The following is a 210,370-nucleotide window of genomic DNA, read 5'->3' as shown; positions in this document are numbered from 1 at the left end:
ATCCTATACAGCTTTTAATCACTTTTAATCACTGAAGCTGGCTGGACCGTGGGATCAAAATGCATCAGCTTCAAAGCCCCTGCGGGTTGGTGATGTTGCAAAGGCACAGCTGCCTCTGCTTGTATCATCAGACAGCGCGTAGTTCGGGCCAGTGACACAACTATGTTACAAGCCCGACTTGTCAATACACAGTATTTATCAAAAAATTCCAGATGATTGACAGGTCATAGTTGTGCCACTGGCTCGACTTGTTAATCATCTGGAATTTTTGGATAAACACTGTGCATATTCCTTAAAACTAGTACTAACTAAGTCAGAATTCACTGTGATAAATTACTGCAGGACCTGTTTTAGGCTTTATGTAAAATGCATTTATGGTATACATTTTTTATTCTTTTTTTTCTGCAGAATTACAATGAGCTAAGTGCAAAAAACATTTGAATTGGAATATTCGATACATCTGGCCAATGATTTTCTTACTGAAGCTGTTTTTCCGCTGAGCTGGATAGTGCTGCAGGCTTTGTACATGTACTCAATAGAAATCAATGGCAACGTCAAAGTAGACACTCAAAGTTATTTTTTGGGGATATGTTGGCGGCTCTGTATTTCTTTACTACAGCAATAATTTTGTGAAAGAATGACTAAGGCTATGTTCACATTTACGTTTAGATATTCCATTTGTCCGTTCAGTTTTTGGGAACAGGCAAAGAATTAATTCCCAAAACTGTCTGTCACAGAAACGGTGCAAACAGAAGCAGAGGGTCCCCTTGATTATTATGGGATCCATCTGGGTTCCACTTTGTATGTTTTTTAGAATTCAATTAAAGGTGCAGCATGCAGAGCTTTTTTCCTGTTCTAAAAACTGAAACAATAGAGGTGTCAACGTAGCCTAACTGAAATATGCGTATTAAGTATATTCAGTAATACCAACCATAACCAGAACTGAAGGGTGTGAATACTTACAGGAGAGTTACTCATAAAACATTCTCTATTTAAAAAAATTATAACCAAGAATTTGAAATCATTATAAGCGCTGTTAACAACGTGAAAATTAGTGTGGGTTGAAGTGTAAAATGATCACTTACTGATAAGTAAAAAGGTGTTTGTAAATTAATGTGAGTATTAGTACCGTCCATCTGATGTAAATATAAAATAGTATGGTTTTTTTTTTTTAATGCTGGAAGTGTATCGCCATCTAGTGATTATATTATGAACTCTACAACTAACAAGTATATATCTATGTTGGATGGGGGTAGATGTCTGTATCAAATCTGGTGCAAAGCAAAAGTGAAGTAGCAACCAATCAGGTCACTGCTTTCATTTTTAAGAGGGTCTCTGCTCAAAACAATAAAGGAAACACTTAAACGATACAATGTAACCCCAAGTCAATCAGATTTCTGTGAAATCATCCTGTCCAGTTATGACGCAACACCGATTGTGAATCAGTTTCTCCTGCTGTTGTGCAAATGGAACAGGTAGAAATGATTGGCAATTAGCAAGACAACCCCTTTAACCTCTTAGTGACAGAGCCAATTTGGTACTTAATGACCAGGCCAATTTTTGCAATTCTGACCACTGTCACTTTATGAGGTTATAACTCTGGAACGCTTCAACGGATCCCGCTGATTCTGAGACTGTTTTTTCGTGACATATTGTACTTCATGTTAGTGGTAACATTTCTTCGATATTACTTGCGATTATTTATGTAAAAAACGGAAATATGGCGAAAATTTTTAAAATTTTGCAATTTTCAAACTTTGTATTTTTATGCCCTTAAATCAGAGAGATATGTCACGAAAAATAGTTAATAAATAACATTTCCCACATGTCTACTTTACATCAGCACAATTTTGGAAACAAAACTTTTTTTTGTTAGGGAGTTATAAGGGTTAAAAGTTGACCAGCAATTTCTCATTTTTACAACACCATTTTTTTTAGGGACCACATCACATTTGAAGTCATTTTGAGGGGTCTATATGATAGAAAATAATGAAGTGTGACACCATTCTAAAAACTACACCCCTCAAGGTTCTCAAAACCACATTCAAGAAGTTTATTAACCCTTTACGTGCTTCACAGGAACTGAAACAATGTGGAAGGAAAAAATGAACATTTAACTTTTTTTTGCAAACATCTTAATTCAGAACCATTTTTTTTATTTTCACAAGTGTAAAAACAGAAATGTAACCATACATTTTGTTATGCAATTTCTCCTGAATACGCCAATACCCCATATGTGAGGGTAAACCACTTTTTGGGCGCACCGCAGAACTTAGAAGTGAAGGAGCGCCGTTTGACTTTTTCAATGCAGAATTGGCTGGAATTGAGATCGGACGCCATGTCACGTTTAGAGAGCCCCTGATGTGCCTAAACAGTGGAAACTCCCCACAAGTGACACCATTTTGGAAACTAGACCCCTTAAGGAACTTATCTAGATGTGTGGTGAGCACTTTGAACCCCCAAGTGCTTCACAGAAGTTTATAACGTAGAGCCGTGAAAATAAAAAATCGCTTTTGTTTACACAAAAATGATCTTTTCGCCCACAAATTCTTATTTTCACAAGGGTAACAGGAGAAATTAGACCACAAAAGTTGTTGTGCGATTTCTCCTGAATACGTCGATACCCCATATGTGAGGGTAAACCACTGTTTGGGCGCACCGCAGAGCTTGGAAGTGAAGGAGCGCCGTTTTACTTTTTCAATGTAGAATTGGCTGGAATTGAGATTGGACGCCATGTCACGTTTGGAGAGCCCCTGATGTGCCTAAACAGTGGAAACCCCCCACAAGTGACACCATTTTGGAAACTAGACCCCTTAAGGAACTTATCTAGATGTGTGGCCAGCACTTTGAACCCCCATGTGCTTCACAGAAGTTTATAACGTAGAGCTGTGAAAAAAAAAATTGCATTTTTTCTACAAAAATGATCTTTTTGCCCACAAATTTTTATTTTCACAAGGGTAACAGGAGAAATAGGGGGATTCGGGGACCCTAGCATACTCACCTAGGGCTAGGGGTAGGGTTAGGGTTAGGGCTAGGGTTAGGGTTTCGGTATGTGCACACGTATTCTGGTCCTCTGCGGATTTTTCCACTGCGGATTTGATAAATCCGCAGTGCTAAACCGCTGCGGATTTATGGCGGATTTACCGCGGTTTTTCTGCGCATTTCACTGCGGTTTTACAACTGCGATTTTCTATTTGAGCAGTTGTAAAACCGCTGCGGAATCCGCACAAAGAAGTGACATGCTGTGGAATGTAAACCGCTGCGTTTCCGTGCAGTTTTTCCGCAGCATGGGCACAGCGATTTTTGTTTCCCGTAGGTTTACATTGAACTGTAAACTCATGGGAAACTGCTGCGGATCCGCAGCGTTTTCCGCAGCGTGTGCACATACCTTTAGAATTAGGCTATGTGCACACGGTGCGGATTTGGCTGCGGATTCGCAGCAGTGTTCCATCAGGTTTACAGTACCATGTAAACATATGGAAACCAAATCCGCTGTGCCCATGGTGCAGAAAATACCACGCGGAAACGCTGCGTTGTATTTTCCGCAGCATGTCAATTCTTTGTGCGGATTCCGCAGCGTTTTACACCTGTTCCTCAATAGGAATCCGCAGGTGAAATCCGCACAAAAAACACTGGAAATCCGCGGAAAATCCGCAGGTAAAACGCAGTGCCTTTTACCCGCGGATTTTTCAAAAATGGTGCGAAAATATCTCACACGAATCCGCAACGTGGGCACATAGCCTTAGGGTTAGGGTTGGAATTAGGGTTGTGGTTATGGTTAGGGGTGTGTTGGGGTTAGGGTTGTGGTTAGGGGTGTGTTGCGGTTAGGGTTGTGTTTAGGGTTATGGCTACAGTTGGGATTAGGGTTAGGGGTGTGTTGGGGTTAGTGTTGGAGGTAGAATTGAGGGGTTACCACTGTTTAGGCACATCAGGGGTCTCCAAACGCAACATGGCGCCACCATTGATTCCAGCCAATCTCGTATTCAAAAAGTCAAATGGTGCTCCCTCACTTCCGAGCCCTGACGTGTGCCCAAACAGTGGTTTACCCCCACATATGGGGTACCAGCATACTCAGGACAAACTGCGCAACAATTACTGGGGTCCAATTTCTCCTGTTACCCTTGTGAATCAAAAAAAATGCTTGCTAAAACATAATTTTTGAGGAAAGAAAAATGATTTTTTATTTTCACGGCTCTGCGTTGTAAACGTCTGTGAAGCACTTGGGGGTTCAAAGTGCTCACCACATATCTAGATAAGTTCCTTGGGGGGTCTAATTTCTAAAATGGGGTCACTTGTGGGGGTTTCTACTGTTTAGGCACACCAGGGGCTCTGCAAACGCAACGTGACACCCGCAGACCATTCCATCAAAGTCTGCATTTCAAAAGTCACTACTTCCCTTCTGAGCCCCGACGTGTGCCCAAACAGTGGTTTACCCCCACTCATGGGGTATCAGCGTACTCAGGAGAAACTGGACAACAACTTTTGGGGTCCAATTTCTCCTGTAACCCTTGGGAAAATAAAAAATTCTGGGCTAAATAATTATTTTTGAGGAAAGAAAACGTATTTATTATTTTCACGGCTCTGCATTATAAACTTCTATGAAGCACTTGGGGGTTCAAAGTGCTCACCACACATCTAGATAAGTTCCTTTCGGGGTCTAGTTTCCAAAATGCGGTCACTTGTGGGGGGTTTCTACTGGTAAGCCACATCAGGGGCTCTGCAAACGCAACGTGACGCCCACAGAGCATTCCATCAAAGTCTGCATTTCAAAACGTCACTACTTCACTTCCGAGCCTCGGCATGTGCCCAAACAGTGGTTTACCCCCACATATGGGGTATCAGCGTACTCAGGAGAAACTGGACAACAACTTTTGGGGTCCAATTTCTCCTGTAACCCTTGGGAAAATAAAAAATTCTGGGCTAAATAATTATTTTTGAGGAAAGAAAACGTATTTATTATTTTCACGGCTCTGCATTATAAACTTCTATGAAGCACTTGGGGGTTCAAAGTGCTCACCACACATCTAGATAAGTTCCTTTGGGGGTCTAGTTTCCAAAATGGGGTCACTTGTGGGGGGTTTCTACTGTTAAGCCACATCAGGGGCTCTGCAAACGCAACGTGACGCCCACAGAGCATTCCATCAAAGTCTTCCGAGCCCCGGCATGTGCCCAAACAGTGATTTACCCCCACATATGGGGTATCAGCGTACTCAGGAGAAACTGGACAACAACTTTTGGGGTCAAATTTCTCCTGTTACCCTATAAACTTCTGTGAAGCACTTGGGGGTTCAAAGTCCTCACCACACATCTAGATTAGTTCCTTTGGGGGTCTAGTTTCCAAAATGGTGTCATTTCTTGGGGATCTCCAATGTTTAGGCACACAGGGGCTCTCCAAACGTGACATGGTGTCCGCTAATGATTGGAGCTAATTTTCCATTTAAAAAGCCAAATGGCGTGCCATCCCTTCCGAGCCCTGCCGTGCGCCCAAACAGTGGTTTACCCCCACATATTGGGTATCTGCGTACTCAGGACAAACAGGACAACAATATTTGAGGTCCAATTTCTCCTATTATCCTTGGCAAAATAGGAAATTCCAGGCTAAAAAATCATTTTTGAGGAAAGAAAAATTATTTTTTATTTTCATGGCTCTGCGTTATAAACTTCTGTGAAGCACCTGGGGGTTTAAAGTGCTCAATATGCATCTAGATAAGTTCCTTGGGGGGTCTAGTTTCCAAAATGGGGTCACTTGTGGGGGAGCTCCAATGTTTAGGCACACAGGGGCTCTCCAAACGCGACATGGTGTCCGCTAACAATTGGAGCTAATTTTCCATTCAAAAAGTCAAATGGCGCGCCTTCCCTTCCGAGCCCTGCCGAGTGCCCAAACAGTGGTTTACCCCCACATATGAGGTATCGACGTACTCGGGAGAAATTGCCCAACAAATTTTATGATCCATTTTACCCTACTGCCCATGTGAAAATGAAAAAATTGAGGCGAAAAGAATTTTTTTGTGAAAAAAAAGTACTTTTTCATTTTTACAGATCAATTTGTGAAGCACCTGAGGGTTTAAAGTGCTCACTAGGCATCTAAATAAGTTCCTTGGGGGGTCTAGTTTCCAAAATGGGGTCACTTGTGGGGGAGCGCCAATGTTTAGGCACACAGGAGCTCTCCAAACGCGACATGGTGTCCGCTAACGATGGAAATAATTTTTCATTCAAAAAGTCAAATGGCGCTCCTTCCCTTCCGAGCCTTACCATGTGCCCAAACAGTGGTTTACCCCCACATGTGAGGTATTGGTGTACTCAGGAGAAATTGCCCAACACATTTTAGGATCCATTTTATCCTGTTGCCCATGTGAAAATGAAAAAATTGAGGCTAAAAGAATTTTTTTGTGAAAAAAAAGTACTTTTTCATTTTTACGGATTAATTTGTGAAGCACCTGGGGGTTCAAAGTGCTCACTATGCATCTAGATAAGTTCCTTGGGGCGTCTAGTTTCCAAAATGGGGTCACTTGTGGGGGAGCTCCAATTTTTAGGCACACGGGGGCTCTCCAAACGTGACATGGTGTCCGCTAAAGAGTGGAGCCAATTTTTGATTCAAAAAGTCAAATGGCACTCCTTCCCTTCCAAGCCCTGCCGTGCGCCCAAACAGTGGTTTACCCCCACATATGAGGTATCAGCGTACTCAGGACAAATTGGACAACAACTTTCGTGGTTCAGTTTCTCCTTTTACCATTGGGAAAATAAAAAAATTGTTGCTAAAAGATAATTTTTGTGACTAAAAAGTTAAATGTTCATTTTTTCCTTCCATGTTGCTTCTGCTGCTGTGAAGCACCTGAAGGGTTAATAAACTTCTTGAATGTGGTTTTGAGTACCTTGAGGGGTGCAGTTTTTAGAATGGTGTCACTTTTGGGTATTTTCAGCCATATAGACCCCTCAAACTGACTTCAAATGTGAGGTGGTCCCTAAAAAAAATGGTTTTGTAAATTTCGTTGTAAAAATGACAAATCGCTGGTCAAATTTTAACCCTTATAACTTCCTAACAAAAAAAAATTTTGTTTCCAAAATTGTGCTGATGTAAAGTAAACATGTGGGAAATGTTATTTATTAACTATTTTGTGTCACATATCTCTCTGGTTTAACAGAATAAAAATTCAAAATGTGAAAATTGCGAAATTTTCAAAATTTTCGCCAAATTTCCATTTTTATCACAAATAAACGCAGAATTTATTGACCTAAATTTACCACTAACATGAAGCCCAATATGTCACGAAAAAACAATCTCAGAACCGCTAGGATCCGTTGAAGCGTTCCTGAGTTATTACCTCATAAAGGGACACTGGTCAGAATTGCAAAAAGCGGCAAGGTCTTTAAGGTCAAAATAGGCTGGGTCATGAAGGGGTTAAAAAGAGATCGCGTTTTTTTTTTTTCTTTTGCGATCGCCGGTAAACGGTTAATTACCGGCGATTGCAAATGCGGAGTGGGTTAAAAAACCCCCGAATCATGTTCTCTGGGGTCTCGGCTACCCTCGGCAGCCGAGACCCCGGAGAAAATCGGCCTCTGGGGGGCGCTATTGACTTTTTCCACAGCGCCGTTAATTAACGGCGCTGTGGTTTAAGTACCCTTAGCGGCCGCCGTTAAAAGGCGTATCGGCGGTCGCTAAGGGGTTAAAGGAGTGGTTTTGCAGGGGGTGACCACAGACCATTTCTCTGTTCTCATCTTTTTTTTCCCAGTTGATTTGGTTACTTTTGCATTTTGTCACTGCTCTCACCTGTAGAGGTACTGTACAGTAGCATGAGGCAATGTCTACAACTAGAGATGAGCTAGCATCTTCGGCTCCCTCCTTATTCTGCAAGCTACAGCGCTTACCAAATAAGCTGCATATGGAACCCGGCTAACTGGAGCGCTCTGATAATCAGCTCTTCTGAGCCACAGCTACATGTGTCGCGGCTCTGTGACAGGCACAACACATGCATTGATAGCCTGTTTGTTGGGCTCTCCATGTATGTGTTGTGCCTGTCACACAGCCACGACACATGCAGCTGCGGCTCGGAGCAGCTGATTATTGGAGCGCTCCAGTTAGCCGGCTTCCCAATGCAGCTTATTCAGTAAGTGCAGCTTATTCGGTAAGCGCTATAGCTTGCCGAATAAGGAGGGAGCCGAAGATATTCACTCATCTCTATCTACAACCCACAGACGTTGCTCGGGTAGTGCAGCTCATCCAGGATGGCACATCAATGCTAGCTGCAGGGCCGTATTTAGAGTTTCTGCTGCCCTAGGCACTTTTAGTGCTGCCTCCCACTTTGGTGAGTAAGACACTATCGGCAGTCGCCTTTTGCATCAGATCGGCAGTTTTTCTGCATCTGCCGCGTACCGGATCACTTACGGCAACACTGCGTTCAACCTCATTCATTCCCTATGGGATTTGTGGCACTTGCCATGATCTGGCAAATGCGGTACCATACCTCCCAACTTATGAAAAAGGGAAGGAGTTATGAAGTTTGCAAATTTTAGGCCACACCTCTGACCACACCCATTTCACAACTAGTCACACCCATATCCACGTCCCAACCACAGCCATTTAGCACTGCTGATCACACTGTTTTATATCCAATAATTATAAACAAAAAAAATATGGCCACACAGTGCTCCATACTGTATAATGGCCACACATGATGCTCAATACTGTATAATGGCCATTGGCCACACATGATGCTCCATCCTGTATAACGGCCACACATGATGCTCCATCCTGTATAACGGCCACACATGATGCTCCATCCTGTATAACGGCCACACATGATGCTCCATCCTGTATAACGGCCACACATGATGCTCCATCCTGTATAACGGCCACACATGATGCTCCATCCTGTATAACGGCCACACATGATGCTCCATCCTGTATAACGGCCACACATGATGCTCCATCCTGTATAATGGCCACACAATGCTCCATACTGTATAATGGCCGCACGTGATGCTCCATACTGTATAATGACCACACATGATGCTCAATACTGTATAATGACCGCACATGATGCTCCATACTGTATATTGGCAGCACATGATGCTCCATACTGTATAACGGCCACACATGATGCTCCATCCTGTATAACGGCCACACATGATGCTCCATACTGTATAATGGCCACACATGATACTCCATCCTGTATAATGGCCACACAATGCTCCATACTGTATAATGGCTCCATATGATGCTCAATACTGTATAATGGCCACACAATGCTCCATCCTGTATAACGGCCACACATGATGCTCCATCCTGTATAACGGCCACACATGATGCTCCATCCTGTATAACGGCCACACATGATGCTCCATCCTGTATAATGGCCACACAATGCTCCATACTGTATAATGGCCGCACGTGATGCTCCATACTGTATAATGACCACACATGATGCTCAATACTGTATAATGACCGCACATGATGCTCCATACTGTATATTGGCAGCACATGATGCTCCATACTGTATAACGGCCACACATGATGCTCCATCCTGTATAACGGCCACACATGATGCTCCATACTGTATAATGGCCACACATGATACTCCATACTGTATAATGGCCACACACTGCTCCATACTTTATAATGGCCGCACAAGATGCTCCATACTGTATAATGGCCACACAATGCTCCATACTGTATAACGGCCACACATGGTGCTCCATCCTGTATAATGGCCACACATGATGCTCCATCCTGTATAATGGCCACACAATGCTCCATACTGTATAATGGCTCCATATGATGCTCAATACTGTATAATGGCCACACAATGCTCCATACTGTATAATGGCCACACATGATGCTCCATACTGTATAATGGCCACACATGATGCTCCATACTGTATAACGGCCACACATGATGCTCCATACTGTATAATGGCCACACATGATGCTCCATACTGTATAATGGCCACACACAGTTCTCCATACTGTATAATGACCCCCCCCTCTTGTATGCATGGCTCATATTCCCCACCCCCCTGTATGCATGGCTCATATTCCCCACCCCCCTGTATGACTGGCTCATATTCCACCCCCCCTGTATGCATGGCTCATAGTCCACCCCCCCTGTATGCATGGCTCATATTCCACCCCCCCCTGTATGCATGGCTCATATTCCACCCCCCCCCCCCCGTATGCATGGCTCATATTCCACCCCCCCACCCCCCGTATGCATGGCTCACATTCCACCCCCCCCCGTATGCATGGCTCACATTCCACCCCCCCTGTATGCATGGCTCATATTCCTCCACCCCCCCCCCCGTGTGCATGGCTCATATTCCTCCACCCCCCATCTTGAATGGCGCGGCTTACCGTCCTCCTTCTTCCCCCCTCCCCTGTCCCCCCATCCCTCATACTCACCTGCTCCTCACCGCGCGGCCGCGACGTCCCTCTGGCTGTCCCGACTCCCGGCACGCTGCACCTTCTTCCTGCGTGAGCGGTCAGGTGATACCGCTCTGCTCATTAAGGTCATGAATATGCGCATATTCATGACCTTAATTAGCGGTACCACGTGACCGCTCACTAAGGACGAGCTCCAGATGCCGAGACCAGGCATCGCTGGAGCAGCAGGGTGAGTATTGTCTTCAAGGAGGGCGGGTGGGAGGCGGGAGGCGGGAGGCGGGAGGGAGGGAGGGTGGGCAGCCAGTTGGGGCGGGGGGGCAGGGTCGTTTGGGAGGTGACCCAGCTTTAAAAAAAAAAACCTTGCTCAGGTGCCGCCCCCTGCATTGTCCCCGCCCTAGGCACGTGCCCTCACGTGCCTAGTGGCAAATACGGCCCTGGCTAGCTGTGGCAAGAAGCGTAGCTGTGTCTGTCAGCACAGTGTCCAGAGCATGGAGCAGATACCAGGAGAGAGGCCAGTACACCAGGAGACGTGGAGGGGTCCATAGGAGGGCAACAACCGAGCAGCAATACAGCTAGTACTTTGTGCAAGGAGGAACAGGAAGAGCAGTGCTAGAGCCCTGCAAAATGACCACTAGCAGGCCACTATCATCCATGTGTCTGCTCAGATTGTCAGAAACAGACTCCATGAGGGTCAAACGTCCACAAGTGGGTGTTGTGCTTACAGCCCAACACCGCGCAGGGCGATTGGCATTTGCCTGAGAACACCAAGATTGGCAGATTCGACATTGGCACCCTGTGCTCTTCACAGATGAGAGCAGGTTCACATTGAGCACATGTGACAGAGTCTGGAGACGCTGTGGAGAACGTTCTGCTGTCTGCAAAATTCTCCAGCATGACTAGTTTGGCAGTGGGTCAGTAATGGTGTGAGGAAGCATTTATTTGGAGGGCCGCACAAGTCCTCCATGTGTTAGCCAGAGGTACCCTGACTGCCATCAGGCATCGGTATGCAGATGCAGTAGTAGGCCCTGGGTTCCTTCTGATGCATGACAATGCTAGGCCTCCTGTGGTTAAAGTGTGTCAGCAGTTCTTGCATGATGAGGGCATTGATGTTATGGATTGGCCTGCCCATTCCACAGACCTGAATCCAATCAAGCATATCTGGGATATCATGTCTCGTTCCATCCACCAACGCCACGCTGCACCACAGACTTTCCAGGAGTTGACTGATGCTTTAATCCAGGTCTTGGAGGAGATCCCTCAGGAAAACATCCGCTACCTCATAAGGTAGCCCAGGTACATGCCCAGGCATTGTAGGGAGGTCATACAGGCACATGGAGGCCACACACTACTTAGCATCATTTCCTTGTCTTGAGGCATTTCTGCTGAAGTTGGATCGGCCAGTAATTTGATTTTGCACTTTGATTTTGAATATCAAAATTACAAGGAACCTCCACCTTCGGAGAACAAACTGCTATTTGTTAGTGACAAATATTTCACATTTTGATCAGTCATCAGTCCAGAGAATCTGCTGCCATTTTCCTGCATCCCAGTTCCTATGTGTTCCTGAGTTTTTTGGCCTTGTTTCTGCAGCGCCCCAGAGACCTGGTTGTTGCAGTATGACGCTCTGCCGCTAAGGGGAGTGATGGTACGTCTGATGGCACTAAAGGAGTTCTTCTGACCAGGTATCGCAAACACACATGACACTTCACACTCCAGCCACCAGGGGGAGTGGTTCTATCTAGTAGGCCACTCCTCACACTCTGGTAAAACTGGGGGTTGGACAGGAAGTTAGACAGAAAGAGCCCGGGAGAGTTCGGGAGAGGACCTGTCAGAGGTGGGATCCTGACAGTGGTCTAGAAAGAGAACAGATCGTTACGGAGCCGTGTTATGATTAGGCAATTCAGTACCACAGTGAACATGGAGGTCAGAGCACATACAGTGATCTGACAATAATCCAAAAACATAGAACGAGCTCTGAGACGTGGGAACTCTGTTGACCGCAATCCCTAATCCTATCCAACAACACTAGAGGCAGCCGTGGATTGCGCCTAACGCTACCTATGCAACTCGGCACAGCCTGAGAAACTAGCTAGCCTGAAGATAGAAAATAAGCCTACCTTGCCTCAGAGAAATACCCCAAAGGAAAAGGCAGCCCCCCACATATAATGACTGTGAGTAAGATGAAAAGACAAACGTAGAGATGAAATAGATTTAGCAAAGTGAGGCCCGACTTTCTGAACAGAGCGAGGATAGGAAAGGTAACTTTGCGGTCAACACACAACCCTAAAAACCACGCAAAGGGGCAAAAAGACCCTCCGTACCGAACTAACGGCACGGAGGTACACCCTCTGCGTCCCAGAGCTTCCAGCAAACAAATAGATAAGCTGGACAGAAGAAAAGCAAACAAAATAGCAAAGGAAAACTTAGCTATGCAGAGCAGCAGGCCACAGGAACGATCCAGGAGGAAAACAAGTCCAATACTGGAACATTGACAGGAAGCCAGGATCAAAGCACTAGGTGGAGTTAAGTAGAGCAGCACCTAACGACCTCACGACATCACCTGAGGGAGGAAACTCAGAAGCCGCAGTACCACTTCCCTCCACCAACGGAAGCTTACAGAGAGAATCAGCCGAAGTACCACTTGTGACCACAGGAGGGAGCTCTGCCACAGAATTCACAACAGTACCCCCCCTTGAGGAGGGGTCACCGAACCCTCACCAGAGCCCCCAGGCCGACCAGGATGAGCCATATGAAAGGCACGAACAAGATCGGGAGCATGGACATCAGAGGCAAAGACCCAGGAATTATCTTCCTGAGCATAACCCTTCCACTTAACCAGATACTGGAGTTTCCGTCTTGAAACACGAGAATCCAAAATCTTCTCCACAATATACTCCAACTCCCCCTCCACCAAAACCGGGGCAGGAGGGTCAACAGAAGGAACCATAGGTGCCACGTATCTCCGCAACAATGACCTATGGAATACGTTATGTATGGAAAAAGAACCTGGAAGGGTCAGACGAAAAGACACAGGATTAAGAACCTGAGAAATCCTATACGGACCAATGAAACGAGGTTTAAACTTAGGAGAGCAAACCTTCATAGGAATATGACGAGAAGATAACCAAACCAGATCCCCAACACGAAGTCTGGGACCCACACAGCGTCTGCGATTAGCAAAACGTTGAGCCTTCTCCTGGGACAAGGTCAAATTGTCCACTACCTGAGTCCAAATCTGCTGCAACCTGTCCACCACAGTATCCACACCAGGACAGTCCGAAGACTCAACCTGTCCTGACGAGAAACGAGGATGGAACCCAGAGTTGCAGAAAAATGGCGAAACCAAGGTAGCCGAGCTAGCCCGATTATTAAGGGCGAACTCAGCCAAAGGCAAAAAGGACACCCAGTCATCCTGATCAGCAGAAACAAAACATCTCAGATATGTTTCCAAGGTCTGATTGGTTCGTTCGGTCTGGCCATTAGTCTGAGGATGGAAAGCCGAGGAAAAAGACAAGTCAATGCCCATCCTACCACAAACGGCTCGCCAAAACCTCGAAACAAACTGGGAACCTCTGTCAGAAACGATATTCTCTGGAATGCCATGTAAACGAACCACATGCTGGAAGAACAATGGCACCAAATCAGAGGAGGAAGGCAATTTAGACAAGGGTACCAAATGGACCATCTTAGAAAAGCGATCACAGACCACCCAAATGACTGACATCTTTTGAGAAACGGGAAGATCTGAAATAAAATCCATAGAGATATGTGTCCAAGGCCTCTTCGGGACTGGCAAGGGCAAAAGCAACCCACTGGCACGAGAACAGCAGGGCTTAGCCCGAGCACAAATCCCACAGGACTGCACAAAAGTACGCACATCCCGCAACAGAGATGGCCACCAAAAGGATCTAGCCACTAACTCTCTGGTACCAAAGATTCCAGGATGACCAGCCAAGACCGAACAATGAACCTCAGAGATAACTTTATTCGTCCACCTATCAGGGACAAACAGTTTCTCCGCTGGACAACGATCAGGTTTATTAGCCTGAAATTTTTGCAGCACTTGCCGCAAATCAGGGGAGATAGCAGACACAATTACTCCCTCTTTGAGGATACCCGCCGGCTCAGATACACCCGGAGAGTCGGGCACAAAACTCCTAGACAGAGCATCCGCCTTCACATTTTTAGAGCCCGGAAGGTATGAAATCACAAAGTCAAAACGGGCAAAAAACAACGACCAACGAGCTTGTCTAGGATTCAACCGCTTGGCGGACTCGAGATAAGTCAAGTTCTTATGATCAGTCAAGACCACCACGTGATGCTTAGCTCCTTCAAGCCAATGACGCCACTCCTCGAATGCCCACTTCATGGCCAGCAACTCTCGGTTGCCCACATCATAATTTCGCTCAGCAGGCGAAAACTTCCTGGAAAAGAAGGCGCATGGTTTCATCACTGAGCAATCAGAACCTCTCTGCGACAAAACAGCCCCTGCTCCAATCTCAGAAGCATCAACCTCGACCTGGAACGGAAGAGAAACATCTGGTTGACACAACACAGGGGCAGAAGAAAAACGACGCTTCGACTCTTGAAAAGCTTCCACAGCAGCAGAAGACCAATTGACCACATCAGCACCCTTCTTGGTCAAATCGGTCAATGGTTTAGCAATACTAGAAAAATTGCAGATGAAGCGACGATAAAAATTAGCAAAGCCCAGGAACTTTTGCAGACTTTTCAGAGATGTCGGCTGAGTCCAATCATGGATGGCTTGGACCTTAACAGGATCCATCTCGATAGTAGAAGGGGAAAAGATGAACCCCAAAAATGAAACCTTCTGCACACCAAAGAGACACTTTGATCCCTTCACAAACAAAGAATTAGCACGCAGGACCTGAAAAACCGTTCTGACCTGCTTCACATGAGACTCCCAATCATCCGAGAAGATCAAAATGTCATCCAAGTACACAATCAGGAATTTATCCAGGTACTCTCGGAAGATGTCATGCATAAAGGACTGAAACACTGATGGAGCATTGGCAAGTCCGAATGGCATTACTAGATACTCAAAATGACCCTCGGGCGTATTAAATGCAGTTTTCCATTCATCGCCTCGCTTAATTCGCACAAGATTATACGCACCACGAAGATCTATCTTGGTGAACCAACTAGCCCCCTTAATCCGAGCAAACAAATCAGATAACAACGGCAAGGGGTACTGAAATTTAACCGTGATCTTATTTAGAAGGCGGTAATCTATACAAGGTCTCAGCGAACCATCCTTCTTGGCTACAAAAAAGAACCCTGCTCCTAATGGCGACGATGACGGGCGAATATGCCCCTTCTCCAGGGACTCTTTCACATAACTGCACATAGCGGCGTGCTCAGGCACAGATAAATTAAACAATCGGCCTTTTGGGAACTTACTACCAGGAATCAAATTGATAGCACAATCACAATTCCTATGCGGAGGTAGGCATCAGACTTGGGCTCATCAAATACATCCCATTAATCAGACAAGAACTCTGGAACCTCAGAAGGGGTGGATGACGAAATTGACAGAAATGGAACATCACCATGTACCCCCTGACAACCCCAGCTGGACACCGACATGGATTTCCAATCTAATACTGGATTATGGACTTGTAGCCATGGCAACCCCAACACGACCACATCATGCAGATTATGCAACACCAGAAAGCGAATAACCTCCTGATGTGCAGGAGCCATGCACATGGTCAGCTGGGTCCAGTACTGAGGCTTATTCTTGGCCAAAGGCGTAGCATCAATTCCTCTCAATGGAATAGGACACTGCAAGGGCTCCAAGAAAAACCCACAATGCTTAGCATACTCCAAGTCCATCAAATTCAGGGCAGCGCCTGAATCCACAAATGCCAAGACAGAATACGATGACAAAGAGCAGATCAAGGTAACGGACAGAAGAAATTTTGACTGTACTGTACCAATGGTGGCAGACCTAGCGAACCGCTTAGTGCGCTTAGGACAATCAGAGATAGCATGAGTGGAATCACCACAGTAGAAACACAGCCCATTCAGACGTCTGTGTTCTTGCCGTTCAACTCTGGTCAAAGTCCTATCGCACTGCATAGGCTCAGGTTTAAGCTCAGGTAATACCGCCAAATGGTGCACAGATTTACGCTCACGCAAGCGTCGACCGATCTGAATGGCCAAAGACATAGACTCATTCAAACCAGCAGGCATAGGAAATCCCACCATGACATCCTTAAGGGCTTCAGAGAGACCCTTTCTGAACATAGCTGCCAGCGCAGATTCATTCCATTGAGTGAGCACGGACCACTTTCTAAATTTCTGACAATATACCTCTATCTCATCCTGACCCTGACAAAGAGCCAGCAAATTTTTTTCTGCCTGATCCACAGAATTAGGCTCATCGTACAGCAATCCGAGCGCCAGGAAAAACGCATCGATATTACTTAATGCAGGATCTCCTGGCGCAAGAGAAAATGCCCAGTCCTGAGGGTCGCCACCCAAAAAAGAAATAATGATCAAAACCTGTTCAACTGGATCACCAGAGGAGCGAGGTTTCAAGGCCAGAAATAGTTTACAATTATTTTTGAAACTAAGAAACTTAGTTCTATCACCAAAAAACAAATCAGGAATAGGAATTCTTGGTTCTAACATAGATTTCTGATCAATAGTGTCTTGAATCTTTTGTACTCTTGCCGAGAGCTGATCCACACATGAAGACAGACTTCTAATGTCCATTGCTACACCTGTGTCCTGAACCACCCAAATGTCTAGGGGAAAAAAAAGGCAAAACACAGTGCAGAGAAAAAAAAATGGTCTCAGAACTTCTTTTTCTCCCTCTATTGAGAATCATTAGTACTATGGCTTCCTGTACTGTTATGATTAGGCAATTCAGTACCACAGTGAACATGGAGGTCAGAGCACATACAGTGATCTGACAATAATCCAAAAACATAGAACGAGCTCTGAGACGTGGGAACTCTGTTGACCGCAATCCCTAATCCTATCCAACAACACTAGAGGCAGCCGTGGATTACGCCTAACGCTACCTATGCAACTCGGCACAGCCTGAGAAACTAGCTAGCCTGAAGATAGAAAATAAGCCTACCTTGCCTCAGAAAAATACCCCAAAGGAAAAGGCAGCCCCCCACATATAATGACTGTGAGTAAGATGAAAAGACAAACATAGAGATGAAATAGATTTAGCAAAGTGAGGCCCGACTTTCTGAACAGAGCGAGGATAGGAAAGGTAACTTTGCGGTCAACACAAAACCCTAAAAACCACGCAAAGGGGGCAAAAAGACCCTCCGTACCGAACTAACGGCACGGAGGTACACCCTCTGCGTCCCAGAGCTTCCAGCAAACAAATAGATAAGCTGGACAGAAGAAAAGCAAACAAAATAGCAAAAGAATACTTAGCTATGCAGAGCAGCAGGCCACAGGAACGATCCAGGAGGAAAACAAGTCCAATACTGGAACATTGACAGGAAGCCAGGATCAAAGCACTAGGTGGAGTTAAGTAGAGCAGCACCTAACGACCTCACCACATCACCTGAGGGAGGAAACTCAGAAGCCGCAGTACCACTTCCCTCCACCAACGGAAGCTTACAGAGAGAATCAGCCGAAGTACCACTTGTGACCACAGGAGGGAGCTCTGCCACAGAATTCACAACAGAGCAGCGCCTGCACTACTTGCGGCGGTATTCTAAGAAAGGACACGAAGCGAAGTTGATTGTTGAGAAGTGAGTAGCGGGATCACAGTGAAAAGGAGATAGAGCCAGTAGGAGTCGTGCCGTGAGACCGAGGCAACATCCTACTGAGGCGCATAACGATGGCCGTAGCACCGAGAAAGTAAGAGACTTTACGCACTACTTTAACACGGCAGGACAGTTAATTATAGGTTGGCTGTCTCACCTAAATCACCTAAGCAGACAAGGGAGGCAACTGTGGGAGAGGGGCGTCTCTAGGGTCCCAGAATAACTCCAGGCCTACCCGTCATACGGGTGCATCCTAACCATATCATCTGGGGGACGAAGAGAGAGAGAAAGAATAACGAACACAGACACAACAGTTGTGAGGACTATCCCGTGGTGCTCAGCAGGGAAGGACTACAACACACAGGTGCTAGTTGGTAGACACTGATCCACCTGCAAAGGGAACTCTTGATGTGCCTTCGGACCGGCCGGTCTCAGCCAGCCCTGTTAGCAGTGCTCTGGATTGCGGATCCCAAAGCCTTCAGTAAAGAGGTAAAGAGACCGCAACCCTGTGTCCTCGTTATTCATCGCGCCTCGCACCACGCATCACACCATCACCTTTCATTGGACGCCCCTTAGCAGGGTCACGGACCGGGTCTAGCCACCGTGACGACCCCAATACAGAGACTGAGGGGCCCGGTATCGAGAACCCGTGGCCCTGTGTCTGGGGGCGCTCCATTTCCATGTCAAAAGTTTATCTTTTAAGGGGCTTTTCAGTTTGGGGCTAATTTTCTTCAGGCCATAAAATACACAGTGTTAGGATTCGGCTCTGCTTGCTGGATCTATTTATCATCACATGATCTCTCACATGCGATTTACATACTTGTGGTCATGTTCTGAAAAGCTTCTTTCCCTGCGTCTCTGAATGTTAATTTTATAACATTGAGAGAAGCAGGGGAAGAAGTTAGTTGGCATATGACTACAAGTGCAAATTTCATATGAGGGATCACATGACAGCTGATCAAATCGGCAAACAGAGCTGAATACTACAATAAGTACACTACAAACTGTTAGGATTCGGCATGATAACGTATCTGAATATTAGCCATGGCTTGGAAAACACCTTTAATGGCAATGGAAAATGACACATTGGAGACAGCTGTGCAGCGTAGCTGTATAAATTTTTAAATTTGACCGCTGACAGAGACTATTACAGCTGATTAGCAGGGGTACTGGATGCAGGACGCCCACTAATCCAATACTGATGACCTATCCGAGGGATAAATCAACAATGACAGATGAAACTCCTTAGTGTTATCTTCTACTATGATACTGATTTCATGGCTCCCTTTGAGTCTGATGTACGCCAAAATGACCGCCCACATACATTATGATGCCTCCAGATAAGCAGTATGATGACTGCACAGCACCCTATATACAGTATGGGACACAGCTCCCTATATACAGTATGATGTCCCCTGTAGCCCTTTATACACAGTATGGCTCACAGACCCCTATGAACAATCAGAAGGTCCACATCCTCTATATACACAGTATAATAGCCCCCACCCCATAGCTTACAATATGATGTTGCCACAGCCCCTTATACACAGTGAGATGTCCCCCCACAGCCCACTATATACATTATGATGTCCAAGAAGCCCCTCTACACACAGTATGATGGCTCTCACAGTTCCTTATATGCAGTATGATTTCCCCCACAGCTCCCTATACAAATTATGATGCTCCAACAGTTTCCTATATATGGTAGGGTAGTCTCCTATATATAGTTTTAGGGCCCCCACAGATTCCGATACACAATATTATATTCGTACAACCCATCTTTACACAGGGAGGTGTCCCCCACAGACCACTATAGGCAGTACGATGCTCCCTATATACAGTATAATGGCCTCCACAGCCCATCTATACAGTGTTATGGCCCCCATTGCTGCCTATACACAGCTTGATAGCTCCCTCCCCTCTCTATACATGGTATGATGGCCCCTACAGCTTCCTACCTTCAGTATCATGTTCCCTCAGCTCTCTATATACAGTGTAATGGTTATTACAGTCCCTAAACACAGTATGATGACCCTCACAGTTCCCTAAACACAGTATGATGGCTTCCACAGCTCACAAGATTCAGTATAATGGCCTCCACAGCCCCCATATATACAGTATGATGGCCTTCAGAGCCACCTATTTACAGTATGATGGCTCCACAGTTTGCTATATGCATTATGATTGCCCCACAGTTTCCTATACACAGTATGACATCCCCACGTGTAGTAGAGAGGTTTTGAGTGCTGTCAATGTAATCCAAACATCCGACCATATGAGGCTGAGTCCAATCTGGAGAAACAGGTGGGTGCCAGTGGGGCGCCCAATAAAAGGGGCGAGAGTTTGTAGATAGCGGTAGTGTTCGTGACGCCACCTGTGGTATTCGGTCAGGGTGACCGACGCTGCTTAGGGGTCCACTGGGGTGATGTTATGGCAGCTAGATGGTGTACCTTCCCACAGGTGAAGTATTTCCCCAGGGCTTCCCAGAAGTGTAGATGGTAATGGTGATCGATGTAAGGCGCGGCAAATAACGAGGACACAATGGGTGCAGTCTCTTTACCTTTACTGAAGGCTTAAGCATCCACAGTCCAGAGTGCCGGATGACAGGGTAGGCAGAGTCCGGCCGGTCTGATGGCAATTCCAGAGTCCCCTTCTCCAGGTGGAAATCAGTAGCCTTCCCCTTGCGCACAGTAACGTAGTAGGTCCCTACTTGCATTAGCTACCATAAGGTCCTCACTGTTGTTACTTCTCTCTCTCTGTCCCCCAGATGGATAGGACAAACCCATATGACGGTGATGGCCTGAGGCTATTTTATAGGGACCCTAGTGATGCCCCTCCTCCGCAATTGCCATCGTGTCTGCTTAGGTGTTTAGGTCGGACAGCCAACTTGGAATTCACTGCCCTGCCAGTCTCTGAAGTAAAGCGTAGAGTCTATTACTCCCTCGGTGTTCCGGCCACCGGGTCTGCGCTTCGGAAGGAGGCAGCCTGCCTCTAGCTGGTCTCCCACCGATGTTTCACTCCTGTTGCTATGACTTCTTTGCTCACTCACTACAGCACAATTCCTTTCTCGTCCTTTCTTAGGATGCTGCCGCATGGGTTGCAGGCGCAGCTGGGTCTTTCTTCCGCAGACTTTAGTCTGGATCTGACCAGGGATCACCCCAGCCAGCTCACCCGGGAGACCTTTCCTTGTCAGTCCCCAGCCAGGAACTCTCCTCTCCTCCGACTCGTTCTGTCTCTGACTCCCTCTGACTAACTTCCTAACCAACCCACCAGTTTTACCCTATGTGAGGAGTGGCCTAGTGGATAGAACCCTTAGCTCCCCCTGGTGGACTGGCGTGTGAAGTGTGTGTGTGGCTGTGATACCTGGCAAGGTGAACTCCTTTGGTGCCATCAGACGTAACATCACTCCCCCTGGTGGAAGAGCGACATTACTGCAACGCCCAGGACTCTGGGGCGCTGCACTACAAACTTTGGATCACTGTGAGACAATATTATTATTTATTATTATAGCGCCATTTATTCCATAGTGCTTTAGATATGAGGAGGAGTATACATAATAAAGACAAGTACAATAATCTTAATCAGTACAAGTGACGACACTTACATGAGGAGAGAGGACCCTGCCCGCGAGGGCTCACAATCTACAAGGGATGGGTGAGAATACAATAGGTGAGGGCAGAGCTGGTCATGCAGTGGTTTGGTGGAATCGGTGGTTACTGCAGGCAGTAGGCTTGTCGGAAGAGGTGGGTCTTCAGGTTCTTTTTGAAGGTTTCGATGGTAGGCGAGAGTCTGATGTGTTGTGGTAGAGAGTTCCAGTGCATGGGGTATGCGCAGGAGAAATCTTGTATGCGATTGTGGGAAGAGAAGATAAGAGGAGAGTAGAGAAGGAGATCTTGTGAGGATCAGAGGTTGCATGCAGGTAAGTACCGGGAGACGAGGTCACAGATGTATGGAGGAGACAGGTTGTGGATGGCTTTGTATCCCATGGTTAGGGTTTTGAACTGGAGTCTCTGGGTAATGGGGAGCCAGTGCAGGGATTGACAGAGGGGAGAGGCCAGGGAATAGTGGGGGGAAAGGTGGATTAGTCAGGCAGGAGAGTTTAGAATATATTTGAGAGGTGCAAGAGTGTTAGAGGGGAGGCCACAGAGCAGGAGGGTACAGTAGTCAAGGCGGGAGATGATGAGGGAATGGACTAGGGTTTTTTGCAGATTCTTGGTTTAGGAATGTACGGATCCAGGAAATATTTTTGAGTTGGAATGTGCAGGAAGTGGAAAGGGATTGGATATGTGGTTTGAAGGAGAGATAAGTGTCAAGTATTACCCCAAGGCAGCGAGCTTGTGGGACTGGGGAGAGTGGGCAGCCATTTACTTTAATGGATAGGTCTGTTGGGGGAGTCAAGTGAGATGGGGGAAAGATGATGAATTCTGTTTTGTCCATATTAAGTTTTAGAAATCTAGCGGAGAAGAAGGATGCAATAGCAGACAGTCATAGTGGGATTCTGGTTAGTAGGGAGGTGATATCTGGTCCAGAGATGTAGATCTGTGTGTCATCGGCATAGTGATGATACTGAAAACCATGGGACTATGTGAGTTGTCCAAGGCCAAGGGTATAGATGGAGAAGAGCAGAGGCCCTAGGACTGAACCTTGCGGGACTCCGACAGATAAGGGACGAGGTGAGGAGGAGGAGGTGGTGTACGTGTGGGAGATGCTGAATGTCCGTTCTGTTAGTGACAGCGAAACGAAATCCAAGATAGGGCCAAGTCAGTGATGCCAAGAGATGAGCAATAGACGAACAATAGATGTTCATTTGTAATAAGTGCAATCAACAGAAAATAGACATAGTTTCTCCCACGGCTCCGGTGGCAATGTCTCCTTAACATCTCGATAAGGTCTCACCCTACTTTATGCATCTGCTGCTTTCATCTTAATTACCGCCAGATCCTTGTGGTGACAAACGTGTATGATGCTTGTAGCTATCACCATCTAGTGGTCATTCTAAGGCACTGCCCAATAACATGTGTAGCCTCCCTGCTTGGATATTCCTAAAGGAAAACACCATTTTTGAACTATAATCCACAAAATGCTGTCATTACAATTTATTTACAATTATTAGCAAGGCTTCATTTATACATCCATTTTTTTTGTCATACAAGAAAAAACAGGATTATTTTACAATTGCACAACCAAAGACTCGGTGCCACTGCTACATCACGGCACTATTGAAGTGAATGGGGTCAATACCTACACTAACCACACAATGCAATCTCATTCATTTGCGCGATGGCTGTCACAATCAAAATCACCGTGTAGCCTTAGCCTTAAAAGGGTTGTCCACCACGTGGTTAACTCCTTCTTATTCCTCATGTTTAGCCCCATTAAAATAAAGACACTTGTACTCACCTCTGTTGCCAGCACCGTTCCAACAGTGTCGGCACTTGCGTTCCTGAGCCTCACGTGAGGTTGTTATGTCACGTGAGCCCTTGAACCCAATCAGCTCTGGCGTCACTGTAACCTCCTTCGGACAAATCGAACAGTAAAAAGGTCACTTGAATGCAACAGCGCAGACAATGAGGAGACAGTGGTACTTAAAGGAGTATTTCCATCTCCAAGATGCTTTCCCAATATGTAGTAGGTGTAATAACAATAATATTGTAACTATCTATCTCCTGGGACAACACGTTGGAGGTGTCCATCTGGAGCACAAACTCCTTAGTGAAATCTGGTGCAACCAAGACCAGCTGTCTGCACAGTGCGAGCATAAACTCCTGGAATGCCATCTCTACTTCAGCGGACTTCGACCATCGATGACTTTGTGCCCTTGAGAAGATCGTTCAGGGGGGCTGCTATCATGGTGAAACTGAGGATAAATTCCCGATAGCATCCCATAATTCCCAGAAATGCCTTGAGTTGCTTTTTGGAGACTGGTTGGGGCCACTTTTGGATTGCCTCCACCTTGTCTACTTGCGGCTTTATCTTGCCCTCCGGACGATGTAGTCTAAGTGTTTTGCCTTGCCTTTCCCCATGGCGAACTTCTTTGGGTTTATGGTAAACCCTGCCTTCCTCGGTGCATCCAGGACTGCCTGGACCTTCTGCAGGTGACTTCCGCAGTCTCAATGAGCTCATCGACCCAGGGCATCAGACATGTGTCAAACCTGGACACCTCATTTAGCCTCCCGTAGTCATTGCAGAACTACCAGTCTCCATCGGGCTTCGGCACAAGGACAGTAGGGCTGGACCAGCTGCTCTTAGACACCTCAAAAACGCCCAGGCTCAATATCCTCCCCACTTCTTTGCAGATCACCTCACGGCGGGCTTCAGGAATCCGAAACAGCTTTTGGCTCACCCTCACATGCGGTTCTCTCAGTATTTCAAGCTCCACAACCTGAGCACAACCTGCCAACTTCAAAAACAGGTACCGGTTCCGCTGAAACAGCTGACGTCACTGTTGTTTCTGGGCCGGTGATATCCTCAACCCTGGCTTCAGGATGGGCCCCTTGGCACGTTGCTTCTACTGGATCCATGTCTCGTCACGGTTTCAGCAGGTTAATGTGGTACACCTGGTAAGGCTTTCTTCTCCCTGATTATTAGACCTTGTAGTTGACGTCACTCAGTTTTTCGACCACCTTTTTTGGCCCTTGCCACTTTGCCAGGAACTTACTTCCGACTGTGAGGATCAACCCGGTCTCCAGGGCTAAACTGTCAGGGCTGACCGATTGTAGACCCTTGCCAAGGCATCTTGGGCTTGAAGGAGGCTCTCCCTCACAATCGGCATCACACTCACGATCCTGTCCTGCATTTGGGCCTCGGTGGGGTGTTACCTCTGCTTCCCAGGTCTCCTGTGCAATGGCCAGAAGTCCCCTAAGATGTCATCCATATAACAGTTCGAATGGTGAGAACCCCATAGAGGCCTGTGGGACTTCTCTAATGGAGAACAGTAGGTACAGTAACAGGCAATCCCAGTCCCGGTCATCCTTCTCCACGAGCTTCTTCAGCATAGACTTCAAGGTCTTGTTGAATCTTACCATGAGGCTGTCCATCTGCGGATGGTACACAGATGTCCTCAGTTGGGTAATCTGGAGGGCTTTACATAACTTTCTCATTACCTTGGACATGAACGGTGTTCCTTGGTCCATCAGAATCGCTCTGGGCAGGCCCGTACAGGAAAAAATATGGACTAGCTCTCGAGCTATACTCCTGGCTGAGGAGTTTCTCAGTGGTACCGCCTCCATGTACCATGTCGCATAGTCCATGATCACCAAGATGTATTGGTGGCCTCAGGCAAACTTAACTAGGGATCCTACCAGAAAAAAAACAAAAGGTATGAACTGGGACATAAACTGGTGTGCATGCAGCATGTAAGCAAATGTTCACACAGGCATTTAGGCTGCAAGTCCTAGATATGCGAGTCACTGGGCATACAGTGGGCTTATCACACTGTCCGTCTCCTTTCCCTCAAACACCGTCCCAGCTCACACCCTGTATTGTACGTCTATGCTGGAAGTAACGGCCCACAGGAATGGTCCTGTGCTACAGCCAGATCATCTCCTGACCCTGGTTCGGATCTGGGCATAGTCTTCTTCTGGTGCAGCTTATGGTCTTCTTTTGGCACTGCTTATGGTCATCTACTGGCACTGCTTATGGTCTTCTACTGGTGTTGATTATGGAATTCTACTGGCGCTAGTCACATCTGACTGCTGTTGGACCCTTCTGTGGCAATGCTGGTTGCAAGCCCATGTCGCAGCCACACGACCTGCCCTGGTACAAATTCTGATGCCAACTCCTCCCTTCACAGCCCACCCAGGCCTTTTATAATTAGTAACTGCGACACAGGTGTCACCTGACCCGGTGTCATCTTCAATCGCTTCCCCCAGGAACATAGTCTTCCACTCTTAAGGTACCTTCACACTGAGCAACTTTAGAACGATAACGATAGCGATCCGTGACGTTGCAGCATCCTGGATAGCGATATCGTTGTGTTTCACACGCAGCAGCGATCAGGATCCTGCTGTGACATCGCTGGTCGGAGCTAGAAGGCCAGAACTTTATTTCGTCGCTGGATCACCCGCTGGCATCGCTGAATCGGCGTGTGTGACGCCGATCCAGCGATGTCTTCACTTGTAACCAGGGTAAACATCGGGTTACTAAGCGCAGGGCCGCGCTTAGTAACCCGATATTTACCCTGGTTACCATTGTAAATGTAAAAAAAAAACCACTACATACTTACATTCCGGTGTCTGTCGCGTCCCCCAGCGTCAGCTTCCCTGCACTATGTAAGCGCCGGCCGGCCGTAAAGCAGAGCACAGCGGTGACGTCACCGCTCTGCTTTACGGCTGGTGCTTACACAGTGCAGGGAAGCTGACGCCGGGGGACACGACAGACACCGGAATGTAAGTATGTAGTGTTTTTTTTTTTTTACATTTACAATGGTAACCAGGGTAAACATCGGGTTACTAAGCGTGGCCCTGCGCTTAGTAACCCGATGTTTACCCTTGTTACCCGGGGACTTTGGCATCGTTGGTCGATGGAGAGCTGTCTGTGTGACAGCTCTCCAGCGACCACACAACGACTAAACAGCGACGCTGCTGCGATCGGCATCGTTGTCTATATCGCTGCAGCATTGCTTAATGTGAAGGTACCTTTAGGGTTTCTACTACTATAATGCATTCTTTACTTTCTCCTTTGTCCACCAGATGGTGGTGTTCACTTGCAGTAACTCAGGCATCACCTGTACTCATCTTCTCTCTTGTCTACCCCCTTACAGAACATCAAGAGGAAGTCAGAGACCAGCCGCTGCCCTGACTTCCTGTTAATGTTCATTATGTCCAAAGTCGGGGACAGGGACATCAGCACTGATTTAGCACAGGGCTCATGTGACGTAACAACCTCATATGAGCCCTGGGAATGCGAGTGACGACATCCGTGAAATTGGAGGTGAGTGTAGGTGTTTTTAATTTAACTGGGCCAAACATGAGCAATGAGAAGGGCTTGCCCAAGTAGTTGACAACCCCTTTAAGTCTGCACTGCAGATCAATTTCCTGTGCAGATTTTTTTTTTTTTAATTTATTGCTCACATTATAAAGTATAGATTTTCCACCTGGCTGGTTTTATAAATTCAACATTCTTGGTCAAAGTACATGCAGTAATGTCTAGCTCTGCAGGGACTGTGTCTCGGATCACTAGTGGAGCGCCTGCTAGGACCGTGGGGTACTCGGGCCAGGTCCGACGGTTCTTCAGGGGGGTTGTCACAGCAGCAGTGACCCGGTCCATGGCCCTGAGCATCCAATAAAAAAAAAATTAAAGGTCAATAAAGTATTTAGGGGATTTGTTTGTGACGCCACCCGTGGTGTTCGGCAATGGATGGCCAAAGCTGCAGTTCCGGTCCACTGGAGCAGTTGGCGACGCAGCAGAGTTGGTACAGCTCTCCACGGGTAGAGCTAGGCCCCAGAGCAGTGATGGTGGATGGTGCAGGGCAGGTGGCGCAGCAATAATTCAGAGGACACAGAAGGATGCAGTTTCCACACTTTACTCACAGTTATTTATGCAATCCCCAGCCGGGTGTTGTGTCCTCCGGGTCTGTGGTCCAGTCAGCTCTCAGGTAAATTGGGGTACATTTTGCCAGAACCCCCTTATTTTCCTTTCCTGTCCGTTTCCCTGCACTGGCTCCCCGCCTTTCCTTCCCTGCGCCTTCACACAGAGTGTCTCAAACCAGCAGCCTCGCGTCCTGTCGGGCGACGTCCTCTTGATCCTATATGGTCGCCTTTTCAGCGGGTGTGTTGTTGTGGCTGTGGCACGTACAGATACCACAGCCTCCAGCTGGCTAGCTGAACCTTGTAGTTCTCCACTAGTCTGGGGGCCAGTTCCCCCACTGTGACCTGGTCCCTCCACACAACTACAGTCGGAATGGATATGGGCCCCACGGGTGGATTCCTCACTACCTGTGCTCCTAGGACCCCTTATTCCTCTCTCACTCTCTGGAATTTCTCTCTCTCTGTCCACTGGTGCTGGGACGAGCTCCTCATTGCTCAAGTCCCCAGCTACAACGCTCTAATTCTCTAACTAACTCCTCCCTCTTGTTTCCATGACAACTCCTCTCTCTCCACCCACACCCTCTGCCTAGTCCCTCCCTGACCTGGAGAGGTCTAGTGTTGGATGCTAGTGTGTGGGTACTGGGTAGTGCCCCCTCCTTAGGCTACTTTCACACTAGCGTCATTTGGGATACGTCGCAATGCGTCGTTTTTGGGAAAAAACTCATCCTGCAAAGTTGTCTGCAGGATGCGTGTTTTCCCCATAGACTAACATTAGCGACGCATTGCGGCACATTGCCACATGTCGCAACCGTCGTGCGATGGTTGCGTCATGTTGTGACGGACCGTCCGAACAAAAAAACGTTGCTTGCAACGTTTTTTTGAGCGTCGTGTCCGCCATTTCCGACCGCGCATGCACGGTCAGAACTCCGCCCCCACCTCCCCGCAACTCACAATGGGGCAGCGGATGCGTTGGAAAATGCTTCCACAGTATGCGTCGGTACGTCGGCCCAACGCACTGCAACGGGCCGAGTAGGGCGCTAGTGTGAAAGTAGCCTTACCCGAGAGCAGAGTACTACACCTCTGGCTGAGGTGCAGTACCTCTGTGGCGACTGGACCCTCAGGGGCGCCACACTAGCCCAAGGCAGGTCCACGGCAACTTCTCCCTGTCCTGCTCACCTAGACTGATAGGTCTCTTCCTATGTGTATGTATCAAGTTACAAACAACTGCCAATCAAAGGGATCGGTGTAAGGCTGTCATCAGAGACGCATAGTTCCCTACCAGCTTTTCAAAGCTTATGTTCTCTAAAATTCCACAATATTTCAGAGTAAAACAGACACTGCTGCAATAACGTGTCTGATTCTTGCTCCTCATGGTTCCTGCAGCATGAATCAGATGACAGTTTCCCTTTCTCTGCAAGTTACAGACAAAACAATTGCACATAGAAACGTAGTACCAGTGATGTAACTTGAAGCTTGTGGACATCAGTCCAAGTGTTTCAATAGGGCCCCCAACCAGGGCTGCCATCAGGGCATTACAGCCGTGACTGGTGTATGGGGCCCGGTGGGCAGAGGGGGCCCGCATTGGGCCCTGTCTCATCTGCTCACCAGGCCCCTACCGGCAGCCGCAGGCTATACCAGGCCTTTAGCGGCGGCGCTGCAGCTGTTTAACGCTATTGATGTGCAGGCCCGCGCCCGCGCGTCAATAGTTAACAGCCGCCAGCCAATCTGAGGCTGGCAGCTGACGTCTGCCGCAGCGTGCGTGCTTCAGCTGCGTGGAGAGAGCTTCGCCCGCCGCAGGAGTGTGGTCAGGTGAGAATAACTTTTTTTATTTTTTTATTGAGAGCGGCGATCTGGGGGGCCCAGGGCAGAATGCTGGACACAGGGGCAGAACGCTGGACACGGGGGCGGAACGCTGGACACGGGGGCGGAACGCTGGACACGGGGGCGGAACGCTGGACACGGGGGCCGAACGCTGGACACGGGGGCGGAACGCTGGACACGGGGGTGGAACGCTGGACACGGGGCGGAACGCTGGACACGGGGGCGGAACGCTGGACACGGGGGCGGAACGCTGGACACGGGGGCGGAACGCTGGACACAGAGGCAGAACGCTGGACACAGAGGCAGAATGCTGGACACAGGGGCAGAAAGCTGGACACAGGGGCAGAAAGCTGGACACAGGGGCAGAATGGAGATACGGGGCATGATGAAAGACATGGGGGCATGACTGGAGACAGATGGGGCAGGATTGGAGACAAGTGGCAGGATTGCAGACATAGGGGGCAGAATGGAGACACAGGGCAGGATGAAAGACATGGGGCATGATTGGAGACACTGGGGGCAGAATTGGAGACAGATGGGGCAGGATTGGAGACAGATCGTGCATGATCATGGGGCAGGATAGATATGATGGAGACAGATGGGGCAGGATGGGGAGATCATATGGGGCAGAATGGATACTCATGAGGGCAGGATGGGAGAACATATGGCTGACGCCAGGAATGAGACCCACGGGGCCAGGATGGCGAATATTATTACCATAGGGGCTAATTAAGGGATATTATTACTGCAGTGATGTATTTATTTTATTTTTTGAGTATACTGTTTTAAATGGGGGGCGGTTATGTTACTGTGTAAAGTGACACTATGTCGCATCTTTTTCTTAATGTAGTGTAATGTAGAAGTTGGGAAAAATTAAGTAATGTGTTCTGCAAGCGGAGCTCGAGATAACTGTGTTATTTCCTGTAGAGACAAGTCCTGGCTGGAAGAAATGATGGCGGTCTGTGCTGGATGAAAGATGAAGGACTTCACCTTGAGACGTCACTGGTGAGTCAGTGTTACCTATACACTGACACTATACACTGTATACTATATACAGAGGTTCTGTGTATAATTTCACTAGTGATCACTGTATTATCTGTACACAGACACTGCATACTAATTACAGATCTCCTGTGTATAATGGCACTTATGATGATAGTATTGTGCTTTTTTTTATTACTGATCAGAATTGTAGTATTCAGTCACTATGTGGTGGTAACATGTGGTCTGGACATGGTGCGGTGGTATTTGTTCCTTGTATGTGATATTATTCGATCACTGGTGGTAATATGCGGTCTGGTAATGGTGTAGCGGTATTTGTTCTTTGTATGTGATATTATTCGATCACTGTGGTGGTAATATGTCATCTGGTCATGGTGTAGCGGTATTTGTTCTTTGTATGTGATATTATTCGATCACTGTGGTGGTAATATGTCATCTGGTCATGGGGTAGCGGTATTTGTTCCTTGTATGTGATATTATTGGTCATTTTAAAAATTGAAAAATAAATAAAAATACCTAAATTGTATTCCATATTTTAACAAATATTTAATAGGTTACAGCAGAGTAGGGCCCGGCCAAAAGTGTCTACCGTGTTATGGTGGCGGCTTAAAAAATCTTTTGGCCAAAACAAAAGCTGCCGGCTATATGTGTGATCTGGTGATGGGAACTGTCAATGTGTGATAGGTGAGAAGTGGAGTTTTTCCAAGAGAGAGCGGTGGGACCGTGGACAGTTTGAGGGGTGGAGCCTGGAGGCGGGGCTGGGGTGGAGCCTAGGCGGAGTCTCAAGGGGGCCCTGAAAATTTTGCCAGTATGGGGCCCCGAAATTTCTAGCGGCAGCCCTGCCCCCAACTATCAGATCACAAGCCATAATAGTATTGGTCTTCTCATATAGGCAAAAGGGACCTTGTAGTCCCTCAAAGTTCCAAGGCCCTCTGGATGTTACTGCATCCCGTGCCCCCACTATAGTTATGTCTCTGCATAGTAGCCTTCATGGGTGACGTGAGAAGCTGCAATATTTTCATGGTCTTGCAGTGACATAGCATAGGCAGTCTTCTATAGTATCTCTCCAGGATAAAGACACGGCATGGATCCTGCTGCTTCTGTGCTGAACACACTGGCTCTGTATTGTGGTAAATGTCAGATAATGCTTGCTGATAAATATTAGGTGAGATTAATTATAGTTACAGATAGAGGAGAAGACCTGCGGCTCTCCAGCTGTTGTTGAACAGTATCTGGCACGGTGAGCGCAGCGTTGTACTACATCAGCAGATGGATCACCTCCTGTTACCAGAGAAATATCCAAATATCACTGAACAGAAAGTCTAGAAATGCAATCTACATACATGCAGTCACGAATTATCACAATTCTAGAAGTGTCACAACAGAGAAAATATGCACTTCTGCTTATTGGAAATCTTATTTGGTTGAATTCCTCGATATATTTTCTTTTCATCCTTCAATTTCCTAAAGAGGACATCTCAATCTTCAGGTGGTAACACCATCGGCACCCCATTTCCAACTTCTTAAAGGCAACATCTGACTCTAAGGGATTAAACTACAGCAATCTGAGCTAATTGGCACCCCATCTTGCCATCTGCCAGCTCCCTTAAGCATAAGCTTAGGGATTACTTAATTTTTCAGGTTTCAAATGGGCTATTTCTAGAGTTTCAAAATGATAGGTTATCTAGATTAAAGAGGTGTTCTGTTTTTTGAAAACCCCTTTTCCTGGACTACGTTATGTTTTAAAAAAACTGTTCTTTACTCACCCTCCCCAAGCCCATCATTAATAATAATAATAATAATTTTATTTATATAGCGCCAACAATCATTGAGTTTCCACCACTACTCCTGGTGTCTGTTATTGTCTGCAACTCTAACCTCACGTCAACAGCACTGCAGCCAAAGACAGACATCAGCGGTTCTGCCTGAGTTGGTCATATGAGCCGCTACTGAATGGTTTCAGAGCTAAATAACAGGCAGATACAATCCACACAGGCAACACAGGCAAATAAATCAAGCCATAGACATCCATAAATTAAGTTTCAGTTGAGACCAGAAGTTTACATACACTATATGAAAAGACACACATGCATGCTTTTCTCAATATCTGACATAAAATCAGAATAAACCTTCCCCGTTTTAGGTAAATTAGGATTACCATAATTATTAATATTTGCCAAATGTCAAAATAATGAGAGAGAGAATGTTTTAAGGCATTTTTATTACTTACTGCAAAGTCAAAAGTGTGCATACGCTATGATTACTGTGCCTTTAACCCCTTCATGACCCAGCCTATTTTGACCTTAAAGACCTTGCCGTTTTTTGCAATTCTGACCAGTGTCCCTTTATGAGGTAATAACTCAGGAACGCTTCAACGGATCCTAGCGGTTCTGAGATTGTTTTTTCGTGACATATTGGGCTTCATGTTAGTGGTAAATTTAGGTCAATAAATTCTGCGTTTATTTGTGATAAAAACGGAAATTTGGCGAAAATTTTGAAAATTTCGCAATTTTCACATTTTGAATTTTTATTCTGTTAAACCAGAGATATGTGACACAAAATAGTTAATAAATAACATTTCCCACATGTTTACTTTACATCAGCACAATTTTGGAAACAAAATTTTTTTTTGTTAGGAAGTTATAAGGGTTAAAATTTGACCAGCGATTTGTCATTTTTACAACGAAATTTACAAAACCATTTTTTTTAGGGACCACCTCACATTTGAAGTCAGTTTGAGGGGTCTATATGGCTGAAAATACCCAAAAGTGACACCATTCTAAAAACTGTACCCCTCAAGGTACTCAAAACCACATTCAAGAAGTTTATTAACCCTTCAGGTGCTTCACAGCAGCAGAAGCAACATGGAAGGAAAAAATGAACATTTAACTTTTTAGTCACAAAAATTATCTTTTAGCAACAATTTTTTTATTTTCCCAATGGTAAAAGGAGAAACTGAACCACGAAAGTTGTTGTCCAATTTGTCCTGAGTACGCTGATACCTCATATGTGGGGGTAAACCACTGTTTGGGCGCACGGCAGGGCTTGGAAGGGAAGGAGCGCCATTTGACTTTTTTAATCAAAAATTGCCTCCACTCTTTAGCGGACACCATGTCACGTTTGGAGAGCCCCTCGTGTGCCTAAAAATTGGAGCTCCCCCACAAGTGACCCCATTTTGGAAACTAGACGCCCCAAGGAACTTATCTAGATGCATAGTGAGCACTTTGAACCCCCAGGTGCTTCACAAATTGATCCGTAAAAATGAAAAAGTACTTTTTTTTCACAAAAAAATTCTTTTAGCCTCAATTTTTTCATTTTCACATGGGCAACAGGATAAAATGGATCCTAAAATGTGTTGGGCAATTTCTCCTGAGTACACCAATACCTCACATGTGGGGGTAAACCACTGTTTGGGCACATGGTAAGGCTCGGAAGGGAAGGAGCGCCATTTGACTTTTTGAATGAAAAATTATTTCCATCGTTAGCGGACACCATGTCGCGTTTGGATAGCTCCTGTGTGCCTAAACATTGGCGCTCCCCCACAAGTGACCCCATTTTGGAACCTAGACCCCCCAAGGAACTTATTTAGATGCCTAGTGAGCACTTTAAACCCTCAGGTGCTTCACAAATTGATCTGTAAAAATGAAAAAGTACTTTTTTTTCACAAAAAAATTCTTTTCGCCTTAATTTTTTCATTTTCACATGGGCAGTAGGATAAAATGGATCATAAAATTTGTTGGGCAATTTCTCCCGAGTACGTCGATACCTCATATGTGGGGGTAAACCACTGTTTGGGCACTCGGCAGGGCTCGGAAGGGAAGGCGCGCCATTTGACTTTTTGAATGGAAAATTAGCTCCAATTGTTAGCGGACACCATGTCGCGTTTGGAGAGCCCCTGTGTGCCTAAACATTGGAGCTCCCCAACAAGTGACCCCATTTTGGAAACTAGACCCCCCAAGGAACTTATCTAGATGCATATTGAGCACTTTAAACCCCCAGGTGCTTCACAGAAGTTTATAACGCAGAGCTATGAAAATAAAAAATAATTTTTCTTTCCTCAAAAATGATTTTTTAGCCTGGAATTTCCTATTTTGCCAAGGATAATAGGAGAAATTGGACCACAAATATTGTTGTCCAGTTTGTCCTGAGCACGCTGATACCCAATATGTGGGGGTAAACCACTGTTTGGGCGCACGGCAGGGCTCGGAAGGGATGGCACGCCATTTGGCTTTTTAAATAGAAAATTAGCTCCAATCATTAGCGGACACCATGTCACGTTTGGAGAGCCCCTGTGTGCCTAAACATTGGAGATCCCCCAGAAATGACACCATTTTGGAAACTAGACCCCCAAAGGAACTAATCTAGATGTGTGGTGAGGACTTTGAACCCCCAAGTGCTTCACAGAAGTTTATAACGCAGAGCCATGAAAATGAAAAAAAAAAATTATTTTCTCAAAAATGATCTTTTAGCCTGCAATTTTTTATTTTCCCAAGGGTAACAGGAGAAATTTGACCCCAAAAGTTGTTGTCCAGTTTCTCCTGAGTACGCTGATACCCCATATGTGGGGGTAAATCACTGTTTGGGCACATGCCGGGGCTCGAAAGTGAAGTAGTGACGTTTTGAAATGCAGACTTTGATGGAATGCTCTGTGGGCGTCACGTTGCGTTTGCAGAGCCCCTGATGTGGCTTAACAGTAGAAACCCCCCACAAGTGACCCCATTTTGGAAACTAGACCCCGAAAGGAACTTATCTAGATGTGTGGTGAGCACTTTGAACCCCCAAGCGCTTCATAGAAGTTTATAATGCAGAGCCGTGAAAATAATAAATACGTTTTCTTTCCTCAAAAATAATTATTTAGCCCAGAATTTTTTAATTTTCCCAAGGGTAACAGGAGAAATTTGACCCCAATATTTGTTGTCCAGTTTCTCCTGAGTACGGTGATACCCCATATGTGGGAGTAAACTACTGTTTGGGCACATGCCCGGGCTTGGAATTGAAGTAGTGACGTTTTGAAATGCAGACTTTGATGGAATGCTCTGCGGGCGTCACGTTGCGTTTGCAGAGCCCCTGATGTGCCTAAACAGTAGAAACCCCCCACAAGTGACCCCATTTTGGAAACTAGACCCCGAAAGGAACTTATCTAGATGTGTGGTGAGCACTTTGAACCCCCAAGTGCTTCATAGAAGTTTATAATGCAGAGCCGTGAAAATAATAAATACGTTTTCTTTCCTCAAAAATAATTATTTAGCCCAGAATTTTTTATTTTCCCAAGGGTTACAGGAGAAATTGGACCCCAAAAGTTGTTGTCCAGTTTCTCCTGAGTACGCTGATACCCCATGAGTGGGGGTAAACCACTGTTTGGGCACACGTCGGGGCTCAGAAGGGAAGTAGTGACTTTTGAAATGCAGACTTTGATGGAATGGTCTGCGGGTGTCACGTTGCGTTTGCAGAGCCCCTGGTGTGCCTAAACAGTAGAAACCCCCACAAGTGACCCCATTTTAGAAACTAGACCCCCCAAGGAACTTATCTAGATATGTGGTGAGCACTTTGAACCCCCAAGTGCTTCACAGACGTTTACAACGCAGAGCCGTGAAAATAAAAAATCATTTTTCTTTCCTCAAAAATTATGTTTTAGCAAGCATTTTTTTAGATTCACAAGGGTAACAGGAGAAATTGGACCCCAGTAATTGTTGCGCAGTTTGTCCTGAGTATGCTGGTACCCCATATGTGGGGGTAAACCACTGTTTGGGCACACGTCAGGGCTCGGAAGTGAGGGAGCACAATTTGACTTTTTGAATACGAGATTGGCTGGAATCAATGGTGGCGCCATGTTGCATTTGGAGACCCCTGATGTGCCTAAACAGTGGTAACCCCTCAATTCTAACTCCAACACTAACCCCCCCCCCCACACCCCTAACCCTAATCCCAACTGTAGCCATAACCCTAATCACAACCCTAACCACAACCCTAATTCCAACCCTAACCCTAAGGCTATGTGCCCACGTTGCGGATTCGTGTGAGATATTTCCGCACCATTTTTGAAAAATCCGCGGGTAAAAGGCACTGCGTTTTACCTGCGGATTTTCCGCGGATTTCCAGTGTTTTTTGTGCGGATTCCTATTGAGGAACAGGTGTAAAACGCTGCGGAATCCGCACAAAGAATTGACATGCTGCGGAAAACACAACGCAGCGTTTCCGCGCGGTATTTTCCGCACCATGGGCACAGCGGATTTGGTTTTTCATATGTTTACATGGTACTGTAAACCTGATGGAACACTGCTGCGAATCCGCAGCGGCCAATCCGCAGCCAAATCCGCACCGTGTGCACATAGCCTAATTCTAAAGGTATGTGCACACGCTGCGGAAAACGCTGCGGATCCGCAGCAGTTTCCCATGAGTTTACAGTTCAATGTAAACCTACGGGAAACAAAAATCACTGTACACATGCTGCGGAAAAACTGCACGGAAACGCAGCGGTTTACATTCCGCAGCATGTCACTTCTTTGTGCGGATTCCGCAGCGGTTTTACAACTGCTCCAATAGAAAATCGCAGTTGTAAAACCGCAGTGAAATGCGCAGAAAAAAACGCGGTAAATCCGCCATAAATCCGCAGCGGTTTAGCACTGTGGATTTATCAAATCCGCTGCGAAAAAATCCGCAGAGGACCAGAATACGTGTGCACATACCGAAACCCTACCCCTAACCCTACCCCTAACCCTAGCCCTAACCCTAACCCTACCCCTAACCCTACCCCTAACCCTAGCCCTAACCCTAGCCCTACCCCTAACCCTACCCCTAACCCTACCCCTAACCCTAGCCCTAACCCTAGCCCTAACCCTAACCCTAACCCTATTCTAACATTAGTGGGAAAAAAAAATTTCTTTATTTTTTTATTGTCCCTACCTATGGGGGTGACAAAGGGGGGGGGGTCATTTATTATTTTTTTTATTTTGATCACTGAGATATAATCTATCTCAGTGATCAAAATGCACTTTGGAACGAATCTGCCGGCCGGCAGATTCGGCGGGCGCACTGCGCATGCGCCCGCCATTTTGGAAGATGGCGGCGCCCAGGGAGAAGACGGACGGGACCCCGGCTGGATCGGTAAGTATGATGGGGTGGGGGGGGACCACGGGGGGGGGATCGGAGCACGGGGGGGGGGGAATCGGAGCGCGGGAGGGGTGGAACGGAGCACGGGGGGCGTGGAACGGAGCACGGGGGGCTGGAACGGAGCACGGGGGGTGGAACGGAGCACCGGGGGGTGTGGATCGGAGTGCAGGGGGGGTGATTGGAGCACGGGGGGGTGATTGGAGCACGGGGGGAGCGGACAAGAGCACGGGGGGGAGCGGAGCACTGGACGGAGGGGAGCCGGAGCAGTGTACCGGCCAGATCGGGGGGCGATCGGTGGGGTGGGGTGGGGGCACATTAGTATTTCCAGCCATGGCCGATGATATTTCAGCATCGGCCATGGCTGGATTGTAATATTTCACCCGTTATAATAGGTGAAATATTACAAATCGCTCTGATTGGCAGTTTCACTTTCAACAGCCAATCAGAGCGATCGTAGCCACGAGGGGGTGAAGCCACCCCCCCTGGGCTAAACTACCACTCCCCCTGTCCCTGCAGATCGGGTGAAATGGGAGTTAACCCTTTCACCCGATCTGCAGGGACGCGATCTTTCCATGACGCCACATAGGCGTCATGGGTCGGATTGGCACCGACTTTCATGACGCCTACGTGGCGTCATGGGTCGGGAAGGGGTTAAACAATTATGGACTGCCCATATGATGATGTCATCTGTTTGAAAGCTTCTGAGTTTGTTTGTTTTTTTAGCAATATCTGAGTTAATTAGAGACTCACCTGTGGATGTATTTTAATGGACACCTGAAACACACAACTTCTTTGTGTACCTTCATGGGAAAGTCTAAAGAAATCATCCAAGATATCAGGCAGCAAATTGTGGACTTGCACAAGTCTGGCTCTTCTTCGGGTACAATTTTAAGATACCTGAAGGTGCCTTGTTCATCTGTACAAACAAACAAGTACAAACAAGATGGGAATGTCCACCATCATACCACTCATGAAGTAGACATGGTTCTGTGTCTCAGAGATGAACGTGTTTTGGTCCGACAAGTGCATGTCAACCCAAGGACAAAAAGCAAAAGACCTTGTGAAGATGATGGCGGAAGCTGATAAGATTGTGTTAATATCCACAGTGAAACGAGTGGTGTATCAACATGGGCTAAAAGGCCACTCTGCCAGGAAGAAGCCATTACTCCAAAAGAAACATAAAAATGCCAGATTAATGTTTGCAAATGCACACAGGAAAAAAGACCTTAATTTTTGGAGACATGTCATGTGGTCTGATGAAACTAAAATGGACCTTTTTGGGCATAATAATCATCATTAAGTTTGGAGGAAAAAGGGAGAAGCTTGGAAGCCTGAGAACACCATCCCAACTGTGAAACACGGGGGTGGCAGCATTATGTTGTGGGGTTGCTTTGCTGCAGGAGGGACTGGTGCTCGTCACAAAATAGATGGCATCAACAGAAAAGAAGATTATGTGGCAATACTGAAGCAGCATCTCAAGACATCAGCCTGGAAGTTAAATCTTGGGCAGAAATGGGTCTTCCAAAAGGACAATGACCCGAAGCATACTGCCAAAATGGTAACAAAGTGGATTAGGATAACAAAGTCAATGTTTTGGAGCAGCCATCACAAAGCCCTGATCTCAATCCTATTGAAAATTTATGGGCAAAGCTGAAAAGGCAGGTGCGAGCAAGGCGACCTACAAACCTGGATCAGTTACACCAGTTTTGTCAGGAGGAATGGGCCCATGTTCCGACCAACTATTGTGATATCCCAAACGTTTGACGCAAGTAATTAATTTTAAGGGCAATGGTACCAAATACTAATGAAATGTATGTAAACTTTTGATTTTGCAGTAAGTAATAAAAATGCTTTAAACCATTTTCTCTCTCTCATTATTCTGGAGGTAGAAAGAAACTGGGGAACGAGAATAGCGCAATAAGTGTTGTGAATTCTGTGGCAGAGTTCACTCCTGTGGTCACACAAGTGGTACTTCGGCTGATTCTCTCTGGGATCTTCCGTTTGTGGAGGAAAGTGGTACTGCAGCTTCTGAGTTTTCTCCCTCAGGTGATCTGGTGAGCTCGTTAGCTTCTTCTCTACTTAACTCCACCTGATGCTTTGATCCATGCTTCCTGTCAATGTTCCAGTGTTGGACTGGTTTTTTCCCTGGATCATTCCTGTGGCCTGCTGCTCTGCAAAGCTAAGTTTTGCTTTTGTTATTTTGTTGCTATTTTTCAGTCCAGCTTGCTTTATTGGTTTTTTCTCGCCTGCTGGAAGCTCTGAGACGCAGAGGGACGACCTCCGTACCGTTAGTCGGTGCGGAGGGTCTTTTTGTCCCCTCTGCGTGGTTATTTATAAGTTTTTGTGCTGACCGCAAAGTTATCTTCCCTATCCTCGTTCTATTCAGCTAGTCGGGCCTCACTTTGCTAAATCTGTTTCATCTCTATGTTTGTGTTTTCATCTTACTCACAGTCATTATATGTGGGGGGCTGCCTTTTCCTTTGGGGAATTTCTCTGAGGCAAGGTAGGCTTATTTTTCTATCTTCAGGAATAGTTAGTTTCTCAGGCTGTGACGAGGCGCCTAGGTTCTGGTCAGGAGCGCTCCACGGCTACCTTTAGTGTGGTTTGATAGGATCAGGGATTGCGGTCTGCAGAGTTCCCACGTCTCAGAGCTCGTTCTTTAATTTTGGGTGTTTGTCAGATCACTGTATGTGTTCTGACCGCTATGTCCATTGTGTTACTGAATTGGTTAACATAACAGTACAGGAAGCCATAAGTGCTAATGATTCTCAATAGAGGGAAAAAAGAAGTTCTGAGACCATTTTTTTTTCTTTGCACTGTGTTTTGTCTTTTTTTTCCCCTAGACATTTGGGTGGCTCAGGACACAGGTGTGGAAATGGAGATTCAGGGTCTGTGCTCTTCAATGGATAATCTCGTTATAAATGTGCAAAAGAGTCAAGATTTGGTGGTTCAGAAGCCTATTTTTGAACCAAGAATTCCTATTCCTGATTTGTTTTATGGTGATAGAGTCAAGTTTGTGAATTTCAAAAATAATTGCAAACTGTTTTTGGCCTTGAAACCTCACTCCTCTGGTGACCCAGCTCAACAAGTGAGAATTATTATTTCTTTTTTGCGTGGCGACCCTCAGGATTGGGCATTTTCTCTTGCGCCAGGAGATCCTGCATTAAGTAATATTGATGCGTTTTTCCTGGTGCTCGGATTGCTGTACGATGAGCCTAATTCAGTGGATCAGGCAGAGAAAAATTTGCTGGCTTTGTGTCAGGGTCAGGATGAGATAGAGGTATACTGTCAAAAATTTAGAAAGTGGTCTGTACTCACTCAATGGAATGAATCTGCGCTCGCAGCGATTTTCAGAAAGGGTCTCTCTGAAGCCCTTAAAGATGTCATGGTGGGATTTCCTATGCCTGATGGTCTGAATGAATCTATGTCTTTGGCCATTCAGATCGGTCGACGCTTGCGTGAGCGTAAATCTGTGCACCATTTGGCGGTATTACCTGAGCTTAAACCTGAGCCTATGCAGTGCGATAGGACTTTGTCCAGAGTTGAACGGCATGAACACAGACGTCTGAATGGTCTGTGTTTCTACTGTGGTGATTCCACTCATGCCATCTCTGATTGTCCTAAGCGCTCTAAGCGGTTCGCTAGGTCTGCCACCATTGGTACGGTACAGTCAAAATTTCTTCTGTCCGTTACCTTGATCTGCTCTTTGTCATCGTATTCTGTCATGGCATTTGTGGATTCAGGCGCTGCCCTGAATTTGATGGACTTAGAGTATGCTAAGCGTTGTGGGTTTTTCTTGGAGCCCTTGCAGTGTCCTATTCCATTGAGAGGAATTGATGCTACACCTTTGGCCAAGAATAAGCCTCAGTACTGGACCCAGCTGACCATGTGCATGGCTCCTGCACATCAGGAGGATATTCGCTTTCTGGTGCTGCATAATCTGCATGATGTGGTCGTTTTGGGGTTGCCATGGCTACAAGTCCATAATCCAGTATTAGATTGGAAATCTATGTCGGTTTCCAGCTGGGGTTGTCAGGGGGTACATGGTGATGTTCCATTTCTGTCAATTTCGTCATCCACCCCTTCTGAGGTCCCAGAGTTCTTGTCTGATTACCGGGATGTATTTGATGAGCCCAAGTCCGATACCCTACCTCCGCATAGGGATTGTGATTGTGCTATCAATTTGATTCCTGGTAGTAAATTCCCAAAAGGTCGATTGTTTAATTTGTCCGTGCCTGAGCACACCGCTATGCGCAGTTATGTGAAGGAATCCCTGGAGAATATTCGCCCGTCATCGTCGCCATTAGGAGCAGGGTTCTTTTTTGTAGCCAAGAAGGATGGTTCGCTGAGACCTTGTATAGATTATCGCCTTCTAAATAAGATCACGGTTAAATTTCAGTACCCCTTGCCATTGTTATCTGATCTGTTTGCTCGGATTAAGGGGGCTAGTTGGTTCACAAAGATAGATCTTCGTGGTGCGTATAATCTGGTGCGAATTAAGCAGGGCGATGAATGGAAAACTGCATTTAATACGCCCGAGGGTCATTTTGAGTATCTCGTGATGCCGTTCGGACTTGCCAATGCTCCATCAGTGTTTCAGTCCTTTATGCATGACATCTTCCGAGAGTACCTGGATAAATTCCTGATTGTGTACTTGGATGACATTTTGATCTTCTCGGATGATTGGGAGTCTCATGTGAAGCAGGTCAGAACGGTTTTTCAGGTCCTGCGTGCTAATTCTTTGTTTGTGAAGGGATCAAAGTGTCTCTTTGGTGTGCAGAAGGTTTCATTTTTGGGGTTCATCTTTTCCCCTTCTACTATCGAGATGGATCCTGTTAAGGTCCAAGCCATCCATGATTGGACTCAGCCGACATCTCTGAAAAGTCTGCAAAAGTTCCTGGGCTTTGCTAATTTTTATCGTCGCTTCATCTGCAATTTTTCTAGTATTGCTAAACCATTGACCGATTTGACCAAGAAGGGTGCTGATGTGGTCAATTGGTCTTCTGCTGCTGTGGAGGCTTTTCAAGAGTTGAAGCGTCGTTTTTCTTCTGCCCCTGTGTTGTGTCAACCAGATGTTTCTCTTCCGTTCCAGGTCGAGGTTGATGCTTCTGAGATTGGAGCAGGGGCTGTTTTGTCACAGAGAGGTTCAGGTTGCTCAGTGATGAAACCATGCGCTTTCTTTTCCAGGAAGTTTTCGCCTGCTGAGCGAAATTATGATGTGGGCAACCGAGAGTTGCTGGCCATGAAGTGGGCATTCGAGGAGTGGCGTCATTGGCTTGAAGGAGCTAAGCATCGCGTGGTGGTATTGACTGATCATAAGAACTTGACTTATCTCGAGTCTGCCAAGCGCTTGAATCCTAGACAAGCTCGTTGGTCGTTGTTTTCTGCCCGTTTTGACTTTGTGATTTCGTACCTTCCGGGCTCTAAAAATGTGAAGGCGGATGCTCTGTCTAGGAGTTTTGTACCCGACTCTCTGGGCTTATCTGAGCCGGCGGGTATCCTCAAGGAAGGAGTAATTGTGTCTGCCATCTCCCCTGATTTGCGGCGGGTGCTGCAAAAATTTCAGGCTAATAAACCTGATCGTTGCCCAGCGGAGAAACTGTTTGTCCCTGATAGGTGGACGAATAGAGTTATCTCTGAACTTCATTGTTCGGTGTTGGCTGGTCATCCTGGAATCTTTGGTACCAGAGAGTTAGTGGCTAGATCCTTTTGGTGGCCCTCTCTGTCGCGGGATGTGCGTACTTTTGTGCAGTCCTGTGGGATTTGTGCTCGGGCTAAGCCCTGCTGTTCTCGTGCCAGTGGGTTGCTTTTGCCCTTGCCGGTCCTGAAGAGGCCTTGGACACATATCTCTATGGATTTTATTTCTGACCTTCCCATTTCTCAAAAGATGTCAGTCATTTGGGTGGTCTGTGATCGCTTTTCTAAGATGGTCCATCTGGTACCCTTGTCTAAATTGCCTTCCTCCTCTGATTTGGTGCCTTTGTTCTTCCAGCATGTGGTTCGTTTGCATGGCATTCCAGAGAATATTGTTTCTGACAGAGGTTCCCAGTTTGTTTCGAGGTTTTGGCGAGCCTTTTGTGGTAGTATGGGCATTGACTTGTCTTTTTCCTCGGCTTTCCATCCTCAGACTAATGGCCAGACCGAGCGAACCAATCAGACCTTGGAAACATATCTGAGGTGCTTTGTTTCTGCTGATCAGGATGACTGGGTGTCCTTTTTGCCTTTGGCTGAGTTCGCCCTTAATAATTGGGCCAGCTCGGCTACCTTGGTTTCACCGTTTTTCTGCAATTCTGGGTTCCATCCTCGTTTCTTTTCTGGACAGGTTGAGTCTTCGGACTGTCCTGGTGTGGATACTGTGGTGGACAGGTTGCAGCAGATTTGGACTCAGGTAGTGGACAATTTGACCTTGTCCCAGGAGAAGGCTCAACGTTTCGCTAATCGCAGACGCGGTGTGGGTCCCCGACTTCGTGTTGGGGATCTGGTTTGGTTATCTTCTCGTCATATTCCTATGAAGGTTTCCTCTCCTAAGTTTAAACCTCGTTTTATTGGTCTGTATAGGATTTCTGAGGTTCTTAATCCTGTGTCTTTTCGTCTGACCCTTCCAGATTCTTTTTCCATACATAACGTATTCCATAGGTCATTGTTGCGGAGATACGTGGCACCTATGGTTCCATCTGTTGAGCCTCCTGCCCCGGTTTTGGTGGAGGGGGAATTGGAGTATATTGTGGAGAAGATTTTGGATTCTCATGTTTCAAGACGGAAACTCCAGTATCTGGTTAAATGGAAGGGTTATGCTCAGGAAGATAATTCCTGGGTTTTTGCCTCTGATGTCCATGCTCCCGATCTTGTTCGTGCCTTTCATGTGGCTCATCCTGGTCGGCCTGGGGGCTCTGTTGAGGGTTCGGTGACCCCTCCTCAAGGGGGGGGGTACTGTTGTGAATTCTGTGGCAGAGTTCACTCCTGTGGTCACAAGTGGTACTTCGGCTGATTCTCTCTGGGATCTTCCGTTTGTGGAGGAAAGTGGTACTGCAGCTTCTGAGTTTTCTCCCTCAGGTGATCTGGTGAGCTCGTTAGCTTCTTCTCTACTTAACTCCACCTGATGCTTTGATCCATGCTTCCTGTCAATGTTCCAGTGTTGGACTGGTTTTTTCCCTGGATCATTCCTGTGGCCTGCTGCTCTGCAAAGCTAAGTTTTGCTTTTGTTATTTTGTTGCTATTTTTCAGTCCAGCTTGCTTTATTGGTTTTTTCTCGCCTGCTGGAAGCTCTGAGACGCAGAGGGACGACCTCCGTACCGTTAGTCGGTTCGGAGGGTCTTTTTGTCCCCTCTGCGTGGTTATTTATAGGTTTTTGTGCTGACCGCAAAGTTATCTTCCCTATCCTCGTTCTATTCAGCTAGTCGGGCCTCACTTTGCTAAATCTGTTTCATCTCTATGTTTGTGTTTTCATCTTACTCACAGTCATTATATGTGGGGGGCTGCCTTTTCCTTTGGGGAATTTCTCTGAGGCAAGGTAGGCTTATTTTTCTATCTTCAGGAATAGCTAGTTTCTCAGGCTGTGACGAGGCGCCTAGGTTCTGGTCAGGAGCGCTCCACGGCTACCTTTAGTGTGGTTTGATAGGATCAGGGATTGCGGTCTGCAGAGTTCCCACGTCTCAGAGCTCGTTCTTTAATTTTGGGTGTTTGTCAGATCACTGTATGTGTTCTGACCGCTATGTCCATTGTGTTACTGAATTGGTTAACATAACAAATAAGGTCTTATCCAATGTAACAAAATTCTTAGAAAGTGAAGAATTGTCCTGATGAAGAGGTCCTGCGTGACCTCGAAGCGCGTTGACTCTTAAAACCTGTTTAATAAATCCTTCAAATATATTTTGTTTTGGATCCTTCATCAGCAGCGCTTTGTATGACACCTCTATCCCGTCTCCTCTCTCATCATTCTGGCATTTGGCAAATATAGTAATCCTAATTGACCTAAAACGGGAAAGGTTTACTCTGATTTCATGTCAGATATTGAGAAAAACATGCAGATGTGTCTGTTTATATAGTGTATGTGAATGTCTAGTTTCAATTGTATGTGTAATAATGAAAAAGTTTTGAACACATTAAGAAAGACAGGTGAAAAAAGCCTTGAAAAGCCATGACACCAGCTGAGATCTATCAGTAATTAGAAAGCAATCCTACCACTTATTGAAAAATAATATCAGCTGGTTCAACTGATGGCCTATAAAAAGGTGTCTCTTTACAATGTGCCTCACAAGAAACATCTCATTATGGGTAAAACAAGTGAGCTCTCTTAAGACCTTTGCAACCTTATTATTGCAAAAGATACTGATGGCATTGGTTACAGAAGAATTTCTAAACTACTGAATGTTCCAGTGAGTGCTGTTAGGGCCATAATCCGGAAGTGAAAAGAACATCATTTCATGAAAAACCAGCCATGGCTAGGTGTTCCCTGCAGACTTCAGAGAGAGGAGTGGAAAGAATTATCAGAAGAGTTGTCCAAGAGCCAATGACCACCTGTGTACAGCTACAGCAAGACCTGCAGGTACAATTATTCCAAAGAAAACTATAATGCACTCAGGATTTGAAGAGTGCTTGTGTGGATCAATGGGCCAAAATCACACCTGAGCAATGTATGCGACTAGTTTCTCCATACAGGAGGTGTTCAGTACTTTTTTCCCTGTGTCATTTCTCATTATTACACTAAATTTAAGGACATCTATGGTTTGATTTCTTTGCCTGTGTGGATTGGATGGGCTGTTGCAGACATCTGGTGAGGATTTCATGTCAATAGCACCTTTAGAAAAATATTTACTTAGAAAATTGGTGACGTGTTCAATACTTATTTTACCATCTGTATATGTTGTCATTTTATGTATCATAAGAGAGGACACTATGTAAGCGTGCGATATTGCTATAAATAACAATAATACCAAAATAATAAATAACTTATTGTCACCCTGCCTCTTGGCTTCTGATGCCGTTCCCTGCACTTCCGAGTATGTTAGTGTAGCAAGCTGTGTCAGACGAGTGGAGGCATGGAGGTGAACAAGCGCAGCCACTGTGTGCATGGGTGTGATAAGCGAGTGTTCTCAATCAGAGGCTGACGAAGAGCCCCAATATGCAAATGAGGAGGCACAATGGTGCATCAATACATTGGTCAGGCCAAGGGTGCAACTGAAGTACCAGGAACAGGTACTGTGCTAGTGTGGTTGACATAGGGGGTGATGGACTCCCTTTAAATACATCCAAACTGAAACAAGATCTGTCAACAGCAGCTTGTTGACAGTTTTCAGATAGACATTTTTTTTCTACACTAAGTGAATATGTGATAATAAACTATATCCTGGTGTGTATTAAAGTGGCCAATGTGAGCCAATGTCCAAGCCTATACTGACGACACATACAAGCAATACCTATGTGCAGTGCAAAGATGGAAGGTTGCAAGAATTGTGAAATTTGTTTTTTGGATGTTTACGTGGCAATTTTGTACAAAGCTGAAATGACACGCTGTCTGGTGAGAGCAGTGACCACACCAAAAACACACAGAGGGACATCATTTCACCCACACGTGACACATATAAGAGATAATTATACAAGTAATTGCGTTCATGTTTATTATCTTTGGCCACATACCTATATGCAAATCCTGGACATATGGGCATACATATATAGTCCTCTCATGAGTAGCGCCCCCCAGAGTTTAGCACACGGTGCTCTCACATTTGGGACCCCTGGACTATTTTTCTCCTTCGCTCCAGAAGATGCCCGAACATTGGAGATGGAGATTCTGGGCAAAACGTCCTCTCTGATACATTAGCACTGCAGCAGAGAGGGGATATCCTACATATTCCGAACCATACCTCAAACACTTCTCCGGTGGTTGGTGAAATGAGGTTTTATCAAGGTGCGTTCACTCTTCTATGTGCAATTTAATATAATTGCCGAAAAAGTGCAGTATAATGTTTCCATCCCGCAGAGGCACGAGGCACATTTTTGGTCCGTATTTTACAAAAGGCAAAGATAGAGAATAAGCTACTTACTAATGACAAGGCAGATGAAGAATAAACAGAGGAGAAGAAATGCAAAGGATTTACAGCGTACATGCTACAGAGATATAGCCAGTTTGGTCACAGTACACATGTACACTGCCAATGTAACCCCCCCAAATCCCCATATTTATTACCTCCTAATTCTAAGAGTGAACGCACCTTGAGCTAGTTTTTGCTCATGTAGGAGGCATAGGTTGGCACAAAGGGGGCTATTTTCAGGGTATGGGGTCTTGCCCATAATTATGGCTTCTTGATGTTGGAGTACCATGCTATTCATTGCTCAGCAATGCTCGACAGCCCCCAAATAACACTGACAGTGTACACATTCAATTTCGGAAAGGGGCATCCTGCACCCTCTGTGTAATTAAACACCACCTCCATCATAAGGTGGCTAGAAGAAGTAAAAGTCTTGATGACCCAACCCCGACATTTTTGCTTTACTGATGTCTGGACTTCAACTCTACTAGTCTTGTTGTTCGTTCATTTCCATATCTGACACCAGAATGTTTTTCTCAATTGATCCCTCTGGGCCGGTACTGGTGCGGCTGTATCTGGCACTCTCAAAGGCTCCCTGCTGGGCTGCGAGTTTTCGGCGGCGGTACAGGTAGATGATGACAACGATTAAGATACACAAAGCGAAGGTGGAGAGCACTACAACCGCCACCGCCGTGCTGTGCTGTGGTAGAACTGCAAGGAGAGAAAACTAGTTAGATTCTTGGATTTACTACACGCTGCAACTTAATGGAGAACAGAACCTTAGGCAATACTGGATAAGATTTAGATCCATCTACTAGAAAATCATAAGGAAGGTCTCATGAAGAAAGGGGTTATATAGGGTCATTTAAAAAGAAAAAAGATGTCTTTCTCCAGAAACAGTGCCACCCTTGTTAGTAGGTCAGCTTATAATTATGGCTTCTTGATGTTGGAGTACCATGCCATATATGCTATATCTCTTTCCTCATGTGCAGGCACTGCAGGACCTTAGGTATCCATGGATATGACCACTAGCAACTAGCTACCTAACTGTCACTATGAGTGGTCATAACCATGGATACCTAAGGTCCTGCAATGCCTGCACATGAGGAAAGAGACATAGAGAATCAGGAAAACTATACTACATTTCTAATTGGAGGCATTTGCTAATATTATTATTATTATTACACCTACTACATATTGGGATAGGATCTTGGAGATGGGAATACTCATTTAATTGCTTATTAAAAATGTCAACCATTCTTGAAATATTAACACTTTTTCTTTACAGCTCATTGCCTTGGAGACCGACCACCACTGCTAGACAGTAGAACAAGCACTGTACATACAAGTTCATTTCTATTGAGCTTGTAATCATGGTTTTGAAACTGGCCAGGATCACTGTTGCCTCCTAATTTCAGCTCAGTGATTGTTGATATCTCTTCTCTAGAACGACTTCAATATTTAATAAGTAGTAAATTAAGAAAGTGCTTATATATTTACAAAGACAATCTGACAATATATTCCTCTTTAAGAATGCAAATGTTGCAACTAGTCATGTGATCATACAGGAATCCAGCAGTAGGAGCTATGGACGCAGCGGCTTGCAGATCACAAAAGGACTACATGTACGATCATTTCTTAGAATGTCGTAAGGAGACACTGCTAGCCTACAATTTGCCTTGTAGTCCTAGCCTGAACCTAAGGTGGGGGTCCTATTAAAGGGAATATGTCAGCGGGTTTTGCTATGTAATCTGAGAGCAGCATATCGTAGGGGCAGAGAGCCCGATTCCAGCGATGTGTCACTTACTGGGCTGCTTGATGTAGTTTGGTATCCCTGTTTTCTCTATTGTAAATGTAACAGTGGTCAGAATGCTGAGCTGCGTACACCCCTAATTAACAGCTTCCTGTTTACACCGTACATAGGCAGAAAGCTGCCAATCAGTGGTAGGGAGGGGTTTCACTGAGAACACACCCCTAGGATTAAATTGATACAAATGCAATCCGATTTTTAATCAGATTGCATTCGTCCGATTTAATTAAAAGTGGGAGCGAGCCCTAATAAAGATTTCCTTTTCCTATTGGAGATAATGAGGCCACTACACAGCACCGTGAAGTCCCTACATTCCTCTGTAGGATCAGGTGGGCTAATAAAGCATTTTTCCACAAAACTCATTCAATAGGTAATGGAAATGGGATGCTATTTTGCAATCACTTCTTCTATAGGGCTGATTAGAGGACAGAGTTTGGGCTATTTTACATACCGGTATTAACCTTAAATGGGCTGTTCTGTGAAAAAAGTTATCGCGTATCCTCAGATATCCTCAGGATCCCTAAGCGCTGTTCAATTTCATTCTATATGGCGCAGCTGGAAAAATTACAAGCACAGCACAGGGCAGCCCCATAGGAAATGAATGGAGCGGTGGTCCAGCTGCCATACAGTCTTTACAAGGAGCACTGTTGTGCGGTATATTGAGGACGGGGATCTGAATAGTTCGTGGACAATGGCTACAACTTATGTGGTTGCACTTTAGTGTGTAAGTGTAGTTACTTACCAGATCTGTCCAGTTTAATTTCTTCCACTAAAAAGGATTACATAAGAAATAGATTATTTTCTGCTACAAACATTGCTAAATGCACTTTAGACTTTGCACATAATATGGCTCTGATTATTATCTTACATCACCTCTGCTTATTAACATTTGCTCCACGACTGCTTGACAACTATTATATATGTAATTATCCAGCTTTTTAGATCTTTTTTCTTCTTCATTCATTACATTGACCAAATATAAATCAGCATCTGAAACAGTTAATTTTGGATCTATCTTGGTTTTGCATTATCAAATAATCCATTTTTTTAGAGAAGACATCCATCAATACTCTGACAACAGGATATCCCAGTGCTGGCTCCCGTGATCTCTTGTGATCTGAAGGGGATTGCCTGAAGACCACATACACATCAGAACCAAGGTTGTCTGAACCCACTGGCATCTTTGGTATTGTCCAACAGCCTAATGTGTATGGGGACCTCGGGTGTCTTCCCTCATAAATGATCTCATGGGAGAGAAGGATATGGCACGTCTTATTTCAGACTGTCGATACTTTTGTTCTCTCCAAGATAAGCCACAGCTGAAGGAGGCTGTCCGCGGCTCTCTTATAGGGTACACAGGAACTGAGTTCCGTTATTGGGGAGCGATACATCGTATATACGGGCTTTTAATCAAATTCCTCCTCACTGGTGATAAAACGATGTATTACAGTCGTTCTCACAGAAATTGATGAGTTGCTAGTGTATTACTTATTACTTACATGGGACCACCAAAGAGGGAAAACAAACATTTGTAGCTACTCTCCACTTGGGCTAATAAATGAGTGTTCTTCGGTCTAGGGCCCTCTTTATTACTTTCTAATTTCCTAGCAGGGTATTTCCGAATTTTTCTAACTAGTCAACCCCTTTTTAAGATTACCAGGTTATGTATCAGGCTCTTCAGGGGTGGTCAGTACGACAGAAACATTGATGCACTGGCTGTCAACCCTAGAATAATAGATTATATCACTATGAGATTTACAATAATTTGTTACTGTGCCATAATTGATAACTATGCAATCATTGTGGTTTGGTCCTGATGAAGAGGTTTGAAAACCATGAAATGCATTGACGCGATAAACTGCTTCACCTTTGTGTATGATTCTCAGGCAGTGCAGACTCTAAACCACCATATTCCTCATTTGTTGCATCGTATCCCATTGGTGGTCCTGCAGCAGCCCTTACATGTTTCTATATTGGCCTATTTCTGGTGGCCAAAAAATTTAGGCCATGCGCGACCAGTTTAAGATTTGGGATAGTAAAATTCTACCTTACCTCTAGATAGTTTGCAAATAACTCCTTTGCTGATGTTGGTGCAAGAACCCAGACTCCACACGCCATTGCTTCCTTCAATCCAGTAGCAAGAGTTTGGGCTTAATAGACTGGGTCCTGAGTCATGTTGCCCCCAATTGGAGTAATTAACCGGTGTGTTATCATTCCATAAAAGTGAACCTTCTACAATAGAAGACGACAAACAGCACACATGCTCAGTAGTAAGTAAAGGTCTCCAATGCAGCTGCTGAAAGTTGTGCAATCATTTTAACTCACAAGTGTGACTTTACACGTGCTGCGCCGATTCTTTGGAATGCACTACCTAGGTTAATACGATTAATCCCCAAACCCCACAGTTTTAAGCGTGCCCTAAAAACTCATTTGTTCAGACTGGCCTACCGCCTCAATGCATTAACCTAACGATCCCTGTGTGGCCTATTTATAATAAAAAAAAAAAAAAAAAAAAAAAAAAAAGGTTCCTCGCATCATGTTCTCATACACTTTATGCAGTATTAGCCCTCTGTGTCTGTACTGCTACATACTTAGGCAGGTAACTGGTTCATGCAGCTTTACATGAACACCTGAGCCTTACACTATAGCTGGTCCGAATAACTAAAGCAATTGTTACCATCCACCTCTCGTGTCTCCCCTTTTCCCCATAGTTTGTAAGCTTGCGAGCAGGGCCCTCATTCCTCCTGGTATCTGTTTTGAACTGTATTTCTGTTATGCTGTAATGTCTATTGTCTGTACAAGTCCCCTCTATAATTTGTAAAGCGCTGCGGAATATGTTGGCGCTATATAAATAAAATTATTATTATTATTATTACAAGTGATACAAATGACGACACTCCTGTGTAGTAGATTCACCAGAAGATGTCAGGATGGTATACAAGTTTTTCCTGGTCCCTCCTCTAAATATGTGTACGAGTGGTGGTATGGTGTACGAGTGTGTACTGGTCCCAGCTCTAAATATCAGACACAAAGATCAAATCTTCAGTCATATCTGGATACAAATTTCCACTGATCTAGTAGTATGTGGAAAGCCAAAGGAGACTCCAAAAGTGAAAGACCACCAGTAATGAGGCACAGGACCCCAATGCTTTTATTATAATCACAACATTCCAATGAATAAAGATAGTGAAAAGCAGTTTCCAGCACTTAATCCAAATGGTGTGTGTATTGGACATCTGCCAAACACGAGTTTCGCCAGAACGGCTTCATCCGGGGCATGACAACATCTGCTATGTATAGCCTGGGGAGACCTGGAAACACCCATAACACATCCTGACATCTTCATCTAAGTCTTTGTTACTTGCATGGTGTATCTATAATTTGATTATTTGACTTTGCGCATTGGCCTGCACTCCCCACCCCTGCTGAGGCTATTTTAATAGACGATGTATGGGTTATAATGTGCACCAATGTCCTCTATAAATGCTTAAAAATAGATTTGTGCAAAGTCTATAGGCAGATTTGCATTTGATATTTTTATTTTTTCCAGACCAGAAATGGGAGATGCCCCTGGTCTGGATGTGTAGGAGATCATATGACTTTGGCTTTGCAGGAGAGGCTTCAGCTGCCTAATTACTGACAACGTTTGTTTCCTTTGTCACATCTCCTACCAACACTTTTTCATGTTTATGACTGGAGAAGGGGTTGAATAACTGCAGGTGTCCTCGTATCTTCCTTACCCAGAAATAAAACTGGGAGCCTGATCATAGTCAGCTGAATGTTTATTTGACTGAGAGTTCCTGTGTTTTCAAGAAAGTGAGAGAGGAGAAATTCTTTGAAGGACCTCTTTTATTTACACTGAAAATAAAAGAACTGCTTGATCCTTCTTTAAAGGACAGTCGATAAGACCCTATACACATTGAATGGTCTGCTGGTCCCACCCAAAATTGTCAGGGTTTGTCTAGCTTTCATCTAATGACTATGGGGGCCTTAAGATGTCTGTTTCCATCCTCCCAAAAACAGAACAATATACTTTAAAGGATTCAAACCTCTGGTGCTGAAGGACATGCCCAGCCAGGCTCCCTTGGCCTGACTCTCATACGTCTGCAGGTGCTCCCATACGAATAGGTTTTCAGTTTCATCGACAATTGTCAGCACCTCACCTCCAACTGCAAGACAACAAACAGCGTTCAGCACTTTAATAATCCTATATAGAGATCTCCACTCTTCTTCTACAGAAAACAAGACAATTTTGGGGGCAAAATATACACTCGGACAAAGAATAGTATATCACATGTTCCATTAGATGTAGCATTGCAGATGTGTTGCTTCTAAGGGAGAACATCTGCATAATAGGGTATCAATCTTCATACAATGGTATGATATCAATCGCCATACAAAATGGGTTAGTAACTTCTGGTGCTCCAGCCGTTGTGAAACCACAACTCCCAACAGGCTATTAAGGCATGAAGTTTCACATAGGTTGCTGACTCCTGGCCTACAGCTTTGTAGTTCAGAACTGAAGTGTGCTTGCACTAATAGAATGTAAAGGATATAGCATGAAATAACAGCACCTTACACATCGATAGATGTATATATGGCAATAATAGCGCTAATTAATGTGGTTCTTGTGCTTGGTGTAGGTATATTTTTCACATACTTGTGAGGCTGGATGCAAAACTGATTGGTTACCTTTCTGACACCTCTTGGCAGCATCCTTCTGGCCCACAGTGACCTCCATGTGGAAGGAGTAGCAGTAGTCACGGAATGGGATCCAGTCAGAGTCCCCTACTGCATTCGGACAAGTGCTGTTCAGGCTCCACTTGTGAGGTCTGGATGATGCTGTCCCAAAGAAGAGAGAATGTGAGGACATTGGGGTGATGGAGAACTCCAAAGTTTCCATTCTCGCTCCCTATTGTGCCCCTACTAGAGATGAGCGAATGACATTGCAGATCAGTATTTTGTGGCCGCAGGACGGAACCCTTGGAACCATCTCCTACCTGCCATCAATCATGGCTCCTCTTTTGATTAGTGGGCCTGGTGCAAAGTCTTGTGTGCATCATGCTGCAATGATGATGTTGCACCAGACTGGCTAATCAAAAGAGGAGCCGCTGATGCTGGCAGGTAGCAGATGATTCACAGGGTTCTGTCTAGTGGCCAGGGAATACTGACCTGGCACTAGAGTCCTGAGAATCAATTCGCTCATCTCTAGCCCTTACACATTCCTTCCCTGTTGTGACTTCCAAGAACTAAATAAATATTATAATAGAACTGTCAAAGGTTGATAATAAAGCAAAAAGACTCACGAGTATTGAAGCTGCAGACTGCACCAGGCAATTTGCGATTACAATCTGATGGGCTCCATGTTCCCTGCTTGTCCATGTACACACAGCTACTCATGTATTGGGGTTCCCCATCTCTCCAGTTGGTGTATGATAATCTATCATTTGTGAGCCAAGAGTATGATCGACTCCCCTATAATAACCAGAGAGATCTATTACAGTGAGCTGATACATGAGTTTATATACCTATACCAATGATGTCTGCTCGCAGTCACCACTAGGAGGAAGGGAGAAAATCACTGTATAATTTAGACATAAAACACAATTCTAAATCTAAACCTGGCCTGCAGGGTGATTATATTTGGTCCACGACGCCATATGGAGGACTATGTGGGGCCATTATACTGTATGGAGGACTATATGGGGCCATTATTCTGAATGGAGGACTATGTGGGACCCATTATACTGTATGAAGGACTATGTGAGACCCATTATACTGTGTGGGGCCCATTATACTGTGTGAAGAGCTGTGTGGGGATCACCGTTGGGGCAACATACTGCGTTGAAGTCACCATACCTTGCCAGGGTAATTGAGGGGGTGGTTTTACAATAGGGTCATCATGCAGTGTGTGTGGAGTGTATCGTGAAGGAATTCACTGTGGAAGGTATCATACCGTGTTTTTGGGGCACTTTTGTTGGCATTAAGGCTTTTTGTCAGAGGGTGGTGGGGCCAAACTAGAACATCTTCTATGGGACTCCATGATTTTGATATATGCCCCTGCCAGAGAGGAAATACTGCATTCTCCGGTCATGTGGTCTGTCTCAAGATTTATTAATTAAAATTTACTTTGTTTGTGGGACAACCCCTTTAAATTTGTTTCCATATTTGATGATAAGGAAAAACTTCCTTAACTGAACACATTCTTTTACACAGATATCAAGATTGGCCCATGACCATGTCCAAGTTTTTCATTTTGTCCCTCTGTGCATTGGAGTTTTATATCCCTGCCCTAGTGGCAGACAGAGTCAGACACCCAGAATTATGTAATTAATAACTCCTATTCCTGCCACGTTCAATTCTTGTTTTTGTGTTTCTATTTTTTACCACCCTTTTTTCAAGTCATAATTTTTTTAATTTTTTCAGTTGATGCAGCCATATCAGGGCTTGTTTTTTTTTTTGTTTTTTTTTTTAAAAGATGAGTTGTTTTGAATAGCACCATTCATTTTACCATACAATGTACTGGAAAATGGGAAAAATTCCAATACTGCAATTGCTTTTTGGGTTTTTCTTTTACGGCTTTCATTATTTTTCAATAAAAACCCGACAACAAAATTAGTGAGGTCAGTACAAAAAAAATCAGAAATTAAAAAAAACAAAAACCTAGGGCCATCAATTGCTTTGCATGAGGACTAGCGCACCAGGAACCTAGCCATTTAAATGCCAGTGTCAATGATTGACATTTAATGGTTCATCAGCAGTGATCGGATCGCACTCTTGTTGCTGCTGTTAGAGGTAGATGCTAGCTGTATAATACAGCCACCATATGTTGGCTATTGTGTCGGCTCCTGAACTCGCTCCATTCATGCGAACGCGAATTAGGATGTACTATTAAGTCCTATGTGGGGAAGTGGTTAAAGAGGCTGCACTAAGATTTGCAGCTATTATCTGCACATTAGGAAATAATTTCCTCATCACTGGGGCTCCCACCTCTAGGACCCCCACCATTTATGAGATTAGTGGTCCCAAGTCCCCAGGTAAGTTAGGACATATATAAAAGTAGAAATAAACCTAAGAAACATTGTAATTTACATCTTCATTTGAAAGCCCGATCCACAGTGGAGTTTTCTGTCCGGTGGCAGCCAGAGTTAAATAAGCCTGCTGGAATGGATCAATGATGCTGGCCAAGGTTGCATTGCGAGTCTCACACAGGAGTCGAGCATCTGACCAAGTCATTGGTTTCTGCAGAATCAAGTAAGAGTTGTTCCTGTAGCGCAGAGTAGACCCTGGTGGAAATGGAAATGTCTCTGAAGAAGGACCCAGGGCAGCCACTACAAAAAGAGGGATAGGATTATTTACAGCATGAACCTCATGTTTAATTCATCAGTGAATAATCATTAGCTCAGACCTTTGTTTATCTGGCAGATATAGCCATACTTTTCCAGGCAGAGTTTGTCTTCCCATCGTCCAGTGAATTGAGGTGGAGAACCATGCCAGACCGCAGCACAGCTAATCTGCACAAAAATACATGAAAAAACACATTACAATGCCATCTAGTTCACATTTATTTTCTGCTCACATTTATTTTCTAACAGTTTCTTTTATCTGAATGGGGTTGTTAGATATTGATTGGAAATATTGTTGGCCAATCCTTAGAATATGTAATCGATATAAGATCAGTGTGGGGTCCAACATATAAGGCCCCCAGCAACCAGCCAACATCAGTGCCATGTGTGGAGCTAAAGCACTACAGCTCCTTACATAATGTAGGTCCATCATTGGGTATTTCACCAATAGAAGCTAAGCCACTACATTGGACAGAGCTGTGGTGTTTTGTCTCCCTGCAGATTGTTCTCTACACAGAGGCACTACCGGTCAATTCCCATGCAGAACACTACGGTACATTTCCATTCAAGTGTATGGGATGGAATTTCAGGTCCCTACACAGAGGGTGGAGAGGAGTGCGCTGTGTAAGAAACTTGAAAAAGCCATCCACTGGATTGGAGGAGGTCCAAGCAGTTAGACCCCCACCAATTCGGAAGTGATGGCTTTTGCTTGCTTTATGCTATTAGTTTTGATAGTGGAAGACCTGAGTTTCAAGAGGACTTTGAATGGACTTCAGCAATGTTCAGTGGCAGAAGAGGGCAACTGTGTAAGAGTAGTATATGGGCCACCGGTTTTTGAATGTGGAAAAGCTGCTTGATGTTTTGGAAGTTGAATTGTCCCTCTTACCTTCTGGGCCCAAAGTTGCACCCATGGTATCTCTGCCTTTGGTTTACAACTTGCCATTAAACATATCCTTCTATTAGAAGCTTAGCGTACTTCTATTATCTCTAGAGACCTATGAAAATAAGATAGCTACAAAAATTGAAAGGAACGGATGGCACTCACCGGTTAAAAAACTTCTTTATTCCAATACTTTAAAACATCGGCGTCTGGAGCAGGAGTGGAATGGACGACAGCCATTTCGTGCTGCAGTGGCGCTTCTATTGGTCACACAGGTGAGTGAGCCTGACATCATCTCTTGAGGCCGGCGTCACACTAGCGAGTTTTACGGACGTATGAGAGGTGCAGAAAATACGGATTGCATACGGTACAATGATTCTCTATGGCCCAGCTCCTATCTCCTGCTCCCATCGCTGATGTTTTAAAGTATTGGAATAAAGAAGTTTTTTAACCGGTGAGTGCCGTCCGTTCCTTTCACTTTTTGTATCCATTGCCGGCACCCCGGCTCACGGAGCACTTGCTGCTGTATACATGCTTGAAGCATCAGTTCATGCAATTACCTGTGCACTGAGTGGGCTTCCCCGCTGTGCGGATTAACACTTTGTTGGAGCTAAAAATAGGATAGCGCTCACCATTTTGCCATTGGATGCACTCTGTCTGGATGGAGCACGAGGGGCCCAATTCACATAGGAGAGCGGCTGGCCTTCCTCCCATTGAAACCGCTGTCGACCATTATGAAGACCAATCCAAAGGTCAGTGGTAATATTTGGAAGAATAGACGTAATGAAAGCTGAAAAGAAACAAGAACAGTTTAGAGGTCCTGATCATCGAAGGACAAATCGATATTCTCATGTGATGAGCAAAGAACTGTTTACCTTGTTCCAAGTAGTTATCAATTGTGGCAATTTCTGCTGAAAGGATTTTGCAGGAATCTCGAGCCTGTTGCCATGTCTTAATATCGACCTTATTGTCCGCTCTCACTCCAAAGCACTGTGATGAATATGATCAATGACAAAGCCTTTATATGAGGCAAATTTACAAAAATAACGCATAGAACTCCGTTCATTATTGCATTTGCACATTTTTATGTCTGATTTTTAGTGTTTTTTTGTTGTTGTTTTTCATTTGCCTTTCAATTTGTGCCTTTCTGAATATGCAAATTGCCTCTTCTGAGAAAAAGAGGACTTAAACTCTATAGCGCCACCTGTTGGAAGTAGCGATCCTACAAGTCACAATTAACCCTTTAACGAGTCGTGCAATATGACTTAGGATAAAAGCCAAATTAGTATCTCAATTCGCAGACACAGTGTTTCAGGCTGTTGGCCCTCGCCAGTGCGAAGCATGAGAACTAATTTGGCTAGGTGAGAGGCTTTGGACTGGGGTCTAAGGGGTATCGTTTCTCCTTATGGAGAGTGACATACCATCTCTGGCTTGTCAAGGTAAGGAGGCTTATTCGCCGTGCAATGCTTCTCTGGGAAATATAATATGCAAATTGCCTCTTCTGAGAAAAAGAGGACTTAACTCTATAGCGCCACCTGTTGGAAGTAGCGATCCTACAAGTCACAATCAACCCTTTAACGAGTCGTGCAATATGACTTAGGATAAAAGCCTTTCTAAAGTCTTTTTTATATGCGATTTCCTGTTTTTCCATGGGGTTATTTAATGTACTGGAATATTTGAGCAAATTTTGCAACATTTTAACAAAACTTGCAACGTTTTGTGCTAAAAAGTTTGCAAAAACTATTAAAGATAATCTAGAGAGTTTTTAATTTTGCTCAAAATTCATGAACTGCAAAAAAAAATTTGACAATCGAAGTGTAAACGAATACCAGATGTAAGAAAAAAAGAAAAGTAACTTAAAAAAAGCTAATTATGAATTGGGCCCATAGTTTAAAGGAAAAAAAAGCTAAAATAGACTTGATGACAAACATCTGCCAGTATACCTTTCCTGTTTAGCCCTCTTTCTGGATGACAACCACTAAACTGCGAGAGTCCAGTACAGAGAAGTGGTTTTGTGTTTTATGTAACTCACCTTGTTCAAGAATGGCAGCCAGCCCCTCGGGCACCCTCCAGCATTGGGTGATGGTAGAGGAGGTGAGGTGGGTGTTGGCGTTGTGGATCCGTTGCTCCTTTTACAGATATAGGGCAGAGCAGTGATGCATTTCTGATCACCCCACTCTGTTTTAGGAACATAATGTCAGTAATATGTTGGAGTTTTTCCTTTTGTACAATATACTCAGAATATTCCACAAGTTATCAGATGCTAACACAACCATAAAATATCAAAACATTTAGACATTATGAATTTTTTTAATTCTATAGTGCATAAAATTGTACATTCTTGCTATCCATCATGCAATGGCAATCTATAAAAGGAACCTGTCATAATGTGTTTTTATTATTATTATTATTATTATTATTATTATTATGGTAGTAGTTGTATGACTGTAGGAGCTTGTACTGTAATAATAATGATGATTCCTTTTTTTGTAGAGATCTGATGTGCCAATAATGAGAAATTGTCACAAGGGTGTCACCTGGGAGACCTGGAGTTAGAAGGTCACAACGGGTAATGAATCGCAGGTCCCCTTTAGCGATGGTGTTATTTGTGTCCTTTTTTAAATGGATTTACTTTCCATCAGTGCTGAAAGGGATAAGGACTCTTTCCATGTTAGCTGGGAACATACAGCCTTGTTGCTCTCAGCTGCAGCTTTCAGTTCCTCTCCCTACATATACTAGCTCTGGGCAGTTCTTCCTTGCTGGTGAAAGAATCTTCTTCCTGGAAGTGTTGAGCTGTGTACTGTTGGAGTAGGGAGTAGTTGCCGGAGTGTTTTGTGTAAGCAGCTTTGTGAGTGTTGTTTATCTCCTCACCCTTATTCCTATTTAGTGATTTATTCCTCAATTTCCCTATCCTCCTCTCTATTTTTGGTGAGTGTTTTGTATGATAGTCATTTTCAGTTACCCCTGTCTTTGTTTCTCGTTTCCCTTACATTTCAGTCCCATGCCTCATGGGGTGTGGGAGGGAACAGATTAGGGTTTAACAGGAGCATAGTAAGGTTGGAGACTCAGGCCTCTCTTCTTCAGGAGTGCCCCTGGGACAGGGATAGTTAGGATCCCATTTCCAGGTACAGTTTTAGGCCCCTCTCCGTTACTTCCGACCAACACATCATGACAGAAATCTAGTGTAAATGCCATAAGGAGATCAGGCTGGAAGTGTCATGTGGGTGCATCAAAGAACTTTAAAGAAGCCGTCAGTCCATCAACATGCCCCCAGTACACTTTCAGACTGATTTTCATATGGCTTCTAAGCAAGATTTCTCATGGCTGGCACAAAATATCATATTTTATTGAGGGACAAGTGCCAATAGGGACTGAACAAAAGTGTCTTGTAAAAAAAAAAAAAAGTTTTTTAAAAAATATACCGTATATTAAAAAACAAAAAATGTGAATCACTCCCAGTTTCACAGCACATTTGGTTCTACTACATCCATAAACATTATATCCTATGAACATATAAAATATAACCCCTTCGCTTAATGCTGTTAAGAAAAAAAATTGCCATTTTTTGAGGTCGTATACCACAATAAAAAATGCAATATGTAGTGATCAAAAAGTCATATCTACTAAAAAACTACGCACAAAGCAAAGCGTTTCAGTAAAAAAAAATGCCCTGAAGGTGTCCACACCCTTTAACTATATCAAAATATATGGTAATTCTTTTTTCAAATATGAATTAACAAGATGTGTATTATAATATGAAACATTTGTATTGTGCCATGTACTTACCACGGTTCACCATTGTGTATACACATTTCTTCTCTCTTGTAATGGGACCTGGACGTCCTTGAGCCCAGTTTACAAAATTGAGAACAGACATGTCGGACCATCTGGAAGGAATATAGACAAGATTATATTAATTTCTCTAATGCCTTGTATACCTGCAGTTTATGATCTGAATACGTGGCATGGTGCGGTGGGAGATGGATACCAGGGACCCCAAAGTCTATGAGGGTGCAAAATGTTGTCACCATCTCTCCCACATACTGACCCCAATGACAAATGATGAGGGCAACTTCTTGGAGCAGTGCAGATACTGCTTGCCGGCAGTAACCGCACTAACTGCTATGGTTAGTTTGTCATCGGCTGCAACGTTCTTCATAGGCCGCGACCTACATGACCTAGCTCAATACAGTAAGCTTTATCATTTCGGTCACTGCCTATGCAGATACGTTGCATACGTTGTTATATTTTTTTTTTGCTTATTTTTTTTTTTACTAAATTTTTTGTCTTTTTTTGTATATAACAATTTTATTAGCCTATCCCTATACCTAACCCTAGCTCTACTCCTATCACTAGCCATAGCCTATCCCTAACCTTAAAAGGGTTGTGCCACGAACAAAAGTATATTTTAATCAACAGATCTTGGAATAAAAGTAAACTCCACAATGTTTTTTTTTTTTTTTAATATTCCTGTACTCAGATAATCTTATCTATATATGTGCCCCTGCTGTGTACTGTAAGATGGCTGTGTCTGAGGCTATGTGCACACGTACAGGTTTTTTCACGTTTTTTCGCGCTAAAAACACTATAAAAACTCATTAAAAACGCATACATTATGCATTCTATCATTTAGAATGCATTCTGCATGTTTTGTGCACATGGATGCGTTTTTTTCCGCGAAAAAAAACGCATCGCGGTAAAAAAATGAGCATGTTCATTATTTTTGCGGATTTTCTGCGTTTTTCCCGCAATTTTGTGCATTTGGGAAAAACGCACAAAAACGCACCAAAAACGCGTCAAAAACGCGGTAAAAACGCATGCGGATTTCTGGCAGAAATGTCCGGTTTTTGTCAGGAAAATTTCTGCAAGAAATCCTGACGTGTGCACATACCCTGACTGTACAGGGACATAGTCTGATCATACCGCAGCTCCTGGGCAGGGGAAGGACAGAAAAGAGAGTATACAGACAGGACAGCAGGGGATCACAGCTGATTCTTTCTTTGATGTAAAATATTGTTTAAAAACAGGCAGGGAAAGGTTTTATCTCACAAAACGAAACAGCTGTGATCCCATGCTGTCCTGTCTGTATACTCTTTTTTTTTCTTCTTCCCCTTCCCAGGAGATGTGGTATGATCAGACCATGTTCCTGTAGGGCCAGACACAGATATTACACAGTACACAGCAGGGACACATTTATAAGATTATCTCAGCATAGGAACATTATTTTTAAACATCCAATCGTGGAACCTATTTTTATTTCAATCTATTGATTAAAATATACTTTTGTTCATAGGACAACCCCTTTAAGCCTTACTCTAAAGATTGGAAAGTCAGAAACTATGCTTTTACATATTCAGGATCTCTAAACCTATAACTATTTTCGCACTGAGACAAAAAATTATTTACCTGAATCTTAGATCATTTTCATAAGTGTGAAGTCCAATCCACCAGTGCTGCTCTTGTCCACGAGAGAACTTGAAAAGAAAAAGGGAGTCAATGAGAATGATACTAAAATATAACGTTAGAGCTACATGGCCTTCTCAGTAACTCTCAGAAACGCTGCACAACATAACATCTGACAACTTGTCTATGACTTGCTGTCAAGTTACACCATAGGAAATCATTTGATGTGATATCCGACAAACAAACATCACTGTGTAGCTCTAGCCTAAATGATAAAGCACCATTCCAGCATTTTCCTTATTTCACAGCTGGCGTGGCATCAGTAACATATGTTCTTTAGTAAAACGCCAGCTGAGGTCTTCTGCTCTTCTTGGCGCCGCTCTGGTCCCATTCCGCCATCTTGTGACTGCAGCTTCTGACTAGCCAGAAGAAAGAGATAAAGGTCACAAACTCACAGTGTAAGTCTATGAAGGCCTCATTCTGGCCCTCATAGAATTTTATTGAGTTGTGCCCTCCGGCTCGCCCAGAAAATACTGGAGTGATCCAGCAGGTCACAACCTGCAGAAAACCGACCAGAGAGGAGTCAATAAAAAATAAGACAGCGACTGGTAAGTATAAAACTAGGGACAGGGAACTCACCACTGACACCACTCCAGCGCTAAAATAAAAGGTGTGCTGGAGTGGTGCTTTAAAGAAATAAGATACAGTCAAATCATTAAAAAACTATAGGACATAAGTCATGTCCTGAAAAATCTAATAGAAATCTAATTACCTATAGTATGCAGTAAGCTCCCTCTTCTGCTGGTTAGAACAAACCAACATTTTATGCTTTAAAGTAGAGATGAGTGAATCTATTCGCAGGACCCTGGTGCAGTGGCCATGATAATGACGCCACGCAAGGTCTACAAATCAGAAGAGGCGCTGGAGATTCTGACTGATAGCTCACATCCATTGGCCACAAAATACTAATGTATCTAGTTATCCCCTATCTATACGCATGGAGCAGTGGTGGACCCTGTGCATCTCCTCTCCATTCAAAATGGGGCTCTTACTATTTTAGGAAAAACCCTTTAATTCAATGTCTATGCAATGGATTATGTGCTAAGTATCAGCAAAAAATCTCCAACCCCTATAAAATTAAATGAAAATGTGATCAGAACAGAATGTTGGAGATAAAAGCCTTTTCGTCCACCACTCTGCCTCTCCTCGCATGCGTCTGTATCCTGCACGTCTTTTTTTATGCCCAGATTCCAAGTTATGGAATAAAGGACCATCATATTTTTCCAATTGGTGAGTGCCGCATATGTTCTTAAATGTACTAATGTTAAATAGAACGACTTTTCCTTTTACTAGCGCAATTTGGGTCTGCAGAAGGTTTGTGAACACAGACCGAAACTGGCTTAACAAGAGTTGTCAGATTGAAGTACAATTCATTTGAAATCAGAAATTTTGTATGATATACCTTTTGTAGATTTTGCCCTAGGAAATCCAGCTCCGCCTGACTGTGAACAGACACCAACTCAGCCCTAAACCACGTGCAAATTCGCTGAGCCTGCAGCCATGTGGAGCGATGTTCAAAAAATTTGTACTCTGAGTTCTCAAATTTGACCCACTCTGTGTTTCCAGCTGGGAAAACATTGATACAGAATATTAGAAAGTCTATTATACAATCATCTATGGAAGAAAGGCAAAACCATGCACTACATAGGAGAATGCATGGTGTAAAGAATAATAAAGGAAGGAACGCTCACCCTTTGGAACGTCTGGCTCTTTAATGCTTGTTCCTAGAGAAAGAACAAGACAGCAAAATATGGATGCATTCAATCCAAGGACAAGTACAAAAGGAATAACAACAACTAGCCATCTTGTGATTGGAAACCATACAGTATGCATGTAAGCCAAAAGTTTCCAAACTGTAACCCTCCAGAGGTTGCAAAACTACAATTCTTAGAATATGGCAGAGTTGTAACTTTGCAACAATCGCAGGGCCACAGTTAGGAAGCTGCTGGTATATGCCATGGTGCAGTTTATTATCTGCACTGCTTGTCTGCATTGGTTTAAGGGTTACTTCCAAAATTCTTAGTTATTCCCTCTCCTCAGGATAGGGCACAGAGTGCAGATCACTGAGGGAACCCATCAATCCCAAGAAAGGGGCTATGGAACCCAAGAATGGGGCTCTGCCGCTCCATCTTGAACGGACCAGAGATGATGCTCATGCTCAAACTCTACTCCAGTTACATCTATGAGACTATCAATGAAAGCAGAGTACAGCCCTCCACTATTTCTGGAAGTGGAGGTCAAGATTACTCACCCCCAATATTTTCAAGATGGGGCTCAGCAGTGCCCTGGTCTTAGGGAACCAGAGACCTGACCTTAGCGTTTCAGACCCACAATCTTAGGAGTGATGTCGATCCTAGAGGTTGGACCCTCAGCAATCAGCAACTTATCCCATATATTATGCGCTATCCCATATCTTAACCTTTAAGAAGGGTTGTAAATGATTAGAAAGATATGAATGCTTTCTTCTAGGTACAGCTCCACACATATCTTGTCCATAATTGTGAACAGTCCAGAATAGGACTTGTCTATCCCAATTTTCAGATCCAATCTCCACAAATTCAGAGCTGTCCTGGGCCACAAAAGAGTGGAGCTTATGTAAACCAGTGTTTCCCAAACTCCAGTCCACACAACCACCCAACAGATGATGTTTTCAGGATTTACTTAGTATTAGATGCATTATTAAAGCATCAGATATTTTCACAGGTTGTCTCACAATTGCAATTGAAATCCTAAAAACATGATCTGTTGGGGGCTGTGAGGACTGGAGTTTGGGAAACACTGATGGTAAACCATGTAAAAAAACACTAATACTCCCCTCCAGTGCCAGCACCATTCCACCAATGTCAACGCCGTTCCACCAGTGACAACACTGGCTTCCTGGAGCTCATGTGACACTGTTATGTCACGCAATCCCTGCAGCCAATCAGCGCTGGCTTCACTCTCCCCTCCTTCAGACAAATCAAAACATCCGGGGAAGTGAGAGCTGTGGCTGCCCTCTCATTTCCTCCAGATGCCAATTACATCCATAGGAGAGGAGAGGGAAGCCAGCGCTGATTGGGCCACATGACATAACAATGTCATGTGAGACCTGGGAGAGAAAGAGCAGACATCGCTGGAATGGCTCCGGCACCTGAAGTAAGTATAAGTGTTGTTATTTTACTAGGGAAAACATAGGGATTGAGAAGGGGTTGCCTGAGTAGTGGACAACCCCTTTAAACATCTATATTATGCCAACCGCAATGTTGGTAAGTATTAATGTTAACTACTGCAGCTTTTATCCATTGAAGTGAATAAGTACGGTAAATTAGGCTGCAAAACCTGACACAACCTGTGGACAAATCAATGAATGCATAATTTTATAATAAGAATTAAAATATATCTAAATAATTAATTCATAGGACTGTACCTTTGGGAAGTTTACAAATCCAATCTGTTGGTGACTCACATTCGAGGGCCACCCACTGCAGGGATGAAAGGTTTAACACTGCGCATCTCCGGATGTCATCATTGTCCTGATTGCTGCGGTCGAAATTGTGGTACGCATACTAAAAAGAGAAGTAAACTAGATGACAAGATTTGTTGTAAAGTTCTCCATCTTCTGAGGAAACAATTTTTTGGACTACATCAATATTCATGAGAATGGATCACAGTACATTATTCACATGTAGGCAAATTCAAGGATGCTGATGCATTTTTTCTCTCTAGCCTCAGCTAACTGATACATTGTAGCCATGCACATCTATCTGTCTCTATGGTAACAGACTACAAACCAACTCTGTGTAGTCTGATTTTAAAGTTACTGTTACCATCTGTCTAATATATCTTAAATGTATGTTTTCAATACTTCGGCAAGTCAAAAGGGATGTATAGAAGGGAGTGTGCCTGTGAATGTAGTCAGGGATGCTTAACGCTGCATAGAAGCTGTACATACAATATGAAAATGTTATTGAACATACAAAATAGTAGTAAAATATTAACAAATACAAGTTGGCTCATTTTATTTATTTTTCAACGATAACAAAAATAGACAGTGTCATAAAGGTGTTATCCTTGTTTGTATAATTAAAGCTTAGTTAACCTTATTAAAGACCAAGAACTGTAAATTTATGACGCTAGGTCCTTGGCTTTAACGCCTCTCCATTGTAAATTTAGTGTGCAGAGTTAAAGATCCTGCAATCTCGAAGGAGCAGGTCCAGTTCCAAGCTGTTAGACACGTTCACTAAATGCTAGGAAGAAGATAGAATGAGTTTATCATTGCTTTCATCTACTTTTTTTGCCGGCTACATGGTGCTCAGTGAGCATTATGCAGCGAAGAAAAGCATCTGCTAATGGTTCTGTAGGACCTAACGATCACATGATTGCCGGGTCTCTGCTCAGCAACCGAAATTAAGTCTGTCAGTGACTTCTATAACTGCCGTGGACTGTTGTCCCCTGTAACTGGGGTTCCTATGGAAGCTCCAGTTACAGTGAAAAAAGGAGCAATTAAAAAAGGTGATCCCTAGAGATCTTTTATAATCACTTGAGGAAAAATTATGTTAAAATGTACACTCCCTGACAGAAGTTATGTTGCTTATCCATGTTACGTAAATAAAAGCTTATAACCTGACGTTAAATTTATCTATTGGTTGCATAAATTATTCTTTTGAAAGCTGAAAACCTCCGAAATGTGGTTTAGGTTACGAAAATAAATTGGCATCAATGCAGAAATATTGATCATTTAATGGACACAGAATGGTCAGATTTTGGCAAGACAAAAGTTGTGTCGCCTGGTCATATAATGCACCCAATCCTAGTTTATATCCTCACCTGTGCTCAGTAAATGATCGGTTAAATAGTATGTGTGTGTATAAAAAGAAACCCAGCACCCCAGACCTTCACTTGAACTGCAACTTGAGCTCTGACAACATGCCAAAAATCCACCCTGCGACCAAAGCCTGGATTATCAAGAGGCTGAAGACCAGATCCACTGCAGAGGTGGCAGGCACCTTATATGTGTCTCAGCGTCAAGTACAAAGAATTAAAAAAAGATTTGAAGAGCCTGGAGATGTGTTTGATAAGCCCAGGTCCGGCAGACCCCGCAAGACAACTGCTCAGGAGGAACGTTTGTTGGTTAGAAAATCCAAAGCAAGCCCCTCTTCCACTGCAGCAGAGCTCCAACAGGCCTGGTCACCTCAAGTCCCTGTGTCAACTAGAACAGTTTGTAGGATTCTGTCTCGAAACGGCTTCCATGGTCGAATCAGTGCCCAAAAGCCAGCACTAAACAAAAGGCAAATAAAAAACCGTGTGACATTTGCAAAGTCCCACAGCCTGCTTAACAGAAAGACGCTGGAAAAGTGGCAGAAGGTGGATTTCTCTGATGAATCTTCAGAAGAATTACACCACAACCCCGGCAAATACTGCAGGAGACCTACTGGAGCCCGAATAGATCCAAAAAACACACAGAAAACAGTTACATTTGGTGGTGGAAAGATCATGGTCTGAGGTTACATTCAGTATGGGGGTGTGTGAAACATTTGCAAGGTGGAAGGCAATATCAATAGCCTAAAATATCAAGAAGTATTAGCTACCTCTTATATTCCAAAACATAAAAGGGGTCAAATTCTGCAGCAGGATGGTGCTCCATCTCATATATCCATCTCTACAACAAAGTTCCTCCAGGCAAAAAGATCAAGGTGCTCAAGGACTGGCCAGCCCAGTCACCAGACATGAACATCACTGAGCATGTTTGGGGTAGGATGAAAGAGGAAGCTTAGAAGACAAAACCATAGAATCTAGATGAACTCTGGGAGGCATGTAAGACTGCATTCTTTGCTATTCCTGATGACTTCATTAATAAATTGTATGAATCATTGTTGAACCGCATGGATGCAGTCCTTCAAGCTCATGGAAGTCACACAAAATATCAAATATGTCTCTAATAGCACCACAACTTCATTCACCAATGTTATGCAACATATATTTGTATTTTAAGTTAATTATTTGATAGAATATCACATTACTTTCTGTGGGCGTCAAAACTTTTGTCTAGCCAAAATCTGACCATTCTGTGTCCATTAACTGATCAATATTTCTGCATTGATGATAATTTATTTTCTTAACCTAACCCACATTTCGGAGGGTTTCAGCTTTCAAAAGAATAATTTATACAACCAATGGATGAATTTAATGCCAGAATATAAGCTTTTATTTACATAACATAGATAAGGGACATAACTTCTGTCAGGGAGTGTATATATTACACAGTAATTTATATGTAAGTCAAAACAGTGTTAAAAAATAAGAGAAAACCTATTGCAACCACGTCAATGAAAAAATAAGAAAGTTATGGTTACTGGAATTGGAAGATGCAAAAATGGAAAAAAAAAATAATTAAGGCCCATTCAGGTGTGGTCACATTATCTGCAGAAAACTTTTTTTTTTTTTTCAAAATAATAGTTACATTTTCTTATTGGACTGAATATTTTTCACTTACCCCTAGTCCATCACTCCAAACCCAACTGTGGTCACCACTGGGATCTCCTCGGTAAAGGCCAATCCAAAATAAGTGTTGTTCGTGGGCTTCAGGATCTGATTCACTGCAAATATTCAAAAATCTTCTTTAGAATGATTGAATTGATACCGACTGAGATAATAATAATAATCTTTATTTTTATATAGCGCTAACATATTCTGCAGCGCTTTACATTTTGCACACATTATCATTGCTGTCCCCGATGGGGCTCACAATCTAAATTCCCTATCAGTATGTCTTTGGAATGTGGGAGGAAACCGCAGATGTTGTCCTTGGTGGGGTTTGAACCCAGGACTCCAGCGCTGCAAGGCTGCTGTGCTAACCACTGCGCCACCGTGCCGCCCTAATTTTAATTGCTAGAATTAGTTATGTGCAGCTACACATCTAACATGCAGTATTGGGCTCTGTTCACAGTATTGTCATGGGTTGAAATTTCATACAAGACATAAAAATACGATGATTCGGAAATGATCCATTTTTTAATGGGTCCAAACCGATCACATTGACTTATAATGAGTCTGTCATGTTTCTGCCTTACATAGCAGCCCTGCAACATCATTTATTATGTTATGGCCATAAAAGCAATGAAAACCTTGCAGAAAATGAACGTGTGAACAGAGAAGGACAAGTGGACCATTCCAATGATTGGTAAATTATGTCATCCATGATCACACACATTGTGGCCATTTTTTGTTGCATTAAGCCTGCTCTGTCTAAAAAGAAAAAAAGGAGGATCTTGAGTAGAGGATTGCCATTATGATATCCATGTGTGATAACATGGGTTGAGTATTTGGGAGACCCCAAAAGTCCTGAAAGGTTATTTCTACAAGCCAGAAGCTAAAAAAAGAAATCAAAACGTCAGATTGCTGTTTTTTTTTACTCTTATTATTTATAGGTTCAATAGCGATATGGAAATTGCCCATACATTTTAAAGAGGCGTACGAATAGAGTCTAAGACAAGGCGGAAAATGGAGTTTCTGGCCAGTCAGAGATACAGATACTACTTACCCGAAGATTTTGCTTAGTATTTGAGCGACATGCTGCTCCTCAGCAACACTGGAGATACTAAGTAACTGAGCCCCGATTTCTCGACAGGATTGTTGAGCTGAGCCCCAAGTCTTTTTATCCTGGGAATTCTCTGAATGAAAAACCTAGTTGAGAAATAAGAAGCCTGTCATTAGTAACAACTACAAGTAACTTATGATTGAGTGATAGCGAAGGGGTACCTATAGAGACAGCAAATCAGAACTTAGTATCCATAGGTTCCTCTGACTATGGGAGCAATTACAATTGCATGTCTCACGATCCAAGCATGAACCATCATGCATGGACTTCTGTGGGTCTTCTGACCATACCTGGAAATGTCTCATACTTTATATGTCTATTTGGCTGCCACGTTTTGGGTCGGGGCCAGTGGGGTAACTTAAAGCTTGTGGGTCCCAATGCAAAATTGACTACAGGGACCCTAAATATTATGGATTTGTAAGAGTATTTGTGTTCCCATATGGACAGTTCTCAGTTTGGGCAGCTTAGGCTCCAGGGCACAAGTGCAACTGCTACACCTACTATAGTGACGCCCATGGTCAGGACACTTGCAGCCAATCTGTGCTTCATGGCCTATGTTTGGACCATGACACATGGATGTGTGAATATAGCTTTATAGAAAGACATCAGAATTATAAGTGACACAGAGTAGGTGGAGGCCTAAATACGTCTCTGCCTGTCATCTGATAGGATTTCCTTATGATTCATCTGTGGAACATTATGTAGCAGGGCCTAGTAAGATTGACAGAACAGGACCCCCGTAGGATCCTGTGTCTGGCGTGTGACTCAAAACTTCATCAAGGCAAATTAAGTCATTGCAGTGTTTTGTGAGAACCTCATCTCAGGCTCACCTTGTAGCAGTGCCTTAGTGTGGGGGAAGAGCTCCAGTCATCAGGACAACTTCCATTAACACTGGGCGTTGGCCGAGCTGCGGGTAACAGAGGGACCATTGGAAGCAGAGTCTGCATACAGATGTACTTTGATCTGAACGAATCGCAGTCCTTTACCTCCCACAAACCGAGGGATCTTCCTGTAGCCAACACTGCACATCCCCCTTTATCGTAACCTGATGGAAGAAAACACTATGAAGAAAAGGTATGTGGTTGCAGTGAGCAGATTATTACTTGTTCAAAATCTTCCCAGTCATTAGAGATAAGCAATTAAATTAGCATGACCCTGGTCAGTATTCTACTGGACAGGACTCCTACAATCCGCATCTTACCTGATGGCATCCACGGATCTTCTTGTGATTAGCCGCCCTAATGTGTATGCGTCATGGCGCACTCATGATGTCACACCAGGCCAGCTAATCAAAAAAGGAGCTGTGGATCCCGTCAGGTAGGAGGTGATTCGTAGGTTTCTTGTGCCCAGGTCAGTATTCTGTGACCCCTGGACCAGAATCCTGAAACTTATTTCCTCCTCTCTACCATGTGAGAATGTATAGGATTCCTCATTATCTTTTTACTTACCAGGTTCACCTCTGTTCCAGTGAGTGTAAGTCACTTCTTCCCCATTATACCAGCGAAAAATCCCAGTACGATTTATATCCTGCAGAGCTGTCCAGTAATAGCTTCCTTCAGACTCGTAAAGAAGACTATTAACAAAGGCCTGGTCAAACCTATGTAAGAGGAAAGGAGGATTAGATAGACTGTAGACATAGATGTACAAAAACTCATGATGGTATATGCACGTAGGGAGAAGAGACAGTAGATTTTCCATCTTGATTTTCCAGGAAGATATTACTTTGAGGACAAGATTTCTTAAAATGTCAACTACGCATAGCAGGAAAAATCTTCTGCATAAATTGACCACTAGTGTTGATTTTCAATCTATATAATGTCAATTTTTCATGTGGATTTAAAAGGTTATTCTCATCACTTAACCTCTATGCGCTCCAGAACTGTGCACGTGGAAGTGGAGGTAGCTTTGCCTCTGCAGCATTGGAGTAGTTCAGTGCCACCAAAGACTATAGCAAAGAGCTTGCAAAAGCAGCACTCCTTGCCAAGGAAACCCTCCACCGCTGTTAGACTGCAGAGGTGGCCAGTAACCTAGGTGACGAGCAGTAAACTACAAAATTAAAAATCCTTCTGTTTTTGAGAATGCAGATGATTAATAAGAGACAAATTGCAAAGTTGATTGTTTTTTTACAGGCATTCTGCAATTTTAATGAAAACCCCTTTAACCCTTTGCAATGTAAAAGGTGACAGTTGTAGCATTGCCGCAATAACCTCTGCGAGGGAAACCAGAAGTGGATAAGTCCTGTGTGCACATAGCTTCAGTATCCTGCAACTTCATGACATAGGTCCTACCTGTTCTGGATAATGAGCAGTCTAGAAGCTCGGCCGGAACAAGATTTAATCGCCTCATTGTACGTCACTTGTTCATCGCTGAGCCAGTAACAAGATGGCATGTGCCAGCTCCAGCCCTAAAGAAGGAAGGAAGGACATGGTGTAAAGCACATAGATCACTATGCCAAATATATGGAAACACTCCTTTAATGACCAAATAAAAAAGAAAGATTACAAAAAAATAATGATTTTAGGCTAATGTGTAATGGGACCTCCTGACTGAGAAAGATCGGGCAGGTGGTTTTCAACATGTCCAATCTTTTTGTTCTACAGGAGCCAAGCCACCATAAGAGTTGCCAGAGTCGTCAGGTTTCCCATTCAGATCACATACACACTTTGTCGAGCAGTGTATGGGGAGAAGACGTATGGGGAAAGAGAGCTGTTGGCATACAAATATCTAACGTCTATGGCCAGACTAGAGTTCACTTACAGGAGCAGATAATCATTTAAACAATGAAGTCGTTGGAACTGAAGACAAGAAAACAATGAAAGACGAGTGTTTATACAGGACGAGAATCGAGAATTAAATGGTTTAAAAGGGGTCGGTACAGCGTAACATCGGGCATCGTGAGCTGCGTTCACTCAGACAAATATCATAATCCAGATTGTGTTTCTGTTGAACGTTCAATACCATAGGTGATACTAATAGTTTCGAATACATGAATTCATAAAATATTGTACAGACATTCCCGCTGATTCTGTGCAAAGAAAATGTAGTAGAATTAGCGATAAAATGTTCGATAATCAATTTCACAAGTTTATATGAACAGCAGCATCTGCAATAATACCAATGAAGAATATGAAAAGAATAAGTACTCGGTCCAGTGCTCCAATGGCTACTGTACCATTACCGCAGAACACGATCACCCAGTCACTGAAAGCCAGACCGATTTAGGTTTGGATTTCCACTTCCCTTTTTGCAAGTGTAATCGTTGAAAGAGAGAAGAATCTCCATTTCCATTACCCAATTTTCAAAAGTTCAAACAGAATTTTATCGCTCACCTAAGTGATGTAATACGCGATGAAAGAGCGTTTTTGGACACATTGTTCAGTCCCTCAACCCATTCACATTACACAATTATTGTGAAAGATGTTGTTAATAGTGATGAGCAAGGCATTTGGGATACCAATCCCCTGGCCTCGGCGAATTTTCCCCACGAGTTTGATTCGCAACGAATACATTGGTCACGAATTGAATGATTCTTATTATGTTCTCGGGTCTAGAGAGAAATACCATTATAAATGTGAGATGTTAAAAACAAACAAACAAAAAAAATACTCATCACTCACCTGTTCGGTCTTTTCACTATAGGCCAGGACTTCTGGCCTAGTCACTGTGCGCTGTAAGGTCATGGAGCACGTTGTGACGTCATGATGTCGAACCTTACGATGCGCAGTGCCCCTAAGGCCTGGTGTCAAACTTTATGATGCGCAGTGTCCCTGAGGCCTGGTGTCAAACTTTATGATGCGCAGTGCCCCTGAGGCCTGGTGTTGAACCTTAGGATGTGCAGTGACCCCTGAGGCCTGGTGTCGAACCTTAGGAAGTGCAGTGACCCCTGAGGTCTGGTGTCAAACCTCACCTTGCACTGTGCCCCTGAGGCTTGGTGTCGAACGTCACTATGCGCAGTGACCCCTGAGGCCTGGCGTCGAACGTCACCATGCGCAGTGATCCCTGAGGTCTGGTGTCAAACCTCACCTTGCACAGTGCCCCTGAGGCTTGGTGTCAAACGTCACCTTGCGCAGTGACCCCTGAGGCCTGGTGTCGAACGTCACCATGCGCAGTGACCCCTGAGGTCTGGTGTCAAACCTCACCTTGCACAGTGCCCCTGAGGCTTGGTGTCAAACCTCACCTTGCGCAGTGCCCCTGAGGCCTGGTGTCGAACATCACCATGCGCAGTGACCCCTGAGACCTGGTATCGAACGTCACCATGCGCAGTGACCCCTGAGGCCTGGTGTCGAATGTCACCATGCGCAGTGACCCCTGAGGCCTGGTGTCAAACCTCATCTTGCGCAGTGCCCCTGAGGCCTGGTGTCCAACGTCACCATGCGCAGTGACCCCTGAGGCCTGGTGTCGAACGTCACCATGCGCAGTGACCCCTGAGGTCTGGTGTCAAACCTCACCTTGCACAGTGCCCCTGAGGCTTGGTGTCAAACCTCACCTTGCGCAGTGCCCCTGAGGCCTGGTGTCGAACATCACCATGCGCAGTGACCCCTGAGACCTGGTATCGAACGTCACCATGCGCAGTGACCCCTGAGGCCTGGTGTCGAATGTCACCATGCGCAGTGACCCCTGAGGCCTGGTGTCAAACCTCATCTTGCGCAGTGCCCCTGAGGCCTGGTGTCCAACGTCACCATGCGCAGTGACCCCTGAGGCCTGGTGTCGAACGTCACCATGCGCAGTGACCCCTGAGGCCTGGTGTCAAACCTCATCTTGCGCAGTGCCCCTGAGGCCTGGTGTCCAGCGTCACCATGCACAGTGACCCCTGAGGCCTGGTGTCGAACCTTACGATGCACATTGACCCCTGAGGCCTGATGTCAAAACCTTACGATGCGCAGTGACCCCGGAAGCCTGGTCGCGGCCGGAATTCCTACAGTGAAGACGCTGGATATGTTCAATATGATAGCAGAAAAAAGAGGACTGGAAGGTGGCCAGTAAGCAGTTGGGTATCCAGAGAGGTGAGTGATGAGTTTACTATCTGTCGGCTCTATAGGATTCACCAAAATGCTGGAAGGGAATTTTTTTTGTGCAATCCTCACAAATTAAATTGAAAATTATTTGAATTCATGTGGAACTGTTGATTTCAGGAAAAAACTCAAACTCGGTCCTTCTCTCATCACTAGTCGTTAATGTCAGAATTCGAAGGTTTATAGGCCAGTGTATGGATATGGTGGGATTGTGATGAGAAGAAGCCAAGATGCAACAACTATTCCGCTCTGAAGTGGTGGGCTGCACACACCGAGGCCCCTGTCCTCAGAGAACCGGACCGAGGACTGTGAGCCGGATCTTATGTGCTCTGTAAGTGGATGTGAATAGTAGCAGGAGAGGAGGAATAACTGTGCGTTCTTGTCCGTGGTTTTAGACAGGGAAGGATGTTCACCAGCTTTGTGTGATTACAGCTGCATTAGTTTTCAAAAAGCTGGCAGAGAGAAAAATGGCTTATCCCTGGTCACTTGGGGATGTGTGATTCATCTGAAGCGAATCTTACTGTGAGCCTACAAGATTTATCGTAATCTGCCAGTGAACAATGCGTGCAATTTAGAGACTGGAACATCTCTTTCTAATAATAAATAGCAGCATTTCTGTTTGTACCTTTTGGCAGGGTTCATGGTGGTCCTCAGTGGTCCCCTCTATGGGTTGCCCAGGCTTCTTGCAGATAAATGGGCTGGTCTGATTACATGGGCTGTCATTCCATTTACCCTCCTGTTAGAAAAAATATTCAAGATCAACAGTCATACTATTTGAGAAGCAGTGAAATATTATATTGATTTTGGCCTCTATTCCAGCCCCCTGAGAATGACATAACTGTGAAGCGCCCCTAGTGGTCACCTAACAAGGAAATTGCCAAGTGGAAAGTTGTCTGCATGTACAGAGCAAAACTGCCGATAGGTTTTTTTTCAACCTTTTTTAACCAACCACAAGTATTTACTATAGTTGTAGAGAGAAAAAAATACTTCACACCTTCTTTTTTTCCCAAAACATAAATTATTACACACAACAGAATATCCTGCCAGGGAACCCACATTTCATTAAACTGCTGATATGGTAAACATGGAGGTTTCTTCTAAAAACACTGCCACACCTTGGTTGTATGTGGTATTGCAGGTCAGACTTTTCTTCGATAGAGCTAAGCTGCAATACCAGACATGACCAACGGATAAGTGTGGTGCTATTGCAGTGAAATAGCGGCTATGTTATTTTTTTAATAATGTACAACCCTTTTAGGCTCCGTTATTTCTTTAGATCATCCTTTCAAATCATTCAAATACAATGGCTTGGATTTTGCATTAATAAGAACTCTGGGAAATGACAATCACAAGGAAAGATATTTTCTCACCGGTCCCCAGATAGTGACACAGTCCTCCATGCTATCCCGGAAGTTGTTGGGCTCAAAGGGATGCCATGATGTAAAAGTGACGGCACTGCCATCTGACCACTCAAAATTCATCTGGTGCTTGATATCATTCAGCCCGATCCACAGCTCTTCTACATCTGAAGGAAAAAGTATGCTATAATCCTGGGGCAATTTCTGATTTGTGTCCCTTCTGGCTGTTAAAGGGGTTGTCTTGTCAGCCACCTAGATGGACTAAAGGGGTGTCTCCATCCGGAATCCTACTTTATGAGCCAGAGCTCTTGGGGACTGGAGTAATCCTTGGAGTACAACGATGGCTATTAAAGCCGGTGCAGACGACTGTATATTCTGTCAGAGAATCAAGCCGATTATGCAAATGTCAATCTGATCAGAGTGTAATCATAGTGTGAACCAATTCTCTCAGATGAGGAGAAGATGGAGAAAAAAAAATGTCTCCATCTTCAACATACTTTCAGTCTGTGGAAATTGGACTGCATTCAGATGTCATCCGAATGCAATCCGATCGTTTCCATGGACTCATTGACTTGCATGGTCAAGAGCCATCCGAACATTGGATCAAACTCGGCCATGCAACTATTTTTTGTCAGACTGGCTCGGTCCGAGGAAAAAAAATCGATTATGTGCACAGCCTGATAGAATATCATTGGTCAATGTCTGCATGAATCGTTAATCTGAATGACGGCTATGTAATGCTACATTTCCTTTGCACCTGCTGCTCCTACTAAGGCCGGAGTCACACTTGCGAGTGTGATGTGAGAAACTCGCATGAGCCTCTCGCATCAATACCAGCACTCGGAGTGTGCGGCTGCATAGAAATTCATGTAGCTGAATGCTCCGCTCCCGAGTTCTGGCGGCAGTGCCGGGTTTCTCACATTGCACAGGCAAGTGTGACCCCGGCCTAAAGTGCATAATCGGTTAACTCTTTCCCCTACTATTTAACATGGGTCATCGATGAACCTCAGTTAAAGGGGTTGTTCACCTTTTGGGGACAATTTTTTTTTAACACTTAAATGCATGTATTTGAGGCTAAAAAAATAATTTTGGGGTTTCATTAAAAATTGTGCAGCATCCTGCTTTAACAGTGTCATGTTTCCCTACATATTCAGTTTTAACATGGTCCGTGGTCATAAATGAGTTACCGACTTCCTGTAAGACCACCATTGCAGGCTGACTGACGGATTCTCAGTTAACTCTTTCTACAGCAGAAAAAACCCTGAACATTTTTCATTGAAACCCAATTGTAAAAAATATTTTTAGCCCCAAATTGCATGCATTTAAGAAAAAGAAAAACGTCCAAAGGGTAATTAACCCTTTTAAGACAACAAATTTAAACATTTTAAGACTGGAGAACGCCACTATGGAAGTTATCGCAGATTAGACATTGCCGCCAGGGTATATCTTTCAGATCTTTCACCTTGTTTTATCTGCTTGGTGACGAACTCCAGCTCCAGTAGGCTGTGGACGCTGACGAGGTTGCCCTCACTCCGCACACATGTCTTTTTTGCTTCCTGCCAGCTCTTTTTCTCATTAGTTAGCCGGTAGCAGTTTGTGCCATAACTCTGCCATCCAGGATCACACTTTACAACATCTGGCTCCACCACGGGCTCTGCAGCAAAAAGGAAGGCAGTTCATCAAAGCTGACAAGTATCAGTAATACAAGCTTAGAGCCAAGATAACTTTACTGGCCGAAAATAAAATGTTATTGCAGTCGTAATATAAAATAACTGAGAAATCTGATGTCACTTGTCTTCTGCACCAATATAGTGACTTCTCAATCAGCCTGCAAGAAGCTTCATGCACATTCATAGGACCCACAAATGTTCTAAGACTTGCACAACTCCGACAGTGCGGACATTACATGAGCAAAAGTATTATACATCCTCCACATTACACCAACAGGAATATTTATGATGTCCGACTCCCAGTCTAAATGTATTTAGCTTACTTACATAGTGACATCTTATTCCACAGCACTTTACAGACATCACTGTCCCCAATGGGGCTCACAATCTAAATTCCCTACTAGAATGTCTTACGAGTGTGGAAGGAAACCAAGATACATATAAACCCCTTGCAGATGTTGCCCTTGGTGGGACTTTCTACAAGATTTTTTAGGTGTTTTGGGGAATTTTTGCCCATTCATCCAGAAGAGCAATTGTGAGTGATGTAGGACAAGAGGGACGGGCTCACAATCTCTGCTGGATGGGGCTGAAGTCATGGCTCTGTGTCCAGTCATATTTCTCCACATCAAACTCCCCCCAACCATGTCTTTGTGGACATTGCTTTGTGCACTACGGCCCAGTGTTGAGGAAAAGAAAATGACCATCCCCAAACTGTTCCCACAAAGCTGGAAAAACACAACGGTCCAAAATGTCTTGTATAATGAAGCATGAAGATTTCTCTTCACTGGATCTAAAGGGCAGGGGTGGATTAAGGGTAGCCAGGGCCCCGGGCTGTTCAGACACTGTGGGCCCCCCCGGTCATGTGACGGGGGTCATGATATACACGAACCAGATTATTCCTGAAAAATGGCCGGGCCCTACTCTACTGTAACCTATTAAATATTTGTTAAAATCTGCAATACAATTTAGGTATATTTTGACCAATAATATCACATACAAGGAACAAATACCACCGCACCATGTCAAGACCACATATTACCACCACTTGGTGACCAAATAGCACATACAAGGGACAAATACCACAACACCATTTCCAGACCACATATTACCACCACATAGTGACTGAATACTACAATACTGATCTGTAATTACAAAAAAATAAAAACACAATACTATCACCATAAGTGCCAGTATTCACAGGAGATCTGTACTTAGTATGCAGTGTCTGTGTAGAGGTAATACAGAGATCACTGGTGGTATTATACACAGGAGCTCTGTATATAATGTATAGGTAATAGTGATCACTGGTAACATCTCGAGCTCCGCTTGCAGAACACATTTTCACAACTTCTACATTACACCATATGAAGAAAAAAAGGCGATAGTGTCACTCTACACAGTAACAGGACCGCCCCCCCATTTAAAACAGTGTCCTCAAAAAATAAAATAAATACATCACTGCAGTAATAATATCCCTTAATTAGCCCCTACGGTAATAACATTCCCCAACCTGGCCCCGTTTCTCATTCCTGGCTCCAGCCATATGTTCTCGCATCCTGCACTCATGAGTATCCATTCTACCCCATATGATCTCCCCATCCTGCCCCATCTGTCTCCATCGTATTTATCCTGCCCCATGTCTTTCTTTCTGCCCCGTGTCTACATTCTGCCCATTCCTCCAGTCCTGCCCCCAGTGTGTCCAGCAATCTGCCCCAGTGTGTCCAGCACATTACCACCAGTGTGTCCAGCAATCTGCCCCAGTATGTCCAGCATTGCCCCCAGTGTGTCCAGCAATCTGCCCCAGTATGTCCAATTGTCCAGCAATCTGCCCAGTGTCTCCAGCATTGCCCCAGTGTCTCCAGCATTGCCCCATTGTGTCCAGCATTGCCCCCAGACAGTGTGTCCAGCAATCTACCTCAGTGTGTCCAGCATATTACCCCCAGTGTGTCCAACATTGCCGTCAGTGTGTCCAGTAATCTGCCCCAGTGTGTCCAGCAATCTGCCCCAGTGTGTCCAGCAATCTGCCCCTGTGTTTCCAGCATTGCCCCAGTGTGTCTCCAGCATTGCCCCAGTGTCTCCAGCATTGCCCCAGTGTCTCCAGCATTGCCCCAGTGTCTCCAGCATTGCCCCAGTGTCTCCAGCATTGCCCCAGTGTCCTCCAGCAATCATCTGCCCCAGTGTGTCCTCCAGCAATCATCTGCCCCAGTGTGTCCTCCAGCAATCATCTGCCCCAGTGTCCTCCAGCATTGCCCCAGTGTGTCAAGCAATCTACCCCCAGTGTGTCAAGCAATCTACCCCCAGTGTGTCAAGCAATCTACCCCCAGTGTGTCAAGCAATCTACCCCCAGTGTGTCAAGCAATCTACCCCCAGTGTGTCAAGCAATCTACCCCCAGTGTGTCAAGCAATCTACCCCCAGTGTGTCAAGCAATCTACCCCAGTGTGTCAAGCAATCTACCCCAGTGTGTCAAGCAATCTACCCCAGTGTGTCAAGCAATCTGCCCCAGTGTCTGCAGCAATCTGCCCCAGTGTCTGCAGCAATCTGCCCCAGTGTCTCCAGCAATCTGCCCCAGTGTCTCCAGCAATCTGCCCCAGTGTGTCAAGCAATCTCCCCCAGTGTGTCAAGCAATCTGCCCCAGTGTCTGCAGCAATCTGCCCCAGTGTCTCCAGCAATCTGCCCCAGTGTGTCCAGCAATTATCTGCCCCAGTGTCCCCCAGCATTGCCCTCAGTGTGTCCAGCAATCTGCCCTAGTGTCTCCTCCAGCATTGCCCCAGTGTCTCCTCCAGCATTGCCCCAGTGTCTCCAGCATTGCCCCAGTGTCCTCCAGCATTGCCCCAGTGTGTCCTCCAGCATTGCCCCAGTGTGTCCTCCAGCATTGCCCCAGTGTGTCCTCCAGCATTGCCCCAGTGTGTCCTCCAGCATTGCCCCAGTGTGTCCTCCAGCATTGCCCCAGTGTGTCCTCCAGCATTGCCCCAGTGTGTCCTCCAGCATTGCCCCCAGTGTGTCCTCCAGCATTGCCCCCAGCCTCCAATTGGCTGGCGGCTGTTGTTAACTATTGACGTGCGGGCGCGCGCCCGCACGTCAATAGGAAGCCGCCGCAGCGCCGGTAGGGGCCCGGTGAGCAGATGAGACGGGGCCCGATGCGGGCCCTCTCTCTCTGTCCACCGGGTCCGGGGTCACATAAATGCTGGCGGGCAATCTGTGCGGTAGCCCAGGGCCCCCCCCACACCACTGGGCCCTGGGCTACCGCCCATATTGACCCTCTTATAATCCGCCCCTGCTAAAGGGCCTAGACTGACCTCTGAAAAACTGCCCCATGGCATTATTCTTGCGTTACCAAATTTACAGCCGGCACAATGCCTTCAGGCAGGTGACATGACCCTGGTACTGTCGAAGCCTCTTGGGAAAGAGGGAGATACCTCCTGCTGATACTCTTTCAATCCCTTACCTTTTCTCCCAACTCGACCACCCGAACCCCTTCTCCCAATTAAGACAGAGACAAGAGTTTCTTTGGAATTATGTAGGCCACAGCAGCCTGTTTATTAAACAAAACAACAGTTAACAATTAATGTAAAAGCATACATTTCAAAAACTAGGGGAAGTCCTTGGAGCCCAAAAGAATCTGGTGATTTTAACCATACCGCGAACATAACTCAAAACCATATTTTACTCCCAGTCGTTGTAAACCTGGCTCGGGAGCACCAAAAACCCCGCAAGAGGGTTCACTGTTCGCGGTAAAAACGTGAGATCCGACCACCCCTGCCGGAACTCCCCACCACCAATCACCAGATCCGAAACATAATAAACTTCAAAACAGAGGAGCCATATACCGATGGACCCCCCAAACCAATTTCCACCAACTCCAAGGACTCCCCCCAGCCGCCACAACGAGAGGCCTTTGAACACCTTAAAGGCCCGAGACCCCACCCGACCGAAAAGCTATGGCCCTCTCAATGCCCTCCTGTAACCCGAGAGCCCAGAAATCCATTCCCACAGCATTCAAATGAACACCGTCCGCCAACCAATACTCCCCTTTTCCTGATTCCAGTTCAAAATGTCTAACCGCCGCGCCCCCATTCCTAACCACAAAGGCAGACACCGCCCTGTTCACCTTTATGCGGGCCTTGTCAATTTTTACCAAAGACCGCATGTGCTTCCACCGTTTCCGCGGCACAATTTCGGACCAGACGATAGTCAACCCCGGGTACAAAACCCACAACCGCAAACAATCCTGTTTTATGTCTCTGACCAACTCCCGAAAAGGTCGGACCCCGAGATCATTACCCCCCATGTGCAAAACCAAAACGTCGGGGGCTCTGTCCAGTCTCACGCTGTTATGGATCTCCCGGAACACGCGATTCCAGGCCATACCCCGAAAACCGAGCCACCGGATGACTGCGACGCTTCGATCAAAGCCCAGTTGCCTGCCCTCCGTCCGAACGTCGGCTCGCAGAGCTCCCCAGTGCACGTACGAGTGTCCAAGAATCCACACCAATAAACCTTGGTGACCTGGAAAACAAAACACAAACTTAACAACTGTCCCCAACTGCGGCAAAACACTCCATCAAGCCTATAAAACCCCCTCGACCACCCCCTGTGGCCGCACATAACTCCTAAAGCGGTTGGAGCGCCACCTACCGATCCTGCGAATGGCGGAGTCCCCCAATCCTCCAATTGCCGCTTCAGTTGTGGCTCCTATCCGGAAGGAGTGAGGGGCGAAACAAGCCCCATCCAAACCTACCGACGCAATCGCCTTTTTGAAAACCGCCGTGAACTGGTATCGAGACAAGCAGGAACCGTCCTGGTGACATAACAAAGACCCATCCCGCCTAGGCTGCAGGCCCCAAAAGTTGCTAAGGCAAGAGACTGGACACATAACAGACCCCGCAACTGAACCCACCACAATTCTGCTGCCCCACCCCTCCTGATCTGACTTTGACCGTCGCAACCATAACTCCACCTGGCCCTCAGCCAACAACACGTCCCTGGCCAATAAGCCCCCCGACCCTTTTTTGTTTGGTGCCACCAACTCTCCCACTCTAAACGCCCCAAAAAAGGCCAATGAAAAAGCCAGCCGAAACAAACAAAGCTCAAAAAACGAAGAACACAATGAAGACAACGCCTAGCCCAATTTTTCCAAAACGTTAAAAGACACGGGCCGCCTTGAATCTGTTCCTCTGGGCCGCCGCCTAAAACCTTTTACGGCCCTCTGCACCAAAAAGGACTTGGTGATATCGTCCTGACACCGCAATTTGCAACCAAAAGCCAACGCCGCCATGACTCTTGACACTTTTGCAGGAGACCAACCCGCTGATGCCCCCCGGCTTAACCATGACAACAGGATCCCGACCTGATCCTGGTGGCTCAGCCCACCAGATGCCGCCGCTAGTAAAACCTCCCACTCCCACCAAATTGCCTGATAGGCCTCCCAGGTTCTGGGAGCCAACGACGCCTTAATCAACGCCTGAGCGTCCCGGACACCGCTAGCCAAAGTTCTGGAGGGCACTCCAAACCGACCATCTCCGCCTCCGGGGCCAATGACCGAAAGTGATCGAACTGTAAACGAGAAAGAGAGTCAGCGATAGAGTTATGAACTCCCGGCACATGCGACGCTGTGACGTGCGCGTTCAGAGTCAAACACAACAACACCAAATGCCGTAACACGCAAACCACCGGCGGCGATGATGCAGACAAACTATTAATCGCACACACCACCCCCATGTTATCGCAGCGAAAACGAACGCGCCTGTTCCGAAAAATATCTTGCCACAAGTGCACAGATACCAAAATAGGGAAAATCTCCAGAAGAGCAATGTTACGAACTAAACCGGAAGAAATCCAACTCGCAGGCCACTTTGCCGCACACCATTGCCCTTGAAAGTATGCTCCAAAACCCGAACCTCCGGCTGCGTCAGTGAATAATTCCAACGACTCGTTGTCAATCACACCCGCCATAAACAAAGACCTACCGTTATACGACTTCAGGAACTCACTCCACACTGCCAAATCCTCCTTGTGCTCAGCTGATAACCGCACGAAATGGTGAGGAGCCTTAACTCCCGCCGTAGCGCTAGCCAACCTCCTAGAAAAAACTCGCCCCATTGGCATGACTCGACAAGCGAAATTAAGTTTACCAAGCAGTGATTGCAGGTCTCGCAAAGGCAACTTACGCAGGCGACCAGTCCGCCCAACATCTTCCCGCAGGCCCGCCAATTTGTCCTCCGGCAAACGAAACTCCCACCGCACGGTATCAATGACTATGCCTAAGAAACACAAACACGTACTCGGGCCCTCTGTCTTGCCTGGGGCCAGCGGGACACCGAACCGCAAAGCCACCCATTCAATCGCACTCAAAATCCTTGCACAGCAATCAGACCCCGCCGGACCGATGCACAAAAAATCGTCTAGGTAGTGTAGTACCGCGTCACAACCAGACACGTCCCGTACCACCCATTCCAAAAAGGAACTAAACGCCTCAAACAGAGCACAAGACAGCGAACAACCCATGGGCAAACATCTGTCAACAAAAAATTTATCCTCCCAAAAACATCCAAGAAGTCTAACGCTAGACGGATGAACCGGCAGCAATCGAAAAGCGGATTCTATGTCCGTCTTTGCAAGCAGGGCGCCTTTCCCGCATTTCTGCACCCAAACTACCGCTTCATCAAACGATGTGTAAACCACCGAGCACAACTCAGGATCGATGCCGTCGTTCACCGACCTACCCTTAGGATACGACAGGTGCTGAATAAGGCGAAATTTACCCGCTTCCTTCTTAGGGACCACCCCCAGAGGGGAAACAACTAAGTCCTCCAACGGAGTGTGGTCAAATGGGCCCGCCATGCGGCCCAGAGTCACCTCTTTACGTAACTTCTCTGAAACCACCTCAGAGTGTAACAAAGCTGAATGCAAATTTTTTCTAACAACGGGAACCACAAAAGGAGGGGCCGGAATAACAAAACCTTCCGTAAAACCGGACAGTAACAATGCCGCCTTTTCCCTATCTGGGTACCTAGTTAGATAAGGGACCATCCTTTCCACCATCACCGGAGTCTCTCCCATGGGAATTACCTGAACCTGATTTTGCCTTGCCCTTCTTAAAGCATTTTGCGGCTCCGTGGGAGGAACCACTGCAGTGGGAGCACAAATGTTTAAATCTACAATTGCCTGCGAATTTGCACTGTCCCTCATTAAATTGCCAGCAGACGCCCAACTTCTGTCCGCCTGCCTGACCGGCGTTGCCTGAAGTGCTCCCTGCACCGGACTGTGATCCATGGCCGGACCCACCGGCCCCCCCTTGAAAGGGATGGCCGAACTTGTACTGCGCCATTACGCACAACCAGAGACCAATATCTTTCTGGTCCCACCTAATGGCCGGCCGCACAGCTTTTCTCTGCCTAAACTGCTCATCGTACCTAAGCCACGCCTGACCGCCATACACCCTATGAGCCTCGCTGATGGAATCCATGTAGCAAAATAGCCCCGAGCAATTCTCAGGAGCTTTCTCGCCAATAACACTGGCCAAAATGGCAAAAGCCTGAAGCCAATTAGCAAAAGTCTGGGGAATCAAACGCCAACGCCGTTTTTCTTCCTCCTCATTTTCTAAATCCTCCTTCTTCCCCTTGTCAATGTTAAATTTCTCTAGGGGGAGCAGTGAAAAAATTTCCACATACTCGTCCTTGCTAATCTTTTCCCTGACCTCTTTCTTAAGATGCGCCCCCAACGGGCCCTCAAAACACACGTATACTTCGCCGTGCGCCCTATCATCTAAGTGGACCCTACATTCCTTCTCCTTCTCGGTCTGCACAGAAACCGAAACTGGCTCCGCAACCTCGGCCTGCACTACTGCTGCACTAACCGGACTCCGTGGTACACCAGACCAAGCACCCAGAAAACCCTGCGGAGCCACATCACGATCCAATCTAGCTAGCAGGTTCTGCACATTAACCAAAAGCTCCCGCACCCCTGCCGCTTCACCGCCGCCTGCTACCTCTCCTGCAGCTACGCCGCTAAGCGCTCCCTGACCCCCACTAAACGCAGGTGCACTAGCATCAGAAAAACAAACACGAGACACAGATGCATACTCACCGGGCTGCAAGGGATCTGTGGTCCCTCCAGCCGGAGTGCTGGTATCCGGACGTCCACGAACGGCCCAATCCGCCACCGACCCGTCCACCGATGTGCCTTGGAGGTGTCCGTCAGACCCGCTGCTCCGGGACGCCGCTGGCGCGTGGGACACCGGATTCGGACTCCACGCGATAGGGGGAGACGCCGCCTGGACCGGCGAGGGCACATCCTGCTGACCGGCGCCAGCCGCACTCCAGGCCGCCGCAGGAGGCTGTCCGCTCCACAGCCCTGGAGCAGGGGGACCCCCTGCCGCTGCAGCAGGGGCCGACCCAGCACCGTCCTGCCTCGGGCCGCCCGCCCCGCTTCCATCCACCGCTCCTCTGGGCCCCGCTCGCACCGCCGAGGCAGGCCGCGCGGCAGGAACGGCACCGCCGCGGCCTCCCGCTGTTCTAGGCCCCAAGCGCTGCCTGGCGCGTCTAGGCTCCGCCCCCACCGCACCACGAGGTGAGGGCCTTGCGACCGCCGCTGCGCCCCGCCTGGCAGTCGGATTCCTCCCAGGCCGGGGCCTACTCGCCGCTGCTCTTACCGTCGCCCGGCCTGGAGGGTCCCGGGAGGGGCTCCTACGCCTGCGGGGGGCGCTAGGCCCAGGATCCGGCGATAGGCGCTCGGGGGGCCGTGTCCGCCGAGCCCGCCGATCAAGATGGGGGACCGCCGTCGAGGATCCGCTGCCGCCGGCGCCGCCGTGCAGCAGGTGGGCAACCTGCGCCTCCAGCCATCCAGGAGGCCGGGAGGCTGCAGCCGCCCTCAGGCTCTGCAGCACCGCATCAACTCCGGACATGATGCTTCTAGTGCAGGTGAGCGGGAACTGACCGGCCCCCGCCCCCTGACACTTCACTAACCCCCTCTTCCACTAGCCCCCCCGCCCCCTAATGCTGTTAACCCTTTCAGCCCCACCCCCTCTTCTCCAACCCATTGTCATGCTGGCCTTCGCTTAGCCGTGGGGGGGAGGGGGCGGCTCGCTCCGGCCTGTCCTTTCTCCTGGCATTTGCTAAACCCAGACTCCTTCATCAAATTCCAGATAGAGAAGTGTTACCCATCATTCTACAGCAGTGTTCCCCAACTTCGGTCCTCGAGAGCCACCAACAGGTCATGTTTTCAGGATTTCCTTAGTATTGCACAGGTGATTGAATGCTTGCCTGGCCAGGTGATGCAATTATCACCTGTGCAATACTAAGGAAATCCTGAAACCATGACCTGTTGGTGGCTCTCGAGGACCGGAGTTGGGGAACACTGTTACAGAGTATGTTTCCACTCCCCCAGGGTGGCAGCTTTACACCATTCCATCTGACGCTCAGTATTATGCTTGGTGATGTAAGGCTTGCATTCAGATGCTTGGTCATGGAAACCCATGTCGTGAAGTTCCAGGTGCACAGTTTTTTGTGCTGATGCTATTCTATCCTAATATTAAGGGTATGTGCACACGTCCGGATTTTTAGCGTTTTTTTTGCGGAATTTCGCTATAAAAACGCTATAATTCCGCATCAAAAACGCTAAAAATATGCATCCTATCATTTAGAATGCATTCCGGATTTTTTGTTCAGATGGATGCGTTTTTTACCGCAAAAAAAAACGCATTCCGCAAAAAAAATGAACATGCTCATTCTTTTTGCGGATTTTTTGCGGATTTCTTAGCCAAAATGACTTTCAGGGAAAAAAAAAAAAAAACGCAAAAATTCCGCAAAAAAAATCCGCGCAAAATCCGCGCAAAATCCGCGCGGAAAAAAACGCGAATTTCTGCCAGAAATCTCTGGATTTTGTCAGGAAAAAACCTGACGTGTGCACATACCCTCAATATTCAGTCAGCAAAGCACTTGTATATGCCTCAGCACTGGGTAAGTTTTGTTAAGGCGGCGGTATCAACAGGGAAGTGACAGCTCTTTTTTTTTTTTTTTAGTTCACAATAAATTGATTGCACAGTTCAAACAGTAATGACGGCTCACTTTTTTTTGCACTCATTAGCATGGACCTTTTTCTGTAGCACCACCTGTACTGCCTTGATGACAGCCTTGCATACAGCGGCATTGATTTTTCCTAAATTTTTCTCATCTGCATAGTTACAGATAGTGAACAACCAGTTTATACTACCCATATAGGAGGGACATGATATAGAGGGACAGCGGTTTATGGGTTGTGCACAGTGATGCAATCATGTAATACAGGCTATACCCTTACACGTCTCCAGAGACACTGCGGGTACAATGTCTGACATAAGGAAACATCGTCTACAGTAAAGGTACTGTCACACTAGACGATATCGCTAGCGATCCGTGACGTTGCAGCGTCCTCGCTAGCGATATCGTCCAGTGTGACAGGCAGCAGCGATCAGGCCCCTGCTGGGAGATCGCTGGTCGGGGAAGAAAGTCCAGAACTTTATTTCGTCGCTGGACTACCCGTAGACATCGCTGAATCGGCGTGTGACACCGATTCAGCGATGTCTTCACTGGTAACCAGGGTAAACATCGGGTAACTAAGCGCAGGGCCGCGCTTAGTAACCCGATGTTTACCCTGGTTACCAGCGTAAAAAAACAAACAGTACATACTTACATTCAGCGGTCTGTCCCTTGCCGTCTGGTTCCTGCACTGACTGCTGGCCGTAAAGTGAAAGCAGAGCACAGCCACAGCGGTGAGTCACCGCTGTGTGACTCACCGCTGTGCTGTGCTTTCACTTTCACTTTACGGCCAGCAGTCAGTGCAGCAAACAGACGGCAAGGGACAGACAGCTGAATGTAAGTATGTACTGTTTGTTTTTTTACGCTTGTAACCAGGGTAAACATCGGGTTACTAAGCGCGGCCCTGCGCTTAGTTACCCGATGTTTACCCTGGTTACCGGGGACCTCGGGATCGTTGGTCGCTGGAGAGCTGTCTGTGTGACAGCTCTCCAGCGACCAAACAGCGACGCTGCAGCGATCCGGATCGTTGTCGGTATCGCTGCAGCGTCGCTAAGTGTGACGGTACCTTAAGGGATATTCTCTGTAATACTGTACTTACTATATTTTGCTAATATGGCTTGCAATGGTGAGCATTAGCTATGAACCAGTATATACCTGACTATACAGTATGAGGCACCATTATCTTTTCTCAGTGAATTTCCACTTCATGTGAATTTCCAGTTTCTGTCTGAAGATTGCCGCCTCAGCAGGGTGCAAGGAAAGTGACGTAATACCCATCCTGAGAGTGGCCAACTGAGTAAAAAAAAGCTGAACCCCTGCTGAGCAATGCTATATGTGATTATACCAGATACTAAATTCTGCTCACACTGAAAAATTCAGCATTTGGGTGGCCAGACCATGATTTAATAACGTGTAAGACTTTCCTGAGTGATCACCTAAACATGTGTAAAGAAACATTGGGAAAACATCCAGAAACAAAGATCAGCTCAGTAGGGTAATATGCTTTTTTTCCCCCCAATTCTAATGAGTTTGGGCATGATTTAAAACCGATAGATAAATTAGGATAACAAAAAAACAGCAACATTTTATCCCAAATCTTAAAATCTATTATTAAATGTATATATACAATATATTCATTGTAATAAATGTTCATTTTGGAATAAACCTATTATTAGAAAAAAAAATACCAGTTTAATTTTGAGACATTTTAAAAAATCATCTACAAAAATATTATTTTTTTAAATGAATCATATCTACATGTTTCGTAAATCTGATTAATAAAAAAAAAGCTAATTTTCACAATCCTGGCATGCATCCCACAACGTACCATAGCACCATACACTGCTGAGATCATAAGACCTTGCAACTCTGCACTTATCGATATATGTATTTATACATACGGTATATATTCTTATGTACAGTTATGGCTGAAAATGTTGACACCCTTACAATTGTCCCAATGAAGTATTTCTCCCAGAAAATGATTGCAATTACAAATGTTTTGTTATACATATGTTTATTTCCTTTGTGTGCATTGGAACAACACAAAAAAACTGAGAAAAATAGGCAAATTGGACACAATTTCACACAAAACCCCCAAAATGGTCTGGACAAAACTGTTGGCACTTTTCCAAAATTGTGGGTAAGCAACCTTGTTTCAAGCATCTTACGCTTGTTCTAACTTACCTGTGGCAAGTGACAGGTGTGGGCACTATGAAAATCACACCTGAAACTAGATAAAAAGGGGAGACAATGACTTAATCTTTGCATTGTGTGTCTGTGTCTGCCACATTAAGCATGGAAAACAGAAAGAAGAGAACTGCATGAGGACTTGAATCTCAAGGTTACATTTCCGTCTCCAGAGATCTTGATATTCCTTTGTCCACGGTGCACAACATAATCAAGAAGTTTATAACCCATGGCACTGTAGCTAATCTCGATGGATGTGGAAGGCAGTGAAAAATTGATAAAAGATTGCAATATAGGATAATTGGATGGTAGATAAGTAGCCCCAATCAAGTTCCAATTAATTTTAAACTGTCCTGCTGGCTCATGGTGCATCAGTGTCAGCATGAAATATCCGTCAACATTTGAATGAAATGAAATACTATGGCAGCAGATCCAGGAGGATCCCATTGCTGACATAGAGACATAAAAAAATCTAGACTGCAGTTTGCCAAAACGTACACGAGTAAACCAAAATCCGTCTGGAAATGCATCTTGTGGGCAGATGAGACCAAGATAGAGCTTTTTGGTTAAGCAAATCATTCAGCTGTTTACTGAAAACAGAATGAGGCCTACAAAGAAAAGAACACAGTACCTACAGTCAAATATGGTGGAGCTTCAAAGATGGTTTGGGGTTGTTTTGCTGCCTCTGGCACTGGGTGCTTTGACTGTGTGCAAGGCATCATGAAATCTGAAGATTTCCAAAGGATTTCAGGTTGCATTGTAGTGCCCAAACATACTTCAAGAAGCACCAAGAAATGTATGGACACAAAACACTGGAGAGTTTTGAAGGGGCCAGCAATGACTCTGAATCACCCTTCAAATAGAGAGGGACCAGGAGCATTTTGCAAAAGAAGAGTGGTCCAAAATTCCAGTTGAGAGGTGTAGCTTGTTAATGTTTATAGTAAGCAATTGATTGCAGTTATTTATTCCACAGGGTGTGCAAAAAAATATTAAGTTGAGGGTGCCAACAATTTTGTCCAGACCATTTTGTGGGTTTTGTGTGAAATTATGTCCAATTTGTCTTTTTTTTGTCTGCTTTTTTGGGTTGTTCCAATACACACTGTGAGGATACGCTACCTGAGTGTGTTGGGGGACTCTCGCTTGGCACAAGATTCAAGCACTCAGGCACAGTACCTCACATGAGTCTGGTTTATTAAACTGCATAAACCATATGATGTACAGTCCATTGCAATCCAGCCACGAAACATTAAAGGACATCAGACAGTACATGTAGCAGATAGGCTTCTCTGCTGTATATTACAATTCCCCCAGTCCGGGGTTACCTTTCAGGAGTCCACTCCTCACACTGACTTCACGTCAGTCCCAGGTCCTCAACACAGACCATCCAGGTCTACGGTCTCCAGGTGCTTCCAGGAGGACTCCACTCCTAGGAGCCTCCAACACCGACCGTCCAGGACCTTGCAGCACCCAGGCCACTCTGTAGTGTCCAGCCAGGACACATGGAAGTCTGTCCACAGTTGCAGTCTCCCAAACACTCCCACCGTGTGCTACACACACACCTACTTTTCATAGGTGTAACCACACCCAGGTACCTGTCACATGGCTAGTCAGGTGAGTGTGACATCACCACAGGTCCTTCAACACAAAACCAACTTACGTATTCAGACACGCCTCTTTGGGTGGGTTTGTAGGTGACTAGACCCACCCATCTCTCCAATCACCCGGAAGCCTTCCCAATGTAAACAAATCCCTCAGTAGTAGATCTGCTTGAGCAAAACATACCCAGGCTTCCATCACAGGGCCACCTACCTCTGTGATACATAGCGTCCATCAATCACATGACCAGTTGCTGTTTCAACCCAATTATGTCTGAATGTGCATCCCGAAGTGCACATGCAGCGCCCCCTGGCTGCAACACCTGTCACTGCACCACAACACAAAATACATAAATATGTGTAATTTCAATAATTTTGTGGGAGAAATACTTCATTTTCTGGAACAATTTCAAGGATGCCAACACTTTCCGCCATGACTGTATATGTACATATATAATAGAGTTACATCTCACATTTTGGCAGTATATGGTGCTGTAGAGGGTTGTAGGAAGGTGCTGGTCCCGTCAAAGGTCATGGTCAAATTGGTCATTTATATACTGGAATTCACCATCTGTTTTTTATTACTCATATTTAAAATAAAACTAATAACCAGTTTGTGGTGATAGGTCCTCTCTAGGATGGCCATCCACATTGAAGAAAATGTGTTGCTACAAGAGATTTCTGATAGTGGTTTATAACCCAGTGCCAATTGAGAATACATCTGCATGCTCAATGTAATTGAGTGTGCATGTGTAAGGGAGCTGTCGGGAGTAACAGCGTTTGACAGAGCTCTGATGTGCATATTCAGCAGAAATGGTGCAGAAACTCTGCAGTGTCAAACACTTTTCAAAGGCTCATCATGGGAACATAGCCCTAAATTTTAGACACCATTATACTCACCTATAGGGGGAAAATTCTTCTTGGAGCTTTTCTTGCATACATAGGGTAGAGCATTATAGCAGTTTCGGGTCTGCCAAGCACCAGACATCTCAGTACGAACCACTGCACAATTTTCTTCTTCTGAATTGCTTGGCTCATCTAGAAAAACAGTCAAGTAGAAAATTAAAGCAAGACAAGGAAAGATAAGATTATATAACGATAAACATAAATATACAGTATTTCTCTGTTAGTGAAAAATGAAGAAAGCTCGTACAAAGAATGAAATAGTATTCCAAGAAGTATTCAATAAATGGATCTCTCAGTTAGTAAAGAAGGCACCTGCGTGATTAAAATAAAGCCGGCCATACACATTAAATGGCTGTTGGTTGAACGATGTTCCAGCTGATCGTTCAGCCGGTAGCCAGCTCTCCCATACACAGGAGGGCTCGTTCGGCCAAGTGCTTGTGTTCTCTATGAGAAAGTCCCTGGCTGACATGTCGTGCAGCAGCTTATCCCAGGAGGACAGTATGATGGGCAGTCTGAAATCAGACATACCCAATCAACATCTCTTCCGACCATCAGTCGGCCAGCACCCTCATAGAAATTAGACTGTCAGCTGAACCCCTCGATGTGGGCAGTTTCTGCCATCATTAGCCTAATGTTTGTAGGGGCTTTAACTGGGATGGTGAAATCTGTTTCCAGTCAACTTACCCCGGCAATATCAGTTGCTAGTCACAGAAATCAGACCCATGTGATCCCTTGATCAGCACCAAAATCAGACCCATGTAATCTGCTGATTGCCAGAAAAAGCAGTCCAATGGTGATGCTCAGATCACCATAGGAACCAGACTGATGATGACCATCTGGTCACCAGAAAGCCAGGCACATGGTAACCCTGTAATCACAAAACCAAACCGATATGATCCTTTGATCACCAGGGAATAATCAAATAACCAGATGATCCTCTGGTCCCCAAAGAAATTAGACAACATTTTGACAACCAAATCAAGACAGATATCAGAACCATAGGGATCCCCTGATCACTGGGCAAGATTAACATTTCTGCCGGTCTTTGCTTAAGCAGCTAGGTGGTTTTGCACCTTTTTTGCGGATTATGCTAGGCACCAATCTTATATTATTACTGGGACTTGTGGCTCTGGTCAGTTCAGAGGCTACAGGAATATTCTTGTTAATTTAGTCTTCTATCTGCTGTCAGCACAGAGTGTGGCTGTTACTATATAAACCCTTGAGAGCCAGTTCCCACTTCCAGTCAGTAGTTCTGTTATCCTGGTTTTTAGCTCCATGCTGTATGCCTGTATTTTGTCCAGATTATTTCCATTCTTTGTCTTCGGCTTGACATTTGACTACTCGCTTGTTTTATGATTCTTTTCCTGACGTGACCTCCAGGATCTCATCCAGCTACCTGACTATCCTTGACAGCTTGCACCACCGAACAGCAGCTGACTCTGTGCCCCTAGCTCAGGGAACCCTGTATATGTTCAAATTTCTGCACAAGGGTTAAAAGGTGAAGACCAGAACAAACCATGGGCTCTGGGGAACAGAGTAGCTTACAGCATGCCTGTTCATGGTAGCTATTTTGGAGATGCCAGGTGGCTTTGAACAGTGCTCTTGTGACAGCAAAATACAGTCGAAGAGGGAGTTTTCATTATGAAACAAGTCCTTTATTAACCAGACAGGGAAAAAGAAAATTTCTATTTTTTAACATTTATTACATTTTCTTTCAATGGAGAGCTGGCTCTTTACATAATACCAATAGACTTTACCGGAAAAAGGTGGAGGCACAAGCGTGGCACCATTTAATTGACTGCAGCGTCTTTGACTGCCTGTCTTAGGCCCCTTTCACATATCAGTTTTTTGCTATCCGTCGCAATCCGTCGAATTTTGAAAAAAACAAATCCGGCGACTGATGCCGCCAGATCTGTTTTTTCTTCTCATAGACTCGTATTAGCGATGGATTGAGACGGATGGCCTCACATTTCATCCGTTGTTCGCCATATCCATTGAAAATTGTTTGTCCGGTGGCTGGAGACAATGGACAAAGTAACGTTTTTTGTGTACGTCGAAAAAACGGACAGTGACGGATCCATCGCTGTCCGTCGTTTGCTCGAATGGAAGCCTATGGCGCCTGATCCATCAAATGACGGAATCCAGCGACGGATTCCTTTTTTTTTTTTTTAAACTGAGCATGCTCCGATTTATTTAGCCAGATCCGTTAGTCAGATCTGTTGAAAAAACGAATCCGTCGCATCAGTTTATCACAATCTGTGACGGATGTGTCGATCCGTTGAGCCAACAGATTGTGACTGACAGCAAAAAACTGATGTGTGAAAGGGGCCTAAATAAACTTTATAACAATTTTAAGAAATCTCTCTAAAAATGTAATTTTATCAAATATCTAAAGTATTGCTCAACACCTAATACCTAGCTGTTAAAATTACACTTATGTAACAATTCCAGCACACTATGGTATCACAAAATTACCAAAACTTTAGAATATGTTTTCAGATGGCAAACAGATGGGGGCACTCTGTTACTCACCAATCTCCCAGTTCAAGAATTTTAATGGTGATCCATCAGACCATTGCCAGACCCCATTAATGTTAATGTCATTGAGTCCTATCCAAAGAGTGGAACTGTATCCTGTCAGGAAGCCTGTGAGGAAAGGTTGCACAAAGTAAGTCATGTCCCGCGACTATGCCCCGCGACAATCATAACCAGACATGCTCAACCCTAATAATACCCAGAACTGAGTGAACTATGGTGATGTGACCTGGTTAAAGTTGTAAATAATTCAGAACAGAAAGTTTTATGAAACATAATGTAAGCAGGTGACACTTTCTAGAAACACATTATTATCACCTATCCACAGAATAATTATAAGTTGTTAATCAGTAGGAGTCTCACCGCTGGGACCTATGCCGATGGGTAGAAAGCGGAACTTTTATCCCTGGTAGAATGGAGCTGCAGTGTCAATGCCCGACATTTCATGCCCTGCAGGATTCGCTCTGCTTTTTCCGACAGCCCCATAGAAAATGAATGGAGCAGCAGTTGGGCATGTTCATTGCTGCTCCTTTCTAATAGGAATATAAGTGCACCACCAGGGATAAAAATTCCCTATTCTGACGATCGGTGTGAGTCCCAGCAATTAGACTGCCCCTAACTGGATAGGTCATAACTTGCTTTTACCAGACAACCCCTTTAAAGCCTCCATTCATATTAGATAGCTGGTGGCTGAAAGATCAATCATCCAACAGTTATTTCCCCTGACTCCCCAATACATAGGAACACTCAACTCAATCGAGCGCTCCTGTGTTCTTTGTGAGAAAGCCGCTGGCAGACTCCTCTGGCATTAGCTTATGAACAAAGGAATCGGCTGTCGAAATTCAGCAGGTTGGATCACCCCTCTCTCCCATCTGTTGGGGGAGAGTCAGGAAGCCCCCATAGATATTAGTTGTTTGGCTGATCCTGCTGAACCCAGCAGATTTTGCCGTATTTTATCTAATCTGTATGGAGACCTTTAGTATGGCATTTTAATACACATCCTACAACTTCAATATATGAATTAGACTTTTACCTGAAGCTTTGGGGACACATTTAATAAGAGCGCACTTTGACTTGACTCTGGTGTATCTAGTTTTATACCAATTTATTATGTGTCTAAACACTTATTGTGGCTTACTTGAAAATGTTCTGGAAAGGGGTGAGCTAAAAAAGTAAAAACAATTGTGTGTCCCATATTATGCCAAAATAAAGGTGCTAAAAAGGGTCACAAAGTACGGTAAGTCAACTAAGAGGAGGTAAAAATAATATAATAATATAAATAAACTTCCCTCAAATTTGCTACATCTAACGCCATTATTCCCGACAAAGTGACGGAGACCACAATAGAATTGAAAGCAAAGAACATGTCTGAATGAAGCTTAAAGGGGTTCTCCAAGAAGTTTCTTCAGCCTACCACTTTTTCTAGGATGAGAGCCGTTAACCTCTGCTGCTCCAGGGCCGCCTCTCTGCTGCTGCTCCAGTCTTTGTTTACAGGCTGCACATGTGACATCATGACTACAGTGCACTTGGCTGCTGCAGCTCTGCCAATGTACGCGACATGGGCTACTGAACTTAGTGATTGGCTGCAGCAGTCTTTTACGTTGTAGTCGTAACGTCACATTTGCAGCATGTAAACAAAGACTGAAGCAGCGGCAGAGAGGCGTCCCTGGAGCACTAACAGCTTTTTTGCTATTTTAACCTGGCGCAAGATGATAACCTCAGGCAGCATACCGTAAATTGCCTGAAACCAAAATATTTGCATCCTCATGGAGTTTAATAAACCTTCAAACACTATGTATAAGAATACAACAACCCACCATTAATATACGTCTGTTCGTGGATCTCGTTAATGCTGAGGAGATTGGCATCTTGCTGTAAGCAACTGGTCCACGCTTCTCCCCACGACAGCGCCGACTGGGGATTAAACTGGTAGCAGCTGTTGGTCAGTGGATCCTTATCCCAGAATGTTTCACAATCAGGGCCTGTAACGCGCAGAAATTAATTATTAGTCTATCAGCCTGAGAAACGATCGCTCAATTACATGGCATCTTATGAGGAAGTCAGTCTACAGTAAGCCCGTTAAAACCATCTGAACCAACAGTGATACAGAGCAGATAAGATCTGCACATTCCAGCCCCAGCTCCATTGTACAAGTAATGTATGTATTTCTATACCTCCATGTCAGGCACAACAGCCAAGCGTAAGAAGGGAAGGAGAAGATTTATGGTGTATTCCTTGCAGAATACACTGAAAAAGCTAGCAAGAATTTACGTTAAAAAAAATCAGCGCAAATGATATTGCAAAAATGCAATAGACAAGCAATGCGTAATAGCAAGCAATGAAGATCAAAGTGAAAAACACCCAGCATATTGGGTTAAAGGTTTCTAATGTGCATTTATGATAAGGTCATACATAGTACTGAAATGTATGTCTGAATTTCATGAAATTTGACTACTTGAGAATAAACACTCCCATGTCCTTTTTTTTTTTTTTTAAGAAAAATCAAATACAAAAAGAAAAAAAAATTCCACCTTGTTTTTAGTTAAAAACAAAAAAATAATAAATATTGTTCTCAATTCAATTCTTCTGAGCTGCAGTGCCCAACTGCGGCCACTTGAAAAGTATGGCGCTGTGCTGTTGTGGTCCATACACTGTTTACATCTGAGCTGATAACTGGTCAATGTGGATTCTGGGTGTCAGACCCCCAACAATCTGATAATGATAGCCAATCCTGGGGATAGGTATTATAGCATTGGACAACCCCTTTAATATAGCTATAGAGCAGTGTGAGCTGTTTTCCTGATACAGAGCTCCAAGTCCCTCGCTGTAGACATTAATTTAAAAGATAAGATGCTGGCTGTCTGCTGATGCTACCAAAGGGAACATACTGTATACTAGTAATATCAAGGGTGACGTATAACAGCATGCAGTAATCAGCTAAGACCCCTATTAGGACACACAGAAGTGATTAATTAATAAAAAAAGGATCAGTGTAGCTGTGGTGGAGGCGACCTGGCTGTGTATTACACAGCGTCTATTCACTAAACAAAAAATGTTAAAGGGAATTTGTCTCAAGAAAATACATATGGTTTAAATAAGGCATTAATGCTAAATGTATTTAATAAAAAGTGTTCATAATGTTATCTTTCTGTAGTTTTTTATTTTCCATGTCACTATATATACAGGAAAGATATATACTGTATCTTGGTACCGTGTTAGCCATTAGATTGAAAAATATTTAGAATTGAGAGTCCTCAGTGGTTGATACCTTTTAATGGCTAACTGAAAAGATGGTAACAAATTGCAAGCTTTTGAGACTAAAAGAATAGCTGGAGAATCACATGTTTTAACCCCTTCATGACCCAGCCTATTTTGACCTTAATGACCTGGCCGTTTTTTGCAATTCTGACCAGTGTCCCTTTATGAGGTAATAACTCAGGAACGCTTCAATGGATCCTAGCGGTTCTGAGATTGTTTTTTCGTGACATATTGGGCTTCATGTTAGTTGTAAATTTAGGTCAATAAATTCTGTGTTTATTTGTGATAAAAACGGAAATTTGGCGAAAATTTTGAAAATTTCGCAATTTTCACATTTTGAATTTTTATTCTGTTAAACCAGAGAGGTATGTGACACAAAATAGTTAATAAATAACATTTCCCACACGTCTACTTTACATCAGCACAATTTTGGAAACAAAATTTTTTTTTGCTAGGAAGTTATAAGGGTTAAAATTTAACCAGCGATTTCTCATTTTTACAACGAAATTTACAAAACCATTTTTTTTTAGGGACCACCTCACATTTGAAGTCAGTTTGAGGGGTCTATATGGCTGAAAATACCCAAAAGTGACACCATTCTAAAAACTGCACTCCTCAAGGTGCACAAAACCACATTCCAGAAGTTTATTAACCCTTCAGGTGCTTCACAGCAGCAGAAGCAACATGGAAGGAAAAAATGAACATTTAACTTTTTAGTCACAAAAATGATTTTTCAGCAACAATTTTTGTATTTTCCCAATGGTAAAAGGAGAAACTGAACAACGAAAGTTGTTGTCCAATTTGTCCTGAGTACGCTGATACCTCATATGTGGGGGCAAACCACTGTTTGGGCGCACGGCAGGGCTTGGAAGGGAAGGAGCGCCATTTGACTTTTTGAATGAAAAATTGGCTGCACTCTTTAGCGGACACCATGTCAAGTTTGAAGAGCCCCCGTGTGCCTAAAAATTGGAGCTCCCCCACAAGTGACCCCATTTTGGAAACTAGACGCCCCAAGGAACTTATCTAGATGCATAGTGAGCCCTTTAAACCCCCAGGTGCTTCACAAATTGATCCGTAAAAATGAAAAAGTACTATGTTTTCACAAAAAAAATTATTTTAGCCTCAATTTTTTCATTTTCACATGGACAACAGGATAAAATGGATCCTAAAATTTGTTTGGCAATTTCTCCTGAGCACACCGATACCTCACATGTGGGGGTAAACCACTGTTTGGGCACATGGTAAGGCTCGGAAGGGAAGAAGCGCCATTTGACTTTTTGAATGAAAAATTATCTCCATCGTTAGCGGACACCATGTCGCATTTGGAGAGACCCTGTGTGCTTAAACATTGGAGCTCCCCCACAAGTGACCCCATTTTGGAAACTGGACCCCCCAAGGAACTTATCTAGATGCCTAGTGAGCACTTTAAACCCTCAGGTGCTTCACAAATTGATCCGTAAAAATGAAAAAGTACTTTTTTTTCACAAAAAATTTCTTTTCGCCTCAATTTTTTCATTTTCACATGGGCAATAGGATAAAATGGATCCTAAAATTTGCTGAGCAATTTCTCCCGAGTACGCCGATACCTCATATGTGGGGGTAAACCACTGTTTGGACACACGGCAGGGCTCGGAAGGGAAGGCGCGCCTTTTGACTTTTTGAATGGAAAATTAGCTCCAATTGTTAGCGGACACCATGTCGCATTTGGAGAGCCCCTGTGTGCCTATGCAATGGAGCTCCCCCACAAGTGACCCCATTTTGGAGACTAGACCCCCCAAGGAACTTATCTAGATGCATACTGAGCACTTTAAACCCCCAGGTGCTTCACAGAAGTTTATAATGCAGGGCCATGAAAATAAAAAATAATTTTTCTTTTCTCAAAAATGATTTTTTAGCCTGGAATTTCCTATTTTGCCAATGGTAATAGGAGAAATTGGACCACGAATGTTGTTGTCCAGTTTGTCCTGAGTACCCAGATACCCCATATGTGGGGGTAAACCACTGTTTGGGCGCACGGCAGGGCTCGGAAGGGAAGGCACGCCATTTGGCTTTTTAAATGGAAAATTAGCTCCAATCATTAGCGGACACCATGTCGCGTTTGGAGAGCCCCTGTGTGCCTAAACATTGGAGATCCCCCACAAATGACCCCATTTTGGAAACTAGACCCCCAAAGGAACTAATCTAGATGTGTGGTGAGCATTTTGAACCCTCAAGTGCTTCACAGAAGTTTATAACGCAGAGCCATGAAAATAAAAAAAAAAAATTATTTTCTCAAAAATGATTTTTTAGCCAGCAATTTTTTATTTTCCCAAGGGTAACAGGAGAAATTTGAGCCCAAAAGTTGTTGTCCAGTTTCTCCTGAGTACGCTGATACCCCATATGTGGGGGTAAACCACTGTTTAGGCACATGCTGGGGCTCGGAAGTGAAGTAGTGATGTTTTGAAATGCAGACTTTGATGGAATGCTCTGTGGGCGTCACGTTGCGTTTGCAGAGCCCCTGATGTGGCTAAACAGTAGAATCCCCCCACAAGTGACCCCATTTTGGAAACTAGACCCCGAAAGGAACTTATCTAGATGTGTGGTGAGCACTTTGAACCCCCAAGTGCTTCACAGAAGTTCATAACACAGAGCAGTGAAAATAATAAATACGTTTTCTTTCCTCAAAAATAATTTTTTAGCCCAGAATTTTTTATTTTCCCAAGGGTTACAGGAGAAATTGGACCACAAAAGTTGTTGTCCAGTTTCTCCTGAGTAAGCTGATACCCCATGTGTGGGGGTAAACCACTGTTTGGGCACACGTTGGGGCTCAGAAGGGAAGTAGTGACTTTTGAAATGCAGACTTTGATGGAATGGTCTGCGGGCGTCACGTTGCGTTTGCAGAGCCCCTGGTGTGCCTAAACAGTAGAAACCCCACACAAGTGACCCCAATTTGGAAACTAGACCCCCAAAGAAACTTATCTAGATATGTGGTGAGCACTTTCAACCCCCAAGTGCTTTACAGAAGTTTATAACGCAGAGCCGTGAAAATAATAAATACGTTTTCTTTCCTCAAAAATAATTTTTTAGCCCAGAATTTTTTATTTTCCCAAGGGTTACAGGAGAAATTGGACCCCAAAAGTTGTTGTCCAGTTTATCCTGAGTACGCTGATACCCCATGTGTGGGGGTAAACCACTGTTTGGGCACACGTCGGGGCTCAGAAGGGAAGTAGTGACTTTTGAAATGCAGACTTTGATGGAATGGTCTGCGGACGTCATGTTGCGTTTGCAGAGCCCCTGGTGTGCCTAAACAGTAGAAACCCCCCACAAGTGACCCCATTTTGGAAACTAGACCCCCCAAGGAACTTATCTAGATATGTGGTGAGCACTTTGAACCCCCAAGTGCTTCACAGACGTTTACAACGCAGAGCCGTGAAAATAAAAAATCATTTTTCTTTCCTCAAAAATGATGTTTTAGCAAGCAATTTTTTATTTTCTCAAGGGTAACAGGAGAAATTGGACCCCAGTAATTGTTGCGCAGTTTGTCCTGAGTATGCTGGTACCCCATATGTGGGTGTAAACCACTGTTTGGGCACACGTCGGGGCTCGGAAGTGAGGGAGCACAATTTGACTTTTTGAATACAAGATTGGCTGGAATCAATGGTGGCGCCATGTTGCGTTTGGAGACCCCCTGATGTGCCTAAACAGTGGAAACCCCTCAATTCTACCTCCAACACTAACCCCCCCACACCCCTGACCCTAATCCCAACAGTAGCCATTACCCTAATCACAACCCTAACCACAACACACCCGTAACCCCAACACACCCCTAACCCTAACCACAACCCTAATTCCAACCCAACCCTAACCCTAAGGCTATGTGCCAACGTTGCGGATTCGTATGAGATTTTTCAGCACCATTTTTGAAAAATCCGCGGGTAAAAGGCACTGCGTTTTACCTACGGATTTACCGCGGATTGCCAGTGTTTTTTGTGCGGATTTCACCTGCGGATTCCTATTGAGGAACAGGTGTAAAACGCTGCAGAATCCGCACAAAGAATTGACATGCTGCGGAAAATACAACGCAGCGTTCCCGCGCGGTATTTTCCGCACCATGGGCACAGCGGATTTGGCTTTCCATATGTTTACATGGTACTGTAAACCTGATGGAACACTGCTGCGAATCCGCAGCCAAATCCGCACCGTGTGCACATAGCCTAATTCTAAAGGTATGTGCACACGCTGCGGAAAACGCTGCGGATCCGCAGCAGTTTCCCATGAGCTTACAGTTCAATGTAAACCTATGGGAAACAAAAATCGCTGTACACATGCTGCGGAAAAACTGCACGGAAACGCAGCGGTTTACATTCCGCAGCATGTCACTTCTTTCTGCGGATTCCGCAGCGGTTTTACAACTGCTCAAATAGAAAATCGCAGTTGTAAAACCGCATTGAAATGCGCAGAAAAAACATGGTAAATCCGCCATAAATCCTCAGCGGTTTAGCACTGCGGATTTATCAAATCCTCTGCGGAAAAATCCGCATAGGACCAGAATACGTGTGCACATCCCGAACCCTAACCCTAACCCTACTCCTAACCCTACCCCTACCCCTACCCCTAACCCTAACCCTAGTTCTTACCCCAACCTTAGTGGAAAAAAAAAATATTTATTTTTTTTATTGTCCCTACCTATGGGGGTGACAAAGGGGGGGGGGGTCATTTACTTTTTTTTTATTTTGATCACTGAGATAGGTTATATCTCAGTGACCAAAATTCACTCTGGAACGAATCTGCCGGCCGGCAGATTCGGCGGGCGCACTGCACATGCGCCCGCCATTTTGGAAGATGGCGGCGCTCAGTATAGAATACGGACGGACCCCGGGAGGCCAGGTAAGTATAAGGGGGGGGAGATCAGGGCACGGGGGGGCGTCGGAGCACGGGGGGGTGGATCGGAGCATGGGGGGGTGGATCGGAACACGGGGGGGTGGATTGGAGCACGGAGTGGGGGATCGCTGTGCGGGCGGGTGGATCGGAGCACGGGGGGGATCGCTGTGCGGGGGAAGATCGGAGTGCGGGGGGGTTTGATTGGAGCACGGGGGCTGTGATTGGAGCACGGGGGGAGCGGACAGGAGGAGAGCGGACCACAGATCGGGGGGCTGGGGGGGCGATCGGTGGGGTGGGGTGGGTGCGCATAAGTGTTTCCAGCCATGGCCGATGATATTGCAGCATCGGCCATGGCTGGATTGTAATATTTCACCATTTTTTAGGTGAAATATTACAAATCGCTCTGATTGGCAGTTTCACTTTCAACAGCCAATCAGAGCGATCGTAGCCACGGGGGGGTGAAGCCACCCCCCCTGGGCTAAACTACCACTCCCCCTGTCCCTGCAGATCGGGTGAAATCGGAGTTAACCCTTTCACCCGATCTGCAAGGACGCGATCTTTCCATGACGCATATGCTGCGTCATGGGTCGGAATGGCACCGACTTTCATGACGCAGCGTATGCGTCAAAGGTCGGGAAGGGGTTAAAACCTGTCCATTTATAATGACCATGGACAAGATAAAGATCCCCAATTCACATTAGGACTACAAGATACCAGGTACTTTCAGCTGCGTCACATCTAATGTGGTGTACCTAATTATATATACTAAATGTTCAACTGGGGGTCTGTATGTGGGGGAGACAAGGCAAAAACTGAGGACAAGGATGAATTCTCATCGCCACACAATAAGAGAAAAAAGAATGTATCTACCTGTGGCAATACATTTTTGTCTCCCCAATCATAACATTATGGACATGAAAGTACTTGTTTTTAAAGGTAACTTCAAATCTCAAAGAGATAGAAGAATATGGGAATATAACCGGATGATGACCTTTGACAGTCTTAGTGCAGGAATGAATGTGTCGCATGGATTTATGTCTTTTTACATCAACTAAGGAACTAAGGAATTTGCCCCTCAGATCATGTGGGGTCATCACAACAGAACCAGACCCCAATCAGAGGACAATAAAACATTTCTTATCTAAGAACTAGTCCAATATTTATGGACATCACTGTTTATCACTCATGGTAATTCTGCTTTATGTCACCAGTCTTATCCATGCTTTTTTTTTTCTGTGATGTGTTGTGCATAAATATGTGATTCTCCAGAATTTCTTTTAGTCTATGCCTGATGAAGAGACCGGAGTAGTCTAGAAAGCTTGCAATTTGTTACCATCTTTTCAGTTAGCCATTAAAAGGTATCAACCACTGAGGACTCTCAATTCTAAATATTTTACTATATATGCAGTCATGGCCGAAAGTGTTGGCACCCTTGAAATTGTTCCAGAAAATGAAGTATTTCTCCCAGAAAATTATTGGGATAACATATGTTTTGTTGTGTTTTATTGTGTGAAATTATGTCCAATTTGCCTTTTTTCCTCTGTTTTTTTGTGTTGTTCCAATACATGGAAAGGAAATAAACATGTATAACAAAGCATGTGCCAACACTTTCGGCCATGATGTGTGCGCTAAACCACTTGTCCTGTTCTGCCAGATAGGGATAACATTCCCGGGTGTCATCATCCATTAGCATAGGCAATGGCCCTCATAACAAATAAATCTACCAAAGGCAGATTAGGGACATAATATTATCCTCACCCCGTATATTTTAAACTCATTCATAAAAGCTAAGTTTGATGGATGTTGGAGAGGGATTTAATTATGGGGTCTCCCCTTATGGTCACTAATATAAATATACTAGATGGTGGCCCGATTCTAATGCATCGGGTATTCTAGAATATGTATGTATGTATGTATATAGCAGCTACATAGTATATAGCACAGGCCACGTAGTATATAGGAGCCATGTAGTATATAGCAGACAAATACTATGTGGCCCGTGCTATATACTATGTGGCTGCTATATACATACATATTGTAGAATACCTGATGTGTTAAAACAGGCCACACAGTATATACCGTAACACAGCTCACGCAATAAATAACACACAGGCCACATAGTATCTAACACTGGCCACGTAGTATATAACACTGGCTACGTAATATATAGCACAGCCCACATAGTATATAACACATATAACACAGCCCACATAGTATGTAACACTGGCCACGTAGTATATAACAGTGGCCACGTAGTATATAGCAGCCACGCGGTATATAACACAGCCCACTTAGTATATAACACAGCCCACATAGTATGTAACACTGGCCACGTAGTGTATAGCAGTGGCCACGTAGTATATAGCAGCCACGCGGTATATAAAACAGCCCACTTAGTATATAGCAGTGTTGGCACCATATCCCTGTTAAAAAAAACTATTTAAAATAAAAAATAGTTATATACTCACCCGCCGGGATCCAGCGAACCTGTGCCGATGCGCGCGCGGCTGCCGCCATCTTCCATTCCCAGGATGCATTGCGAAATTACCCAGAAGACTTAGCGGTCTCGCGAGTCTGATATTAAGCCTTGTGGCCATTGTAAAAATAGCAAAATATATATATGACACATGATAATGACATGAAATTTGCCAGTGCTGGATGCTCAAAAACAGCCCCACACTATGATGTTCTCACCTCAAATTTCACTGCTGGCATGTGGTTTTAGAGTGATATGCAGTGCCCTTTGGCCTCCAAACATGGTGTGTATTAGGGCATCCAAAGGGTTCAAATTTGGTCTCATTAGTTCAGACTATATTCTCCCAGTATTTCTCACAAGCTTATCTAAATGTTGTTGAGCAAAAGTTAAGCACGCTTGATCATGCTTTTTGTTGAGCTATGAAGTCTTACGTGGTGAGCATGCATATAGGCCATGGAGGTCGAGGACATTACTTATTAGTATCTTGCAGATGGGAATACCCCTTTAATTTATAGTCATCTATGGGTTGATTTCTTTGCCTGTGAGGATTGGATCGTTTGTTACTGGCATCTGGTGAGAATTTCATGTCAATTGCACCTTTACCCCTGCAGCAAAGCATCACTGCAGCTAAGCATAGAGAAGCTTTCAATGGCAGTTAGTCATGGCAGGAGTCAGGACGCCACACTATGTATCTGTCTCTTTTGGGTATGTCTGCCGAAAGCACTTCTCATTACTTGGACCTAGCTTTTCTATTAACCAATCTTAGGGTACCGTCACACAGTGCCATTTTGATCGCTACGACGGTACGATTCGTGACATTCCAGCGATATCCATACGATATCGCTGTGTCTGACACGCAGCAGCGATCAGGGACCCTGCTGAGAATCGTACGTCGTAGCAGATCGTTTGGAACATTCTTTCGTCGCTGGATCTCCCGCTGTCATCGCTGGATTGGTGTGTGTGACACCGATCCAGCGATGCGTTCGCTTGTAACCAGGGTAAACATCGGGTTACTAAGCGCGGCCCTGCGCTTTGTAACCCGATGTTTACCCTGGTTACCGGCATCGTTGGTCACTCGAGAGCTGTCTGTGTGACAGCTCCCCAGCGACCACACAACGACTTACCAACGATCACGGCCAGGTCGTATCGCTGGTCGTGATCGTTGGTAAATCGTATAGTGTGACGGTACCCTAACTCCTTCACCATGTTTACATATGAACTTACAGTGTTTGCTCCATTAATCCTCACTCTTCTTCGCTATCCCCAAACTCCAGCACCCTCTAACCAAATAATCATCTCCCTTTCCCTCTTACCTCCTCACCTGACCTCCTCTGCTGACGTGCTCCTCAGCCTCAGATCTCTCCTAATAAAACAAGCCAGCCACTCTCCTTCTCCCACCTGCTCTCCCTCTCTCTGCTTCTCCTCACTGCTGGTGACATATCTCCCAATCCTGGACCCTCACATACCTCCCATTAATTCCCCCTCCTACAGCTCCCTATCTAATATGAACTACCGCAATCTTTCCAATGTAAAACTCGTGCCCCTGACGCCCACCTCCCTGCTCCCTCTCTCTGGAGCACTCTGGAATAAGTTTCATGTAATTCACAACCTCTTTTTCTCTCGCAATCTTGCCTTCCTCGGCCTCAGAGAAACATGGCTGACACCGTCCGACACTGCTTTCCCTGATGCACTATGTTATGGCGGCTTCCACTTCACCCACACACCTCGCCCTGGCAACAGACATGGTGGAGGTGTCTGTCTTATCCTTTCCACTAACTGCACCTTCAACCCAATCCCACCTCTACCCTCCCTTATCCTCCCCTCTTTTGAAGTCCACTCTGTCCACATCTACTCTCCCTCCAACCTCCAAGTAGCCGTCATATACCGACCTTTGGGTTTGGCCACTGCCTTTATTGACCAACTAGATGGTGGCCCGATTCTAAGGCATCGGGTATTCTAGAATATGTATGTCCACGTAGTATATTGCCCAGTCAAGTAGTATATTGCCCAGCCACGTAGTATATTGCCCATCCACGTAGTATATTGCCCAGCCACCTACTATATTGCCCAGCTACGTAGTATATTGCCCAGCTACGTTGTATATTGCCCAGCTACGTAGTATATTGCCCAGCTACGTAGTATATTGCCCAGCCATGTAGTATATTGCCCAGCCACGTAGTATATTGCCCAGCCACGTAGTATATTGCTCAGCCACGTAGTATATTTCCCAGTCACGTACTATATTGCCCAGTCACGTACTATATTGCCCAGCCACGTAGTATATTGACCAGCTACATAGTATATTGGCCAAGCCACGTAGTATATTGCCCAGCCACGTAGTATATTGCCCAGCCACGTAGTATATTGCCCAGCTACGTAGTATATTGCCCAGTCACGTAGTATATTGCCCAGCCATGTAGTATATTGCCCAGCCACGTAGTATATTGCCCAGCCACGTAGTATATTGCCCAGCCACGTAGTATATTGCCCAGTCACGTAGTATATTGCACAGCAACTGAGTATACAGCACAGAGCCATGTAGTATACAGACTTAAAATAAAAAATAAACATATATTCACCCTCAGTTGAAGTCCTGGCCCTGCGTGCGGTGCACCCGGCAGCTTCCGGTCCCAGGGTTGGTATGGGCGCAGGACCTGTGATGACGTCGCGGTCACATGACCGTGACATCATGGCAGGTCTTTCTCGCAGGACCTGTGATGATGTCGCTGTCACTTGACCGTGACGTCATGGCAGGTCCTTGTCGCATACCATCTTTGCCACCGGAACCTGCTGCTTGCATGGACTGGTCACAAGAGCGTCGCGAGGAGCGGGAAAGGTGCTGGAATGTGAGTATATGATGATTTTTTATTTTTTTTATTATTTTTAACATTAGATCTTTTTACTATTGAGGCTGCATAGGCAGCATCAATAGTAAAAAAGTTGATCACACAGGGTTAATAGCAGCGTTAATGGAGTGCGTTACACCGCGGCATAACGTGGTCCATTAGCGCTGCCATTAACCCTGTGTGAGCGCTGACTGGAGGGGAGTACGGAGCGGGCAGTAACTGCGGGGAGGATGGAGCGGCCATGTTGCTGCCGGACTGCACCCGTCGCTGATTGGTCGTGGCAATGGTCGTGGGCGTTTTGCCACGACCAATCAGCGACTTGGATTCCATTACAGACAGAGCCTGCGACCAATGAATATCCGTGACAGACAGAAGGACAGACAGAAAGACGGAAGTGACCCTTAGACAATTATATAGTAGATTCTCTACCTGGCTTCTTCACTTTCTTTTCACTGACATTCCAACCATTATCATGGGTGACTTCAACATCCCCACTGATACCCTTCAGTCAACAGTCTCCAAACTTCTGTCCCTTACTTCATCTTTTGGATTTACTCAGTGGTCCTCCGCAGCCACCCACACAGACGGTCTTACACTAGACCTGGTCTTCACCCGTCCCTGCGCCACGACCTAGACAGTGCCACTGCTTTCTACAATGCCACTCTCGCATCAGCTATTGACATGGTCGCCCCTCCCATTCATGGTAGAGTGTGACATATCAATAGACAACCCTGGCACAATAACATTACTAAAAAGCTCTGGCAAGTGTCCTGGGTTGCAGAGCGGCGTTGGAAGAAAACAAATTCGCAAGATGATTTCACTGCATTCAAACAGGCAACACTCTCTTTCAAATCTGCCCTCACCTCTGCTAAACAGGCCTACTTCATAACCCTTGTATCTTCCCCATCCTCCAACCCAAACAGTTATTCAAAACTTTTAACTCCCTCCTCCTCCCACCACTTCCCCCTCCAACCTCCCTCTCTGCTGAGGACTTTGCCACTCACTTCAAAAATAAGATTGACCAAACAAGGCAAGACTTTATTGTTCAACCACTACATCCCCTTTGTATACCAGACCAATGCCCAAACCCCATAACCTCCCTGTCCAACATCACTGAAGGGGAGCTTAACTGTCTCCTCTCCAAATCACACCTCACCACTTGTGCACTAGACCCCATCCCATCCCACCTACTACCCAACCTCACCACCACACTTATCCCATCCCTAACCCATCTCTTCAACTTATCACACTTCTGGTACCTTCACTTCTGCTTTCAAACATGCTACAATCACACCTATCCTTAAAAAGCCAACCCTAGACCCAACCGCTATGTCCAGCTATCGCCCAATATTGCTGCTCCCTCTCGCTTCCAAACACCTCTAACTTTCTTTTTGACAATCTACAATCTGGTTTCCATCCCTATCATACCACTGAGACTGCCCTGAACAAAATTACTAATGACCTACTTAAAGGACAATACTCTATACTCTTCCTTCTAGACCTGTCCTCTGCTTTCGACACAATTGACCACTGCCTCCTACTACAGATCCTCTCCTCCTTTGGCATCAAAGACCTTGCCCTATCCTGGATCTCGTCATACCTTTCCAACCGCACATTCAGCGTCTACCACACCCACACTATCTCCTCATTCCACCCTCTCTCTGTTGGAGTCCTCCAAGGCTCTGTTCTAGGACCCTTACTCTTCTCAATCTATACACGGGCAGCATGGTGGTGCAGTGGTTAGCACAGCAGCCTTGCAGCGCTGGAGTCCTGGGTTCAAACCCCACCAAGGACAACATCTGCAAAGAGTTTGTATGTTCTCTCCGTGTTTGCGTGGGTTTCCTCCCACATTCCAAAGACATACTGATAGGGAATTTAGATTGTGAGCCCCAACGGGGACAGTGATGATAATGTGTACAAACTGTTAAGCGCTGCGGAATATGTTAGCGCTATATAAAAATAAAGATTATTATTATTATACACTTGGCCTGGGACAACTCATAAAGTCTCATGGATTCCAGTACCACCTGTATGCTGATGACACTTAGATCTACCTCTCTGGCCCAGACATCACCTCTGTGCTGTCCAGAATCCCGGAGTGTCTATCAGCCATATCCTCCTTCTTCTCCTCTCGCTTCCTCAAACTCAATGTGGACAAATCGGAACTCATCATCTTTCCTCCATCTCACAGATCTTCCTTACCTGGTCTATCTAATCACCATTAATGATATCACACTTTCCCCTGTACCCTAAGTCCGCTGCATCAAAGTAACCCTTGACTCTGCCCTGTCCTTCAAACTGCACATCCAAGCTCGTTCCACCTCCTGTCACCTCCAGCTCAAAAATATCTCCAAAATCTGTCCTTTCCTCAACCCTCCAATCTACTAAAATGTTTGTGCATGCCCTCACCAATCTACCGCCTCGACTACTGCAACATCCTTTTTCTGTGACCTCCCTGCTAACACTCTCGCACCTCTCCAATCCATCCTCAACTCTGCTGCCCAACTAATTCATCTCTCTCCTCACTACTCCACCGCTTCCCCCCTCTGCAAATCTCTTCATTGGCTCCCATTCCCTCAGCGTATCCAGTTCAAATTACTAATAATGACCTACAAAGCCATTCATAGCCTGTCTCCTCTATATATCTCTGACCTAATCTCCCGATATCTTCCCTCACGTAATCTCTGGTCCTCTCAAGACCTCCTTCTCTCCTCCACAGTTATTCACTCCTCACCTAATCGCCTCCAAGACTTCTTCCGAATATTCCCCATCCTCTCGAATTCTGTGCCCCAACATGTCCGACTATCAACCACATTCGGATCCTTCACACGGAACCTGAAAACCAACCTCTTCAAGAGAGCCTACAGCCTGCAATGACCCCGCTGCCTCCTCACCACCACTGGAGCTACCTCCTCACCAACACCAGAGCTCCCGCAACCCCCAACCTATTGTCTCGTTCCCCACTATCCTGTAGAACGTAAGCCCGCAAGGGAAGGGTCCTCGCCCCTCTGCATCAGTCTGTCATTGTTAGTTTGTTTACTGTAAATGATGTCTGTAATTTGTATGTAACCCCTCCTCATGTACAGCAATTATATATAAATAGCAGCAATATATAAATATCTAAATAACAGCATTATATATAAATAAATAATAATAATATTTACTTAGAAAATTGGTGACGTGTTCAATATTTATTTCAAGAGATATATATACGGTACATATGTATTTTGATATATTAACCCCTTAGTGACCGAGCCAAATTTTTGAAATCTGACCAGTGTCACTTTATGTGGTAATAACTCTGCAACGCTTCAACAAATCCCAGTGATTTTGAGATTGTTTTTTCGTGACACATTCTACTTTATGATAATGGTAAATTTAGTTCAACATTTTTTGTGTTTATTTATAAAAAAAATCAAAAATTTGAGAAAAATGTTAAAAAATTAGCAATTTTCTAAATTTGAATGATTATTTCTTTAATCCAGATAGTCATACAACAGCAAACCATTAATAAATAACATTTCCCACATGTCTGCTTTACCTCAGGACCATTTGTAAAATGTTATTTTATTTTGTTAGCATTTTAGGAGGTTTAAAAATGTATCAGCAATTGTTCATTTTTTCAAAGAAATTTACAAAATTTATTTTTTTAGGGACATATCCATGTTTGAAGTGACTTTAGGGGTCCCATATATTGGGAAACCCCCAAACGTGATACCATTTTAAAAACAGCACCCCTAAACATATTGAAAACTGCTGTCAGGTAGTTTATTAACCCTTCAGGTGCTTTACAGGAATTAATGCAAAGTGGTATGACAGAAATGAAAATGTGTATTTTTACCACCTAAATGTTGCTAACTTCTAAACAGATTACTACAGCCGACAGACTCTAAGGCTGCTATTTGGTCATGAATTGCCATGGCAAACATCAGGACCACAAAATCATGATCTGAGGGCACCAATTGGGATAAAGAGGAAGCCCCCACACTCTGTTAACCATTTATAATGATGTAGTCACTATTGACAGCAGCATCTAAGGGGTTAAACAGATTTAGAAGGTGCAAATACTGATCGTGGCTGGTGCAGCAAGTTGTCAGCTATAGTGTACAACCGACAGATGATGGATTGTCATCTGTATGGGGATACTATTCTCTTATATCTAAGGTCAGTTAAAAGACGTATTGGCAGTCATTAAGGGGTTAAAAAAAATGAAAAAAAATTCTAAATCCATTTAAATAAAGAAACTTGATTTAAACAATATGTTATTGTCTGATGACATACTCCCTTTATAAAATATGCATATTCAATAGCATATGATCTGGCAATCAGCTTATCAGAGTACATGGATGAGACTACTTCTAACTCCAGTATGCCATATCCATCTAGTCATTTTCACACTGGTCAGGGAAGCTAATATATGATGGTCCAAGCAATGTGTAGCCATTGTAGCCATCCCCATGTCTGCCAGTAAGATAAGAGAATCATGATTATATCATTCTTCTGTTTCTTTTTAAATATTAGCAATATTGTATGGTTTTGCCGAACAGTTTTACCTTGCAGGACCAATCTAAATTTGACAAGACTGCAAAAATAATATATTGGGGTTATCTCAATTCACAGTTCGGACCAACTTACTTTTTACGGGACAGAAACCCCATTTTTCGTCTCTCCCATAGTCAACAGTGGTTGCGCACCAAAGATGTCCATCTTCCCGCGCCGTTCTAGTGCAGCTGTAGAACCATTGATTGTTGTACTTAAAAGGGATTGCACAGGGGCGACCATTGGAATTTCCTTGAATAGTGTAAATATCTGGGTAAAGAAAGAGAAGATTATATCCATAGTTTGATAACACTACAAGAACAGAGTCAATGATGTAGATTAGTCAATGTGGAAAGGAAAGTAAAGCCGCCCACAGGAGTATTAAACCAGTGCTCAGTAGAGAGGTTGGAGATTTGAATCGCAGTACTCCGGTCTATCATTTAGGTCAGCAACCTGCAACCACTGGATAGGAAGTCTGCGAATCTCCTTCCCTCCTTGCATTCCCGGCTCTTATTTTGATTTTCCAGGCTGGCGTGACATCATCATTGTGGTGTGATGCACTCATGATGTCGTTCTAGCCTGGCTAATTAAAAGAAGAGGCGGGAATGCAAGGAGGGAAGGAGATTTACAGGCCTCCTATCCAGTGTTCGCAGATTGCTGACCTGGCCCAGGGCCATCTTAACTCATGGGCACTTGCCCAGGGGCCCCACGAGAATAGGGGCCCCTGTTAATCTGTGTATGTAAAAGTCTAATTAAACTTTCAGACAACTTTAGACTAAAAAAATGGTGGCTTTTAGCTGAGCATTTCTTATGCAGGTGACTTGGTAGTGCGCTGCCTCCTTCAACAATATAGCCTGAAATAGAAGAGATTTTTATCTCAGCTAACAGAGCTCAGATAAGATTCCAGGTTCAACCATCCTCTGTCCCACAAGTAAACGGTAGCATATTATGCAGGGAGGTCAAAGCAGGGAAAAAGGAGCCGTTTCCTCACTACTGAATGTGCTCCAAGCCTAGAATATATGGGCTCCCCTTCTGCCACCAGGTGAATAACCCTTTCAGCAGAAATGAAACATAATGTTTTGAATGGAGCACAGAAGAGGCATCTTTGTTGCCACGAATCTTCTTAAAACCTATTTTCAGGAAAAAACAGGAACGAAAACGAAGCGTGCTTCTTAGTAGAAATGATAATGATGGATCAGGAAAAGAGTGAAAAACTCAAGGTGGCCAATTTCCTCCCCATTATGGACACTCTAATCTTTGAACTGACAAAACATGGAGAGGCATTATCTGGCAGGTCAACTTAAAGCAATCTATAGCAGAATGCCAGATTCCCAGTTACCAAATTTGGAGAATCACTTGGCACAAGTGGCTGGAACCGACTGTTATCTTTTTTGGAGCTGAATAGAACCATTACCCCCAAAATATTACCCTTGTTTAAATTAGCACGTTTGGTGTGGAGACAGGCGAAGAATTGAATTGGCTTTACGCATATTATAGCTGAAATGCCGATATGGCATATATTTCCTGACACTGATGTAGTAATACATGGTGCCCATATTGTCCACTGTATGAAGAAGCCATATCTTCCAGAGAAAGAGATGGGCTCCTCTCTGGCTAATAGGTGAAGATACAAAACAGGGATCCTCCTATAACTCTAATACATATTTTTTTTCATATACAAAACTAAACAAAAACTTTAATAAGTATAAGGGCCCCTACCAATTATTTCCAAAAAGTTGATGCCTATACTTTTGGGTTTTCTGGCATTTTTTGATGTATACCAGAGACCCTGTTCTTCCGTAGGATCCCTCTTACTGGTCTTTTTGATATTTTTTGATAATTTTTAATTACTATATTAAAATTCATTGTTTTAGGTTTTGTGTCAGTTTTTTGTTTTTTTCTCTTTAATAATAGACCTTGGCTACTGTTACTTTGGTTTTTCTTTTTTGCCTATACTTTTGGGTTTATTAAAAATATATTCTGAAAGACCTTACCTCGAAAAGTGGCAGGACAGATGCTCTGGTTAGTTCCATATATCAGCCATTGGTTTTTCACTTTAGCTGGCGGCAGTAGTAGGCTGGTGGTATTAGATGTCTGTGGTAGAAAAGCAGCATTGAAAATCTCTAGAAAGTATTCACATCTCCCAATATAGAAAAGGTTCTCATCACATTGGTGGGTGGAGAGGGTATTCATGGAGTAGATGGAGTAGTTGGTAACAGATATTAGGCATTGGAAGTTGCCAAGATTGAAGAGCCGCCTCTTTGAAACCCAAACCCATTGCTGCGCAGGTGAGCTGGTGTTACACGGCCGGGTGATACGGACCACAGAGTTCTGAACTTCCAGGCATCCTTCAGTGCCAGAGCTGTATATAAGAAACGGGGCTGGGTCTAGGAAAAATAAGAAAGAAGACATCACTTATGTGGCAAGAAGTACGGTATATCCCATGTAAAAGCAATGTTAGGGTCTGGTATTTCTGCAGTCAAATGTTTCATAACATATAATGGGGAGCAGAAAAAAATTTTTCATTGCACCTGTGACTAGTCTAGTTTTTCATAAGGCTAGCTGAACATGGCCTATATTTTCTTTCTGTCAATTTTATGTCATTACGTGTTGTTTTTCCATTTGTATAAATACTTATGAAGTATTTTTTAGTCCTTTGCTCATGAAAGATTAAAAAGGAATCTGTCAGCATAAAATGACTCTTCACACCAGGAAAAGGTGCTCGGTGCACGCTTGGGGTGGCAGAGTTCAGTGCACATTTGGGGTGGCAGAGTTCAGTGCACACTTGGGGTGGCAGAGTTCAGTGCACACTTGGGGAGGCAGAGTTCAGTGCACACTTGCAGTGGCAGAGTTCAGTGCACCCTTGCTGTGGCAGAGTTCAGTGCACCCTTGCGGTGGCAGAGTTCAGTACACCTTCCCACATACTGTTTTTTCATCAACCTCTGACCCCCTATTTTTTGTTTGACAGCTCTGGAGCTAAAGGAGGATTATGATATATGGAAAACAAGTAAATGAGAAGGGTGCACTGAAATATTTGGCCACACCAAGGGTGCGCCGAGCACCTGTACTTGGTTTGAACAGTCTTATTGTGCTGACAGACTCCTCACGTTAGAAAAGGTTACTTGCCACTTACATTTAAAAATAAATTGTATTCTTAGAGAAGTATTGCACTCAGCTCACAAGATTCCCAGTTACTCCAGTTCTGACATTTCCCAGTTCCCCCCTCCCCAGTCTCTGTACTCACTGCTGTATCTTAAAGGACTGCTGTGTCACAGGTCTATTCAAATGGAGCAGAAAGTGCAGAAAAAAACAGTGGAGAACATGAGAAGTTTCCAAATGGGGTGAAATGGGATCGGTAAGGTTAGAATCTTAGCTTTCTGAATTTAACTTTAGACACAAACAAATAAGAAATACTAAAACATATCTAAATTATTAATATGGGCATACAGGTTATTATTTATACACTGCTGAAAAAGTGTGTCTGATAGCAGATGCCTTATTGCTGATAATTCATCTTGTATCACTTTAGGTAAATGATCTCTCCCAGACTATGATGGCGATGTTGCCTGGAAATAACTCCAGAGCTCATTTTACACAAAGCCCCCCTTACCAGTGTGATATGGCTGCTCTCCTGATCTCACTGCAGAGCTGTGTGTGATTATACCTGACACATCTGCAGGTTCCTCTCAGCTTCAGCTTCCATCTCACAGGCAGACAGGGCTACAATATTGTTGTAGTATAGCAGAGCTCAAGAGCTGCAAAAAATGTGTTTGCAGGAATCTTGTTCTTTGATAGCTATTTATCTCACACCGGTAATTCCTCCTTCATAGAAAATAAGCTCTGGAGGCAGAGTTATCTTTCAGACCACGTCCTCCCATAGCCTGAAAGGGACATTTACAGTGTGGACACCCCTGGTCAAAATTACTGCAATTGTAAACAGTTAAGCAAGTTGAAGATTAAATGATCTCTAAAAGGGCTAAAGTTAAAGAAGACACATTTCCTTTGTATTTTAGGCAAAACAATATATATAATGTTATTTTATACATTTTAAAAATTACAAAAAAGTAAAATGGGCCAATGCAAAAGTTTGAGCACCCTTGGAGATTTGTGTACTCAGATAACTTTGACCAAGGTTTCAGAAAGTAATGAGCCTGGTAGGATTATGGCTTGTTCACTATCATTGTTAGGAAAGGACGGGTGGATGAAAATTTCCCAGCTTCATAAAAACCCAGCCTCCTCGGACCTTGTGCCAAAACACAGCAGCAATGGTTCTTCTAAGCAGCTGCCCAGCACTCTGAAAATGAAAATGGTGGAGGCCCACAAAGCAGCATAAGAAGATAGCAAAGAGTTTTCAAGTAGCACTTTCCTAAGTTCGAAATGTAATTAATTAATAGTAGTTAACAGGAACAGTGGAGGTCAAGATAAGGTTTAGAAGACCAAACTAAATTTCAGTAAGAGAAGGATTGCTAGAGAGGCAAATAAGAACCCCCGCCTGACTGCAAAAGACCTTCAGAACGATTTAGCAGACTCTGGAGTTGTGGTACATTGTTCCAATATTCAGAAACACCTGCACAAATATGTCCTTCATGAGTAATCAGAAGAAAACCTCTCCTACGTCCTCACCATAAAATTGAGCATCAAAAGTATGGAAAAGAACATCTAAACAAGCCTGATGCATTTTGGAAACAAGTCCTGTGGACCGATGAGGTTAAAATAGAACTCTTTGGCAACAATGATAACAGGTATGTGTGGCGAAAAAAGGGCACATAAATTCAGAATAAGAACACCTCGCCAAACATTAAGCATTGGGATGGATCAATCATGCTTTTGGGTTTTGTTGCAGCCAATGGCATGGGGAATATCTCACAGGTAGATGAAAGAGTGAATTCAATGAATTTTCAACAAATTCTTGATGCAAACATAACACCATCTGTAAAAAAGCTGAAGTTGAAAAGAGGATGGCTCCTACAAATGGATAATGATCCTAAACACATATCAAACTCCACAATTGACTACCTCAAAAGGCGCAAGCTGAAGGTTTTACAATGGCCCTAACAGTCCCCTGATCTGAACATCATTGAAAATCTGGGGCTAGACCTCAAAATATTGCATGCAAGACATCCCAGGAATCTGACAGAACTGGAAGAATTTTCCAAGGACGAATGGATGAAAATCCGTCAAATAAGAATTGAAAGACTCTCGTCTGGCTACAAAAAGCATTTACAAGCTGTGATACTTGCAAAAGGGGTGCTACTAGGTACTAACCATGCAGGGTGCCAAATCTTTTGCATCTTTCCATTTTCCTTTTTATAACTTTTAAAAAATGTAAAAGAAAAATTTATATATATTTTTTTGCCTAAAATACAAAGGAAATTTGTATTCTTTAGGCCTTTTAGAAATCATTCCATCTTCAGCTTGCTTAACTTTTCACAATAATAGTAATTTTGACCAGGGGTGCCCAAACTTTTACATGTCACTATAAGAAAAACGTGTCTTTCTCTGGACTAAGACATCAGATTGCAGATATCAAAGTATCACATAATTTAGCTCCCTATGACTTACATGCCCACATAGGTGGCTAAGGAGTGTTGATCCTACTCACAGATTGAAAACTATAGACTACAGACTAGCAGGTCTGTTTCTAATTTCATATAGCCTTTAAAATCAGCATTTTTACCCCTCAAAAAAGCTCTTTTTTTACAAACATATCAAATAGTTCAGAAACTTGAGTATTAACCTGGTCTCCATGATTATAGGATTTATATTGTTATGCTCAAAACAATAGAAAAATGGAAAAAGAAGGGGTTATACTGGTGTCGTTCAGTTATAATTAGTTGTCTGCACATGTCCATGGTCAAAATTATAATGCAGTCATTATGACTCCGCTCAATTCAAGTTACAGTATGCCAGGTTTAATTGTTCCTTCACCAGCAGTGAGATCATATGTATGTTAAAGAAGCACTCCCATTATCCTCTTAATATATTGCAGTTATCATATTATACAGCACTGTGTACTTACAATTGCTCATTTTGCTCTTCTACCCATTAAATTCTTCTGTTTCCTCTGCTCTATGTAGAAACAGGAAGTCTCTTTTCCCTGCATTTATCATTCACCTCTTCAACTCCTGACCCATCTGCTTCCTACTCCCCCTGCCAGGGACTTTTGCAGTAACCCATGACTCATGCAGGGAAAATAGACTTAATGTTTTTAGAAGGATTCTTAGAAGGATTCAGCTAGTCAGTTTTTAATCATGTGATGTCATAGACCTAATGGAAAAGAGAAGAATTAGCTGGGTAGAAAGGCAGAATGAGCAGTTTTATGTACACAGTGTTATATAATATGGCAATTGCAATATTTTAAGAAGATAAAAACTTTGATGAGAGTGCTTCTTTAACTCCTTAACGACCACCAATACGCCTTTTAACGGCAGTGGTTAAGGGGCCTTATTCCTCAGCACTGCTTTTTAACGATGCTGAGGAATAAGAGTAAAACGCTGCCTGGCGGCAGCAATTCCCGGGGCTTCGGCTGTATCTGACAGCTGACACCCTGCGGTATTGTACCCAGCCAGTTTAGCGACCGATCTGGGCCGATTAACCCCTTAAATACCACTTTAAATTGCAACAGGGGGTCACAAGACAAGAATCGAGGGTCCCGATGGTTAACATTGTACCTTGAGGTCATGTGATGACCCAAGGGTACGGTGGCCTGTGAGATCCAGCTATAAGCTGGGTCTCATGGGCTGAGTCAGTGAGACACTGACAGTCTCATGCACTGCAGTACACGAGTACTGCAGTGTATGAGACCAGGAATCAAAATAAAAGTTATACATGTACCACTCTAGAAAAAACACAAAAATTGAACTTGACTTGAGGTGGTACACATGCAGCACATAAACGCATGTTCACATTGGCCATAAAACATATAAAACCTACAAGAGAAAAGATTAGCAAAAATCCTGCTGTAGCTAAGTAAATAAAAAGCAAAAAGTGCATTTAAATAACAGAGTTTTTAGTAATACTGTTTTTGATCAAAAATAGCATAAAAGCCATCCCACCACGACAAGGTAGCTCTGATCGGGACAGTCCTACACTGTCTAATATTAAAAACCTTACCATGTGTCAATGTTGACCTCAGTGCATGAATAAGGGCAGACAAAAGGACTGGGCCCAACCAGTGGAACACTAGTCTGGGAAAGCCTTATATACAATTTCCTGCTCAGAAAAGGGAGTCCACAGGTGTAGGGGTATAGTTTCCAAAATGGGGTAATTTGTGTTTTTTCCCACTGTTTAGGCACCTCAGGGGCTCTCCAAACACAACATGATGCCCGCAGACCATGCCATCAAAGTCTGCGCTCCAAAACGTCACTCCTTCTTTTGCGAGTTATGCCATGCACCCAAACAGTAGTTTTCCTCCACATATGGGAAATCTGTGTACTCAGGAAAAATTGCACAACAAATTTTCTCGTCAATTTTAACCTTGTGAAAATAAAAAAATTGGTGCTAACAGTAAATTTGTGTGGATGAAATGTTTTTTTTTATTTTAACAACTCTATTTTATGAACTTTTGTGAAGTACCTGGGGATTCAAGGTGCTCACAACATAGATACATTCCTTGAGGGGTTTATTTTCCAAACACAACATGGCATCTGCTCTCGATTGCAGCCATTTTTGTGTTCAAAAAGTTAAACAAAAATATTTGTGACATTATTATTGTTGTTGGAGGATCTTGTTCTCAGTATAAGTTCTCTTCTATCATGGTCCTCTGTGTTATTGTGTAGGGAACAATAGGCTCTTACTCTCAAGGAATGTATCTAGATGTGTGGTGAGCACCTTGAACCCCCAGGTGCTTCACAGAAGTTTATAACATAGAGCTGTGAAAATAAAAAAATCACATTTTACCCATAAATATGTACTTTTAGCCCAATTTTTTTATTTTCAGAAGGGTAACAGGAGAAAATTCACCCCAACATTTGTTGTGTAATTTCTCCTGAGTACGCCGATACCCCATATGTGGGGGAATACTACTATTTGAGCACACGGCAGGTCTCGGAAGGGATGGAGCATCAAACGACGAAGTGATAACCTTATTTATATGGTCTACATTTTTTGGCCGACAGAGATTCCATAAGGACACCATGATATGATGCATAGCATTAAGAATCCACCCTTGACCAAACTCCTGCACAGTGTTTGTCTTTTTTTGTACTGTTTGTTTGACATACCGTATCTGCTTTTTAAATTGTTTTTATGCTTTATCTGTCAATAAGATTGAAATATTTGTGATCATTAGTATTGTTGTTGGAGGATCTTGTTCTCAGTATACATTCCTTGAGGGGTCTAATTTCCAAAATGTGGTAACTTGATGGGGGTTTCCACTGTTTAGGCTCATCAGGGGCTCTCCAAATGCGACATGGCGTCCCCTCTCGATTCCAAACATTTTGTATTAAAAAATTAAACTGGTGCTCCTTCCCTTCCTCTTCCGAGCTCTGCCATGCGCCCAAGCAGTGGATTCCTCACAAATTTGGGGTATCGGTGTACTCATGAGAAATTGCACAACAAATTTTAGGTTTCTACTGTTACTCTTGCGAAAATAAATTTGGGGCTAAAGTAACATTTTCATTTTCATGGAAAACGTTTAATGCTCATTTTTTCTTCCACATTGCTGTAGTTCCTGTGAAGCAGCTGAAGGGTCAATAAAATTCTTGAATGTGGTTTTGAGCACTTTGAGGGGTAAGAATGGTGTCACTTGAGTATTTTCTGACATACAGCTTCCCCCAAAGTCACATCAAATGTGATGTGATCCCTAAAAAATGGTTTTGTAAATATTGTTGGAAAAATGAGAAATTGCTGATCAACCCTTATAACTTTCTAAGAAAAAAAAGCTGTTTCAAAATGATGCAGATGTAAAGTAGACAAGTGGGAAATGTTATTTATTTACTACTAGATGGAGGCCCGATGCATCGGGAGGGCGGTAATGTCACGATGGGGGCTGGCTTTGCAGCGTTGAGAATCTGTCCCCCCATGTGCTCACCCTCCTATCCACTGCCCCATGTGCTCACTTCTCCCGTCTGTGCTCTCTTCTTTGACCTGTCTACCCCATGTGTTATCCCCCCGTCTCTCTTCTTCCTGTGCTGTGTTCTCCCCTCATATGTTGTCCCGTTTGAGATGTCTCTCCCGTGCTCTGTCTCTCTCACCCCTGTGCGTTTTCTCTCTCCTTCCTGTGCTGTGTTCTCTCCTAAAAGACAATACTGACATTACAGCAGGAGATCGCAGGAGATACATTTTGTGAGGTAAAATATTGTTTAGAAACAGTCATTGAAATATTTTACCTGACAAAATGAATCCAATGTCATCCCCTGCTGTAATGTCAGTATTGTCTTTTGTTTCCTCCCCTGCCCAGCAGATGTGGTATACTCCGTACACGGTCAGACACAGACAATTTTTAAAATGAACTTTCGTTTGTGGGAAGCCCCTTTAATGTGACCGTCTTCCTCTGCCTGTAGACACGTCACGCATCTGCCGCTGGGATCAGCCAAATGAGTCACTGTGCCTGCGTGGAATTCGCGCAGGCGCAGTAAATCAGACCGCCGCCATCTTTGTGCAGACAGATAGCGGCGGTCACATTAAAACTGCGCATGCGCTCCTCCTGTACAAGGATAGCGGCGGTCAGTGAGTCATTTGGCTGATGCCGGCGGCGGTGTGATTGCGACAGTGTTCCACTGGTGGTACCGTGCAAGAGGCTGCGTATGGCGTATACTGTGTGTGTGTGTGTGTGTGTGTGTGTGGTGCATACGGCACATACAGTGTGTGTGTGTGTTGCGTACGGCGTATACAGAGTTTGTGTGGTGCAATGGTGTTCTGCTAGTGGTACGGCGCAAGAGGCTGGTACCACCAGCAGTTTCCATATTGAGACACCCATCACTTGGGTGTCCCAATATGGCGGTCGTTGAACTTCCGCCGCTTGGAATTCTGGGATTCGGACACACCTGGACGGAATAGGATGTGAAGACATTACAAGGTAAGTATATATTAAGGTTTTGTGTAACTTAACTTTCTGATTTGAGCATAAGAATTAAAAGTTTGAAAATTTACATTTTTGCCAAATTTCCAATATTTTCACAAATAAACGCAAGTCATGTTAAAAATTTGTTAGCACTATCATGAAGTACAATGTGTTAAGAAAAAACAGTCACAGAATCACCGGGATCCGTTGAAGCGTTCCAGAGTAATTACCTCATAAAGTGGCAGTGGTTAGATTTCAAAAATTTGACCTGGTCATTAAGGGGGGAAAAAACTACCGTATGTAAATAAAGCTTATTAATGATAATATACTTATCCCACTCTATATGCTGTCAGTGAATGGAAACCCACTCTGATCATGGTGTGCCAACACAGATGCGGGGCTCATTAGAAGAGAAAGCACATGGGTACAAGCCATAGATCTGTGGCACAGGACACAATCAGGGAAGGTTTGCAGACACCGAATATATTCATGTTTTTATTTATTGGTGGTTAGCAGACATCTGTAAAAAGAACTTTATTAGTTTACATAACATTAAAATCCCTTTAAGATTTTGACAAAAACCCTTTTTTGTCCCATTCCCTTTCTACAGCTACGTTAGAATTACTGTGATTTAATTTTAAACTCAACGGGAAATCAAAACCAGAATGACTGCAGCAGGAAGGGTAAGAAATACACTCAGGAAATGGTGTGCGGAGCTTATTCCTAGATGACACCAGAAGGGGTGAACCCGTCACACAGGTCAAAGCAATTATGTGCAAATTTATAGTATAACTTTAACCTACAAAAATGGTGACAAAAACTTGGAATAATGAACTGTAGAAATGTAAAACCTGTAGTATTGCATATTCATCTAAATGGACACTGGTAGCCCACCAAAGTATCTTGTTAGTCGCTAATAGAGGAAGAGCAAGGAGAAAGGGTCCATGAACCCTCTACAATGTCCACATGTACTAATGAAATGCCACACGCGCTGACCAAAAGTAGATATTTGTAGAAGATTGATGTGCCAGTTCTCTGAATGCTGAGCTCTGTAAAACTCCACCCACATCACTCATTGGCTGCTTTCTGTGCACACTGTGCATAGGCAGAAAGCAGCCATCAGTGGTGGAGGCAAGGTCATACAGAGCTCATTAATATGGACAACTGCATGGCAGCAGCTTTACTATTTCCTTAGTAATAATCTCCCGATGATAAATCAATACTTTTATCAAAACTACTGCAACCAGCCCAGTAAGTGACACATTGCTGTAATCAGGGTCTCATAACAGATGGCAGAAAAAAGACCAATATTTTATTGATAACAAACTTAAAAATCCAGCATTAAAAATGGAAAGACATGATGACAAATAGGGTCCCTGGTGGTCTGAAACCGACGCGTTTCGACCGTTCAGGTCATACTGATGGCATCAATAAAATATTGGACTTTTTTTCTATAATAGAGTTTCACGCTGGAGATTTTCTTTCCTGCATTTGCTACAGACAACACCCTTAATCAAGGTGGCTCCGTGCGTGGACCAACAGAGGACTATTCAGAGACTGGTGAGCTGACTCGGTTCCCTCTTTTCCCTTTTTCCTCCCTATAAATTGCCTTTATAGAAGCACTCTCACTAAGTTTGTATTCATTAAATGTTTGCATATGTGCATGTAATGTGTGAGTGTATTAATATACTCACCTACTGCCCCTCTCTCCGGTGTCTCGCAAACTTTCTGCTTTTCTTCTCAGTGACTTCACTGGTCTGAGGACTCTCCGAGTCACGCTGGCTCTGTGACTTTTACAATGTAAGCCTATGAAGCATCAGAACGAGTCTCCTTAGACTTACATTGAAAAAGAGACTTCCGACTCAGGCATAGAGTAAAGAATGAGCTGGCTAGTCGCAATTGTGGTGACGTCACTCAGAAGAGAAGCAAAACGGCACTGGAAACTGGAGAGAGCGGTAGTAGGGGAGTTTATTAATACACTCACACAGCATTACTTGTACAAACAATAGGATCAATGCTCCTAAACCGCCTAAATGGGCATGTAGGTCATAGGGAGCTGAAAAAAATTATACCTTATATCTGCAATCTGATGTATTATTCCAGAGACAGACACATTTTTTTTTACAGTGACGTGTAAAAATTTGGGTACTCCTGGTTAAAATTACTGTTATTGTGAACAGTTAAGCAAGTTGAAGACTAAATTATCTGTAAAAGGCCTAAAGTTAATGTTTTTTTGTGGCCAGACAAGAGTCTTTCAATTCTTGTTTGAGGGATTGTCATCCATCCTTCCTTGTAAAATTCTTCCAGCTCTGTGAGATTCCTCGGTCATAGCAGTGAATAGCATTCACTGCTATTTTGAGGTCTAGCCACAGATTTTCAATGATGTTCAGATCAGGGAACTGTGAGGGCCATTGTAAAACCTTCAGCTTGTGCCTTTTAAGGTAGCCTATTTTGGCTTTTGACGTGTGTTTAGGATCATTATCCATTTGTAGAAGGCATCCTCTTTTTAACTTGAGCTTTTTTAGCCCTTTTAAAGATAATTTCATCTTCAACTTGCTTAACTGTTCACAATGACAGTCATTTTGACCAGGGGTGTCCAAACATTTACAAGACACTGTATGCACACATTTAAAGTTAATCTGACAGGTCCCTTATGCCTTCCCACCCACCAACATTTGCATATGTGTTGCTAAATACCCTGCCTAACCAGCTCTTTACAGTGTTTAACACCTAAATACATGTTTAAAAAAAGTATTTCTAACCTTTGATTTAATATGCTAATTAGCCCTTTAACTAGTCGATGGGGTGTTTGTTTCTCCAGACCAATCGTCCTTCTCTGTGTGTTATCCCAGCCCTGTGGGCGTGATAACATGATTTTCAAGAACTAACATAATTGCCTCCTCTGTGCAAAATTCGCACATGCACATGCTGAGTTCTTCAGATTACAAGATTAAAGCAGAAGTACAGTTGTGGCCTTAAAAATAAAAGAAGATGAAGATCACTACTTGCCTAGAAGCTCAGATAGCTGCAGATTTTCCTCTATATTATAGAGTGCACGACCACATTATGGGTGTCGGGTCTGAGCATTCCTACATGAACAGTTTCCTGGAAAGTGAATTGGTCGTCGAGGGCAAGTTGAATAGCCAGCAAAGTCTCTCGATCTGACCTCCTTAGACTTTTATCTTTGGGGTCATCTGTCTATGCTGTGAAGATACGAGATGTGCAGCATCTGAAACAACGCATACTGGAAGCCTGTGTTAGCATTTCTTCTGCGATGTTGCTATCAGTGTGTCAAGAGTGGTAGAAGAGGGTTGCATTGACAATCCAACATAATGGGCAGCACTTTGAACACATTTTATAAGTGGTCATAAACTTGTAAATGACTCATGAAAGAATAGAGTTATGTTAAAACCAAGCACTCCAATGTTTTTCTTGTGAAATGCTCAATAGGTTTGATGTGTCACATGACTCTCTTCCCATTGGAAAAAATAAAGTTGGATCCAAAATGGCCAACTTCAAATTGGCCGCCATGTTCACCACCCATCTTGAAAAGTTTTTCCCCTCCCATATACTAATGTGCCACAAACAGGAAGTTGACATCACCAACTATTCCAATTATATTTAGGTGTATCCATATAAATGGCCCACCCTGTATATATACACTGCTCAAAAAAATAAAGGGAACACTTAAACAACAAAATATAAGTCCAAGTAAATCAAACTTCTGTGAAATCAAACTGTCCACTTAGGAAGCAACACTATTTGACAATCAATTTCACATGCTGTTGTTCAAATAGAATCGACAACAGATGGAAATTATTGGTAATTATCAAGACACAATCAATAAAGGAGTGGTTCTGCAGGTGGGGACCACGGACCACATCTCAGTACCAATGCTTTCTGGCTGATGTTTTGGTCACTTTTGAATGTTGGTTGTGCTTTCACACTTGTAGTAGCATGAGACGGACTCTACAACCCACACAAGTGGCTCAGGTAGTGCAGCTCATCCAGGATGGCACATCAATGTGAGCTGTGGCAAGAAGGTTTGCTGTGTCTGTCAGTGTAGTGTCCAGAGGCTGGAGGCGCTACCAGGAGACAGGCCAGTATACCAGGAGACGTGGATGGGACTGTAAGAGGGCAACAACCCTGCAGCAGGACCCCTACCTCAGTCTTTGTGCAAGGAGGAACAGGAGGAGCACTGCCACAGCCCTGCAAAATGCATGTGTCTGCACAAACGGTTAGAAACCGACTCCATGAGGATGGTCTGGGTTCCCGAAGTCCACAGATGGGGGTTGTGCTCACAGCCCAACACTGTACAGGACGCTTGGCATTTGCCAAAGAACACCAGGATTGGCAAATTCACCATTGGCACCCTGTGCTCTTCACAGATGAAAGCAGGTTCACACTGAGCACATGTGACAGACGTGACACAGCGATCTGCTGCCTGCAACATCCTTCAGCATGAGTGGTTTGGCAGTAATGGTGTGGGGTGGCATTTCTTTGGAGGGCCGCACAGCCCTCCATGTGATCGCCAGAGGTAGCCTGACTGCCATTAGTTACCGAGATGAGATCCTCAGACCGCTTGTGAGACCATATGCTGATGCAATTGGCCCTGGATTCCTCCTAATGCAGGACAATGCCAGACCTCATGTGGCTGGAGTGTGTCAGCAGTTCCTGCAAGATGAAGGCATTGAAGCTATGGACTGGCCCGCCCGTTCCCTAGACCTGAATCCGATTGAACACATCTGGGACATCATGTCTCACATCATCCTCCAACGTCACGTTGCACCACAGACTATTCAGGAGTTGGCGGATGCTTTAGTCCAGGTCTGGTAGGAGATCCCTCAGGAGATCATCCGCCTCCTCATCAGGAGCATGCCCAGGCATTGTAGAGAGGTCATACAGGCACGTGGAGGCCACACACACTACTGAGCATCATTTCCTTGTCTTGAGGCATTTACACTGAAGTTGGATCAGCCTATAACTTCATTTCCCACTTTGATTTTGAGCATCATTCCAACTCCAGACCTCCGTGGCATATTAGTTGCGATTTACGTTGATAATTTTTAGGTTTTATTGTTCGCAACACATTCCACTATGTAATGAATAAAGATTTACAACTGGAATATTTCATTCAGTGATATCTAGCATGTGGGACTTTAGTGTTCCCTTTATTTTTTTTAAGCGGTGTTATATATATATATATATATATATATATATATATATATATATATATATATATATGCAGGGCCACCTGATCACAAATCCACTGAGTGATTTCACCATAAATTGTCAGTAAAATGCACATATTCGCTGCTAAAAGCATGTGTATTTTAAAGTCTACACTGCTAGTCATTTTCCATGAAAAAAAATTTCACAGAATATGGATGATACTAGATGGTGGCCCGATTCTAACGCATCGGGTATTCTAGAATATGTATGTATATAGCAGCCACATACTATATAGCACAGGCCACGTAGTCTATAAGAGCCATGTAGTATATAGCATACAAATAGTATGTGGCCTGTGCTATATAGTATGTGGCTGCTATATACATACATACATATTGTAGAATACCCGATGCGTTGTATATAACGCAGCCCACGCAGTATCTAACACAGGCCACGTAGTATACAGCAGCCATGTAGTATATAACACTGCCCACGTAGTATATAGCAGCCATGTAGTATATAGTACTGCCCACGTAGTATATTGCAGCCATGTAGTATATAGTACTGCCCACGTAGTATATAGCAGCCATGTAGTATATGGTACTGTCCACGTAGTATATAGCAGCCTTGTAGTATATAGTACTGCCCACGTAGTATATAGCAGCCATGTAGTATACAGTACTGTCCACGTAGTATATAGCAGCCATGTAGTATATAGTACTACCCACGTAGTATATAGCAGCCATGTAGTATATAGTACTGCCCACGTAGTATATAGCAGCCATGTAGTATATAGTACTGTCCACGTAGTATATAGCAGCCATGTAGTATATAGTACTACCCATGTAGTATATAGCAGCCATGTAGTATATAGTACTGCCCACGTAGAATATAGCAGCCATGTAGTATATAGTACTGTCCACGTAGTATATACCAGCCATGTAGTATATAGTACTGCCCACGTAGTATATAGCAGCCATGTAGTATATAGTACTGCCCACGTAGTATATAGCAGCCATGTGACTGCTATATACATACATACATATTGTAGAATACCCGATGCTTTGTATATAACGCAGCCCACGCAGTTTCTAACACAGGCCACGTAGTATACAGCAGCCATGTAGTGTATAACACTGCCCACGTAGTATATAGCAGCCATGTAGCATATAGTACTGCCCACGTAGTATATAGCAGCCATGTAGTATATAGTACTGCACACGTAGTATATAGCAGCCATATGGTATATAGTACTGGCCATGTAGTATATAGCAGCCATGTAGCCCACACATTATTTAGCAGTGTGGGCACATAACCCTGTTAAAAAAAGAATTAAAATAAAAAATAGTTACATACTCACCCCCTGGGATCCAACGGCGCTGTGGCGATGGGTGTGCGGCTGCCGCCATCTTCCGTTCCCAGGATGCATTGCGAAATTACCCAGAAGACTTAGCGGTCTCGCGAGACCGCTAAGTCTTCTGGGTGATTTCGCAATGCATCTCTGGGACCGGAAGCTGGCGGAAGGTGCGAGAGCATCGTCGGACTACGGAGGGTGAGTATAGCATGTTTTTTTTAATTATTATTATTATTTTTAACATTAGATTTTTTTTACTATTGACGCTGCATAGGCAGCATCAATAGTAAAACATTGGGGACACACAGGGTTAATAGCAGCGGTAACGGAGTGCATAACCCGTGGCATAACGCGGTCCGTCACCGCTGGCATTAACCCTGTGTGAGCGGTGACCGGAGGGGAGTATGGAGCGAGCGGACGCCGGACACTGACTGCAGGGGAGTAGGGAGGAACTAATCGGACTGTGGCCGTCGCTGATTGGTCGCGGTAGCCATGACAGGCAGCTGGCGAGACCAATCAGCGACTTGGATTCCATGACAGACAGAGGCCGCGACCAATGAATATCCGTGACAGACAGAAGGACAGACAGACAGAAAGACGGAAGTGACCCTTAGACAATTATATAGTAGATTTTGTTAAAATCTCATCTACATTTCTGGAACCATAAACTGGTCCAGATTTCAGCCTATCTGCAACTGTTTAGATGTAGACAACAACAAAAAAGATGATCAAAAGGCCAAATATTACTAATAAAATCACAATTTTTATTGAAAAACATTATAAAAACATACAGCAAAGGTGCACAGAGAGAGACGAACCACTCCAAAAATCACATTCACCCATATACACGCACAACCACGGAAAATAGAGTAATGTCCAAATCTATCTGCTATGTCCTAGGAAACAGCTGTTATTATAAATAATCTATATAGTCGTCCTCATAATAGGACACTCCACATACACCTATAATGGGCAGGACATAAGTCCCAAAGTATGTGCTACCTATATGTAAAGCTCTATCACATCTCCCGGGCATAGATACATCCACCGCACAAATAGAAAATGGTGCCCGACCAAGAGGCTACATATTATAAACAGCCATGCACATAATTACCTTGGTATGGTAGTGGGGGATGTGACTCTAACACCCGTAGCCGCGCGTGCGCCCCGACGCACGTTTCGGTCTCCTTTTTCAAGGGGCCTAGCATACATACGCACAGTCACTCATATATATATGTCCCTCCCGGCTGGTGCACAATTAGCCGCTCACCCGGAAGTCGCACATGCTTCCCTAAGGATGACGCGTGCCGCTGCATAGTCTCCAGCGACGCCCATCAGTGTCGGCGTCACAACGGGGCGGGACCACACGGACCTACACCACGTCACAAGACGCCGAGAACCGGGAGGCGTGGCGGTGAGTACACACCGCACGCGTCAGAGGAAGCAGAGCGACTCTTAACCCTATACAAACCAAGCACACCAAACCGTGAAAAAACAATAAATAGTGCATTCGGCATATATTTACACTGCTGATACAGAATACCAATTTATATACGGCGCTATAATAACATTTGTATCACATAACTGCTGCGCACACAAAAGTGTGCCCAGCTGGATCAGTCCCGCAGTTTGTCCAGAATAGTCCAAATGTTATGGCCGGAAAGAAGATTCAGTAATCCAATCCGCTGCTCGCACAGTCCATTAGCCGTTTCTCGCACCCCCATGGTGAAATGTGTATACATATATAACATAGTTACTAAAAAAGCAAATAAAAAACAACAGTTAGGCACAATTCGATATTAAAACCAATTTAAAACTTATATGGGGAAGATGACAAATGGACTATGAAGTGACATGATAGTGGACCAGAGCTACAGAAATGGGGCATAACTGATGTTCTCGTTGAGTCCAGATGGTTGGACAGTACCCAGCGTCCATATCCACCTGGACTCTAACTGGGCCAATCTCTTGGTCATATTGCCACCCCGAATATCCATATCGAGCATATCTATACCCCGAAATCTCAGGAGATCCCCATTACACCCATGGTGCCGCCTAAAATGGCGAGGAATGGTCTTTAATGTTGTAACATCCTCCACTATTGCTGCAGCAGTAATGCCCAGAATGTGTTCCCTGATACGTATTTTCAATGGTCTGGTAGTCATGCCAACATAGATTTTCCGGCATGGACACACCGCATAATAGATCTTAAGGGCAGCACGGTGGCGCAGTGGTTAGCACTGCAGCCTTGCAGCGCTGGGGTCCTGGGTTCTAATCCACCCAGGACAACATCTGCAAAGAGTTTGTATGTTCTCTCCGTGTTTGCGTGGGTTTCCTCCGGGCACTCCGGTTTCCTCCCACATTCCAAAGACATACTGATAGGGATTCTAGATTGTGAGCCCCATCGGGGACAGTGATGATAATGTGTGCAAAAACTGTAAAGCGCTGCGGAATATGTTAGCGCTATATAAAAATAAAGATTATAAAGATTTATACCTACTATTGCATGTGATCCGTTTCTTAACTGAAAATGTACGTGACCCATCCTGATTATCGAATGTATCGATCCGGTCAACATTAGTACACGCTACACACCGGCCGCAAGGAAAACATCCATTGCGTACGGTCGCCTGATCAAGAAACGTGTTACTAGGCATACCGGTGTAATGGCTGCGGACTAAGTGATCCCTCAGATTCCTTGATCTCCTCGCTGCAATAGCAGCTTTCTCAGGCACGAATCTGGAGATCACTGGGTCAGCCCTCAAAATGTGCCACGATTTATTGAGAATCCTTCTCATGTATGCAAATTGAGAGTGGTAGTCCGTAACAAATCTCACCAAATCCTGACCATTTATTGAGGTCTGTTTAGGGCCATAAAGTAAGTTGTTCCTAGACGCATACCTTGCTCTGTTAAAAGCTTTCTTAATCATGCGATTACTAAAGCCAAGTTCTTTTAACCTTAGCTTGAGATCATCAGATTGTTTGATAAACTCCACATCACTTGAACATAACCTACGCAACCGGAGGAACTGCCCAGTAGGGACTGATTGGATCATGTGACCCGGATGGGAGGAGGTAGCGTGCAACAACATGTTCGTAGAGGTAGGTTTTCGAAAGATGTTAGTCTGTACCTCTCCTTTCTCATCCTTATGTAACAGGACATCCAGAAATTCGACGGTATGTGAATCGTACTTATATGTAATAAATATATTCAACCGATTCTCATTAAGAGATGACATGAACACCTCTAAGTCTTCCACAGGTCCCTGCCAGATCAGTAAAATGTCGATGTACCGCGTCCAGGAGAGGACGCGGCACATCGGCGACGCCCAATCAGGCAGGGGGAGGTCCCTCTCCCACAGCCCCAGGAACAGGTTGGCATAAGCTGGGGCAAAGGAAGCCCCCATAGCTGTTCCCTGGAGCTGCAGGAAGAAGGACCCCTTGAAGACAAAAAAATTGTGTGTTAATGTAAATCTTAACAACTCCACAACCAACCTCTGAATGTCTACCGGCAAGTTGGACATACTGAGAAACACCTCAGTTGCATGAATCCCATCCTCATGCCTAATACTGGTGTATAGGGATTCTACGTCCCCCGTCACAAACACCATGTCATCGTCTAATTGCAACCCATCTACCCGTCGTAGTAGTTCACCGGTATCTTTTAGAAATGATGGCAACCCCTCCACCAGCGGCTGTAGCTTAGAGTCAATCCAACGATTTACATTTTCAAGGTAATTACCTCTCCCCGATATAATCGGGCGTCCAGGGGGAGTCTGCGCATCCTTATGAATCTTAGGGAGTAGGTAAAAAGTAGAAATGGTTGGCTCTGATACAATCAGGGCAGTGGCCAACTCTTGAGTTATAGTGCCCACTTCCCTTGCCTGATTAATAATCAGGTGCAGCTGTGTGACAAAGGAGGACAATGGGTTGAATGTTAGTTTTTTATAACACGTATTATTATTTAATTGGCGGAAGGCCTCCTTCTCATAGAGTGTCTTCGGCCAAACCACCACATTGCCCCCTTTGTCAGCTGGTTTATACACTACATCCGTAAAACCCTGTAGGACGCGCAGACGCCCCCTTTCCTCCCCAGTAAGATTGTCATTATATATATATCGTGGGATTTCCATAAATTCCTTGGAGACAATCTGTACAAACAGGTCAACATTCGAGCAAGATGACATAGGGGGAAACTTCTTAGATTTAATTCGTATTGACGATGGTACTTTACCTCCCTCCGATGTATTATGCTCAATAGCCAATTCCTCCAATGTACGTAGAGCTACTTGCTCTTCTTCTGTGGGAAAAATTAGGGAGAGGTTGCCATCAAAAAAATGCTTTTTAAAAATTAACGACCGGGCAAATAGATGTAAATCTTTGATAGCCGAGAAGGCATCAAAACTTGCTGCTGGAGAAAAGGAAAAACCTTTCTCCAATATACTTAGATCTACATCCGAGAAAATATGTTTGCTCAAATTAATCACCTTATTTTTGTATCTGGTTGCCACCGGGGAACGATCATGCCGTCTATAGGGATGGAATACGTGTTCCCTCTGATTGTGTCTGATCGATCCCGATCTAGTGGCCATAGATGACCCAGATACTTCAGATGTATCGCTGACAGATGACACTGACGTCTGTGAGGGGGTACGTCCTAGTCGCTGACCCTGTACCCGTGGTTTCCTCCACATATATACGGTTTGATTATCATAATCTCTCCGATCCCTATTCAACTTATTCAGTTGGGTGGCCTGAACCTTCTTTACCACAGTCTCCAAAGATTTCTCCAACTGATTGTTAAATATACTCAGTTTTTCCAACTTGCCCACTGTTTTTAACTCATCCTCAATCTTCTTAATGTCCATATCCAACTGTAATATTGTTTTGCTATTATGTTCACTCAATAGCTGCATGAAAACCTGCGAACATCCGTTGCAGGCCTCCTCCCACCGGGCCACAAAATCCACATCCTCAATTGGAAAAGTAGGAATCACCCTTACACAAAGACCTCTAGGAATCATTTTTCTGGCCAAATACTTGTCGAGAAATGTACGGTTCCACCATAATTTAGTCCGTTTGACCACCATCTTATGCAGCATAGTGGTTTGCTCCTCCCACTTCATATCACTATCATCATGGTAATTAGCTCCGTCACCCCCGAACACCTGGTCTATATGTGACAGCCAATGTTTCTCTTTGGCTTGAAAATCCATGTCATACGTATAGCCTGTGCAAAACACAGCAAAAGATATATACAGATAAATATGACACATCAACATGGTAATCAGAACAATCTTTAGAATTTCATAGATATACTCAATATATAAAAATAAATATATATACCATGTAAACTACAACAAAGGAATTGTAGAGCCTATCATCAGTTACTACATAGACAACGACAAAAAAGATGATCAAAAAGCCAAATATTACTAATAAAATCACAATTTTTATTGAAAAACATTATAAAAACATACAGCAAAGGTGCACAGAGAGAGACGAACCACTCCAAAAATCGCATTCACCCATATACACGCACAACCACGGAAAATAGAGTAATGTCCAAATCTATCTGCTATGTCCTAGGAAACAGCTGTTATTATAAATAATCTATATAGTCGTCCTCATAATAGGACACTCCACATACACCTATAATGGGCAGGACATAAGTCCCAAAGTATGTGCTACCTATATGTAAAGCTCTATCACATCTCCCGGGCATAGATACATCCACCGCACAAATAGAAAATGGTACCCGACCAAGAGGCTACATATTATAAACAGCCATGCACATAATTACCTTGGTATGGTAGTGGGGGATGTGACTCTAACACCCGTAGCCGCGCATGCGCCCCGACGCACGTTTCGGTCTCCTTTTTCAAGGGGCCTAGCATACATACGCACAGTCACTCATATATATATGTCCCTCCCGGCTGGTGCACAATTAGCCGCTCACCCGGAAGTCGCACATGCTTCCCTAAGGATGACGCGTGCCGCTGCATAGTCTCCAGCGACGCCCATCAGTGTCGGTGTCACAACGGGGCGGGACCACACGGACCTACACCACGTCACAAGACGCCGAGAACCGGGAGGCGTGGCGGTGAGTACACACCGCACGCGTCAGAAGAAGCAGAGCGACTCTTAACCCTACACAAACCAAGCACACCAAACCGTGAAAAAACAATAAATAGTGCATTCGGCATATATTTACACTGCTGATACAGAATACCAATTTATATACGGCGCTATAATAACATTTGTATCACATAACTGCTGCGCACACAAAAGTGTGCCCAGCTGGATCAGTCCCGCAGTTTGTCCAGAATAGTCCAAATGTTATGGCCGGAAAGAAGATTCAGTAATCCAATCCGCTGCTCGCACAGTCCATTAGCCGTTTCTCGCACCCCCATGGTGAAATGTGTATACATATATAACATAGTTACTAAAAAAGCAAATAAAAAACAACAGTTAGGCACAATTCGATATTAAAACCAATTTAAAACTTATATGGGGAAGGTGACAAATGGACTATGAAGTGACATGATAGTGGACCAGAGCTACAGAACTGGGGCATAACTGATGTTCTCGTTGAGTCCAGATGGTTGGACAGTACCCAGCGTCCATATCCACCTGGACTCTAACTGGGCCAATCTCTTGGTCATATTGCCACCCCGAATATCCATATCGAGCATATCTATACCCCGAAATCTCAGGAGATCTCAGGAGATAGATTTAGATCTATGTTGGCATGACTACCAGACCATTGAAAATACGTATCAGGGAACACATTCTGGGCATTACTGCTGCAGCAATAGTGGAGGATGTTACAACATTAAAGACCATTCCTCGCCATTTTAGGGGGCACCATGGGTGTAATGGGGATCTCCTGAGATTTCGGGGTATAGATATGCTCGATATGGATATTCGGGGTGGCAATATGACCAAGAGATTGGCCCAGTTAGAGTCCAGGTGGATATGGACGCTGGGTACTGTCCAACCATCTGGACTCAACGAGAACATCAGTTATGCCCCATTTCTGTAGCTCTGGTCCACTATCATGTCACTTCATAGTCCATTTGTCACCTTCCCCATATAAGTTTTAAATTGGTTTTAATATCGAATTGTGCCTAACTGTTGTTTTTTATTTGCTTTTTTAGTAACTATGTTATATATGTATACACATTTCACCATGGGGGTGCGAGAAACGGCTAATGGACTGTGCGAGCAGCGGATTGGATTACTGAATCTTCTTTCCGGCCATAACATTTGGACTATTCTGGACAAACTGCGGGACTGATCCAGCTGGGCACACTTTTGTGTGCGCAGCAGTTATGTGATACAAATGTTATTATAGCGCCGTATATAAATTGGTATTCTGTATCAGCAGTGTAAATATATGCCGAATGCACTATTTATTGTTTTTTCACGGTTTGGTGTGCTTGGTTTGTATAGGGTTAAGAGTCGCTCTGCTTCCTCTGACGCGTGCGGTGTGTACTCACCGCCACGCCTCCCGGTTCTCGGCGTCTTGTGACGTGGTATAGGTCCGTGTGGTCCCGCCCCGTTGTGACGCCGACACTGATGGGCGTCGCTGGAGACTATGCAGCGGCACGCGTCATCCTTAGGGAAGCATGTGCGACTTCCGGGTGAGCGGCTAATTGTGCACCAGCCGGGAGGGACATATATATATGAGTGACTGTGCGTATGTATGCTAGGCCCCTTGAAAAAGGAGACCGAAACGTGCGTCGGGGCGCACGCGCGGCTACGGGTGTTAGAGTCACATCCCCCACTACCATACCAAGGTAATTATGTGCATGGCTGTTTATAATATGTAGCCTCTTGGTCGGGTACCATTTTCTATTTGTGCGGTGGATGTATCTATGCCCGGGAGATGTGATAGAGCTTTACATATAGGTAGCACATACTTTGGGACTTATGTCCTGCCCATTATAGGTGTATGTGGAGTGTCCTATTATGAGGACGACTATATAGATTATTTATAATAACAGCTGTTTCCTAGGACATAGCAGATAGATTTGGACATTACTCTATTTTCCGTGGTTGTGCGTGTATATGGGTGAATGTGATTTTTGGAGTGGTTCGTCTCTCTCTGTGCACCTTTGCTGTATGTTTTTATAATGTTTTTCAATAAAAATTGTGATTTTATTAGTAATATTTGGCCTTTTGATCATCTTTTTTGTCGTTGTCTATGTAGTAACTGATGATAGGCTCTACAATTCCTTTGTTGTAGTTTACATGGTATATATATTTATTTTTATATATTGAGTATATCTATGAAATTCTAAAGATTGTTCTGATTACCATGTTGATGTGTCATATTTATCTGTATATAACTGTTTAGATGTGTGGAGCTATCCGTATGTAAGGAAGTGAAGGTGGACTCAAGTTATCCTCTTATCAGTCAGGTTGCCATGATTATGCTCTGCATGTTGCCCCCTTGATTTTGCAATATTTTTTATACTGTGTGTTTCTAAATGCCATTTTATTTTATTGCCAGGCCACTGAACTGCCGGACCGATGCAATTAAAGATGAGCGAGTCTCCCGAATTTAATTGCAGGCAGATTTGCTAAAATTGGTCATAAAATTAGATTAGCTCAAAATAAAATTGTTTAAAAAAAACAAAAGTGCCCTAACTGCCATAAAAATATATGTAGTAAGCTCTGAGGACTCTGCAGACCCCAAACCATAATAAACAGAAGAGAGGTTAAAAACATAAAAACACATTATACTCACCTATCTGAGGCCTTCGCCTTCCTTGTTATGCTGCCTATACCCTTCTGCAGCTCCTTGATATTCTAAGCAGGTCTTTTTGTTCTTCCACTGCTGAGACTCGTGCAGTAATGTGGAGGAAGACACCCAATCCTTGAGACGTCATTTCTCTTAGAAGAATTCAGAATAATGTCGGACGGCCATGGTGCTAAATTTGTGTGCACCAGAACCTAAGATTTCAAATTTGCCAAAACCACAATTTTCTGTAAATTATAACAAATTCGATTTGCTGCAGATCAATTAATTCACTCTTTTCTAATGATGGCCTGTGAAACTTGTATTTTTCCAGACATCATATCAACTTAAAGGAATAGTCCCATATCCAAGATCGTATCCCAATATGTAGAAGGTGTAATAATATTATTAGCAAATACCTCACAATAAATGTAGTATAGTTCTTATTCACTATGTCATTTGCCCCATTAGACGAACTATACTACATTTCTAATTTAAAGTATTTGCTAATATTATTATACCTACTCAGGGGTGGATTAAGGGTAGCCAGGGCCCCGGGCTGTTCAGACACTGTGGGCCCCCGGGGTCATGTGACGGGGGTCATGTGACGGGTCACATATTGGGATAGGATCTTGGTAATGGGAATAGCCCTTTAAGGTCAGTGGACTTGTCTATGTTTTAAAGAGGTGTTTTCAAGTTCTTAAATTGCTTTAATTACTTACACATAATGAAAATAAGCAAGTTTGCAACTGACTTGATTTTTATATTTGCAGTTATTGTCCTGCAATGAGAGATTTTATCTTTTAGAGTTCACAGCTGGTTTCCATGGAGCCCTGCCTGTAGTGACTGGCCGAGAATGTACAGTAGTTACATTCCAAGAGAGGGGTTAACTCTTAACATCCCGGTCAGCTTTCTACAGACCACTGATACAGCAATTTCTGCTCACCTCCCTCTCCCTCCTCTCATCTTCGGAAGAGAGATGCAGTTATGAAATTACCAGCTCAGCAGCTTTCGCAGCAGGTCTCCTAGTCAAGGCTCCTGGCCCTTCCCGTCCACAGCTGTGTGCTTGTTCAAATGCCCTGTTATCTCTATGTGTATTTAACAGTGTAGACTCAGAACAAAACACTGAGAGCTGAATGTGTTACAGCAGAACTCGTGCTGAGCTTTATAGTTCTGCTAATACTACAGCTTTATTGCCCAGAGCTATCACTCCAAGAGGAGCCCACCCTGCCAGAAACCAAGAGATAAGGAACCTGGAAGGAGATTGCATTGCTCTGAACTTCTCAAGAGAAAACTTTAGAATACCCCTTTAATGGCCTTTTCAATTTCAGCAATGCATTCTGTGTGTGTTGTGTGCCTGTGAGAAATGCTGAGTCATGCAAATGATGCAGAAGTTTAGGAGTTAAAATTCAATGTCCAGGAGACAGAGAGGTTTGGCAGAAAGTGTGAGCAACAGACAGAGATTATTTAGGGCCTGGTTGTATCTCAACCAGAGTCAGTTGCAGAGGGAATCTGTCAGTTGTAGATGATCTGTGTAGTGAGAAAGAGCAATGTAATGAAGTAGTGGAAAGGTCTTGAACAGTGTGCTGCAGCCGGTTACAGAGGAGAAATTGCCTCTTTGTCTGATGCAGGTGTAGGAGACGGGGTGTCCCTAAAGGAGAGAAGCAAGAGACTACCCTGACTGAGAGTGCCCCCATGAAGAAATAGGAGCTAGGAGGAAGGGTGGCGAGATAATGCATGCTGTCTAAGTAGCTCTAACAGTCAATCTTGGTGAAGGACGATGACAGGTGGGCAGTGGAAATCCACAGGGCTCCACGCTCTGAGCCAAGAACCACTCAGGTCAGATAAGAGAAGTCGATTTATTCAACACACCACGTGTTTCAGGGACGATCCATCCCCTTCATCAGGCATTTATAAAATATATACCAGGCTCAGTGCTTTAAAAAGACAGGCACTGACATGATTGGTTAATAATTAGTGACAAGCAACCGCACTTGGATAAAGTGTTATCTGAGCATGCTCATGTGCTAACTGACTTGCTCAAAAATATGTTCGAGATAGCCGCAACACATATAGAGATTGCCTGTTTGTTAGGTAATCCCTGTATGTGTTGCAACTGTCGAACAGCCATGAGACATGTAGGCACGGGGACTCGAACATATTTTTCGAGCATGTGGCAGTCACTCGGATAGCACATGAGCATGTTCGGATAACACTTGAGCAGGACACCATGAGCAGGCGGAAGGTGCTGCAGCGCTCCAGGACCGCCGTCATTTCACCTACCATCAGCATTGTGCCTGGCATACACAACTACCAAAGGTGAGTTGAAAGTTGAACACCTCTTCTCCCTCCTTACGTGCTGTGATATTCTTCCCATGGAGTGCCCGCTCTTTTGGTTTATTTTCACAATAAGTCTGGGTGGGCAGAGCTGACAGAAAGTGCAAGCACAGGCTTCCTGAGGTAGCTACCATAGCCAAAGTTAGGTGTGTGCAGCAGTAAGCAACAGAGAAGCAGATAACTGCACCTGATGTAGTCAATGACCCCAAAACATATGGAAGGGTGTCCACGAGAGTACGTCTGGTTGTGCAGCTGGCCTGTGAAGACAAAGGGCCTGGAGTATATATTCAAAAGTGGACCATGAGGTTGTGCAAGTGGGCATTAAGAGTCTGAGGGCCTGGAGTGCAGAGAGCAACTGGTGCGGACAGCAGCTCAAATGCCAATGCGAGAATAAGCTTCAAGCAGAGAATGGGGAAGTGGGCCTGAGAGAGTGGATGCAAGTCCAGTGGTGTTAACAGGGCTCTGTCAACACAGTGAAACCAAGTCCAGGCGCTCAGTGCTACGCGGTGGGGCCAATCTATCTATATAATTGTCAAAGGTCCACTTCCGTCTGTTTGTCTGTCGCGGAAATCCCGCGTCGCTGATTGGTCGTGGCCAGCTGGGTGCGACCAATCAGTGACAGGCACAGTCTGGCCGTGAATTGGCCCCTCCCTACTCCCCTGCAGTCAGTGCCCCCTCCATACTCCCCTCCAGTCAGCGGCCACATAGCGTTTTAGCAGTCTGCTAAATGGACTGCGTTACACCGAGGCATAAGGCGGTGTAATGCAGTCCGTTAACGCTGCCATTAACCCTGGGTGACCAACTTTTTACTATTGATGCTGCCTATGCAGCATCAATAGTAAAAACAGATAATGTTAAAAATAATAATTAAAAATCATTCTCATCTTCCATCGTCCGCGCCAGCCTTTCCCGCTCCTCCGGTCCCAAGAATGCATTGCGGCAACGACCTGTGATGACGTAGCGGTCTCGCGAGATTATGACGTAGCGGTCTCGTGAGACCGCACATCATCACGGGCATTACTAGGAACGGAGCGTTGCGAGGAGCATCGCTAAAGGCCTGGGCTGGATCCAGGGGCCGCCGGAAGGTGAGTATATAACTTTTTCATTTACATTCTTTTTTTAACAGGGATATGATGCCCACATTGCTATATACTGCATGGGCTGTGTTATATACTGCATGGGCTGTGCTATATACCATGTGGGCTGTGCTATATACTACATGGGCTGTGTTATATACTGCGTGCGCTGTGCTATATACTACGTTTTGCAATATAATACGTAGCTGTGCTATATACTATGTGGCTGTGTTATATACTACGTAGCTGTGCTACATACTTTGTGCCTGTGCTATGTACTACGTGGCTGGGCTATATACTGCGTGGCTGCTATATACTTTGTGGCTGTGCTATATACTACGTAGCTGTGTTATATACTACGTAGCACTGCTATATACTACGTGCCTGAGCTATATACTATGTGGCTGTGCTATACACTACGTGGCTGTGCTATATACTACGTAGGCTGTGTTATATGCTATGTGGGCTGTGACACTCTTTCGCCCGGGGCTCTCAAAAACCTGCAGCTGGCCCTGGCTTCACTAATTGGTGAACAATCAGCGACAGGCGCAGTCTGGCCACGAATTAGCGTGGGATTTGAACCACGCTTCGCTAATTGGTCGCGCCCGGCCGGCCGAATCCTGTGTATTCATTGCATTATTCTGAAATCTTCATAAATAGACTACATACATATTGCAGAATACCCGATGAGTTAGAATTGGGCCACCATCTAGTCATTTATATATACTCCAGACAGACCAAAAGTTTGCACACACCTTCTCATTTAAAGATTTTCTATATTTTCATGACTATGAAAATTGTACATTCACACTGAAGGCATCAAAACTATGAATTAATACATGTGGAATTATATACTTAACAAAAAAGTGTGAAACAACTGAAATTATGTCTTATATTCTAGGTTCTTCAAAGTAACCACCTTTTGCTTTGATGACTGCTTTGCACACTCTTGGCATTCTCTTGATGAGCTTCAAGAGGTTGTCACTGGGAATGGTCTTGCAACAATCTTGAAGGAGTTCCCAGAGATGCTTAGCACTTGTTGGCCCTTTTGCCTTCACTCTGCGGTCCAGCTCACCCCAAACCATCTCGATTAGGTTCAGGTCTGGTGACTGTGGAGGCCAGGTCATCTGGCGTAGCACCCCATCACTCTCCTTCTTGGTCAAATAGCCCTTACACAGCCTGGAGGAGTGTTTGGGGTCATTGTCCTGTTGAAAAATAAATGATGGTCCAACTAAACGCAAACCGGATGGAATAGCATGCCGCTGCAAGATGCTGTGGTAGCCATGCTGGTTCAGTATGCCTTCAATTTTGAATAAATCCCTGTTATGAACTGGTGATTCAGAACCACAATGGACCTAGTGGTTAAGAGCACACAAAGTGACCTGATAGTTACTAATAACATAGGACGAGCTCTGAGACGTGGGAACTCTGCTGACCGCAATCCCTAATCCTATCATACCACACTAGAGGTAGCCGTGGAGCGCTCCTGACCAGACCTAGGCGCCTCGGGCACAGCCTGAGAAACTAGCTAGCCCTGAGGATAGAAAAATAAGCCTACCTTGCCTCAGAGAAATTCCCCAAAGGAAAAGGCAGCCCCCCACATATAATGACTGTGAGTAAAGATGAAAATACAAACACAGAGATGAAATGGATTTTAGCAAAGTGAGGCCCGACTTACTGAATAGACCGAGGATAGGAAAGATAGCTTTGCGGTCAGCACAAAAACCTACAAACAACCACGCAGAGGGCGCAAAAAGACCCTCCGCACCGACTAACGGTACGGAGGTGCTCCCTCTGCGTCTCAGAGCTTCCAGCAAGCAAGAAAAACCAATAAAGCAAGCTGGACAGAAAATATAGCAAACAAAAGTAACACAAGCAAAACTTAGCTTATGCAGGGCAGACAGGCCACAAGAACGATCCAGGAGAGAGCAAGACCAATACTGGAACATTGACTGGAGGCAAGGAACAAAGAACTAGGTGGAGTTAAATAGAGCAGCACCTAACGACTTAACCTCGTCACCTGAGGAAGGAAACTCAGAAGCTGCAGCCCCACTCACATCCACCAGAGGAAGCTCATAGACAGAACCAGCCGAAGCACCACTCACGACCACAGGAGGGAGCTTGACCACAGAATTCACAACAGTACCCCCCCCTTGAGGAGGGGTCACCGAACCCTCACCAGAGCCCCCAGGCTGACCAGGATGAGCCAAATGAAAGGCACGAACCAGATCGGCAGCATGAACATCAGAGGCAAAGACCCAGGAATTATCTTCCTGACCATAACCCTTCCACTTAACCAGGTACTGGAGTTTCCGTCTCGAAATACGAGAATCCAAAATCTTCTCCACTATATACTCCAACTCCCCCTCAACCAAAACCGGGGCAGGAGGATCAACGGATGGTGCCACGTATCTCCGCAACAATGACCTATGGAATACGTTATGGATGGAAAAAGAAGCTGGAAGGGTCAAACGAAAAGACACAGGATTAAGAACCTCAGAAATCCTATACGGACCAATGAAACGAGGCTTAAACTTAGGAGAGGAAACTTTCATATGAATATAACGAGATGACAACCAAACCAAATCCCCAACACGAAGTCGGGGACCCACACAGCGCCTGCGGTTAGCGAAACGTTGAGCCTTCTCCTGAGACAATGTCAAATTGTCCACTACATGAGTCCAAATCTGCTGCAACCTATCCACCACAGTATCCACACCAGGACAGTCAGAAGACTCAACCTGCCCTGAAGAGAAACGAGGATGGAAACCAGAATTGCAGAAAAACGGCGAAACCAAAGTAGCCGAGCTGGCCCGATTATTAAGGGCGAACTCAGCCAAAGGCAAAAAGGACACCCAATCATCCTGATCAGCAGAAACAAAACATCTCAGATATGTTTCCAAGGTCTGATTGGTTCGTTCAGTCTGGCCATTTGTCTGAGGATGGAAAGCCGAGGAAAAAGACAAATCAATGCCCATCCTAGCACAAAAGGCTCGCCAAAACCTCGAAACAAACTGGGAACCTCTGTCAGAAACGATGTTCTCCGGGATGCCATGTAAACGAACCACATGCTGGAAGAACAATGGCACCAAATCAGAGGAGGAAGGTAATTTAGACAAGGGTACCAAATGGACCATCTTAGAGAAGCGATCACAAACCACCCAAATGACCGACATTTTTTGAGAGACGGGGAGATCCGAAATAAAATCCATAGAGATATGTGTCCAGGGCCTCTTCGGGACTGGCAAGGGCAAAAGCAACCCACTGGCACGAGAACAGCAGGGCTTAGCCCGAGCACAAATCCCACAGGACTGCACAAACGAACGCACATCCCGCGACAGAGACGGCCACCAAAAGGATCTAGCCACCAAATCTCTGGTACCAAAGATTCCAGGATGACCAGCCAACACCGAACAATGAACCTCAGAGATAACTCTACTCGTCCATTTATCAGGGACAAACAGTTTCTCCGCTGGGCAACGGTCAGGTCTATTAGCCTGAAATTTTTGCAGCACCCGCCGCAAATCAGGGGAGATGGCAGACAAAATTACCCCCTCTTTGAGAATACCCGCCGGCTCAGGCAAACCCGGAGAGTCGGGCACAAAACTCCTAGACAGGGCATCCGCCTTCACATTTTTAGAGCCCGGAAGGTACGAAACCACAAAGTCAAAACGGGAGAAAAACAGCGGCCAAGGAGCCTGTCTAGGATTCAACCGTTTGGCAGACTCGAGATAAGTCAAGTTCTTGTGATCAGTCAAGACCACCACGCGATGCTTAGCTCCTTCAAGCCAATGATGCCACTCCTCGAATGCCCACTTCATGGCCAGCAACTCTTGATTGCCAACATCATAATTACGCTCAGCAGGCGAAAACTTTCTGGAAAAGAAGGCACATGGTTTCATCACCGAGCCATCAGAACTTCTTTGCGACAAAACAGCCCCTGCTCCAATCTCAGAAGCATCAACCTCGACCTGGAATGGGAGCGAAACATCTGGCTGACAACACAGGGGCAGAAGAAAAACGACGCTTCAACTCCTGAAAAGCTTCCACAGCAGCAGAAGACCAATTGACCACATCAGCACCCTTCTTGGTTAAATCAGTCAACGGTTTAGCAATACTAGAAAAATTATTGATGAAGCGACGATAAAAATTAGCAAAGCCCAGGAACTTTTGCAGACTCTTCAGAGATGTCGGCTGAGTCCAATCATAAATGGCCTGAACTTTAACTGGGTCCATCTCGATAGTAGAAGGGGACAAAATGAAACCCAAAAATGAAACCCTCTGAACACCAAAGAGACACTTTGACCCCTTCACAAACAAAGAATTCGCACGCAGGACCTGGAACACCATTCTGACCTGCTTCACGTGAGACTCCCAATCATCATAAAGCAATCCGAGCGCCAGAAAAAACGCATCAATATTACATAATGCAGGATCTCCTGGCGCAAGGGAAAATGCCCAGTCTTGAGGGTCGCCACGTAATAAAGAAATAATGATCTTAACTTGTTGAACTGGGTCACCAGAGGAGCGGGGTTTCAAAGCCAGAAACAGTTTACAATTATTTTTAAAACTCAGAAACTTAGCTCTATCTCCAGAAAACAAATCAGGAATAGGAATTCTTGGTTCTAACATAGAATTCTGAACCACAAAGTCTTGAATATTTTGTACTCTTGCAGTGAGATGATCCACACAAGAAGACAGACCTTTAATGTCCATCACTACACCTGTGTCCTGAACCACCCAAATGTCTAGGGGAAAAGAAAGACAAAACACAGTGCAGAGAAAAAAAAATGGTCTCAGAACTTCTCTTTTCCCTCTATTGAGAAGCATTAGTACTTTGGGCCTCCAGTACTGTTATGAACTGGTGATTCAGAACCACAATGGACCTAGTGGTTAAGAGCACACAAAGTGACCTGATAGTTACTAATAACATAGGACGAGCTCTGAGACGTGGGAACTCTGCTGACCGCAATCCCTAATCCTATCATACCACACTAGAGGTAGCCGTGGAGCGCTCCTGACCAGACCTAGGCGCCTCGGGCACAGCCTGAGAAACTAGCTAGCCCTGAGGATAGAAAAATAAGCCTACCTTGCCTCAGAGAAATTCCCCAAAGGAAAAGGCAGCCCCCCACATATAATGACTGTGAGTAAAGATGAAAATACAAACACAGAGATGAAATGGATTTTAGCAAAGTGAGGCCCGACTTACTGAATAGACCGAGGATAGGAAAGATAGCTTTGCGGTCAGCACAAAAACCTACAAACAACCACGCAGAGGGCGCAAAAAGACCCTCCGCACCGACTAACGGTACGGAGGTGCTCCCTCTGCGTCTCAGAGCTTCCAGCAAGCAAGAAAAACCAATAAAGCAAGCTGGACAGAAAATATAGCAAACAAAAGTAACACAAGCAAAACTTAGCTTATGCAGGGCAGACAGGCCACAAGAACGATCCAGGAGAGAGCAAGACCAATACTGGAACATTGACTGGAGGCAAGGAACAAAGAACTAGGTGGAGTTAAATAGAGCAGCACCTAACGACTTAACCTCGTCACCTGAGGAAGGAAACTCAGAAGCTGCAGCCCCACTCACATCCACCAGAGGAAGCTCATAGACAGAACCAGCCGAAGCACCACTCACGACCACAGGAGGGAGCTTGACCACAGAATTCACAACAGTACCCCCCCCTTGAGGAGGGGTCACCGAACCCTCACCAGAGCCCCCAGGCTGACCAGGATGAGCCAAATGAAAGGCACGAACCAGATCGGCAGCATGAACATCAGAGGCAAAGACCCAGGAATTATCTTCCTGACCATAACCCTTCCACTTAACCAGGTACTGGAGTTTCCGTCTCGAAATACGAGAATCCAAAATCTTCTCCACTATATACTCCAACTCCCCCTCAACCAAAACCGGGGCAGGAGGATCAACGGATGGTGCCACGTATCTCCGCAACAATGACCTATGGAATACGTTATGGATGGAAAAAGAAGCTGGAAGGGTCAAACGAAAAGACACAGGATTAAGAACCTCAGAAATCCTATACGGACCAATGAAACGAGGCTTAAACTTAGGAGAGGAAACTTTCATATGAATATAACGAGATGACAACCAAACCAAATCCCCAACACGAAGTCGGGGACCCACACAGCGCCTGCGGTTAGCGAAACGTTGAGCCTTCTCCTGAGACAATGTCAAATTGTCCACTACATGAGTCCAAATCTGCTGCAACCTATCCACCACAGTATCCACACCAGGACAGTCAGACGACTCAACCTGCCCTGAAGAGAAACGAGGATGGAAACCAGAATTGCAGAAAAACGGCGAAACCAAAGTAGCCGAGCTGGCCCGATTATTAAGGGCGAACTCAGCCAAAGGCAAAAAGGACACCCAATCATCCTGATCAGCAGAAACAAAACATCTCAGATATGTTTCCAAGGTCTGATTGGTTCGTTCAGTCTGGCCATTTGTCTGAGGATGGAAAGCCGAGGAAAAAGACAAATCAATGCCCATCCTAGCACAAAAGGCTCGCCAAAACCTCGAAACAAACTGGGAACCTCTGTCAGAAACGATGTTCTCCGGAATGCCATGTAAACGAACCACATGCTGGAAGAACAATGGCACCAAATCAGAGGAGGAAGGTAATTTAGACAAGGGTACCAAATGGACCATCTTAGAGAAGCGATCACAAACCACCCAAATGACCGACATTTTTTGAGAGACGGGGAGATCCGAAATAAAATCCATAGAGATATGTGTCCAGGGCCTCTTCGGGACTGGCAAGGGCAAAAGCAACCCACTGGCACGAGAACAGCAGGGCTTAGCCCGAGCACAAATCCCACAGGACTGCACAAACGAACGCACATCCCGCGACAGAGACAGCCACCAAAAGGATCTAGCCACCAAATCTCTGGTACCAAAGATTCCAGGATGACCAGCCAACACCGAACAATGAACCTCAGAGATAACTCTACTCGTCCATTTATCAGGGACAAACAGTTTCTCCGCTGGGCAACGGTCAGGTCTATTAGCCTGAAATTTTTGCAGCACCCGCCGCAAATCAGGGGAGATGGCAGACAAAATTACCCCCTCTTTGAGAATACCCGCCGGCTCAGGCAAACCCGGAGAGTCGGGCACAAAACTCCTAGACAGGGCATCCGCCTTCACATTTTTAGAGCCCGGAAGGTACGAAACCACAAAGTCAAAACGGGAGAAAAACAGCGGCCAAGGAGCCTGTCTAGGATTCAACCGTTTGGCAGACTCGAGATAAGTCAAGTTCTTGTGATCAGTCAAGACCACCACGCGATGCTTAGCTCCTTCAAGCCAATGATGCCACTCCTCGAATGCCCACTTCATGGCCAGCAACTCTCGATTGCCAACATCATAATTACGCTCAGCAGGCGAAAACTTCCTGGAAAAGAAGGCACATGGTTTCATCACCGAGCCATCAGAACTTCTTTGCGACAAAACAGCCCCTGCTCCAATCTCAGAAGCATCAACCTCGACCTGGAACGGGAGCGAAACATCTGGCTGACAACACAGGGGCAGAAGAAAAACGACGCTTCAACTCCTGAAAAGCTTCCACAGCAGCAGAAGACCAATTGACCACATCAGCACCCTTCTAGGTTAAATCAGTCAACGGTTTAGCAATACTAGAAAAATTATTGATGAAGCGACGATAAAAATTAGCAAAGCCCAGGAACTTTTGCAGACTCTTCAGAGATGTCGGCTGAGTCCAATCATAAATGGCCTGAACTTTAACAGGGTCCATCTCGATAGTAGAAGGGGACAAAATGAAACCCAAAAATGAAACCCTCTGAACACCAAAGAGACACTTTGACCCCTTCACAAACAAAGAATTCGCACGCAGGACCTGGAACACTATTCTGACCTGCTTCACGTGAGACTCCCAATCATCATAAAGCAATCCGAGCGCCAGAAAAAACGCATCAATATTACATAATGCAGGATCTCCTGGCGCAAGGGAAAATGCCCAGTCTTGAGGGTCGCCACGTAATAAAGAAATAATGATCTTAACTTGTTGAACTGGGTCACCAGAGGAGCGGGGTTTCAAAGCCAGAAACAGTTTACAATTATTTTTAAAACTCAGAAACTTAGCTCTATCTCCAGAAAACAAATCAGGAATAGGAATTCTTGGTTCTAACATAGAATTCTGAACCACAAAGTCTTGAATATTTTGTACTCTTGCAGTGAGATGATCCACACAAGAAGACAGACCTTTAATGTCCATCACTACACCTGTGTCCTGAACCACCCAAATGTCTAGGGGAAAAGAAAGACAAAACACAGTGCAGAGAAAAAAAAATGGTCTCAGAACTTCTCTTTTCCCTCTATTGAGAAGCATTAGTACTTTGGGCCTCCAGTACTGTTATGAACTGGTGATTCAGAACCACAATGGACCTAGTGGTTAAGAGCACACAAAGTGACCTGATAGTTACTAATAACATAGGACGAGCTCTGAGACGTGGGAACTCTGCTGACCGCAATCCCTAATCCTATCATACCACACTAGAGGTAGCCGTGGAGCGCTCCTGACCAGACCTAGGCGCCTCGGGCACAGCCTGAGAAACTAGCTAGCCCTGAGGATAGAAAAATAAGCCTACCTTGCCTCAGAGAAATTCCCCAAAGGAAAAGGCAGCCCCCCACATATAATGACTGTGAGTAAAGATGAAAATACAAACACAGAGATGAAATAGATTTTAGCAAAGTGAGGCCCGACTTACTGAATAGACCGAGGATAGGAAAGATAGCTTTGCGGTCAGCACAAAAACCTACAAACAACCACGCAGAGGGCGCAAAAAGACCCTCCGCACCGACTAACGGTACGGAGGTGCTCCCTCTGCGTCTCAGAGCTTCCAGCAAGCAAGAAAAACCAATAAAGCAAGCTGGACAGAAAATATAGCAAACAAAAGTAACACAAGCAAAACTTAGCTTATGCAGGGCAGACAGGCCACAAGAACGATCCAGGAGAGAGCAAGACCAACACTGGAACATTGACTGGAGGCAAGGAACAAAGAACTAGGTGGAGTTAAATAGAGCAGCACCTAACGACTTAACCTCGTCACCTGAGGAAGGAAACTCAGAAGCCGCAGCCCCACTCACATCCACCAGAGGAAGCTCATAGACAGAACCAGCCGAAGCACCACTCACGACCACAGGAAGGAGCTTGGCCACAGAATTCACAACAAATCCCTAACAGTGTCACCAGCAAAGCACCCCCACACCATCACACCTCCCCCTCCATGCTTCACGGTGCGAACCAGGCATGTACAGTCATGGCCAAAACTATTGAGAATGAGACAAATAGTAATTTTTCCAAAGTTTACTGCTTCATTTTTGTAATGGCAATTTGCATATACTCCTGAATGTCAAAGAGTGATCAGCTTAACAGCAATTACTGTACTTGCAAAGTCAATATTTGCCCAGAAAATGAACTTTAACCCCCAAAACACATTTCAACATCATTGCAGTCCTGCCTTAAAAGGAGCAGCTAACATCGTTTTAGTGATTGATCCATTAACACAGGTGTGGGTGTTGATGAGGACAGGGCTGGCGATCAATCAGTCATGATTAAGTAAGAATGACATCACTGGACACTTTAAAAGGAGGCTAGTTCTTTGTATCATTGTTTCTCTTCAGTTAACCATGGTTATCTCTAAAGAAACACGTGCAGCCATCATTGCACTGCACAAAAATGGCCTAACAGGGAAGAGTATCGCAGCTACAAAGATGGCACCTCAGTCAACAATCTATTGCATCATCAAGAACTTCAAGGAGAGACCTTCCATTGTTGTCAAAAAGGCTCCAGGGCGCCCAAGAAAGACCAGCAAGCACCAGGACCGTATCTTAAAACTGTTTCAGCTGCGGGATCGGACTACCAGCAGTGCCGAGCTTGCTCAGGAATGGCAGCAGGCTGGTGTGAGTGCTTCTGCACGCACTGTGAGGCGGAGACTCTTTGAGCAAGGCCTGGTTTCAAGGAGGGCAGCAAAGAAGCCACTTCTCTCCAGAAAAAACATCAGGGACCGACTGATATTCTGCAAAAGGTACAGGGAGTGGACTGCTGAGGACTGGGGCAAAGTCATTTTCTCTGATGAATCCCCTTTTCGATTGTTTGGGACATCTGGAAAACAGCTTATTCGGAGAAGAAGAGGTGAGTGCTACCACCAGTCTTGTCTCATGCCAACTGTAAATCATCCTGAAACCATTCATGTGTGGGGTTGCTTCTCAGCCAAGGGAATCGGCTCACTCACAGTCTTGCTTAAAAACACAGCCATGAATAAAGAATGGTACCAGAATGTCCTCCAAGAGCAACTTCTCCCAACCGTCCAAGAGCAGTTTGGCGCCCAACAATGCCTTTTCCAGCATGATGGAGCACCTTGCCATAAAGCAAAGGTGATAACTAAATGGCTTATGGAACAAAACATAGAGATTTTGGGTCCATGGCCTTGAAACTCCCCAGATCTTAATCCCATTGAGAACTTGTGGTCAGTCATCAAGAGACGGGTGGACAAACAAAAACCAACAAATTCTGGCAAAACGCAAGCACTGATTATGCAAGAATGGACGGCTATCAGTCAGGATTTGGTCCAAAAGTTGATTGAGAGCATGCCAGGGAGAATTACAGAGGTCTTGAAGAAGAAGGGTCAACACTGCAAATATTGACTTGCTGCATTAACTCATTCTAACTGTCAATATAACCTATTGGTACTCATAATATGATTGCAATTATATTTCTGTATGTGATATAAACATCAGACAAACACTAATAAAAACCAGAGGCCAGCAGATCATGTGAAAATATAATTTTGGTGTCATTCTCAAAACTTTTGGCCATGACTGTAGAGTCCATCTGTTCACCTTTTCTGCGTCGCACAAAGACCCTGTGGTTGGAACCAAAGATCTCAAATTTGGACTCATCAGACCAAAGCACAGATTCCACTGGTCTAATGTCCATTCCTTGTGTTCTTTAGCCCAAACAAGTCTCCTCTGCTTGTTGCCTGTCCTTAGCAGTGGTTTCCTAGCAGCTACTTTACCATAAAGACCTGCTGCACAAAGTCTCCTCTTAACAGTTGTTGTAGAGATGTGTCTGCTGCTAGAACTCTGTGTGGCATTGACCTGGTCTCTAATCTGAGCTGCTGTTAACCTGCGCTTTCTGAGGCTGGTGACTCGGATAAACTTATCCTCAGAAGCAGAGGTGACTCTTGGTCTTCCTTTCCTGGGGTGGTCCTCACAGGAGCCAGTTTCTTTGTAGCGCTTCATGGTTTTTGCCACTGCACTTGAGGACACTTTCAAAGTTTGCCCAATTTTTCAGACTGACTGACCTTCATTTCTTAAAGGTAGCTGCTTTTTTCTTGCCATAATACAAATTCTAACCGTCTATTCAGTAGGACTATCAGCTGTGTATCCACCAGACTTCTGCACAACACAACTGATGTCCCCAACCCCATTTATAAGGCAAGAAATCCCACTTATTAAACCTGACAGGGCAAACCTGTGAATTGAAAACCATTCCCCGTGACTACCTCTTGAATCTCATCAAGAGAATGCCAAGAGTGTGCAAAGCAGTCATCAAAGCAAAAGGTGGTTACTTTGAAGAACCTAGAATATAAGACATAATTTCAGTTGTTTCACACTTTTTTGTTAAGTATATAATTCCACATGTGTTAATTCATAGTTTTGATGCCTTCAGTGTAAATGTACAATTTTCACAGTCATGAAAATACAGAAAAATCTTTAAATGAGAAGGTGTATCCAAACTTTTGGTCTGTACTGTATACCTTCCCACCTGCTTTGTTTCCATCTATCTCCTTCCTTTTCTGGCTCAATGAAGCCAGAGCCATCAATCAAAGAAGAGGGAGGCGGAGATTGAGGAAAACAAACAGGTGGGAACACAAGCCCAGGTGCACAAGACAGACCATAGATTGTGTATATTTTTGTTATAGTTTTTGTTATGCAATGTGTCTCACATATAACGCACAAATAAATGGAACTATAATAGTAAATAATAATAATGGATGACTGTAAATAAAATCATGTTAGGCCTCATTCACACGTACATGTTGTATCCATTTCTTTCAACACATACGCAATATAATCTATGGGATTATTCACATGTCCATGTTTTTACATGGATCGTGTGTCCGTGAAAATCCATAGAGACACGTCTGCTTTTCTTCAAGGCCAATACAAGGCAGTGGGTCCGTGAAAAACACATACAGCACATGGATGGTATCAGTATGATGTCTGTATGCTGTCCGTATTTAACATTGATAAGGATAGGAGAAGCTTTGGGCATCATAGTGGCTCAGTAGTTAGTACGGCAGCCTTGCAGCGCAGGGGTCCTGGGTTCAAATCCCACCAAGGACAATATCTGCAAGGAGCTTGTATGTTCTCCAGTTTGCTCTCACACTCCAAAAACATACTGATAGGGAATTTATATTGTGGGGACAGTGATCATAATATCTGTAAAGTGCTGTGGAATTAGATGCTGCATAATAATAGTGAAAAAAAAAACTGATGACACACTGATATTAAAAACACAGACCTGACACTGATATTAAAAATGGGCACACTGGTATCATCTTTTCTTGTGTGTGTGAATAAGGCCTTAGAGCGTACCTGCAGTTCCGTTTCTGGTCGAGGTTTGAGTGAAAGCCGAGTACACACTACAAAAGTCACAGTGCTTCCCGCTTCAATTACACTGCAGCTCGTTCTGTTCAGCTTAGCTGCTGTGTATTAACACAAGCTCATCAGTAAGGCTGCCGTCACACTAGCAGTATTTGGTCAGTATTTTACATCAGTATTTGTAAGCCAAAACCAGGAGTGGAACAATCAGAGGAAAAGTATAATGGAAACATATGCACCACTTCTGCATTTATCACCCACTCCTGGTTTTGGCTTCCAAATACTGATGTAAAATACTGACCAAATACTGCTAGTGTGACCGCAGCCATACAGTGCTTCCAGGATAACGATAAAGAAGTTGAAAAAAAATTGCAGAGAGGAAATTATAAAGTATTTATCTCACACTTACTGAGATTAACAAGCCTTAATAATTAGTTCCAGTGGCTTATAAAGTGGTAACCTGTTATAATTTAAAATAATAAAAGCGATTGCATTGTAAGTAAAACTCAATGTTTTAAAAATACTTGACGAAGAGAGAGAAAAGAAAGACCTTTCCCATGATCAACCCTCTAGAAACATGTTTTCCATATCCAGTATCATTGAAATGCACAACAACTTGAAGAAGTGAGCCAAGTAACCAGTCTGATAAATGTGATATGTTTGAAAGGTGGACATATACGGATAAGAAGCAGCTCTTGATTAATAAAAAGGTCACAAAAGTTTGTTGCATAAATAGTCAACTAACCCATAGTGGCTGAATGGGCAACGAGGTTGTCTTATGAAGGCATGCTTGCCAATAAAGCATATCAACATTGGAAGACCCCCCCACCCCATCTGAATAAGGCAGGAGACCGGTATGGTAGTCTGCCAGGCCATTCTGCAAATGGCCATGGAACACCCGCCAGAGCCGTGGGGTACTCGGTACCGGTTCCAGTACTTAAGGGGATGTGTCACGGTGGTGGCAACACGGTCTGTAGCCCTGGGCGCCCATGTAAAAAGGAATTGAATAAAGTTTGTGTTCGTGACGCCACCTGTGGTGTTCAGTCAGTGGGGACCGACGCTGCTTAAAGGGGTCCTCTGTGGTGATGTTATGGCAGCTAGATGGTATAACTTTCCACAGGTGAAGTTGGGTCCCCAGGGCTCCCGGTGTGTAGATGAGGATGGTGAGAGGTGCAGTAAAGAACGGAGGACACCGGTTTGCAGTCTCTTTACCTGGTTTACTGAAGGCTTCAGGCAATCACAGTTCATGGCATCAGATCACAGGTACAGGCAGGGTCCGGCCGGCTTGGAAGCAAATTCAGAGTCCCCTTTACCAGGTGGAGTTAGAAGCCTTCCTAATAGCGCAGTGATGTTGTAGTCCCTTACTGCCTATGGCTTCTGGCAAGGTCCTCACAGTTCTCTCTGTCCTCAATGAAGGTTAGGACACACACCCGTATGACAGGTGGCTCGAGCCTATTTATAGGGTCTCTATCATGACCCGGGCTCTATGTGCCACTCTACCTCCTGGGTATTAGGGCAGACAGGTTACTTGTAATAATTCAGCTGTCCTGCTGGTTTCTGCTGTGCCTCCTATAGTCCGACACAACCTTGGTCTTCCGGCAACTGGAATCTGCGCTCGGCCAGGGAGGTAGCCCAAACGCTGCTATGCTCCCCTGGTGTCACTCTCCTGTGCTCCTCTCTCCTGCATGCTCACTAACGCTGTTCTTTCTTTCTTGTTCTCTCAATCCTGGAGCTTCAGCACCTCTGGTTGCATGGCCCCAAACACATCTCTCTGCCTCAGACTGCTCCAGTCTGCTGTCTGGCACTAACTGTCTCAAAACTCTCCTTCCCTCCAAGCCAGAATGTATTTATAGGGTAGTTCCCCCTAAACCAGGTTTAGAGCTCCCCCTTCTGGCCTGGAGTGCGAACATGTTGTGTGCATTGTATTTACCTGATAAAAGAGGTCTTCCTTCGCTTCCAAGCATGACATCACTCTCCCCGTGAGGAAAGCAATGCCACTGTGTGACGACCAGGACCCTGAGGCGTCACAGCCACCTTGTCATGCTATGTTTTTCCTGCAGTGTCCGCTGCAGAATAAATATGTACCTATTAAAGTCTGTTATGGATAACAGTTGATCTCTGGGGGTTAAATAAACCAAACTTTCAATCAGCTGGATTTTTTTTAAAATGTGGTTGTTCTTTAAGGCCTCATTCAGACATCCATTTTTCTCACATTTGAGAAAAACGTACCTATTATTTTGATCAAAGTGTCGTCAGTATTTCCCGTACATGGAGGAAAAAACCGTTTCTCCACCTTCTCCTTTCTGACAGTCCATGAAAATCGGACCACACTCTGATGGCATCTGAGTGTGGTCCAATTTTTATCTCGGACGCGTAGACTTGCATTGATGATTTTGATCAAAATCGGAAATGTCTCCACAATTTTCCCCAGTCCAAGAACAAAATCACAGACATGTGAATGGCCCCAAAGAATGTCACAAGTACGAGTTTTATCCATGAAAACCACAGATAGTACTTGTAGGAGAACATCGGACGTCTGAATGAGGCCTAATATGTTGACCTTCTACCCTAGGATCCTAAGAGATGTCTACTACGTACATGTTCTTTTTGGCAGACATAATCGGTGGGGGTCTGACCTCAAGTGAATGGGTACTTGCAGGTAATAAGTCTAATTAAGATGTACAGCAGACAGAACACCCGCTGAGGACTACAGTAGAATCATTAAAGATGAAATTTTAGAAAATGGTAAGTTGAGATCATCTGCAGTGGACATTAATCATTGTTGGATATTTCAATGCAAAGTTTTTAATTTTCCAGCAAATCCAAAAAATTTGCACTAGGAAATTGCAGTTCTCAGATGTTCTCCTGGAGAAATTTTGACATGGATAATTCCCATGTGCTAAGTAGTGATGGGTCCTTCACTCTGATGAAGAATAGGGTCTCCAACAGTTGGACCCTCTAGTGATGGAATATACTAGCCATAACTTCTAATAGTGGAATAGTGGGTTCCTTACATAGGTGGATTATAATGGGGGCAATCTTGGTTACCGCCTGGGGCCCCATTGCCAGACTGCCCTCATTATAATATTTTGTGTGCCACCATTGGCAGTGCTAATCCTGCAGGGAGCCTTCCTGAAGCTCCTGTCAGCAATAGAGGATGGAAGCAAAGCTACAGGGAGCTCCCATCGACTTCTCTATTATGTGACTCAGCTGGCACAAGAGGAAGTTGAGCTGCAGGAGATTTTATGGAGAGGTTAAGTATTAAAATCTTCTTTTTTTTAACGAAAGTGAATGAAATGAAGATAGGAGATAGTAAATTATAATGAATTGAGGGTGGGGTTGGGAGAGAGGATATGACATAATGAATTGGGGGAGGGGGCATGTGAGTATAATTAATTGGATTAGCGGGAGATGTAAAGTGGTGAGGCATTGAGTACACAGTAGAGTGACTGGTAATGAATTGGGAGGATAAGTACATTGGCAAATTAATTTAGATATTTATTGAGCAGAGAAAAGTGACAAATTATAGTTAATGGGGGGGCACTTTTGTGGATTATCAATTTACATTTGGTATGGTGGATTGCAGAATAGCCAATATTAATGGTGTGTGCATGTCTATATTCAGAAGCGCAGTGATTTCTGATACAGGAAACAAATGTGTACATATATGTGATCTTTTTTATTTTCAGAGATGCTCAGTGTGGCAAACCCTGTGTTAACGAGTCACCGCATGAGGTCATCGACATGAAGGTTTGACAGGATGAAGAAGAAAAAGGCAGTAATCAGATGAGATGTCAGCGGTAAGTTACTGGATGTAAACATTTATTCCGTATCTACACTGTATAGGGGTACGTTTACAAGGATCGACTGGTTGCACTAAGGGACTACCAATTGGTAAACCACTATGGATCCACAGCTGTTTACTGCGGTCTGGCTACATAAACAATCTATTAAACGATGCACACAGAGCGCTCCAGCACCTTATTATATACAGTTGTGGCCAAAAGTATTGACACCTCTGCAATTCTGTCAGATAATACTCAGTTTCTTCCTGAAAATGATTGCAGTCACAAATTCTTTGGTATTATTATCTTCATTTAATTTGTCTTAAATGAAAAAAACACAAAAGAGAATGAAGCAAAAAGCAAAGCATTGATCATTTCACACAAAACTCCAAAAATGGGCCAGACAAAATTATTGGCACCCTCAACCTAATACTTGGTTGCACAACCTTTAGCCAAAATAACTGCGACCAACCGCTTCCGGTAACCATCAGTGAGTTTCTTACAATGCTCTGCTGGAATTTTAGACCATTCTTCTTTGGCAAACTGCTCCAGGTCCCTGATATTTGAAGGGTGCCTTCTCCAAACCACCATTTTTAGATCTCTCCACAGGTGTTCTATAGGATTCAGGTCTGGACTCATTGCTGGCCACCTTAAAGTCTCCAGTGCTTTCTCTCAAACCATTTTCTAGTGCTTTTTGAAGCGTGTTTTTGGTCATTGTCCTGCTGGAAGACCCATGACCTCTGAGGGAGACCCAGCTTTCTCACACTGGGCCCTACATTATGCTGCAAAATTTGTTGGTAGTCTTCAGACTTCATAATGCCATGCACACGGTCAAGCAGTCCAGTGCCAGAGGCAGCAAAGCAACCCCAAAACATCAGAGAACCTCCGCCATGTTTGACTGTAGGGACAGTGTTCTTTTCTTTGAATGCCTCTTCTTTTTCTCCTGTAAACTCTATGTTGATGCCTTTGCCCAAAAAGCTCTACTTTTGTCTCATCTGACCAGAGAACATTCTTCCAAAACGTTTTAGGCTTTTTCAGGTAAGTTTTGGCAAACTCCAACCTGGCTTTTTTATGTCTCGAGGTAAGAAGTGGGGTCTTCCTGGGTCTCCTACCATACAGTCCCATTTCATTCAGACACCAACGGATAGTACGTGTTGACACTGTTGTACCCTCGGACTGCAGGGCAGCTTGAACTTGTTTGGATGTTAGTCGAGGTTCTTTATCCAACATCCGCACAATCTTGCGTTGAAATCTCGTCAATTTTTCTTTTTCCGTCCACATCTAGGGAGGTTAGCCACAGTACCATGGGCTTTAAACTTCTTGATGACACTGCGCATGGTAGACACAGGAACATTCAGGTCTTTGGAGATGGACTTGTAGCCTTGAGGTTGCTCATGCTTCCTCACAATTTGGTTTCTCAAGTCCTCAGGCAGTTCTTTGGTCTTCTTTCTTTTCTCCATGCTCAATGTGGTACACACAAGGACACAGGACAGAGGTTGTGTCAACTTTAATCCATGTCAACTGGCTGCAAGTGTTGATTTAGTTATTGCCAACACCTGTTAGCTGCCACAGGTAAGTTACAGGTGCTGTTATTACACAAATTAGAGAAGCATCACATGATTTTTCGAACAGTGCCAATACTTTTGTCCACCCCCTTTTTTATGTTTGGTGTGGAATTATATCCAATTGGGCTTTAGGACAATTCTTTTTGTGTTTTTCATTTAAGACAAATTAAATGAAGATAATAATAACAAAGAATTTGTGTTTGCAATCATTTTCAGGAAGAAACTGAGTATTATCTGACAGAATTGCAGGGGTGTCAATACTTTTGGCCACAACTGCAGCATACCTTTTTGTTTTATATAACGTTGTCCCTTATCACATAGCATTCCCTTATATTTATAGCATAGTCCCTTATTATATAATGTGCTCTTGTTATATATTGCGCCATTTCTTATTATGTATTATCCTCTATTTTGTATAGTGTTATGTTATGTATAGCGCTGTATAGAAGAGAAAAAATTGCACTACGCATACAGCTCTCTCACCTGTGTGCTAATCAAGTGACCTATCACATGATCTCTCAAAGGAAATCATGTGACATGTCATGGTGATACATCGGATGCTGGGGGGCCCACGCCTGTCTAAACAGTCTGGAGCCCTGGCTACTCTTATTATGCTCCTGGTTCCTTACACTCATCATGGGGTGATGAATTCTATCTGTGGAGCACTTTTGCACTGGACTAACAAATGTCTATGGGCATTTTTATTATTTTTGCCAAAATAACACTGCAATGAAGACAAAAAACTGCTTGGAAGAGTTCACGACTGAGGATAGAGGGTTAAAAAAAATGTACAACTTCCTTCTCCCAAGTGTCTGATTGAGGGATTAAAGGAGCCTGTCCTTTGGACAAAATCACACCCATCTCCAAGAGAAATGTAGAACACAGACCCTATTATATCACTAGTGACCAGAGAGCTGACCCGCTAGGGAGCTTGTAAAAACCTTAGCTGTGTTTGGTGGGGTGTGAGGGAGGAGACAGAATGAGGTCAAGAGCCCGATGTGCTGCTGAACATGAGGGTAGTTATTAAATAATTTCACCAGTTAACTCTTTCAGTGCTAGAATTTATCTAAAATCTGAAATATGTTGAATTCCACTTACGCAAAAGTAAAGGAGCCAAGTAAAAATACCAAGGCAAACAAGTAGTGCAGATCATACATTCAGAATTCTGCTTGAGGGATTGATAAGCAACTCCTTTCCTATGCTAACCATCGTAAACGAATCCAGACCACCCATGGTTTTTTCAAGTTTCAGGATTATTGTCTGGAGTTTATGAAGAATTAAAAAAGACATGAATAAATGTTACAGCTCTGAACTTCAGTCATGTATTCGGCCATTCCGTACAGGAATTGTGCTCGCAGCTGTAAGAGGTGTCAGCAGTAAAAACTTTACATGTATTGTAATTGCATAAATGTTATATTTCCTCAAATATTAGCTTGTTTTACTTTAGTCGCTTTATGCTTTAAAGAGCTTCATGGCTTTATTATTTTCAGCAAGGTCAGCATAGATGGTAGAGGCCCAGAAGTAGGGTCTTAAATCAATACCCTAGAAGAAGAGGCCCTGACACACAGTGAACCTTAGGCCAGGGTCACACCAGTGTATTTTCTTTCATCAGAGAGAATTGGGCCAATTACACTAATAACATTCTTTTCAGAGTGTCAGTATAGTGTCAGCATAGCGTGATACAATTTTCTTGGATGTGGAGAAGATGGAGAAAAATATTTCCCGCTCTTCATCATACTGTCGGTCCTTGAAAGTCAGACTGCACTCATATGCCATCTGAGTGAAGTTCGATTTTTTTTTCCACGGGCTCAAAATGTCACAAAATATAACGACCCAACAGGGGGGTCAGTCAGCGGACGGCTCAACAAACACTCAACTGGATGGAAATGGGAAGAGAAAGGCCCAATAGGGAATGAGGGATGGACACCTCCTGCTCCAACCTGAGGCTGTCCCTGCACTCATTTAACACCCTAAGTGGGTCCTTCCCCCCCAACGCCCTCAAGAACATCGTCCCTCGCTGTCACCTAGCACTGCCCGGCAAGGGCGCTAGCCTCACCACTGCAGATGGAACAACACAGGGAACTGTGACAATCACGAGACAGACAAGGAAAAAATACTAAACTTAGCTTAATAGCCTTCTCTGCTGCAAAGCGCTGCAAAGCACTGCACAGCAGAAGAAAGACAACCAGGCCACAAACTCCACGAAACCAGCTGATTCACCACTGCAGCCAGAGAGCTCCTTACTCCAGGCTTGGTCAACATAGATTGCTCTATCACTGACAGTCAGCTGATGCATCAGGTGACCATTTAAAGGATGATGGGAGTGGTCACCACCCACATCAGCTGACCTAGAAACTCTGCAGGCTGCCAGCAGGGTGTCAGCAAGGGAAACTGACATTAAACCCAACTGGCCTGAAAGGAAAAACGCTACGTTTAAAACATAGTGAAACCAGAGCTGCAACAAATCCAAAAATGGATCATGACACAATGACTTGCATGGCCGAGTGTGATCCGAGTAAAAATTGGGACATTTGCATGGCTAACATTGGTCCAAGCGCAGTCCAATGTTTTGTGGAATCGCACTTGGACAAAAAATATGGTCATGTGCACAAGCCCTTACACACAGACTCTGATCCTTGTAAATACAAAATCCATTTAATTCAATAGAGTTCAGCTGGCCTCACGCTTTATATAGCTATCAGCCCAGAGTGCATGTGTTCTGAAAAAGTTGGTGGAATAAGGCAATGGTGGACATCTCTGGAAGCGGTGTATGTCTTTGAGAACAAAAGGATCAGACCAGTTGAAAATCAACAGCCTAATAATTTTTGCCCTGCTTCATTGGGGTGCGTGTCAAAGTGTGCCAAGGAAACAGGGCGAACACATTAGGGTGGCAGCACACGGGGCATTTCTTGTCATGGTTGTTATTGATCTAAAGGTAACCCATTATATTAAATTAGAAGAAGCACAAAATGAAAATTTGGGAAAAGCCTCACCATTTGGTAAATGTAGACACAGCATGGATCTAATACCGTTGACCACCGGAGAAAATTGAGAAAAAAGGAAGAAAAGGATTCAGATGGCCATGTGGATAAAAAATATGTAACTTTTAGGTTATTATAATTTCTTAGATAATACCCTGCTATATAAATCTCATTGCTGCAGTATTCTACGTTACCTATTTTCATATTGGGCCTATAAACGTCTCCCCAGTCATGTTGGCACATTTTCTATTTTCACATGTTTTTATCGGTATTGTATTAAATAATTATTTATTTTAATCATCTTCTATATTCGCTTCTTTAGCTCTGAGAGTTATGTCTCTCAGACTTTTGGTTATTTGCTTGTATTGGAAGGTTTACCCTAATAAGGTGTAATCGTACTAATGGGACATTAGTCAATGGAATCAATATGTTTTTACAAAAATAAGGTTACGAAGGTCTTGAGCAAGCTCATTGGTTTGCCACTTTGGTAGTGAGACACCTTTTTATAGGCCATCAGTTGAGTCAGCTGGTGTCGTGAGTTTCCATGGCTTTTTGTACTTTTGGCAGTGTGGACAGGTGCCAAGTCCTGTTGGAGAATTACATTTTCATCTCCAAAAAGCTTGTCGGCAGAGGGAAGCATGAAGTGCTCTAACATTTCCTGGTAGATGGCTGCGCTGACTTTGGTCTTGATAAAACACAGTGGACCTACACCAGCAGATGACATGTCTCCCCAAACCATCACCGATTGTGGAAACTTCACACAAGACCTCAAGCAACTTGGATTGTCTGTCTCTCCACTCTTCCTCCAGACTCTGGGAATTTGATTTCCAAGGTCTAGTGTGAACTATCCACAATCAATGATGGTTTCGGGAGCCATGTCATCTGCTGGTGTAGGTCCACTGTGTTTTATCAAGACCAGTACCTGGTTTAAAAAAACTCTATTACTGTGCTTGATTGGCCAGCAAACTCGCCTGACCTTAACCCCATAGAGAATCTATGAAGTATTGTCAAGAGGAAGATTAGAGACACCAGACCCAACAATGCAGACGAGCTGAAGGCTGCTATCAAAGCAACCTGGGCTTCCATAACACCTCAGCAGTGCCAGATACTGATCATCTCTATGCCACGCCACATTGATGCAGTGATTAATGCAAAAGGAGCCACGACCAAGTATTGTGTGCATTTATTGAACATACATTTCGGATTTTAAAATCATTTTTCAAGCTGGTGTTATAAAGTATTCTAATTTACTGAGATAATGACTTTTGGGAACAAACACTTGAAATACATCACTCTGTTTGTAATGACTCTATACAGTATAATATATGAGTTTCACTTTTTGTATTGAAGAACTGAAATAAATTAACTTTTTCATGATATTCTAATTTTGTGAGATGCACCTGTAAGTTTGGTATCGCTGTAATTGTACTGATCTGGAGAATCACATAGTCAGATCATTTTGACTGCCAAAAAAAAGCTGTAAACACGTAACCCCGAAGAAAAATTATTTTTTTTTTTGCTCAGTTTTACCGCACTTGAAATTTCTGCCAGTTTTTTACTATGTTGATTAGTAAAATGAATGGCGCCATTAAAACTACAACTTGTCCTTCGAAAAAGAAAAGCACTCATATGGCTATGGGGACAAACAAAATGTATGACTCTTGGAAGAAGAGAAGGAAAAAACTAATACATGGAGAAACGCATGCTCGGGAAGTGGTTAATGAATACATTTGTCAAAATTTGATAAAAAAAAAAATCAAAATGGAAGATTTTTTTCCCCGATCATTATGGAAGCATTCCCTACATGGAGAATACAACAAATATAGCCTGCTCCTACACAAACACATCCGGAGTTACAGGGTAAGCAGGGTGGATACTGAGACAACTCTTTGATCATCCTGATGACAGAAGAACCACAGCACAATTACTCCGAACAATGAGAATTGTACAATAAATCTCCAGAAATACTTGCACTCGCAATTGTGACTGTCTTCCTGTAGTAATATATGAGTAGCCCAGGGGGAAATCACTAGCCATGTTGCTTTTTCCATACTTTTCTGTTCAATCCTACAGCAAGATGATTGGCAAATGTGCTGAATAATTGTAAAATATCAGATTTCTGTGCCTCCATATTTGCAGGCTGAGAGTTGTAGTTTTGCAAGTTATGGGAAGGTGCAGGTTGGAGACCATAATATTGGAGTCTTTATATGACACATTTGGCCTCTCAGGTATAAGGCCTGGGTGTGACAGTTACGTCTACATCCCCTATAGCTACATCCCTGGCTGTTTCGCCAGGGTTTAGGGAGCTACACCCATACTCCCGATACTACCTGATGCAGCAACGTGCAGACATGCTCTTATACATTGATATACAGTACTGTATATGGTATGATATTTCCACTCCTCTCATGGTACTGATATAAATGGAGCATGCTGGATTTTGGGTGGCATCTTTAGCCTGCCCCATGTTGCTTGCGCCCATGCTTTTAGGAAATAAGTGTACATTAGAATAGTCTGCATATCCATGGCCTATTGCAAAAGAATAGAGAAATATTTAACTGCTGCTATTTCTGTAACCTTCAGGAAATAATAATGTAGCACTCATGAGAAAGGCATGTCGGCTTCCCAGATGTGCATGGAGCTCAGCGCTTTATGACTTTTATGTTGATATAAAATGCAGTAAAGATGGAGAGACTCTGGCCGCTCACATGTTACATATACAGGACTTCCGTTCACAGTCAGCGACATGTAAACCTCTGTCACTGAAATGGGAGAGTAATCCAGCTGTTTTACTTTCCAGTTTTACTGGTCACTTGTCACAAATTTGTAGAAACCGTTTTTCATCACCAAAAACGACAAAGTATAAATACAACCCAATGACAACTAGTCGGACTGGATGTAGTAACAGTCATGCAATTAAAAAAACCTATTCTCCTCCTAAGATCCTGCGCAGGCGTATTTCTCTGTCCTGTTAAGGGCAAAGCAAAGTACTGGCGCTGGGCCTCTCTGACCTTTTCCGGCACCTGCACACTGCAGTACTTTGCTCTGCCCTCAATAGGGCAGAGAAATACGCCTGCGCCGGAGCGCAGTGCCGAGAAGTCTGTGTGGATGACGCAGGGACGCGTCATCCACATGAAACAAGCAGGAGGACGACATCACAAGAAGATGGGAGGTGCCGGACCAAGAAGAGTGACATCCCTCGGACAGGACCGCCCCCGCAGGTGAGTATAATAAAACTTATTTTCTTCTCTTACAGGTTGGGTTGGGGGCTTATCTACAGCATTATAGCATGCTGTATATCAGCCCTGAAAGGCGGTGGTCGTAACTTATATTGGTCAAAACTGGTTACAGGTGAAAGAAAGTAAGTAAGAAAGAAAGAAAGAAAGAAAGAAGGAAAGAAAGAAAGTAAGAAAGAAAGAAAGAAAGAAAGAAAAGCCTATGTAGCAAAGCTGATGCAAGCCTCTGGTAACAGGCATTGATTGTAGAGGGATGTAATGTCGGCCACGGGCAGAGTTAGTTCCTGATATAGCTAACAGCGATCCGTCCTACAAACATGCACATTCTAGTTTATCGGACCTTGTCTGGCAGCCTTATATTTAGGAGGAGCATAGGCTAAAATCCAATGGGTGTCGTCCGTGTTCACAAAACTGACCGCCCTGTTAAAACATGGATGTTCTGAGTGTGCCAGAGATAGAGCTGCAGCTCTGGCCAATAGAAAATGATTTCTGAAATATGTCTAAATATATGAATATATATAAACTAGATGGTGGCCCAATTCTAATGCATCGGGTATTCTAGAATATGCATGTCCACGTAGTATATTGCCCAGCCACGTAGTATATTGCCCAGTCACGTAGTATATTGTCCAGCCACGTAGTATATTGCACAGTGATGGAGTATACAGCACAGAGCCATGTAGTATACAGACTTAAAATAAAAAATAAACATATACTCACCCTCCGTTGAAGTCCTGGCCCTGTGTGCGGTGCACGCGGCAGCTTCCGGTCCCAGGGTTGGTATGGGCACAGGACCTGTGATGACATGACCATGACGTCATGGCAGGTCCTTGTTGCATACCATCCTTGCCACCGGAACCTGCCGCTTGCATGGAGCGGTCACCGGAGCGTCGCGAGGAGCGGGAAAGGCGCCGGAATGTGAGTATATGATGATTTTTTTTTTTATTATTATTATTTTTAACATTAGATCTTTTTACTATTGAGGCTGCATAGGCAGCCTCAATAGTAAAAAAGTTGGTCATACAGGGTTAATAGCAGCGTTAATGGAGTGCGTTACACCGCGGCATAACGCGGTCCATTAGCGCTGCCATTAACCCTGTGTGAGGGCTGACTGGAGGGGAGTATGGAGCGGGCACAGACTGCGGGGAGGAAGGAGCGGCCATGTTGCCGCCGGACTGCGCCCGTCGCTGATTGGTCGTGGCAATGGTCGTGGGCGTTTTGCCATGACTAATCAGCGACTTGGATTCCATGACAGACAGAGGCCGCGACCAATGAATATTCGTGACAGACAGACAGAAGGACAGACAGAAAGACGGAAGTGACCCATAGACAATTATATAGTAGATATATGAACCTAGTGGTAAGAGTCCATTTAGAGCTTGTTCACACACCACAGAATTACTATGGATTTTCCATACAGATTTGCAGGTGGAAAATCCTGAGTGAATTACAATAGCGGCAAAGTGAATAAAATATAAAAAGAACAGAAAATACTGGAAACTGACCTGTACTATAACATTTTTGTGGTTTTTCACTGTAGATTTCACCATTTTGCAAGTCAGATCAGATGTATTTTGATCCTTTGAACAAATGTACGTTTAACTGTCAGTATAATCAATTTTTAGGTTCTAAGGGTTGCAATATACATGATTCCAAGATAAGTTCAGATGAATATATAAAAAATAGCCTGTTTTTCATCCAGAAAGAACGGATGAGTTTTCATCCATATAGAGTGTTCTGTATATAATCTGTTTAATACATCAAAAATAAAAAAAATAGTATAAGTCGACGTACAGTTTCCTATATTTTTAATCGCAATAGATCCATTAAAAGCGGATGCCATAAAGATGGTGTCTGTAAGATATTCATTTTTTTATGCACCCATTGAGTTTAATGGGTGAGTCTGATCCGAAAGGGGATCAGAGTAGTGCACGTATCTGAGTTAGCCAATTTACTTGCATTGATCCACGTGCTGTCAGTTTGGCAAATGGTCAATAATCCGTATACAGACCAAAAATTGTGCTTCTAAGCATGTCCTAGCAAATTGAATGAATCCGGAAGAAGTTTTGTTCATCCAAATTTGTGCTTAAAAAAGTTAAATTAATAATACATAGAGGCCAATTCATTAAGAATGGCATAGCGCATGGTGGCTACCCCAGCCTTGACAGAGCATCCAGCACCAAATGAATTCGGCATCTCTAGTAAGTAGTATGTGCCTCCATGAAGTGCGCTAGAAATTTTGCTTGAGTCACGGACTGTAGTAGTATTTCTGGTGCAGAAAACATCGGCAGATTTGATTAATTCGATGGGGGCTTAGCCACACAACTGCTCCTGCCCTCTCCCCAGTTCGGCCCATTTTGGCAATGTTGATCCAAAGTAGCGTTAAAACGGCAAAAGTCACAAAATATTTGTGCACCTCCGCATTGCAACAAAATTTTGAGACTTTTCAAAGCTTTTACACCACATTTGTAGTATAAAAGTTTTGATGAATTGGCCATATAGGATATGTAGGATGGAAAAGCTGGACTTCTGCCAAGATGTGTTTCCTATTTTTTTTTTTATTTTATTTTAATTTTTGCAACGTTGAGAACTTCTTTCACTGGTTCTGGCTTCTATAAAGTACCAAACTTTTCTCATAAATTTGGAATACTGCAAAGTTTAAATGACACTGGGGGAGTAGAATCAAAACTGATATAAAGTGAAAATGGAATTTTTGCCCAAGGCAACCAATCAGGTCACCGAATAAACATCCCAAAGGGGTTTTGGAAAATGCAGTGGATTCTGGATGCCATGGACAATTGTCCTTTTTATTGGGGATGTCTATCCTATAATAGAGTACTGATTAAAGAAGCATTACCATCAAAATTGTTATCCTCTTAATATATTGCCATCATAATATATACAGTGCCTACAAGTAGTATTCAACCCCCTGCAGATTTAGCAGGTTTACACATTTGGAATTAACTTGGCATTGTGACATTTGGACTGTAGATCAGCCTGGAAGTGTGAAATGCACTGCAGCAAAAAAGAATGTTATTTCTTTGTTTATTTTTTTTTTTAAATTGTGAAAAGTCTTTTCAGAGGGTCATTTATTATTCAACCCCTCAACCCACCAGAATTCTGTTTGGTTCCCCTAAAGTATTAAGAAGTAGTTCAGGCACAAAGAACAATGAGCTTCACATGTTTGGATTAATTATCTCTTTTTCCAGCCTTTTCTGACTATTTAAGACCCTCCCCAAACTTGTGAACAGCACTCATACATGGTCAACATGGGAAAGACAAAGGAGCATTCCAAGGCCATCAGAGACAAGATCGTGGAGGGTCACAAGGCTGGCAAGGGGTACAAAACCCTTTCCAAGGAGTTGGGCCTACCTGTCTCCACTGTTGGGAGCATCATCCGGAAGTGGAAGGCTTATGGAACTACTGTTAGCCTTCCACGGCCTGGACAGCCTTTGAAAGTTTCCTCCCGTGCCGAGGCCAGGCTTGTCCGAAGAGTCAAGGCTAACCCAAGGACAACAAGGAAGGAGCTCCGGGAAGATCTCATGGCAGTGGGGACATTGGTTTCAGTCAATACCATAAGTAACATACTCCACCGCAATGGTCTCCGTTCCAGACGAGCCCGTAAGGTACCTTTACTTTCAAAGCGTCATGTCAAGGCTCGTCTACAGTTTGCTCATGATCACTTGGAGGACTCTGAGACTGACTGGTTCAAGGTTCTCTGGTCTGATGAGACCAAGATCGAGATCTTTGGTGCCAACCACACATGTGACGTTTGGAGACTGGATGGCACTGCATACGACCCCAAGAATACCATCCCTACAGTCAAGCATGGTGGTGGCAGCATCATTATGTGGGGCTGTTTCTCAGCCAAGGGGCCTGGCCATCTGGTCCGCATCCATGGGAAGATGGATAGCACGGCCTACCTGGAGATTTTGGCCAAGAACCTCCACTCCTCCATCAAGGATCTTAAGATGGGTCGTCATTTCATCTTCCAACAAGACAACGACCCAAAGCACACAGCCAAGAAAACCAATGCCTGGTTCAAGAGGCAAAAAATCAAGGTGTTGCAGTGGCCTAGTCAGTCTCCTGACCTTAACCCAATTGAAAACTTGTGGAAGGAGCTCAAGATTAAAGTCCACATGAGACACCCAAAGAACCTAGATAACTTGAAGAAGATCTGCATGGAGGAGTGGGCCAAGATAACTCCAGAGACCTGTGCCGGCCTGATTAGGTCTTATAAAAGACGATTATTAGCTGTAATTGCAAACAAAGGTTATTCCACAAAATATTAAACCTAGGGGTTGAATAATAATTGACCCACACTTTTATGTTTAAAATTTATAAAAATTTAACTGAGCAACAAAACTTTTTGGTTTGTAAGATTTATGCATCTGTTAATAAATCCTGCTCTTGTTTGAAGTTTGAAGGCTCTAACTTATTTGCATCTTATTAAACCTGCTAAATCTTCAGGGGGTTGAATACTACTTGTAGGCACTGTAGCACTGTGTACTTAGAATTTCTCATTTTGCCTTTTACCCAGCTAATTCTTCTGTTTTCCATTAGGTCTGTTACATGATGTGATTAAAAACTGACTAGCTGAATCGTCTAAGCTCTGTGTAGATACAGAAGGTGAGTTTTCCCTGCATGACTCATGAGTCACTGCAAAAGTCCCTGGCAGAGGAAGGAGCTGAGTCAGAAGTTGAAGAGGGGAATAATAAAAGCAGAGACAAGATACTTCCTGCTTCTACAGAGCAAAGAGAAGAATTAGCTGGGTAGAAAGGTAAAATGAGCAATTGTAAGTACACAGTGCTATATAATATGATGATTGCAATATATTAAGAGGTTCAAAACTTTGATGGCAGCACTTTTTTAATTGCACTGTTATAGTCGACATTGACTGTTAGGATTTATACTTCCAATAGGTGGCACTAGAGTTCTAGCCCTCTTCCTCTCTGAAGAGACAATTTGCATATTTCCCAGAGGAGCATTGCGGCTTTAAGTCTCCTCACCTCGACATGCTTAACATGTCACTCACCGCAAGGAGAAACGATACAGACTGCTGCAAACTGTATGGGAATGAATGATCAATAATACAATTATTTGGTCCCCGAATTTCTTTTAGATGATGCGATCAGCTAATAAAGAAGAATTTACTCTTTCATCAGCTGTATACATGGGCCATCCATTGGGATGAAGTCGTTTTATGAATGCTTATCCAAATCATTATCAGCAGGGCGGGCGTCACCACCCGCTGCACCTGGGCAAGTGGCCGGTGACCTGGGAAAGCTGGGGGCCCAAATTGTTTGAAATACTTACCTCTCCTCGATCCCTGCTGGCTGCAAGTCCAGTCTCTTCCACATCTTCTGACTCTGACATCTCAAAGCAGTGCAGAGAGGCAGAATAGGCTGAAGACACCGAAGTTGCGGCCAGCAATAAACAAGGAGAGATAAGTATTTGATTATTTTTTATGTATGGAGTCCATTCTGTATGGAGCATTATATGGGGGCCATTCTGTATGGAGTAATATATGGGGCCCATCATATACTGTATGGAGCAATATATGGGGCTCATTATACTGTATGGAGCATTATATGGGGCCTATTATTCTGTGTGCAGCATTATATGGGGCCCATTATTCTGTATGCAACATTTTATGGGGCCCATTATTCTGTATTGAGCATTAAATGGGGTCCAATACTCTTTGTGGAGAAATATATGAGGCTCATAATTCTGTATGCAGCATTATATGGGGTCAATTCTACTGTATGGAGCATTATATGAGGTCCATTATTCTGTATGGAGCATTATATGGGGTCCAATATTCTGTATGGAGCACTATATGGGGCCCATTATTCTAAATGGCGTAATATATGGGGCTCATTATATTGTATTTAGATTGACCTATTACCTGCTTTGTAATTCTGGACTATACTTTCCAAGAAAAAGAACCTTTGACCGTGATCAAATGACAAAAAAAAGACAAAAGGGAGGAGCGCATCCCATCAAAAGTAGAGTGAGAAATCCCAGATATAATCCAAGTGAGCTGATGACTTAGTCAACTCAAAAAACGTGCACCGTCTATTACACAAGTCTTATGGTATACAGGAATTACATACACAACCCAATTCACAACTGGTATCCCGTCCTCTGCAAAACAGATGGCAAAAATTCTTCAAATCCCACAGCGTGCCGAAAAGTGCTAAAAGCCGGTTATACTTCGGTGTCGATGTTAGAGTGAATAACTTCAAAATGTTCATTTTTACAGTGCTCCCTACAGTTTTCACAAATGACCAAGTGACTTCAAACCCCCACCACACCACTCCACACTGCAAGAAGGAACTGTCCAGTGCACATCTGCTTTTACTCAGTTCTTTCCTTTTTTCTATCCCCCCTACTAGGCCACCCTGCCCCCTTTGTGCCTTATACTAATAGACATTTATTCAGCAGAGCTAAATGGAAAAAAAAGGGTGTAGAACAACCCCTTGCACAGCACATTCCCCACTCAATCCAAACAGCCAACCTTCCAAAAGTGAACAATGAGAAGTTATGAGGAGCAGTTGGGTAACCATCAGAGGACAGCTCTTACCTGTGTTGGCACTGCCAAGGTGCAAATCAGTGATTAAGACCAAGAGGGTACATTTGAGAAGGAATGTGATCCAGGGGCAGATAACTGGATGCCTGCTGCTGAAATACATTCTAAAACTAACCTCCAGCTCTCCTGCAAAAGATGCAGGGGAGAGAGTGGGAGAGAAGGAGGGAGGGAGGAGTATCCCAAAAAAAAAATCAGGGAGGGCTAAGTGAACAGATGAAAAACGTCTGTATGTCTCAGCTTGTGTGAGTGTTAAGTCAATGGGCTGGATCAGACATTACGTAAGCAAGTGTGAAATACTGGGGGAAGATCTAAAGGAAGGAGCAGAAACTTTCAGAAACTTTTCTTACTTTTGTCTTCAAGCATTGTACTTCCTCCGGATCAGATTGTGTTTTTCCCTTCTTATCTTTATATTTACTGTTCTTACCACAAAATCCGCAAGTAAATTACTGTACTTGGAGGCACCGAGCAGGGGTGTCCTAAAGGGAAAACAGAAATAAAATTAGACCAGACGGGAAAATGGTCACCCTTGAATGAAACCAGTCTATACACTGGTACTGGGTAGAAAAAGTGACTCCCCTGATAACTCCACAGATAAACATGATATATAGGCAGTAACTGTATACCGTTACATAGTAATGCAGGGCACGCACACACTCACAGCTCTGTGTTGGATGGTAATCTGTTTGATACCATCTTTTGTTGCTCCCACCCATGATACTGTGTACAGTCATATGGTGTGAAAATAACAGTGTAGAGTATATTCGGCGTGCTCGAATACTATGTTTGAGTCCCCGCAGCTGCATGTCTCGTGGCTGTCACATGCAGGGATTGCCTGTTTGTTAGGTAGCCCCTGCATGGGTTGTGGCTGTCGAACAGCCGCGGGGACTCGAACATATTATTCGAGTACGCCAAAGATACTCTTATAGCACTCGAGCATACTCACATAACAGCTTATCCGAGCACGCCTGCACCTCACTAGTGCCAAAGTATTGCTAGACTAATAAGAATGCAACATGTAGGCGAAATAATATTGATTCCATATATCTGCCAAACGCTACTATACAGTTCTGCCAAGCAATATATTGCAGAAATAATAATTGGCCAAAAATTGTAATCCTAGAAAGTATTAAATATTAATGTCCCCAAGTAGCACTGGAACAGAGAGAACTGTCTGCCTGGAAAAAATAAATGCCACAAGTTACTAAAAAGTAATAAACTTAGTTAGGTAGAAGTTATTACAGCAATAAGTACAGAAAATTCCAACAGTACAGACATGGACTAAAACTGGTGGGTGAGCAACAGTGGGGACCAGCAATAGTAAAAAATATAGATCACATATGATATGTGTTATATAGATTTATAGCAATGAGATTGCATATGAATAAGTATTCAATAGTATATAAACATATACCTATAGCATACGTGACTATATAGCAATACCAGTAAATGTATACCCCAAAATGACAGATCCAGGTAATAGGTAATATGAGGGTCGCTCATCCACCAAACACCCAACGTGCGTTTCACTATTACTTCGTCAAATATAACCATACAGTTCTGCTTTACAACATATTGTAGGAATAATACCGTAACTGGTTTAGTTCCTAAGCAGAAGTGGCACACAGCGTCAAACTAATGGTGATGGAGTATTCATGACCAATACCGTACAAAAAGCTGGCTCCTTTCTGTCAATCATGAGAGCCACTTGCAGTCTCTGAATGGCTCTAACTGGGGGCTCAACATCTGTGTTTAGCTGCTGATGAGAACGAACCCCACCCAACAAGCCTGATAAATGCTGTCTTTGGCCCACTGCATGGATGATTGCATGGTGATTTTACCTTTAAATATGTGTTCACCTGCATGTTTTATTTTTTTTGGTAAGCAAAGAAGTGATCCACATCACAAAAAAGAGCCAGACTGCCCATCACTACGAAGTAAGTACTATCATACTATCATACAGTGCCAACATATCTGAGGGCTGCCAATACATAGTATAGTTTAGTTTTTTTTGTTTAATGTAATGGTTGATAAAGGAAAATCAGTGATAAGATCCAGACTGTTATCAGTGATCCTAATGAGAATTATTGTGCGGTCCTCTCTAGCGTAAAGACTGATTGACAACTTATCTGGCTTTGCTTTACTTCTAACTAGACACATTTTGGGCAGCAGAAAGGATAAATCTGTAATAAAAAGTTTGAGTCAGAGGACGGAAATTATTGATGTTGGCTAACGCTATAAAATAACTATTGTCTACAGAGATTCTGGTGTTAACATGCTTGGCCTGGCTGCATGTAGAAAATGGGGTCAAAATGGAAACTTCTTAGGTCAGGCACATTTTCCTGCAGGTTTGTGTCATTCCTCACAATTGAAACAGGCACTGTCATGGCCAAGACTAAAGGCCACTATTCACACTAGATGACTAGCGGACATACGATGCTTCAACTGATTGTTTGTCCGACAGCCTTCTCAGAAGTAGGAAATTGGACATGCCCAAATGACATCTTCCCCACACTCATGGCGCCCTCACACTCATTAAGAGTGTCATCTAACTTATCGACATTGGTAAATGTGGCCTACATGAGTATAATGAGTATGGGGGGGGGGGCTTTATGCAAAAGGTTCATGGAGAAAAACACTCATACGAGTTTCCCATTGACTTGTTTTTGTCTCTGTGTTTCCATTGCATACACAGACTTCATATGCACAAACTAATATTACTCTGGACCAGAATAAGTTCTGTAAGAAAAAGCAGCTCCTGCATCCATCCCGACATGCACATACAGTCAATAATATCTGTATTTTGTAGATGTCACTGGCTGATTTTGTTTGATACACCCGCCTGAATCTGACCTCTTGGCCATTTATCTTTGCGAGAAACAAAATGGAAAATTGGACAGTAAAAAAATCTTAAAAATCTTAACAGTACTCAGTGATTGGCTGCACATGTGTGTATGATTATACGTGACCCAATGCAGCATTAAAGGGGTTATCCAGCCTTAGGGTACCAGTCTGCAGTCTGCATACATGTGGTCACGTGCCGACTAGATGTGCGCGAACTTGCTCAATGCAAGTGTATTGAGCAAGCCCCGACTCGTCTAGTCGGTCAAGTGACCACATGCTCCAGGCACCAAAGAATCCTAACATTGTGCAATGAGAATTCACAGGTATGCAGCTACCTACATAAAGTGATTGCAGACTTGTACCCCAAGGCCGGACAACCCCTTTAAACGCAATCTGCAGGTGTCCTCTCAGTGCTTATGCTTCCATCTCACAGGCAGTCAGTGTTGAAATACAGCAGAGCTGTGAGACCTGCATCAAAAATGTTAGTAATGAGACAAAGTTCAGTTCTACCGTCCTGTGTTAGTTACATGTCTCACACTGGTATCACTGCCTTTCATTTATAGCAAATCCTGGAGGCCGATTCTCTGGGAGATCAGTGTTCGGTCTACAGAATCCTACTGACAGATTCCCTTTAATCCCTGCTGGAAACATTTGGCAGTCAGCTGATAAAAAACCCACAAGCCCAATTTCAGAAATACTTATTCCTGATTTAACGATTCAGTGAACTAGTTTCAAAATGATCTAGAGAGCTCTTATCCATATACATTCAGATTGACATTCTGGCTTATCAAAAGAAGAAAATGGCCAGGGAAACCCTTCTTTGCACTGCCTGTCAGCTGGCAGAGATGATTTGATACTCCTTAAGCCATATGTTAGCTGTAAAAGGAAAGGGGGAAAGTTACCTCTATTGTCACATGTATGCTAAGCATATGTTTGAAGTTAACATGTATATGTTAACCACTAACACATGATAAAGAATGGCAACCTAAACCATGGCTATCTGACACTGAAACAGTCTAGCCACAGGAGTCTATGAAATGTAGATCATATAAATGTTATGTATTATTATAGTATTGTATGTTATGTATATTAGTATTATGTATTATAGCTTCTTACCCCATGAGTACTGGTGTAAAATAACCAGGATCCTGAAGTGAAATAATGGAACAGTATAATGTCCGCCCATCCTCTTAGATTAGCTCAAATATATACAGTAACCTGTAAAATTTGGGTAGATAAGCCACCAGTCCTGGTCCCTCTGGCACCTAGGAATTGATGGTGAGTTAAGCTAAATAATATTAATACCTTGGCATTTTCTAAATTTTCAGTGTATTTACAGCAGATTTTATGATTGCGAATCTGCAGCAAACATCTGTAAAATAGAGTACAATCAATACAAGTCAAAAGGAATTTCCAGAAACGTGTGCTTTCTCCTTCAGTTGCGTTCACACTGAGTCTAATTGCTGATTTTTTTGCAACAAAAAGACTTAGTGTGAATATACCCTTAGAGTATAAGCACACAACTTAATTTTTTTTTTATTCAGGAGAATCAGCTGAGTTTTTCAAGCAGAAGACGCACCAGGAAACTCTGGCGTTTTTTTCTGATGCATCTCCTCTGTCGTTCTTTCAGTCGTTTTCTGAGCGTTTTTCCAACTGTTTTGTCCATTGCTTGGGTTTTTCCCATTATTTTTGTAACATCTTTTTTACTGTTATTATTTGGTCATTTTTTTAATATTCCATTGAATAATTGACAGACCACTAGTGTTTTCATAGAGAAAAAACAATTTCAAAGACGTTCATCTCATGTGAACATATCCTAAGAGGGAAAATGATATTGAAAAACAGGCCAAACTCTGATGGGAAGGTAAAGTTAGGCTAAATTTAAGCACTTCGAAACTTTTCCACACCAGACCTCCCAGTGGATTTTACCCTGATAAAAGCTGCTAAAAAATCAAACAAATAAAGATATATGCACCCTCTAAATTCTAGTGGATTTTCTGCTAACTACACCATAAAATTGGCTATATCAAATACCTAAATGTTCGATCTTTCCTTCCTGATAATCCGGCATAACATGCAAAAAATGGCGGAGCTCTCAACTGCTGCAGAGGGGAGAGTCATGAACTGGAGAACACCATCCGTCCTGTCCCCAGAGACATTCAGAGTCACAATAATAATAATAATAATCTTTATTTATATAGCGCCAACATATTCCGCAGCGCTTTACAGTTTAACAGTTTCAAACACAACAGTCATAGGTAACAACGTTAACAATACAATAAAGCAAAATAAGATGACCCTGCTCATGAGAGCGTACAATCTACAATGAGGTGGGGGAGATACAAAGTACAGGTGTGTATTTACAATGATGTATTTACAATGATGGTCCAGCCATCTTCAGGGGGTGGGGGGTAGATGGAGATAGTGAATGGGCTACACACACAAACATGAAATGACTTTGATTAGTTAACATGGTAGGCCGCTCTGAACAAATGTGTTTTGAGCGAGCGCCTAAAACTATGCAAGTTGTGGATGGTCCTAATATCTTGGGGTAGAGCATTCCAGAGGATTGACGCAGCACGGGAGAAGTCTTGGAGTCGGTAGTGGGAGGTACGGATTAGTGCAGAGGTTAGCTGAAAGTCATTTGCAGAGCACAGCGGTCGGCTAGGCCGATAGACTGAAATGAGGGAGGAGATGTATGGGGGTGCCGCACTGTGGAGAGCTTTGTGGGTGAGAACAAGTACTTTGAATTGTATCCTGTAATGAATGGGCAGCCAGTGTAATGACTGGCGAAGAGCGGATGCATCTGAGTAACAATTAGCCAGATGGACAACCCTGGCTGCCAGAAGCAAGCAATTGCCACATTACTGATCAAGACTGATGATCTGAAGAATCACCTTCGGTGTAACAATATTAAGCTGGTAGGTGCCCTTGAAAAGGTAGAAGGGAGAGATCTGGATGGCGGCTAGATACCTACCACAAAGAAGTCCTCACTCCTGTGTTTGCAGTGGAAAGGACCCACATAGTTCCCATTAAACTCCTCCCAGTGGGAAGTCCTACTAGCCCTATCCTAATTAAAATCTTACATTGTAAAGACTGGGATATCATACTAAGGAAGTTACGGGAGAAACAGGGCACATCACTTGGAGGGCAGAGAGTAATTTTTTTTTAAGCCTTCTCTGTTGAAATCCAGTGCAAAACATCCCTGTACATGGACATTAAAAGAAAAATTACTATACTTGGGCTGCAATATTCCATGATTTATCCAACGAAACTGAAAGTGATTGCGATGGGTTCAACCTTTTTCTTTGAATCCCCTAAAGAAGCTCTGAGATGGCTGGACTCTCAAAAACGGCGGATCCAACAGAAGGTTCCGCAAGCTAAAAGGGGCTGAACTTCAAATTCTTGGGAACACTGGTGGTTTGGTGACTTAAATATGTTGTGATTGAAGTCTATGTCACATATGTTTTCTCCCTGACACATTCAATATGAAAGTTGTGAGTGATAGTGTGTTTTTGTTAATGACACATATACAGTTAAGTCCATATATATTTGGACAGAGACAGCATTTTTCTAATTTTGGTTATAGACATTACCACAATGAATTTTAACCAAAACAATTCAGATGCAGTTGAAGTTCAGACTTTCAGCTTTCACTTGAGGTTATCCACATTAAAATTGGATGAAGGGTTTAGGAGTTTCAGCTCCTTAAAGGGACACTGTCACCTGGATTTGGAGGGAACAATCTTCAGCCATGGAGGCGGGGTTTTGGGGTTTTTGATTCACCCTTTCCTTACCCGCTGGATGCATGCTGGCTGCAATATTGGATTGAAGTTCATTCTCTGTCCTCCGTAGTACATGCCTGCACAAAGCAATCTTGCCTTGCGCAGGCGTGTACTATGGAGGACAGAGAATGAACTTCAATCCAATATTGCAGCCAGCATGCAGCCAGCGGGTAAGGAAAGGGTGAATCAAACACCCGAAAACCCCGCCTCCATGGCTGAAGATTGTTCCCTCCAAATCCAGGTGACAGTGTCCCTTTAATATGTGCCACCCTGTTTTTAAAGGGACCAAAAGTAATTGAACAATTTACTCCAATGCTATTTCATGGACTGGTGTGGGCAATCCCTTCATTATGTTATTCTCAATTAAGCAGATAAAAGGCCTGGAGTTGATTCGATGCGTGGTGCTTGCATTTGGAAGGTTTTGCTGTGAAGTAAACATGCGGTCAAAAGAGCTCTCCATGCAGGTGAAACAAGCCATCCTTAAGCTTCGAAAACAGAAAAAACCCATCCGAGAAATTGCTACAATATCAGGAGTGGCAAAATCTACAGTTTGGCGTATCCTGAGAAAGAAAGAAAACACTGGTGAACTCATCAATGCAAAAAGACCTGGGCGCCCACGGAAGACAACAGTGATGGATGATCGCAGAATAATCTCCATGGTGAAGAGAAACCCCTTCACAACAGCCAACCAAGTGAACAACACTCTCCAGCAGGTAGGCGTATCAATATCCAAATCTACCATAAAGAGAAGACTGCATGAAAGTAAATGCAGAGGGTTCACTGCACGGTGCAAGCCACTCATAAGCATCAAGAATAAAAAGGCTAGACTGGACTTTGCTAAAAAAAAATCTAAAAAGCCAGCACAGTTCTGGAAGAACATTATTTGGACAGATGAAACCAAGATCAACCTCTACCAGAATGATGGAAAGAGAAAAGTATGCGAAGGCGTGGTACAGCTCATGATCCAAAGCATACGACATAATCTGTAAAACACGGCGGAGGCAGTGTGATGGCTTGGGAATGCATGGCTTCCAGTGGCACTGGGTCACTAGTGTTTATTGATGATGTGTCACAGGACAGAAGCAGCCGAATGAATTCTCAGGTATTCAGATTCATACTTTGTGCTCAGATCCAGCCAAATGCAGCAAACTGATTGGTCGTCGTTTCATACTACAGATGGACAATGACCCAAAACATAAAGCCAAAGCAACCCAGGAGTTTATTAAAGCAAAGAAGTGGAATATTCTTGAATGGCCAAGTCAGTCACATGATCTCAACCCATTTGAGCATGCATTTCACTTGTTAAAGACTAAACTTCAGACAGAAAGGCCCGCAAACAAACAGCAACTGAAAACCACCACAGTGAAGGCCTGGCAGAGCATCAAAAAGGAGGAAACACAGCGTCTGGTGATGTCCATGAGTTCAAGACTTCAGGCAGTCATTGTCAACCAAGTACTAGAAATGAACATTTTATTTAAAATTATTTAACCCCTTAAGCCCCGAGGGTGGTTTGCACGTTAATGACCGGGCCAATTTTTACAATTCTGACCACTGTCCCTTTATGAGATTATAACTTTGGAACGCTTCAACGGATCTTGGCGATTCTGACATTGTTTTCTCATGACGTATTGTACTTCATGTTAGTGGTAAAATTTATTCGATATAACTTGCGTTTATTTGAGAAAAAAAAACGGAAATTTGGCGAAAATTTTGAAAATTACGCAATTTTCCAACTTTGAATTTTTATACCCTTAAATCACAGAGATATGTCATGCAAAATACTTAATAAGTAACATTTCCCACATGTCTACTTTACATCAGCACAATTTTGGAACCAAAATTTTTTTTGTTAGGGAGTTATAAGGGTTAAAAGTTGACCAGCAATTTCTCATTTTTACAACACCATTTTTTTTTAGGGACCACATCTCATTTGAAGTCATTTTGAGGGGTCTATATGATAGAAAATACCCAAGTGTGACACCATTCTAAAAACTGCACCCCTCAAGGTGCTCAAAACCACATTCAAGAAGTTTATTAACCCTTCAGGTGTTTTACAGGAATTTTTGGAATGTTTAAATAAAAATGAACATTTAACTTTTTTTCACACAAAATTTATTTCAGCTCCAATTTGTTTTATTTTACCAAGGGTAACAGGAGAAAATGGACCCCGAAAGTTGTTGTACAATTTGTCCTGAGTACGTTGATACCCCATATGTGGGGATAAACCACTGTTTGGGCGCATGGCAGAGCTCAGAAGGAAAGGAGCGCCATTTGACTTTTCAATGCAAAATTGACTGGAATTGAGATGGGACGCCATGTTGCGTTTGGAGAGCCCCTGATGTGCCTAAACATTGAAACTCCCACAAGTGACACCATTTTGGAAAGTAGACCCCTTAAGGAACTTATCTAGATGTGTGGTGAGCACTTTGACCCACCAAGTGCTTCATAGAAGTTTATAATGCAGAGCCGTAAAAATAAAAAATCATATTTTTTCACAAAAATGATCTTTTTGCCCCCAATTTTTTATTTTCCCTAGGGTAAGAGAAGAAATTAGACCACAAAAGTTGTTGTGCAATTTGTCCTGAGTCCGCTGATACCCCATATGTGGGTGTAAACCATTGTTTGGGCGCATGGCAGAGCTCGGAAGGGAAGGAGCGCCATTTGACTTTTCAATACAAAATTGACTGGAATTGAGATGGGACGCCTTGTTGCGTTTGGAGAGCCCCTGATGTGCCTAAACATTGAAACCACCCACAAGTGACACCATTTTGGAAAGTAGACCACCTAAGGAGCTTATCTAGATGTGTTTTGAGAGCTTTGAGCCCCCAAGTGTTTCACTACAGTTTACAACGCAGAGCCGTGAAAATAAAAATTCTTTTTTTTTTTTCACAAAAATGATTTTTTTAGTCCCCAGTTTTGTATTTTCACAAGGGTAAAAGGATAAATTGGACCCCAAAAGTTGTTGTCCAATTTGTCCTGAGTACGCTGATACCCCATATGTGGAGGGGAAGCACTGTTTGGGCGCATGGCAGAGCTCGGAAGGGAAGGAGCGCCATTTGGAATACAGACTTAGATGGATTGGTCTGCAGGCATCACGTTACATTTGCAGAGCCCCTGATGTACCCAAACAGTAGAAACCCCCCACAAGTGACCCCATATTGGAAACTAGACCCCCCAAGGAACTTATCTAGATGTGTTGTGAGAACTTTGAACCCCTAAGTGTTTCACTACAGTTTATAACGCAGAGCCGTGAAAATAAAAATTATTTTTTTCACAAAAATGATTTTTTAGTCCCCAGTTTTGTATTTTCACAAGGGTAACAGGATAAATTGGACCCCAAAAGTTGTTGTCCAATTTGTCCTGAGTACGCTGATACCCAATATGTTGGGGTAAACCCCTGTTAGGGTGCACCGGAGAGCTCAGAAGGGAAGGAGCACTGTTTTACTTTTTCAACGCAGAATTGGCTGGAATTGAGATCGGACGCCATGTCGCGTTTGGAGAGCCCCTGATGTGCCTGAACAGTGGAAACTCCCCAATTCTACCTGAAACCCTAATCCAACAACACCCCTAACCATAATCCCAACGGTAACCCTAACCACACCCCTAACTCTAATCCCAACTCTAATCCCAACCGTAAATATAATCCAAACCCTAACCCTAACTTTAGCCCCAACCCTAACCCTAACTTTAGCCCCAACCCTAACCCTAACTTTAGCCCCAACCCTAACCCTAACTTTAGCCCCAACCCTAACCCTAACTTTAGCTCCGAACCCTAACCCCAACCCTAGCCCTAACCCTAGCCCCAACCCTAGCCCCAACCCTAACCCTAACTTTAGCCCCAACCCTAACCCTAACTTTAGCTCTGAACTCTAACCCCAACCCTAGCCCTAACCCCAGCCCCTACCCTAACCCCATCCCTAGCCCTAACCCTAACCCTAGCCCTGATGGGAAAATGGAAATAAATACATTTTTTTAATTTTATTATTTTTCACTAACTAAGGGGGTGATGAAGGGTGGTTTGATTTACTTTTATAGCGTTTTTTATATCGGATTTTTATGATTGGCAGCTGTCACACACTAAAAGACGCTTTTTTATAGCAAAAAAAGTTTTTGCGTCTCCACATTTTGAGACCTATAATTTTTCCATATTTGAGTCCACAGAGTCATCTGAGGTCTTGTTTTTTGCGGGACGAGTTGACGTTTTTATTGGTAACATTTTTAGACACGTGACAGTTTTTGATCACTTTTTATTCCGATTTTTGTGAGGCAGAATGACCAAAAACCAGCTATTCATGAATTTCTTTTGGGGGAGGCGTTTATACCGTTCCGCGTTTGGTAAAATTGATAAAGCAGTTTTATTCGTCGGGTCAGTACGATTACAGCGATATCTCATTTATATCATTCTTTTAATGTTTTGTCGCTTTTATACGATAAAAGCTATTTTATAGAAAAAATAATTATTTTGGCATCGCTTTATTCTCAGGACTATAAGTTTTTTATTTTTTTGCTTATTATGCTTTGTGGTGGCTTGTTTTTTGCGGGACAAGATGACGTTTTCAGCGATACCATGGTTATTTACATCCGTCTTTTTGATCGCATGTTATTCCACTTTTTGTTCGGTGGTATGATAATAAAGCGTTGTTTTTTGGCTCGTTTTTTTTTTTTTTTTTCTTACGGTGTTCACTGAAGGGGTTAACTAGTGGGACAGTTTTATAGGATGGGTCGTTACGGACGCGGCGATACTAAATATGTGTACTTTTATTGTTTTTTTTGTTTTTTTTTAGATAAAGAAATGTAATTATGGGAATATTTTTTTTTTTTTTATTTAGTAATTTTTTTTTTTTTTTTACACATGTGGAAATTTTTTTTTTTAACAAATTTTTACTTTGTCCCAGGGGGGGGACATCACAGATCGCCGATCTCACAGTTTGCACAGCACTCTGTAAGATCGGCGATCTCATTCATCGCTGCAGTCTTACAGAGCTGCAGCTGCAGCCTGCTCCTGACCCTGAAGTACTCCCTGCAGAACCCGGATGCAGCCCTTGCGGCCATTTTGGATCCGGGGACTGCAGGGAGAAGACCTCGGTACAAGGTGAGCACATCACCTTGTACCGATCGTCTCAGGGAAGCACGCAGGGAGCCCCCTCCCTGTGCGATGCTTTCCTGTACCGCCGGCACATCGCCGGCACATGGTGTGCCAGGGGTTAATGTGCTGGGAGTGGTCCGTGACCGCTCCTGGCACATAGTGCCGGATGTCAGCTGTGATAGTCAGCTGACACTCGGCCGCGCTCCCCCCGTGAGCGCGGCCGATCGCCTATGACGTACTATCCCGTCGGTGGGAATTAAGGCCCACCCCACCTCGACGGGATAGTACGTCATATGGGATTAAGGGGTTAATCTGTCCAATTACGTTTGGTCCCTTTAAAAACAGGGTGGCACATGTTAAGGAGCTGAAACTCCTAAACCCTTCATCCAATTTTCATGTGGATAACCTCAAATGAAAGCTGAAAGTCTGAACTTCAACTGCATCTGAATTGCTTTGTTTAAAATTCATTGTGGTAATGTCTATAACCAAATTTAGAAAAATGTTGTCTCTGTCCAAATATATATGGACTTAACTGTATATTCAAGTTATATGGTTTATATTTAGTGCAGCACACTCTTTGTTGGTGATAACAGATACCAGTTGGGTCTGGTTGATATCTGGAAAGAGAGGTTTCCTAACTCAAAGGTTTACTTCTGCGCTTCATCGACATATCAATCATTCTCAAAAATGTATTTGGTATTATGTAATCCTTCTATGATGTCAGGGCTCATTAATATAGGATACTCTCCTAGGTCATCACTCTCTCCTATGGTTTCAGCTACAAGTGGATATGATGGGGTCTAGGTTCTCTGAGCGGTAGAGGTGCAATCTTTTTTTTGTTTAGGATTATTGACTCTAACAATGTCAGGAGGCAACTGTCAGAATTTGTTTTCCACTAATTTGGGCTCGGCACACATAAGCGTGTTATGGGATGCAATGAAGGCCTTCTTGAGGGGCGAGTTAATAAAATAAATAAAGTGTAGACCTGGAAAACAGAGAATTGCTGTTTATTCAAAATTCGTGCACTTGTATTCGTGTATTTTTATTCAAAGTACTTTTTTTTTCTAAGTACTCGGCAGTTATAACATGGCAGAATATAATCAAGCATCTCTTCTCTCTTCATACAGGTAAACAGATCATTCATTCTCTGAGCTGAAATATCCTGCATGTCTATTGCTCCAGTCCCTGACAGCAAGCAGCTTGAATGGTAAACAGATCATTCATTCTCTGAGCTGAAATATCCTGCATGTCTATTGCTCCAGTCCCTGACAGCAAGCAGCTTGAATGGTAAACAGATCATTCATTCTCTGAGCTGAAATATCCTGCATGTCTATTGCTCCAGTCCCTGACAGCAAGCAGCTTGAATGGTAAACAGATCATTCATTCTCTGAGCTGAAATATCCTGCATGTCTATTGCTCCAGTCCCTGACAGCAAGCAGCTTGAATGGTATCTGAGTCATTCCATCTTCGGCATTGAATCCTGCATATATCTATATATGTTAGTCATCCTATTATGCATTTTTTGTGTTTATAGATATTTAATCTGACTTTGCATGTCCTTACTCAGCGAGATCACATAACTGTTTCAAAGTGGTCTATGATCCATGTAGACCTGGACATTTGTTTATCTGATCACTACATTTATTGTGTCCTGTTGTCTCAACTGAGTTTGATTGATTGCTAACGAGCTTTAACACAAAAAAAAAAAAAAAAAAAAGGAAGATCTAAGGGCTAGCCTTCTATAAATGTAGACTTAGCTTGGGGAAGCATTCATGCAGGGGTGCATTCGTGCACTTGTATTCGTGTATTTTTATTCAAAGTACTTTTTTTTTCTAAGTACTCGGCAGTTATAACATGGCAGTTAGACAGGGCAGGAGACAGGTAAGAAAAACTAAATCTATTCCCTATTCACTTGAAACAACACAAATACTCACCATATTTATTTGCATATTCTATATCCTGGCTGCTGCATTCACTCACATTCACCGCCCTTGCATTAACTCTCTACACTCCATCCATATCGGCCCCTCTGTCCTTGCCTCTCCTATGTATAGCACTCATGCTCTGTTCACATTGCTTAGCAGCGCAGATCCATTCAGTCCCACCATCCAACACAAGAGACGCTCTCACAAATCACTTAACCATCTGCTCACTCTTTCGATCCTCCTCCTCCTAGTTGCTGGAGACATCTCTCCAAACCCCGGCCCCCCATGTTATAGCCAGTCAAACCTCCCAATTTCTACACCCAGAAACCCCTCTAACCTTATTAATATTCCCTGCATGCCTTCTGTCTCTTTGAATTGTGCCCTTTGGAATTCTCGCTCTGTGTGTAATAAACTCTCCTTCATCCATGACTTCTTCCTTTCTAATTCTCTTAACCTCCTGGCTCTTACTGAAACCTGGATCCAGCAGTCAGACACCACCGCTGCTGCTGCTCTTTCATATGGTGCACTACACTTTTCTCATACCCCAAGATCGGACAACAGAGCAGGTGGAGGCGTTGGTCTGCTCCTTTCACCAAAATGTACTTTCCAAGTTATCCCCCAAGTACCCTCACTTGTCTTCCCTTCCTTTGAGGTCCATGTGGTCAGACTCTACGTCCCCTTCTCCATGCGAGTGGTGGTGGTGTATCGTCCTCCCGGCCCCTCTCATCAGTTCCTGGATCATTTTGCCACCTGGCTTCCACACTTTCTTTCCTGTGACACCCCCACCCTTATCATGGGTGATTTCAACATCCCTATTGCCTCTCCCCTCTCCCCATCTGCTTCTCACCTTTTGGCTCTAACCTCCTCTTTCGGCCTCTCGCAGCATACTAACTCGCCAACACATGAAGATGGAAACTCCCTTGACTTGGTCTTCTCCCGGCTTTGCTCAGTGGATGATTTCACAAACTCCCCTCTCCCACTCTCTGACCACCACCTTCTTTCATTCTCTATCAAGAACTGCCATCCCGCTCAGGTCACCCCCACTTTCCACACTTATAGAAACATACAGGCCATTAACACCCAGGAACTTATGAAGAACTTGCAGTCCTCATTGGCCCCAATCTCCTCCATCTCATGTCCTGATTCTGCTCTGAAGCATTACAATGAAACCCTGCAAAGTGCCCTGGATGAAGCTGCTCCTCCTATACATAAAACAACTCGGCACAGACGGCAACAACCGTGGCACACGCTGCAAACACGTTTCCTGCAGCGGTGCTCCAGGTGCGCAGAACGTCTGTGGAGAAAATCTAATCTACCCGAAGATTTCATCCATTATAAGTTCATGCTAAAGACATACAATTCTGCCCTTCACCTCTCCAAACAAACCTACTTCAACACCCTCATCACCTCCCTGTCCAATAACCCTAAACGTCTCTTTGACACGTTCCAGTCCCTACTCAACCCAAGAGCGCAGGCCCCAACCACGGATCTCCGTGCTGACAATCTGGCCAATTACTTCAAAGAAAAAATTGACCATATTCGACAGGAAATCATCTCCCAATCTCTTCATACCATGCACTGTCCTCCCTCCCCCACTGCATCTAGTTCACTCTCTGACTTTGAACCAGTTACAGAAGAAGAAGTAAGCAGGCTCCTTGCATCTTCTCGCCCGACCACTTGCACCAGTGACCCCATTCCGTCACATTTCCTCCAGTCCCTTTCCCCGGCTGTCACCTCTCACCTAACTAAAATATTCAACCTTTCCCTCACTTCCGGTATTTTTCCCTCCTCATTTAAGCATGCCATCATACATCCATTACTTAAAAAACCATCCCTCGACCAAAACTGTGCCGCTAATTATAGACCTGTCTCTAATCTTCCCTTCATCTCTAAACTCCTCGAACGCCTGGTCCACTCCCGTCTTACCCGCTATCTCTCAGATAACTCTCTTCTCGACCCTCTTCAATCTGGTTTCCGCTCTTTACACTCTACTGAAACTGCCCTCACTAAAGTCTCTAATGACCTACTAACAGCTAAATCTAATGGTCACTACTCCATGCTAATCCTCTTGGATCTCTCTGCAGCATTTGATACTGTGGATCATCAGCTCCTCCTCACTATGCTCCGCTCCATCGGCCTCAAGGACACCGTTCTCTCCTGGTTCTCCTCCTATCTCTCTGACCGATCCTTCACTGTATGTTTCGCTGGTTCCTCCTCCTCTCACCTTCCCCTTACTGTTGGGGTTCCTCAAGGATCAGTCCTAGGCCCCCTCCTCTTCTCTTTGTATACTGCCCCTATTGGACAAACAATCAGTAGATTTGGCTTCCAGTACCATCTCTATGCTGACGACACCCAACTATACACTTCTTCTCCTGATCTCACGCCTGCCTTATTAGAAAACACCAGTGATTGTCTTACCGCTGTCTCTAGCATCATGTCCTCCCTCTATCTGAAACTAAACCTGTCAAAAACTGAACTCCTCGTGTTTTCTCCCTCTACTAACCTACCTTTGCCTGACATTGCCATCTCCGTTTGCGGTTCCACCATTACTCCAAAGCAACATGCCCGCTGCCTTGGGGTCATCCTTGATTCTGACCTTTCATTCACCCCCCACATCCGATCACTGGCTCGCTCTTCTTACCTGCATCTCAAAAACATTTCTAGAATTCGCCCTTTTCTTACTTTCGACTCTGCAAAAACTCTTACTGTTTCACTTATTCATTCTCGTCTGGACTATTGTAACTCTCTACTAATCGGCCTCCCTCTTACCAAACTCTCCCCGCTCCAATCTGTCCTGAATGCTGCTGCCAGGATCATATTCCTCACCAACCGTTACACCGATGCCTCTACCTTGTGCCAGTCATTACACTGGTTACCCATCCACTCAAGAATCCAGTACAAAACTACTACCCTCATCCACAAAGCACTCCATGGCTCAGCACCACCCTACATCTCCTCTCTGGTCTCAGTCTACCACCCTACCCGTGCCCTCCGCTCCGCTGATGACCTCAGGTTAGCATCCTCAATAATCAGAACCTCCCACTCCCGTCTCCAAGACTTTACACGTGCTGCGCCGATTCTTTGGAATGCACTACCTAGGATAATACGATTAATCCCCAATCCCCACAGTTTTAAGCGTGCCCTAAAAACTCATTTGTTCAGACTGGCCTACCGCCTCAATGCATTAACCTAACGATCCCTGTGTGGCCTATATTAAAAAAAAAAAAAAATTAATTAACTGGTTCATGCAGCTTTACATGAACACCCAAGCCTTACACTATGGCTGGTCCGAATAACTATAGCAATTGTTACCATCCACCTCTCGTGTCTCCCCTTTTCCTCATAGTTTGTAAGCTTACGAGCAGGGCCCTCACTCCTCTTGGTATCTGTTTTGAACAGTATTTCTGTTATGCTGTAATGTCTATTGTATGTACAAGTCCCCTCTATAATTTGTAAAGCGCTGCGGAATATGTTGGCGCTATATAAATAAAAATTATTATTATTATTATTATAGCCCTGAAAAACTATAACAGTGGAAGGAATAGCAAAAGTAGCTTCAGGCATTCCAACTAGAACAGGCCGACAATAAAAGTATGTTTTTAAAACAGCAATTATATGAGGACGGATAAACCACAGTTTGGATACTTGCAATGATGGTCCAGGCCCAAAAACAATTAATATATCAATTGAGAGATGTAGAGGACAATATGGCCTTAGGACCCCAGATATACTAAAAGTCTTGCATAGCTTCTATTTTAATCTAAGTCTAAAGTCAATTACTTGCAAGATGATTTGTCGGACTACCGCTCGGGGATAATTCTCCCTTATCTGGAGGATGAAGACAGATTTTTCAGATCAGCCAATTTTATTGGAAGAAATTAGACAAGCTGTTGGGAAAATTGCTAATGATAAGGCCCCTGGATCGGATGGTCTTCCCATTGAAATCTATAAACATTTTGAGAAAGAAATATTAGTCAAACTATTTGGAAATGAATGATTAATAATGGATTTTTATCAGTGGTGTTACCAAAATCGTTATATGAGGCGGTAATACAGTAATGTTCCTGCCCAAGGATGGAACAGATAGAGAACTGCCTGACACTTACAAACCTATCTCATTGCTGATAACAGATCTTAAGATATTGGTTAAAATTCTGGCCTCCCGACTGAGTATGGTTATTGAATCAGTAATTCATCCAGACCAGGCTGGCATTATACCGTCTAAGTCAACTGCCATAAACCTATGTAGGCTCTTTTTGAATTTGAAAATGGTGGATCGTAGTCGGAAGGGCATCTTATCCTTAGATGCCATTAAAGAGAACCTGTCACCCCCAAAATTGAAGGTGAGCTAAGGCCACCAGCATCAGGGGCTTATCTACAGCATTCTGTAATGCTGTAGATAAGCCTCGAATGTATCCTGAAATATGTGAAAAAAAGGTTAGATTATACTCACCTGTGTAGGTGGTCCGATCCGATGGGCGGGGCGGTCCGATCCGATGGGCGTCGCGGTCCGGGGCCTCCTATCTTTATAGGATGACGTCCTCTTCTTGTCTTCACACTGCGGCTCCGGGCACAGGCATACTTTGTCTGGCCTGCCTGCGCACTGCAGTACTTTGTTCTGCCCTTAACAGGGCAAACAAAGAACGCCTGCGCCGGAGCCGCAGCATGAAGACAAGAAGAGGACATCATCGTAGGAAGATGGGAGGCGATAGACCGGACTGCGACGCCCATCGGATCGGACTGCAGCGGGACCGCCCCTGGGTGAGTATAATCTAACCTCATCTTTCAGGATACATCGGGGGCTTATCTACAGCATTACAGAATGCTGTGGATAAGCCCCTGATGCTGGTGGGCTTAAATCACCTTCGATTTTGGGGGTGACAGGTTCCCTTTAAAGCATTAGTGTTGAATGGGGTTATATATGGGTTGTGCTAAAGAAAATGGGGTTTGGCCCTAACTTTATAAAATGGGTTATGCTAATGTATAAAGAACCACCTGCTAAAATAAGAGCTAATAGAGATGTTTCTGGAAAACTTGAGCTTCACATTTGGACTGGAGTACCTTGGGCCCACCAAAAAAAATCATTCTTGGGTCCTACAATGCAGCTACATAAAAATAAATGCAAGACCACCAATTGTGTGATAGCACACATTAATATCAAGGTATAATATAAAGTAGTACACGTCTTATTGTTTTAGAAAGAGCTGGTGCCTACATTTTGGTGCAACAAAATAAAGTAGCACTCTTTAACGCTATGTCATGCAAAAATATATATGAAATTTTAATTGCATTACTGCACTAGAAAATATGAAAAATTACTACTTAGCGCATGAATTTGCCAATTCATGCGTACCCAACAACCGCGATAAGGCAATTCTAGTTCCTGGGACCTATTCTTCTTGAGACTCCTTCACATGTACGTGTTTCCGGTATGTGTGGCATCCATTTTTTTCACGGATACAAGTACCCATTATAATCTATGGTGATCTTCACATGTTCATGTTTTCACACTGACCGTGTGTCTGTGCGAACCACACAGAGACATGTCCTTTCTTTCTGGCAGCATGGATGACAAGGGTCAATGCAGTCTATGGGTCCATGAAAAACACGTACAGCCCACAGATGGCATCCATGTGCTGTCATTTGCTGTATGCGTTTAACATTGCAAAGTTTAGGAGAAGTTTTGTTGTTTCATTCTTTCTTTATCCATACCGGAAAAACACTGATGAAAAACTGATCCAAAACACTGATACTGTTTTTTCCAGTACTGATTTTATACAGAGGTTTAAAGAGGCCTAAAACAACATGAAACCAACTCTAGAATGATTAGGGCTTTAAAGGGGTTGTCTGAGCTCAACAGGTTACTGATAAGATATCAATATCAGATTGGTGGTGGTAAATAATAGGAGCTGTTCTGCAGGACCCAACAGCGGATGCTACATATTGAATGGAGCTTCATTTTGCAGCTGCGATAAAAGTGTACACATTCAGTGGCCACCAGCAGCAAATATCAGCTGGCTAGTGGGTGCTGGCTGTCAGATCCTTACTGATCTGATATTGATGATCCATCCTACATATAGCCCATCAATACGTTATGTCCAAACAACCCTGTTAATCTCTGGATTTTATTTGGAAGTGAGAAAATTATTTTTACTTCTAGATAGTAATAAAACCTTCCCAGAAAATACTACAATAGTACTAGTTTTTGCAGGCTATTAACAGCATTGGTCCAGTTTATTTAACTTTCTTTCAGATATATACAGCTATCAGGCTTTAACACTGCCCTGAATCATGTAATCCACCTACACACGGCTGCAGCGCCAACACTTAACCCCATTTTCCGGAACTTTCCTCCCACTGATTACAGCCCTTGACATGACCGATATCACCTCTCCACATTGCTTCACTTCCACTTTCCTTATAAAAAAATTATCTTTGTGAAATTCAATGAACAATCCACCGCTTACATTAATCATTGTAATATACATGATCATCTGTGGGTATATTGGGCCATGCAAGTAGCACAGACATCATTTCACCATAATAAATTCTGCATACTCGTATCTTCTAGATGACAAGCCCTGTGATGTGTTGCATGGTTCCCTATACTGTACAGCTTCACAACCAGCGGCTCTCACCCCCTGCTGAATTGTTACAGGAAGCTCTCTGTCTCTCCTCTCTCCTCCCCCCCATTTGGCTTCCTACAAGGCATCAAATAATACTTTATTAGAACCAGATGGAGATTTTGGGATGGGGCGGGGAAATGTGGGGGAATGTAGACACCATTAGAGCAAACGCTGCAGTTTTTGTAATCTTCACTTTTTTCCCATTATCAGCCACAGACGAGGAGACCGGTATCTGCTGTTCACTTGAGGATAGACCATTAAATTATTTATTTTTTTTAATAAAAAGTTAGTCCATACCCCTCTTATGTGTGTAGGTATCTTTAGCAATAAGAAATATGTTGCTGGATGAGGATCTTGATGCTTAAAACAGATGTGAGCAAAGCCATCAACTTAAATCTTCTCTGCCAAAGGAAAAGAGGGGGGTGGCAGGCTCTGATGCTACAGATAGGTTTCCAGCTGTTGCAGCTCAACTGTGGCTTGACCACATCGGCATGGCTGCCATGTGGGACCAAAGGGTGAACCGACAACCTGATCATAGCCAACCATTGATATTCCTTAAGCCACGTGCAGATGTTGAGTATTTGGTGACTTTTTTACCTCAGTAAGCCAAAACCAGGAGTGGAACAGTCAGAGGAAAAGTATAAGGCTTCGTTCCCACAATGAGCTTTTGGTGCGTTTTTCCTGTGTCAAAATGCAGCATATTAAAGTTCCACCAAAGTAGATGGGACTCACATGCCCACTGTGCTACTTTTTAACGCTGCGTAACCTGACCTGGGGTGCGTTTTTCAAATTTGCAGCATGTCAATTTCATTTTTCTGTGCAGATTTTCCTCCTATATTGGATTAGGTGTGGAAATTCCACAGGTAAAAAACGCACATGCGTTTTTAGTGCGTTTCTGCTGCGGAAACAAATCAAAAACATATGCAATCCGCACCTAGGTACGTCAATAAAGTTTTGTCAAAGCAAGAAACCGGGAAGTATCAAAAACAAAGCAGCTTTATTTACAACATGACACACCAAACAAAGACAAAAACGCAGTGTCAAAAACGCGATAAAAACTCATGTTAAAAAATGCACTCAAACGCAAAGAAAAAATACAGGTAACCTAATTTAAATAGGAGAATAAATTCAGCAAAATCAAAAATGTACCAAAATCCCTTTGTGTGAACATAGTCTAAATACTGAATGCTCAACATGTGCACATGGCTTTATAAACATATACAGGGCTCGCTCACACTTGCATATAAATCGAACGAGTGCAATCCAATAAAAAATCGGATTGCCCTTGGACCAATGTTACTCAATGAGGCAGTGCAGATCGGCATATTTTTTATCGGCTGTATTCAGCATGAGAAAAAAAATTGCTGCATGCTGTGATTTCACTCCAAAATTGGATGGGTGTGGGGGAAAAAAATCGTATGTCATACTGACCATCAGTGTGTTATGTGATTTTTATGGATACATTACAGTCGTGTAGCATAGGAAACTGTAAATGGACAGCACACGGATAACAAGTGAGAGAAAATCGTCCCACTCAACTGGACGAGAATGGGACCGATTTTTTTTTATACATAAGAGTGAGCGAACCCATAAAGTAATTACCAGACAACAAAAATGCCAACATTATTCAGACCACTATTTCACGATTGTTATCCAGCCTGTGCGGTAACATATAGAGTTGTCTCCACTGTGCGTGTCATCATATGGTGATTCTCTAAGGAAGAATATCTCTGTAATACAGCAATAATAAAATGTGGCACCTATGTGTGACATCAGAGGTGCATGCAAAACTTTCGTCCTTTTTAAATCTGACATTAAAGGAACCTGGGCAGACCCCATAATGGGGTGCATCTGCTTCCATTTACATCAATAATGCAATTCACATAGCTTGTAATCTTGCGAGTTGGACCCTCACTCCTTTTCATTTCTGTTGAATCATGTCTTATTCTGTGATGTCTTTATTGCCTGTACAAGTCCCCTCTAAAATGTAAAGTGCTGCCAGATATGTTGGCGCTATAGAATTAAAAATTATTATTATAATGCAACAGATCTGTATTGAGGTGACCTAAGGCCAAGGAGAGGCCGAGGAAGGCAAGATTGTGAGAGAGAAAGTGGTTATGAATCACATGAAGCTTATTGCAGATGGAGCGGGCATTCCAGAGTGCTAGAGAGAGAGGGAGCAGGGGGCTGGGCGTCAGGCGCACAGGGTTTTACGTTGGAAAGATTGCGGTAGTTCATATTAGATAGGGAGCGGTAGGAGAGGGTAGTAATGGGAGGTATGAGCTCTGGGAGTTCAGGATTGGGAGATATGTCACCAGCAGTGAGGAGAAGCAGAGAGAGGGAGAGTGTCTGGCTTATTTTATGTTTTATTAGGAGAGATTTGAGGTTGAGGAGCAGGTCGGCAGAGGAGGTCAGGTGGGGAGGTAAGTGGTAAGGGGAGATGATTATTTGGCTAGAGGGTGCTGGGGTTTGGGACAGCGAAGGAGAGTGAGGATTAGTGGAGCAAACACTGTAAGGGCATATGTAATCATGGTGAAAGGGTCAGATGGGTTGAAAGAAAAGTTAGGTCCAAATAATAAGAAGTGCTTACTCAGCAGACATACCCAAAGGAGACAGCATATAGCGCTAACATATTCCGCAGCGCTTTACAGACATTATCATCGCTGTCCCCAGTGGAGCTCACAATCTAAATTCCCTGTCAGTGTGTCTTTGGAATGTGGGAGGAAACCCACACAAACACGGGGAGAACATACAAACTCTTTTCAGATGTTGTTCTTGGTAGGATTTGAACCCAGGACTCCAGCGCTGCTAACCACTAAGCCACCGTGCTGCCCCTGATACATAGTATGGGGTCCTGAATCCTGCCGTTACTAACTGCCATTGAAATAACTGCAGCTTCTCGATGCTTAGCTGCAGTAATGCTTTGCTACAGGTGGATGTGTGCCTGACCCCAGGATGCTACTATATTTATAGTAATGAGTAGAGGATCAAGTGAGAGGGATTGTGGGAGCTGGTTTGGAATAAATTAGCAGTTGGCTAGCACACCAGGGGAGGTTAGATGATCAAAGGTACTGGGCATGGCTACATCTATATGCTATAACACCTTGCACCAGATAACATCTCTAGTGACCCCAGCATGGGTATACAGCAGTGAGTATTGAATACAATGCAACAAATGAATTTAGCAAAGATTCAGCAGGCACTGTTATATACCATTAACCCCTTAGTGACAGAGCCAATTTGGTACTTAATGACCAGGCCAATTTTTGCAATTCTGACCACTGCCACTTTATGAGGTTGGAACGCTTCAACGGATCCCGCTGATTCTGAGATTGTTTTTTCGTGACATATTGTACTTCATGTTAGTGGTAACATTTCTTCGATATTACTTGCGATTATTTATGAAAAAAAACGGAAATATGGCAAAAAATTTTAAAATTTTGCAATTTTTAAACTTTGTATTTTTATGCCCTTAAGTCAGAGAGATATGTCACGAAAAATAGTTAATAAATAACATTTCCCACATGTCTACTTTACATCAGCACAATTTTGGAAACAAAATTTTTTTTGTTAGGGAGTTATAAGGGTTAAAAGTTGACCAGCAATTTCTCATTTTTACAACACCATTTTTTTTTAGGGACCACATCACATTTGAAGTCATTTTGAGGGGTCTATATGATAGAAAATAATGAAGTGTGACACCATTCTAAAAACTACACCCCTCAAGGTTCTCAAAACCACATTCAAGAAGTTTATTAACCCTTTACGTGCTTCACAGGAACTGAAACAATGTGGAAGGAAAAAATGAACATTTAACTTTTTTTTGCAAACATCTTAATTCAGAACCATTTTTTTTATTTTTACAAGTGTAAAAACAGAAATGTAACCATAAATTTTGTTATGCAATTTCTCCTGAATACGCCAATACCCCATATGTGGGGGTAAACCACTTTTTGGGTGCACCGCAGAACTTAGAAGTGAAGGAGCGCCGTTTGACTTTTTCAATGCAGAATTGGCTGGAATTGAGATCGGACGCCATGTCACGTTTAGAGAGCCCCTGATGTGCCTAAACAGTGGAAACTCTAGGGAAGATAACAAAAATATAAACAATAATAAAGGCGGTCTTCCGACAGATGACTTAGAGTGTTCTCTCACAATTTATATCATCTCCCTTGGTACATCTCGTATCCACTGTGGTCACTTCAGATTTGACTATGCTATCAGTGTGGGATTCCTCATAGTCCTGTGTATTATGTCAAAACTTCCTCATCTTTTTTGCTTATGTGTGGATAATACCCGCATTTGGACTTTTTTTTGTCCTTTTGTGGGGGCCACTTCTGTGTCGTGGGGAGCCATATAGTGGAGTGGAGTTAGGCGTTCGACCCTTTTTGAGGTCGCTTGTATTCATCCGCCTATATTTTTGAATTTCACGCCGTATAAGGAATTAGTGGCGTTTCTGGGCCACTTATTTCCGCCCTTAAGTTTACTACTTGAGCCCATATTGGCATTACGTATTTGCCTTGGGTTCAGGTGTCTATAGAAAGGGGGAGGTGCGGGCAACGGTATATTTTTCTACTATACCGAGCGCGCAATATTTTCAGCGGCCTAGAAGGAGTGTGTGCGCGCAACTTGGCGCACCAATAAACCATATGCGTGGTGTGTGATGTGGATGTGGTACCAGACTGCTTGTGACTGAAATTAGTACTTCGTTAATTTTGTGGACCATGAAATATGTGTTTCATATCTAGGCGCCTTCCGCAGAGCAGCTGGTGCGCGTGCGCACAGGGCTCACATTTATTGTATTTGGAACTTCCTTCCACCTGGATGGCGCACGCCTGGGCGTCCCCTTTTATGGTAAATCGGGCGCAGAGACCCTACTGAACGCATCGGCGCCTGTTTGCCGGATTGTGCGCGTGCGCACTAACCGCATCGCCCTCTTGGACCAATTTGAATTGGCTTCTTTCAAGTAATCTGGCCTATGCGCGCTACATGGGGGATGATGGGTTAACACACCGATTACACCCACTGCACGTTTGTGCGCATGCCCGGAATCATCTTTCCAACACGTCTTTCTGCAGGGCAGCTGGTGCGCGTGCGCACAGGGCTCGTGTTCATTGTATTTGAAACTTCCTTTCACCCTTACTGCGCATGCCTGAACGCCACATTGACACCTGTTTGCCGGATTGTGCGCGTGCGCACTAACTACATAGCCACAGCGCCTATGCGCGATACATGGGGGCTGATGGGTTGACACACTGATTACATCTACTGCACGTGTGTGCGCATGTCCAGAATCGTCTTTTCAGCACCTTGCATACATGGGTCACCTGGAAGCCGGCAGCAGCCTCGCAGGTGAAATGCATTTTTACTTATTAAGTTCAATGTATATAGGGCATGTCTGGGAGGTTATCCTCACTACCTTCCCCTGACGAAGACGCTCTAGGCAGCGTTGATACGCGTGGGGCCTCCATCCCCCCACTTGGATCCCACTGGTCTTGGCACTATTCCCTGCTCACCCTAACTCAATTCAGGTGCATGCACTTTTGGATGCCGGTTGTTTTCTTATCTGCTTTGAGGGCACATTTATCCATGGACACCAATGGGGTATTGACTCCTTGGTGACTGGAAACTTGGCATTGCACTTTGGTAAAGTATTATACTGGGTGTTAGCACTAGGGTGGTTTGCTATCTAGCTGTATTAGCGGTTTGGTTATTTTGCCGGCTTAATACATAAATCCTCCTGCTGGATAGCAACCTGACTAATCGTAGGTCTGGTGTGTGACTGGGGGGCAATAGCTATTTTTGGGACCCAATTTCTGAGAATATTTCTTATCCTATGAGGGCTCTGTCAGATTGGCGCACTGTTGTGAATTCTGTGGCAGAGCTCCCTCCTGTGGTCACAAGTGGTACTTCGGCTGATTCTCTCTGGGAGCTTCCGTTTGTGGAGGAAACTGGTACTGCTGCTTCTGAGTTTCCTCCCTCAGGTGATCTGGTGAGGTCGTTAGGTGCTTCTCTACTTAACCCCACCTAATGCTTTGATTCATGCTTCCTGTCAATGTTCCAGTGTTGGACTTGTGTTTCTCTGGATCATTCCTGTGGCCTGCTGCTCTGCATAGCTAAGTGCTTCTTTGCTATTTGTTGCTATTTTTTCTGTCCAGCTTGTCTATTTGTTTGCTGGAAGCTCTGGGACGCAAAGGGTGTACCTCCGTGCCGTTAGTTCGGTACGGAGGGTCTTTTTGCCCCTTTGCGTGGTTTTCTTTAGGGTTTTGTGTAGACCGCAAAGTTATCTTTCCTATCCTCGTTCTGTCTAGAATATCGGGCCTCACTTTGCTGAATCTATTTCATCCCTACGTTTGTCTTTTCATCTTACTCACAGTCATTATATGTGGGGGGCTGCCTTTTCCTTTGGGGTATTTCTCTGAGGCAAGGTAGGCTTATTTTTTCTATCTTCAGGCTAGTTAGTTTCTCAGGCTGTGCCGAGTTGCATAGGTAGCGTTAGGCGCAATCCACGGCTGCCTCTAGTTGTGTTTGGAGAGGATCAGGGATTGCGGTCTGCAGAGTTCCCACGTCTCAGAGCTCGTTCTATTATTTTGGGTTATTGTCAGATCACTGTATGTGCTCTGACCTCCATGTCCATTGTGATACTGAATTGCCTTTCATAACAGTACAGGAAGCCATAAGTACTAATGATTCTCAATAGAGGGGAAAAAAGAAGTTCTGAGACCATTTTTTTTTCTTGGCTTTGTGTTTTGTCTTTTTTTTCCCCTAGACATTTGGGTGGTTCAGTACACAGGTGTAGCGATGGACATTAGAAGTCTGTCTTCATTTGTGGATCAGCTCTCGGCAAGAGTACAAAAGATTCAAGACACTATTGATCAAAAATCTATGTTAGAACCAAGAATTCCTATTCCTGATTTGTTTTTTGGAGATAGAACTAAGTTTCTGAGTTTCAAAAATAATTGTAAGTTATTTCTGGCCTTGAAACCTCGTTCCTCTGGTGATCCAGTTCAACAGGTTTTGATTATTATTTCTTTTTTGCGCGGCGACCCTCAGGACTGGGCATTTTCTCTTGCGCCGGGAGATCCTGCATTGAGTAATATCAATGCGCTTTTCCTGGCGCTCGGATTGCTGTACGATGAGCCTAATTCAGTGGATCAGGCAGAAAAGAATTTGCTGGCTCTTTGTCAGGGTCAGGATGAGATAGAGGTATATTGCCAGAAATTTAGAAAATGGTCAGTGCTCACTCAATGGAATTAATCTGCACTGGCAGCTATGTTCAGAAAGGGTCTCTCTGAAGCCCTTTAGGATGTCATGGTGGGATTTCCTATGCCTGCTGGTTTGAATGAGTCTATGTCTTTGGCTATTCAGATCGGTAGACGCTTGCGTAAGCGTAAATCTGTGCACCATTTGGCGGTATTACCTGAGCTTAAACCTGAGCCCGTGCAGTGCGATAGGACTTTGACCAGAGTTGAACGGCAAGAACACAGACGTCTGAATGGGCTGTGTTTCTACTGTGGTGATTCCACTCATGCTATCTCTGATTGTCCTAAGCGCACTAAGCGGTTCGCTAGGTCTGCCACCATTGGTACGGTACAGTCAAAATTTCTTCTGTCCGTTACCTTGATCTGCTCTTTGTCATCATATTCTGTCATGGCGTTTGTGGATTCAGGCGCTGCTCTGAATTTGATGGACTTGGAATATGCTAAGCGTTGTGGGTTTTTCTTGGAGCCCTTGCAGTGTCCTATTCCATTGAGAGGTATTGATGCTACGCCTTTGGCCAAGAATAAGCCTCAATACTGGACCCAGCTGACCATGTGCATGGCTCCTGCACATCAGGAGGATATTCGCTTTCTGGTGTTGCATAATCTGCATGATGTGGTCGTGTTGGGGTTGCCATGGCTACAAGCCCATAATCCAGTATTGGATTGGAAATCCATGTCGGTGTCCAGCTGGGGTTGTCAGGGGGTACATGGTGATGTTCCATTTTTGTCAATTTCGTCATCCACCCCTTCTGAGGTTCCAGAGTTCTTGTCTGATTACCGGGATGTATTTGATGAGCCCAAGTCCGATGCCCTACCTCCGCATAGGGATTGTGATTGTGCTATCAATTTGATTCCTGGTGGTAAATTCCCAAAAGGTCGACTGTTTAATTTATCCGTGCCTGAGCACACCGCTATGTGCAGTTATGTGAAGGAATCCCTGGAGAAGGGGCATATTCGCCCGTCATCGTCGCCATTATGAGCAGGCTTCTTTTTTGTAGCCAAAAAGGATGGTTCGCTGAGACCTTGTATAGATTATCGCCTTCTTAATAAGATCACTGTTAAATTTCAGTACCCCTTGCCTTTGTTATCTGATTTGTTTGCTCGGATTAAGGGGGCTAGTTGGTTCACCAAGATTGATCTTCGTGGTGCGTATAATCTGGTGCGAATCAGGCGAGGCGATGAATGGAAAACTGCATTTAATACGCCGGAGGGTCATTTTGAGTATCTAGTGATGCCATTCGGACTTGCCAATGCTCCATCAGTGTTTCAGTCCTTTATGCATGACATCTTCCGAGAGTACCTGGATAAATTCCTGATTGTGTACTTGGATGACATTTTGATCTTCTTGGATGATTGGGAGTCTCATGTGAAACAGGTCAGAACGGTTTTTCAGGTCCTGCGTGCTAACTCTTTGTTTGTGAAGGGATCAAAGTGTCTCTTTGGTGTGCAGAAGGTTTCATTTTTGGGGTTCATCTTTTCCCCTTCTACTATCGAGATGGATCCTGTTAAGGTCCAAGCCATCCATGATTGGACTCAGCCGACATCTCTGAAAAGTCTGCAAAAGTTCCTGGGCTTTGCTAATTTTTATCGTCGCTTCATCTGCAATTTTTCTAGTATTGCCAAACCATTGACCGATTTGACCAAGAAGGGTGCTGATTTGGTCAATTGGTCTTCTGCTGCTGTGGAAGCTTTTCAAGAGTTGAAGCGTCGTTTTTCTTCTGCCCCTGTGTTGTGTCAACCTGATGTTTCTCTTCCGTTCCAGGTCGAGGTTGATACTTCTGAGATTGGAGCAGGGGCTGTTTTGTCGCAGAAAGGTTCTGATTGTTCAGTGATAAAACCATGCGCTTTTTTTTCCAGGAAGTTTTCACCTGCTGAGCGGAATGATGTGGGCAACCGAGAGTTGCTGGCCATGAAGTGGGCATTCGAGGAGTGGCGTCATTGGCTTGAGGGAGCTAAGCATCGCGGGGTGGTATTGACTGATCATAAGAACCTGACTTATCTCGAGTCTGCTAAGCGTTTGAATCCTAGACAGGCTCGTTGGTCGCTGTTTTTCGCCCGTTTTGACTTTGTGATTTCGTACCTTCCGGGCTCTAAAAATGTGAAGGCGGATGCTCTGTCTAGGAGTTTTGTGCCCGACTCTCCGGGTTTATCTGAGCCGGCGGGTATCCTCAAGGAAGGAGTAATTGTGTCTGCCATCTCCCCTGATTTGCGGCGGGTGCTGCAAAAATTTCAGGCTAATAAACCTGATCGTTGTCCAGCGGAGAAACTGTTTGTCCCGGATAGGTGGACAAATAAAGTGATCTCTGAAGTTCATTGTTCGGTGTTGGCTGGTCATCCTGGAATCTTTGGTACCAGAGAGTTAGTGGCTAGATCCTTTTGGTGGCCGTCTCTGTCGCGGGATGTGCGTTCTTTTGTGCAGTCCTGTGGGATTTGTGCTCAGGCTAAGCCCTGCTGTTCTCGTGCCAGTGGGTTGCTTTTGCCCTTGCCGGTCCCGAAGAGACCTTGGACACATATCTCTATGGATTTTATTTCAGATCTTCCCGTCTCTCAAAAGATGTCAGTCATTTGGGTGGTCTGTGATCGCTTTTCTAAGATGGTCCATCTGGTACCCTTGTCTAAATTGCCTTCCTCCTCTGATTTGGTGCCATTGTTCTTCCAGCATGTGGTTCGTTTGCATGGCATTCCAGAGAATATCGTTTCTGACAGAGGTTCCCAGTTTGTTTCGAGGCTTTGGCGAGCCTTTTGTGGTAGGATGGGCATTGACTTGTCTTTTTCCTCGGCTTTTCATCCTCAGACTAATGGCCAGACCGAACGAACCAATCAGACCTTGGAAACCTATCTGAGATGCTTTGTTTCTGCCGATCAGGATGACTGGGTGTCCTTTTTGTCTTTGGCTGAGTTCACCCTTAATAATCGGGCCAGCTCGGCTACCTTGGTTTCGCCATTTTTCTGCAATTCTGGGTTCCATCCTCGTTTCTCTTCAGGACAGGTTGAGTCTTCGGACTGTCCTGGTGTGGATACTGTGGTGGACAGGTTGCAGCAGATTTGGACTCATGTAGTGGACAATTTCACCTTGTCCCAGGAGAAGGCTCAACGTTTCGCTAATCGCAGACGCCGTGTGGGTCCCCGACTTCGTGTTGGGGATCTGGTTTGGTTATCTTCTCGTCATATTCCTATGAAGGTTTCCTCTCCGAAGTTTAAACCTCGTTTCATTGGTCCTTATAGGATTTCTGAGGTTATTAATCCTGTGTCTTTTCGTCTGACCCTCCCAGATTCTTTTTTCATACATAACATCTTCCATAGGTCATTGTTGCGGAGATACGTGGCACCTATGGTTCCATCTGTTGACCCTCCTGCCCCGGTTTTGGTGGAGGGGGAATTGGAGTATATTGTGGAGAAGATTTTGGATTCTCGTGTTTCAAGACGGAAACTCCAGTATCTGGTTAAATGGAAGGGTTATGCTCAGGAGGATAATTCCTGGGTTTTTGCCTCTGATGTCCATGCTCCCGATCTTGTTCGTGCCTTTCATGTGGCTCATCCTGGTCGGCCTGGGGGCTCTGGTGAGGGTTCGGTGACCCCTCCTCAAGGGGGGGGGTACTGTTGTGAATTCTGTGGCAGAGCTCCCTCCTGTGGTCACAAGTGGTACTTCGGCTGATTCTCTCTGGGAGCTTCCGTTTGTGGAGGAAACTGGTACTGCTGCTTCTGAGTTTCCTCCCTCAGGTGATCTGGTGAGGTCGTTAGGTGCTTCTCTACTTAACCCCACCTAATGCTTTGATTCATGCTTCCTGTCAATGTTCCAGTGTTGGACTTGTGTTTCTCTGGATCATTCCTGTGGCCTGCTGCTCTGCATAGCTAAGTGCTTCTTTGCTATTTGTTGCTATTTTTTCTGTCCAGCTTGTCTATTTGTTTGCTGGAAGCTCTGGGACGCAAAGGGTGTACCTCCGTGCCGTTAGTTCGGTACGGAGGGTCTTTTTGCCCCTTTGCGTGGTTTTCTTTAGGGTTTTGTGTAGACCGCAAAGTTATCTTTCTTTCCTACCCTCGTTCTGTCTAGAATATCGGGCCTCACTTTGCTGAATCTATTTCATCCCTACGTTTGTCTTTTCATCTTACTCACAGTCATTATATGTGGGGGGCTGCCTTTTCCTTTGGGGTATTTCTCTGAGGCAAGGTAGGCTTATTTTTTCTATCTTCAGGCTAGTTAGTTTCTCAGGCTGTGCAGAGTTGCATAGGTAGCGTTAGGCGCAATCCACGGCTGCCTCTAGTTGTGTTTGGAGAGGATCAGGGATTGCGGTCTGCAGAGTTCCCACGTCTCAGAGCTCGTTCTATTATATTGGGTTATTGTCAGATCACTGTATGTGCTCTGACCTCCATGTCCATTGTGATACTGAATTGCCTTTCATAACAGCGCACATTGCATTGAATAAATGTGTTTATTATTACATTAATTTACTTGCACGGTGGCGCAGTGGTTAGCACTGCAGCCTTGCAGCGCTGGGGTCCTGGGTTCTAATCCCACCCAGGACAACATCTGCAAAGAGTTTGTATGTTCTCCCCGTGTTTGCGTGGGTTTTCTCCGGGCACTCCGGTTTCCTCCCACATTCCAAAGATACACTGATAGGGAATTTAGATTGTGAGCCCCATTGGGGACAGTGAAGATAATGTGTGCAAACTGTAAAGCGCTGCGGAATATGTTAGCGCTAAATAAAGATTATTATTATTATTACCTGTTTAAGGGTTCTTTGCATTATTTGTGTATTGTCATATACTGTTATGTGGATCCCTGTTATTGCATTTGGGGGGATGCGGGTAGGTCCGTTCTGTTTTTAATTGTTTTTAAATGTCTGTTTCTCCCTTTCTTGCTTCTGTATATGGTGGATTGATATAAAATAATAAAGTTTATAAGGTTGATCCCACTGTGTGCATATTCCTTTTTTTCTTTTGTTTTCTTAAACAGTAGAAACTCCCCACAAGTGACACCATTTTGGAAACTAGACCCCTTAAGGAACTTATCTAGATGTGTGGCGAGCACTTTGAACCCCCATGTGCTTCACAGAAGTTTATAACGTAGAGCCGTGAAAAAAAAAAATTGCATTTTTTCTACAAAAATGATCTTTTTGCCCACAAATTTTTATTTTCACAAGGGTAACAGGAGAAAGCAGCAGAGCTTGGAAGAGAAAGAGTGCCGTTTTACTTTTTCAATGTAGAATTGGCTGGAATTGAGATCGGACGCCATGTCGCGTTTGGAGAGCCCCTGATGTGCCTAAACAGTAGAAATCCCCCACAAGTGACCCCATTTTGGAAACTAGACCCCCCATGGAACTTATCTAGATGTGTGGTGAGAACCTTGAATGCCCAAGTGCTTCACAGAAGTTTATAATGCAGAGCCGTGAAAATAAAAAATATTTTTTTTTCCACAAAAAAGATTTTTTAGCCCCCAAGTTTTTATTTTCACAAGGGTAACAAGAGAAATTGGACCCCAAAAGTTGTTGTCCAATTTGTCCTGAGTATGCTGGTACCCCATATGTGGGGGTAAACCACTGTTTAAGCGCACGGTAGAGCTCGGAAGGAAGGAGCGCCTTTTTGGAATGCAGACTTTGATAGAATGGTCTGTGGGCATTATGTTGCGATTGCAGAGCCCCTGATGTACCTAAACTGTAGTAACCCCCACAAGTGACCCCATTTTGAAAACTAGACCCCCCAAGGAACTTATCTAGATGTGTGGTGAGAACTTTGAATGCCCAAGTGCTTCACAGAAGTTTAGAATGCAGAGTCGTGAAAATAAAAAATATTTTTTTTTTCACAAAAAAGATATTGTAGCCCCCAAGTTTTTATTTTCACAAGGGTAACAAGAGAAATTGGACCACAGAAGTTGTTGTCCAATTTATCCCGAGTACGCTGATGCCCCATATGTGGGGGTAACCCACTGTTTGGGTGCACGGCAGAGCTCAGATGGGAGGGAGCACCATTTGACTTTTTGAGCGCAAAATTGGCTGTCGTGTTTGGAGACCCCCTGATGTACCTAAACAGTGGAAACCCCCCAATTCTAGCTCCAACCCTAACCCCAACACACCCCTAACCCTAATCCCAACCTGATCCATAATCATAATCACTAACCCTAACCATAATCACAACCCTTACCCCAAAACAACCCTAATGTCAACCCTAACCATAACCCTAATCAAAACCCTAAATCCAACACACCCCTAATCCTAATCTCAACCCTAACCTCAAACCTAACCCTAATCCCAATACACCCCTAATCACAACCCTAACCTTAACCCTAATCCCAAACCTAACCCTAATCCCAAGCGTAACCCTAATGCCAACCCTAACCCTAATACCAACCCTAATCCAAACCCTAACCCTAATCCCAGCTCTAACCCTAACTTTAGCCCCAACCCTAACCCTAGCCCTAAGGCTACTTTCACACTTGCGTCGTTTGGCATTCCGTCGCAATCCGTCGTTTTGGACAAGAAACGGATCCTGCAAATGTGCCCGCAGGATGCGTTTTTTGCCCATAGACTTGTATTGCCGACGGATCGTGACGGATGGCCACACGTTGCGTCCGTCGTGCACTGGATCAGTTGTGTTTTGGCGGACCGTCGGCACAAAAAAAGTTCAATGAAACGTTTTTTTGTACGTCGCATCCGCCATTTCTGACCGCGCATGCGTGGCCGTAACTCCGCCCCCTCCTCCCCAGGACATAGATTGGGCAGCGGATGCGTTGAAAAACTACAGCTGCTGCCCACGTTGTGCACAATTTTCACAACGTGCGTCGGTATGTCGGGCCGACGCATTGCGACGGCCCTGTACCGACGTAAGTGTGAAAGAAGCCTAACCCTAAATTTAGCCCCAACCCTAACCCTAAATTCAGCCCCAACCCTAGCCCTAACCCTAGCCCCAACCCTAGCCCTAACCCTAACCCTAATTTTAGCCCCAACTGCTGTTCTCCTGCCGGCCGGCAGATGGAGACAGATGGCGGGCGCACTGCGCATGCGCCCGCCATTTTCTTCTGCCAGCGGCCAGGAGGAGCAGCAAGAGGATCCAGGGACACAGGTGAGTATTGTAGGGTCCCTGAATCCCCCTATTTCTCTGTCCTCTGATGTGCGATCACATCAGAGGACAGAGAATTACACTTTACTTTTTTTTTTTTTTTGCGGTCGCCGGTAAACAGTTAATTACCGGCGATCGCAAAACAGGGGTCGGTAAAACCAACCCCGATCATGCTCTTTGGGGTCTCGGCTACCCCCGGCAGCCGAGACCCCAAAGATTCTCCCTGTGCCGGCCGGCGGGCGCACTGCGCATGCGCCCACCATTTTGAAGATGGCGGCGCCCACCGGGAGACACGAGGAGCATCGGGGGAGATAGGTGAGTATTGGGGTGCCAACTGGGACCCCTTTTCTCTGTCCTCCGATGTGCGATCACATCGGAGGACAGAGAAATTAAAAAGAGATCGCGTTTTTTTTTTGCGATCGCCGGTAAACGGTTAATTACCGGCGATCGCAAATGCGGGGTGGGTTAAAAACCCCCCGAATCATGTTCTCTGGGGTCTCGGCTACCCTCGGCAGCCGAGACCCCGGAGAAAATCGGCCTCTGGGGGGCGCTATTCACTTTTTCCACAGCGCCGTTAATTAACGGCGCTGTGGTTTAAGTACCCTTAGCGGCCGCCGTTAAAAGGCGTATCGGCGGTCGCTAAGGGGTTAAAGGAAGTGTTGCAGGATGGTAAACAGCAGATGACAGCAAGCAGAGATTGTACCATTAAAGGAAATGTTGCAGGATGGTAAACAGCAGATTTTCATCAGAGTTTCGCTGAATTCAGATGGATACAGCCAGGGTACGGATCTCCTGACTGCACCTTGACAGCCTAATATATGCCTATGAACCTGCCAGGTTCAGTTCAGGAGTCCCGCTGCATCTCCGTGCACATGGAAGTCTGAGTTCGGATTTTGGTCAGTGTGTCAATTTTTACCATCAATGATTCATAATTTTCCCTGGTATGCAAAAAAAAAATCCCTAAAAATATAATGGAGTTCATTTGACTTACATAGTCATTTGGTGCCAGAATAAGGCCATAGAAGCCACTCCCAGAAAAGGGGGATGGGGTGGGTCTTTTGTATATTAGTCCCTCGTTTTTGGGGTGTGGCTTCTATGATCTCATTCTGGGGCCAACTGACTATGTAAATCATTTGGATTTCATATATAATGCTTCTGTTTACCAGTACCAGGTTCCTTAAAACACATTGTTTTATTGGACGTGTTACCGCTGCCACAGCGGACATCTTTTTGCCGTCATATACTCATCTTTTCCAGTGGTATCATACTATTTGGATAGCGCATTCATATCCATATGTTTTTAGGGGAGAATTCTGCTACTTTCTAGGTTACAAGAACATGAAAGCTCAATGGAGTTGAGCCCTCGTATTGGGGGAGAGACAGGAGGGAGAGTGGTTTGCCTAACGCACATTCTGTGGACAGCTCTCTCATGTGTATGGTCAACTGTAGCGGCTTAACTGAGCTGACTTATTGTGGGACAGTCAGGGTATGTTCAGAGTGCATCATTTTTGGAGAATTTTCTAAGTGCTTCACTCCAAGAACACTTAAAAAGTCACTCTCAAAACGCCCAAAATAATGTTCCTATTCTTTTCAATGCAAAAGCAAATTGCTGGTTACATGTTCAGGTTTTTTAGTATTTTTCTTTTAATTCTTCAAGCTTTACAAAATGACAAAGAAGTAAAAGGTCCATTCTTTAGGCATTGACCAATAGGAAGACCCTCTAAACTTACAATAGTAGTCTATGGGAAAGTTAAAAAACGCCCCAAAGATGCCTTAAAAATGCTAGTGTTTTATTCATTGTGTAATAGATTAAAAGAACTCACAAATAAGCCAATAAAAAGGATGAAAAAGACGCCCCAAAACACAAAAAATTACGGTGGAAAAAATAAAATATCACTTCAAGAAACAAACAAAAAACTTTAATAAAAAATACTTGAAATTTCATATTTTGCAGGGAGGAGGGGCAACATCCCAAAAAACTGTGTCTGCAAATTGAGATTCTGGCTTGTCTTTTATCCTAAATCATGTAGCAAGGCTCGTTAAAGGGTTGATGTGACTTTTAGGATCGTTACATAGAATAGGAGGCAATAGAGTTCTAGTCCTCTTCTTTTCTGAACAGGCATTTTGCATATTTAATTTCCCAGAGGAGCATTGCAAGGCTTATAAACCTCCTTTCAGAGCAGCAGTCAAGTAGCAAAGTTAAATGTACTTGTACTACACGCATTAAGCGCCACCACAGCCCTCATATCTATTCTGCAAAAATGTTTTTTTTAAGATGGTTATGTGTTTTAAATTGAATTTGGGACAAAAGCAGCAAGAAGAAATAAAACAGGCAAGAGGTACA

The 210,370-nt window shown here is 44.1% G+C and overlaps 1 protein-coding gene across 1 annotated transcript; it reads right to left on the bottom strand.

The window, feature by feature from the left end:
* Window positions 1-47,189: 47,189 nt before the first annotated feature.
* On the bottom strand, window positions 47,190-173,604 carry MRC2 (mannose receptor C-type 2). The gene is made up of 30 exons (XM_069751344.1): window positions 173,443-173,604; window positions 115,955-116,347; window positions 114,057-114,230; window positions 97,799-97,963; window positions 95,979-96,092; window positions 93,441-93,578; window positions 78,534-78,725; window positions 77,084-77,238; window positions 76,339-76,449; window positions 72,990-73,105; window positions 72,150-72,298; window positions 71,532-71,746; window positions 70,645-70,787; window positions 69,598-69,700; window positions 66,532-66,670; window positions 64,817-64,849; window positions 64,528-64,691; window positions 63,069-63,136; window positions 61,449-61,549; window positions 59,695-59,840; window positions 58,538-58,652; window positions 58,295-58,452; window positions 56,845-56,950; window positions 56,529-56,767; window positions 54,743-54,911; window positions 54,129-54,278; window positions 53,486-53,605; window positions 51,489-51,668; window positions 50,179-50,205; window positions 47,190-48,337 (listed from the first exon to the last, which is right to left on the bottom strand). The coding sequence occupies exons 1-30, from the start codon at window positions 173,549-173,551 to the stop codon at window positions 48,114-48,116; spliced, it is 4,416 nt and encodes a 1,471-aa protein (XP_069607445.1). The 5' UTR covers window positions 173,552-173,604; the 3' UTR covers window positions 47,190-48,113.
* Window positions 173,605-210,370: the final 36,766 nt, after the last annotated feature.

Source organism: Ranitomeya imitator, chromosome 2 (assembly GCF_032444005.1).
Source record: "Ranitomeya imitator isolate aRanImi1 chromosome 2, aRanImi1.pri, whole genome shotgun sequence".
In the NCBI taxonomy this organism is placed as follows: domain Eukaryota; kingdom Metazoa; phylum Chordata; class Amphibia; order Anura; family Dendrobatidae; genus Ranitomeya; species Ranitomeya imitator.
This window is presented reverse-complemented; position numbering and strand designations above follow the sequence as displayed.

Excerpts from the sequence above, each read along its gene's own strand:
- MRC2 (XM_069751344.1), bottom strand. The coding sequence starts at position 173,551 with ATGTATTTCAGCAGCAGGCATCCAGTTATCTGCCCCTGGATCACATTC. Across the intron at positions 96,093-97,798 it reads CGAACAGACGTATATTAATG|GCTTCCTGACAGGATACAGT; the intron begins GTGGGTTGTTGT and ends CTTTCCTCACAG. Across the intron at positions 70,788-71,531 it reads CACTAAGGCACTGCTACAAG|GTTTTTCATTCAGAGAATTC; the intron begins GTGAGCCTGAGA and ends TTTCTCAACTAG.